Source organism: Trematomus bernacchii, unplaced genomic scaffold (genome assembly GCF_902827165.1).
Source record: "Trematomus bernacchii unplaced genomic scaffold, fTreBer1.1, whole genome shotgun sequence".
NCBI classification, from domain to species: Eukaryota; Metazoa; Chordata; class Actinopteri; order Perciformes; family Nototheniidae; genus Trematomus; species Trematomus bernacchii.
In genome coordinates, this window is record NW_022987547.1 from 11,087,096 (window position 1) to 11,375,453 (window position 288,358).

Sequence of the window (288,358 nt, forward strand, 5' to 3'; positions counted from 1 at the left end):
GTATAGTGCAGTTTTTGTTTTCATTGCAATATATTTTTTTTATATGTATCAATATATAGCCATACATGGTCCATGCATATATTGCAATATATTTAAAAATATAAGGACTACTTTCCCATATATGGAAATGTATGATCCAGTATATTGTATTATATTTACCAATATATTACAATATATTTTTGTTTCATAAGGGATCTTGGTGTCAAAAATGGCCAAAATGGAAGTAAATCCATACCTGATTTACTGGTATGCTGCTTTCCTCACTAGTAGAGAGCAACTTGTGAAGGTTAACAAAACCCTGTCATCTGCCATCACAACCAATGTAGGGGCCCCCCAGGGCTGCGTGAGTTCAGCTGTGCTCTTTACTCTCTACACTGATGATTGTCGTACCAACACACCAAATCAAGTCATCATTAAGTACTCCGATGATACTGCAATAATATCTCTGCTCAGTAACACAGACAACCCTGAGCTGCACTCACAGGCTGTAAATCAGGTGGTCGAGTGGACTGATGGTAATGCTCTTGAGATCAACACCAAGAAAACTGAGGAAATCATTTTTGGCTCACCATCTGACTCCCATAAAGTCCCCATTGTCATCCATACAGATGAAATCAAGCAGGGAGTTTCATACAAATACTTGGGTGTAATGATTGACCATCTGCTGTCATGGAAGGATCACATTGAATATCTGTGCAAAAGGACAAAACAAAGAATTAATTTTCTCTGCCGTCTTAGGTCTTTTGGTGTGAGCAGAGAAATTCTTCTGTTGTTCTGTTATCATGTCCATTCTACAGTACTGCAATACTACCTGGTACAAATGTTTGTCAGCAGCTTTAAAATCAAAACTGCTCCACCAGTTAAAAATCTGCTCAAAGATTGTTGGTCAACCCTGTCAGAGACTCTATGACTCAGCCTATCATAACAACCGAGGCTGTCCAACAACATCATCTCTGACCCAAACCATGTTCTGAACAGTGAATATGAACTGCTACCATCTAATCGGAGATACAGGGTCCCACGATTCAATAAGGTCAGACTGAAGCACTCCTTTGTGCATCAGTCAATCCTCACAGTAAATACAGAGCTAAATCCCAGATCAAATGCACGCTGAAGGCTCTTTGAGCATGTTTTCTCTCACTGATTGTGCTGTTATGTTAAATGTTTGTTGTTTGTGTTTCATGTATTTGTGTCTGGATATTTGTCTGTTGATGTTGGACATGGAGCTGCTGTGACGCAAGTCAAATTTCAGACTTGATCTGACAAATAAAGTAATATCGTATCGTATCGTATCGGGTCGGGTACCCGACGGTTGACCCGCAAAAAAAGTGATTCGCGGGTGGTATTTTTTCAAACTTTTTTTCCGGGTTCGGTTCTGGGTAAAACAAAGAATATGCGGGTCGGGTCGCGGGTGTTGCATAATACATATATTTAAATAATAATAATTTAATTTAATGTTTAAAGATTCCTCAGACCTCTCCCCCGCGGGACCGCGCATAATCATAACCTCTGCACCGCATCAGTCTGCTGCTGAGCGCGCCACATTCGAAATGGCTGAGGTGAAGCTCTCTAGCGGAGAATACAGCATTGTCAATAACTCTTCCTCAAGAGCGAAATCCAACGTCTGGGAGGCTTTTGGTGTCCTCCTAGATGGAGAAAATAACCAACATCCCACGCTTTTTGAGCCAAATACGCAACGACATGTGTTAATAATTGCATGTTTTCACTGCTCCTATATGCGGGTTCGGGTCGGTTTGCGGATCTTGTGCCGACGGGTCGGGTCGGTTTGCGGAACTAATTGGCAATATGTGCGGGTGGCGGGGCGGGTTCGGTATTGCACGTCGCGGGTGCGGGGCGGGAGCGGGTCTTGAAAATCAGACCCGTGCAGGACTCTGGCGCAATGTAGACAGGAATAAACGCAGATCATCCTCTGGCTGCAGCCGACCGGTACTTGCTTTTGAAGTCAATGCGGAAAACCCGCACTCACACAGGTAGGTGGAGGTGAAGGGAATGAGCACTTTTACAACCTTTTTGGCGAGGTGGGGGAACTCGGTCTCAGACAGCCATAAGTTTGCAAGTGACACTTTACTCATCTCGTTATTTTTTTCTCATGCTGCGCCTCCCCTGAAGCTCTCTGGCGAGAGCAGGGGGGCGTGACTCACACTTTGAAAACCGCTGACCTATTGGGTTTTCTATTTCTTGATCATTATTTGCAATTGCAGTGCAACTCAGATTTGAAAAGGTTGAGTCAATGTTCTTTCATGTTTCAACTAAAAGTAAAAAAATGTAGGTTACACGGCTGTGTGTAGCAACTTAGTATTATTGGTACACAGGTTGCTAGGAGAGTGTGATAAGTATGGGCATAGATATGTCTCATAATTATTTGTGTGAACAGAAAAATAATTTGTGTGTAAATATGTGATTTGTAAATGTAAAACACCATCCACAAATGCATTTAAAAGATTTGCAAACTCACAAATAAATGTGCAAATGTAAAACGGATCTGCAAATGCGCAAAATATTTTTACAAATAAAAAAAAGATCTTTGAATATCTCTTTAACATTTACAACTTTAGATCAGGCATTTGTGAATCCATTTTGTATTTGTCAACCAAAAATGCGCTTGTGGATCTCACGTTTCTGCTTGTGGATCTCAAATCTCTGCTTCTGGATCTCAAATCTCTGCTTGTGGATCGTCTTTTTACACACACGGAGTTTTGAGACAACCTTTCCGCCGGTCTCGGCTAAAATCTACTCGTGTCACTCGGTTATTTTCGGAAGCCACGTGATGGCCTGCTGATGACGACATTTCCGCATGGTTTTCAAAGTAAGAGCATGATGGTTTGTTTAAAGCGCTGTTTTTTTAATGAACAGCGGAACGTTAGATGCCATGGCCATGGGAAGTAGGGGTGCTGAGGGTGCTGCAGCACCCCCTGACGGAGGACAGGGAATCTGCACGTCCACAAGATTAATGGAAATATAATACAAATATAATACAAAAAAAACTAATTTTCGGCATTGATGTAACAACATTCATAATTAAGTAAAGATAACACCCTTTTCACCCCGGTTACATTTTCCATTTCCCCTGAGAGGCTCAGTGAGGTAAAGGACTGTTTAAATAGTTCACTTTAGTCTAAGTTATCTCAGTGGGTCTCAAACGGTTTGGTCACAATTTATGTAAACAAATATTTCCAAGGCACTCCTTTATAATTATTAGGATAAATAAAAACAGGTTTGAAATCATTCCAATGTATACTATAGACAGTAAACCAAAAATATCCTTTAAAACTGGAGAGATTAAAAAATATGCATAAATAAATAACTGTTAACTACGTAAAATAAGATATAAATGAACAACAAAAATAAAGTACGTTACATTTATTTGTTATTGGCTATGGTAGGTTATTGGTTATGTTCACATACTTATTTGATTATTAAAATGTAAACCGATCTTCTTCATATGGGTGTTTTAGAGTTGTACCCCCTAGATCCAGTCTCTTGTAATTATGCTCAAAGTGCTCCAGATTGAAGCATTTTACTCGGCTCTAAAGTATTCACTGTCTGACTGTCACACAAGCAGCTGATACATATCCCCAGTTCCCCTTAAAGTGGACCTATCATGGTATATTTAAATGATATAGGGCCATACCTATATAAGGTATATTTATACGTTTCTGTTTTCAAAATACCAAACAGATCATGCATTTTAGCCATGCCTCATTTTGCTCAATTTGCACTTTTTTTTAGCTCTACTGGCCTGGCATATGTACTACAGCGTCTCCAGCGCTTTCGAACGGCAATGGTCATGGCTGTCTCCTCCTGATTGGTGGAGTTGGCCCAATAGCCGTAGCGCCACCGTCCTGGCGTCAGGACAGTGTTCAAATCTGGATCAGTTTTTATCAGATCCGTTGCAGCCTCTTTTTTAGAGATTTGGGTATGGAGGAAAATAGAGAGGGTTGTGTTTTCTGACACTTGGTGAGTTCCCTGGATCACCGGGGACACATATTCATGTATAAAAGACGTACAAAAGTGCATTTTGCATGATAGGTCCCCTTTAAGTTGCAGCCCATGTATTGATTCCATCCGATAGCTGCTATAATACAAAACAAAACGTCTCTCCACAATGATCAATAACAGCGAACGGATGGTCAAAGTAAGGTACAAATAAACAGAATCACACGAAGCCTGGTTAGTGTTGCCTGACTTTATAAAGTGTTTTTTTTTTTATAAGTGTGTTGTTGCCTTCTAGTCACTTTGCTCAGCGCTACTTCTTGTAGGCAGGCATGACGAGACTCTTCAGTCGACCCATGTTCAGGGGAGGTGGGTTTAGTTTCCTGCACGCCTCGACGGGGGGGGGGGGGGGGGGGATGCCAGCTAAAATCTTGCCTAGGGCAGCAAATTGGTCAGAACCGGCCCTGGTGTCATCCCCACAGCACCCCCCATTTGAAACATGTTCCCACGGCTATGTTAGATGCATTCTTTATCACTGTTACGCCCAGATCTAGGGGAAACATAAAATTGCCCTCTCCCAACTCTTCCCACTCCCAAGAACATGGACACCGAGACAGAGAATGCCGTTTGGTCATTTTAATTACCAACGTTTTTAACAAAGAAACGCAACAACCCACAAAACAAACAAATCTCTGAACACATAAATATTGCCTAACAAATAAGAAAAATAAACGTACAGGCTTCTTACCTACTCTGACGTATAAACAGGAGAAAACGAGAATCAACCAAAAGAAAAGGGTTTCACACTTTTGCATAAATTAAAGCGTGTCCAACAAGGACAGGTTAAAGTAGTTTCTTTTCTGACGTTTTCAAGACAAGCAAGAGGACCAGTATACGGTATAAGTAGGACACAACAGGACAGATACAGGAGGAGGGAACAATATCTACACACAAATGACATAACGACCCAGGGTCGTAACAATCACCATCATCATCATGTTACAGTGATACAGTTAGTTTGTGTTAGTTTATTGGTTCAACTTTCTTCATTGTTTTTTTTGTATTCAGTCAAGCGGGTCAAAGTTACAAAGCACTTCACATCTTGCTTTTCTACAGATTACCTTACCACTGCACTGGTAAGGTAAAACTAGGCCGGTTAATAACGTATTTAGGTCAGCCTTAGTAAGGCTACATTAAATGCATATATTCCTGTCTATTGCTTTCATTTGTATTTAATGTTATTGTTTCCACACATTTCACAATTTGGGATGAATGAGGTATCTATCTATCTATCTATCTATATATCCATCTATCCATCCATCTATATATCCATATATCCATCCATCCATCTGTCTGTCTGTCTGTCTGTCTATCTGTCTGTCTGTCTGTCTGTCTGTCTGTCTGTCTACAGATAGATAGATAGATAGATAGATAGATAGATAGATAGATAGATAGATAGATAGATAGATAGATAGATAGATAGATAGATAGATAGATAGATAGACACCCATGAAACAGAACTGTAAACAGATGTACTTTTTCTTTATGGATATTTTACAAATCACTCCCCTTTTTAAACTGTATTCTTGTTTTACTGTCATATAGTATTTCATACCTGTTTTTCATTTATTCTCTTATTGTTTTATAGCCTAACTATAATGATCATATGAAGTGTGCCTCGGAAATACTTGTTTACATAAATGGTGATCAAACTGTTTTGAGACCCACTGAGATAACTTAGACTAAAGTTAACTATCTAAACACTGAGAGTCCTTTACCTCACTGAGCTGACGTTATCTGACAGGAGAGGACTTTCCTTTCACTTAGTTGTAGAAACAGCTTCTAATATAGGTTAGCGCAGCAACAACAATCTTGCTCTCTCTCTCTCTCTCTCTCGCTCGCTCACTCGTGCCACACAGACACACACGGAGCCGAGCTTGAATGAAACACCCAGAAGTAGGCTACTTGTACTGTACTGTAGCAGCATATCATTTTCGAATCAATCATTTTTCAAATTACGAAGTTCACATATATTATATTATACGGACGGACGGACGGACAGACGGACAGACGGACATATAGATAGATACTTCATTCATCCCAAATTGTGAAATGTGTGGAAACAAGTATAAACATAATAACATGAAATACACATGAAAGCAATAGACAGGAATATATGCATATACAGTAGAAAGGACACAATGAATATTATAACATTTGATGTAGCCTTACTATGAAGGCTAACCTAAATACGGTGCTTTTTTACAGATGACCTTATCTGTACTGGTAAGGTAAAACTAGGCCGATTAATAAGATGTGAAGTGCTTTGTAACTTTGACCCGCTTGACTGAATACACAAAAAACAATGAAGAAAGAGTTTCCTCTGGGCTGCTTCGCTGCCAGCTGCTCCGGGACCCGAAAGTGGCAGAGCCTGTACTTCAACATCAATGCATACGAATGTGCTCGATATATGCTGTATTGAACCAATAAACTAACACAAACTAACTGTATCACTATAACATGATGATGATGGTGATGAAGAATGCATCTAACGTTCCGCTGTTCATTATAATACAAAAACAGAGTATTAAACAAACCATCATGCTCTTACTTTGAAATCATGCGGAAATGTTGTCATCAGCAGGCCATCACGTGGTTTCCGAAAACAACCGAGTGACACGAGTAGATTTTTTGCCGAGACCGGCGGAAAGTATGTCTCAAAATTCCGTGTGTGTAAAAAGACGATCCACAAGCAGAGATTTGAGATCCACAAGCAGAGATTTGAGATCCGCAAGCGCATTTTTGGTTGACAAATACAAAATGGATTCACAAATGCCTGATCGAAAGTTGTCAATGTTAAAGAGATATTCACAGATCTTTTTTTTATTTGTGAAAATATTTAGCGTATTTGCAGATCCGTTTTACATTTGCAAATTTATTTGTGAGTTTGCAAATCTTTTAAATGCATTTGTGGATGGTGTTTTACATTTACAAATCACATATTTACACACAAATTATTTTTCTGTTCACACAAATAATTATGAGACATATCTATGCCCATAGATAAGGCACTGTATTACTTTCTGAAAACATTGCCAGTGGCAAATTACTAAGAGGACAGAATGAGAAATAAAGCAAGTTCTTTAAACAACCAAATTCAACTCTTAAAAACAAGATGAGTGACACACGGGCCGAGAGGAGTGTGACTCTGAGCTTACATCATGCTGTTCCCAGATCCCAACGCGTAAGAGCTCTGTTTCATCTGGGGCTTAAGCTGCTCCCTGTTGAGAGATAAGGAGCCATGTGGTGATGCATGTTTATAACCTTTGATTTGAGCATATTCACATTCAGGAGCCTTGCTACAAAGCCAGCCATGCGAGACACATTGACTTTCTGTGCAGACCGTACAGCTCTTTGATATGACCAGTCATTAATCATTAAAGGACTATTGATTTCTGGAAAGGAGCAACATTAAAAGATAATGAAAAGAGGCTTAATATGCCATTCATAACGAGATAAATGAAGCAAATGTTCAAGTCACACAAATGGTTGATAAATCGGCTTGATAATTCATATCTCTTTAATAACTTCTTATGCTCGTATAATACAGGTTGCCAGAAAAAGGATTATAAAAGCAATTCAAAGAAAACTGTTCAATTGACAATGTGATGCATTTGGTTTCATTTGTTAATTATGACCTTTAGTTTGAGCATTTTCAACACTTTCATTTCACCCTTAATTGTTTCCAATGGCTTTTTTATATATATATATTTTCCTTTAAAACATAGTGATTCATACATCATTGTAGACTGACTCCATCTGCTTGCTTTCATCTAAACCAGGGGTGCCCAATACATCGATCGCGATCGATCGCGAAGGTAGTGTGGGTAGATAGCATGGCATTGAAAAAATAAAAAAGGTTAGCCTATCATCCATCCTTACTATGGCATTTGCCACTTGATTGACGTACAGGTAAGCCAGTCTGAGATCTCATATTTTCTAACACGCAGTTCACCACGTATGCGCGTTCAACTGCGCCAGCTGCAAATCACCGACGAGCTGATTACCTAGTTAGCCTTCCAATTTATACAATTCTACTAAAGAAAGGGTATAAGGGGGGCCTCACCTCCTCATCTGAAGCACAAATGCAGCACAATAAGTGTAAGCGCGCCACAGTTTCTCCGCCGCTTCAAGGTTTCGGTGCTCGCAGTCCACTAGCCCCCCCGCTCGCGACACACAGGGCCTCACCACATGACTTTGGGCAGGGGTGGCCCTGTAGATAGATCACTTTGACTTGGTCATTTTAAAAGTAGCTCCCAAGCTGAAAAAGTGTGGACACCCCTGATCTAAACAATCAAACAAATCTGTGTTTGAATTGATCCACCCATCTTGATGATTGATTGAGAAAGTCAAGAACTGGCCTCTGTTTTTATCCACAACAGGATCCAACAAAGATAAAAAATGAACAGTGAAAGAATTATGCAAAAAGGCAATTATGTTACTTTTAAATATTTTTAGTACAGGTGCAATTCCTTATTTTTTCTCAAGAGAAGTTATCTTGATCAGGCCATAATTCTACATTCAGAATAGAAAAGGACTTTTCGGTCACCCATGATATAACAGTAAGGGACCGTCTACACAGCAGCGTTAAAAAAATCTTGAAACGCTTCTGCCCATTCACTTTGAATGGGGTGACGTCACTTTCCCTCACTTTTCGCCGAACTGCATTGTGGGCAGGCGAGCGGAGATTTTCAGGATTTTCAGGATTCAAAGTTGAACAATGTTCAACTTTTGAGGCTGAGGTGGAAGCGTCAGCCAATCAAATCCCGTGTACGCAAATCTGACAGTTCAAGCTCTAGCCAATCAAACGGCGTGTATGCTGGGAGAGACATACCGCAGGTCATTTCCTCATATTCCAAAAAATGGAGGAGAAATTAGCGGTAGGGAATCACCCGGTGCTTTATGACCAGTCCCTATTTACCTACCGGGATATAAACCGGAGGAGCCAGGCATGGAGGGAGGTGGCAGAGACAGTGGTATGTTTTCGCCTGTTTGGGGAGTTTATATCCAGTTTACTTAAAACTTTTTTGCTTCGTATGTCGCGGGCGGGAGATTCATGTGATTGGTTGTTCACAAAAAATCCCCAAGCTTCAGATACGCCCACCTCCAAGATTTTTTTAACGCTGCTGTGTAGACGGTCCGTAAGTCTTGCTGAATGTGTCCTCGTTTTTTCTTTAATTAAAGGACATTTCTTTCCGCATCCATTGGTTAATGGCACTGATGCAGTTTAAACAAGTGTCACCCTAGTCACATTTGTAAAAAGGTGAATATAATACAAAGTCTAAATGGGTGTCATCTGCATAAGAGCTGATGTTAAACATTGTTGTCTCAATGCCATCAAATATAAAGTATAAGGTGGGATATTTACTTTTCCTTTACTCTCATAATTTAAGATATCTTATGTATACAAACAGTGGGAAAGGCATCATAATATAAAACATAGTAAATAGATAGTCGTCAGTTATGTGTATAGCCAATACACAGCCATTGTGAGGTTAAATTCACTAAGCTATCATCATTTTTGTTTTTGATCCCTATTTGTTATATGGAACAAAGTCTATAGCATAAGCACAATATTGTATTTAGGTGGATTACTGAACAGGTTGAATCTATCCGCTTTAGAGCAACATTACTCAAACCTGCTTATTTGGCTTTTTGAAAACATGTCCACAAATCACAGCAGAGTTTAAGTGCGCTCTAAAGGTTAGCCTGCAGCTACAGATAACACCCCCACTAACGAAGTGAGTCACAGAGTCAACAGTCCATCGTTCACACGTTGAGAGGAATAAAGGAAGTGCCTGGTTATCTCTGGTCTCGGCCTAGCCTCTGCGATAGAGCCATGAACAAATGACTTGTTTGCAAAAATGAATCCTGACGCCCAGCCATCAGATCTGCTATGCTCTTTACATTATATAGGAGTTATGAACAGTGTAATCAGAAAGCAGAATTGACCCAGACCTATCCTGAGGCATCAACAGGCCTGCTTTGCATTTTGTTCTTTTTGGGCATGAGCTTTGTTTTCAGTTTACACAATATTAATAATTGAAATACAGCCAAAATCTAATAATATAGTTTTGTTCTCATAACCAGACATTGCTGTTATAACAAAGTAGTCTTATCCAAATAAAAGCAATTATATAACTAGTTTCAGGAAATGCCCCCCTTTACTTTGAAGAGACAAAGCCCTTTTAGTGTGGGTAGGAATTATGACTCTTGTCCATTTAGAGCAAAGGGGGGAGCAAGGTAATGTTACACAGTGTTTACTGAAGGAGGAGGTGATGGATGGATGGGTCAACAACATGTCAGACTAAGAAGAGTGACCACAGTTCAGTTTCTACCAACATTGTTTTGTTTTAACCCTAACCACGGCGATTTCCAGACCATAACCAAACCTATATGGAATTGCCCCATAACGAATGAAGCACTTTTGGGATAATATGTTACACAATTCGGGGATGTGGGAGAGAAACTCCCTCTGGAGGGAACACAGATTTTAGTCTTTGCAGACCATTTACATGCACTTAAACCCGTAGAACACTACAGGAAAGGGAAACCCCCCAAAAGATAATAGGGCCCTTTTAAAACACTTTCTCTGTCCCTCCAATGTTTGTGAAACAGTAAAATCAAGTGTTACCTTGTGTCTCTATCCATGGTGCTGAAACATAGTCCACCCATAACTCGGGCCCTTTTTAAAGGCAGCTCTAACAGTTTTGCTTGAAGCTATTAATTAAAACGTCTTGAATGCAAATAACTCACACTTAACATTCTCCTAGCAATTGTTCCTGCTAAGAAATGTAGCTACAAACAACGTTTCCATTGTCTCTGAGTTTGCATACCTACTTGATGATAACACCAATAATGTGTGTAAGGCTATTTAACTGGAAAACAGAGTTCAAGACATGTATCCCCAATTGTACATGCCTGTTACCAGAGGATGTGGCCTGCTGTGGTGAGTACACTGACCTTGTGGGTGGAGATATGGGGGACATGTGATAATGAGCTATTGCTTTCGACAGCCACAGGCCTGGTGCACTTTAAAACCAAGTGAGAGAAGAGGCTGGTCGGGGAGTATGAAATGGAAAATGACAAGACTGTTGGATCTCCACTTACTCTCTCCAGCTGAGCCTCAGTTTGATCGCAGCACTGGGACTAATTTCTTAGCAGTTTGCAGGCAGTCTGCCTTTGTAGGCGGGCAACGGTTTAGATGGAATAACTTGCACACATTTCCCACCAGTCCCGGGGCTTGAGAAATGGGACAGTGAGGATTGCTAATTGAGTCAATTACGAGGGTATGTGTGAAGGACAGCTGAATGCTCATGTTTTACATTTAGATTTGCAATACATCACAAGGGACGGTCTTATCTCCTGCATGTGAAAATGCCAAATTCTTCTGAGACCCCATTTACACGCAAACGCAAACGCATACAAAACGCAAACGAACCGAATACGATATCAAAAAAGTCTTCCGTTCACACGAGACCGCTCGGGAGCGCTGGAGACGCTGTAGTACATATGCAGGGCCTGTAAGTGGCGCTGTACTTCCGCACGAGACCGCTCGAAAGCGCTGGAGACGCTGTAGTACATATGCCGGGCCTATAAGTGGCGCTGTACTTCCGCCACAAAATACACCAAAAGCAGCGAAGAAGACCCCGGAGCATGGTTTCCATGGTTGGCCTTCTGTTTATGCCCTGCGGTGGATTTAGCAACATGTAGTTCATGTAATTCTCCATGTCCACTTGTTGCTGATGGTTGTGGTAGAGGAGCTGTAGATTTTGCACTAACATCTGTAGCATGGTCGAGCTGTAGATGTTGTACTAACATCAGTAGCACTAGCAGTAGCTACTAGCAGTAGCTACTGACCATGCTACAGCAGTGAGCAGCAGAGGTGGGGAGAGTTGGGGCTATGGCTTCATCGTTATCAGGAAATGATCGTATAGGGCGTACACCCAGAGCGTTCCGTTTGCAGATCTATCCACCTTGGGACCCGTTATCGTTTGCGGGGTCCGTTTCCGCGTTTCCTCGTCTGAACGAACGGGCTATACGAAAGAGAAAAGTAGCGCATACAACCGTTTGCGTTCTCGTGTAAACAGCACATTAGTTAACTTGGGAGTTAACCACATGCTTGTAGCTCTGATCATCCATCTCGCTAAGCCCACGTCAATAGATGAGGCTTTTGGCAGTCACTGCTCTAACACCTTTAACAGGAATATCAGAAAATACTCAGCTTTATGTTTCTAAAGGCGACCGGCTCTGCACGGAGGTTTGAGATGAGAGATGCTTTCCCTCCGCCTACAGGAAACCGTAAGACGCTCACTAATGGATTATAATGAGCTTAATTTGCTCCAGGATGAGTGATAAGGCTGAGAGCACCGAGGCATGTCTTAAGCCTCCATTTTACACATATTTAATACTGGGGAAGTAAAAGAGGGGTGAGGAAATGGAATAAAGGCACTTGTGGAAAAGGGGCCTGATGCGCACACATGTGCACACACACACACACAGACACAAAGATATGGTCTATATAAATTCTGTATATCATCAATTTCTAGTGGAGAATTTCTCTCTGCAACAAAAGGGCATTTATTTAGATGCAAGCACACTGCCTCTACCACTTCAGGATGCAGCATCTACTGCCTGCAGCTGACCCTCCTCACAAATACAAATCTGCAGAATAAAAATGCAAAGTCAAAGTCATCTTAAAAAACTACATTTGCAGAGTAGAAAAAAGGAAACATTTGGAAAACTACCACAGGGAAAATGCAATGCTTTAAACAGTGCAGTGAATTTTAAATAATGTGGTGTAAGATCAGGCATGATTTTTTTTTTTGTAAATACATTTACCATGGAAACCCTTTATTATAACTCTGAAGAAGAGAACAAAAGATAATCAGATTATATGATAGAAACTACTTTTTGTACCTTTGCTTGAGATTTTATATTCAAAATGTAACTACATTGGGAAGAGGTTAACACAAATGTGTGTGTGTGTGTGTGTGTGTGTGTGTGTGTGTGTGTGTGTGTGTGTGTGTGTGTGTGTGTGTGTGTGTGTGTTTGTGTGTGCCAGCCAGGTGTGATTCACATGGGGGGATGGGCACATCAGGGGGGGGACACACATCTAGAGTATGTGTGTGTGTGTGTGTGTGTGTGTGTGTGTGTGTGTGTGTGTGTGTGAGAATGTGTGTGTGCAGCCAGATTGGTTTCACCTGGCACTTTTGGGAGCTTTTATCATCTGGATGTAATGGGCCCCTGCAAAGCATGCGCTGTTATCTCTGTGGGTTCACTGAGTGTAATCCTGTTTGGGTTTCGGAGCATGATTAAATATGGCAAACACGTAGATCTGAGAATACTGAACGACTGAAAGGGAACAGAACCATTACATTCAGAAAGTTTGCCTTTGTGATGGCTTGCTGAAGCGCGGTATAGATATATGAGGGGGATAGACGCAGAGTGACGTATCACTTTGTTACCTGTAGCCTGTGGATTAGACCCTTATTTCACCCTCTAACCTCTCTCCTCCACCATCTTGAGGGTGTAATTATTTTTCTCTCATCCTCCATATTACATGCAGAGACACACCTACACTCATAAGACGCTTCAATAGTGTCAGGCTTTCAAGTGGGCAAACACAATGTGCTTTTCTGATCTAATTAATGCACCAATTAAGAAAAAGGAAAACTGGCTTCCCAAGGGCAGCTTTGCCCAGGCTCGGCTAATTAAATCTTGGAAACATGAGTGATATGCTTCCTGATCAGATGTGACAGCCAGTTTCTTTGTGCAGACAGCTACAATAGGTAAGACCACCCACTCACATGGCTGCTCATGCACTCGGACACGTACACACATGCATGTAAAATAATACGTATGCACCAGTCTAGGACTTAATACCACAATAGAGAAGGGCAGGAATGAGTCCAAAAAGCCAGAAATGAGTCAGCATTTGACCACTTCCGGTTACCTTGTCTCTTAGTCAATTGTTTTTTGTTTCTGATTAGATGCCTGAATTATGTCTGTGGTTAAAACAACCTTACGAGATTTTCACATTTTGATTGACCACATAAATAAAAACGTGAGTACCCACGGGTGATTGTCAGATTGACATTGGAGTGTCATAAAAATTGAGGTTGTAAACAATAACTAAAGGAAATTAAACGTCATGAAGCTGAACATTAGCGACTTTAGTTTATCGTAGTTAACATGAACTGCTGTGATAGTGATGTAGTTCCATCATAGCCTAACTTAGCTTTTTACTTTTACAATTGCTTTTATGCTTCAAAAGTAATAAAAGAGGTGTTAATATGGGAAGATTATAATTTCCCTGCCCAAGATCTTATTTTGTGCAATATTCTAAAATCAAATGAAAATCTCCCATTGGGCTTTGGTAGAGACCCTTTGCAAACTTCTGGGTCAGCCTTCAAAAAAATGTCCGTACTGCACTTACATTATAAATGTATCTTTTATTTTAAATTGCAAATTCACAAATACAACCCCATTATCTTCTATTGACAGCAAAAGACTGTGAAGCTGATCAAAATAAAAAAACGACTTTGTACACACGATTTATGGGGAAAAAATGTTTTATGATTTGGGTTCAGTGACCCAAAGTTTCTTAAATATAACAGACTAGAAACAAAGCTTTACGTGCATGAATAACAACACAAGCAGTGTTTATCACTGCTGCCATATGTTACTCTTTAACCTTCATCTGTATATTTAGAATAAGTCAGCCGCATCAGCATCTGCATGTTTGCATTGAATGAACACACTGCGCAGTAATTGATAAAGTATTTTTATTCCCACATAACTTCTAATTAAATGCCACAGCTATAGCCAGAAGGCCAATTAATGAATTATAAGAGCTGGAGAGCAGTAACAAAAGAGAAACTATTACAATACAAAGACAAACTAATTAGAATTCTGAACTTCCCTCTTTGTGTATTAGCATTTCAAAGGGCCTTTGTCATATATTTTTCTCTGGCTTATGTTGTCTTGTATGTGGCTGACTGAGGCGCCGTTTACACGAGGACAAAACTGCTTGTATCTGCATAGTTTCGCGTGCGTATAGCCCTATTATTTATACGAGGCCGATAGAAACGGACCCCACAAACAATAACGGGTCCCAAGGTGGATAGATTTGCAAACGAAACGCTCTGGGGGGTCAACCGAGTCCGTGTAATCACCTCTATACGAATATTTCCTGAAAAAATAACGATAGCCCCACCTCTCCCCACCTCTCCCCACCTCTCCTCACCTCTCCTGCTCACTGCTGTAGCATGGCCAGTAGCCATCTGTAACGATCAACTATCAAAAATAGCTGTGTTAATTAAACGCACAAGGGGTTCTTGAATGAAATAATATTATAAAAGGCAAACCAGAATTGTTAACGCCCAATATACTCCTTAAACAAAATAAACAGAGTCAGATTTCATGCATTGATCCATTATATTGACAATTTTCCAGCCAAACAACACAAACAAAATTAAACAGTCCGCTCTGCGATACACCAAAATTGTCTTTACTGCCTAATCCAGGCCATTATTGTTCATTGCTCACCCGGTGTTTGTAGAGAATATCTCTCTTTCTGAGCGCGTCCTCTCCACGGAGACGTGCTTCTTGGTCGGTCGATGCAATATCCACAGATTCGGTTTCTTTCAGTTAACTTCCCCGTTGTATTTATCCATATATTTACATGCTGAGGAAATTACTATATCCCGCTGAATACCAGCAATCGCCACACACAAAATAACGATAGCCCCACCTCTCCTGCTCACTGCTGTAGCTACTGCTAGTGCTACTGCTACTGACCATGCTACAGATGTTAGTACAACATCTACAGCTCCTCTACCACAACCATCAGCAACAAGTGGACATGGAGAATTACATTAACTACTACATGTTGCTAAATCCACCGCGGGGCGTAAACAGAAGGGTAGCCATGGCAACATTGCTGCGGGGCTGCTCCGGGTCTTCTTCGCTGCTTTTGGTGTATTTTGGCGGAAGTTACAGCGCCACTTACAGTCCCGGCATATGTACTACAGCGTTTCCAGCGGTCTCGTTTGAACAGACACGTTAAATGAAACGAATGCATGTGAACGGAAGACTTTTTTGAATACGCATACTGTGCATAAACGCAAACGTTCCCGTGTGCACAACGCCTGAAATGCGACCTGTGTTGGACATGCCTGTTCACTACAAGTTTATTTTGGTACTCCTTTAATCCACTGCCCATTATGAGAATCAATTGTCAATGGTTGAGTCAAGAAAAGAATCATGTTGGTGAAGCTGTTTCTGCGTTTGCATGTGTTTTGGCACCCTTGTGTTTTTTTATTTGCATCTTTCTGAAGCTACAATGTGTTCTTCGTGATGGAAATGTTTAGGCCGTTGAAGCACGTTTGCACCAATCGGCCACCATACTTTTTACATAAAAAACAAGATGTGATTTTTATACTACTTATTTACTTTAAGTGTACATCAATGTATCCATATGGACACATTACAACATTAAAGACCTCATATATATTGTTGCTAGTAATACAAATATCATATTCTATCATAATACCATTCCACGTAATGATTATCTATTATTATATAGTATTTGATAATACTTCTGTTCTTTTACTTAAAGTGGACCTATCATGCTATATTTAAATGATATATTGTAGGGCCATACCTATATAACGTATATTTATACGTTTCTGTTTACAAAATACCAAACAGAGCATGCATTTTAGCCATGCCTCATTTCGCTCTATGTGCTGTTTGCTGTCTACGGGTCTGATCTCTGTGAGCTGCAGCTGACCACGCCCCCCTGCAGGAGAGGGGAGCCGTGCTCTGATGAAGTCAAGAGGGGGAGAAAAAAAGATCTCCGTCCTCCGTGTTTTATTATATAGAGTCGTTATTCATTTGTTTTAAAGCTCAATAAATAACAAAGAAGACCTTTGACCGGCACTTTTCTAATTTTGTCCGGAAGATTTAAACTTTAACGGACATCTTGACCGGCAAAAGAAACTGAAACTGAAACTCTGCCGCACGGTCCCCTCGTTCCTTGGAAGAGGCGGTAGGAGAAGAAGGGTAACCATGGTAACTATGGGCGGGAAGTCTTCTTCGCTGCTTTTGTGGCAGACTACAGCACCACTTACAGGCCTGGCATATGTACTACAGCGTCTCCAGCGCTTTCGAGTGGCAATGGCCGGCCGTGGCCCAACCCCACATTCCCCTGATAGGTGGAGAGTTGGCCCAATAGCCGTAGCGCCACTTCTGTGACGTCATAGAAGTGTTCAAATCTGGATCAGTCTGTATCAGATCCGTTGCAGCCCCTTTTTTAGAGATTTGGGTATGGAGGAAAATAGAGAGGGTTGTGTTTTCTGACACTTGGTTAGTTCCCTGGAACACCGGGGACATATATTCATGTATAAAAGACGTACAAAAGTGCATTTTGCATGATGGTCCCCTTTAAGTTACATTTCAAACTCAGGACTTTCTCTTGAAATGTAGTATTTTTAGACTTTGGTATTACCACTTTACTTAATTAAAGAGTACTTATTCTACCACTGCATGAATGTAAAAAAGTAGTGGAATTTAAGAGGCTTAAGAGTCTCCGTTCAAGGTCAATTTATCCATAAACAATGCGGTGAATTAAACAAATATGAATAGAGTAGTGATCGGTATGAAAGAGCCCTACGGTGATCAGAAAAAGATTCCGACCTCTGCCCAATTAAAATAATAGTATTTTCTTCATGGCCACCGAACAAATAAAGGACATTCCCTTTTTTAGGACTTAAGCATAACACACTGTCTTATCAGCGTACACAGATAAGCAAATGGCTGACAGGTCTGTAAACAGGAAACTGTGCGAAACAAATAAAAAATGTTCTAGGATATAAATGACCCAAGAGATTTAAGCATCCATATTGCGGAATACGATCTTGATTTGTCATAATCTTTACACTATTTTGACTTAAATGTTGAGTAAGGAAGAGATTATTGCCTCCCCCACTTTGTTGCGATTCATTTTGAACAAATTCAGCGTCAAAATATCTACAAGAATTCATTTATAAATGGTATGTTTTGTCCTTCCTACCTTTTCTCTTCTCCCCTGTCGGCCTCCTTCACCTTTCCTCCATTATGATGCTTTTGTTGGCGCACACAAACACAACCTGATGCACGTCAAAGCTCGACTATGGACGAGTGTGAGGAGAAGAATCAGCACCTGATGGTTTTGTCCTTGCTCTTTACCCTCAGCCTGTTGATCCATCATCCTCCTGCCTCAGAAGAATATTTAAAAGCGAGCCCAGTGCTAGAGGAAATGTTTTTACCTTGATCTCCTGATCCCAGAAGACGCACATGATAACAATGTCGATTATCCTTGACCAATGATCTTTGTAGACTGCTGCATTCAAACCTCTGCTTTGTGATAATGGCTGCTTTCCTTTCACAATAGCTTTCACCTTTCAACTCTTTATGGAATAGGGTCAAACTACAGTATCAGGGGATAATGTGCATGTTTATTATGAAGAAGAACACACACACACACACACACACACAGGCAAGCTCTGCAGTATCAGCCCAGTGTATGATGAGTTGAAATTGACTAAAAAAGATCAGATACATTGCCCTTGGTTACATTGTTGGTGCTAGATATATTTATAATTATGTTGTTGTATATTTACGCCTTGAGATTCTGCATTTCCTGCACAACAATAGTTTTCTGTCGGCAGTCGTTGGCCTGAACTCTTAACCTTTTTGCTCTCTCAGTATTGATTTGTTTGTGCTTCTAGTCATTAAACAACACTACTTCTGATGGAATGGAGATGCTTATTAAAGGATGTTAACCATGAATGTATGCAAGCAATGCAGTAGCAGAGAGTGCTGACCTAGTTGGATCTAGGTTTCTGGCCTCAATTGTCTTATTTATGTGATAGTATAATGTTTGATGTCCATAATAAAACCTCCCATTTATTTAAATGGTTAACAATTGACGACGCTGTTAATGCTAACCCTGAGCGGAGGAGCCTCACACCCATAAAAAGATGGTCAGATTGCTTTCTCAATTGGCAGAAAATAAATGTTTGCTGTCAAACCCTACAGATAACAGTAAACTAATTAACAAATATTGGCTTAGGGCAAATACTTTAATATGCAAATTAAAATCTCTAGATATGTACAAATTCAATATCCTAATTTCTTATATTTACAGCTTTAACTACAGTTATTTTGTTGTTGTGGTCATCTTTATTATATGAGGGGATTTTATATGTGTAATTGGTGTTTTATTTTTTCAATGCTAGTGGAGAGATGCGCAAGTTTCTTATGTTTTTCCGATCCATTTTAGATTTGGTCACGCCCACTTCTGCATGAAAAAAGCATTGAGGCAGCGTCAGAGCGCCAACCTTGGCGTTTCCATCCCATGATATATGAATCTGCCGGCTACAGTTGCTTTATAGAGCATATTTTTAAAAGTAGATTGACGGAAATAGTGCTTTTTAAATATGAAAGACGATCACAGTAATGCATAGCTGAGTAAATGTTACTTACTCTTTGAATTGGAATGCACCATGGATTCACCAGCAGCTAACAAAGTAGCATCCACAGAGCTGCAGTCTGCCCCCCCCCCCCCCCCCCCAGTGATGTTGTCTTCAAGCAGTAAAATGAAGGGGAGGGGCTAATAAACACTTAGGCGCCGTTTACACGAGGAGAAAACTGCTTGTATCTGCATAGTTTCGCGTGCGTATAGCCCTATTATTTACACGAGTCCGATAGAAACTGACCCCACAAACAATAACGGGTCCCAAGGTGGATAGATTTGCAAACAAAACGCTCTGGGGGGTCAACCGAGTCCGTGTAATCACCTCTATACGAATATTATCTGAAAAAATTGCGATAGCCCCACCTCTCCTGCTCACTGCTGCTGTAGCAACTATCAAAAATAGCTGTGTTAATTAAACGCACAAGGGGTTCTTGAATGAAGTAATATTATAAAAGGCAAACCAGAATTGTTAACGCCCAATATACTCCTTAAACAAAATAAACAGAGTCAGATTTCATGCATTGATCCATTATATTGACAAAGGAGGATCTCACCCGGTGTTTGTAGAGAATATCTCTCTTTCTGAGAAACATTTACATTTTACATTTAAATCCCGCTCATGCGCAATTCATTTGCCGTCTCGACGCGGGAGAGTGTGGCTGTCTCCTCTCTGCTCTGACTGCAGCTGAGCTGCTGCGGGGTGAGCGCCTGTGAGTACTATGGGAGGGCAGAGGGGCTCACGGCAGCACCCGCGGCTCGTTAACTGCTGAACAATATGTGAGTCTCCAAACACCAGAAAAGTCCCTAATAACACCATTACAAGTCGTTAAATTAGTCGTTAGTCGCTTTTGACAAAAATAAGTAGCCGGAGGGTTTGGAAAGCCGCCGAATTTAACGAGAAAGTCGCCAAGTTGGCAACACTGGAAGGGTAGCCATGGCAACATTGTTGCGCGGCTGCTTCTGGGTCTTCTTCTGCTGCTTTTGGTGTATTTTGGTGGAAGTTACAGCGCCACTTACAGGCACGGCATATGTACTACAGCGTTTCCAGCGGCCTCGTTTGAACAGACACGTTAAATGAAACTAATGCATGTGAACGGAAGACTTTTTTGAATACGCATACTGTGCATAAACGCAAACGGTCCCGTGTGAGCGGGGCCTTAGTTGAACACATTTAGCAGCCCAAGTGGTTTTTCTCCCCAAGCTACAGTAGAGGTGATAACTTGAGTGTTGATTAGATGGGAGAGGCAAAGTTCTCTTCATACATCCATGAAGCAGTCGCCAGAGCTATATCGATGTGGACGTCGGCGTGCTTAAATCTAAACTGGGTTGGAAAAATCTCAGACACATCCTGGCTGCTTCTTTAGTCTTTTGAATTCCCTGCTTACCTTACTTTTCAGAATTCTTTATGTTTTTGTCAACTTTTCTTGTGGTACTTGCAGTGCCTCTCAAATAAAAAGGGAAGCTGAGGTAGCTGGCCATGAAAGAGCAAGTCAGAAGTTTGAAAACACATTTTAAAAGGTGCACTTTGCTGCTAACTCCATTTACTCTGATCTGCCTCGTTCTGCAGTTCCGCTCTTTGCAGTTTATCACTTACCCTCTATTCCCAAAACCTTGACTGGTGTCCCTGTGTTCTCTCATTTCCACACATTCAGATCTGATGCTGGCACAGTATGTGCACTATAGTGGAGCCCCGGGTCAGACACAACTCCACTGAGGCTCAGCTCTGCACACTGCACTCGTTTCCCCTCTGCAGACAACTGGATTGTGTCAGGACTAACATTTTCCTGCCCGCAGTATTATCTCTCCTACAGGATGATAGTGGAACCTGATTTTTGCCAGAGTTTCCCCCTTATGGCCAGTATTGCTCCCATCAGTCACGCTCAGGCGGATCCTACTACCGATTTGTAAAACAAAGTTGAGTCCGCAGTAAGGCACATTATAATGTGTCTATAATTCTGAGATGCTGCGTAAGAAGGGTCACCTTGGTCTAATGTATCTAGGAATGGCTTCTCCTATCATCTTTGAAAAAATACATTTCAGTTTACCACTCTGATGAGTTTGCCAGCAGCTAATTCAGTCAAACATGAATGATGGCATAATCGTTTCTTCAGTAAAAGACGACATGATTAAATGATATTATTCATTTGGAGCATTTCACATTTAATAATATAGCATTCATTTATGTTGACAGAAGTCAGAAATAGCCAGGCTAACTTTAGCAATGCAGCAGAGTTCAACTTTATATTACCACCAAGTTTGTCTTGTTTTCCATTTTAATAAAGCACTATTCAACACAATGTGAAATGCAGAGGAAGTGTGTAAGCTTGTGAAATTGTATTTTCCCTATTTATTTTGATATGTGATAACAATAATTCAGAACAAACTATTGATGTGAATGTAAATATTAGTTTCTGTTTTGTTGTACACATCTGCAATATGTCTATTAGACTTAATAGGAATGCATATTTGAAATAATCCTTATTAATTATGCATGTTAATCCAACACCCAACACAAAAACGTTTACCTTTCCCACAAAAACGTATAAAACAGTTAGAAAATGACGAAATATCAAAGAACAGCATTAAGCACGTTTTTTAAACCTTAATTTGACTTTTTCCAATTAACATTTATTCTATTGGTATGCATACATATGAAAATGACAGACGGTCCAATTATTAATAGAGAAAACCTGCCTTGCCTTGCATTAATAAATTGTGTAGTGATTTTCATTCTTTCATCAAGTCAGGAACACCTCTGTTAGAGAGCAGCCGTGTGCTTAAAGTGCAGGGAGGAGTGGAAGCATCGACCCTGGGTTTGTCTGCACCCACGCAGCACAGATTAAAACAATAATACAAATAATATACAGACTCTTAATGCACAAACACATCCTCTGTGTTCACCGGCAGCAATGTGTCCTTGGTTGTTCTTGATTAAATAGAGCAGATTGATCTTCATTCAGTGGATTTCCTTAAGATATTCATGGTGTGCCAAAGAACTGATTATTGATTTTTAGAGTAAATCCTGTATTAATAAGGCAAATGTTTTCCATTCAATAACTGTCTATTGAAATGACGGTAGGAAGGACATTTTGATAGCATGGTGTTATTAAAGTGTTGACACATGTCTGATAGTGTTAAGTGGATGAACACAGTTGGATTTTGTTGAAGGTTATATTTAAGCACTAATGATATGTAAAAAAAAAAATAATCTAGACAAAGAGATTAGCAAGGACAAGTGAAAAACATAAGACCATATTTTCTTTATTCTGGTAGTTCTTTTTACTGTATAGTCTGTATGTCTTGTACCTGCAAAAACTACATTTATCTGGGGGAAAATGATAAAGAACACTTAAGAAGGACACATTATTCTTATTTTCAGGTTCATATTTGTATGTTGTGCCTCTACTGTGACATGTTTGCATTATTTAATGTTCAAAAAGATATTTATTTTTCTCATACTGCCTGCACTGAAAAAGCTGAAACGTTGACTTAAACCAAATGTATTATGTCAACAGGTTCCACATAACTGCATTAGGTTAGTTGAAACCTATAGGCTAGTGGGGGGGGGGGATTCGCCTTTGCAAAGCATTTACATGCACAAAAACCTATATAAAACAGAAATGGAAAAAGCAGGGCCTCTTTAATGCACCAAATAGATATCTCTATTTAGAGTAAACAGTATTCCTGCCAACAGCACAGGAGGTAAAGCTCATTTTTGAACACTATTCATTCCATATCATAAGCATATTCACTGACACAGAATGGGCTGTGAAGCACAATGGGGGGTTAACAAAGTAATTTATGTTGATACAAACAGAAGCAGAAGGTTTATTATTCCATTGCCCTTTTTTATTCCTGTATAAAACCAGAAAATGGAACACACACTGCGCTGGGATAAATAAGAGTGAAGCAGGGGGTAAGATAAGTTAACAGCACAGGATTCCTTTATTTATTTTAACAACTGAACACAGAGGAGAAGTGAAAAGATTCCATCATAAATCGTACACCTTTATTCTTCAGGTATTTGTTGAATCTACATTTCTCTATACTGTATATGATAGGATATTTTCTGGCACGAGCCATGTAAATAATGTCTGTTCTTCGTGACTGATAATTATAAAAGTGGCTGCTGAAAGATGACATAAGTAGATATAAAATGCAGCAAAGAATCTTTGGTTCGATATTCCTTTCCCGCAATGACATTATCTTGTGTAGCTTGGCTGTTTAAATAATTGTATTTTTTTTACCATAAAGTATGTTAATTATTGTCCAATCTCCAATACTTCCAGAGTTTAAGCATCCGCAGAGTTACAGCTCACATTATGAGCGTTTTGTTAAATCATATTAAATGTGATCTCTCGAATGTCAGTGAAGTCTATAAGAAGAGGCAGGAGAGCAAAATGAAGATCCAAAGGCTTTATCGTCATACGCTCAATAACTACAGCATAGTTAAGTCAGACAACTCACGTGTTCATTTGATATTTTAGTTAGAAGCAACATATAGTTTGAGTTTGGCGTCTAGGCTCTGGCCTCATCTCTCCACAGTTTCACATAGAACATTGAGTGATGATTAGATAACTATCCCCAAGCTTACAGGTGGATGCTCGGGTGGTGGTGGTGGCATGGGAGCATCAGCAACGTGGAAGTAGATTCAGCAGCATTAGCGAGGCAGAGGCAGGCAGATCTGGCAGCCTAAAAAGAGCTGCAGGTTTAGGAGAATGTGTTTGGTTGGTTGTGGGGTTGGGAGTGGCAACGCTCGCTATGTGTAAATGTATCATTGGTGCTGGAGTTGACTGCCTGAACTATCTCGCAGGCTTCACCCTATCTTTGGCAATGACAATCTAAAGTCCCAGGCTCCTTTAGTAGTGCAACATTGTTACGCGCTCCACCCTTTTGTTCTCTCTCTCCTCACAAGGTGCACCTGATCTGCTCCTGGCTCCGCCTCTGCTCAGGTGTCCCTGATCTCATGTAATCCAAAGTATAAAACGAAGGCGCTCTATTTTGTCATGTCTTTTTATTTATTATTTTTAGCCTGGAGGACTTCAGTTTTCACGGCTTAATTTATTAGTTTAGCCTATACATTTGCCTTTTAGTTTAGAAGAGGGAGTTCTGGGTCTTACTGCCCATAGTGTTGCTCACCCAGTCCTCCAGAGTTCTATCATTTAAGTTTGTTTGAATTAAAATGTTAAATAAATCATATTTATCTAAACTCTATCGGCTTGGCGTTTGAAATCCATGTTGCGGTGAGCCACAAATGTTTTAATGCTGTGGCCGTAATACATAAATATACATTACTTAAGAATATAAAAAATAGTGCAAGAAGAAGCAGAAATAGGAATACAATGCAAGTCAAAGTAGACAAACTTGTAAATTCAGTCAGGAAGGTATATGTTAACATTCATTCACTCCTGGGTGATTATGGGCACCACTCTTAACCAACTACATCTTTTAACAATCTCCAGCAGCCAATCATTGCGCTGCTGTCAGACTTTAAATCTGTTCTCCTCTCTCTTGCAGTCAGCTGTCATTTCAGGCATGAATGCTGCAGCCCTCCTTTGCCACCTCCTGTCATCACATCCAGCACCCAGGTGGATCAGAACTCCACTCCTTATCAAATCCAGATCTTCATCATCTTCTTCATCCCATCAACATCACCACTAGTGTCCAGACCCAGGAGGGGGGGGGGTATAGAGCATATAACTTCACAAAGGGTTCTTACTACCAAACAATATTCAAATTCCCATTATCTCATGCATCAATAAATGTTTATTAAAGCAACATAAGGCTCTCCTGATTGAAATACAGAATGGGTACTTTATAAGGTGCTGGCTCAATCAGCGGAATGGGGAACAGGTAAGTGAGTGGGCGGAGATGATCCGGTGATTGGAAAGGCGGGGAAGGGGTTACTGCAGGGTGGGGGCGAGTGTCAGGATCTGCAATTACAGGGAGTGTTAGCATGTTGCACAGAAAACAAGAAACTAAATGAACGTTTTGTTTCTGATTGGGTTACCATTTTAACGTGTGGATAAGGGAGCTACTGTTCTTCGTATAATGATGATGGTGATAACTGGGTTAACATACTGTAGGGCTGCTGACAAAAAAAACAACTGAATTAAATATTTGTTTTACTTATAAGAGACAGTCTTAGCTAATGTGCTTTAAAAAACGCCGCTTGACTGAATTCATACCTTTACTTAGCAACACATTTCTCTATAACAATCTGCCCACTTGATACAAAGTGACTATAAAGGAATGGCAACAAATTACCATGTAGAATATTCAAACAGACCAAGAATGAAAAAGCATGTTGCCATAACAACCCTGCCACCAGCTTAACGAATGTTGATTGTATTGTTTAGTGTCTGTTGTGTTTTCATCCTTTATAATTCATCAAATAAAATAAATCAATCGACTCGACTGTATGTGAACATACCAATAATGTGTAAAGATGGAAGTGAAACATTTGAACTTGTGAAGATGATCTCACATGAAAGCAGAGAAATGATCAGGATTTAGGTTATAACAATGGTGGCACACTGATTTGACGTTTTAATAATGGTATCCACAATGCAACATTAGTCTATAGGGTGAGGAATATCTCACCAATCTGCACTACAGTCTTCTGTAAAGCCTGAAACTGCACATCTAATGATGAGTATGTAAACAAATGGATACAAATAAACAGTAGGAATCTATTTATTTTGTATTTATTAAAGGGACGGTGGAGATGGTTGGTTGACAAATTGGCTGATAGGGTCGTCATATGAGATGTTAATATATTCGCAGTGAAAGTGTCGTGCTCTCCTCATTATAGCCTCCTAGTTTGACATAGGTGTTGGCGTGGCTGCCATTCACCCCATTTAATTATCCAAAGTGTGCACGGAAGAAACCCATTTTTCCTGAGAAAAAGTGAGGGGCTTTTGTGACTATTGGCCTGTTCTACATCTATAAGAAGCATGCATGCAAAGGAACAGTTTAAGTTAAGAAGATGCAAGGTTTATGCAGGAATCACAAGTTCTATAAACATGCTTTACTTTGAATCCCAAACACACTAATCCCACACTATCAATGTGTTTTTTTTTTTTTTTCCATTCATGCCATATTGTGTGTTCAGAATGCGGAGACCTTATCCCAACAGCTGACTTTCAATTTCCCGCTGTGACTCAAAATGAAATGTCTGTGGACCATCAAATGTGTATCATGTTTTCAGGTAACGTTGTGTTCACACTCACTCAGCTCTCCCTTACTGTGAAACACATTTCAATTTCCTCGTACACAAAATAGATGAATCTAAACATTACTATTTTCTTCAAAACAACCAATTTTCTACTGCATTTTGTCAACACATTGAGAAAATCCTCTTTCAAACTGGGATCATTATAAAGTTTAAGCCTGATTGGCATCATGCCTAAATCGTTTCCGCAGTATAAGTCAAATGTGACATGTGTTCCCTCATCATGTGAATAAATAAACACATAAATAAATGTCAAAAAGGGCTTAATATAAGAAGATTGGGTGTGTGGGAATAGGATAAATTGAAAATTATATAAATGTAGGCACAAATAAAATCTAAATATCATATGATTGATGTCTCTTCTTGTATTCGTGGAATGGACTGCAATTTTTTATATATTTCTGGAAAACAAGATTTGTTTATCGGCTCTAAATGGAACAAATAATTTCACTAAAATATTCCATAAAGCCATACATGATAAAGCTAGACATTAAGAATATATGGCTCTGGCAATAATCTATAATGACAAGTTAGTGGCACACTGAATTTGCCTTTATTTTGTAAAAAGAGCCTTGGCGGTCACTTTTTGCTTTGATACGATAAAAGCCTACAGATGATCCTTTAAGAAGCCATAATAAGGGAGACTTACTGTATATTTTATGCAGGTGAAGTTGGCATAACATTCCCCTCTATCACCTGAGGGGAAAAGCCTGCACATAAAAAACTGGAAAGAATTCAAATTGATCACAAGGTCAACCAAAAGACCTGTCGAGCTAACTGAGCTCAACCAAATGGGCTTACATACCTTTTATTATTATTTTTACCCTACAATCATTCATCCATCTCAACCACTCTTGAGTTGCCTACCCGAGGTTTTCTGCATCGGGATTCAAACTCATTTCTGCCTGGTCCCCCATCCTGGTGTCCTCCATCACTGGACCATCTCTGCAGGCCGAGACACAAAAAGAACCAGAGAGGGAAAGAAAGTCAGACTGAAGCTGCAGAAACGGGATAAAACATGCTAAGAAACAAATACAGTCTTGAAACTGAAACATGTTCACAAAGAAACATGTTTACTTTACAGTAAAAGCTTTTCACTCAACAGACTTTCCTTGAAGGTTCAGATAGCTCAGTTGGTTGAAGGGTTTCATTGTTAAACCTTAGAGGAGAGGTACTAAAAGGTGTCTCTTACTTTGAAAAGCCAGTATTGAAAGACTAAAATAAAACCCTAGGACATTATTATATTATTTCCCCCAGTCTGTCAACCACATGGTCTCTGGTGTGCATGCACATGCCTGAAAACCCAATCAAAATAAATATATAAATCCAAAAATACCACATTGGAAACCTTATTATTATATTATTTATTATTCTTATATTATTAAAGGAACCTTGAATGAAAACATTTGACAGTTTGGTAATGGAACAAGCAAATCACAGCCAAGAAAACAAAAACAAAACAGAAAGCCCTGCAAAAAGGATAAATCATCATGTTGTAAACAAGATTAAACAAGCCAGGGTCGGCGGAGGAAATTGTTAAATCAGAGGAACAACAACTGCTCATTGTGGAGGCCCACATTCATAAACTGAGTGTGGCTGCATGAAGGCATCTGCTCAGAGCTATTCAAATTGGTTTTCTCTGGGAAAGAAAATGTATTAAGAGAAAAATTTGGCCACGCAAATAAAGTTTGACAGTCTCACATTTGATTCACTCAGTCATTGTATGGCGCATAACAAGTGGGCACTTTGGTTACTATCCATAACATTGGACTGTGTGAATGAATGTGTGTTTCAGAAATGGTTTGCTCTCCATTGTGCAGAAATACTCACTAAAGGTTTTTCTATTTGTATGAATTGCAGTTTGTTTTTCTACAGAGCGGCAGTGACTCATCCTGATACATTTCAGTGATGTCCTGTTGATCCGGACAAGAATAATCAAATCAGAGCTTCAATAAAATGCACTTTCTGTGGGAACAAAAGGATATTTGATTTCCATTTGAATGCCTCCCAGCTCATTATCCAATGCTGGCTGCAGTGTGTTTTTGAGAAGTATAAATAAACATATACTGTACACACTGCCTAAAAATGTTAAAATAACTGTTCCATCAAATTGTTAATTTGAGCAAGAAGGGGGCAAATGAGTGAGAAACAAAGAAGATGCAAATAGTCTGCAGCAGGTGACCAGATTGTGTGTGCAGTGGAGCGAATGAGAGTCAGAGGTAGACCAATTGTGTGACACTACAGGTAGTTCAGTGGAGAGTGCACTTGATGAAGTGTGATGGGCCTTAATTCAAATCTCATCAGGCAGTTGGATGGACGACCGTCTTCACACACTGTTTGACTTCCACTAGTTTTACAACCTGTTCAAATCCATTCAAGTGCATTGAGCGGAGGGCTGTGACAGTCTGTATTTAAAAAGAAACTCTAAATATATCTATTCAGCCACTGGATAGGAGAAATTGGTACCTTTACTTTTCAGTGTTGTGAAAATACACATCTTATTTCATTATGGAAAAGTGTAAAGTAAAGAATGAAGAAACATGCGTTTTTCATTAATGGGAAATGAAAATGTAGAAAGAAATTGCAAGTAAAACAGATCTGAACATCATAGGCAACCTCACACCCAAACAAAAAGAGACTTAAAGTCAGTGCCGTCTTCGCAGTATTTTAATCACTTTCTTAGGTCTATTCAAGAGTATTGAGCAGAGGCTGTGACAGTCTGTGTTCAAGAGGAATCCCTAAATATATCTAGTAAGCCACTGGAAACAGAGGAATTTAGTACCTTCACTTTTCAGCTTTGTACAAATATGCTTCTAATTTGGTTCTTTCAGTAGGGAAAATAAGTGAACAGTAAATCATAGAAAACCTGCATGTTATTGTTTCCTTAAATTACAATGTAGATAGACACTGCAAGTAAAACAGATGTGTACATAATTGGTAACCTCACACCTGAGCAAAAATAACTTAAAGTGTAATGAAGTGAGTGTTGTGTTTGCACACTGTTTTTGTATCACCTTTTTAAGTCCATGCAGGTGCATTGAGCGAATGGCTGTGACAATTGGTATTCAAAAATCATTGGTAACCTCACCTCAAGAAGAATATCTTAATATATCTAGTAAGCCACTGGGAACAGGAGAAGTTATACCTTTACCTTTCAGTGTTGCAAAAATATGCATCTCATTTCGTTCTTTCAGTAGGATAAGGAAATATAAATTAAAGCATTGGTCCATTTTCTTGTTCATAATGGTAAATGAGAATATAGATAGTAAACAGATGTGTCCATCACAGGTAACCTCAGAGCTGAGCAAAAAGAGCTTAAAGTTGAATGAGGCCGGTGCAGTCTGCTGGTGCAGAACATCACACCTCTGTCTTTTACCCGACTGAGCAGAATGAGGGAAATGAAATCAGCAGGCTGGGATGTGGGCTGTCTGTAATCAGGTTTCACCGCCCTTCCCTATCGACTGCTGGGTCAAGATCATATAAGCATGCTGCTCTGTCTGCCCACCATCCTGCCTGTCTCATTCACTTGCCCTCTCTCTCAATTTCAGTTCCTCTGATTCCCTGTCCGGTGTGCTGCACTGCTGTTTCGCACTGAATGTAACAGTCGATGAATATAATTATCTTCTGGCATCAATCGGAGGGTGATTGAGATACAATTCAATGTATTAAAGCTCACATTTGATTATGAACAATGATAGATTAGCTTCACATTGCAATGTGATTGCATTGTGCTGTGAACAATGTCATTTATTTTACAATTAAATATTGAATGTGGTGTTTGTAGCAAATGCGTTCCTGATGACCCCTCGGGTGTACATTTCAATTAGAGGGTCATGCACCCTGATGGAGGCCATTTCCTCATGCATTTATATGTTTGACACATTTGTATTGTAAGAGGCAGCCACAGCATCAATTTGTGATAATATGGTGTTGTGTGTTTGCAGGAGGGATTTTATAGTGCACAGGAGATGACATAGAGTCAGCATGTAATGAGCCTTGATGAAACGTAATAGCAGTATTGTGAGATTGGGAGCGCTCCATTTCACTGTGATGGAATAGGCTGTCTCTTAAAGATCCATTTGTGTCTTACCAAGGTCAGCATATTGTCTTTAATGAGAGTAATCTCATGGAGGTGCAGTAAATACTAGAAATACTGCCCATACTTCAATATACACCAAGTTTGATAGAATATATTAGTGGGGGCATCAACAAATGACAGCACACGTCTGTGGGCAGCACCACATCAACTTTCTTTAAACTCACAGTCCATTTTGAAAAATTTGAAAAACCACAACAAAAAATGAGGTAACACTTTATTTTGATAGTCCATAGTTAACACTCTATAAGTCATCAGTTGACATTTAGTAGCATGTCAACAGTGCATCAGTTGACATGTATCAGTTGACATTCAACAGCACCGTTCAAACCAACAAGTAACTAAGCATTAGTTGACGATCAACAAATAAGCAACTAAAGTTTAGTTGACTATTACATTACGCATTAGTTGATGATCAACAGATAAGCAACTTTAGAGTTTAGTTGACTATTTGTTGATCGTCAACTAATCTAGAGTTGACTATCAGTATACTTTTAGTAGGCATTCTCCACTAGCGTTTGTAGGCATGTGTTAGGACTATCCAATTAAAGTGAAAAACAGTTGAGAACAGTAGAAAGTCTATAACCTATCAACAGAACACATACATTCATCCACTAATTCCAAGGGTCCTCCCCCTGGTTCATGGACGACCTCCGCCGCATGAAAACCTGCGGTCGACAGCTGGAGAGACTATGGAGGAAGCAGGCTCTCGCCGTCCACCTACTGGCCTTCAGAGAACACCAAAGTGCCTATGCTACTGCTCTAAAAAACACCCGCTCTTCATACTACTCGTCAATAATAGACAACGGCAAAAGCAATCCTAGAACCTTATTCTCCACTATCAACCGCCTTCTCAACTCCTCCAACACAGGCCCCCCAGCTGCCTCTCCAGAACTCTGTAATAACTTCTCTGCTTTCTTTAAGACCAAGATCGCAGATATCAGAGCAACCATTACAGCCTCAACAGTAGCTCGGACCCCACCCACCTGCTCTCCCTTCATCAACGGCATCACCCTCTGCAGCTTCAACGAGGTGACGTCATCTGCACTGCTAGCCATCATAGGCAAATCGAAGCCTACCAGCTGCTCCCTCGACCCCATACCCACCCCGCTGCTAAAAACCTGTTTGCCAACCTTGGTTAATTTCCTGACAACACTCATCAACAAGTCACTACAGACTGGTGAGGTGCCTGTCCATTTCAAAACAGCAGTTGTCACCCCACTTTTGAAAAAAACAAATATCGACCGAGAACTCCTCTCCAACTACAGACCTATCTCCAACCTCCCGTTCCTTGCCAAAGTACTTGAGAAGGTCGTGGCCGCACAGCTCCAGTCTCATCTGTCTGACAATAAAATGTATGAGACCTTCCAATCAGGTTTCCACCCTGCACACAGCACAGAAACAGCCCTAATAAAAGTAGCCAACGACCTGCTGATGGCAGCCGACTCTGGGTCACCCAGCATCCTGGTCCTACTTGACCTGAGTGCAGCTTTCGACACAGTGGACCATACCATCCTCCTCCACCGCCTCGAGACCTACACCAGGGTGACGGACACGGCTCTGAAGTGGTTCTCCTGCTACCTCACCAACCTGAAGTACCATGTGGCTCTGGGGGGTTCCAGGTCTGATGACACCGCAGTGACATGCGGGGTCCCACAGGGCTCAGTGCTGGGGCCGATCCTGTTTTTAATCTATCTATTACCTCTGGGTCATATCATCAGACAACATAACATCAACTTCCACTGCTATGCTGACGACACCCAGGTCTATATCAAAACACAACCCAATACCACCAATACTATCCAAACACTAAACACCTGCCTGGAAGACATCCGCTCCTGGATGACCACCAACCACCTCCAGCTCAACAGCAGCAAGACTGAGGCAATCCTGATAGGCACCACCGACCAGCTTGCCAAGGCCGCCAACATCAGCCCCTCCCTTGATGGTCAGCTCATTTCTCTCTCCTCCGTTGTCACCAACCTCGGTCTAAGGTTTGACCCCACTCTGTCTTTCCAAGCCCACATCAAACATATCACCAAGACCTCCTTCTTTCACCTGAAAAACATTTCCTGACTGAAGCCCTCACTCTCAACTGATGACACCAAAAAACTGGTTCATGCACTCGTCTTCTCAAGACTAGATTATTGCCATGCAATCCTCTCCGGTCTCCCAGCCAAATCCATCAACCGCCTGCAACTTGTCCAGAACAGTACAGCCAGAGTTCTCACCGGTACAAAAAGGTCCGCACACATAATCCCCATACTTGCACAACTACACTGGCTCCCAGTCCACTACAGGATCCAGTTTAAGGTTCTGCTCCTCACTTACAAAGCCCTGAATGGACAAAGCCCAAAATACCTCTGTGACCTCATCCGTACCCAGACATCTACCCGCTATACGCTCCAGCCACGCTCCTCTTCTTTACATCCCCCGCACACGTCTCAACAATGGGAGACTGAGCCTTCTGCTCATTCGCCCCGCGCCTCTGGAACTCCCTCCCAGATCAGCTGAGATCTGCCCCTTCCACCGAGGTCTTAAAAACCGGCCTTAAGACCCTCTTCTTTCGGCAGGCCTTCCAATAAACTTTAAGCATGGTACACCTGGAGTATTGCCATTTTTATTGCTATCTCCGACTTTTATTTTATTTATTTATTTTTATTTTATTTTATATTTTATATTTTATTTTTAATTTGTATTTAATTTTGTTTTAATAATTTGTATTATTATTATTTGTTTAATCTCTCAAATTGTATCAGTGTCCTTTGCTGTGAAGCGCTTCAAGATTTGTCTTGGCAGATGAGAAGCGCTATATAAATTCAATTTATTATTATTATTATTATTAATTATATGCAACAGACATGGGAATAAAGCTAAATGTTTTGCACAACTGATCACGAACACTGGATAACTGAAGTCAATACCAGGCTATAAAGCACAGTAGAACAAACACTATATGCAGCATATCAGAGAAAGAAAGCTTTTTTATTTTAAGAATATACTATAAATATAGTAAAAACACTGAACAGTTGTGAAATGGTCAAAAATAAAGTTTGAAACACATTATCTACCAGCTGGTAGTCAATACCAGGCAAACGGAAATAAATCACTGCACTGCAGATTTGAACAGTTTAATAACTATCAGAGATGGGGTCGTTACTAAAAAAAAGCAATATATTACATATTACTTTAAAAAAAAGTAATATATTACACTACTTCGTTACTCTCTACATAAAGTAACTCGTTACTTTACTCGTTACTTTACTCGTTACTTTACTCTCAGGGCCGGCCCGCCCCTCCCTACAGGCAGATCACGCAGACTGCTAAAGTTTCAAATGTTCTCTTTAGTTCAGTTTCCATTGTCGCATAAGACTGATCCAGATAGCTCTGACTATGGCTGTCCTCTGTCTCCTGCTATCTGTATTTTGCGCAGTATATCTCTGAACGATGCGATGGTGATTCCACTGTGCAAATGGGCAACATTACCTCTACTATGAAGGATGCTACAAGCCTGTCCATCTCTGCTTTGGTTACCGGTCCTCCAAATTCTAATTTGTGCCGCTTCGGAGTCGGCGGCGGCGACTCACAACATCCTCACTCTGGGTTCGGGGGTCCGGTCCTTAGCTATTAGCTTCACCTTAGCATGTGTTCTTTGCAGGTGTTTGTTGAGGTTTGACGTGGTGTTTGCAGCAGTGTATAACAGCTTCTGGCCTGGACACAGTTTGCACCTCACCGTCACATTCCTGTCTATTCTTCGGACGAACTCAAAATAATGGGCATACCTCCACCCCTCGAAAGTTATCGCTGACTCTGCCATGTTTATGCAGCATTGCACGTGGAGATGTGGATGCGCAAGTCGCGCAGATTACGTACATATAAACCTGCGGCGGAAACCCCTCTTGTCTGTCAGTGTGATTATGACTGATTTTATAAAAGTAACGAAGTAACGCGTGTCGGGGCAATGTTAGTAACTGTAGTGTGATTACTGAATTATAAAAGTAACGCGTTACACTACTCCGTTACCGACAAAAGTAATATTATTACAGTAACGCGTTACAAAGTAACGCGTGACACCCAACTCTGATAACTATAAATAAAATAAACAACGACACCTGACCAACAGAAGAACATTAAATGATTGATCTACCCTGAGGCCAAGGTCAACCGTTAAAGGTATAATATGTAGGAATTTCCTAAAAAACAATGTATAGATAGAAGTGTGTGATGGTGTCTGTATCTACAGAGACCTTGCCCTCTGCCTGTATTTTCTCTTCTCCTTTTATTTTGCTGTGTTCAGGACGTTTATGGGCGTCAGCAAAGAGCCTTTGGCTCCAATGTGTGTGTCTAACCCCCAGCCAATTACCAGGGTGTGCAGCTCCATCAGTAAACAACAGCAATTAGGCTACAGAAAGGTCCTAAACTGATCTGTGGTTACCATCCCGTATGTCCTTGATAAGTCTTACAAGTACACCATGTGTATATGTTCTTGCTAACCAGTAGGTCCACTCATAAGGAAAGCTGTTTTTTTAAGGTTTTCTCAGAACGATTCCTCCTCATACGCCAAACTTCCCTCTTGTATGTCTGCCATGCTCTCTCAATATTTTGTGTATGTAGTCCTGTTTGTGGATCAACATAATTCTGGCTGTGGTTGACCCTGACATGCCTGTAGCCCTCTTGGGAAAGACTGGCATATGCTCTCCACTCATCACTCACAACAAGACTTTGAGGCTTGATATGCTTCTTGATGATGGGAACAAGGGTCTCCTTGTTTCTTCTCTTTACTAGGCGAAGAATAGGGCGTCTGCTTGCAGCTTTGATCTCGAGTATACCAAACACCCAAGATCTCTTTCTTTTCCAGGTGTTACCAAAGCGTCCTCTTCCATACTACCAAAAAACAGTGTGAACATTATTACAAAATAATCTCTTGACTTTATGTTTAATCAATCTATTGTTAGTCAGGTGTAATTACCTTTTCATTGAAATCTGTTTTAAATTCCTTTTAACACAGTAAACATGCTTACAAAATGATTTGCTGGAAATGGATAATCTTCTCAAGGTCTAACCCGAAGGTTATCTTTTTTCTCCTCGACAGTTCATGAATTTGTGCTTTTATTTTTGTCACTATGACCACATTAGGAACCACAAAATCTTGACTGAAATTGATTGAAAACAAATCTTGTGACACTGCAATGCAATTCAATTTAGTCTTGACTCTGGCTTTGTGTGAATATTTAGTTATTTATTCATAATGTATGTAATTTTTTAGTTAGGAACACCTGTTCCTGTTTTATTTGACTAATATATAAGATAAATACAGAAGCCTAATGCATTCACTTGAGGAAAAAAGGTTTTTCACAAGAACTTTTCCTGGAATTCTGAGATAATAATCTTGTTAATTAAGAAAAACATTATTTATGTAATTGACTTGCCCTAAATTACTTTTTTTTCAATATGCGTTTAAATAAGTAACACTTAAGCAACAATGAGAACATGTTTTAAGAACTCATTAATTTGTAAATTAATATCACATTTTCCTGAACTTTCTTATAAATACGTTTTGGAAAACTTCATGAAAATGCTTTTGTCAACGCCACGGTCATGCCACGCCCTCAAACGAGAATACCGCGGTGTGAGACTTCCTGTTCCTCTTTACAGCGATTCTTCGACAGTTGGACACGTGTTTGCGTTGGATTCTCTTCAAATCATCTAAAACAAGTAAGCATACCACCTGAGTTATTAATTACTGCTTTTTAACTAGCAAGTGTTATTTACTTTTCTTGTATTCACTGTTTTGAACGGAACATCGACATGCCAGCGCCATTACTGCTGTTAAAGTTAGACTCAGCCCTGTTGTGCTCATGTAGTCTATTTTTTCGCGCAAATGGTGTTGGGCAAAGTTTGCATCAAGTGCCTACCGACACAATTATGTGGTTAAGTTAAGAGCACGTATTACGAATCAACTCCGCAAACTGTTCCCCTGTGCCGCTCTAAGCGTTTGCCGATACAGCCGCGGGGCTCAGAGGCTCTGCCGTGCATGTTGTGCGGTAAAATACCTCCGCTAAAGCTATTCCCTACTACTTTATAACCCAGCGGTTATGTAAGAGTAAGTCACTAATGCGCCGATTTGATATTTATTCCTTTGTATGTATTTCACCGTTTGTTTTACTGTGAGCAATTCATTATCTTTCTACAATCTTGTGTGTACCCAATTTAAACTCAGTCTGCAGTTACAGCATCGAGTTGTTATTATACAATATGAAGTGCAACTAAAACTACATTTTTCATGCTTATGCAACGCTATAGATGCAAATTAGTGATGTGTCGGTCGCGAACGAGCCGATTCTTTTGAACGGCTCTTTGGTACGAACGAGGGGAACCGAGTCGTACTTGGTGAGAGCCGTTCTTCTTATCGTTCAATCAAAGTTGGTCCGCACTCACTGCCTGCCAAAATTCACTCGCCTTTTAAAAAGCTTGATTTTGTTCCCCAAACGTATTCTGTGAAGACCCGCCCCTACTCTGATTTGTAGGTTTCAGCACGAGGAGTTAGGTGGGGTGGGTCTTAACGGAATACGCGAGAGAGAGAAGTCATAACAAGTGGTACTGGACAGATAGACGACGTGTTTTTCGGATGTAAAATGAGCCAAACGCGAAAACGCAGCAGCATTTGGATGCACTTCAACCAAAACCCAGGCAGTGATAAAGCGCACCATTTGTAAAGGCAAAATATCCTTTAAAGCAGGGTCAACAAATAATCTCCATCGCCACTTAAAAACACACTACTAATATTAAGAGTTGCGTGAATTTCATTCAAGGCAAGGCAACTTTATTTACTTAACACATGCAGAGGGTAAATTCAAAGTACATTCACTGACATGAATGACATGGATATGGCGCCACCTTGTGTCATTTCTATTTTTTGAATCACAGATGGGATGGAGATGTAAACTATGCAGCACTAGTGTCACCACTCAAAGTGATATTTTAAAACATTATCGACTCCATCATGGAACCTTTGGACAGAAACGTGCCTTGCCCTGCATTCATGTAGACTGGCCTGCGCTCTCACTTATCAAGATAAAAGTTGAAATAATCGTCTGTTCTTTTTATTCTAGGACCCATGTGCCACTTTATATAAATCTCTGAGCATGAGGTGGGGTTAAAAATATGTAGTTGGACATTTTATGAACTATATAAATATCATGACTATTTGGTTCATTTTCTTGCAAACCAGCCTTTTTTTTGATGGCTTAAACCCCTTGTAATGCATGTGAATAGCACCTCTGTTACCGTCTGTTAACAGCTAATGTAAACTGTCTCGTTATGATTTCAAGACGGATGTGATTTTTGTTGTTGAGGAAAACACATGGTGTGTCCTGATTTGTACTGAATTTAGTGTTTTATTTGTATACAGGGAACAGCAGAGGTCGAAGTGCAACAGGCTCGTGATGCACAGCATGAAGTTATACGTTGCCCACGAGCCAGATGCAGTTGGAATAACCATCAAGTAATAACCATGTGTCTCCATGTATGTTAATGTGTTGTGCTTTTAAACAAACTGGAAATAATAACATTTTAATAAAATGTATTAACATATTCTTAAAATAAAAAAAGCTTTTTTTCTCTGATATCCTGCCTATCGTGTTTGTTTTACTGTGCTTTATAGCCTGGTATTGACTTCAGTTATCCAGTGTTTCTGATCAGTTGTGCATTCAATTAGTGGATGAATGTGTGTGTTCTGTTGATAGGTTATAGACTTTCTACTGTTCTCAACTGTTTTTCACTTTAATTGGATAGTCCTAACACATGCCTACAAACGCTCAGTGGAGAACCTGCTAAAAGTATACTGATAGTCAACTCTAGATTAGTTGACAATCAACAGATAGTCAACTAAACTCTAAAGTTGCTTATCTGTTGATCATCAACTAATGGTTAATGTAATAGTCAACTAAACTCTAAAGTTGCTTATCTGTTGATCATCAACTAATTGTTAATGTAATAGTCAACTAAACTTTAGTTGCTTATCTGTTGATCATCAACTAATCAACCCCTACCTCACCGACCTGATCCACCACTACACCCCTTCCCGCAGCCTTCGCTCATCAAAAGCGAACCTCCTCTCTATCCCCACACGAACCAAGCTCCGAACCTGGGGGGACAGAGCCTTCTTCATCGCTGCCCCCACCCTCTGGGGGGACAGAGCCTTCTCCATCGCTGCCCCCTCCGTCTGGAACTCCCTTCCATAACACATCAGAGACTGCACCGACCCCCCCCACTTTCAAAACACTGACCAAAACACCTCTTCAGATTGGCTTTTAATTTGTGAATTATGTTGTGTTGCTGTTTTAATGTTTTATTCTATTTTATCTTGTTTTATCACCACTGTAAAGCGTCTTTGAGCACCTGAAAAAGCGCTTTGAAATTAAATGTATTACTATTATTAATGCTTAATGTAATCAACTAAACTCTAAAGTTGCTTATCTGTTGATCATCAACTAATGGTTAATGTCATCTTTAGTTGACATCTTGACTCTCAACAGATAGTCGACATGACCCTGTTGACTTTCAACTGACAGATTGATTTTGAGTAGTTGATTGTCAATTTTGAAGATGTTGACACAATCTACAGATATTAAGGTTGAATATCGGTTAAAAACATGTTGACAGTCAACAGAGACTTTTTGTAAAATCTATAGATCAACACTTGAGATGTACCTTATATTCTACTGGCAGTTAATTGAATGCATGTAACTTGTCTGTTGAAACAGTGTTGTTGAATGTCAACTGATGACTTATAGAGTGTTAACTATGGACTATCAAAATAAAGTGTTACCAAAAATGAATACTGGCAATAAAATCATAGCATCTGACAAATTCTCCAAACACTGATGTTTTATTGAAGAGAAACAAGGAGTGATATGAATGCAATATTGATATGAAGGTAGCAGTAGCGTGACGTGGTGAGCTGTGGAAGCTCTCTTGGTGCAGATGGTAACAACGAGCCCTATATATAAGGTGACTGCGATATGATATAATGAGGTTGGAGACGAGAACAATGATCTGACCCCATTCGCTACTGTTCATCTTATCTTACTACCTGCTGCCTGGAAAGATATTTTACTACAGGAGTTTGGAATCAAGAGCTAAACTGCAGAGTTATGCTAGCAACCTTTTGAGGCTTTAAAACGTTTTTTCTTTTTTTGTCACCTGCAATGTTTCTCGTGCTTACACCAGCATGCTAACATGCTCACAATGACAATGTTTACATCTTGATGTTTAGCAGCTTTAATGTTTACCAGCCTAGTTTAGAATTAACATGCCAACATGCTAACAATTGCTAATTAGCAATGAACACAAAGCACATTAAAGGCTGAACGTAGTCAGTTTCGCACATGTTATAACATGAAGATACATTCTTATTCTTGGATATAATCATGCCAGATAAAAAATCAGGGAAGTGCAAAAGTAATTTAGTGTCTTTAGTTTAGCTTAGTTAGTGTTTTTAGTTAATGTTATGTTAAATGTCTGTTACCTTGTGTTTGGTCTTTCTGCTGTGATGCAAGAACAATTTCAGACTCTGACAATGAAGAATTATCATATTGTAGAGTATACCAGAGTATACCCACCAATAACACAAACTACAGCCAATGAATGAATACATGGCCATTCATTTAACCCAAGTCTTTTTATCCAGCATCAGGTGAATAAATTGTTATAAATCATAAGCTCTTTTGAATAAATCCATAACCTCAAACTCGACTACTTCAATCACTGATTTTATTTACTCCATGACTAACTTTGTGTTTTGTTTTCAGTTGACAGGTTTGCAAATGTGCACCTTAATGGTTAACATCCTGAAGAGCGTGTTGTGACTGAACTGATGACCCTGCTGTAGTGAATAAACACAAGTGTCTCCAAGGATTTTATTTACTATATACCAGCATCTTCCAGACAGAACATAATCAGCTTAGGCAAACATGGCTGCAATTTCTGAAATAAACTTGAATGATTCCTCACCTCTGAAAATCATTACCTTGTCAATCAGTGATGGCTCAGTGAATCCTACTGTTTTTATCCAATAATCTCTCAAGAGCCTAACAAAAGGTCTCTGTGTGCTCTGTAAGGCAAGTTATATTACTAAGGCGCTTAAGGAATTTAGAGGGATCTATTGACGGAAATTGAATATTATTATTTTCTTTTTATTATTAGCGTTTAATCAGCTGATTCTACCCCTTGTGTATTTTTAGAATGAGCTCTTCATATCTACTTATATTCAATGGAGTTTGCCATGTTGTTCCCCGACGTTTCCACAGAAGCCCAGAATGGACACATTTAAACACTGGTTCTATAAATGGCCTTTTCCGTTATTACATTGACGTTGCAGCTTACATGTTATTGTACACATTCACGGCAAATGCACCTGAAGGCCACTGCAAGATGTAACCACATCTACACACAGTTCCTTTGAAGCAGCACTTCATAAACCTCAATACAAAAATAAAAAGACAGGAAACTAAAACATTATTGAATTGAGTGTGTGTGTTTTTTTTTTAACTAAAGCAAGGATGCTGAGGTAATCTTTTTTACACCTGAGGCTTTTTCCACTAAATACATTTGCAAGGTACACACTGAAATCTTAATCCCACTACAAAGAGTGTGTTGACATGTTTGGGAAAGTGACTGGAGAAAAAGCCTGTTTGTGTGCAGCAAGCCCAATTATCAGTGAAAATACTTCAGACCCTGGCATTTCAACCAGCCTCAGATACACAGACCACCATATCAAATTAAACATATGCCAGGCTGTATGTATACTTTCATCATATTATATAAAATCATATTATTTTCCCACATTTTAAACGTGTGTCAGGCATCCATTGATTTCCCCTTTGTGCTATTCAAGCACCTCATTTAAAGAAAATGAAGCGACTCAGAGGGACTCCAAATCATTTACTGCTACTAGCCTACTTAGTTATGCGTCTCTTTTCTTCTTCTTTTAAGTATGGAGGATCCGGTTTATTACATTTTCCACGGCTTTGTTTCATTATTTTGTTCTTCTCTAACCCTATCGTGTTTTTGGCCAGTCCTCCAGACTCACGTAATTTGATTTAGTTTGATATACATCTTATTATCAAAACAAATATTTTGTTCAAATATCATCGGGTTTGCACCTGTTAAGCCCTGAGCCTGTTTTTCAGGTCTCAGGCTCGAAAATGACATTCCCAGAACAAATGACCATATCTTCCCTTCTAAAAGGGTTAAATTAATAATCTTTTTTCTCAAAGCAAGGTTACATCTGTGAGTTGGATGTAGAAGTGACAGAATCAATATAGATGTTTTTATTTTAAAGTAAATTCAGATTGAACACAGTACAAAAATGTAAATTATAGTGTCCGTTGAAAAGTTAAAAAAATTACTTATAGTGAAAACCACCCTTGAATGATGGGATGGTAGACTAAAAGCTTTAGGAATCCAAACTATAACATATAATAAGTACCCTGTATCAAGATTGATGCAAAACAAGTGAAATTTGACCTTTTTAGAGAGATTTAGCAAAAAAAAAACACTTCTGGGGTCATTTGGGTGGATTTTCCATATCTCTGGCCCCCCTTGGTTGATTTTGATGATTGACATCTCTTTTTAACCGCTAGAGCCAATAGAATCGAGGGGAAGTTCCACATACACACACACGTTACCAAATAAGGAGTGAGAGTGACGCGTAACCAAATCCGGAAGCTGCTACCATTAGCAGCTAATATTTATTCTCCGATTTGGATTATCAATATTTTTTTCAAAGTGACAGACATATTGGATTAACCTTAAGCAGTGTTTTTATCGGTTTAATGCCATTGAACACGACTGTTGATCAGAATAACAGCTAAGGTGAGACGATCTCCCGTGTTTGCTCCGTAATGCTCCGTGTTGTGATGTCTGTGTTTGCTTCCCCTGTCGCGAGTTCTGATCGCTCAGTGATGATACTAATACCTATATAATCTGTGGAATCTCATCTTTAATCGGATATCTTGTATGTGCAGTTACGATAAGTAATAAGGGTATCTTTACCTTGAGTTCTGTGCCAAGTGCGTTAGCATTTTTTCGCTCAGGGGTCATTTAGACGCTTCTTATGAGACTTGTGTTTTGTTTTGGTAAAAATGGTTCGTATTGTCAGTTAGCTGAGTTTCTTCCCGTTAATCTGGTATGACACATTAATAGATTTTTAAATATTAAGAAGCCCTGAGACACAGTTTTGTGAAAAAAACTACCCGCCAGACCCGGATTAGGGTCCTCTCGGGCTTAACAGGTTAAATGTATGTTTCTTGTTATCTTGTGGGTATAACAACTTCAAACACGGTCCAATTTATGCAAATGAATTGCTATGTCAAATAGATTCAAAGTACTTTTTTTCTTTACTATAATGCGTTGCTAAAAAACTCACCTTGTGATTTTTTACAAAGCAACAATTCTTGTATCACTTAGCACTAGCAAAACAGATCTACATGGACCAAAAACACTTGATTTCCTGGTAGGTCAATGAATACCAGCAGTCTGAGTCTGAAACCATGGTGATAGATTCCTGAAAGGTTAATATTTGAAGCTTGTAAGATCACCTAAGAGTGTCACCATGGCTGCAAAAACGACTTAAAAAGAGCTCTCTCCTCCCAGACTGCTTACCTGTCACCTGAAGCGCCTTCAAACAAGCGGTGACAAACTGACACGAGAGGCGTCTGGAAGCTGTCGTCTAGCCAGACAGCCATGTCATCTTATCCTGTTCTGACATGGCATGCAGGATATCCGGGGATTAAACCAAACGTAGAGTTCACAGGCAGCGAGCGTGGCACACACTGCTCTGCATGATGAGACAGTCTGGTGACAACGGGTGTTTGTTTTTGTAGCAGTGTGGTGTGTGTGTATGAGTGAAACTGTTGGATTAAAACCATTACAAGTGTAATGACTTGTGCCATTAAACCACCATGTAATCGATGAGCCTCATCACTGAGATGATAACCATTTAACAGCCTGGAGGATAAATGACACAACATCATTACAAGTTCATACAATCATTTCTGGTGGATTCTTTTATGAGCTGTTTGCAATGAGCATAACTAAGATTAAGTAATGTGATATTATCATTTAGTCTGATTGCTTCCTATTTTTCTTTTTTATGGACAGGTTTGTGATCTTGAATAGAAAAACAAACTGTTGACAGAATTTAATTGCCTCCCTGAGAAGTAGTCTTTATACCTCTGCTTTACCACAAACTCAAAATGCTGCCAACATTAAAGCTGTTTTCTCTTCAACTTCACTTTTTGAACCACAATTGGATTTTATGCATTCAGTAAAATGTGTCATCTCTTCATATCTACTACATCTACACCGCCAAGTAACCCTAATGAATCCCAGCCAGTGTATACAAAAAGGACATATTATGCTGATTTTCAGGTTGATATTTGTATTTAGTGTCTCTACTGTGACATGTCTCCATGCTTTAATGTTCATAGAGCTCTTTATTTGTCTCATACTGCCTGTGCTGCGGCACCTCTTTTCACCCTCTGTCTGAAACCAGAGCCCAGTCTGCTCTGATTGGTTAGCTGGCCGGCTATGTTGTGGTCAACCGTTTACAGATGTCCCGCCCCTTAGCCTATCACGTACAATGATTTGGATAGCTAGCCAATAGAAGTGTGAGTGTTATATAGTGATGTCATTATGTTATGGAGGTAAACAAAGGAATCCGATGTAGGCGTTTCAGGCAGGGGGGAACAGAAACTCCCTCTGGAGGGAACACAGGGATTTTAGCCTTTGCAAACCATTTACATGCACACAAACCTATAGAACTCACTACAGGAATGTTTAGAAAACTATAATTAGCACTGCCTGTTTTTCCTCAGACATGAAAATCAATATTTATATCCCTGCAAACTGTGCCCTCTTAGTTTTTCTCTTACTTGGAGACTACTCATATTCTTAGTGACAGCTTTGCCGTGACTCATACCCAGACATCCAAGAGTGTTTAATCCTAAAGAACCACGTTTTGAACATGGTCTGTGTTGCAGGACATCCCTTAAGGGATCAGGGACGCCCTCCGGCACTCTTTTCAACTTCTTGTCATCTCCCATCTTCCATTCCCTCCGCTTAGCCGGGCTCCAAAAATACTCTTAAGACTCTCAAGACTCACTGAATTTAAACAAATGATCCCAAGTGCCCTCTCACTTCCTCCTGGATTTGGTGAGGCGAGGACTTCTAAAGAGCTTGAACTGGGTGCTGGATATGATGACAGGAAGTGGATGGGGCGGAGGACGGTCGCAGCATTAACGCCTGAAAAGAAAGCTGACGGCAAGAGAAAGGAGACAGATTTGAAAGGTGAGAATTGAGAATAAATCGATGGAAAGGTAGTCTTTATTTACTGTACAGAGTTTTATGCTACTGTGAAGATGAATTGTAATCACTCGCTGCAAACCCTGACTTTTTTAGTCAATCTAGGGCTGCTGTATATAGCTTAGTTGGTAGAGCTGACGGCCCATGTACTGGGGCTTGGTCCCCCTGTGGAGGACAAACTTCAAATCTGGCCTGAGACCATTTTCCCTGTGCCAAAACACTGTGACTATATAAGGGCACTGGTTGCCTAAAAAAATATCTTTACAAAAAAAGTTTGGTCAGAACACACCTTAAGTATTGTTTGTTAAAAATGTAATTTGACCACACGTGCCTTATCTTTTATTTAACCCTTGTATGTCTTGTCACTCTTTACAATCCAAAACCAGATTATATAATGTTGTATAACTACATTTACATATTTCAGAATTTTCTCTCATGTTTTGTTGTTTTCAGTTCAAGATTGTCTGTGCGACTGCAGAAGTGTCCTTAGGCAAGATACTAATGGGTGAAAGCTGCCATTTGTAGTAAAGCACTTTGATATAAATGGTGGAAAATGTGCAACAATTTACTTTGTACATTTTGTAAGGAGAGAAACGTCAGGCTCATAGGGAAATGAATGGTCACTAAACTCTTCTAATTGATTCTTGAGTTTTCAGGCAGTCCACATAAGATAAAATAGGGTAATGTGATCATGTGTTTTGGCTCCTGGAGACAATGATTGCATGTTTTAACAGACACTACGTTTAAGGGCTTCCTGCATTGATCACTTGCACAATCTTCTGTTTTCTTCTCGCTGTGATTATTTGCAAGATAGTATTAAGGTTAAGGCGGTGAGCTCACTCAAAGGAAAGTTTGAGTCAAAGGCTTTTAATTATTGTAAAATCGTTTTAATTAAATATGCAGGTTAAGGATTGATTAATGTCTGATACAGAGGGAACATTTTTAACATGTTCTCTTTGAAAAACCAATAAATCCTCTGAGATGGCAGGTTTTTACGGATTTCCGCTTCATAGTCTTGTGATAAAAGCTTGCTAAAAAGGATATAGCTTTTAATTGTGCTGAATAAGAGCCTCCCTGGGATTTGACTAACAACAGAGTGCCATTTGGTCATATTTGCTTTAAAAGGCATCTCCAGGGTTATAATGGAAAGAAAAATTCAAAAATTCAAAGTTGAAAAGAAAGCAGAAAAAAGAAAGATAATTTGTCAAAGCATCTCACAATTATAAACACATTCATCTCTGAGCCTGCTGAGCAAGTTCATTTGAAGTGCAATTTCTGCACAGTCATAACCCAGATGATTGCTCATTAGAGGTTGGAGCTCTTTCTGATGGACATGTGTTAGTCTGGTTCAAATCTCTCTTTTTGTTTGAGTGCAATAGCATGACTTAGTACTTTGTTGAACTTGAATAAAGTTGGATCAGATGCACGTCAGCCAGCCATTAGATATACAGCTTTTTTGCTAGGCTACATATCGTTTTAATTAGAGGGATAACAAAGATAACATATGTTGCAGTGATTTAAAGTCTCGCATTTATTATTTCAGAAATTAGGTTTGTTGCCTTTATTACTGAAAATAGGATCCAATAGTTGCTTGTGAATATATCCGCACTAAATAATGTGTTGTTCATTTTTATTTTTTCCTCTCTTTCACTTCCACAGTTTGGATATGTCCAGCTGGCTGAAGAGCTTTCCTGTGAGAAGGATGGCTATGTTAGTGGTGGGTAATGCTCTTGAATGCAGCTCAAAGCCTGACCCCCCCCAGCCACTCCCCTCATTAGAGCTGTATGAAAAGGAACCTGTTGGCCTTTTGTTCTTTGTTGGCTCTGTCTGTCATGGTCCTGGAAGGCTGTCTTATTTGAATAATTGTGTAAATTGGTCTCAGTTTCTGCTATGTCATGCTCACTTGCTGCTTCCTTACAGATTGTCCTGCACATCAGTAGTTTGCCAAAACCTCATTCATGTGGTGAGTAGGGCCAGAACAATTCAATTGTCAGTATGCTGCATGGTGAGCGATTTTTACCCTACATTTTACCGTTGTTCTTAGGTTTACCTGCTGCTGTTTTTCCCTTTTTTAAATATTTGGTCTTCGCTATTTTTGTCTTTACTATTTTGCTTGGTTTGCATTTATCTTATAATAGTTGTAGGTTTACGTGGTGTTGTCTGTCCCTTATCCCCTTTTTAAAACATCTAATTTAAAATAAATATTATTTAACACACCACCCTGTCACATTGGGGATAGCTTTAATTCACCTGGATCTGCGAACTGTTTCCCCACAGACAGGCAGATACTTCTCAGGCAAACGGAACAGAGCGCTGAGGTGTAGAGGGAATTTAAATATAGACATTTAGGTGATTTGTCCCGAGGCAACGCACTTGTGTTTCACATGGTGCCACCACACCTTAGTTCCTGTTCACAATGAATAATTAGACACAAACTAACAGGTGTACACTGAAGTTAAACAGACAGAGTCACTTTATGGTTGTGAAGTTTTTGGCAATTCTCATCCAGCATTACATGACTTATGTTTCTGAAGCACTTTTATGCTTTTAATGTGGATATTTATATTTCCTTGCAAATACATAACTGATTATAAAATAAAATGATTAGACTGCAAATTGACCACATTTATGCAAAATAAAACTGGTAGAGACAGGAATGAGCAGATTCCAGAATAAGCAGATGGATGTATTATAGTTTAACTTTTTAAATCTTGCTGAAATCACATTTCTTTCTCAAAATTGTATTGAACATGGACTTCAAATGAACAGCACTTACCGGGCAAACAGACCTGAGTTTATTTAAACTTAACCAAACGAGTTGGGTGTGAAAGCAAAAACAAGAAACCTAGATAAGATTAGATCAAATGTAATTGATTGATCCAAAATTGGGAAATTGTTTCGTAACTGCAGCTCTTAAAGGCATTGCACATAAATGAAAAATAAAAACGAACAGATACACACAATAAAACAGATTAACAATTGAACGCTACATATCTAGATTAAGTATAGAGTACACAATATAAAACTATTCAGAATAAGTTAAACTACACTATAATAGACCTACCTACTACCAAAGAAACTGTGAGCAAAGGTTATATACATTACAAAACTAATGTTGAAATGTATTCAGATTTACACACAGGAAAGATAGAAAAACATTTATAAATAGTTTATATTAGTGGTTTTTGGATTTAAATGTGTTTTTTGTGTCTTAGTCTCATACTTTTCAACCATCAGCTTTCATGTTTGTACATCACATTTAAAAAACACAACTGCTTGTATATACCAACAAGTCCTCCAACTCATACGACCAAATGGGCCGATTGTTCAAGCCCTTATTACGACCAAATATGTCGTTTGTTCAAGTGCTTAATACGACCTATAATTACATTTTTCCCATCCAATTCCAGTTTTGGATGATCTGCCGTGGTTCCATTCCATTTCAAAGAGCTGTTTGGCGCGCGGCGTAACCTTGTCGCACTGCCACTCCAACATTCAGGCCCAATCCCAAACCACGCCCTACACCCTACCCCTACACACTACCCCTCCGTTTGCGCGTTCGCGCGGAGGGTCCGCCACATTAAGTGCTGTTCCAAACCAACGAGTGTGGAGCGGTGTGGAGGGGGAGTGGGCTATCAAGCCCTCAAACAGCGAGTCTGCATCGGTGCTGACTTGAGACTGGTCTCTACCTGACCGGAGTCACGCTGTGTGTGTCCGTCAGGAAACACGCTGTTTACAAATAGTTCCAGCAAACATCCACTGATAAATTGCGATGTTAACAACCTCATGATAACCTCATATTTTTTTAACTTAGGATCATACCTGTGTTTAGTCTAGAAAAAGGTAAATGTGTGCATTTTATTATAAAGTTGTGTATATTTACAGACTGTTGCAAAAACTAAGAAGCTTATAAACATCAGGTTTAAAACTAAAAGAGCTTTACAAAAAAGTAACACAATGAAACATGTTTGGAGTTTTATTTGAGTTCTTAATTTACATTTTTTGTCTAAGAGATGCTGATTTGAAACCGTTGTTACATGAGTGATTCTACAATTTAGGGTACATTCCATGTCCATTGATGTCCATTGATGATAATTATAATTATTCTAACTATTTTCTTCAAAAATATCATATTTTGCCTATTATTGGAAAGCATGTTATAATATCACACAAACATTATGTGCATCCTATGCTTTATTTAGCTTGAAATGTGTCATGATGTTCTTAAATTGTCAGTTTTTGCTATGTCCGTTTTTCAGTTGAGGGTGTCTTGGATTCAAAATAATGAATAAAAACCATTAAAGTAAATTTAAAAAATGATTCATTTATTTCAAACGTCTAAATACTAAAGAATAATAACATATTTTTAATTGATTTCCCCCTTTAAATAATTTAAATATCTTAATATATGAATGTCTGCAAAAGTTCTGTCAACTATGTTACTAACAGAACTTCCCCCTTTAACTCAAAAATGGTTTGTCCCAATACCATGTCACCAGCATCACATGATGCCATGTTCCTCTTTGGCAGACATTTTGAACACACTGTGGTGATTGTCCTCTAAATGTTTACAATATTTTATGTATAATAGCACATGGTCAATTAATATACTCATTGACAATCAACAATGTTACGTACATTGTTATGGTTTACAATTGTTTAATGATTTTAATTCAATTATATGTTCAAATGTGATGTTAACCTGTTCAAGAAAATGACATGTGGTCATCCAGGCAAGGCCTACCATTGAAATGATGGGTCAAAATAGGGAAATTGTCAACTAGGTTACCTGTCAACTGAGTTACCCAGTACTGTAATAACTGTAGTAACTTAGTTGACAGGTAACCTAGTTGACAATTTGTATGACATGTAGACGTCATTACACATCATTATCAATGGAATTTTGCACTTCTGCCTTGAAATTAACATAGTGCTGATGGTTAATAATGTGTCCAGTCAACTGTTATTTGCGTCAAATGTTTGACTTTCATTGTCAACTATGTTGCACCTCATTTTTTCAAATTTAAAATATCTAAAATAGTGCTTCTGATATCCTTTATAGTATAATGTATATCTACACAGGTTGGAGTTTTACATGACATCTCTTAAAACTATCAAAATGACCTGTATGGTAGTTTTATAATACAAAATATCCCAAACTTAATGACAGTGCTGAACATATCACATGAAAAAACAAAACTTTAATACAATTGTTTTTTTCAACTTTAAAAAATCTTTGGATCTATGGTAGAATAGACTCAAGAGCCTTTCAAATTTGATTTTACTTGAAGTGCAGGACTTAATCAAATGATTGTAATGACATCAAGTTTGTCCGTAACATAGTTGACAAACTGAGTAGTGAAAACATCCTTTCCCTTAAAATAAAATAAAATAAAAAAATGTTTAAGCTTTGCAACTAGTGGATATGTTACACTGAGGAATATACTAACTTGAACCACTGATTGTTCTATTGAGAAAGAACACTTTCTTTGTACTGTTTTGTTGATGTGAAATGCACCCTAAATTATAGAATCAGTCACATACAATTACGGCATTTCCTGTTTCTGCCGGAGAGAGGGGAGTTTGTCCCAAAGCTTGCCGCTGTATTTACTCCCTCCATCTGACAGGAGGGAGCCTCGTTGAGCTGCGAGTGTGGCTACAGACGGAGTTCACTCCGCCACGGAGGGGTAGGGTCGAGGGAGTGGTTTGGGATTGGGCCTCAATCACAGGGCTTGAGGACTAATCACGGGCTTTGTAAAGCAAGGCGGATGTTGGCGTAGTCCCAAACGATAGCTGGGGATTCTGGGTAGTGTAGTGTCTTCGGAAACTGTAGTGTCTAAACTCCGAAAAAACTATTTGTTTCTCTGAATCGAAGGTTAAAAACATAAAAGCATTGTATACAATTTAAACCAATCAATATTGTGTAATTAACAAGGATAAACTGATGTTTTTTAGTGGATGAGTAATGCAGATATCACTGTGTAATCATTTGACAGTGAGGGGAATACATCCGGTTTTATTATGAAAACTTTGAGACCGGAAAAACTGTTTTCACGCCGTGAGGGTTGACGCTAACTTTACATGGAAGCTGCATACACGTTCTCCTGGCGAGACCTCAAATCATCTTCGTAATATCTATCAAACTATAGATCCTACACATCCACTGGACGTGGATTCTAAGAGTACAATATACACTTCTCGCTAGAAATCGAATCAAAAAGCATTTTAATGGCCAAACTATTCCACAATTTAGGATTTTCCAGAGAGGGTTATTTGTGAATAAACGTCCCTCCGGAGTGTTTGCAATGAACGGGCCGGGAGGCCGGGACCACTAGAGGTGCTCTAGTGGTCGTGTAAGAAACAACATACACTTTAAAACGTGTCTCTGGGTCGTAATAAGGGCTTGAACAATCGGCCTATATGGTCGTTTTTTGTAGGAGGACACGCTGGTATATACACGTTTTGCATTATAGTGGATGCTCTCAACACATATTTGTCCTTTACCAGAAGCATCAAAGTGTGTAGATTGTACAGGATGCTATTCTTAGAGTTCTCCACTGTGCCAATTTTGCAGAATTATTTACCTGCACATGTTTGGTGTTTTTCTTCTCTGTCAAACACCAATGAAAAAATAAATAACTTGAGACTTTGGGACAGCAGGCTTCTCTTCTCCTCTCACCCTTCTTTCTGATGCATGAGGGCTGTGTTTGTGTCTGCGATCCGCCGGGTTCTTTGTAGTTCATTTTCCCTACACCCTTTGTCCAAGTACTCATCCACTCATCTTTCAAATCGGCTTTAAAGTCTTGTTGTTGTTTTCCAAAGCCTGTGCAAACAGTGGGGCTGGAATAATTCATATGGCAACTGGGATGCATTTGGGTGTAACGCCTCCTCAGGCTGTTCTCCATCCAGCGTCCTACCTTTGTGTTCCAGAGAGTTCCCTGAGCATGCAGCTGCAGAGCCAGATACCCCGCCAGCTCATTGCCTCGTTCTCCGCTTCTTCTCCATCTCTTTACATGCACTGCTCCACTTTCTGTTCCAATCATCATGTTCCCCTTCAAATCCATATCCTCTTTTCTGGAAGTAAACTCAAAAAACATCGTATTGATATTTAATTCACTTTTTTTAATTTGCATTGCATTTGACATTGAGGTAATCCAAACGTACCGGAAAGTAATCACTTATTTCATGGCAACTTGAAAGAAAGTAGCTCCTTTGTATCAACAACTTATAAATATGAAGGAAGTAGGAACACATCTTACCCAAGGCATTCTGCTTTTTGTCATCATGACAGACAGTATTTCTTGATACTTAATATCTTGGTTTCTTCTTTTCCAAGGTTGCATTGTTCTGTCTCTTCCATAATAAACAAAAATAAAAAACATCATATTGATATTTATTTCACCTTGTTTTTATTTGCATTGCATTTGCTATTGAGGTAATCCAAACTCACCGGAAAGTAATCAGGTTACACTACTCTTGTATTCATTTCTGCAGAGCTGAACTTTTTATTGCATTAGAAGAAATGCTGCTTATTTCATGGCAACTTGAAAGAAAGAACCTCCTTTTTATCAATAACTTTGGTCTAATTGTGCTCACTATAAAGGAAGAAGAAACAAATCTCACCCCCTGGCAGTCATCATGACAGTGTGTGTTCGCTTGGCTCAGTGTTTTCCCATTGTAGCCAATCCAATAATCTGTGAGCGATAGATCAAAAGAGCATATGAATGGAGGTCCCCTGTTATTGAGTAATAAATTAAATACACATTTCCTCCGATTTCATATACGCTCTAAACAGGACCCTGTATGTGATACATCATGCATGTGACAACACCACTAAATCAATTTACGGCAGTCTTTACAGTGAACAGAGGGGGATCATTTATTCATATATGCTACTGTTCCAACAATGAGTTACAAGGACAAGAACAGTAGTTTTTCAGTTTGAAAACAATTGTTGTCTTTTAGAGATTATGTTTTGGACCAAATTCAATTCTTAACCCTCCTATTGTCTTTGTTCCCCCCCCCCTTACTTTGGTGTTCGCGGTCAAATTTAACCGGTCCTGTCTTAACTGCTATTACATTAACACAAAAACCATTAATCATCACCAAATGTCATTTAACACCCTTTCAAACTGTAAATATTGTATCAGACTACTGGTATACATGAAAAACTGCAGTAAATATACAAAGAATAGACACTGAACATGTATTGTGTGTGCCAGGTGTGATCCATGTGGGGGGATGGGCACATAAGAGCGGGACATGTGTCAAATTGTTCTGTGTGTGTGTGTGTGTGTGTGTGTGTGTGTGTGTGTGTGTGTGTGTGTGTGTGTGTGTGTGCGTGTGTGTGTTTGTGTGTGCCAGCCAGGTGTGATTCACATGGGGGGATGGGCACATCAGGGGGGGGACACACATCTAGGCCCAGGCTCCACGGGAATGCATACGGCAAAACACATAGGATTAACGCAAACGCAAACGCCAAAAAGCTTCCGCCCACACGCAATATACACCGGATTGTGTCTTGCTACACGAGACAGCTCCGTTTAGATCCAACCGCTGGAAAAGCTGCAGTACATATGCCGAGCCTGTACGTGGAGCTGTAACTTCCTCCACGAAAGCAGCAACTTCCTTCACAAAAGCAGCGAAGAAGAATGGTTGTCATGGCTGCACTTCTGTTTATTCTCCGCGGTGGGGGCCGAGGGAACCGGGCAGAGTTTTTCGCCGGTCAACGTGTGTTAAAGTTTAAATCTTCCGGACAAAATTATAAAAGTGCCGGTCAAAGGTCTTCATTGTTATTTATTGAGCTTTAAAACAAATGAATAACGACGATATAATGATATATAATCATAAAATACACAGAGCCTCTCTCTTTTTCCTCTCTTCTGACAGCGTCAGTGTCTGTCTCATGCAGCAGCTGATCCAGTAATGATGACTCGACAGTAAAAATAAACATATTTATAACTAGTTTAGGTAGTTTGAGAGGTAATTAAAATAGCTAAGGGTGATGATCTGACTTGAAGTGTGTGTTTTGCTCCCGCTGCATCACAGCGGCAGGAGCTGCGTGTCTCCGTCCTGTCAGATTAGACTTCACTCGCGTTTATGTCCATATCGAGATAAAGATAAATAATCTGAATTCAGTGTGCAGTGTACTTTTGCGGGGGTGAGCAGCAGAGGTGGGGAGAGGCGGGGCTATTGCGTCGTCATTATCAGAAACGGATGACCGTATAGGCTACCACACGGCCCCTTTGGACCCCCCAGAGCGCTCCGTTCCCAGATCTATCCACCTTTGGACCCGTTGTCGTTTGCAGGGTCCGTTTCTACCGTTCCGTTACGGCGTCGTGTAGCTTAAAGGGCTATACTCAAGAGAAATATGCGGATACAACCCGTTTTCGTTCCCGTGGAGCCTAGGCCCTAGAGTATGTGTGTGTGTGTGTGTGTTTGTGTGTGTGTTGTATCTGATCCGGATGGTTACTAATTCCTTTTCTTTATGGCGGTCGTTTTTGACCGGGAACACCATGGGTGTTACAAAGTTGACTAAATCATCCAAAATTCAATGAAGGTGGTGATCAGCAATTTTATATGTTCAAATGTCTACTGTGAAGGATATCATGAAGCCTTAATGCAATCGAATGTAAAACAAAAAAGTTATGATTGATGAAAGTAGTAAATCGGTCAGATTTGACCCGAAGACAACAGGAGGGTTAAAGGAATGTAATGCTTTATTGGTAAACAGTCTTGAGTAATGGATTACATCTAATGAGATTACGTAATCGGGATACTAAAAAAGGTAACTGTATTCCATTACAGTTGTATAACAAAAGGTGTAATCAGTATATATATATATACAGTGTAACTTAAAAAATAAAAAGGGGATTACTAGCAGGATTAGATTGATACGATAGATTTTTTAATAAAGATCGATAAGCATACTACATTAATTTTCTTTTTGGTTTTAATTTAGGCTACTTTATTTTCATTTATTCGTTTGTAACCAAATACATTATAATCCTTGAGTCTATAGGCTAAAGAATGTGATTAATGCACATCTTAACATTACCATTAAACATCCTGTATTATACTGTATCTGTATAACCCTGAGCCACAGTTACATCATAGTGCACAGGAAGCTGTGGCATGAGAACGGCTGTCAGATGATAAGAGCCTGGAATCACAGTTCAGCTGACATCCACTCCTGAGCGCTGATTTTCCTTTTACCATCCCATGAGATTTCCATGTCAATATACACATTCCATTTTACAAAGATCGCTCTTCGCCTCACATCTTTGACACATCTTCTCTGTAAAAGGTCACAAGGGATGTGAAGATGAGAGGAAGTCCAGGGGAAAGATCTCTCTCTGCACGGTGTCGTTTGAAGCGCGGTGACGAGGCCCTCTGTCAGGGATCACAGCTGTCTGTATGTTCAGGCAGCATGCATGTTAAACAGGCTGTGTGCAACACCGATGTGACATTCCAAAAATCTCTTATCTCTTTAATGATATTGCTATTCATTCTTACTTTGGGTTATTTTTACATTACATGTCACTTGTTAGACGCTTTTATCCAAAGCGACTTACATACTCAGTACTGTGAGCAATCCCCACAGGAGCAATTTGGGGTGAAGTGTCTTGCCCAGGGACACAACGACATGCTGACTGCAGTGGGGTTTGAACCTGTGCTCCCCTGATCCCAACACCAAGGCTCTATCCACTGCGCCACACGCCTCCCATTTAATGTTTAAAGGGGGCTTATTATGTTTTGGGGGAGTTTTCCCTTTCCTGTAGCGTGTTATATAGGTAAAAGGTCTCCAATCGCTAAAATCCCTGTGTTTTTAGCCATTGAACCCCCCCCCCCCCTGCCTGAAACGCCTACTGTACATTCGACTCCTTTGTTTACTTCCGTACCCTACTGACATCACTATGCAACACTCACGCTTCTATTGGTTAGCATTCAAACATATTGTACTTGATAGGCTTAGGGGCAGGACATCTTTAAGTGTTTGACCAATCACAACAGAGCCAGCCACCTAACCAATCAGAGCAGACTGGGCTCTGGTTTCAGACAGAGGGTGAAAAGAGGTACTGCAGCACAGGCAGTATGAGAAAGATAAAGAGCTTTTTGAACATTAAAGCATGGAGACATGTCACAGGAGAGACACTACATACTGATATGAACCTGAAAATTAGCAGAAAAAGACCTCTCTAATGCATTTTGTATTGTTTTTAATTGCCTGATTTAATATCAGTTACAGTTAAAAATGTTTTTATTCAACCGCGTAAAGCACTTCGATTTCAAGCATAATGCCAGTTTTGTTTTGGACGATTTTCTTCTTTTTTTAAAGCAGTTATATTTGATTCTCCCACAAAATCAGAAATGTTACATTAAAATATTAAACAGTCGGAGAAATGCAGGTGGAGACAGACAGACATAAACTTCTTCCACATAAAAATCTCATCATATGTCAAGATGCCGTCTAAGAGAAATCCAATCCTGAGCGGTAGAAGCAGAATGATGGAAAAAAGCACCCGCTCCTCCAAACGGGAATAATGCACTAAACTGTAAACATTATTAAGTCCAAGACAATATTGAAATATACGAGGCTTTGATGTCTGCTGGAGAAAAAATATTAAGATGAATGTGAAATATATCTAAACATGCAAGCGCCTCAGAACAACTCGTTATTGCATTTTATAATGTTCATTTGAAACACATGAATGAAAAACAATTCATGTTCATATTCATCAAAGCCACCATTGTTTAAATATGTATATCCATGATCATAAAGCTCTGACATACACTGGTGTCTTTATGATGTTAAGATGAAAATGAAGGCAGCTATGATAATGGATGAGTAGTCCCCCACTCTAAGTGTACAACTGAGGTGAGGAAAATGGCAAAATGTGTTTTTATTTGATGTTTGATGTCAGTGATGCTCCAGCCCCGCCCCGCCCCGCCCCGCACCAGGCTCAGTCATTATTGTCTGCAGGAGCAAAGTATTGGCTGTTGGCCGCCCCTCTCTCCCTGTTGCCCTGGCAATGCTGCACTGTTATTGATAAAGTTGATAAAGAAATGCTTGGGCATGCACCTGACAGATTAGACCTGAAATCCCTGAGGTGTGGAACAGCAGCAGACAGCATACACTAAGTCCCCTGACAATCAGCGGCTCACAGAAAAGTTTGGCTCGAGTGGAGGAACAGGGAAGAATGTCATTTTCTGTAGATGTGTTTGCCTTGGTTTGTCTCGATCGTAATGTCGCTTTTAGAGGAGTGTTTATGGCAGATTCAGAAGCTGTGAGCAGAGAAATAAGACCATTGTTAGCTTAGACAGCATTGATTGGATGTAAACAGGTACTGACTACAGATTCCTATCATTCTAAAGACTAAACACACTTTAATCTGAGCAAACTGAAGTCCCTATGACGTCCCTGCCTGTCTATAATGAGGACTTTCACATGCAAATAGTGTAAAGCTGTGTGATTATTATTGTGCTGCACACATGTGGAGGATTTGTAAAAGCTCTGCTTTAAGCTCTGCATTTGGTGGAATCTTCTTGCTGCAGTGGCTTATGGTGAGTACTAAAAATGCCTTTTGAAAAGTCAGAACAAATTATTTTAATTGCTAATTAAAATGTATTGTAGCCCTCATGTAAATAATAAACAAATTGTAAACTATAAGATAATTACTATGTTTACAAGTCTTATATTCAACACCCCACAAGTATTATCATCTCTGCGCCATTTTTAAACAATTTGACGGTCATACAAGACTGTAGGTATATTTCATTTTAACCTCTTGAGTTTATATCATTTTTGTATTTATTTTATTATATATATTTGTTTATATTATTTGTATTGCTCATTCATACTTCAACTTCTCGTGTTTTTATACATAATCGTATTTATTTAATGTTAAAATGAAGCAACTGTCACAAAACCCTATTTAAATAAAGTATTCTGATTCTGATATTATTTTCAATATGTGTTTGAGAATATGTATTGTAAACAGCATATGTATCTACAGTTTAAATCATAAATACATAATGCATTTAAAGGTGGGGTAGGTAATTTTGGAGAAACCAGCTCGAGTGTGCTAGAATTTGAAAATACTCAGGCGGAAGAAATCTGCTACTTCCTTACAGAGCCCCTCCTCCAACACACACGAACGCGCACATGACCAATGAGGGCACGAGATAAGTTTGTGCACAGATGGAAGGCTGACAGGCAGGTAGGCCATCCAGTTATTTTAGCCAGGCCGGCTAAAATGATTGGTCGTACTTTTTACAGTATTACGGCTTCCACAGATGACTTTTTTATGGATTTTTTGTCAAAGCACTTAAGATATTCATTGCTATCGGGATGTTAAGAGCATTCCATGGAATATAACAAAAAGTGTATCTCGAGCCGGTTTCTCAAACTTACCTACCCCACCTTTAATACATTATGCAAACAATAATTTACACAGAGGGTTGAGTCACATTGAGAAAAGTGGGTTTAAATCTATTTAATTGCAGAAACTTGAACGGCCACATACTGCAGCAATAATGAATCAATTTCACTTGCTACTGAGAATCCAGTCAATTTCTACCACCAATAAATTAGATAGGAAATGCACCTGTCACTCAATCTGTCTCTGTGATGACATGGTTTGTTATAATGAGGCAAATCTTCATAAAAATTTTAATTTGCAGAAATGTTTTGCATGTACTTGATATTGTGTATGATTTAGAAGAAGCACTCAGCTGAAAGAAGAGGGGTGACTTGTTTTGTATTCTTTTTTCCCTTTATTATGCATCATAGGCTTAATTAAGTATGATTGTCATGTTGAAGGCAGGAAGGTTCACAGTGTGTGTACTCAGCATGTGTGTAATGCCCTCCGGGATTTAGAGGATGTGTTGCATATTAAAAACACTTAGGATGCCTATTTTTGTAATACTTCACGAAAAGACACTGTTCTTCAATTAGTTACCAAAGAACAAGAGCTACAAAGCACTGCAGTGTTGGGCTTGGTAGGATTATACCACAAAATAGCAATTCACATTCGCAATCATTAAGAAATCATGCATTTATATTAACAACTGAGTTAAATAATTAAACAAGATGGCGAAGTCCGAATGAGAAGCAGGATACTTTTGGGTTTCCTCACAGTAAATCCATTCTAAAATGATACAAAATTAAAGGGATATAAAAAAGTAATACTAGAATAGAAATATGTATATTAACTCAAGAAGGTCAAGTAGTGCAATACAAATACAAAATAAAATAAAGATATTATATAATAATAATTTAAAATAGAAAGATTCAACTTAAAAAATAAAATAGTATAGAAATATTGTTACATAAGAAATTAAAGTAAACATATACTACAACATTTAACAATTAAATGACATGTATACAGTGGTGTATTATATGAATGTGATAATAATGCTGAATTGCAGTGTTTCAATCAATCAATGTTTATTTATATAGCCCAATATCACAAATGTTACATTTGTCTCAGTGGACTTCACAGTTTGTACAAAATATCAGTATGACAATACGACACCCTCTGTCCTTAGACCCTCACATCGTACAAGGAAAAACTTCCAAAGAAAAACCCCACAGTTTAAAGGGGAACATGGGAGAAACCTCAGGAAGAGCAACAGAGGAGGGATCCCTCTCCCAGGACGGACAGACGTGCAATAGATGCCGTGTGTTTAAAAGGGTTTGACAACTTAAGTGTCATAAAAAAGGGCAAAGTTATTATCTGCCGTTGTCGTCAATAAGTTAAACAGAAACTATTTATTGACACTGTAGTCAGGCACTGGTTAACTAACATAGTCTATTCAGCTATTCCCTGACTTTCTCCTGATTTCTTTCTTAGTGTGGACACTATGGGAGGTAAATGACAGAAAATAACAGGCAGACCAATCCATCAAATTCAGCTAACTTTGTTAAATCTGAAGAATAATTTGTTTGGATCCGATCCCCTGCAGGTCAGCAACATGGCTCACAGATTGAACACAGACATTTGTTTCTGTGTCCAGATTAGTTGTTTTAACCAAAGCCTGAGTTGATATGTCCTTAAAGTGGTCACCAGAAGATGCTTCACTCCAGATTCCCGGTGCTTCTGAAGGTTCTGGGGCATGGAGCCAGGGTAAGGGCCGGTGTTTGTGGCGGAGAACGAGGTGGCAGCTGTTGTGTGGTCTGGCAGCAGGGCGGGCTGTCTGCCTGGGGATGTGATTGACGGATGGGTAAAATAGTGAACCCTGTCTGCAGAGTCCCCGCCGCGTGATGGATGGAGGTGTGACCGAGGGGCACCACAGCACATTTGGATCACTCAGGGTTTTACAAGTGGATTGACAGAGGAGGTGGAGGCACTGATTCTGCCAGATTCTGCCAGATAATGTTTATCAAGGGTCTTAATCATGTACAGGTTTCAAAGGATAAATGAGAATCAAAACATTTTGTTAACATTTCTTGAAACAATATGCTGGTTCACATCATGTACTGAGTCCGAAGTGCTGTCAAAAGACCATTTTGAAGACAGCAATAAAAACATAAATAAAGATCAGACGAAGAGTGTGAGGCACATTAATCCACACACATAATAGATAACAAAAACATGATAAAAACTGCATTTTTCCTCAAGGGAAATATCACTATTTTTACAGCGTGTTAACAAGTCCATCAGTGCACATTACACTGAAACGCCTCCATTGGACTCCGTTGTATACTTCAGCAAAATCGTGACTTCACTATGTTAAACTTGTGATTGGCTAACGCTCCAACACATACAGTACGTGATAGGATAAGGGGCGGGACATCTCTAAGCGGTTGACCAATCACAACAGAGCCGGCCAGCTAACCAATCAAAGCAGACTGGGCTCTGGTTTCAGACAGAGGGTGGAAAGAGGTGCTGCAGCATAGGCAGTATGAGAAAAGTAATAATATGTCATCTGCACTTCTTAATTGTTTTAATTGCCTGATTTGATATCATTGCAAACTGAAAATGTTTTTGTTCAACCACTGAAAGCACTTCAATTTCAAGCATAATGCCTCTTTATAAAAATACTTTTCAGTCTTGGGCACATTTATTTCAGTATTTGTCTTCTTAAAATAACCAACAGGTGATCAGTTAAGCACCTTTACACAGCAAGGCCGGATTAGTACCTCCAGGGGCCCTGGGCACTGAGAGCTCAGGGCCCCTCAACCCACGTGCCAACACGTAACAACACACCTACCCAATATTGGCCAATATTTTAAATTTTCATTGAATCTGGCATGTCAATCGCACACCTATTTGTCAAAAGCAGGGATGCAAATACATAGTTCAACCAAAGTAGGTCTAGCCTTTTGCCCTTTCAGTCAGAAATCACAAGACAAGGATACATTGGATAAGATCTCAAGACAGTGTATGGCTCAAGAAGACCTAGGTAATATCACTCAAAACCTCAGAGCAGCACCCCACTTCAAATGCCAAAATATGACTGGCTGGCTGTACAAGTACACGAGGAGTTCTATTTGTCACCAACATCGAGAGTTACAAAAGTAAAACATGTATTGAAAGTATGTGGTTGCTCAACTAAGTGATCAGTATATGATAGAAGATATTATTGTGTGTGTGTGTGTGTGTGTGTGTGTGTGTGTGTGTGTGTGTGTGTGTGTGTGTGTGTGTGTGTGTGTGTGTGTCAGGGTTTCCGCTAGGATTTTTTCTTGCCGGTCAAATGTCCGGACAGAATTTATTTTACCGGACAAATTTGAAACTTACCGGTCATGTTTCAATAATAATAATATGAATTGTGTAGCAGAGTTTCCGTTAGCAGATAATTACCGGACTATGACCGGATATGCTGATGTTTAAAACTCAGTTAAAGGAGGGGTAGGTACGTTTGAGAAACCGGCTCGAGAGACGCTTTTTGTTATATTCCATGGAATGCTCTTAACACCCCGATAGCAATGAATATTTTAAGTGCTTTGACAAAAAATCCATAAAAAAATGTCATCTGTGGAAGCCGTAGTACTTTAAAAAGCACGACCAATCATTTTAGCCGGCCCGGCTAAAATAACTGGATGGCCTACCTGCCTGTCAGCCTTCCATCTGTGCACAAACTTATCTCGTGCCCTCATTGGTCATGTGCGCGTTTGTGTGTGTTGGAGGAGGGGCTCTGTAAGGAAGTGGCAGATTTTTTCCGGCTGTGTATTTTCAAATTCTAGCGATCTCGAGCTGGTTTCTCCAAAATTACCTACCCCACCTTTAATGGGGATCATTTTTATATAGCTTCAGTTTATAATCGTAACAGATCGAACAATTCAGATTCATTTTTCAATAAATGATTCCACAAACAACAAACAACATAATTATTACATGAAAACAAACTACTTGTAGTAGATGAAGTACATTATTCAAAAGTTTACATTAACTTTGAATAATAACACGGGAGAAACGGAGCCTCTCTTTTCCCCTCTCTCCTGACAGCCCGTCAGTTTCTCATGCAGCTCACTAAACAGTGGGCGGGGCTTCAGGTGATCAGAGATGCGTGTCTCAGAGCAGCTGATGTGATCTCTCTCTCGCGTCCGGTTATACTTCATTCGCGTTTATGTCCATATCGATCAGATCCAGCTCTCCTGATCGGCCTTTATAGAGAGCACCGATCAAACTATTAAGAGTGAATATCGGCCGATAATGACCGGCGGCCGATCGATCGGAGCATCCCTAATTATTACCAGACATTTTGACCGGCAGGTTTTGAATTTACCGGTTTTTAATACATTTGACCAGCTAAAAACCGGTAATTACCGGCTAACGGAAACCCTGGTGTGTGTGTGTGTGTGTGTGTGTGTGTGTGTGTGTGTGTGTGTGTGTGTGTGTGTGTGTGTGTGTGTGTGTGTGTGTGTGTGTGTATGTGTGTGTGTGTGTGTGTGTGTGTGTGTGTGTGAGAGGGAGAGAGAGAGAGTGAGTGTGTGTGAGAGTCAGTGAGTGAGTGAGTGAGTGAGTGTGTGTGTGTGTGTGTGTGTGTGTGAGAGAGAGAGGGAGGGAGAGCGAGAGTGTCTGTATGTAAGCAATATAGACAGAATGTGTGTTTGTAAAACAATCCCTCAAATCAATGAATCTTACCTTTTAGAAGTGTTTCTTCCTCGCCCTTTTCTTTGCAAAGTCTGTGATAAGTTCTTCAAAATCCTAACATTGTTCTTTAGCTCAACAACATCTTCAGGCTCTGTGACCGTCACTGTTCCTTGGGGGTTCCTGTGAAGGAATTAAAAGTAAATATATAAGTGGTCATGAACACATCTGTCCATCAGACAGAGTGCTGCTGTGCCTCCTGTCATCATTAACGGACGTCTCTTTAAAATGACCGCTCAGAGGAGAGGAGTTCTCATTTCTCTAACCGCCTGCTGCTTCCCCTCCTCTCTCCTCGGTTCCCCTCCTCGACTCCTCCGCTCGCACCTCCTGTGGGCGGGACTAAGACACGAGGATAGGAGTCGAGGAGGGGAAATTAGAGAATTGAGAAATCTTCCCTGTCAATGTGACACTAGTGAAGGTGGGGTTGTGATTCGGCTATAGACCTCCGCAGCGTAGTAATAAAGTTGAGCGCATACATAGTGAGACCTACAGTACAGAGACGGTTTAGAAAATATATTAATTTGACCCTATAGAAAAGCCGAGTTATTTATTGCGGCGGAGATTCAAAACAATGTATGATGAGTGAGGTTGTGCCCCTGGGCATGTGCCCAGTGTGCCCATATGGTTAATCCGGCCTTGTTACACTACAGTCTAGGGAAAATAAAAAACACTGCATTCAAAAGTGAAACTTTAATTCTGTTACAGATCTAACAGTTATTTAAATGTATCCATCTCCATGATTGATTTGACAAAGACCCTCACCATAACAAGTCCACAAAGGTGTTTCTTCCTGATGTTGTGGGGGCAGGCAGAAGGTGTCTCAGCAGGAAGTTGTCTCCAGCAGTTCACCTGTCTCCTGAGCGGGATGGATGGGCCTTGATCAGATACCTCGGCAGATGGGGATTCCCCGGGTGCATTTGGGAGGATATGGACCAGATAAGTCAGTTTTATTCATTTCCATTTTGTCTGTGAGGGGTTTAAATATTTGAAAAAACACATTTAACCATATTCCCTTGTTGTATTTAGAACAAACTAGCCAACATTGTTAGAAACACAGTTGACAAAGGTCTTACTGAGTCTTTGTAGTGCTGGTTAGAGATGTATTTCCCATTTTAACAATGTTATGTTTTTCATCAGAAATAAAGTACTGGTCCCAAATGTTTCTCCAGCTAAACGAAAACAAATCTGGAATCATTCTTCTTGGTCGACCAAAGTTTTTCCCAATTTTACAAAAATGTATTTTTCTCCCCTTGTGCAAATGTCACACCTGCAGCCAGAAACCTTGGCGGTTTATTTATAGTGACCTTTCACTTGAAAAACAAGTTACAGAATTCGCGCAATCAGGATTTTATCAACTGAGGACCATCGCTAACATCTGTTCTTTCTCTCTCGACCTGTTCTCAAGGTCATATTGAACATGCGTATATCCTACTCTTGGTTTGATTTGTGTAATAATGATGTAATAGGAAAACCTGCAAAGTGCCCTATTGGATGATGGAATATGATTTCCTCTGTGCCATATATATTGCAATATGTTCTATAAAATGTTCTACACGGTATATATGTTCTATTCGACCTCGATCAGAGTATTGAGTATCTTTATGATGCTAACTGTTCCTAGTACCCTTTAGTTGACAAATTCAAGATAGGCTTTTCACAATTAAGACACATTTATGCAAGTCCTCAGTCCTCCGATGGTTGACAGGAACAAAATGAGATTGTTTAAGTACGTTTGAACGTTTTGTGTCTTTCCAACAGTGACTAACATCATCATTTTGGCTGCTTGTGTTATCCCTTTGCAATATCTTAGTCTGCAGGTTGTTCAACTGACTCTGCAGGTGATAAAGGGGATGCTTAAATGTGCTGTAATGGGTAACAAGTATAATTTATAAAAACGTTCTCCTTCTTAAAAATGTGATTTTGAAGTGTAAAACCCATTTAAACATACACAATAGGGTACCTATGCCTTAATTTACACTTCGAAGGACCCACATATTTCCAATTGGTATGTAAATATGAGGATAGGTAATTAATAATGATTGAATGGATTCATATAAGAGGGCTTTAACTGTTTATCTCCACAGTTTTAGGGTTTTAAATAAGAACTCAACAGAATTTTTCCTTCTGTTTTCTCTCCTACAGACCAGCAGGGGTCCAGCGACTGCCCCTCTGAGCCGGATCGTGGCCTCCGATCCTCAGGGGGGGCTCTGCTGGCTCTTCCTGAGTCTCCAGCTTAAATCTAAAGATGAGCCGGATTCTGCATCTAGAGCCCCTCTGCTTTAACACTCCCTGCAGAAAGTCTGAGGATTTCAGAATCAGTGACATCTTTTAATCACTTTTCAAAACTTGTTTTTTTAACATTAAGTGAATTCAAGCACAGTTTTTCCAACATTTAAAAGTACAAAATGATCATACTCTATCAGTTATCTTAAGCTAAAGGGTTAAACATTATTGTGATTTAATATTTTCTGCTTAGTTTCTGTTTTCCTTTCTATCGATGCAGCTTCGTTTTTATTGCAGAAGTCCAATGTGAAATGTAGTCAGGCTCAGTTAATGTCACTTAAAAAATATCAAGTGCCTTTCACTGTTCAGAGTGGCCATAACACATCTTAAAAATGTGGCGCTGTACACTGTGCAAATTGCATTGGAAAAAACACCACGTCAAAAATATGATATTGAATCAGTTTAATAACTAGCACAGATCATCAGCAAAGTGAGCAGTTCAGTCAAAAGTGTCATTTAACGCTGGTGATAATAATTTGATTTGCTCTCGACCCACTTTCTGAATTTTTAATGTGGCCTCCATATTTGCTGCAGACCCCCTCATGATCAATATTTGTTGGATTAGCAGCCTCAGCTCAGCTCTCCGTTTTAAACACGTACATCTCAGGCCTACATATCTTATTCTTAAATATTAACATCAATCGGAATCTCTTTACTTTGAAAATGTTGAATTTAATTGAATGAACGGATCAGCAGATCACTTCATGTTTCATATTTTACAGTATCTCAATTAAATATGTTTTCATTTATTAGTAATTGATTTGGCTATTTGCATTAGCCTTGAACTTTGAAAGTAAAAAAGCTGCATTAAGTCACTGGTAAAAAATGTATATATTTAAAAAAAAAAGTTCTTTAACAGCATGATCCAGCAAAAGTGACTTCTCACTTCAGTCCAGACTGATAGTCCAGTGCCTGTTTGAAAGTGTTATCCAGCATGCTGTTAGTCGGTGTAACAGCTAACACAGTCCTTTCTCTCTGCAGATGTTTCAACATTTTAAAACCAAGAAAAAGCACAGGTACGACTTATAACACCCAATATATTTCCGTAGTATTTAGGAGAGATTTAAAATGAGTCGGCATGCATAATATCAGGACCCTGAAATTAAACCACCTGAATAAAATAAAGAAGTTAGTGATATATATTTGTTCCTAATTGGTTGTGCTTTGCTAACTGTGATAAGTCAACATATTCTCTGTGTAAAGACCTATAATGAGCGACGGAAATGTATTTTTTTTTTTTCCTGTATGTATTTCTTTCTGTTTTATCTATGAAAGCACTTTATAACTTAGTTTGAAAGGTTCTAAATAACAAAAGTTTATTTTATTTGTATCATCTTTTCCCAGCATTCTGTTTGCTGAAGTAACGGCAAATATTGTGTTGAACTTCCTTGGGTCATCAGTAATACACCTGTGTGAAGTCGATCTTGATGAACAGTTTTCGAGATGTGCAAACACAGAGACTGCTTCTATTTTAGTAATATGTGTTCTCACAGAGAGGCAGGAACATGTCACACTGACTTTGTTTTATTCAAATACAGAGTGGGCTGTAAAGTCTTGCTGCTTGTCCCTGACTGCGTCCCCTTCTAGCCTCCCACCTTCTATCCATGTTTGTATGTTTGATCTCAGCAGGACTTTACCCTTGCATAAAGCTACAGCTGGTTCAATGGTGTCCTTTGACATTGGACCATGAGCCATCTGTGTCAGATATGTGGGCAGAAAACGATTGGCCGTGTTGGAACTACTGATCAAACCCTCTTCATTTGTGCAGGAATCTGCTGCATGCAGGGTGTGAAAGCCGACAGCTGTATATTAAAATTGATGAGCCTACTGTCTATACACGTCTCGCTGAGTTTTGATTGATTTCTGCACTACCCACTCACTTCCTTTGTGCAGTATCTACCGCTCACTCTTGTCAGTATTCCCCTCAGAGTCCCCCCTTAATGCCCTTTTGTACAAGCAAACATGCAAGCTCTCTAGTAGCCAGAGGAGGACAATTCATATTAGATCATAATGGAAACCTTATTTGATGATTGCAAATCAAAATGGTCTATTAATTAGTGTTAAGCAAGATAAGTTAATTTCCTATCATAGCCTTAAGGCGTACTGGGAACTAGACCGTAATCAGACCAGTTACACAACTGCTATGTCTCTTTGTGTCTTTTTATTACACCATTATGCTGGTGAGTAAATAATATCATGTTGTATCTAAAAGCCTAACGAGGACACAAAGGATTTTTTCTCAACTGCAAAAAGGAGACAAATGGTGACCAAGCTTTTCAAATAGAAATACAAATATGGCCTAAGTGCTGCAGAGATTGCATTAAAGCAACAAAAAAAAACAAGTGAGTGAAGGTGTCCTTTAAAGCTGTATCAGATTGCACGCTCACAAAAACCACACACTGTCGGTGAAGGTCTAATTTTACCTGCTGCCAAAGCCATTAATCGCAAAATGCTGTCTGATGAAGCCACTAGGAAAGATGATATAGCACGGTTCTCTGACAAAACAGTAGCCAGGGACATTCAAATGGATGTTTCATTTCACCTTTTGTACGTAGTGGTTGAAAGCCAGATGATATTTAATATTGCTCCATAATGACAACACTGATGCTGTTTATATTATGTGTCTCAGTGAGTAGCATTTTGTGGGAATCACATTGTTATGATCACAATATGATTAAAATACAAGCTCCCTCTCACATTTTAGTAAGAAAAGTCTTCTATACATGTGTTGAAGGGTTTGTAGATACCTATTATTAAACATGTTTACTGAACGATAGACATAATTAAAGTTTTTAAAAGTGTGTCCTGAAGATGAATGAATACCTCCCACATTTCCTCTCACATAACAGGTGCAATAAATTCTATCCGTCCCAAAAATGACTCTCAAAGATGTGTGAAATCAACCAAGAACACATTGCTCATCGCTTCATCTCCGCATTAAAAGGCACTTGCAAAGCACTTGTAGTAATTTCCTGTGATGACTTTCGGTGCGTGATGTGAAGGCTGTCTGGATTAGTTGTGCTGTCTCTGATTCTGGTTGTTTGTCCCTTCATTATCATCCGTTTCCTCGAATAGATCAGAGCAGATTGGAGCCGGCCTTAATCTGAGAGATCCACACGGCTAAAGCAGCTGCTGGCCGACCAAGAGGTTGGCACTGCCACCACCTTGTAATGACCACGACATCTGGTGTGGCAAAGACTCATATCCAAGTGTTTGAAGACACAAGTGTTCTGGATCCTTCCACTTTCTGTGCCATCGCAAAGTGATGAGGATTACTCTGGATGGCAAAGCTTGTACTAGATTTAACATGCTAGCGTGGGGCATTCCATTGTATAAGATTTGATTTATTGACCCAATACAAAAAGTACCATTACTACCTACATTCAATTATTTCTACTCCATACATTACTTATATTTTACCTGCTATATCTACAGATCCTCCTCCTCTTTTGCCTCTTGTATTTGGAGTGTGTGCAGTAGCAGATGCTCCCAAAGCTAAAATCTGGATGGATTACAGACTCTAACAGATGCTGCACTGTTTCTACCAGCCATGGTGGCTACGCCAAATCAGGCAGAACACACATATTCATGTATGCAAATAAAGTACAGTATCTGTTTTACAAAGGAGCATTCCACAAAACACTGTTTTTGTTAAACACAGTGTTTAAAGGTGTATTTATATACACAATAGCTTCACTGTAGTTGTTTGGTAATAAAAAACTGAGGTCCTTGGCTCCTTTAACAGTGCATCAACACATATGAAGTATAAGACATAAACAGTGCAAGAAAATAGTCCAAGTGACGATAGTAACACAGCCAACATTTATAAAAAACATACTTTGTATCAAAGGGGCTAAATTATGCAAATCAGTTTTGTATATTGTGCTTCTATGTTCAAAAAGCTATTTTGTATTGTTCTCATACTGCCTGTGCTGCAGCACCTCTTTTCACCCTCTGTCTGAAACCAGAGCCCAGTCTGCTCTGATTGGTTAGCTGGCTGGCTCTGTTGTGATTTGTCAACCGCTTAGAGATGTCCGTACACGTACAATGTGTTGGAGTGCTAGCCAATGGAAGCCCGGGTGTTTCACAGTGATGTCACTATGTTACAGAAGTAAACAAAGGAGTCCAAAGGAGGTGTATAAGCAGGGGTGCACACAACTTTCTCAGTGAGGTACTCAGATGAGTACCTGGAGTCAGTGTTTGGTACTCCAACTTCTGACGATGGGGGGGGGGGGGTGGCGTCAGTGGAGTACAGCGCTTCGCGATTGTCAAAGGGGGGGGGGGGGGGGGGTTGAGTACAGCGCTTCGCGATTGTCAACGGGGGGGGAACGGGGGGGGGGGGGGGGGCGTCAGCGGAGTACAGCGCTTCGCGATTGTCAACCGGGGGGGGGGGGGGGGGTGGGTGGTGGTAGTAGAGTACAGAGCTTCGTGACCGCAGAGCGTGTGAACGTTGTGATCAGCTGTTTTAGCGCAGGGCTGCTGTACAGACCGACGTTAACAGCAGCCCTGTCTGTGCACACGGAGACCGACTCTGTCGTCCGGTGAACTAACCGCCTTCTGGAAAAGCTTCACATTTACGTCGGTACGCAAATGCGCATTTCAGATTGTTGCCGCGCATGCGTACCTGCGTACCAGTTATGTGCACCCCTGTGTATAAGACAGGGGGGAGAGTGTGTGGGAGAGAAACTCCCTCTGGAGAAAGGACAGGGATTTTAGCCTTTGCAGACCGTTCACATGCACACAAATCTCTATAACAGACTACAGGAAATAGAACACCCAAAAAAGCTTAATAGGGCCCCTTTAAAAGGATTCATGGAGAAAAACCATGTAAAGATAAAATTCAGGAGCATGCTATCAAGTAGTCATTAGAATTCTCCTTCGATTCCTTTTGAAAAAAACGTTCCCCTCCGCTTCTTTATTGTAGCTTAAAGCCTCCTACAGTGTTAGCTGCTGGATGGGGTGAAAATATAATTACAAAACTCTGTTCTGATCTTAATACTTAATCCAAAACCCCCTTCACCCAGCTCCCTGCCAACCGACTCCAACCAAACAATTTGCGAGAAAACTCTCTGCCCTTTTACACCCGTTAACTTCTCCTCCTTTGCCATTTTCTTGAAAAACAAAAACAAAAAGCAATACTAACCGGTACATTATGTGTCAGACCGCCTGGTTTCAGCACACTAAATCCTTTTATTATGCTGTTTCTTTATGCTCTGCATAACTTTTCATATCACCAAGGAAGGATACACACTCACAAAATGGCCATTTAGTGCTACACTCACACACAAGTCAGAGACAGAGCTCATCCATATTTCTACCTAATTAACTGATCCAAGGATGTAGAATAATGGGCAAGCATATAGAAAATAAATCATCTGAAGACTTCTTATTATACTATGTTGATATCAGTTAAGTTTATTTGCACATTATGAAAAAAATACACCAAGACTTGAAGGTGTTTTCCCTTTCCTGTAGTGTGTTTTATAGGTTTTTGTGCATGTAAATGGTCTGCAAAGGTTAACATTTCAAATTCTCCTCCAAAGGGAGTTTCCCGCCCACCCTCTCTTCACAGACAAACTCCTGCGTTATTCAATCGGACATATACTACAACAATTTGGAGGAATGATGATGGTAGAGAATCTGCATGCTTGAAATACTGTGTATTCCAAGAAAAATGGATTGGAAATTGTTGGGATATATTGTGTATCAATCTACTGTATGTAAATATAAAACATGGTTATTTCAAGATACAAAATAATGACACCAGGAAATGATCGATAACCTTAGCAGTGCATGTAATTTCCTCTAACTAACAAATAAGCTCGGATACACAGATATATGAGCGACCGCCAAAAAGAAATGTTGTTCAATCTGAATCGTGTACAATAAAAAAAGAAAATGTTGGGAAAGTAATTTGCAACAGATGGCTGGATGTAAGGCTGGCACAATGAGAGCAAAATACAATTCAAGATACAGATACAAGGAAAGTAAGTTATTGCATTTTGCTGAGATATATGCAAGGAGAGAAAGGTTTTAAAGTGCTTCTCGTTTTTGGGCTTTTGTGAAATTAACTCTGGAAGTCTGTGTTTTGAATACAAGAATGTATGATATATGACCTTCCATGGCAACAATATAGATATTTAAATGACATTTATATAAACAGATAGTGGTCTGACATTGAAATCAACGTGTACGAGTATAAGTATGTCATAGTCAGGCAGACAACGGTTGTTGGTTTTCAGTTCCTGCTACACTTTTTTCCATTTCCAATATGCAACTTGTAAATGTTTTTCTGAATAATGACACAATTATTTTTCCTGTGCCCAACAGATGTTGTTGCCTTAACATTGCAGGGCTGGTAATTACATGAACAAGGTTTTCTGAAGCTTGTAGGAACACCTGTAGAATATGCTGTAGAATATATAAAGATAAAAATGAAAATCGTTTTACAAACTCTAGTGTACGTACATTTACATTAGCTGCAGGATAAACAGAACATCAAATCAAACAGGATGAGATTGTCACCTTTTCAATACCATATAGCTTTAAATAAAGAAGCAATCAAATGTTGTAAAAGTCAATACACTAACAACGTTTTATTGCATATATTGTGAGTATACATCATAACAAGTTTAGTATTTTGGGCTGAGGCTGAATAGTGTGCCTGTACATTTTATTTGCACGTTAAAATATATTATGCACATTGAAATAATACATAATGCCTTACTTTATACTTTTTTTACATCTTAATAATAAGATTACACCACTGTATATATTGTAATAAACAAGTTGTATTTTGCATAATGATTTTAACTTGTTGTGTTTATATAAATATTTTCATTTTATAATTTTCTTTATTTGGTGCCATGAAACCAAAATTACACCGGCATGAATAAAGTACTTTGATTGGGATTACTCTTTATTGAACACTCACTAAGAATCACGTCCTGTGTAATGATAAAATATTTAGTGCTGAAAACTATTAGATCCGTTTTACATGGAGATAAAATAAAACAGTATCTGTCTGCTTGTCAATATATGTTCAGCATCTATAGAGTTGAATAAGACATCTCAAATGTATTGGAAAAGAGAGATTGGTGACATTGTGAATATGAAGGGATAAAAACAAGGGGATCTTAATAGGCAGCGTGATAAGAGAGGGTCTCTCAGAGGAGACGGTAACACCTGCTAGGTTTATATGAACAGCTGTCCCAACGGCAGCCTCTGGGACAGCGGAAGCCTTCAGGCTTCTGGGACGGAGTGCAGTTCTGTTGTAAACATCTATAATATATGCACAAAGGACAGAATATAGCCAGTAAAACATAGGTGTGGGATGAAAATTAGATTTTCAGTTACACATCCTTGAGTACCATGCATTGATCTTTACTTGGCCTCATTTCAGTCGTCTTTAAGATTGATTTCGATCACTATATGGCTGTTGTGAGGCTGATTATCCAAAGTACTGATTGCTTTTAAAGCTCATTTTCATATCACAGATGCAGTTTTTATGCCCACTCTCTCTGAAGTATGAGTCATTGACTGCTGACAGTTATGTAGGGAGACAATTAAAATGTAATACTCTTGCGAATTCACTCGAATAATTCTTTCATTTTGAAATATTTTATAAATGATAAGCCCTAAGCCATTGTACCTTGTGAACTCATAGTACTGTAGGCTTTTAAGTAGATGTGGGAAAACAAGCAGTTTATTTGGGGGTTTAGGAATAAAACTATGTTGCTGATATCAATATTTGATGTTTTAACCATGTACCTCCTGAAAACAAATGCCAACCATTTGCTTACTATATTGAGATGTTGAGTGTGAATGACCAGCAAACCTGTTGCAGTTTCCTCCCTGTTTACATACTTTCACATATTGCAGGCATTACATTTAATGAAAACAGTGAAATCAGAATATGGCTAATGTGACATATGTCTGTTTATGTGGTCAGAAATGTATCTCTTATTTTATGTTTTTTCTTACGTCCATAAATTCTCTCCATGCACCTCGTCTCACTCTGACTCACCATCTGTGACTCACCAATTACAAATGGCTCCATAATCCTTATCTATCATATCCATTCATTTCACACTGCCCCCAAGTATTTCTGTTGTTTGTCTTTCTTCTTCCTCCAAGATACTCTTTGTTCCCTCTCCATTGTTCATGTTTCAGTGTGTGTTCCCGGAGTTAGCTGTGGAGCTAAATCAAATCAAATCAAATCAAGTTTTATTTATATAGCACATTTAAAAGCGATTTTTGGTCGAGCCAAAGTACTGTATATGTAATAAAAACACATTGCTACAATCACAATAAAAGACAATAATTTACAACAGAAATATAAAAAAAAAAAAAACACAGTGAATAGTCAGGTGTCATACTCCGCTCTGACTAGAAGCCCAGAGAGAAAAAGTGTGTTTTTAGTGAGGATTGAAAAACCTCTAATGTCTGGGCCGACCTCACATGTAGGGACAGACTATTCCAGAGCCTAGGGCCAGCTGCTGCGAAGGCTCGGTGCCCTCTGGTTTTGAGCCTGGTCTTGGGCACTATCAGCAACAGCTGGTCAGCAGACCTTAAAGCTCTGGCTGGGGTGTAGCGATGGAGGAGTTCAGCTATATAGGCTGGAGCCAGCCCATTTAGGGCTTTGAAAACAAATACCAGGATTTTATCTCTATCACGCAGTCCATCAACTGCTGTAGTGAGTGTTTGACATTTGCTTTGAGAGGCAGATAGATCTGTACATCGTCGGCGTAGCAGTGGAAGGGAATATTGTGTTTAGTGAGAATTTAACCTAGGGGCAGTATGTACACAGTAAAAAGAGGATGGGGCCCAGGATAGAACCTTGGGGAACCCCACAGGTAAGAGGGGCTTTAGCAGAGGAGAAGGCACCTAGCTGCACTGAGAAGCTACGGTCTGTCAGGTAGGACCTGAACCATGCAAGGGCAGAGCCTGTGATGCCTGCGGACTGTTCAAGCCGTGACAACAGGATGCTATGGTCCACAGTGTTAAAGGCAGCTGTCAGGTCTAACAGCACCAGGACAGCTGGGGTACCTGAGTCGGCGGCTGGGAGCAGATAATTAAAAACTCTTAAAAGGGCTGTTATATCTCTCACAGGCTCCGCCCTCTACTGGACTCTATGGGTACTACCCCTTGATCATATCATGCAAGCATTCATCCACTGAGACTTCTATAAACGTAGCTGGCCCTGGGGCGGGCCTACCTGAATGCGCGCGCATCTCACCGTATAAAAGGAGGCCTCGCCTCCTGACTGTCATCCTTTTCTCTTCAGCGAGCAGGAGTGAACAACCTGAGCAATAGATGAGAAAAAGAAAGAGAAAAGCATGGAACCACTCCTCGAGCACCGGACCTGTCCGACATGCCCTGGCCTAATCGCGGGGGCTGATCCGCACCGCCTGTGTTTCCAGTGCCTGGAGCCGGACCACGCCGAGGACGGCCTAAGCCAGTCGCCGGCATGCAACGCCTGCCGGATGATCCCTCAGGCTAAGCCGCCAACATCGTGGCGATCATTTCCGGGTGAAGTTCGGCCCGCAGGAGGAGGCGGAGGATCAGGACCTCGAGGTGGTGGAGATGGGTGAACAGGATGACGAGGTGCCATATGTGTTCACCCTCCCGAGGGGCCGGGTGGCCACGTTCACGGAGGAGGAAGACGACGAGGACGCCTCGTTGTCTTGTACTTTCAGGTCCGGCGGCCAGGAGGGTCCAGCACACAGGTCTGCGCGTCTGGACTTCCTGGCGGTGCTGACCCTAGCGGCGGAGCATGTGGGCCTACCACTCCCCCCACCGCTGCCACCGAGGCCAGGGGCAGCCGGCCTTCGTCTCGCCCCTGTTGCCAGATATCAATAGCCATTGAGGACGAAGGCCCCAATAGCAGCCATGGCGGGTATCATCAGGGTGCAGGGCCGCTCGGACACGGCATGTCCCGGTGTGCCCCCCCTCGATGAGAGCCTGGCGGTCCATCTGCTTCCGCAGGCAGCTGGTTGGGCGGAGGGAAAGAAACCTCTGCCCCCGCTTCCGCGGGACCGAGACACCTTGGAATATTTAGACAAAATGTTCAGGCTCGGGGCACAGATGGCGGCTGCGGCAAATAATCTCGGCGTGTTGGGTGTCTCCCTGATTACCCCTCAGACGGACACCCCCGCCCTCCCACCTCAGGACGGGAGCGATTATCTGGACCGCTGCATTGGCAGAATCTCTCCACCCGGGACGCAAGGGCGAATCCCGCCTCCTCCCTGTATGATGCACAGATCACAACATTTTCAAATAAAAATGAAGTTGATATGTATCCAAGTCTAAGTGTCTACGTGTACACTTACACATAATGTTGACCGTACAAATTCCCCACTCGCTGCCCCAGTTGTAGCTCCAGTGAAGGAGGTAGCTAGTGGGCATGCGCAGATGAGAGTGATAAACCGCAGGAAGTGCTATCAAGGCGCTATGCGGGTACAGGGGCATTATGGCCTGTACTGTACTGTCAGGGAACACACTACGCCTAGATTAATGCAGTTTACCATAAGGGTAAAGGGGACATTATGGCAGAGCGCGCGCTCTTCTGTGTGCGGTGCGTTCAGGGACCTCAGTAAAAAATCGGCCCTTTCTGTGTCGACCCTCCATGGCCAGAACTTCCCTTCACGGGGAGTTTTGCGGCGGAACGGGTCACCAGAGAGTACCACAGCTTTATAGCTGGGGCCCCGCAGCTGAGGGCTTGTCCCCTAACACAGTGTTATGGGGAATGGAAACTTAGCTGTGTGTTAACAAAGTGGATGGACAGGACGCTGAAACAGGGTTATTCACTCCAGTTTTGCAGCATCCCGCCTCCATTCAAAGGCATGCGAGAGCTAAATCTGACATCCCAGGAGGAGATGGGTTTCCTCTCGGCAGAGATTCAGGCCCTGGTGCAAAAACAGGCGGTGTCTGTCGTGCACCCTCAGCACAGAGAAAAGGGTCTTTATTCCATGTACTTCCTGGTTCTCAAGAAGACAGGAGAATTCAGACCTATTCTAGATCTCTGCAGCCTGAATCGGCACATTGCCTGCAGAAAATTCCGCATGTTAACTATAAAACAATAACTGGGGCTAGTGCAGCTGGGCGATTGGTTCACCACCATCAACCTGAAAGACGCGTACTTTCATGTAGAAATTGCTCCAGAGCACAGAAAGTATCTGCGTTTTGCCTTCCAGGGGATAGCCTACGAGTACAACAGATTACCGTTCGGCTACTCCCTATCCCCACGCACGTTCAGCAAATGTGTGGCCACAGCACTCCAGCCGCTGTGCGCCCATGGCATGAGAGTTTTCTTTTATCTGGACGACCTCATAGTCATGGCCAGGTCCAGGGAACGGGCAATGTTTTGCACAGCCCAATTGATCCTACACCTAACCAAGTTGGGCTTTGCGATCAATTGGAAAAAGAGCACCCCCATATCTCACCAACAGGCGTTGTATTTGGGAGTGGTGCTCGATGCAGGCGCACTGCGCGCCACCCTGTCAGAGTGCAGACGCGCGTCCCTGCTTCGGGCGGTTCGCAGGCTGCGACAGGGGGCAACAGAGACAGCTTTGACTATCATGCAGACTCTGGGTCTCATGGCGGCTGCTCACGTTGTGGTCCCGCTCGGGTTACTGCATATGCGCCGCCTGCAGAGGTGGTTCTAGATCCCAAGAGGCACAAACAACGTCTGGTGACCATCCCCCCCCTCGGTGGAGGGCAACCTCCGGTTATGGGGGTCCCCGGATCACCTCCGGAGGGGGTCTCCATTGGGACGGGTGACCTCCTACATCACAGTGTTCACGGACGCATCCAGAACAGGATGGGGAGGGACCTGCCTGAAGAGAGCTATAGGTGGGTGCTGGTCTCTAACAGAAACACGGCACAGCAACCTCCTAGAGCTACGGGCAGTAGTGTTGGTCCTCCAGCATTTCAAGCCCCTAATTCAGGGGAGACATGTACTGGTCAGGAGCGACACCAGCACCACAGTGGCATACATCAACAGGCAGGGCGGAGTCCGCTCCGCTGTCTTGTTGACCACAGCGTAGACACTGTGGTTATGGGCTTCAGAGGTGGTGTTATCTCTGAGAGCCCTCCACATCCCGGGACTGGAGAACAGGGGGGCCAACCTCATGTCGAGGGGCGGCACCCTGCCAGGCGAGTGGGCGCTTCACCCGGAGGTGGTGAAGCAGGTCTGGGTCCAGTTCGGGAGAGCAGAGGTGGACCTGTTCGCCAGCCTGCGCAACAGCCACTGTGCCCTGTGGTTCTCCATGGCTCAGAGCGACGATCCGCCCTTGGGGGTGGACGCGTTCGCACACGAGCCATGGCCAAGAAAGCTGCTCTACGCCTTTCCACCGCTGCGTCTCATTCTCCCTCTCCTGGGGAGAGTGAGGCGAGAACGTCTGTCAGTCATCCTAGTGGCTCCGGATCGCGTCGGGGCTCCGTGGTACTCAGAGATGACACAGATGAAGGTGGGCCAGCCCTGGGCGATTCCCCAGTTCTGGGGGGCAATGTCTCAAGAGACAGGTGCAATCGGGGCGTTACCCACTCTGGGCCAACCTCTCCAGGCTTGGCTCCTGAGAGGGACAGGCTGAGACAGGGTGGATTGTCTGACAGAGTTATTCAGTCTATCCAGGCCGCTAGAGCGGGACCCACCACAGCCTGTTACAGGCCAAAGTGGCTGGGATTCCTGCGATGGTGTGAGGAGCGGAGAATAGAGCCCCTATCTTGTGAGTTGGGCTCTATTTTGTCCTACTCACAGTTACTGGTGGACAGAGGGCTTGCTCATTCCACAGTGAAAGTGTATGCAGCAGCCATCTCGTCCTGCCTTGAGGGATTTGACGGCAGGTCAGCCTTTAGTCAACCACTGATGTCGCGGTTTTTACAGGGGGTCAGGAGGCTGCACCCAGTAGTGCACGCCTCCGCCCGGCAGTGGGACCTGCCGTTGGTGCTCGAGGTTTTGGTCACAGAACCATTTGAGCCTCTGGAGCTCTCCTCCCTGAAAGCACTGTCATGGAAGACAGCATTGCTACTTGCCTTAACGTCAGCCAAGAGACTGTCCAAATGAACCGCTCTATCGGTGCACCCGAGTTGCTTGTTGATCCGGGGTGACCAGAGCGGAGCGACACTCAGGCCGAACCCCTCCTTTGTGCCCAAGAGCCTAAGGTGTGCGTTCAGGTCGAGGGCTATTCAGTTAGGGGGCTTTAGTCTTCCACCCCATAGTGGGGCCAGGGAAGTTAAACTGCACCTACTTAGCCCGATGCGTGCGCTAGCATGGTATGTGGAGCACACGGCTGCCTTTAGACGCACTGAACAGCTGTTTGTGTGCTTTGGGGGCGGGGTGACCGGGAAAGCTCTGTCCAAGAAACGCCTGGCAGGCTGGCTCTGCGAGTGCATTGCACATGCCTACGGACAGGCGGGGAGAGCCTGCCCCGCGGGGGTCCATACACACTCTACACGGGCTGTGGCTGTGTCAACAGCCTTATTCAACGGCGTGAGTGTAGAGGACATATGCACCCCTTCATAAAGTTTTATCTCTTGGACATGTCTGGCTCTTTCTCCTCGTCTGTGCTTGCTGGGGCAACACAGGACTGGTGAGGAGGGGGGGGGGCTGTGGGTCAGTGGGCATCTGACCCCCTCCCCGGGCGTAATGCGCTTACGTTTTTCCAGGCCCCCTGGAGGGTCCTGGGGGACGTAGTGCGCACTGGGCCCATACGGGGCTCTCCTCGCCTGCCTAGGGGCAGGAGGGGAGAGCCCTCCACACTATAGTCCACACACACTCTGCACGGGGTCAGTGTCTGAGTGTGGGGGATATGGGGCACTTGCGCTCTCCCCGTGCTCCTTAGGGATTCGGGAGAGGTGGTGCACAGTGAGCCCGTACGGGACTGGGGACTCTCTCCGTCTGCCTATGGGCGGGGGGGGAGAGCCCTCAGCACTGTTTTCCGGGCACACTTTTCGTGAGGTAAGCGCATCGGAGTGTGCTCTGTCAGCCGCGGCCCAGACTTCTCCACGGTCACAACCGAGGTAAAGGAGGGTGCGGTGCAGCGGCTGCTAACCAGAAAGCCAGTCAGGGGCAGTGGGGTGGAACGGTGTTGTTGGACGACAGCGCGTGTATACATCGGGGCTCTGCCCACTGTACCCATAGAGTTCAGTAGAGGGCGGAGCCTGTGAGAGATATAACGAGGGGTTACGCATGGTAACCCTTGTTATATAAGCACAGGCGGAGCCCTCTACTCAGGGCACTGTCTGTCCTATGCCGCTCGCTGAAGAGAGGTGTAGGATGACAGTCAGGAGGCGAGGCCTCCTTTTATACGGTGAGATGCACGCGCATTCAGGTAGGCCCGGGTAGGGGTCGAGATTTTTCTTTTTAAGTAGTGGCTGGACCACTCCAACTGATTCGAAAACATCTCTGAGAAGGCGAGAGGGAATGCTGTCTGAGGTGCAGTTTGTTGGCCGCAGGTGCTTGACTACATCCGAGAGAGAAGAGAGGGATACAGGCTCAAAGTGGTCGAGGACAGCAGGGCACAGAAAATGAGCAGGATCTGGGGTAGCATTAGTGTGGGCTAGCCTAAGTGCAGATACTTTTTCGATAAAAAATGTAAGAAACTTATCACAGAGAGTAGTCGATGGCACAATTGAAGAAACATCACAGGGATTAATAATAGAGTTGAGGACATTAAAAAGAACCTGAGGTTTATGGCTGTTTTTGGAGATTAACAGAGAAATGTGCTCTGTTTTGGCTGCTTTGACTGCCGTCTGGTAGTCAGAAAGGCAAGCACGAAGGATTTCTAGGGAGACATGGAGTTTATCCTTTTTCCATTTTCTCTCTGCACGCCTGCAGGTGCGTCTGAGAGCACGAGTACAGTCATTGAGCCACGGCTCTGAGAGAACTTTGGTGCGTCTAAGCGTAAAAGGAGCAACAGAATCCAGTATTAGGGTACATGTCGAGTCAAACATGGAGATAAGCTCATCAGCACTAAAAGCACAGTTCACCTCTAATTCACAGATCAGGGAGGCATTAAAAACATCAGAAAACTGTGAGGCAGTCAAGGGGTTAATCAAACGCAGACGACGCGCAGGGGCACGTGATTCGACTCCTGCGGAAGGTTTCGAAGTTGTAAACAGAACCAGTAAATGGTCTGAGATACGCGTTGCTGCACAGATTTCATCCACAGAGACAGACAGTCCAAACGATAATACTAAGTCCAAAGTGTGTCCTTTTTCGTGTGTTGGGCCAGCCACGGACTGAACGAGACCAAAAGAATCAAGGAGATTTAAAAGGTCCCTAACCAGTGGTTTGGACTCGCAACACACATGGACATTGAAGTCTCCGGAGATCAAAACACGATCATATTTCACCATGATCCCGGACAGAAAGTCAGAAAAGTCATTTATGAAATCCTTAGTGTACTTTGGCGGACGATACACGACTGCGCAGAGCATAGGCGAGGCCGGGTTCAGTTCAAAAAGCTGCAACTCAAAGCTAGCGTAGCTTACAGGGTGAAGCAATCGGCATTGGAGGCTAGCTCTAAACACTGATGCTATGCCCCCACCATAGCCGGTGGTACGGGGGGAGCTGAAGAATGTACAGTCGGGAGGAAGAAGTTCAGAGAACGGTGTATACTCGCCTAATGCAATGTTTAAACATTTGGTCATCCAAAACCCTATATCCATCTCATGCCAAGCATATGCACATATGCATCACAAAATGTGGATTTGGTCCAGTTGGTAAGTCTCTACTCTATGTGCTCCTTATTCCCCTGTGGAGGTTCAATCAGGTGTGACTCATGGTGAATAAAGGCTCGCAGGACAAATGGAATTCAGTGAGCCGTCATGCTGACAAGCTTGTCATCTTCTCCTCCTATAATTGTCTCCCCATGTCTCGGCGGGTCATTGCAGCTGATTTTCGTGGTGTTGCATTCATGTCTTCCTTTCATGGACAGGAAAGGATTTCAAAAAGATGAGGAAGAGGTTGTTCTTCCCTTCAGAACCCGCTTCTTCTCACGCAGAGGTAAAACAGCTTGGATTCCAACCATTGATCCCAATGTGCACATTTATTCTTACTTCTGACACAAGTCATTGCTGTGTCACTGCCTTTAAAAAAATCCATCAACACTATAAAATTGATTGATTTTACACTTTATTGTTTAAAGCAGCTTTAAGATCTAACATGGTGGTGTAAAATAATTAGTTATTCGGTCTGGACAACCTTCATTTCGTAACATTCCTCTCCTGGTTACCTTAGGAAAAACCTACTCTCTATAATAATGTTCATTTATAATCTTAACAATTTGAATATATTTCAGAGGGCTATGGCTGCAAATTTAAATGGAGAAGAAAACCTTCAGCACACATCTCTAAAAAGAGGAGGGCCATACACAGGGAATATTTTTTGCAGCTCATTGTAAGACTGTATGAAACATAAACGTACTCCAGTATGTGACGTCCCTCATAGAGAGTGGATGTGAAGTTCAATGCGGTTGTCTCTCGACCCCTCCTTACTCTGAGCAGCATTACAGCAATGGGCAAAGAGGTGGAGCACCCACTACTCGCTCAAATTGACCACGCCAATTAACTGTGGAGAACCTCAACCAATTTTCAAGGGGACATATTATGCTAATTTTCAGCTTCATATCAGTATGTAGTGTCTCTACTGGGACATGTCTCCATGCTTTAATGTTCAAAAAGCTGTTTATTTTTCTCATACTGCCTGTGTTGCAGCACCTCTTTTCACCCTCTGTCTGAAACCAGAGCCCAGTCTGCTCTGATTGGTTAGCTGGCCGGCTCTGTTGTGATTGGTTAACCGCTTAGATAAGTCCCACCTCTTAGCCTATCATGTACAATTAGTGCTTGCCAATAGAAGCACAAGTGTTATATAGTGATGTCACTACGTTACAGAAGTAAACAAAGCAATCCAATGAAGGTGTTTCAGGCAGGGAGGGAACTTTGGGATTTTAGCCTTTGCAGACCATATACCTGCACCAAAGCCTATAACAAACGACACAAAAGGGAAAACAAATAAAACACAATAATGGCCCCTTTAATATAAAAAATCTCCTTGTTTTAGATGTGATAAGGGCTGTGCAGAAATAAGAAAAAGTCGTATAAAAAAAAGAAACTTGACATTTGTTATCTTACAGTCTTTTTACTTTACAGCCTCTGAACAAACTGTTTTGAAAAGACCTATTCAGCATCTAGGTGGAGTGATGCTGCCTTTAACACAGTGTCTGCAACAATCACATATACAGAGCATATTCAAATCCATTGTGTTTAACCCCAAACAGAAGTGAATGTTCTGTATTGCTACATGTGTACAAGCTTTACTTGTGAAGCTATCTTAGGTTCAACAATGTTAAGTATTGTTACAGTGTTTAAAAAGGCTGCAGTTTTCTAGAAACCCCAAACAGTGCATACGGGTTAAAGATATAATACAATTTGGATTGATAGATATTTGTATAATAAGTGAATTCATAAATTGCAATGATGATAACTTACTTTTTCAGTGCTGTGTGGTGACTGCAGAGCCTGGTCATATATCAATATGAACACCACTCCCACATCATTTATTATAAGAGTTTGATTTTCTCCCATGAAGGTGTGAAAGTGAAGAGGACGAAATAATGAACGACTTTATACAAGATGAAGATGATTTATGCGTTACTTAAACAGAAAATGCTGCTCTGAGGAGTTTCCGTATAGAAGAAACAGAGGAGCCGTCTCATTCAGAATAAAAGTGCTCTGATGTGAAGCAACTTGTTTTCCAAAAGTCCAGGATGCGTTGAAAATTGTGCCAGCTTGATTGACAGCTGTCGGTGATTCTGAAGTGTAGATAACAAAGTAGGATGTCTGAAGGATTAAACCGTCGAATTTTATTCAAACCCTGATCCTGTTTAGGATTGAGGGGAGAAAAATGAATTGTCCTAAAGATACTGTGACTCAATATAAAGAGTGGTGTGATAACACTTGCTTACGGTTCCTGAACCTCTAATCAGCTTTTTTCTGTCACTTCTATGAGACTGTAGAAGTGCTGGGAAGTGACTAGGTGAAATTAATAACACTTCTACATTTAGATTAGATACGGAATAAGGACAACAGGAATACAATTACTCATTATCGAATAAACTGAACTTTTTATTTTTACAACTTACAACTTTCTAAGTCAAATGAAACTGCAGTACATGGTGTCGACCTTTAATCCATTCATTATATTTGTAAAAGCTCCCAACACTTAAGCACTGGAACATTTCTCCCACTCACCAATTAGCTCAGCAGATGATATTACCAGCATCTAGTTTTTTATAAAACACCAGCTCATGTTTCTAGACCTTTCAAAGTGGACACGAGGAGCGATTAAGTGAAAAGGTCAATAAATGATTACAGTGACCACTTCCCCACTGCCTGACCAGCGGGGGGTCACAACCTCTTTCTCTTTCCTTCACCTTTTCCTCTCCTCTTTTCTTCTCTGCTGCCCGAAGCCTTTCCTCTCTCTCTCACACTCTGCTGCAGCTCGCTCAGATCTCACCCCCCGTGTACTTTTCCGTGGAGCTGTATTCATATGATGGCTTGTGATCTCATGATGAAATGAATCCTAAATGTCTCCACTCTGCAGATGCCTGGGATGATCCTGTCTCTCGGTGTCGTCGTTAGGGTTAGGGATTCCTCTGCATGGGTGCGGTGATAATGGCCCACAGCTGTGCATCATCAGATATAATCATTACCTCTGAAATCTACGCTGAAACAGATGCCCTGGCTGACACGTTTTGACAGGGCTTTCCTATTTTAAGCTATATTGTTGGTTGCAGCACTGGATATAGTCTGAGTCGCTTATGTGAAAGCTTAGTTATGTGTGGAGGTTATTTTTCCCAAACAAAGGTGAAATAGTACTAAGGGGTAAGAATGTCTCTTTATTTTTCAATGGCTTTTTGATTTTTCAGCACAGAATATAGACAGGAAAGGAGCACAGAGGGGACGTCATGCTGCAAACGGCTGCAGGTCAGATTTGAGAGTCAGATTTGAGCCTCCATAAATACTCAGCCTTAGATCATGAAGCACCAAATCTATCATGTGCTACCAAGCCCTCCAAGTGATGTCTAAGGACGGATAAATATCATCCTGATTCCCTTCTTTAAGCTGTTTGATACATTCAGGCACTAGGCATCTTTACACCGGATAAAATGCTGCTCCAAAATAAAGTAAAAGAATGATAAAAAGAAGGTGTTCGTCTGTAATAACTTAAAGAATGTGCCAATAGAATGAGTGAGAATTAGCTTGGTAAGATTTCTTGAAATAAGATGGGATATTAAGATAAATTAGATCTTGTAATTATCTGGGAAAACCTATTTTAAACTATGTTTTACCGCCTCAGGAAATATTGTTACAAAATGAGCCAGAATTGCTCAAAAGTGTTCTGTTTTCTGATGTTAGTTGGTGATTTTCCAATAAAAATGTGTTTTCTAAAATCAAGCAAATGTATTTCTTGAAACAAGATGATCCATCTTTTACAAATACCACAGCAGCTTGAAAAAAATGGTTTATTCTGAGATACAAATCAAAATAAGATGTTTATTAAGAGTCTTTGAGTTAAAGAAATACCCTATATCTCACTGCATTGTTACTCTTTAAGTTATTATGTCTTATAGCAAGTGTAAAGACTTGTTCTGACTAGAAATCAGAACAAGACAAATATACTTTTTCAAGTGTTTACAGTGTATGAAACAGACTGTTCCTGGTTCAGTTTGATCACTCATTGAAAACCTGGCTTGTTTTACTTTGGGAGACACCTTCATAAAATAGTCCTCAAAAAAGGCGCAGAAAGCCACACCCTTCATACTTTGAAGCTCTTTCTAACAGCTGAGCGTAATGATCTCTGTTTGAAGCTTCCTCCGTGTGAACATCTCTCACTGTGAACATTTTTGGTGTGAATTGTCTCAGTGGGAACATGTTTAAGTGTGAACAGGTTTCAATTAAAAGTAAACTTCAGACTTTGTTTCTCTGCCGGATGATGAAGGAGACATTTCTGCAGCTTCGTCTGGTCTTCTTTCTCTTTCTGGTTCTTTTTGTTGATCTGCAATGGAGTAGTCCAGTGGTACAATTGGTTGAACTCTGAAGGACCTGAATTTATTATTAAGATTTAAATATGTGTGGTTAATTGATGAGTAAATTAATCAATTGTTGTATTTAAGAGGGGTTTCATTGTTAATCTCCTCAGTTTAAGTTTGTTTTTTCCAACTCAAAGACTTTAGTTTCCTCTGCACTTTATTTTTAGCTGATTTTAGCCCTCTGCATTAGGGTTTATTTGTGGATTATCTGAATTATATAAAACAAATAATCCGAAATTCACCATCTCAGACAGCCTGAGTCTGCAAATGCTCCTGCCACAGCAATTTACAGAAGCATGCCTTAGAATTGGAGCAGGTCCCTCGGAGCTGCCCTCAGCGCCTCAATTAGGGGTTAACTGGGGGGGGGGGGGGATGTCACCATGGAGGTCAGGAAAACATTACATAACCCAAGCCCCTACCGATAAAATGAGATTGGAACAAGCATTTACTGCAACATAATACAAATCTAATTGAGTTATCTGCTACAAAAAATAACTTAATGGAACAGAGTGCCTCGAAGAACATCTAGATTTTAGACAGTAAATGACAGTACGTAACATTTGGGTACTATAGATATGTAGATATAAATAAAAGAGGTTCACTGCATCCATGATAGGATACATTTTACACATGGTTTAAGTTCTGGAATATTATTTCTAACAATATTAAACATAAGCAAGCGTATCAGGTATGGGAAATTTAAAAAAAAACATTTTAGAGTATGCCTATTGGGGGGTCAGCGGTTCAATACCTGTCTGTTTCCCCATGTCTATGGTCTGGGCTGTCTAAGGTATTGAGGAGTGTGTAAGCTAAATAACATAATATATGTAATGGAATGAACTCGTCGTCATTACATAAAACACACTTTCAGGTATCCAGATATACACACACACACACACACACACACACACACACACACACACACACACACACACACACACACACACACACACACACACACACACACACACACACACACACACACACACACACACACACACACACACACACACACACTCACTCACTCAGTTTTGTCCACCCAGCAGGATCAGAGGAGGTCAAGCCAAGGTTATCAACATTTGTCTTACCTATTGATCAGAATGTGACTTGGGGAAATGAGAGGTCAGGAGGTTTCAAACTAAATCAAAGGCAAATTCTAAAAAATTGTGAAGTGACATGAGCTCTGAGACCAATTAGCCTGAAGGCTGCAGGGCATCACTGAAAATACGATGATGCCCCTCTCAAGAGCACCATGCAGGTCATGGCAAAACAGCAAACAAAGCAAGCACATACTCATTAAAAAAACAAATCCTACCCCCCACCTAAGATGCATTATGTATGATTTGTAATGGGATGGGGGTGATTCAGCGTTGCCCCAGTGTCGCCTGTTTTTCACCTATGTGACCATATATGTGTTCTTTTATAGAGAAACCATATTATTCAGCCATGTGTCACAGCTGGTGATATTGATGTGAGGTTCAATTGCTTCTTCACGCACATTTCAGCGCGGTGAAGTGCTCACCATCAGGGGTAGATTTATTCAGTTTAAGTGCTGCATCACATTACAGTGTATGTTGTGAGACCAACAGAAAGGAGATAACAAAAAAACAGTTACACCAGCTTAAAACATCTAAGTTGCCTTCCTGTACAGAAAATACACTTGAAAATGTAAAAGAACCCATATTTATACACTGACTAATGAAGACATTTTTTTATTTAAATCAATACATATTTATTGTCCCCAGAGGGCAATGTTTATAATATTCAATTTTTTTTTTTTAAATGTTCTCTTCTATATTACAGGAACTTTGGTGAATGCAGTTTATTTTGAATAAAGCAGTATGTATTCCTGTTTTGGTTTGTTTGGACACAATTGTAAAAAATTAAGTAGCAATATTTTGAAAAGTAAGTTAACATATAAGATAATTGAAAGCGCTGGTAACAAATTGTATTGTATATATATATATACATATACAGTATATATATATATATTGTACACAAATAAATCGTCAATTGCACATACAGTATGTGTATATTGCACAGTGCTTTATTACTTAGAACTCTAGTATTGGGGTTTTGTTACCAGCAAGAAAAACTGAATAATTGCATACTTTAACTGTTTAAAATGCACACACAAATTGTTGTTTTTGGAATATTTCTATTCTGTGTTTTGAATCCTTATGGCTGTGATAACTCTTAAAAGTGAATTCACTTGATGTGCAAACCCATTTGGAGTATAATAAGAAGATGAGAGGAGGGAGGAATTACATTTCTCGAAGGGGGAAATCATTGGTCAGTTGGCAGTCTGTCCTTCACTAATATATAAAAATGACATACAGCTGTTTTGCAAGTGTGTAATATCTGGTAAAAACTGGTATTCATTATTAAACCACTTTTAAATGATCAAATGTGTTTCGAATGCCTGAATAGTTATAATGAATTAAACCGAGCTGCAGCTATTCACTGAACTTCCTGGCATGTTGTTTCATTACAATTCATGCACATAAAAAATGCCCTTGACTTTCACTGTGCTCCATTTTATTCTTTTACAGTCCCATCAGATCTGCTGCAGCATCCAATTACTGCACAGATTTCAGCCCATCACGAGCCAGCTGATACCTTTTCAATGATAAATGAAGTGTGTGCGCCACAGTGCTACACTATACTCGCTACAGATTTAACTATGTAGATCACTCACAGTTAAGAACCTGAAGCAACAAATACACTCCATACACAGATCCCATAATATGCCAAATGCATCAAGGACTGCGATGTTTCAAGCATGTAGAGTCTTGTTCTGACAGAGGAAGATAATACAAACCATAAGACATTTAAGACAGCTGAATACACTGAAGGGCATTATTATGAGTGTTGAAGAGGTGGATTAGACAGGTCAACCTTCATAATAGTCTCAAGTACCGCTGTGATTCTTTGAGTCCCATTGTGTTAATAACTCTGACCTTTTGTTTGGTGAGACCCATCCCTCTCCAAATGAAAAATCCTCCGTTCACACAATATGCTGCTATCTGGGGTCATTTCCTTTCCAGCAACAAGTAGGTGTAATGGCAAATACTCCAACTAACACAATAGGTATGATAATATCATATGAGTTTTATCAAATGAATGCCAATTAATAAATATAATAACAATCAATATGGTGCTGTGCATGACTGCCACGCTCCTTTTTTCTTGCACTTTTTTAATTTAATTTATTTTTCTGTTTCTTTTTGCAATATTTGTATTGTCATATGTCTTAGGTACATTTGTTTTGCATTGCTGGAGGAGACTGGGACTTAAGTTTTTGTGGTGAAATCAATAATAACTATGAAGTCTTTGAATCTTGAAAATATCACTCACACTATCTTAAACCGTCTGCAAAACATGGTTTTCTATTAACAAGAAGTTTTCTTATTATAGACTAAAAAGAGTGCTTTTCATTTCTGAGGCCTAACATGCATATAAATGTTCTGCTACATCATACATATGTGAGACTTTCTTGGCTTTCAATGCCTACCGGGTGCCCTCAGGTAAGCACACTTGGTGTGCTATCTGCTACTTCTCAATAAAAAACATTTTCTTAAGACGACATAAAAGCAAAGTTGACATCTGCATCAAAATGGTTTTTTAAAATAAGAAGTTTTCTTCCTCCTCAAAAATATATCTGACGAAGGTGACGAATGAAAAAAACATGTGTTTGGTAATTCATATCATAGAGAGATGTTTTCTTTCCTGTGTGCAGTCACATCTGTGACAGCAGGCTCTAAATTATTCCCACTAATAGACTGAGTTGCAAACAGTACAATACCAAGGGAGCCATAATCTTTTCCACGAGCGACGTTCTTCACTGAGACGAGATAGGTATTGCAGCCCTGGAGTCAAGTTAACGATATTTGAAATTAAAAAAACGTTGTTGTCACTTCAATGTGGGGTTGTATAGGATGAGGAAAACACGCTGATATAGTGAGAGCATTTCAGAAGAAAGAATAAAAGTCCATTTTGCCGTTCCTAGAAGACTGCACCAACTTAATTTGAGTCTGCAGTGGGTAATTGTTCAATTGGAATCACAAGAAAAGCTTAACAAACCACCGATTTCAGGATATTTAATGAAAATATGATGCATGTAAGATATTATTTGAATAAATAAAGTCTAATTTCATGCATGAAAAGAGGGACTATGTTTGCTGGTATACAAATACAAAGGTGTAGGTGTACTGCAATTGAGTATTTTGTGTTTACATTTGAGTTTACCCAATGCTGACTTACTGTATACTTACTGTATATCTTTTTTGCCAAAGGATCCCAACTGTTAGATTATATGCTTAGCATTTAGCCGGAATACTCTCCAACTGTTTTTCAGTAAACCATATCTATGTTTATGTTTTGAATATACACTATGGTGTCAGTTTAACATTAAGTGGAAAATACGAGGGGTTGTTTTCACCACATTTTTACTTTATGTTGCAATAAAAGAAAAACTGCCCACTACTTTGTATGTGGATGAAGTGGATTTTGTGTAAAAGTGCTTCATTAATGAATCATAATGCATCAAGGTCCAACAATAGTGTGCATTAGGGCAATGCATCTTCACTGAGTCATGCTTTATTAACCAGTATCTTTCATATGTCTTCTCTTTCATTAGGGCTGTGTGGTTCAGAGATGAATTTAACCATTAGCTATGTGTTAGAATTCATGAATATTTACTTTCGCTGGCACCAAATCAAATCAAATATTTTTTCCACTTCATTCAATGCTGTATCTTATTAAGAATGGGCATAGTGTATCATTAATATGTCATGTCATTAGACAGTAGCCTTTCATCCCAGTCTGAAATGAGAGGCTTTTATCGTGCTTTCTATTTATCCTTATTATGCATGTGGTGACTCAACATACAGTGTTTCCGTGTATTCACACTAGTCCTCATCTGTTCATTGTACATATGAAACTATTAACATTTTTTTTGTTTTGCAATAAGTCCTTATTCACTCTGAGACAGTAATTATTTTGAAATGTGATTATCTGAGAGTAGAACCCATCAATCCGTGGAGATAAGACAGCCGCCCCGGAGCAGTGGATTACAGCCAAATGAGTCAGTCTGTGGTGGAAAACAGCACCAAGTAACTCTGCCCACTACCCGACTACCACTTTGTTCATGACTCCGCTGCCAGCTGAGAGTGAGTCATCTGTTATTGATGCTTGTTTACCCCCAGCCGAAGCTTTGTGGAGAGCCACTGGATTGAGATCCTCACATGCATCAGTCACAGTGTGAGCAGCTACACTTGAAACACCTTCACCTCTATCCAACATTTGTCTGCAAACTATTCCAGCAACCCAAAGAATGATGTCAGATTCGGACCATTTCACACATCGTGATTTACATCCAATGCAAACGTTTTATGGCAATGAGAGGTGGGAAGTAGGAGTGAAGGTCGAGGTGCAGCTCCTCTGACTTTCATGCAAGAAAGTCAGAGAAATAGCTTTTCCATTGCCGTAATCATATTTGCCTAACTACCTAAACTATATTGTGAGGAGAGGGGTGGAAGTAACACATGACAAATATCTGCATTATTATAACAAAATCAGGGATAATTTCTTGCGTGATTGAGTATTATTCTTTTCATTTTATGGTGGTATTCTTGTGTTAGATTTGTGTAAGACAGTGAGACACACACACACACACACACACACACACACACACACACACACACACACACACACACACACTGTAAAAAGTACAATATTGGCTTCCAAAATGTAGTTGAGTAGAAGTATAAAGTAGCATAAAATCCAAACAAGTACCCCAAAATCGTACTTAAGTATACTTACATACTACATTACACGACTGGTGCTTTGAAGACACCCCTCTCGGATGATAAATGGTAATGCGCGCCCGGTCAGCACGCTTGGTAACCCAAATCAAACACACCCACGCGTTGCATGGCAGGTGAACGCTGTGCTTAGCTAACATGCTAAATGCTTACAACATTTTAGTGGATCCTCCAGTGGGGATTTCGGCTGTCAGTGAGGAACTTTTACCATCAATGTGAGGACTTTCTGTAGTTTATGGTTATATTCCGCTTTCATGAATGACCTAGCAAAGAAGTTAAACCTGAAGCAGATTGAGGAGGACTTCACATGAAGATGCTCAGGTGAGTGCAACAACACACTTTTTTAATAAAAAAAAAACTAGAATCGCCTGTGTATGCTACTCTGTGTGCAACAACTTTGAAGCTCTCTTTTTGCTTTAATGTGTGTGTTTTTGGCTGAAGGCAATGTTCAGATTTTGGATGTTTACATTTGTGTTTTCTGCTTCAGAGATGCTGTATAGGCTACTGCTGTTTACTCAAAAAGAATTGGCAAGTGCATGTTGTTGTACCCGCCGTGGTGTCTAGCTATTTATTATTATACATTTCTCAAATTTCTGCTTTAGTTAACTGAGAAATGTTGCTGTCTTTATAGAAATGTAGGCTATTGCTGGTTTGGGTAAAAGGCTTCATGTTGCTGATGTTGATCTACTCTACTGTAGCCTTAATGCCTACACTATATTTACATACATACTGTGGTGTAATGTACTTTGGTAACATGGCTGAAACGGAGGGATTTGAGGCATGACTAGAATGGGTGATCTGTTTGGTATTTTGAGCAAAACAGTTCATAGACATGTTTTTTTATATTTTTTTATATATCTGAGACCTATGCTATTGCCTAAAAATAGCATGATAGGTGACCTTTAACACCACTACATTCATTTGGCAACATTAGTTAATTGTTACTTTTACATACTTACATGATTAGCCAACATAATACAAGATTTTCTTTTTTAAATAAACTAATAAACAAACCATTATGTATAATTGTAGGCTAAGATATCCAGCAGCAGTTTGCAAAGTAATGTAAATGATCTCCCCTTTTTACCAGCTGTGATAAAGACATTAATGCATCAACAGTCATAAGAAACATGATCCTGAAATGGGTTGTTACCGGTTGTTACGCATGATTACTTTGAGTATATTTGGTCCCAATACTTTTGTACTTTTACCTAAGTAAGATTTTGGACGTTTACTTACAATTTTGGTATTTTGGTATCTGAGTACTTCTTCCAACACTGCATAGTATACCGTTTATTTTGTAACACTTTCCCTCCCTGCCTAAAAACATAATGTTAAAGGTATCCTGTTTTTGATCATATTATCGAAGGAGCAATGGTTTTCCTGAGTGGCTCCCCTGTTTTGTTTGTTCATGGGCACACAGAGCTGATATAATATCACACTCCTGCCAAATATTTGACACTATTCAACCGAGTTGCATGTTGTGGTAACGTGCCAAGAATCACTGCAATATGCCAGCAAAGGCGGCGAAGGAGAACCCTTCCAGCAACTTAAATAGAAGTTAACAATGCAGGGTTTAAATAAAATAAATAAAATCTGCTTGCAAATATTTGTAGCATAAATTCAACGTGTTTGTTTAGCCTTGAGGATACATAAAATGTGTTTGGTTGAGTTAAGCTGAATTTAAATAAGAACCTCGTATGATAATCACATTACATCGTGTTTCAGTTGCCTTACTCTAACACTACCCATGTACATATTCATTGGCAATGACCACAATATTTCCTTGACCTTCAGCACATCAAATAATACTGTTGAAGGCAAGACTTTAAAATAAATTTGCCTTAGACATAACCTGGGGATTTGGCTCTGCACCTGGACTTTCCAGCTCATGTTTTACTGTACAGGACACATCCACTTGTTTCATTGATTTGATTTGATCTTACAATCACTCAACACTATTTTCATCCAGATCATGAATGTCCATTGATGATAGCATTACAAGTTATCTCAAAATAGAATATAGTATATACAATTCTGTTACATCATGGGAAATGTACGGAGAATTTGCAGACTAAAAGTCAGGATAGTCATAACACTGAAGCATTTTTTTTTTTTAAATAATGCATTACCAAATCAACAATCCTTTTAAAGATACAATTTAAGTTTGTATTAATGTTTCTTTGTTATCATTTTCTTTCTCTAAACTCTTGTTTATTTTAGCAGAAATCAACCTTGTTGTATTCTTATTTCAAGATCACTTCTAGAACATTTCAATTTTTTTGTATTCGTCTTACGTTTAATTTATATTATTTCCACATAGCATTAATGTTAAATAGGCTGAAATATAGAAATAGATGATACTCAAGACTACAAATTACATTTTATTGCACAACCTGTCGGCTCTGTACCTGGATTGGCAATTTACTGCCTTACAGTAAAGGACACATCCACTCATTTCATTCAAGTTGATTTGGCCTTACAATCACTCCAAACTATTTTCATCCAGTCCTTGAATGTCTGTTTACCTCCCAAACAAGTCACGTAGCAGAAAAACAATAAATACACTCGTCTAACAGCTTTCATACATGCTCGCATAAGGGACTGTGCAACCTGGTGAATGCAGTCATTTGATTGCCTGAGTAACATATCATTTTAATCATGATTGTAATGTCCGTCCTGGCTGGGCATTTACGCAAAGCACTGGCTTTTCAGAAGCTCCGTGGGCTACCAAGCAACTCCACTTCTTGCATCAAATCAGCTTGGCTTTAGTTTAGATTCAGCACCATGTTTCAGGAAGAAAATAGAGCACAGGCGTGGAACCCAAGAGGTCTACATATAGTGTGGATTGATTGCTTTAACATACCTCATCTTTCTTTAACCTCTTCGCAGGGTGAGGCAAAGTCGAGGGTTTTTCAGGAGTCCAATAGATGGGCTGTACAAGAAATTTAGAGACAAAGTTTAGTGTAAGATGTTTTTCACTTTCTCCAAATGATGTATAAAGCTGTTGGCTAAAACACCTAAGCTTTGGAAAATTGCGATGCTACGTGTATGTTGCTTTCAGTGATATGATGTCAACATTATAGAAGGATATGCTTTCCCTGCTATTTAATCTGTTACGAGCTACAACTGAAATGTTTCAATAAAAAAAATTACTGCCATTACTGCTTTTTTTTGGCTACGAGTAATAATGTCCTGAGTCTCAATGGATGCTGAATGGCTTGTACTAAAGGACAGACTTCATTTTTAACAGTAAACTATTCACTCCAGCTCTGCACTTTAAAGGCCACCAATTTCACTCTTTATGAGAAGTACTACCCAGCCTGTGAAACAGCTGTATAATGTCTTCTGCTTTGTAAAGCTTTGTAAATTCTGGTGACACAAGCCTGATGATAGCATTAGAGTTATCTCAAATGGAGCCTGAGGCCACGCATTTTCAACAGAATAACTTTAAGAACTTGTGGCATTGTTTATAAGGCATGATTGTTAACTGGCAGGCAGTATTATGATAATGAATAATAATCTATGAAGAAAAAATGCTGTTGCATCATGGGAAATGTAAGAAGCAGTGTTTCTGGAGCACGACTATAATCAGAATAATGATGCTTTTGTTTTATAATGCATTGAAAAATTACCAGTACCAGAGTATCCTTTTTAGAAGATTTGACTTTCGACTTTACTTGAGTATTTACATTATCTGAAACTATCTTTTATTTCATTTTATAAAATTAAGTTTATTTTCTTTATATTTGCTATGCAGAAATCAACCTGATTGGTTTGAAAATTACTTCTACAACATTTTTTCCATGGTTGTTTAATTTAAAAACTAATACTATGATGATATTTTGACACAGCCATAACTTAGCCATATAAAGACTACAACTTACATTTTATTGTTCAACCCTCTGTTAGGCCTTGAACTTTGAAAAGGCTTTATAAGATTGGGTATATTTGCAGAATAAACAGCCAAAAAGTGTAAACCGTTATTGAAAATCTCCGGTTTGTCTATTGAAAGAGCAAAACTAAACTGATGAATGCATTTGTAATAATAACCTATACAAATGTATATAACACTAAAAGCGTCTATTCTGCTTAATTAGTGACTTTGCAATTAATATAGGCAGCCATCATTCTGCTGTAGTCAAATCTCTTCTTTTTCTTCCACTGAGCGCTCTCACTTTTAATATTTTGAGTTAGTTTTTGCTATATGGCAAAGTTTCACTATTTCCACTAACTCTTCCTCAGTTTCTGCAATTTGCTTTTTATAGCCTTCAGCCATCACCTCTGAGCAGGGATCCCAATTGACAGAGGAGGGAGAAAGCGAAAAAGAGAGACAGGGGGAGATTGAAGAGGGGGACAGTAAGGGAAAGAAAATGAGAGCAAGAGATACTGAGCCAGTGAGGTCACTATTACCTCTTCTGACAGGTGCCATCTCACTCTCTGTGGTCCCTCCCCACTGGGGGGGTTATGGGTCAGAGGCTATGGCTCTATCACAGCATCAGCTGTATATCTCCCCCCTCTTCATCGTCTCTCCTCATCCCCATCCATCCATCCTGATTACACCTCTAATGGTTCCTCTTCACAGCAGCCACCAAGTGTAATGGAATTATGCTTGAATGAACAGCCGTGTCTCTCCCTTTTTCTCCCCTTCTGTCTTCTTCCACTCTCCTAACACACACACACACACACTCTCTCACTTCTTCAAATGTGCATTTACAGAAAGCAGTTTGCACATTAAACACAATGCATCCAACACCACCGGGGTACATATATAAAATAAATAAGGAAACATTACTGTCGAATTCTGAGATTTAGAGAATTTATTTTCTATGCCAGGAGGAAGAGAAAAGACACAGTGAAAGCTCTTCACATATATCCGGTGTGTGAAACACTCGATATGAAAGATACCCTCTTACTAGTCCCTTCATTTTTACAAGAAAATGCTTTCATAATCGCTCATATTTAGGGTTATACCTCAATTGCAGCCCCCACCCCGCATGCGCCTGTCTCTGCATTTTCTCAGACTGCATTGAGACACTGTATCTCGCTCTCCTCAGGGAAAATCATCTTTCCCTCGTCCAACCCCGCAAGCCTTATCAGTGACAGGAGAGAGATGAATAAGGGATCAAAAGAGCCTTTTTTTTCCCTTTTTCACACTGTCAGGTTATATTTACTCTGGGTCCCAGTGGCTCGGCACAATGCCACACACACCAATTACACATGACAGGCTTTTTTCAATTCCCGACCTAAGGCGGTGCATTCGTGTCCTTATTGAATCCTTTCTACCAAACATGTAAGGGCAAACCGGCAATACCTAAGGGGTTAAGGGTAAATACTTCCACTAATGAAGCCTTAAAGTTGTTTTTATATGCTATATTTGGATTAATTTGGAGTTTAGAGTCTAACTTTCTGGCTTTTGAAGAAGTTTCACAGCCTCGCCATGTCCCTCAGAGTAAATCTTTCAGGGTTCTTACGGTCATTAAAAACCTGGAAAAGTCATGGAAATTCAAAATGCAAATTCCAGGCCCTGGAAAAGTTATGGAAAATAATATTTTTCCCAAAGTTTTGGAAAAGTCATGGAAATTTAACTAAAGTTGCATCAAATATAATTTATATTTTAGCTAATCGCCGAAATAGTAATACTATAACGATAATAAATACTGTATCGTATAGTAATGAAACATAAAATGGCATTTAACTGTTGAGGTATTTTGCTGGTGAGAGATTTTAGTTGCTTTAGCGTGTAGAAGCTAGTAAGCCTATTTGATTTGTTTTAGATAGGCACAACATGTTTCATATGCAGACCTTATTTTCCTGTTCCATGTTAAAATAAACCATTTTCAGTGGTACTGCTGAGAAAGAGTAATTTTTTGGTCATGGAAAATTAGGTAAAGATCATGGAGAAGTCATTGAAATGTCATTGAAAATCATTGGTGAAAAAGTGTATGAACCCTGATCTTTACAGCACACTACAGCCAAAATGTCTTAACATGAAATGATATATTTGACAGAAAAGTATCGCTAAGCTACAGCCGCGTCATGTGAGACCAATTATCATCTTAAACCACAAATGGACAGATTGTTTGGTGATGCAATTCATCCATGGATTCACTGCTGGGTCGAACATACCCTGCTGCTGCTGCTGCACAAAAAAACTCAAATAACTTTAAAGGAAACAATAGATAGCAGCAGGGAAGCGTTAAAAAGACCCACGTCACACAGAGACGATACGGGCGTATCCGCTACAGTTCTCTATCTTATAGACGGTTCGTCCACACGAGGCCGACAGGGAAACGCGGATAACGATAGCGATAACGGGTCCCAAGGTGGGTAGATCTGCGGACGAAACGCTCTGGGGGGCCAAATGGCTCCGTGTCTACGCCCTACGATCATTTCCTGATAACGATGAAGCCATAGCCCCGCCTCTCCCCACCTCTGCTGCTCACTGCTGTACTGACCATGCTACAGATGTTAGTGCAAAATCTACAGCTCCTCTACCACAACCATCAGCAACATTTTTCTTTTACTGGACCTCTTTGAAATGCAATTGAATACCCCTGCATTCTAGCAACAACAACAATAATAATAATAATAGCAATAATAATTGGGAGGGGGGGAGCGGCTGTTCTTATGTTCTCTGAGGGGAGGCTCACCTTCCCACACTTTGAAAACCCCTGCCCTATGCCATTAAAAGAGGATCAAGGTTAATAACTTATCCCTTTTATAAAACAGGCAATTTAGTCGAGCAAAACTAAAGCAGGACATGATTCCCGGCGTGTTTAAGTGTTCAAGCAGCCGCCGTTACAATGTGCTGAAACCTTGGCTCTGGTGTTGAGGACTGGCAATAACCCACCACTTAATGAGTAAGGCCTACTGCTGCTCCTGCCAGGCGATAATCTTCTTTTGGCATAACCAAATCAAGCACAGAAATGTTCTTATCAGGAAGAAACAGCAGACATCCTCTCCAAACGCCCAATGGACCCCTGTTTAATTGATTTTCACCGTCCCAAGGCGGCTGTTCTGTGCGTCAGACTATTTTATTTACTGGACTGCTTGTTAGGGTGCTAGATTGTGCTGCTCCCTTTTTCACTCCACTTTGATTTGATGATGCGATTCAGGCCTTGATGGTGGCGGTGCAAAAATAGCCCAGACGTGGGCGGTTTTTGTTACTTAGGTTTCAAACAGCTCCTGTAACTTTTTTTTTTTTTAAACATTTCCAATTCAGTTTATGGGTAGATCAAACTGCTGTGAAATTAAACCATAATGATGTTTTTGTTCACGTGGGCGTTCTTTGTTTTGTCCCTGCAGAAGAAATCTTACTTATTTTTCACTGAATGATCAAATTTGGTATAATGAAAGTACCATAAATTAATTATATACTTTAATGTCAGAATTTTTACAAGGCTTCTTAATGATCCAATTGTGGACACTGTAAAACATTAGAACTGTTTTAATTGCTAAAGATAGTCTTGTTTACAGGTCATAGACTAACTCTTTTACAAAATGTCTGTTGACTATATTCTATAGGCCCTATTATGATCATTTTCAGGTTCATAATTGTATTTAGTGTCTCTTCTGTGACATGTCTCCATGCTTTAATGTTCAAAAAGCTCTTTATTTGTCTCATACTGCCTGTGCTGCAGCACCTCTTTTCACCCTCTGTCTGAAATCAGAGCCCAGTCTGCTCTGATTGGTTAGCTGGTCAGCTCTGTTGTGATTGGTTGACCGCTTCGAGATGGCCCTCCCCTTAGCCTATCATTTACAATGTGTTGGAGTGCTAGCCAATAGAAGCACTAGTGTTACATAGTGATGTCACTATGTTACTGAAGTAAACAAACAAGTCCAATGGAGGGGTTTTAGGCAGGGGGGGGAAGTGTGGAAGAGAGAAACTCCCTCTGAAGGGGACACAGGGATTTGAGTCTTTGCAGACCATTTGCACAGAAACCTATAGAACACTACAGGAAAGGGAAAACCCCTTTTGAATAGGGCCTCTTTTTTAAAACACAGATCAAATTTAGAAAAGCTTATTTTAGCTGTTTTTTTCTTTAAACTAGTGTGCCTGTTTTGCTTTTCAACGGCAACTCAAATTGGAAATCATTAGATCTAGCTGAACAAACCTCACCAGATTATTTTTCACAATTATATTTTCTGTTTTTCCTCTAATTGCCAATTTAACTATTGCTCAGTTCTGGACAAATTTACATTTTATAAAACAAATTTACATTAGCAAAACACTTTTACCAAATAAAAAACAATTTAACATTAACAAAAACCAATTAACAAGATGCGAAACACTTTTACGAAGCTAGAGACAAATTTAAATGTTATAAAACAAAACAAAATGTTATAAAACAAAATGAAATGTTATAAAACTAAATTAAATTTTATAAAACAAAATTACACTAGCGAAACACTTTTACGAGAACTGAGACAAATTCACAAGTCCCGAAACACTTTAACATTTCCAGAAACACTTTAACAAACTAGAGAATCAAACCGGAAAAAGGAATGTCCATCATACCGGAAGTGACGTGCAAGTGATTGACACAAACTTATGTTTGTTTTCGCGAATTGACTACCGGTACCTATGGACGGTACGAGTGTGTTTATGGTCGTTAAACATGTTTTGTCCGTTTTGTGGAAATCACCTGGGCCAAGTGACACGGTTTTGCTCATCACGAGAAAGTTACCGGTTCGCCAAGTAGGAAGTGGAGCTGTGCCTTTTACACACCGCCTTCGCTGTGTTTACCTTCATTAGAACAGCTAAAGAGCGACTGCAGGCTGTTTAGTTTTAACCACACACATCGAACTGCCCGATTATTACGCCTTATTATTAGTTTTATGAAGGAGATGTCCGGTCACCAGGGCGTGTGTGTGTGACACTGGCATTTGTTTTCAGAAGATATTATGATAGTGTCGTTCGTTGCGGTGCACTCCGACAGCACTGAGCACTACATCGAGATTAAAATGAAACACATTTATTTCATTTGTGAACACACACATATACCTATGGAGTTGGCCAGATTTGTGTAAATTACTGTTCATGGTCATTTGAAAACAAATGCCGGTGTCGGACACACACAGACACACCGAACACATACACACAGAGCGGAGCTGAGCAGAAGGAAGTTGCATAATAAGTCTATACTTTTCAAATAATGAAAGGTGCAATATTTTGTAGTGTAAACGGTTTAAGAATCATTTTGATGATCTATGTTTTTGCTACTTGTAAAACAGCCCAACAGAGTAATAAGAGGTACTGCAATTCAATATTGATACAAATTTGGTTTTATAGATAGGCATTTGTTAATAATTATGAGAAATTATAATAATAGCAATAAAACAAAACATGACTTCAACTCAAAGGTCAAATTCAGTTTTTTCGTCATGTCTTGTATTGTTGTTCTTCGTAAGAATAGTCAGGTCTAGAAGGATTTTTGGTGTTCATTTTATGATCATTTACACAAAACAAAAGGCACAACCCAGGGTCGTATTTTTTTTCTCCAAATGCTTAGAAATCTGTAGTGGTTTGTTTAGTTTGATTTAACTTCAGGCAGGTGAGTGAAGGAGTTGGAAAAAGCGTTTCGGTGGGTTTAGCCAATTGGCTGCAGACAGAGATTTGTCTCCTAAATAGTTTTTTATGTTCTTTAATATCACTTCTCTGTTAGTCAGATTGACTGCAAATGATAGCAGTTTGGCTGTGCAACAGCCTTGTCAGCAGTAGTAGACCATCAGCTCCTGCACTTCTTCTCTTTCTTACTTTGGAAGAAAGTAGATAAAAAGAGAGGGAGCAGGAGGATACAATTTGGCACTTAGTTGTTTACCTCAAGCTAATTTGCATACACTGGGATTAAGATTTTCTGTCTATTCCACTGATTCTGGGCAAGGCACTGTTTTTCCAATACCAAGTGCCAAGGCAAGACGTACTGTGCACCGCCAAACAAATCTAGCTTATTAAGCTGCTATAATCAATATTTTAATATAATTGCAATATAAAATGACTGCGATGTGAAAGCTGTCATTTCTAAGATAAGATAACATTTACTTTTAAATTGATCCCCATACGGAAATGTGGTTGTTAAAGCAGCAACAGGAACAAGATGGGAACATAAGTGCAAAAAAGTAATTGTCAAAAGTTCTAACTATTCTGGATATGATGTTCTCTTTGGATTTGCTTGAGTATTATTGACAATAGTAAGTATCTGTGACTTGAACATAGGAATGCAATACAAAAATGTTTTTAAAAAACCTCATATGTAGGGGAAATACACTCAAGGCCCTTTTTACAACTGGTAAATGTTAGCATAACTGAATGTAAGCTAATCAACATTAGTCATTTGGGCCTGGTGCATGCAAACATAGGTTCAACAATAAAATTGTACTACTTGGTAAAGTAATGTTAGTTAACTCTACATCTACCTTAAAGCTGAACTCTAGTACAGTACATCACATTTTTACAGTTACATACAGTTACAGTACATGGTTCCTTTCAAATGAAGAAATACTAACATGTTAAAATGTAACCGTGTCAAATACATCCATTGATTGCCACGAGATGTAAACATTCTTTTTAATGATTTAAAAAAGGATACGGACGCCCACTCAGAACAGGTTGAGACAACAGTAGCTTTGTTCATTGATAAAACCACAACAATAAACATTAACGCATCTAAACAAGACTATTAAAAAAACAATTTGAACATTTACTAACGTACAGTCTTTTTCGTTCTATATACAATATTCTCCTTTTATTCCCCTGTAGCTCATGCGTATTCAAATATAGTCATAATGGAGAAAAAAATATACATCTCAATAACTAGCTGCCATGTCACAGATATCATCTTTCGCCTTTCGTACACAATGGAGAAGGGCTGTTTGATCAAGCAAAAGCAAACGCTATGATATTGTTGTTTTCATCCGTCATCCAATCTTCTCTGCCTTGTGTGTGACTGGAGAGACCATATTGTTTTCATTTTCTCTAATGAGGGAAAAATAAATCACAGTGTATGCGAGTTAGAAAGCAAAAAAGAGATGATACAAGACAGCTTGTGCTCATTCTGTCCCTCTGTAAGAGCATTTAACTAGGGGACAGAGCTGTTTGAAACTTTACGTGATATAATGAGCGCTGGCAAATGACAGTTTATGAGAGACCCCACCCCCCATCTGATCTTGATGGTTGAGATGCATCTTTCATCTTCCCTGAGCACCATAATCACCTCTATATTTAGAATGGAGTTTTTTCTTTTTTTCCATGTTTTCCTATCATTTATTTTCAATTTTTAAAAAATAATTACCAATTTGTCTAATCGGATGCCTGGCTGAATGGAGTCCCTTCAATAAAGTTGGGTATAATACATCAATGTTTGTAACATGCAGTACATAGTGACTGTAATTTATTTCACAGCATTCCATTCATTTATTTTAATGCAGTTATGTCAGTAATAGTTCAATTCTATTCTAGTTTTGCACCAACATTGACTTTAAATAAACCATTGAATGTGCTTATAGATAAACACATATCTTGCTTCAAGGGGTATTATACTCACTTCCTTCACTGGTTTATTGCTATCATTGAATATGCATGTGGAAGTTTAAACCCATAGGTTCAGTACTACAATGATAGCACCTGACTACCTGACAGATCGTGGCTCCTGCAGATGTGGCACTGTGTTTCTGAACAGCTGGTAGCTCTGCACCCCCGCGGGGAACCTGCCTCTCGCCTTTTATATTTGCACTGTACACTGAAGACTTCAAAAGCAACCTGGAGTCATCATGTCTTCTAGAGAATGCTTCAGATGACTCTGCAGTTGTGTCAAAAACTGAGCTGCAATCTGAGTACAGCAACATGGTGGAAATCTCATCTGTGATGTGAGCCATACACAGCCCATTTGGGATAAGACAAAGACTAAAGTGGCTATTGGAGCCCTTTTCACCAAATTAGGCTTTACTAATTCAGGCTAATGCTGTTGTAAAGCAAAAATAATCCAGTTTATTCTCATTCGGCTAATTTGGTTCTTTTAAAGCAATTTGTGGATTGATTTGCTAATCCTGGATATAAGTGTGCCATATGTTCTGGCTCCAATGGTCTTTTAACAGTTTGAATCCTTTAGTTCACACTATTTGTTTTTGCTTACATTATCTCAAATTCAACTTTGTTTGGTTCCCTTTAAGTGTAGAACAGTTGTATATGCTTTCATGTCATTGTGTATATAACAAGTACAGTGTTTCCCCTACCATTGTCTTGGCGGGGCGCAGCGGGCGCAGCGGAGCCCCGCCAACGGAGCCCTGCCAACGGAGCCCCGCCAACGGAGCCCCTCGCCCCGCCAACGGAGCCCCTCGCCCCGCCAACGGAGCCCCTCGCCCCCCCTGAAATTGAAGGTGTTTAAAAAAAATAAAAGATAATAATAATATTTTATACATTTCTTTTTTTTATATATATGTATATATATATAGCACCAAATTGCAACTAATCTCTATCTACTGTCACTTTTCACATTGAACATACTCCTTTATTAAATAAACTAAACGCTTTCATTTTAAGTTGTGAGTTTAGTGTTTTTGACCCTAAGAAACACTGAGGCATTAATCAATAACAATAATCCACAGCTCCTCTCTCTGCTCCAGAGGATTTAAAAAAAAAAATATCCCAATGCCCCCCCCCTCCACTCAAGCAGCACCCCCCCAAAGCAGTAAACCTAGGGGAAACACTGAAGTCTAAGTATCTCTTTGTTATAGAAACTAAATTGAATTATATCTACTATTGGGCCTACATGGTTTGACTGTTCTTTCTGAGTTGCTTTGATATATTTAATAGTGGATGCATGTCGAACAAGCTCCAATAGCTTCCTCTATTTGGATATCTGTTCTCTCAAAGGTCATGGCTGTCATGACCATGGATTTATAAAGAGTAATAGATACAGTGTTGGGGACGTGGCCCGTACTTGGCCCGTTGGTGTATGAAGCCAAAATGTCTCGACTTTCGAGTAGGAACCAAACATTTAAATAAGGGCTATTCGAGGGTTTGTTGATTTACCAATGAGAATATATACTTTTGGGCCACATGGCATGAATGGAAGTTGTAATTCCAGCGTTTGGCAACTTCTTAAATGTGCTTTAAAGCCGGCCGCTCTTCCATGTTGCTAATTAGCAATGGTGCAAATATGCTGCTTAAAGGTTACCAAAGTTGAACTCGACGTCAGATATATGCTTGGTTTTATTCCCCCCCTGCAGGAAATTGATTAATACCCAACACTTCTATTTGAATTAATGAATTTAGCTGAATTTTGAACTATTTGAAATGCTGATGTGACCCAGCCTTCTGAGGGGCTTTGGAGGTTGTTGAATTGTAAAATACCCGAGGGACAGTCGTGTAGCTCGAGGTAGTCGGTATGATGTCGGCTTATTAACCAAATCCATTACCACCGTTTGCTCTGTCTTTATAATTACGCTGTATGGTTACACTTCAAAGCATGATGAAGTGCAGGAGGATATCATTTAAAGCACATGCACTAAATGAATGTCATTGCATTCAAACAACATACGATGATATTAGCTTCAGAAAGAAAAGCAGGTTATATTTTGTACAAAGTGGTGTTGTGTTTATTGGTTTAGTCATTGTAACAAGAATCCTCTATTGTAGGCTTCAAAAGGGCATGACACTACATTAACCCAAACTAAAGCGTTAATTGGATGACTGCCAAGAGCTGGCACATAGCCAGTGTTACATTCCTGTGTCTCCATTGTACTACTGCATGTTAATTCCTCAGGAGACACTATTCGATGTGGGGAATACTTTTTTAATAGGTCTAAAAATACTTATATCTCATCCAGTGTTTCCGCCAGACCAGGGCTGAGAGGGCGTCCACCCCGAGAGCAGATATTTTCTCTATCCAAAAACATTCAATAAGTCCAATTTGACCAGCTGTTGAACACAATTGATTCAGAATTAGAAACTCCTCCCAGACTGATTGAAAGCAGAGTTTAACCTAAAACAAATATCAACAGCATCCAGTCTGTTTAGCCAAGCATCAATTATTCAAACAGTTGGTTTTCTTTGTTGGCATTGTATATTGACGGATGGAGTTTCAAGATAGAAGGCCAAACATATTGAGGGGAGCCAAAGCTTTGGTTGGAGAGATCCTTACTCTTTGGCTTGCTACCCAACTCAGTAATTTACGGTATTTGTACACTGATTGATTTCTTTTTGCCCCTATTTTCTTAAACAAAGATGAAAAACTTGGAGTCTATTTAATCCGTGTACTCAACGTACACATCACTCTTTTGCTCTGCTCTCTAGCCAGGATGGAGTGGGTTGACATCTGTCTAGCCTATCTGTCATCAACTCCAATAGCTGCAATATTTCAAGCAGAGAGACTGTGGTATTATGATTATTATATATCATTTTCATTCTTCTTTTTCGTTCCGTCTCTTCGGTTTCACCTGAAAGTGCATTGACACGGGCTGAGTGAAGGAGTCATCTCTCGTCTCCTGAAAGCCCCCCTGGAGAGACTCTCTCGAACACTCCATCTGTTTCCTTTCCCCGATCACCGCGGTCACTCAGTGCAGTCCCAACAAATACAGGGAAAGGATCACAAACTTTCAAATTCAGATTACATGCTGGAGAAGTGGATTAGTTGCACATTGCGTTGCTCCTCCATGTTTTGTAGGCTGATAACGAGGGAGTGTAAGGCAGTCCTCTGAATACTATATGGGGACACATAATACAGTTTATGGGGTCTACAGTTGTAAAGACTGAGGATATAACAATTGCTAGCTTGTTCTGGTGCATACTAGTTGTTAAAGGGGCTCTATTACGCTTATTTCAGGTTCCTATTTGTATTTCTTGACTCTTCGCGATTGTTGGAGAGAAACTCCCTCTGGAGGGAACACAGGGATTTTAGCCTTTAGACCATTTACATGCACAAAAACCATAACACACTACAGGAAGGGACAACCCCAAAAAGCCTAATTAGGCCTCTTTAACATTACTGAATTGCTGAAGACGACAACAATTGCATTAAACCTTGAATGATTTGTGCCGCAAGCTAAAGGAAACAATTGTGGTAATGTAAACCTACCGAACCAAACAGGTGCATTACACTTTTTGTAAAATACTTTGACACAATTAGTTATTTTAAAAGGATGCATTTTCTAATGACCCTTCAGCATGGAGTGTGCTATTTAATGCATCTTTCACTTTGGGCTGGTTACACTATCTGTAGATGTCAGAGGATTACAACTTATTGAGGCGTGCTCTCTTACCCAACAGCTACCTACGGCATCAGAATAATGATGTGCCTTGTTTACAGTGTAGGATGAGGTGTGTTTACAACTTTTGCATGATCTAAATACATTTAAAGCTGCAATTTAATTTGTGGTTTGCCACTGTTACAGGAATAAGGTGACAATTTAACAAGGCTATCTCGCTCAATAAAGTCTGAAGAGGTAAATATCCGTGGTCTGAAATTCGAAGGGATTTAATTGAATGGAAAGGGTTGGGCTACACCACAGGTATATGAATGTCCCAGCAGGGGGTAAAGAGTCTGAATGGAATTATAAGACATTACAAGAACAAGTATTTTTGGATTACTGCCTGCCTTCTTAATTCCCAATCCCCCAAAGAGGTAGAGATTGGATTTAAACCCCCGTGGGAGTTCAGCCTTACATGAAAAACTGCATTAAAGACCTTACGTTCCTTGAGAGGGCAATAGGATCACATACTTGAATGTATTTGGTAGGTAAGCGTGTTGGATGCCATGCAGTAAAGAGGGTGTGTGAAGGCAAATGGAAATAAGTGAGGAAGAGTAAGAGTGGAGTGTTGCTTGCAAAAGACGATAAAGTCGCAGGTAAACATTCACCGGTGGGTTTCTTCTTCTTATGATGGGTGGGTTTCAAATCCTCCTGCTGCTCTCATCACTCCAAAGTAAAAGGGTTCATTGGTGTTTGGAGGACTCTATACTTGCAGGGGATGCTGGGAGCATTGCCCGAGGGAGGCCCGCGGATAATTACAAACCATTCAACAAACACGGCAAGGCGGCGCACAGAGACATCCTGACGGCGAGCCAAGAGGCAAACAGAACTCTAACGAGACAGTGACAACAAATCATGGGGTAGACAACATGAGTCATACAACATCAGCTACCGGATTGGAAACATGGATCGAAGTTTCAGAAGCAACAAAGGAAGAACTGACTCACTGAAGACGATGGAAGCCGAGAAGGAGAAGACAACCGCAGAGCTCAGAATATGGTCCGTTCTATAAATGCTGCGTTACATATTGAGAAAATACCCATTCTTAGTATAGCTTGGAGACAGTAATGAAACCATGAAAAAAGAGGGCATGCTGATCATAAAGTGTTTGAAACACCCACCATATTTCCACGCTCATAATCATTACAATCACTTTTGTGATCATCATCAAGCACCACCACCGCTTATGGAATTCCATTTCCCAGATTTGCGCCTAATACCCTCATTAGTAAATGTCACCTCTACGACTGTGCAACCAGACTCAGTCAGTGTACTCACTCGACCCTCAAGAGTGTGTGTTTGCGTATGTGTGAGTATGTGTGAGTATGTGTGCAGCGTTTGATGAAATAGCTTTGCCCCACAGGGTTGATATTCTAACTGAAAGAGGGAGAGGGCAGAGCGAAGAGCTCTGCAAAGAATCTCATGTATCAGTAACCTCAATCATGTCCCACACCTATGGCTAACCTCGGGCTAAGTTAGGGAATTAACAGAGCGGCCAGGGAGAGATGCAACACTGCCTTTGACTTTGCACTTCAGAGGTGCGAGTGCTTTGCCCCTCTGGAGAATCTTGAGAAAGACCATCATTATACATTAATAACAGCAGAGAGTTCTCCCTCGGCCCGCACTGCCTCTGTTTGTGCCCCCTATTGATTTTTCACTGAATTCTTTTGATGAGAGTATACTGTGGGGACTGACACTTTGATTATGTTTGCCGTTATTTGGTGTGTGTTTGGATGTGCACTTGTATGTTTGTGCCTTTGTGCAAATGTACAATGAATTCACTTGTGTATAAACTGAAACTTCTTACTAGATTTAAGCTGCGGTCGGTTTCCAGACAATATTATCCCATAACCAACTCAATGGCATTCTGTGTTTGCACGTATTCTTTCCTTTTACTTTCTTCCTTCAGACACATTTTTCTTCTTTTCTTCCTGTCTTCCTTTTGCAACTCGTCGTTTTGCAAATTATAGGCTTGGCATTTTGGGAAGGGCAGTTCACCCTGTTGGTTCTTCACAGTTGTGTGCATTTGTCCTGCTGCCACTCCAAGCGTGAACATTCAGAAAAAAAACCACAGCCAAAGGGGAGACAAATCTCATACAACATTGAATAAAAAAGGCAAGGCTTGGCAACGCATAACAAATAAAATGCACACACATGCTTGTTTGGATATCAGGACACATATAGAGGCAAAGCCAATGAATGGCTGTATTGTTTGGGCTAATTGTAGAGATAAACAGCTCTTCCTTGGAGACTTCTCCTCTTTCGCTGAATGTCTTTGGCTGATCACGTTTCGGTGACATTCAAACATGGGGCCAGAATTGAACACACACACACACACACACACACACACACACACACACACACACACACACACACACACACACACACCTGCCTACACACACACACGCAAACACACACATCTTCAGACAAAGACATGTTGGTGCGACGGTTTTACCAACAATGGTTTTCCCTGCTGTATATTTGGCAGACCTCTCTTCCCTTTGATATTAAAGTCATGGCTCATTCATTCTGAAGGAAATCGCTATATTATTACAAAATGTGTCAAATGCCTGGAAGGTTAGACTAAATTCAATACCGCTCCCCTTTGTCAGCAAATGTGCAATGTTTGCACATTTTCTCTTTTTTTCATCAAAAATGAACCACCACCTTGGGGCGTAAAGACATTTGGTGTTAACTGCCTTTTGTTCCAGTGAACACAAATCAATGTGTCACTTTTTACATATGATCCATGACATATTCATTTTGACTTTTTTTGTATAGATTCCTACAAAGAAATTCATGTCACCAACTCATATTCACAATAAATAAAAATCATGTCAATAGAAAATTGTTGATTCATGCAAACAATTGACTTTGTCAATAGAACTTCTCCTGATTGTGCTATTTTAAAAGAAAAGTTCCATAACCTATAGTGTTGTTGATGCTCACACACATTCACTTTCAATCATACATTAAACATTAACATACATGTGCACATATAACAAATACCTGTACATATGTTATTATTCGTGAACCAGACACAATTCATTATGCATTCCGAATATGATTATAAACACTCATACATAATTCATGTGAACAAATTGTATAAGCTGTATTTAATCAAACATTTGAGGCATTTCTTTCCTTTCTCACCCTTTGTGTGACTTTAAATTGGCTTCTTATTCTCTCAGTAAAGGAAATTGATTCCCTTGATCGACTAATGATGGCTTATTGAAGGAATGTGTGTCACTGACAATAATTCTCAGTTATTCTTGCAGCTATGCCCTTTGGAAAATGCATGAAAAAACGTTGATATCGCACTCTGGCTTTTCGAGATGGTTTGGAAATGGAAAATTCATCGCAGATCAGTGGCTTAAAGGCCCTGAAAACATATTTTATATATCAGTTTAGTTTTTGAAGGATGCAGTCCTGCATGAACACAGAAAGTTAAGTTAAGCTTGTTTCACACTATAGTAAATCTCTCTATTTCTGGTTTTGCTTTTGCAACTCTCACTATTTTGAAAGCTCAGTTTGAAACACGTGATATCACTTCCCTGGTCCAATCAGAATTAAGCTCCAACGTCTCTAATGCAAGTTTTTGTATTCAACATTTGTTTTAACATATTTTCAATGTTTTATGGTCTTAGTTGAACTTCCTGTAGAGGCTAAGCCAACGCTTTAAGCCTCTGAGGATCCGCTATGTTGGCGTAATTGACGCACACAAAGTTTGCTGCTGAATAAAAGTCTGAAACAAAGTTTCCAGTTCGATACAGTCCATTTATTGCCTTTTCACTGGTTTCCATTTAACTTGCTTCTTTCTCTCATTCACCATACACGATATTACGGTTCACACAATACCTTTTGCAAATGTTTGTAATCCCGTGTTTGTGTGTGTGCTCCGTGTGTGTGTGTGTTCTCCGTGTGTGGTCCGTGTGTGGTCAAAAACTGTATGGCCTTCCGGCGGAACCTCTAACCACAAACATAGGTTCCTACCTTTATACCCACAGTGTTAATTGGCTCCTACACTTCCCTTAAGTAAAGGTAGAGATGAGAGTTAACAGACAGGGTTACTCCCACTGCTGTCAACCAAATCTGATCAAACCCAACGCTGTTATTACTGATGAAACACATTTTCTGAGTTAATAAAATGTGGTTAATTTGATTTATATTGTTGCTTATGCACTATTAAATATTATACTTAGCAGAGAAGTGCTTTAAACATACTTTTAGCAGTATTATTACTACAGAGGTGCATGATTACATAACAATACATGTCATTTAGATGAAACTTTTCTCCAAAGCGACCTTCATACACTTAAATACCACAGACATAGAGGAGCAATATGAGTTTGACAAGGGCTCTTCAACATGTTGACTGCAGAGGGCAGGGATCACACCAATGACATTATGAATAATAGACACCCTGTGCCCATAAGTGGGTTACACAGACACAATAGGCGCTTTCACACCAAGTACTTTGGCATACTTAGTTCCCAGAACTTAGTTCATCGGAACTCTTTAGTTCCTAGAACTTAGTTCATCGGAACTCTTTAGTTCCCAGAACTAAAGAGCAGATCGCGTTCACACCGGAATAAGTCCCTGAGGGAAGATTAGGCAAATGAAGCCGCCGACGTCACTTCTTCTTCTTCTGCTTTGGGTTTACTGGCAGGCCGCAAACAACTTCAAGGCGTATACTGCCACCCGGAGTCCCCGGCCGGAAGTCCCCGGAGTTGGGGACTGGCTTCAGTAGAAGCTGCTGGGACTCCCAGCAGCTTCTACTGAAGCCTTCCGAGTAAATCGCCAGAACGCCAACACCTCCTCATCTCCACCGCTCCCATGTTTTATTTTGTGTTGCCACAAGTTAGTCTCTCTGCGTTTGTGCGCTGGGCTAATGCTAATGCTAATAATGCTAATGCCATCAAATACAATGGCGGCTTCACAAAACTTTTCAGAGTTTTACGGGGCGTGGTTTGCAATTAGCCCAGCCAATCAGAAATTGGAACTTTTTTCTCTCCCAGGAAAGTACCACTTCTCAGCAGGAACTGAAAAGGGGGGGAAAAGTTCTCATGAACTAAGTTCTCTTTTTGGTGTGAACGCAAAATCCCAGGAACTATCGGAACTAAAAAATAAAAGTACGGGGAAAAGTACTCTGGTGTGAAAGCGCCAAATGTTGATACGCTGATCCACAAGACAATTATTCAATTTTTTACGCAAGAAATAAAGTCTCAGAACACAAAAAAAGGTTATGCAGTATTTCATAACATTTAACTTGCTATTTGTTCTAGATCCTGTCATCCGTGACAAAGTATTCCCCTTATTTACATACCCTCAATCCACTTGGGGATGTAAGACCTGCTGACAACGCACATTGTGCAGCAGTGACCCTATTTTGCATTTTCCTCTCCCCCCTCCCTACTGGTGGGTACAGGTTTATCACAGGGATGAATAACCTTACACGTGCCTCAGTCCCTGCACCAATGATCAGACCTCTAATCATCTGTTATTTAACTGAGCAAAAACATGACAACCCTGCTGGACCATATTATTGACATTAATGACTGTCTATAAGAGGATGGGGGGGGGGGGGGGGGGTCTTTGGTGCTGTGCTTCCTGTCAACACCGCTCACTGAAAACTGTCCATGAGGGAATTGATTTCTGAAGGAACGTGTTGATTAATTTATATCTGGAGTTCAAACATAAGAGCTCTCATGTTAACCCAGCTGGGTTCTTCAAGTGCCCTGTGATAACCCTTTATAATAATCAGTGGTTAATACAGTGAGAGTGTTTCCTGTTTGGAAATCAGACCCAAGCCTCTTAATCAGCTTGGTGCATCTTCCTATACTTTCATTATTGCTCATTACTGTCATGTGTTCAGAGTGTTTCCTGTAGCCTATCTTGCATTGCCCAGTCACTTGATTTGCACTTTTTGCACATACATATGCAATGATCTCCGGGCTGACCTCAGAGAAACTGTGTATACATATTGGAAAGGTCTCTTGTGGTTTTCAGTTGATTTGTGTGCAATAAAATATAGAAAGGCTAAATAATAAATACGTTTAAGATTCTGTTTTATTTTTCTTATACTGCCTCTGCTTTAAACTAAGAAAGTAGCTCCATTTCCAAAAGCTGTCACTTACTTACAAGTGCTTGGTGTTGTCACACTGTCATTCAGACTTCGAGATTATCACTAAATCTTATCTGGTAAACACACAATATGGGGAGAGACTCTTTGTAACGTGTTGCAAGCTTTAAGACATTTGCACACATTTTTCATCCTGCAGGAGGGTTTTGTCATCAACCTGCTCTCAGGGATTATGTTACATTAAACCATTACACAGTCTGTAGTCTACACGTGCACCATCAATGTGCTCCCGTTTGGGTTGCAGTGGAACAGGAAGGTCCGCGGTGCTTTGGAAGCGGAGCAGCAGGCGGGGTGGCGCAGCAGCAGCTGAGGAGGCCGGCGTAGGGAGGCAACGCTGCCTAGGAGCGCGGCGTGCGCACCGCAGGGACGCACTGATTGACAGTCGGAGGCACTGAGCTCGCCGCGCGGCACACTAGCGGAGCTCGCAAATTCTTCCCAGCCCTCACCCGCCTCGTCAAAGACAACTCTGTGTAACACCAGCCAGAGCAGCCTGGCGCAAACAAGGGAGGCTCTTTCTCTCCATCCCCTCGGACTCGGGAGTCTTCTAAATAAAGCAGGAAAAGGAACGCAGCTGCTATCCCATCCCCGCTTTACCTGTTCTGGACCCTAACCTGGCGTTCTGAAGTCCCCTGGAAACGGGAGTGGATGGACTAAAAGGTCAGGTTGCACTTTGCAATCTGAGAAACATTTTCTCGGTTTCTTTTTGTGGAGTAAAAGGACTGCGACTTTCTTTCGGAATCATTTTGGGGTTGATTTTTGTTTATTCTGAAATCCGGCATAATTGTGGCGCGATCGTGAGTCATATTACAAACCCTGGAGCCCGTGAACACTGCTTTTCATTATTTTTAATTGGAATAACGGCCAGATAATCAGGAGACTCTCGGGAGGAATTTTTGGTGCGTAATTTGGTCGATGCGTGCGGGTGCTGAGCCGCAGAAGTAGTTGTGCCTCCCTTGTTTTTTTCCACGTTTAATACCCCATTTTTTCCATGGAGTAGTCTGAATCACAGGTAAAGACTTGAAAGGAGCGGGTTTATTCTGTTTCGCCTGGAACAAACAGGCGGCTCTGATGCGCAGATTCTCCGTAGTATGTGGTAAATGACCAATGGGGAATCATGAACAGCTCTTCAGAACTCGAAGATGGGACTCGGCATAAAAACCAGGTACGTTCACACTACCTACAGTTGCGCTATGGGCTTATGAGGAGTGGTGCATCTGTTTTGGCGCAGTGTTACCACGCCGAGTTTGATAATGTGGCGCTCGGGTGATTCTCTGCACTGTAGAAACTGGATCTGCCCAGGAGCTTTCCTCCACTCCCCGGGCACTGGCACTGGCACTGGCACTTGTGTTCTTGTCATAATGTCTAAACAAACCCGCAGATCACACTGTCCCTCTGGCTATACTTGTGTTTAGCGGACACGGTGTGTTGCTTACTTTGTAGACGAACTGACGAGGAGATTAATGCAAGTGTGCAAAGGATGATAGTTGTTTTCGCATCTTTACAAAAATATTCCCCTCCCATGCACGCCTGTTCTGTACTGTTTGAATGTCTCCAAATCATATTTGTGTTGTTTTTAGTGCTAGAACACACAGGCATCCCTTCAATTGCTATACCACTCCAGATCTCTTCGGATGGGCTGAGACAGGAGTGGACGTGTGTTGTGTTTCAGCCAGGCAAGCTCACTTTGGGGAATAGTCAATGTTTCACAAGGTCAGTGGAGGGCTATTGACAGCCCATGAGGAAGAGAGGGCTCCTCTGGAACACGGAATCAGATTTCTGGGCAGTGAGAGAGCCTGGCGCCTTTTTGGAAACACATGATTCACCCCTCCTATCCTCTTACCTGATGGGGATGGATTTAGGTATTATGCGACATTACTGAAAAATGAAAGGCGCTGATGTGAAAACTTCCTCAGAGCCATTGCAACATCTTTGAGGAAAAGTAAATGTCATTAGACATGTTTGGCTCACAAACCTTGCACTTTTTGTCAGCAGAATGTATGAATTGTCATATGCTTCCCACGCTCTTTTCACTTAGCTCAATCCATCATTCATTTAATTACACTTGGACTTCAAACTAATCGAATATCAATATGCACATCATTCAGAAGCTACAAACTCACATGAAAGATGCTTGTGGGAGGGTCTTGTACTGTTCAAAGCTTGACAGGTGTCAGCCAGTATGGCTTCATGTCATATGCTTGAGTGGATATACCTCAGTCATTAACATGGTGGCACTCTGAACTGGACCTGTGTTTAAGTCCTCTTTAGCTATTAGTGTCTACAAGGCTGTAGTTTAGTTTATATATATATTATAGTTGGCTGATGTAAACTCTACTTCAGAGGTGGAGCTGATCAATAGAGGATTCAACCAACCTTCTGTCTTCTTTAAGTGGATATAGAAGAGGATTATACAGGTCATACAAATAGCAAATACTGTTTAGAGATTTCATTAGATGATTGTCTGTCCTCTCCCACTAGAATTTCTTTCTAAGATCAGCAAACTAGGAAAAATATCTCCTAAAGATACCCGATGTGACTTATTAATTTCTGTGTTCTTGAAGAAAAAAAGACAGAATGACTAAATGAAGCTTTAATATGCTGAATGGTAAGCCTCGAGGATGAAAATGCAAAGCATGTCCCACAACCCCAACACTCGCTCTGGATCAGACAGCATGGGGGGGGGGGGGGGGGGGGGGAGATGAGATGAGAGGTTGTGGGAAATGGGGCTGGCTAATGCTGCTATCTGTCCCTCTCCTCCCTACATCTATCTCTCTCCTTCCCCTGCACTTGTTATTTTGCTATCACACACAGACACATAAATACTCGTTCCTGCTCTGTGTGTCAGCCTGTCTCTCTCTCTGTAATCTTGAGTAGTAACACCAAACCTTTATCTCCGGCCTTGGTGCTATTGACACAGTCATTTCAGACCCAGCGGGGAGGGGCTCGGGTAATAGAGAGCTCTTGCGGTCTCTGTTTGTTTTGATATTACAAAACATGGCCCAGTATTTGTCTGGTGACTCTGCATATTTGATTTGCTGCTGTAGGTGTGCTGTCACTCATTGCCTTTTTTATTCAGACGGAGGCCAGTTAAAGAAAATCAGAGATTCAAGTGCAGCTTAAAATCAACCTTGAACTGTAATTCACTGGATAGACGCAGCAGAGAGCGAGGCTGCCTGGTCAGATCTGCTCTTAACTTGTGTAAATAGAAATGAGACATTTGAAAGAAACAAAATGGCCCCCATGTATTCAGTTTGAGAGAAGCAACTGTAACATCCATACAGAGTTTTTCTATGGAAATAAAGCTGAGATAACTCAGTGATGCATGCCAATATCAATAAGAAAGGAAAACATCTTCTCATTAAGTTCTCATTGAATTGATTGATACACTTCTCTTTCTCTGAGATTGTTCTGGATTTATTTGTTTGCTATAGAATAAACACAAACAACAAAGGATAACATGTTGTGCTTTAAAAACACCAATATTGATTTTTGTTTTGTTATTGCTGTTTCCATGGTAGCCATATACAATCAATGCCATTTATTTTGTCTCATCTGATATGTGTCATGCACACATACACCCATGCACATGCCTACAGTACATACTCACTTACTCACACAAACACTTACACACAGAACATTTCACTACTATACGGTCCATTTCTTTCCACACATTGCCCATGTACACACACACATACTCATGCCCATGCACACATAAAAAGAAACACACACACACAGAAGTCATTGAGACCCAATTGGGTTGCCCACTGGTGGTATTGATTGGAGGCAATCAATACCACTCTGAGAACTTGAAACTTTCCAAAGCACTGAGAGGACTGTTTGTATATTGGAGCAGCTGCTGTGCCTCTTGAGCTCGCACATTACAATGCATAAACAAACAAATTGAACTAAAAATATATATATTTTACAGACATTGTTTGTGATTTTTATCACCCAAGCTACAGTTTTAAACCATGAACAACATAAACAGATTAGAGACACAAAACCATCAATAAGTTATTAAATCACTAACTATAGTGAGGATCTTTATCTCCAACACATTTGACACAAAGCTGTAACAAGGCATGAAGGCTGACCCATATTCCCATTTAGCCTTGGATTATCTCTCATGAATTAAACAGGATGGTATGAAATAAGATCCTCACTAGACGATAAAAAAGATTTCATGATATTATCGCAATATCTAAAGAAAAGTATAGACAAAAAATGAGCTATCAGTCAAATTCATTTTTAGCTTTGTTTATTGTGCAAAAAATGTATATTGTTTAAAATAATCACACTGAATTATGCAGTTGTTTGATCTCGAAGATGTTGCTTTATTTAAAGCAGTCAGAGAAGTTAACTTGCATCCCACACATTCGACACAGAGCTGTAAAAAGGACGATGGTTAGTCTGACCACACACACACACACACACACACACACACACACACACACACATACACATACACACACACACTGCAGACCCACATATATCAAAAACACACTCGGCAGCGACCCAGCTCTGAAATGATATCAGGCTTGCATGGATTTATCATTCTGCACTAACTCACTCTAATATCCTCGCCCCCACATGTGGTAACTGTGCCACATCAGGCAACATAGAGAGGGCTTGATCATCCTCCATGCATACATCTCCCTAAATATCTTATAATTGGGAGCTGAACAGATAATTAAACATATCAAAATGCAGTTTTTATGACCAATATTCCAATTCAAATTTGGATTATCTCTTATAAATTAAACTAAAGTGTATAAAATCAGATTTCCCTAGATCAGGGGTTTTCAAAGTGTGGGAAGGTGAGCCTCCCCTCAGAGAACATAAGAACAGCCGCGCCCACCCCCCTCCCAATTATTATTGCTATTATTATTATTATCATTGTTGTTGTTGCTATAATGCAGGGGTATTCAATTGCATTTCAAAGAGGTCCAGTAAGATAAAATGAAGACTGTTTCTCTCCTCTTGTCTCGTCTCTGTGTGTGTGTTTGAATCTATCGTGCTGGCTCACTGACTGCACCGATTTGATTGGCTGAGTAGCGTCACCTCCTTAAAACATTAAACAATAACTTTTTTAAACCTTTTTATCTTTATGTTTTAAACATATTGTATACAACTCCCCCACTACTTGGACTATTCCTTGCACCCCTCTAGAATAAGCCCAAATGGTCTCAACCATATTGCATCAGTAATAACGTGCACTTTGTTGTTATCGTTATAACAAGATCGCAAGGACAGTGGTAGCGATCGGACAATTGAGTGTTGTTCAGTTTGTGTGTTGTGGAACATGCGTGTCCGTGCATGAAAATATACCACACACCCAATTACAATAGCATGTTCAATTCACTACCCTGGAAGTTAATAAAGTTGTTAAAGTTGGAACAGCCTGTGGACAGCCGTTCTTCCTTGCATGTCAGTCGCCGACACCTTACAGAGGACAGGCAAATCTAGCTGCAGCACGACCCGTATATTTTCGCACGCCGTGTTCTCAACACATATTTTTAAAACATTTTTAACATTTTCAACATCGTGGATAAATCCTTATATGTTCCCGGCAACACACTGAACGTCAATTTTGCCTCCTTATTACACTCATCCCTACTTTAGTGGGAACAATGAGTCTGCGTCTTTGATGCACACAGGAATAAACGCAGATCATATTCTGCACTTGATTTTGATCAAAGTCCATGCGGAAAACCCGCACTCACACAGGTAGGTGGAGATGAAGGGAATGAGCACTTTTACAGCCTTTTTGGCGAAGTGGGGGAACTCGGTCTCCACAGACAGCCAAAAGTGGGCAAGTGTCACTTTTCTCATCTTTTCTCGTTATTTTTTTTCTCACGCTGCGCCTCCCCTGAAGCTCTCTGGCGCCCCCCAGGGGAGGCGCGCCTCACACTTTGAAAACCGCTGCCCTAGATAATTATCATTGCTAAAATAAATCACGATTATCGCACTATCTACAAAAAGTTGAAAACAAATAATGCTAATTCATCTGCAAATGTCTTTATTGTACAAAATAAATATATTGGTGAAAATTATCACATGGCATTATGAAGCAGTTTGATTTGGAGGATGTTGTTTTATTTTTACCAGTCGGAGAAGTTGACTAAAGAATAACAATGACCACTTTTCTTACTTTGATTTACGAGGTACATTATACAAAAGTGATATACTTGACATTGCTCAAAATTATCAAATATAACCATGATTTTCAAAGTGGCTTTATTTCTTTCAGCAACTGCTTTATAGTTGGCCACTTACTGAATGATAATAATGACAAATTGCTGGTAAGTTGCTACTGAAAGGGTTCAGCTCTGCACTCTGCTTAAGCTACAGCGAGCTTAACAGACTCAAGAGAACCGGTCTTAAATTTCGAGGTCCAGATTTATAGATAATTCAGTAAAAGACAGTAATTCCAGATTAGTGTTTCCACTTTCATCATTTCAAATTTTCTTCGGAAAACTTTAAATGGAAAGAAACCAGCATGCCAACTGTGAACATATACCACCAAACAGCCAATATTAATTATTTGCCCATTTGCCAACTCAAGAAATTAACGTTAATGAATTATAACAGAGAAAATGTCCATGATTTCATTATAACTATAGAGCTGCACAATTAATAGAAGTGTCGTCAACATCGCAATATGGTGTAGTGCAATGTTCACAATGCAGGAAGCTAAATATTTGTTAAATATGTGTTTGAATACCATTGGGAATTAAATATTGTTGAGCTGCAGCCAAATAAACTTCAACTTATTCTTCTATGCAAAATGATAAATCCCACCCATCATATGAATCGTATCAGCAATGCATCAGTCAAAAAAAATGTATTCAAATGGTGTAGCCCTGATTATAACCAACAAAATCAACATTTGCCTGCTTAAACCTTTTTTTTTTGTTTAGGCACAGGTATGTACATTTAATACAAATAATATGGCAGTTCTATTAATTGTAATATTGAAACTTTTCAAATTGGTATTTAATACTTGTTTTTTATTAACTTTTTTTTTCTCAGACTTATACAGCTAATTTAAAGTACGTATTTTTTAACGCATGGTAGAACTAAAATGTGAGATGACTTTTGGATCACAGTGTAACAGTTAGTGAAGAGGAGAAGCCTGTAGCCCTGTACTTGTGTGCGAGATGATTGGCTGGCTGGTTTTCTGAGGATCCGTGTTGAATCTAATGAAGCTGCTGAGCTGGCTGGAGGTGGAGGAGGCAGGGTGGACTGGAGCAGAGCGAGGCCCGGAGACTTCCCTGGTTCAGTGGGCCTGTGATTTCCCTGTGGGGGGTCCTGCTATGGCAGCAGTGCAGCCCTAACAACCCAGCCTCTGTCTCGTCCCCCGCCCCAAAAGAGCTTCATCCATTTGTCAGATCACTTACCAGAACACACAGCTGGCAGACGCAGTGGTATGAACAAAACATGGGGGGTAAAGTAACTGAACACATTAACTCAAGTACTGTACTTAAGAACACTTTTGAGCATCTTTTGCTTCTTTGTACTCCTGCTCTACTACAATTCAGAGGTAAATAATGTACTTTTACTCCACTACATTTATTTAATACATTTAGGCCTAGGCTCCACGGGGACGAAAACGGGTTGAATCCGCATATTTCTCATGCGTATAGCCCTTTAAGCTCGACGACGCCGTAACGGAAACGTAGAAACAGACCCCGCAAACGACAACGGTGGATAGATCTGGGAACGGAGCGCTCTGGGGGGTCCAACGGGGCCGTGGGGTCGCCTATACGGTCATCCGTTTCATAGCCCCGCCTCTCCCCGCCTCTCCCCACCTCTTCCCACCTCTCCGCGTACCCCGCATCATTGCTGATGTGTTTCGTTAACAACAACAATGGCGGATCGCAGGGTTGCTATCGTGCTCCAGTCGCTACTGACCATGCTACAGTTCTTTGTGCAACATCTACAGGAGCTCCTCCTTGAATTCAGATTATTTATCTTTATCTCGATATGGACATAAACGCGAGTGAAGTCTAATCTGACAGGACGGAGACACGCAGCTCCTCCCGCTGTGATGCAGCGGGAGCAAAACACACACTTCAAGTCAGATCATCACCCTTAGCTATTTTAATTACCTCTCAAACTACCTAAACTAGTTATAAATATGTTTATTTTTACTGTCGGGTCACTCATTACTGGATCAGCTGCTGCATGAGACAGACACTGACGCTGTCAGAAGAGAGGAAAAAGAGACAGGCTCCGTGTATTTTATGATTATATATCATTATATCGTCGTTATTCATTTGTTTTAAAGCTCAATAAATAACAATGAAGACCTTTGACCGGCACTTTTATAATTTTGTCCGGAAGATTTAAACTTTAACACACGTTGACCGGCGAAAAACTCTGCCCGGTTCCGTCGGCCCCCACCAAGGAGAATAAACAGAAGTGCAGCCATGACAACCATTCTTCTTCGCTGCTTTTGTGGAGGAAGTTGCTGCTTTTGTGGAGGAAGTTACAGCGCCACGTACAGGTTCGGCATATGTACTGCAGCTTTTCCAGCGGTTGGATGTAAACGGAGCCGTCTCGTGGAGCTTGACACAATCCGGTGTATATTGCGTGTGGGCGGAAGGTTTTTTGCGTTTGCGTTTGCGTTACTCCGATGCGTTTTGCCGTATGTGTTCCCGTGGAGCCGGGGCCTTAGTTACAGTGTTTCCCACAGATCTGAAATATACTTGGGGGGGTGGTGGTAGCGGGGTTGAGGTGACGTGCCTTTGTGACGTGCAACAACATTAACATTAACCTTTCTGTTGGTCGCTTGTTAGCAGACCCTTCACGCGATGGCAGAGCGAACAGGTACAGGCAGGGCCCATAGTGATAGCCCTATAGTTTAAATCTACTACCCACAAATAAACATATGGTTCCGGGGGCATGCTCCCCCGGTAAGATTTCTTTTACATTTTCGAGTTAAATGCATCAATCTGGTGCATTTTGAGGGGCAAATAAAGAGACTAGATCTATGGGAACACCTATATGAAACAGAACTGTATAGATTTCAATAATCATAACATCATGGCCATAACCAATAACATACCATTTCCAATATGAAAAAACACTGAAACTTGTTTATTTATTTTTGGTCCATTTATAGTTGTGAGTGTGTCTGTGCTCCTGAATCAGCCTCTCCTGTCTCCCTCCTCTCCCCCCTGCTCCTCTTTGAGGCAGCAGCAAAGACTAGTTTTAGCTCTCAACAAGTTTTAAAAGTGTATCTTACCTTTTTTCACCTAGTTCACTTTTTAAATTTTTATTCATGCATATTTTACTAATCACTACCCCCTCAAATGGAAATATGTGTTTACATAAATGGTGACCAAACCGTTTGAGACCCACTGAGAACTTAGACTAAGTTAACTATCTAAACACTCAGAGAGTCCTTTACCTCACCTGAGCTGAGGTTATCCCGAGCTTGAATGACACACAGAGACCAATCAAGGGCTTTGATTTATTATCTGTATGATGGTGTCGGCAGGCCACATCATGTAGACAGCCAGTCACCCTGTGTGAGGCAGGCCACTTAACAGGCCAGGCCATCGGGAAACCCCCCGGTCCTCCTGATGGCCAGTCCGGGACTGGATACAGGAGGCGTAGAGCGAGGGATCATTGTCCCCAAGTTAATCGATCGCAGATGGCGTTGTGGTCGCGGACCAAAAAAAAAAAAAAAATTATTATTATTAAAAAAAAAAAAAACTAAATGGGTCGAGAAATATACTTGGGCGGCCATGAATATACCTGGGCGGCCCGCCCAAGTAAAGTCTATGTGTGGGAAACCCTGAGTTACTTTGCACAATTTGATTAATAACATGAAATATAGACACTTAAATAAGACTTTAGTTCCACCTGGAGTAAATTCACAAGCTACCCTTCAGTATACAAAGTCATTAAAACTAGCTGCACCTTTACCAGCTTTGATAACACTTTAATGATCAATCATTATAATAAAAAATATCATATATATTATTCTGAGCCAATATGCATAATTAGTACTTTTACTTTTGGTAACATTTTGAATGCAGGACTTTTACTTGTAATAGAGTATTTTTACACTCTGGTACTTCTACTTTTACTTAAGTACAAGATCTGAGTACTTCTCCCACCTCTGAACAAATCACAAGTTCAGCATGTGAAAATAGGGCACACTTTTATTTATATATATATATCTATATGTACTGTCTTTCTCAGTGTCATTGTATGCGTGTGCCTTTGTATGCGCACATGTACAGATGGAGCATCTTATTTCAGACTCCAGCTTACTGCTTCCTGCCTACGACCTGCCAGTTACCTGCCTAAGACCTGCCAAAGACCAGTATCTGGGAATGTTAAGCCCTCCCACTATTTTCCAAGAGGGCGTTGCCAGATTTTCAATTTCAGGATTTAACCAGGAGATGGCGCTTCCTTCACAGAAACAGGAAGACAGCTTTTCATGGACTTTCAGTTTTGTTTAGAAGAGCATTTGAACACATCAATATTTTAGATCAAATAAAGTATATCTAATCTTGTAATTCAATAATATATAGTCTTTATATATTAAATAACTATGGCCAAACTAAGACTTAGTTTTTCACAAGAGAAAATGCAGATATTATATAAAAAACTAAAGTTAAAATCTTGTTTTTAATGCCCCAAGAGCAATAAAAACACTTGGTAAAAAAATCCTGAGTGAGGCTTTCATAAATTGCATTTAGCTGACGCTTTTATCCGAAGCGACTTACTATTTAATAAATTATAAATGATTATTCATAACAAATATGAGTGATGTGTGATTATTATTCATGCTATATACTGATATAGGGCTAAGTAAGCAATCAATCCTGCAAATTAACCTGTTTCACGCCTTCCCCCCGGTACCGGGCGGATAAACGCGTCATTTGCAGGAAACAACGTCTAAGGAATCTTAATATTGAATAAAACTATGAATGTGTTATATCCATGTAACGGGAAGAAACTCAGCTAACTGATCTTTTTAATTTTTTTTTTCAAAAAAAACCCACAATGCTAGCACTCAGCCTCTGAATTAGCCTCGATCGAAAAAACGGGACCGACAAAGGCACATAAACTCACTCAGAACTCCCTTATTACTTATCCTAGATGCACAACCAAACACTATTTTTTGGTGTCCTGGAGACACTGAATCTAACGGTGCCCACCTCAACACTCAGTGATAAACATTCGCGACGCTATCAACGAAAGCGTACATCATCACATGTGGAGCCAAGAAGCTAAACATGTAAATATGGCTCACCTTGGTCAAAAGTGGTCTTCAATGGCATTAAAACGATAAAAAAACGATGCTGCAGTTAATCCATAGGTTCATCCTATGTGTCTGTGCCTTCTTTGAAATTATTTCTGATAATCCATAAGCAATACAACTGCGTTTTAGTTTCCAAACTCCAGAAGGAGACATTCCTCCAGTTTAGTTTCGCTTTCCACACGCGAAGCGGCAACATTTTTTCTTTATAATGTGTGTCTATGTGAGTCTCCTCCTTCGATTCTATTGGCTCTAACGGTCACAAGGGTATGTCAACCAACCAGATCGAGCAAGGGGGGCCAGAGAGATAGGTCAAATCCACCCAAATGACCCCAGATGGCCCAGTTTTTGGCTAAATCTCTCTAAAAAGGTCAAATTTCACTTGTTTTGCATCAATCTTGATACAGGGTACTTATTATATGTTGTACTTTGGATTCCTAAAGCTTTTAGTCTACTAACCCATCATCCAAGGGTAGTTTTCACTATCTGTAAAAAATAATTTTTGGACGGACACTATAATTTACAGTTTTTTACTATGTAAAATCTGAATTTTCTTTAAAATAAAAAACATTTATATTGATTCTGACACTTCTACATCCAACTCACAGGTTTATCATTACTTTGAGAAAAGATTATTAATTTAACCCTTTTAGAAGGGAAGATATGGTCATTTGTTCTGGGAATGTCATTTTCGAGCCTGAGACCTGAAAAACAGGCTCAGAGTGGAACAGGTTAACCCTTAGTTGTTCAATATATTTATTCAGACAATGTGAGTAGAAATACAGAAATTCTGCTCCCACCTAAGGCCAACGTTGCAATAATACAACATTTCCCTAAAAACTTACCAAAACGTAAACATTTTTAAAACTCTTTCATTTCTGCTCCAGAGGCCAGGGGTTAAATTGGGATTTGATATGTGGGGGGGGCTCTGTTAGAAGGTGCGACGGGGGGGGAGAGAGAGAGTTAGACGCTCGTGAATTGTCAGCGGGGGAGGGGGGGGGTGTTGTCGGCCGTAAGCGAACCGGGCCGTTGGCGTCCGGCCGTTCTGTGACTCTCCAGAACTCACAGCTGGCCAGGGATAAGTCCCGACTCTCCCGACGGCCAATCCGTGCCTCCCCTGACTGCACGTTGCTGACACACACCGCTGCAAACTCTCTGCACGGAGGAGCCGCGGAGGAAGAGACACACGTTCACTAAGCCGAAAAAACTATATCCGGTCACAGTGATCTGCTATTTTAAAGTAAATTCAACACATATCGACCCTAAATATAGCAAATATTAAAAACGAGAAAGTGTTAACATCGTTTTTTGTAAACATATGACAAATGTGCGAGGGTGATGACATCAGAGCATCGTCCTATGGGCTTAGCCCCGGACAGGTACAACAGGTATTCACTCAGAGGGGGGTAGGTACTAAATGCCACCCATTTACATGTCGGCAAACAAAGTCAAAAATCAACATACAGTAGGGGGGTGGGGGATGGTGAACGGTATGTGGGTATGTGGGACACTGAAAAGTCTCTGTTAAAAAGCCTCAGTCACCTTAATTCATGTAATAAAAACATCTCAGGTCAGTAACACTGAAAGCTAAAAGTGCAATACCATGTTCAGCTATGTTACTATTTATAATGTTATTGTTGTTACAACAGAAGATGTTTTTCTTTATATTGAAGTTAAATGCATCAATCTGGTGCACTTTGAGGTCAAAATTAAGAGATTTATGGATACCGCTGGAAAAAGCTGCATATGCCGAGCCTGTACGTAGCGCTGTAACTTCCTCCACAAAAGCAGCCTTCTGTTTATTCAACGTGGTGGGGGCCGAGGGAACCGGGCAGAGTTTTTCGCCGGTCAACGTGTGTGAAAGTTTAAATCTTCCTTATTGAGCTTTAAAACAAATGAATAACGACTATATATAATAATAAAATAAACACCGGCTGTTGTTATGCCTGCTGTAACGTTAAATTACTCCGTTCTCCGCTTAAGTAATTATGCCGTTACAAGCTTCATAGTTGTATTTATCATCTAAATTTGCCGAAACAAGTTTAATATTCTGAAAGCCAAGACTTTGTTTATTTGAAATCAGATGAAAACAAACTGTAACGGACCCATATAATTCATATTCTGAGTCATAAAGACTTTATTTAAAATCAAACAAAACACCCGAACCCAGAGAAAATAGTTTTTTACGCAAATCCACGTTTATTTTGAAATGAGCCGTTGCGACTTCCGACTGATTTCGATAGAGCGGGTCACATATGTGACCTGCTCTATCGAAATCAGTCGCATTGACCCGAAGACACATTTTGAGTTGTATACACTGTTGGAAAGAGGAGATTCCTAGCTTTCTAATGATATCAATATTTTTGTTGTACTCCAAATATTAAGCAAAATATGTCACATTATATAATGACTGTCACCGAGTCATCATTTTGAGAAAAAGGCCTTCAAAGTTTCCTCTTCTCTGGAATCCATCGATGTGATTGATTATTAGCGGAGCAAATGATCAAAATAGTCCGGAGGGAAAATATTTCCGTTTGGATTACTGGTCTGGGGGAAGCTCGCGAGTGTGTGAGTGTATGTGTGTGTGTGTGTTTGTGTATTTTTGCGTTAGTGTATATTGTGTTTGTTTCCCTGGGAAAACACTCACGAGAAACACCGGCTGTTGTTATGCTTGCTGTGACGTTAAGTTACTCCGTTCTCCGCTTGTAAATATGCCGTTACAAGCTTCATAGTTGTATTTATCATCTAAATTTGCCGAAACAAGTTTAATATTCTGAAAGCCAAGACTTTGTTTAATTGAAATCAGATGAAAACAAACTGTAACGGACCCTGCCGTGTTATCTATGATTACTTATGCCTTACATTCATAATTTCAGCCAGAGGGAGGGGGAGCTGCGCTACGGAACAGCAGATTGCGATTGAGAGGTGCCTGTCATCTTCCCTTTACAAGCTTCACAAATGTATTTATCGTGTGATTTTGGAAATAAAAGTTTCATATTCTGAAAGCCAAGACTTTGTTTATTTAAAATCAAACAAAACACCCGAACCCCGAAAAAATTGTTTTTTCCGCAAATCCACGTTTATTTTGAAATGAGCCGTTGCGACATCCGACTGATTTCGATAGAGCGGGTCACATATATGATATAGTGTATTGTATTATTAAGTAATATCATACATTAACCCCATTATGGCAGATGCCACATTGAATGGATGAACACATGTATGCATCAATAATTACAACAGAGTATTTCTAAATACAAGCTGTAAAAATACTTATACGTCTCATGCAGCAGCTGATCCCGGCCGACAGTAAAAATATATTGTATAACTAGTAGGGCTGTCAAGTTAACGCGTTAATAACGCGTTAACGCAAAAAAAAAATTAACGCCACTAATTATTTTAACGCGATTAACGCATGTGTATTTTTTGTCCTCGGCCGCCGTAGTTTCAGAGCGCATGGAGTTTAAAATACCATCGACAAGCTGATGCTGACAGCCCCGCTCCTACCGCCCGCTTGTGGCAGACCACACTTCCACGCTCACTGGCAGGCCCGGACTGGCCATCGCTAGGACCGGGAGGGAGTGTGTATGTGTGGTGCGACTCGCGCGAGCGAGGCACACCTTACGTGTTGTTGTTGTTAGCATCTGGTGCTAGCTAGCTGCGCTAACGGATATAAGGAGCTGTTTCAATGACATTTCGCCGACAACTGCGCCGAGCACTTGACTTTATGCAGGTAGCCAGACAGTGGGACATTGTACGAAAAGTCAGCACACTCAGCACGGATAGTGCGCGCAACATGATTGCAGCATCCAGGCAGCTCCCGTTGGAGCATATATGCCTTGAGCTGCACATAGCTCCTCCAACGATCCATCACAGTGTCTCCACACACACACACACACACACACACACACACACACACACACACACACACACACACACACACACACACACACACACACACACACACACACACACCAGAGTTCCCGTTAGAATATTTTTTTGCCGGTCAACATGTCCGTTAAAGTTTAAATCTTCCGGACAAAATGAGAAAAGTGCCGGTCAAAGGTCTTTGTTATTTATTGAGCTTTTAAACAAATTGATATGATTCGATATTAAACAAACTAATTCTAGTAGATTAACTACATTATTCAAAAGTGTACAGTAATTTATAACACGGGAATAATAAACGGAGCGCTCTCTCTCCCTCTCCTGACAGCCCGTCAGTATCATGCAGCTCGCGGATCCAGTAATTAGTGACCCGACAGTAAAACTAAACATATCTATAACTAGTTTAGGTAGTTTGAGAGGTAATTAAAATAGCTACGTGATATTCTAACCTGAAGTGTGTGTTTTGTTCCGCTCACCGCTGCAGATGATCATGCAGAGCTGCGTGTCGACTCGTCAGCAGCAGCTGATCTCTTGCTCCGAGTCAGATTAGACTTCACTCGCGTTTATGTCCATATCGATCAGATCTAGCTAGTTCTAGCTAATGATATGACTACCTGCTTATTAAAAGACACCTAAACAATAAGCGTCGCTATGCAACCGGGTGAGGCCGCAAAGTATAGCGCAGCATTATGCATTTGTTTACATGCCCACCGGAACCCCGAGGCATTACCAACAGATCAACGCACAATCAACCCATACCTCTTTCTCCACATTAAATGTTAGACATTATAATTGACTATTCTTGTCTGTCACATACTATTCTTGTCTGTCACATAAGTGGCGCAACTGATGCGGTATTGTGCTAAAGGGAAATTATTTTTGACCGGACATTTTGACCGGAGAGATTTAGATTTGCCGGTCTTCAGCATATTTTACCGGTCATAGTCCGGTAATTACCGGCTAACGGGAACTCTGACACACACACACACACACACACACACACACACACACACACACACACACAATTATTGTATGAGAGGTTCCAGGTTGAATTGAAGCGAATATTTGTAATGTTCAGAGGTTGTTGTGTTTAATATTCATGAGAATATTTGTCATTGTTCAAATGATAATAAACAAACATATAAAGCATATTTGTCCACTCATATGTTGATAAGAGTATTAAAAACTTGAAAGATATCCCTCTAAGGTACATTTAGAACAGATAAAAAATGTGCGATTAATTTGCGATTAATCGCGATTAACTATGGACAATCATGCGATTAATCGCGATTAAATATTTTAATCGACTGACAGCCCTAATAACTAGTTTAGGTTGTTTGAGAGGTAATTGAAATAGCTAAGGGTGATGATCTGACTTGAAGTGTGTGTTTTGCTCCTCCCGCTGCATCACAGCTGTGTATATCACCATTCTTTAATTAAATGTTTGATAAGTGCATGCAGATCACATAGTAAAACACGTACACAGATACATTATTTTGTATTTTTATAAAATTTGACTGTCAATTTCACTTTCCACTATGTCCACCGTTGTTTTTTTTAATAATAAAATAAACACCGGCTGTTGTTATGCCTGCTGTAACGTTAAATTACTCCGTTCTCCGCTTAAGTAATTATGCCGTTACAAGCTTCATAGTTGTATTTATCATCTAAATTTGCCGAAACAAGTTTAATATTCTGAAAGCCAAGACTTTGTTTATTTGAAATCAGATGAAAACAAACTGTAACGGACCCTGTCGTGTTATCTATGATTACTATATGCCTTACTGTACATTCATAATTTCAGCCGGAGGGAGGGGGCGGCGCTGCAGAGGAGCAGATTGCGAGTGAGAGGTGCCTGTCATCTTCCCTTTACAAGCTTCACAAATGTATTTATCGTGTGATTTTGGAAATAAAAGTTTCATATTCTGAAAGCCAAGACTTTGTTTATATATTATACGTGGGTAGCTATGACGTCAGTTACCGTGAAAAACCGTTACCGTAAATGAGAGCTGCCGTAAAAGTGTTTCTAGGATTTCTAAACGAACTATTACAGCTGTTATAAAGCATTAAATAAAAAGTCATGAAAGAGATAAGGAGGAGAAAAGGTTTAAGGAAGTAAGCAATGAATACAGAATGTCGAAATCCTCTGTTTCACGCAATGTCGAACATTGAAGACAGAGGACGGCGGTCCCCCAATCTACACAGCGGGAGAAAGAATATCATAAAGCAGATCGGAGGAGACATCACGATCTTCCCACATTAGTGCAATTCACCTATACTTAACCCCAAATAAAAGAACCCAATAAAAACAGTTGTTAAATAATAGTGAAGTCACGTTGTAATAATAACTCATCTCTCGGTTTGAGTGTTCTTTTTCTGCTTTGCCTAAAGCCACTGTGTGTGTCTAGTGACTATTTCTCTTAGCGGATGCATGTCAATTTAAATCAATACATACAACTATTTTTTAAATCAATAAAAACATTTTCTTAATCCATAAAAGCATTTCAATTAAGATTGGGAGTCATGTTGTTACTTTGTTGAGAATGTGGCCATGTAATAAACGGGATAATTTGCAGCGACTTGGTCATTGTGGGGAAAAATAACACCCATCCTGATCGTTTCAATGAAGTTGAATACAGAATATTCATATTTGTCAGTGATTTCATGTCAATTCGACGAACATAAACATAAATGATCGTGGTGAAGATGATGATTAAATTAGGATTAAAAATCGGGAGAGCCGGCTGCATTTCCTCTCGTTCGTTTTTTTCGACTAAACAACATTATTTTGTTAAATAACAACATGGTGATGTTTTGTAAATGATTACATGTCTTATTTAGCACAGACTATGATCCTATCCGTGACATATGGATCTTAACAAAGATCCGCTATACATTAGTACCAGACATACTGTACATCCAGTTTACTGTATCGAAGTTGATTTCACATGAGCTCCAGTGTGGAACCCCACTGCACCCCCTGGTGGATCAATGATCCATTGCAGCTGGCTTCACAATAATTACATTTATTTATCACGGGGGCGGTATCAAGTCAGACTGGGGGCCGGCTCTTCATCACGAACCGATCACGGGCCGATCACGGACCAATCACGGACCAATCACGACCCTCGCGTTTCAAACTGTCTGAAATAAGATGCTCCATCTGTAACAACTTTTGCAAATAGACTTGTAGTGTGAATTGTTTTTAACACGTGTAATGTGACAGTGTGGCAGCATTGCAAGGATTTGTGTTCGACTGTGTGAATATTGTGCATCTGTCTATAAGTCACTGTTAAAACAAGTTGATCCAATTAGGTCATGTCAGTCTTTGTTTGCTTCATGTGTTTAACAGCCTTACAGTAAACAAAAAGGATTGTTTGTGTAAGTGCATGTTGTGTGATCACATGCTTGCATCAATCCATTGTTCCTTTTAAACAAGAGCTCGTGGGTGTGAGTAAAGGCAGAGTTATTCAATTTATCAGAAAATCAACAATCCCTCATTGATTTTACTTTGTACTGCTCTTCATAACAACACCGCCTTTCTATTGGCATGCACCATAATGACTTTCAAAGCTTTAATGTTTCAGTGTGCCAGTGGGCACCTTCACCTCACACAGAAATTCCTTTCTAAACACCTCTCTTCTCTTGATCATTATCATATTCACCACATTATCGTCTTTTCTAGCTTTGGACACATGCATGCGTTCTATAGGCTTTGTATAGTTGAAACCAATTGTGGGATCAAAACCTAAGTGGTTTCGCTGCAGTGTAGGCCTATTGTTAGAAGAAAAAAAAAGGTATGAATGTGTGAGAGGTGTGTGTTGGTGGATCAAAGAGGTAACGAGCCATTACTGTCAAGTTGTTACGTAAGTGACGAGTGCTTTTGCATGGGAAGTGATTTAGTGCCTTTATGGAGCTGCGTGTTAGTTTGTTTAGGTTTTCAGCTGGTGACAGATGGAGCCATTTTGGGCAACGTGCATGTACAGTATCCCCGTGAAACCAGCGGTTTTACTAGTCTAAAGGTTATAAATGACGGCAATTGTCCCATGTGCTTTAGGCTCCTCTATCTGCCTCTCTCATCTGACCCTCAATGCTCTTCCATGCTTTTATCCTCATTTTCCTCCTTTCTATATCTCTTCTTGCCGACACCGAGGGACGGGACATTTTAATGTCAGATATCAGGTGCTGCAAGGTGGCCGAAAGAACTTGAGAGGGAAAAAGAGGACGTGTCAAGGAACAAGAATGAAAACAGGTGTTGAAAAAAGCAGAGCCTGAGTAGAGAAATAAAAAGAGTAACCCAGAGTAAAGTGGAAAGGACATGGGAGGGCTGGAAAGTATGAATCATAATAGGTCCCAGATCAGTGTTGAGCAGGCAGGAGGCTGGCTGCGGGCACATGCACCTTTGCAAGATGACGCACATTTATTCCAGCTGCTCAAAATCCCACATACCTCCAACAAAGGACTGTTCTCACATGTAGCACACTGTTGGAGGGAAGACATCTTTTTTGGATCAGTTACAAGGCTCATCACTGAAGCCCCTAAGCATCACCAAGGGCTCTTTAGCATCCAACACAACAGCTGCAATAGAAAGTAATTGCACCTAATTCATTTGAGAGTCTTGGTAATTGTGTTGATTTTGTGTGTGCACATGTGTGTGTGGGTACCATGTACTAGAATGTCTGTACTTATGTGTGGGCGCATATTTAACGTACTTCATGGTCACTGTTGGTTTTCTTCTTTGTGCTTTTGACTGGATTTCAAGAAACAGTGCTGAGTAGGAAACATTAGAAAGGTACTGAGGGCAAGGTTATCCCTCCCAGGGCATGTATTGACAGATGTGTCAGCAAGCTGACCTGATGGGCAAGGTTTCACAGGAGAAGAGCTAAAAGTGTGAGAGGGAGTGAAGGAGAGGGGGAGACGAGGCAGGCGGGGGCATTAGATTTCCATCTGCAGGATTCTGCCCCACGTGCATGTTTGTGAGTGTGTGCCAAGAAGGGTCATTAAGGTGGGGAGGAGAAAAAACACACTCCAAAGGAAAGATACATGTGCATATTCACCCCATTATTTTACCCTGGAAGACTGTGATATGGCCATTCTGAAATGTATCACTCACTTCCCTGCTAAATCATCATTAAAAATGCATTGGAAATCACCAGTGAGAGGCAGATGAGAGGTGTGCAGGTGGAGGGAAAAGAGTGGGCTGGGAATGAGGCAGAGTGCTGGAGTGAGGAATGAGAGAGGAAGGTTAGTCATCTTGATGGACAACTACCCAGGCCCATTCCACTGACAGATGGGGCTCCATCTCCATATTTGCAGGGAGAAGTGTCCAATTTCTTCGCGGCGGTCTCAATCGAAGAGTTAAAGAGCTCTGTTCATGTGGTGCGATAGTCTTGATCAAATGGAGATATGAGATGAGAGGCCTGTTTTCAAAGGGAATACACTTCCCACGACTGTCCCCCTCTTTGTTCCCTTTGCGCATCATTAATCAGCAATCATGCAAGCACAACAAATCACGTATACGCAGACAAGCGAAGTTCCCTTTTGTGATGGGTTACGTGTCTGACTTCGACTGCAGACGGAACAGTAAATAATAAGGGAATTAATTAGTCTCTCAAAATCCAGTGAATAATTTATGATAAATGGAGAAGTTTAATCAAGCAATCAATCTACGCTGCCCACCGCATCTGGAGCAGAATAATATGACAGGGCAGAGGATGAGAATGCACTTTTAACTCAACATAAACCATTGAAATGCACAATCAGTCAAATCGGCTGTACTGCAGGGAATGCCAGTGAGCTTCCCAGAGATAATTGTTTTCTTCTATATTACAAATTTGATTTAGCAAACTTGACATTAAACCCTTATACACACAAAAAAAACGAATTTAACACCAAAGTGTCCCTCAACACAATATTTAAATGTTTCTGCAGCCAGGAGTCCTCTTGTATTTCAAGCTGGAACAAATTCTTTGTAATATAGATGAACATGTCACAGGATTAGAGTTGGCTGCAGGTTCTCTCTTGCCCAGTTTAAACTCTAAGTTAAAGTGGACCTATCATGCTATATTTTAAACATATATTGTAGGGCCATACCTATACAAAACATGTCTGTGAAGTTTTTTTTTCAAAATACCAAACCACCCATTCACCCATTGTAGCCATGCCTCATACTGCTCAAACCCCTCTTTTGAAGCCCTGTTAGAGAAACGCGGATCTTGGGTCCTTAGCTTGAAAAAAAAGAAAGAAGAGGAGGCGGAGCTAATGCCTGATCAGAATTCTACCGGAGATAAAGTTAAATTCTGCTGTGATAAAACCCCATCCTGTTTAAACCACGTCAAGGATTATTTCTGAAATAGTATGGAGCTCAAATGCTTTTTCTCTTGCAGGTTTATCACAAGGTGAGTTCTCTTTTTATTTCCTGCTTTTTAAACACATGTGCTCTACACAGTACAGGTTAGCTCTGAGTGTTAGCGAAGCTTGCTAATGTAAACAAAGACGAGATTACGTCCAAAACACGTCAGGCATTGTTTCTGATAGCAACTTTCTGTGGGTCCGCTGACGATTTGACGTCAGTTCGGATGGAATCTGTATCCGCTCGTTGTACACCCGTTTTTAAAAGATTTGGGTACGGAGGAAAAGAGAGAGGGTTTTATTTTCTGACGCTGCGTGAGTTCCCCGACGCACCGGGGACACATATGTATGTATAAAAGACATCACAAAGTGCATTTTGCATGATAGGTCCCCTTTAAACTATCTCCAACTCTCAGCATTTCAACAAATAAGCAACACAACTGGAGCTGCTTTGATGTGTTTTAGGTGTTTGTGTGGGGGGTGATGTTGTGGTTACTAATCAGTAAGGAGTTCAAATGGCCTTACTGTATCCCACAACATCCCTATTAACTCCATAATCCGACCATCTGATACCTTGGGATTCTTATCTTCCCATTCATAACATCTTTCCATTTACCTTAAAGAAACCTTGTGTCACAAATATAAGTGTACTTATAGATAACACATCTATTTTGTCACCTAGTATATACAACATAGAACATTTTGCAACTTGGAGGGTCTCTGTTAGAGTATATGTTTACTGCAGGACAGTTTGACTCTTTTCCATGCCTTACCAACCATGTCTGAATTTATTTTATTACATTTTGCTTAAGTAATATTGGTCCTATGCAATTTAATTTGTATCATTCTGTATCTGACACATTGTAATATCAAAAAGGCATTCCCCTCTTCTTTGCCCATTGGCTGCGTAGGGGGCCCCTGATGTCTTCCTCGCAGCGAAGTTTTGTTGTTGAGTTACTCAGAGCTAGAGAGTCTTAAGAGTTTATAAATTCTTGAAACCACTCTCCTTGTCTGGCAACAACATCTCGTAACTTATCATTTATACGGTTCTGTCGCCATCGGCATCCCTTTATGCGTTTTAAGGTTTAATTTAGCCCGAGCTGATTGCTAAAACAGTGATGCTATGTGCTGCATCTGTTTCCCTGCTTGAATACAGAGGGCCCTTTATCTCCGTTTTAAACTGATAATGTGCCGGTGATTGAGCAGCGGCGCTCTCTAACTCTCTCTTACTTGGTAGTCTCAGCAAAATCACATTATTGGTTTTCCTCTGAGCCAAATTGAGTCATATACTTAGCAAACTGACTTCATATATATACCTGCTAATGACTTGCTTAAGCTAACGCTGGAAACATTATGGCATCATTATGGGCCAGGCACCATCAGGTGTCTCAAGGTTAATAGCAGCATGAAGGATGAAGGCTCAGCAATCCTTGTTGTCCCTATTAAATATAATTCTTGATCCTTGAATTGGATGCTAACAAATATTAAAGATTGCCTCCTTATCCGGTGCCAAATAAGCCTAAATGACTGCATCATTTTCACGGATATATTTGAAGCTTCAGAGACAGGTGCTATGCTTTTAATAAGAAAAACATGTGACTGTGGAGATCCTGCACCAAATTAAAACATTCACAAGTCCTTCTTTTAAATGCAGGATTAAATCATGAAAGAGGTTCTGTGGCAGATGTAAGTCAGAAAAAGCATTTGGAGTGGGGATAGTTTTAGGAGAGATAAAAAATGGAACGGTATTCCAACAGGCAGAGAGGGGGGCACAAAGCGACACAGATGTATTTATTGCAGCTCTCCTATTAAACAGTTATGACAAACTCATGGCTAATATATTAACAGACTTATCCACCAACATACATTATTTATTCATCATCAAAAATTCAATCTGGCAGACTGTGTGCCATTATTCAGATGTGCTGAGGGAAAGTGGCACATTTGAATAAATGAGGAATCGTAGGACTCACTCCCGTGGCTTGTTGTGGTTCCAAAACCCTCCCGTTTAAATTATTCAAACGTTAAATCAATCAAAAAACTGGATTGATATTGAAATGAAAATCCCATCTCGAGCTCACATGGATTTATTATATCATTGGGGAGAAATGTTGTATTGTTCCTGGCCCATTTGATATAAAAGCACGCTTATCAAACTGTTAGCAGTGACTGTTTTTCATTCGAAAGTTGCATCACATTTCAATGCAGTTTCAACCCTCTTGCTTTGGCTCCAGTGGAATATCACACATTCAAAATATTTGGTTTGCAATGTTTCCTCTTGTGACATTCTGCACCACCATGTTTCCTGGTGAAATTCTGCACTTCTCTTCATTACTTGACTCTGAATGAGATTGGATATGGAAATGTAGCGTACTGCAGACCAGTAGTTTCTGCTGATGTTGTGGAACTTGGAGAACAGGACATATTCCTCAGAGAAACAAGCACTTGTGCATACATATACCTCTGTTCAAGCAGACACATGGAACATGACACACATGCACACACACACCCTTTAGTTAATGTAGGACATTACACCAAAAGCAACCACAGTAAATATATAAAGTTGGGTGTGTCAACTGTGCGAAAAGTGTTAGCTAAATGGGGGGAACATGCAGGCAACAATTTAACTTATTTAGTGGGAATGCTGATACAGCATTCCAACTATCTGTTATGCTACGCACTAAATTCTTTATTATTCCACCGGGTTATTTTGCACCTCTTCTTCTCCCACATTCCACATCGCAGAAACTCCGTTCAAACATCAAAACGTTCAGCTCGGTCGGGAATCGATGGCTATTACTTTTCTTATTCATAACTTTCATAATTCCAGAGATACATCCCATAATTCATCAAATCTTTAACATGGAAGTCAATGGAGAAACTCTTCAGACTTGAACAATCTTCATGCAACTTCAACTGCTAACTGCTCCTTCATACTTTCACTTTCACCTCATTCCAACTTTAAAATGTTACACCTCTTTCTGACATTATTCATGTAACACAACTTTTAAATCTGATTCGTACTTTTAGAGATATTAAACATTGTTCAGACCTTGGTAAAGAGGCCTTCTTCAGATTTTAGAGTGCTTGATGTCACAGCTAGAGTGGAGGACAGATTTAATTTTGCCTTCATATTTTCTTTTAAACCTGCCATAATTCCCAAACCCTACATTCTTGAGACATAATTCTTCATGAGAAACGTAGGAAAACATCTCGTAGCTTGAAAAATAAAAAAAAATTAAGCAAAAATAATAAAACAAACTTTCAACATGACTCCATTAAACCCCACCACAGCAGCCGCACACCTTTAGTTAATCTGCCAAAAAGGCCACATTATTAACCCGATAGTACACAAAAAGTACACTTCAGATGCTCAAGTTCCTTGACATGCTTCACGCTTTGAAATTTCACCGATATCTGTTACGGTTCTTCAACAAAACGTTCACATGTAAGGGGTTTATTTCTCATTCAGAACAATGAAAATGCTCTCCTCTCACTGATTACTGCACATCACCATGGAAACCTTTGATCTCTGGACACGTCGTTAGCTCAAATATAAACACCTGTGTCATGGAACACGATGATGTCATAACTCCAACTGACATGCTCAGAGCAGCAGATTTCAGATAATGGTTAACACGGCTCAAATCTGATGTTACGTAATGTGATGTTACTATGGCAACGCATCCCTCGCCCTAAAACAGCAGCAGACTTCAGATAATGGTTAATGGTCCTGCCCTCAACAGCTCTACGTCAATTATGGGGTGTCATGATATGCCGTTTCCATGGAAACGCATCCCTCGCCATAAAACACGATGTCGCTGTAACTCCAATGGACACGGTCCGATCGTCCCCCAAACTTCGCTTGTATATCACCGGTCCATGCCTCAACAGCTTTACGCCAAATCTGAGATCTCACCATAGGCTGTTGCCTTGGAAATGCATCCCTCGCCATAAAACACGATGTCGCTGTAGCTTGTCGTCCCACAATCTTCACCTGTATATCACCTCTCCATGCCTCAACAGCTCTACGTCAAATCTGACATCTCACCATATGCCGTTTCCTCGCCATAAAACACTATGTTGTAGTAACGCCTATGAAAAGGGTCAAAACAGCACCAGACTTCAGATAATGGTTAACGGTCCAGCCCTCAACAGCTCTGTCAATTATGGGGTGTCATTATATGCCGTTTCCATGGAAACGTTTCCTCGCCATAAAAGACGATGGCGAAAATGAAAATGTTCAAAAAGTGCTCAAACTTCACCTGTGTGCTAACAGTCCAGCCGTGAAGACATCTACGGGACAGTTTTGAGATTTCTTCAAATGCTGTTGCCATGGCAACACAATGCTCGCCATGAAACACGGTTTTCTCATAACTTCAGTGAAAATGCTCCAAACAGCCCAAAACTAAACAGGTTTGGTAACGATGCAGCCATCAACATATCTAAGTGTATTATTGGGTGTCATCAAATACCGTTGCCATGGCGACAGATCATTCGCCATCAAGTTAGTTCAATAGTTTGCGGTTCAAATATTCTGCTGCTTTTCCAAGCCTTTTTACTTTATTTTCTTCTCTTATCACACATTCAAGCCCCCAGTGTTCATGTATCATTTCAATCTAAATTCTTCACTTTCTTCTTACACATTACATTGCGTCACAAAGCGTCAGCTTTTCAGCATAAAGCATTCCCACTAGCAATTTCTTCAGGAATTGCATTCTCTTGTTGGATATATTTTCCTCTTTACTGGTACTTCACACACATACTGCATATCATAAACAATGAGAATTCGATTCCTCCAGAAATAGCGGTGTGAATGAAGAAAGCTAAAAAACTGACTCTGAACCGAAGAGCTGGCTGTACTGTATGAAGAAAGTGAATATTTGGTTAATAGGGAATAATGTTCAAATCAGAAAAAGCTCTTGTGTAATATTTCAAAAAGTCTAAATCTGATTTAAAAGTTGTATTATATGACGGCTTCTGAGTGAAAGTATGAAGGAGCAGTTGAAGTTGCATGAAGATTTTTCAAGTCTGAAGAGTTTCTTCATATACTTTCATTTTCTTTTCTTAGAGTTAGGGTTACCCTCGTTGGAGATTTCTCTTTTTCCATTTTGTTCTTCCTGGTCTAAGTGACGTAACGACGACCAAATGGAGCAATTGGTCCAAATGGACCAATCTGTGGAGGTCCTCACACACACACACTCACTCAGCCTTATATTTTCTCAGCCGCGCTACTCCGCGGAGTTTCGCCGGCACACACATTCACTCCTTCACTCACTGCCTTATCTTTTCTCAGGCTGTGAGTGTGTGGCGAACTGTGTGGCGAACAGCCTGGCTGTGAGTGTATGTGTGTGCTCAGGCTGAGTTTCGCGGTGTCTCGCTGTCTCGCAGATCCCACGCAGCAACCAGGAAACTACACTAGTAATAGAGCTCACACTGTCTGCTCCTCGAGCCTCAAAGGGCGGAGCAGCGAGCCTTGCAACTTCCCGCCAACACGGCATATGAGAAAACCAATGTGATTTTGGAACATTGAACAATGTAAATCTATTCTAGTAGACCTCAACAATGGAATTATGATCAATAGATATGGCCATGTCATGGGACCTTTAAGGCAAGAAAAGGTTAAAGGGTCCCTATTAAGCTTTTGGGGTTTTCCCTTCCCTGTAGTGTGTTATATAGGTTTTTGTGCATTTTAATGGTCTGCAAAGGCTAATTTCCTAAGTTCTCTGTTTAGCACTCCAACACATTGTATTTGATGGGCTAACGCAGCGTCCACACGGCGACGTGCGTTGAAGCTTGCCGGTGGGCGTGTCTGAAACTCAACCAACAACCAATCACATGAATCTCCCGCCACGGACACACAAGCACGCGGTTTTATTGGCTAGAGCTTGTACTGGCATATGATTTGATTGGCTGACGCTTCCGTCGAAGCTTCAACAGTTGAACATTGCTCAACTTTTGAAGCGAGCAAAGCGAGCAAAGCGAGCAAAGCGAAGCGACGGAACCACAATGCAGTTCGGCAAAGCGTGACGTCACCCCATTCAAAGTGAATGGTCAGAAGCGTTGAATCTTCAACGCACGCCGCCGTGTGGATGGGCCGTAAGGGACAGAGGGTGAAAAGAGGTGCTGCAGCACAGGCATTATGATAAAAATAAAGAGCTTTTTGAACATTAAACATGGAAACATTTCACAGTAGAGGCACTAAATACAAATATGAACGTGAAAATGAGCACAATATGTCCTCTTACATTTCCTGACATTACTACAGATTTAATCACACTACAGTCATAATTGTAGCTTTCACATTTATGAATATCATCACATATACAGTTTCACCTCCATCTTTGGCAATATTTCTGCATCATGGCATGCATATGAATATGAGCTCCCATTCACTGCCAGGTTTAATTAATGTCGTTACAACCGGAGTCCTGATAATCCCTCCATCTGTGCATCCATGTGTTCCCGGAATCATTTTCAGCCAGTGAGATATTTTGTAGAAATCACACCAAGAGCAACAGTTAAAATATAGTTTACACCCCCTTTTTTCTTTACGACAAACTAACCCTTTTACTTTCCATTGGACATCTTAAGTGGACTTTTCTCGGGGTATGTTGTGAGATAATCAGGTACTTGTAGTTCCATTCTGAGTATGCCTGGTATTATAAAAAGCCCATATAGAGCCTGTCAGCACAGCCATTTGTCTGCCACCTTTAGTCAAATGTTCCTTACAGATGCAATGACTAATAGATGGAGTTTGCAAGAGATGGAGCTGGACTACAGAGTGTGAGGAAACTTATTTAAAAAAAGAAAAATGAAGAAGTGTGATGTCCAGAGATTTCTGAGAGAAGCAAGGGTTTAGAGGAAGTACATCTGAGCTGTCTCATGCAGCCTTAGATGGAAACAGTAATAGCTGACACATCTGGTTAATTGTTCTTCAGCTTTGTTTTGGTTCATACCGTGTCTTTCTTTAATTTCTCAGCTTCTCTCACTTGAGGAATGGGAACTGGCAGGCTGCTCACAGGCCTCTGTAATGTGCTAACATAACAAATCAATCAGACTCGCAGTATTTCTACAGCCCCTCAGCTCACATTGATTTATTGCAAATGTGTTGAAGATGAAGAGAGAAACTCTTTAGCACTGTGGGGCCGGCTGGTCAAGGGGAGAGGATGTATGGGAGAAGGATGAGAGGGGGACGATGACAGGTTTGGGATGAAGTGTGAGGGGGAGGATCCAGGGAAGGGGGGATGGGTCTCTGTGTTTTGACCTTTGTTTTGATAGGCTGACATTGTTCACCTCAAGGTCATCGCACTGTCAGGCGGCCTGGGAGAGAAAATTATGATAATGTGTTTTTGTATTTCAGATGTGTATGCTGTGCTGTGGTTTTCCAGTATGTGGAGCATGACAGCTGCTGTCAGCCTGTTACGTGTGGGGGGTTCAGGGGTCACAAATTGGCATTGGCTTGGATTCCCATTCAACTCAGTCAGTAAAGTAACCTGTCAAACAGAGATTTTTCTCCATGCATTTAGCATTTCTCCCATTTTGTGGGTTGATACTATTGATAATGTTTTATAAAGTGTGTGAGTCACCTTGTGTTATAATCCACTTAGAAATCGGACACTTTTTTTCAAATGTACCAGGGATTCATGGATATAAAGGCATCTTTTGAAAAATTAATCTGCTTTCTGAACTAAATTATTGCCATATTAGAGTGGTAATTTCTACCAAATGCATTTTGTAATGGATTTATGATTGTTGTTATTTATTTAAACACTTTAAATATTTTTTCTTTTCAACTTTGAAAACAAATTATCATGCCATTGCCACTCACTTATGACTCAGAGCAATTTCATATTTCATGCTCACACGGCTCAGGGGGCATATCTGGAGGAACGCTTCAACAGTAAATGTTGTTTTCAATTTTAAACATGTCAACAGTGAAAGGCTTGTTTATCCGATTTGGAAAAAGAAGGCTGTCGGAGGGGGAGACGGAGTTAGTAGGAGCTCAATAGTAGCTTGGTGTATTTATATCGTGGGCACAGAGACACTGAAGGGCGCTGATGGAGATGAGGATTGAAGTGGATTACCGAGCACCACTGAGAGAATGAAATCTTGTTTGTGTTAGGCTTTCATAAAAAATACTCATGCAGTAAAACATACGTCCATCCCCGGCCATATGTAGCAGAGTGCAACCCACCCCCCCCGATTGAAGGGGTTAAAGAGGAGATTAAAGTGATAATGTACAACTTTAATCCGCAGCACTTTAAGAGGGCAAAGAGGGAAAAAAAAATAACGCCTCAAAGCTCAGAGCTGGACATGAAGAGGATGCATTACTGGCCATCAGGGTCAGCAGTCACCATGGCAACAGATTATTCCGAATAATTATCCGCCATATGCGTCTTGTCACAATTAGAAGTTGGCTGTGAGCTGGGTCATGGGTCAAACTCTGATCAGAGCATTTGAGGGTGTTAACCCCCCCTTCATGTTTTATTAGAATAAAGTTGCTTATCGCATCTGTCTCATGGAGCGCTGTCACACAACCTCCGATCTGATGCTGCCAGCTGCATCACTCTGTCGCACTCTAAATGCCACCGCTTATTGTCTGTTTTTGAGCTTTCAATACCCCCTTTTCTTCAATAATACATCTTACAAAAAGAAAATCTGGAAATTAATAAAAATTGATTTATGATTTCAATCAGAAATACTGAGCCACATGAATCAACGTTTCGGCTGAGTAGCGACGAAAGGAAATGACTGCGAGCTGGCGAAAATGTGAGCTGACAGGAGAGATTTAAAAAAAGAAAGAAAAACCTTTGTGGTTATTCTCACGACTTCCATTCGGAGACCAGACCTTTTAACTCATCACTGCAGCTCTCCCGCAGGAGTTATACTGCTTCATTTCCCATAAAGCCGTGTTCACACTACTGCCCTGGGAAAAGAAGCAAAAAGGTGCAAAGTGGTTTACCCATTAGAGTGAATAATTTATTCTGTCACTCTTGTTTATGTGAGAAAAAGTCATTTTGAGTGACCTCTTTTCAGTATTTACCGTCTTGGAGAGCAGAAATGCCAAAACCAGCGTTCAAAATCACTTTTTGGAACGATGTCAAGGGAAAGCGTTGTGAGTCTACTGTTTTTCATCTCATACTCATGGTGTGTAGACACATGCAATCTGCAACAAAACATCCTCAAGTCACCCCGTGGCAATCTCTATTCAGATCCAGCCTCTCTTTCTAATTGTGGATTTTGTATGGAACAGTTTAGAAGATCCCAAGGGGAAGTTTGAAACGTGACACTTTTAAAAATACTCACGCTACCTCCGGCTTATTACTGCGAGCTGTCAGGTCGTTTGAGATGCATGGTGACACCGCTTTACTCTGATCAAGTTTGTCACATCATACCAGGCAGGATCACAGGGTGGAGGCACTGCCGGCACATTTAGGGAAGAGCTGGATGTGTTCAGACAAGCTACTTACGTTTAACCACCAATTAAGCCCCATGCAATACTTACATCTCAAGTATATTAGATTGTCACCCATCACTATTAGTAGACACTCTGAGCCCTGTGGCATTCTGGGAAAAATAATTACATTCTTACTGCGTCATAATTACTGCCTTGAAAGTGTCTCTTTCGAACACTAACAAAGCAGGCTCTTTCTCTTCTCCCCGAGCTCTGCCTTTCTCATCTCCTGTCTGTTGTCTCTCCAGACGCTAATGAAGTGGTTTAATCTGCTAACTCCAGAGGAACTGTCTGCACAGGACTGCATTAATTAAGTCCTCGCTTGTGTGTGTTCGTTTGAAAGTTCCCACTTTTTTGGATACCATTTTGAACATGTTTGCAATCATCTCTTATTTGCTTATGTGGAATGGTGTTAGGATTCAAGGAAATGTTTTGATTAGTCCAAATGAAACAAATGCAGTCTGTCGCTCTGAGAACTTCGCTAGCACATTGATTTCCCTCATTTGTTTAACTTTACCCAACTCTTCCAGTCCACACACATCTAATCTGTCACCATTTTGAATAAATGATTGTGTAATCCCTCGAGGGACACTAATACTGTTCCTCTGTTGCTGCTGTTGTACTGTGCAGTTTATACAGAAATTAGTTAAGCGTCTTAAGGCACTTGTAAGGCTGCAGAATTAATTGAATTGTTAGCAAAAGCACATTAATGACTATTGCACTATTCAAAATAAAGGAAGCACCATGCATCCATCCATCCATCCATCTTCTCCCGCTTATCCGTGGTCGGGTTGCGGAGGTAGCAGTTCCAGCAGAGAGCCCCAAACGTTCCTTTCCCTGGCCACATCAACCAGCTCTGACTGGGGGATCCCAAGGCACTCCCAGGCCAGCGAAGAGATATAATCCCTCCACCTGGTCCTAGGTCTACCCCTCAGTCTCCTCCCAGCTGGACGTGCCTGGAACACCTCCCTAGGGAGGCGCCCAGGTGCTTCCTTTAGCACAAATAGTGTGCTAAAGGAAGCACAATATTTGTTATTGGCTTAATATGTGTTAAAATATAATTTTGATATAAAGTATTGTGGAGCTGCAGAGATAATCAAGCCTAAAAGTTGTTTACAGTTTGGTACATAACCTCTTTAAAAATCAAACTATGATCAAAATAATTGATTCAGAATAATGATGCAAAAAGGATCAATCCCCCCAAAGTTGTAAATCATATTACAATTGCAAAATCCTTAAAATATAATTTCAAATTGTTCTTTATTTTCTAAATCGTGCAGCCCTAGGCAGGTCCATACAAGAAATGTACACTCATAGATGTACAAAAACACATTCAAACAGACATAACAAAAACAGTATCACATTATATCTTCTGGATTAATGTCTCATTTAGCTAAATAATAATTTAGCTTGCTGCCTTTAAAAGGAGGGATTATGGTTTTGAGTTGCTTATAATTTCTGCATCACTCATTTAAAAACTAAAGATCTTTATGCAGAAGAATTTGAGAATACATGCTAATTTCTACTCACTCATGAACCTAAACATTGTGACAGGTAAGTTTGAAAACCTGTCAGACATGACGTGAGTTTGAGTTCTAAATATAAGGTTAACATAGAGAACGTGTTCGGATACTTCCAGAAGGTGGCTGATGTTTAAGCATCAGCTAACCACACTCAACTGGTTTATTCATGCAGCTGCTTCTTTGATTGAGAGCTCACCTTCTTCAAATTGTTCCTTTGGATTATATTTTCTTCACTGCGTTCGTGGAAAACTGACAAATGTGGCAGTTTATTTGACAAACAGCCAGAGCGACTGCTTGTGATATTACATTTGCAGCTCCTGAGCCTTGAGGATTCAGGCTGTTGACTTAAGATTTGAGCTTTTTAGAATAAAGTGTACCTCAGTTAACATCCCATCCCTCGCCTAACATTTGTCTTATTTCACCACAGCTGTTTCAGTTCATATCTTATTTGGACAACAGTGTTCAAGTAAACTATGACAAATACAAGTTTAATGTATAAATTATTAAGGGGCTGCATTTCAGATGTGACTACAAACACATCTTATGAGAAGTGAAGCTTACATATGTCTTAACAAACTGAAGATTTTTGCCAGCCGACACAGATTCTAAAAAAGGGTAAGGCAAGGCAAGGCAAGGCAAGGCAAGGCAAGGCAAGGCAAGGCAAGGCAAGGCAAGGCAAGGCAAGGCAAGGCAAGGCAAGGCAAGGCAAGGCAAGGCAAGGCAAGGCAAGGCAAGGCAAGGCAAGGCAAGGCAAGGCAAGGCAAGGCAAGGCAAGGCAAGGCAAGGCAAGGCAAGTTTATTTATATAGCACCTTTCAACACAAGGCAATTCAAAGTGCTTTACAGAAATGGAAGACATTATGAAAATGGCATTTAAAATCAGTCATTAAAAAGAAAAGATAATAAAATAAACATTAAAAGAAAAAATACATGGATAAAAGTTAAAAGTTACAGTGCAGTTTAAGATGTGAATAGTTCAATTAAAAGCAGCGGCAAAAAGAAAAGTCTTCAGCCTGGATTTAAAAGTAGTAAGAGTTGCAGCGGACCTGCAGGGTAAACAAATATAAACTCATGAACCACAGGGTTGGAGAATTTTTTTTATGTGTACCTATTTTTTTAAAAGCTTGGTTGAATTTCTTCCAATGCATGGGCATTGAACAGAACTGTTTATTCTAAGTTTGTGAAAAAACGAAATAATAATAATTCCGCAGTAACTGCCTTGTACTTCATTTCAGACTCTTTTTGGCATTAATAGTTTCCACTAAGGTGACTTTCCATTGCCTTCTCTAATGGAATAAAGACAAAGCAAATGATGCATGCACAAGTCTTTTATTTCCTTTATTATCTGGTAGCTGTGTTTTATTTAAATCCCTTGTTTTACTTTTATTTATATTCATTTTTATCAATTATTACGGCATTACTACAGGATGTAAAGTAAATAAGAGCTGCTGTGCTCTACATTCGTCTGTCTTTGAATTTCAAAACCATAAATTGAACACCGAAACTGTCTGATTTCTCAACTTCCATAAACACTTTCCTGTTGCTGATTCAACTCTCAAAAGACAGGGATCAACCCCCCCCACACTCTGCATCGAGGGGCCCATTCTGCAACGTGTACTTTTCTCTTGACCACAGCTTCTGAAGGGTTATTTTGCACAGAAATCTAGAACGCTTCCATTATAGTGAAGGCCCTTCTGAGAAAATTGCTTTTGTATTTACGAGTAGTGCCACTTCAAGCAGTAGCACCACACTGTTGGCATGCTTTCTAACTGCCTACTAGACTGCAGCCGGAAACAATACTGTCACATCGAATAGGAAGTTAGGCTTTTGGAAAAACTGTCTTTTCATTGACGAGTCTTCTAACCCTGCTGTGAAGGGAATGAGCACAAATCTGTCATTCTTCTTTCATCTTCTGCATAATTGAAGGTCAGATATTGCACTTGGCAGGGCAAGGAAACTGTTTTGTTAGTAGTTTTAAATCATAAATTGGTTGCATGATGGGAAAGTTGATTTTATATAGAAGTCCATGTCCTGAGAAGACCAATATCCACTGCAGCACAACTTCCCCTCGGGGGGAGAAGCAACACGCAGCACTTACCACCCAATAGCACTTAAGCAACTTATCCTTCAGTCACGCACACACACATTCACACACACCCACCAATACTATTACCTTCAGTTTTTTACCTTAAAGGGGACCTATCATGCAAAATGCACTTTTGTACGTCTTTTATACATGAATATATGTCCCCGGTGTTCCAGGGAACTCACCAAGTGTCAGAAAACTCAACCCTCTCTATTTTCCTCCATACCCAAATCTCTAAAAAAGGGGCTGCAACGGATCTGATGCAGACTGATCCAGATTTGAACACTTCTATGACGTCACAGAAGTGGCGCTACGGCTATTGGGCCAACTCTCCACCTATCAGGGGAATGTGGGGTTGGGCCACGGCCGGCCATTGCCGCTCGAAAGCGCTGGAGACGCTGTAGTACATATGCCAGGCCTGTAAGTGGCGCTGTAGTCTGCCACAAAAGCAGCGAAGAAGACTTCCCGCCCATAGTTACCATGGTTACCCTTCTGTTTATTCTCCGCTGTGGCTTTTTTTCTCCCTCCCCGAGGCAAGCGTTTGCTCCCGCTGCTTTAATTCAATGCAATCCCTCCCCGTTGAGGCAAGCACTGTAATTCTCTCCGGTTAGTCCACCAGCAGATGACAAACACCCACCTCTCCGCCTCTTCCAAGGAACGAGGGGACCGTGCGGCAGAGTTTCAGTTTCAGTTTCTTTCACCGGTCAAGATGTCCGTTAAAGTTTAAATCTTCCGGACAAAATTAGAAAAGTGCCGGTCAAAGGTCTTCTTTGTTATTTATTGAGCTTTAAAACAAATGAATAACGACTCCATATAATAAAACACGGAGGACGGAGATCTCTTTTTCTCCCCCTCTTCTGACAGCCCAGCAGCTGATCAGAGCACGTCTCCCCTCTCCTGCAGTGGGGCGTGGTCAGCAGAATCAGCCCCGTAGACAGCAAACGGCACATAGAGCGAAATGAGGCATGGCTAAAATGCATGATCTGTTTGGTATTTTGAAAACAGAAACGTATAAATATACCTTATATAGGTATGGCCCTACAATATATCATTTAAATATAGCATGATAGGTCCACTTTAATGAAGGAGCCTTCTACACAGACATAGTTAGAGCTATACGATATATTGTTTCCGCATCGAAAAATGAACTCAAACACGTCATTAAACAACTTTTTTGCTGCTTCCATTTTTCATGACTTATCAAATGTTTCTCTTGCCAAGTTGAAACTGTCAAGATTTAGGGTATCCCCTGCGTTTAAACACAGTCACACATAGAGATAGATTGACAGTAAAAGACACACACACACACACACACACACACACACACACACACACACACACACACACACACACACACACACACACGCACACACACACACACACACACACACACACACACAAGTGAGCCCTCCCTTTTGTGCTACTTGAGCTACATCCATAAGTCAAGGTAGCTGTGCCATGAAGTGTAGACACCGGTATCCATAACAGGCGTGTATTATTTACGAGTGCCAGTGTGCCGTGCACATGTATGCAAATATATACATTAAGGAGAGGAGTCTCTTTATTTCTGCCTGTTACAAGAAGTGTCTGCCTCCTTATCACCACTGCTATTAAAATAGCAAGGCTGAAGGGCGGAGATCCATCTTTTCTTTTAAAGGCACGTCTTTGTGTGTGTATGCAGAACATTAAGGTGTGTATATGTGTTTGCGTGTCTAGGTATGGGTGGATCTCGTACATGTATGATTGTGCCGTTGCACTTAACTGTGCCTGCAACTGCAATCAGGACTGTAAGTGGCCTGCAATTTCAGAAAGCCGAATTGAAGTATGGAAGGGAAGGAAGGTAGAAAGAGATGTAATACGACTGTAAAGTAAAAATGCGAGGGGTCCTTCATGAGAATCATTTTGATTATTCAAGGTAAAGTGGATACCAAAATCATTCCCTCCTTGCTATTTCCTGTAACAGTGTGTTTCCAACCAAATATATATCTGTGTTTGAGTGATGCAGCAGCAGCAGCAGCATCAAAGGGCCAGTCTGTCGTTAAGGACTCTTGGAGTGCAATAATAATGTTTAACCGTCACAGAAATGCCGCTTTTGCATTTTCTGAATTATTAATAGAGGACATTTCTGTTGGATATGTTTACTCGTCATATGGTGTTATCCGCAGTTTTGCTCCTTACTTCTGCAAGGTGTAAGGGGGTTTTCTGCGTCAGGTTTATTTATAGAGCCCAATCTCACTTTTAGTGCCTCAACGAGCCATACAAACTCACAGCAGCTAAAGTTCCTGAGTTATCCCAAGCTCTATAAAAAGAGCTTGGGAAGAGTAAAACTTCAAAAAATTCAAAGGAATAAAAGGGAATTGAGGGGGAAACGATGAGAGATCCTCGAGGCTCTTAAAGTTTCCCTTTTGATTTTGGGGCTTTTCCCTTTCCTGTAGTGTGTAGGTTTTTTGTGCATGTGAACGGTCTGCAAAAGCTAAAATCCCTGTGTTTCCACTAGAGCTAGTTTCTCTCCCACACACTACCGCCCCCCACCCCGGCCTGAAACATCCCCATTGGACTCCTTTGTTTACTTTCAGAATATTCTGACATCACTACGTAGCAATCACACTTCTATTGACTAGCGATCCAACACATTGTACCTGATAGAACATCTCTAAGCGGTTGACGAATCACAACAGAGCCGGCCAGCTAACCAATCAGAGCAGACTGGGCTCTGGTTTCAGACAGAGGGTGAAAAGAGGTGCTGCAGCACAGGCAGTATGAGAAAAATAAAGAGCTTTTTGAACATTAAAGCATGGAGACATGTCCCAGTAGAGACTCTAAATACTGATATGAACTTGAATAAAAGCAGAATAGGGACCCTTTAATAAGTCAAGTAAAATATAAGAAATAAAGCTTAACAAGGGCAGTCTGATATCATCTGTGTCCTGAGAGAACAGAGGTTACGATATCAGACATTATTCAAAGTTGAAAGTACAGGACATTCAAAGAGAGATCCTCCATCTAAAGATAGCTGTGGATGGACAAGAAGCTGGGGAAAAAGGCAGTGAAAGAAAAGAAGAAATGTAACAATTACTGCAAATATGTATTTTAGGTGTTTGAGCTTTCACATTTTTGGATCCCTGTTCTTACAATACATAAAAGGAAGTAGCAGATAACGGAGCATAAGCAAGAGCGAGCTCAGATCATCTGTGTCCTGAGAAAAGAGAGGTTACAATAAAAACCATTAACACCCATTCCAGATTGAAAGACCGCTTACAATCTCGTTGTTTCACTTCACGCTCTCAAAGCAGCCGCTCTGACCTCTCAGTGATTGTGTGCTTTATAACAGCCGTGCGGTGATATGTTTTTGCATTCCGGTGCGTGCATGTGCCTCAGGGCCGGCGGGTGACAGACTCACTCCCTGTGTGTGGCCGATTGCAGCGCGAGCGCCAAGGACAAGCGGTGGAGGGTAGAGCGGGTGATTTGTCTCTTAGGATTGAACTCATCTCCCCCAGTCTCCCGTAGGCCTCTCCTCCCTCTCCTGTCTCTGCATGCTGTCTTATTTTGAAGGTGAAGAGCATTCCTCTCAGTGTTTGCATGCATCCGTTTCAGCTGATGCAGTTGATTGTGTTTTATGAATTTGCACAGTTTATGTTACACTCAAGGACACGTCTGCACAGATTTATACTGTAGATATGCTATAAAGTGAGCACATCATCTTTCGCCTTTTTTCATCGTGCTATTTCAGACAATGGAGCGGAGGTTTTAGTGGACATAAAGCTTCAATTTCTGTATATCTATTTATATTTTTAAATGGAAAGGCCCCTTTAGTTCACAACACAAACACTTAGCATCAGATCATATTTTTACACCAATGTAAGTCTCCTAATTGTGGCGTGTTTAAATGTTTGGTTTCTTTTAGCCAGAGGGCACTCTTGATAATGTGTTATTGAAATAATATTTAGTTTACACCTCTGTCTCTGAGCAGATGCAGCCAATCAGAGAAGAGTAAGAAATCCACTGACTGTTGAATTGAATAAAAAAAGCCTCATAGAAAATAACATGGACAGCTCTTCCCTAGATATTCCCTCTATTAGGTGAGAAATAAACTGAGTATGAATCTAACTTGGACAGAAGGCATGAAAGGGAACAATGATTGATCTGCCATTATCCTGCAGGATGTCTCATATTGCCTCATATACTTAGTATTGCTACCAAATCACAGCAGTGTCCTTCCTGATATCCTGTATAACCATTATTTATGTGCCAGTGGCAAAGTAGTCCAGAAAAAAAATGCCCAGCACTGTCATCAGCCATCAGCAGGACAGGGAATCGTCCCTTTGAAGTCTGTAAAAGCTGCTATGCTGCCATCACATCCACTATGGCAGTGTCCTCTAAAATAGCCAGACCCAAATCTCTGCAGTCTGCAGAATACAATATACTGTAGGCTCTGGAGAGGTAAACAATGCTCTCATCAAATTCTGCAGTCCATGCAAAAATATTCTGTTTGCCACTAAATTCTGTTTATGAAGAATGACAGGAAGGTTACAAAATGTCTTAGTTTGTGTGTTCCTTTTGTTTGTTTTTTCAGTTTATGCAAACCTTATCTGCAAGTTACATTTATGTATTTGCTATTTCATAGGGCTGACCCCTTCGAATTGAAGGGGCCCTTTTATGCTTTCTGGATTTTCCCTTTCCTGTAGTGTGTAGATTGCCTGAAACGTCTCCATAGAGTGCCACAGTGACGTGTCCTAAAACCCGGAAGTAAACTCCTTCCGGTTCCTTTGACAAAAACGCAATGCAATTTCTCCATAGGATTTTGGAAAATAGCTCGAAATAAGGTCTGTGGTTGACACACATTAAGAGACGGATCACGTTTTGTTCAGCCGGATAATATCCACATGTCTACCCTACTTTTATAATTTTCAAATCATAAATCTAGTCGCCAGAATCAAAATGCTAACGTTATGCTATAAACGAACTACAGCAGGGTCGCTGCTTCAACGTCACGCCAACTTAAGATCCATATTCAAAAATACAGATTCAAAATTGTACAAGTTGAAGCATTTGTTTTAACAGTTTGCAAGAGCGCAGGTACTTGCTTTCAAGCAGAACAGGGGTAAACAAACTTAGCGGGAGTGTTTACGTGTTCGGCGTAATGACGTACAACGTCCTCGACAACTTCTGTAGTCCTATTCAGCCACATGTTAACAACCATCATTTTTCAGACACGTAAACTCTTCAAAAATCACCAGCGGGGTCACTGCTGATGTATTTAATGTCGTAGAACAAAACGTGATCAGTCTCTTCAATGTGTCTCAACCACAGACCTTTTTTCGAGCTATTTTCCAAAATCCTATGGAGAAATTGCATTGCTTTTTGGCGAAGGAACCGGAAGTGGTAAAATGCTAACTTACTTCCGGGTTTTAGGACGCGTCACTATGGCACTCTATTGGACTCCTTTGTCTACTTCCAAAACCTAGTGACATCACTGTGTAACACTCGCGCTTTACAGGCAAGCGCTCCAACACATTGTACTTGACAGGCTAAGGGGCGGGACATCTCTTAGCAGTTGACCAATCACAACAGCGCCGGCCAGCTAAGCAATCAGAGCAGACTGGGCTCTGGTTTCAGACAGAGGGTGAAAAGAGGTGCTGCAACACAGGCAGTATGAGAAATAAAGAGCTTTTTGAACATTAAAGCATGGAGACATGTCACTGTAGAGACACTAAATACTGATATGAACCTGAAAATGAGCAGAATATGTAATCTGAGACATCCCAGTTTTTTAAAAATGTTTAGGAAATATTGATCTCAAGAGTAACACGTTTGAAAATACGGCTTACACTTACAACTTCAGTTATGAAAGCAATCATTCACAATATCACCCTCCTCCAAACCTCCACAGCTGCTCTTTTGCAACATCTTATCATTATTTTTCCGGAAAAATAAATAGAGTACTTGAGACTCTGAGGTCGCACCAATTTTTGCAGATAGGACATTGAATGATAATGTTTGCAACAAATGATAACAAGTTGTGATGCCTCTTCAAGGAGCGTGTGTATGTAAGAGCTGCAGGATATTATAAGAAAACTGAAATTGCAATAGATTTGTTTGTGAAAAAATAGAGGAATACTCACCCTACATGTTATTGGTGGTGGATCTGCACTTTTTCTTTTCGTTTGCTAAATAGTTGAACTGATGCCTTGAGTAATTATCAATTAAGAGACACATCAGAGACTAACTGCTAATCAATAAGTAGCAAATAAGTAGGTCTTGAATTACCCTGAGTTAGGAAATATGTTTTAGCTAATGATAATGGCAAGTAATTTGAGACTTATGTCAATGATCCACGATCTAATGAGTTTTTAGATCTAGTTTTTAAATATCCAAATCTCATTCCAGATAAACTATCAGCTGCTAAATAACACATAACCAATAACTAATTATTTCCTAATTACATACACTTCAGATTATATATAAGTACTATCTTCGTGGCCCCCTCAAGTGAAATAGCACATCATCTTAATCCACTTACAAGTAGGCAAGACTTTTTATTGGGAATGCGTCATTAATTTAGGATTTATGAGATCATTAAAGTAGTTCATTAGTTCATGAATAATGTAAGAGACAGAAATCCTCAAATCATTTTCTTATCTCTCAACTTAAATGAACAGTCACTTCGAAAAGAACCAAATCCTTTTGCAATGTAGTTTTAAATCGGAGTTAACCAAGGATATAAAAAGCACCTCGTGTTTGTGATGAGTAATCTTTATGCAGAGTCATGGTAATATGACGCCTCATTCTTGTAACTTGTTGTGAATTTGAAGATCCTCCCTCATTTATCTGAATGGCTTCTTTATTTATTATGACAGTTGGAATATGTTCACGATGTATGCTCTCAAGATGTTGCAGTTCTATTAATTCATCCATTTGCTGTTAACCCTTCTCTTTCAATAGATGCTTTTACACCAAGTACTTTGCCGTACTTAGTTCCCAGCACTTAGTTCCCTGCACTTAGTACCCCCATGGAACTAAGTACAGATCGCGTTCACACTGGAATAAGTTCCCTGAGGGAAGATTACGCAAATGAAGCCGCTGGCGTCACTTCTTCTTCTTCTGCTTTGGGTTTACTGGCAGGCCGCAAACAACTTCACGGCGTATACTGCCACCCGGAGTCCCCGGCCGGAAGTCCCCGGAGTTGGGGACTGGCTTCAGTAGAAGCTGCTGGGACTCCCAGCAGCTTCTACTGAAGCCTTCCGAGTAAATCGCCAGAACGCCGACACCTCCTCATCTCCACCGCTCCCATGTTTTATTTTGTGTTGCCATAAGTTAGTCTCTCTTCGTTGGTGCGCTGGGCTAATGCTAATGCTAATAATGCTAATGCCAGCAAATACAATGGCGGCTTCACAAAACTTTTCAGAGTTTTACGGGGCGTGGTTTGCAATTTGCCCAGCCAATCGAAATTGGTACTTTTTTCTCCCCAGGAAAGTACCACCTCTCTAGCAGGCCCTACAAATGGGGGTAAAAGTTCTCGGAACTAAGTACTCTTTTTGGTGTGATCGCAAAATTCCAGGCACTAACGGAACTAAACGGGAAAAGTACGGGTAAAAGTACTCGGGTGTGAACGCGCCTTTTGTGGATTAGAGAATGCATAGCAATATTTTCAGACAATACACACTGAGCAAGATACTCTTCTATATGTGACCCGCTCTATCGAAATCAGTCGGAAGTCGCAACGGCTCATTTCAAAATAAACGTGGATTTGCGTAAAAAACAATTTTTTCGGGGTTCGGGTGTTTTGTTTGATTTTAAATAAACAAAGTCTTGGCTTTCAGAATATGAAACTTTTATTTCCAAAATCACACGATAAATACATTTGTGAAGCTTGTGAAGGGAAGATGACAGGCACCTCTCACTCGCAATCTGCTGTTCCGTAGCGCAGCTCCCCCTCCCTCCGGCTGAAATTATGAATGTAAGGCATATAGTAATCATAGATAACACGGCAGGGTCCGTTACAGTTTGTTTTCATCTGATTTCAATTAAACAAAGTCTTGGCTTTCAGAATATTAAACTTGTTTCGGCAAATTTAGATGATAAATACAACTATGAAGCTTGTAACGGCATATTTACAAGCGGAGAACGGAGTAATTTAACGTCACAGCAAGCATAACAACAGCCGGTGTTTCTCGTGAGTGTTTTCCCCGGGAAACAAACACAATATACACAAACGCAAAAATACACAAACACACACACACACACACATACACACACACACTCGCGAGCTTCCCCCAGACCAGTAATCCAAACGGAAATATTTTCCCTCCGGACTACTTTGATCATTTGCTCCGCTAATAATCAATCAGATCGATGGATTCCAGAGAAGAGGAAACTTTGAAGGCCTTTTTCTCAAAATGATGACTCGGTGACAGTCATTATATAATGTGACATATTTTGCTTAATATTTGGAGTACAAAAACAATCTTGATATAATTAGAAAGCTAGGAATCTCCTCTTTCCAACAGTGTATACAACTCAAAATGTGTCTTCGGGTCAATGCGACTGATTTCGATAGAGCAGGTCACATATGTACCAGTGTTGAACTGAGAACACAATGTCCTTGTACAATTTATTCTGCTTCCTTCTTTGCCTATTTTTACTCATATTTTCCCATTACTCAGTCTTCGTCCCTTCACTTAGCAGTCTGCAAGTCATGTTAAATGATTAGTAAGCCCACAAGTGAATATATGCAAAGCATCTTCCAATGCAACGGCTTAGTGAGCAGCGAGGTATGAACACACCTTGCTAAAATCCCTGTCACACACACACACACACACACACACACACACACACACACACACACACACACACACACACACACACACACACACACACACACACACACACACACACACACACACACACACACACACACACACACACACATAAAGGTATAACGCAATGTGAGCAAGTAAATACTGAGAACAACCAATTTGATTAGATATTTGCTGGGATTCCTGCAAACACATAGGCAAACGCATCCTAAAAGAGTGCAATCTTCCTGACTTCTTAGACGTGAACCCATCATATCGGATTCTGAATGCAAGGTCCAACTAATAAAAAGTGTGTGTGTGTGTGTGCGTGTGTGTGTGTGTGTGTGTGTGTGTGTGTGTGTGTGTGTGTGTGTGTGTGTGTGTGTGTGTGTGTGTGTGTGTGTGTGTGTGTGTGTGTGTGTGTGTGGTGTGTGTGTGTGTGTGTGTGTGTGTGTGTGTGTGTGTGTGTGTGTGTGTGTGTGTGTGTGTGTGTGTGTGTGTGTGTGTGTGTGTGTGTATAAAGTAAAACTAATATGAGCATTAGCAGGCCGGGGGATAACACACTAAAGCTCTGATACTGCTGTTTAATGGGAAGGCTGTGTCAGGGTTGACTGCAGCTGTGACACGCAGCCTTTGCTCTTTGTAGTGCACGTGTTCATACGCTCGTGCATGTCTTTCTATCTATTGGCCTGCCAGGAGTTTATCTCTGTGCCCATTTCCGTTCATGCACACCTGTGAACTTGGCAACCTCATTGCATTCCTGCACCTATTTGTTGGTTTTTAACAGTTTCATTTATTGCAATTGACTTGAATGTGTAACTGACTCAGTTTGTTTAGCAGTATCAGTGTGGAGTCTGTTTGTTAGTAGCTGTGTAGCTCCTCTGTGTACGGCAGGCGCAGACACCTGCAATGTTTAAAGCAGAACAGATTTCTATCGCTGACCCTAAGGCTGCTCATTAGAATTCAGCACACCTCTCCCAAATCTCCCTCCATCTCCCATTCTCATCCCCCACCCCCCGTTCACTTCTTCCTCTATCGCCGCCTTCTTTTTTTCCCTCCTCTTGCTGTTCACTTTGGAAGAGAATGCTTAGAGCAAAGGGGTGAATTATTGGTCAGTCATCATAACAATGTCTCACTGGCGATTCACACCCAGTGACAAGTGCCAAATCATGCACAAACTGCTAAACAACTGCAAGCATGTACACACAAATACCGGAAAATGTGCACGTCCAAAGGTAAGATTAGCATCCACTCATATGACTCTGTGAAATCTGACACTTTTAATCAGGGAATTATAAACCAAAGAGCTTGTAAGCCTCTTTAATGTATTATTTTGTTAAGGTGCACACAATTATTCTGTAGCAGAGTTTGAGCTACTCTCATTAAAACCCCCTAGGCAGTTGTTTCCACATAAGAAAAGCTCTAATGAACTCATTGCACAACCTGTTAGCAAAAATCGGTAGTCAGAAAAAAAAGTTTTTACTAAATACAGTTGCTTTATGTTTGTTAGATGTGAAAGTAGGCAATTGTTTGCTAAATTGTTAACCAAACCAGTGTTAATATCCTCCAAATTGATTTAATGCTGCTTTAAAGTCATTTTCCTCTAGCTCCTGTTGTTAGTTTTGAAACATGCAGTCTCATAGCAACTGTACAAAAGCACATTTAGTTTGTCACACACATTCATACTCACATACACAGGCTTATAACACAATGCTTGGATGGAGAACACATTTTAATACATTAATTGCTAATGTTTTGCCGCTTCCATTCTTAAGTAGGCATCTGTGTGCCCACGTGTGTGTCGGTGTGATTGTCCCAGGCTAATTGAGCAATTCCACAGTGGGAGCAGTGAGCTTTACGGTCACGGAACTGCGTGCCCTCCCGGAGCCGTTAGAAAGCCCCTCACTTTCATAATTACTCTGCTTTTTATCTGTGCAGCAGCTCAAACTACTCCCAGACAAATACGAGCGCATGAGGCACATATAATGAAGCATGTAATGTTCAGATATCGTATAAAACACCCACAAACAATGTAATATGCACATGCTGTACCCACTCTCATCCAATGGAACTGTCATGATTACTTGATTTCTTTTTCTTTTGCATTTGGCATCCAAGGAAACTTTGTATACAGAAAACGATATCTCTACTAAAAGGCATTGAGCCTGTAAATACTATTCAATTCAATGATACCTTTGCGATGTACAGGGTTCAGATCTGTTTATGTCAGTGCGCGGTTATATGTGTGGGTGGTTGAAGGTTATCAGTGCCAGCACCATTTATCTCTCTTGAGAGATTTGAGGCTTTTGGCTTAGAAAATGTTCTCTTCCTAGAATTTTGAACCCTCTGTTTTAATTTGTATTTGCATGCATGTGTGTGTGTGTGTGTTTGTGTGTGTGTTTGTGCGCATGTGCTTGCATGCTTTATTGCACATGTGACTTGAACAAACGCCAACACTAGTGGCCCTGTCTGTTTGTCCCATGCAGAATTTCTGTGAGTGTGTGCCCAGCTCCTCCCAGCTCAAACACCGCTGGTCAGACTCAGAAAGTGCCAGGGAGACACCGGCCAAGGTAAGGCCCCCCACCCACAACATACTGTGAACACACACACATACACATGCTTTTGATTCATGGCTTGTATCAGAAGTACATAAGAAGTTACAGCAAAATAGGGGGTCTTTATTCTTAATAATGCATCACAATGTTGAGAAAAAATATATCATATTATCATTTTTCTCTGAGAAAACTAAAAATCGACTTTTTCCTAACTGGATACTTCTTAAATCGGAGTAGGGCTGCCATTTTCTTCATCATTCATTCATCTGCTGATTATTTTTCCCATTCAATACTGACGAAAAATTGTGAAAAGGTCGATGTGACATCTTCAAATAGTTTGTTTGGGCAGACCAATAGCTAAACACCAAAATATATTACAATTGATATCATAGCAGACATATTCCGATATGAGAAGCAGAAAGCAGTGAATTTATGTCATTCTTGCTTGAAAAAGGAACAAAGTTATTGACTAAAACAATCGTTTCAGCTTTAAATCCCCACTTGATTTATTGGAACAACTGTCACAATGTAGATAATGAAGATTAAAATGAATAAAAGGAAATGTCCTGTACAGATAATCTGTTCACTGCATGTCCTTTGTGTACTGTATATATCCCACCTTCCTTCCAATAATAACCAGGGCACACTTTGAATAGTGGCATGCTCACCTGCGGAGGGGATTAGCTATCATTGACGGCAATTTTCATCGCAATCCCCTTTTCTCCCTGCTTTGCTGATGGCAGTGTGTAGGATTATTGCACATTACACCTTACATTTTGCCCTCACGCACCAGCAACGGCACAACCTCAGCTCCAGTACCCCAACACAAGTATTAAAGGGGATTAAGCCCTGCAGACTCTTTGAACTCTGCGGCGTGATCATGGCTCCACCAGGGAAACATTTGATTGGGTGGGTGTATTTTGGAGGAAGGAAGAAAACGTATGAATTGAATACCAATGTGAAAGTGTTTTTCAAGCTGCCAGGGAATAAAATGGAATTGGAATTGGTGAAAAAAACACTTTTTTCTCCAAATTGTTACATGGTCTTTAAAGGTGCCTTTGTATGTGCGCTAGTCTTTTTTTTTCTATGTACACATCACTGCCAGTATGTGTGTATATATTTGTGTTGGAGAGGGATACAGTGAGGCAGGGAGAGTATGCAAGACTCCTGCTGGTTTCCTGCTTATCTAATGAGCAGACAAAGCCTGTGGTCCAAGAACCATCTGCCAATGTTCCTGTGTGGGAGGAAAACAGCATTTTCATAGGAAAGAATTCTCTCTCATTCTCTGCCTCAACTTGTTCTATCTTTCCATCAGAATCCCCCTGGTGTCCTCTCTCAACTCCCATGGCAGGGCATGAGTAGAGACATGAGAGGATCTGAAAGTCCGCCACTAATTACAGAGAGAGCTCCTGCTGATTGAGAGGCTCATTTTCCAAAAAATAAAAATAACTGTGTTTAGAGGCTGCCTGCTTACCATTTCAATGTCATTACCCTACTGCAACTCATGAGCTGAGTTGAGAGATTGTTTTTCTCTGTTGGGACATGAAGTAGCTGTTTTATTTGTATTGACCGTAGAAAAAACTAATAAGGCAGCAACAAAAACCTCCACTCTTTATTGCCATGCTGACTTTTTCTTGCTTCCAGCCGTTCCCTCTGACTTCATTTCAGCCTGAACTCAGAAAAAGTGGGGGGTGACGTCACGTGACTTGAATTTTGAATTGAGCCGTCCCTTATAGATACTATCTCTTTACGTATGCACACACACACAATTTTGAATTGCGCCGTCCCTTATACTATCTCTTTACGTCTCCCCTCCTGGCATGGTCCTTGGAAGATGCGGCAGTGGGTTTTTTTTTCCGTCACAGGAACGCGCTTTGCTGGCGGCGAAAATAATCCCACCAGACTCCTTTGCCCCTCCAACAGAGGGATGTCCTTGTCATTTTTCCTTTTCGTCATTTCAAGCGATAAAAACTTTCGATCTTCTCTCAAATTATTTATTTTTTTGGACGCCCTCGGCTCGTCCCAGCCAGTACCTTTATAGTTTATAGTAACCCAAAGTTTAATGTTATAAATGTACGGGTCCCCAGCACAATGCTAACTTGCATAATGGAAATGTGCACAATAAGCATAAGCCTCATTATTTCGCATCAATAAGCATATGCAGATAATAGCTAAAAAAATTCTTGGACAATTTCGTTGTGGTTTTGGTGGTTATTGAGGATGTTGAATCCATTTCTGACATTTGTATGATCAAAATCAATGGCAGTTTTGAGTCCCCTATAACTTTAAAATGTACCTAAAATGAATCAAAATCAAATTGAAAATTGTCCAAATCCGCAAAGCCATTTTTGACTCATTGTCTGCATATACAAATTAATGCAATTTATGTTTTGCAAATTGCCCAACATATCCAAGTTAAAATCTGGCAGTTTATATATGCCGGGGGCCTTTACATTTCAAACATAAAACTTTGGGGTACTCGACATGTCTGGGTTTCCCATTAGGACTCTATGAGCTGGCTAAAAAGACTGTTATGGTAGAGACAAATTTGAAAGGGGGAGAGAGGGGATGACACGCAGCAAATTGTCCAATTCTGGACTCGGTGTATTGCGCTATACGGCAGCCCATTGGTAAAAATGTCTGCCTTAAACCATAAATTACTACTTTATACCTTGTTGCTTAAAAGGTTAACATTACGGGACATCATTATGCACCTGTAACATACACATGCACTGCTTATCTCCGTGTGTTTTTCAGTGAGTCGATAGCTGTCGGCTCTGTGTCTCACTGTGCATATCATGGGACACGGTATATATTCTGTTAAATGAACTATCAGTATGCTAGCAAGGAATATTTAGCGCCATGCCAATGATGGTTCCCACTGATATGTTGGCCCGCTGGCGATGGAGCTCAGTTATAATGTTACACTGCAGCCATTCTGCAGCGTGAAGCCATTATACACATTATTTACAGCACACAGAGACACCCTGCCACACACCCTGACACACACACACACGCACACGCACACGCACACGCACACACACACACACAACCAGAGCCCAGTTATAATCACTCAGCTGCACCTGCACCAAAACACTCCGGGTACAAAAGAAAAACACTGTTAGAAATGCAAAGAGAGATTTCATCATGTCAGCGTCTAAATCCTTGAGTAAGAACAACGAATAAAGGTTACGTGCGGCAATACTTCCCGAGAGCTCTTTTCTGTGATGATGTATTTGGGTGAAAAAACAGGAAGAAGTGGGAAGGGTCTGACAAAGTAATCCAATGTATTTCATGTGCATGTGCTTGCATGTCTGTTGCAAGTATTTGGCAGATAAAGGGCTGTAGCAAGTAATGTGTGTGTGTTTGTGTGTGTCTGTGTGATTGTGTACGCAGTTTGCAACCCATTTGGACAAACAGAGCCTGGGGGCAGTTTGCAGTGACAGTGCTTTCATAGATGCCAGCGGTGTCCAAAAACCAGCCGCCACTTTACTGTGTGCCCTTGCAGAAAAAACATAATGCGTTCATTTAATCAATTCACTTTCAACATCCTGCACAATTGAAACTGAAAACAGAGATTTCTATGCCGTTTTTGCATAAACAATTCAATTGAATGTATAATAAAATGAGTTGGCGATCGTTTTTTTGTCGATCGACTAATTGCTGCAGATCTAGTCTGAACCTTTTTAATCCAATTCATTAAATGTCTTTAAATCCAAGTCCCTGTTTGCTTGTTTGTTTTGTGGGTTAGTTTTTTTAAATCACCGCTAATGTCTTCTTTTTTGGTAGAGCGTAAGGGCATATGATTCCAGCAGGGACTCATCAGGCCTTTTAAAATGTGCTCTCTGGCTCCAGGCTCTATATGTGTCTGCCCATGTGAGTTGTGAATGAAGCCAGAGGGTTTGAAATTGTGCCCATTAGAGACCTCTGAAAGGACCCTTTTTTTGTGCTAACAATCGGTGAAACTCATGGTTTACATTGAGTGTATGCCATGCAGGCTTATTGTCCACAGAGCCCGCATTTCTGCTCCTTCACGGTCAAGTTGTCAGGGGAATTACAACTTTTTTTATTGTGGGTAAACACTGACGATAGGAGAGTTTCCCGGACAACACGATTGATTTTCCTCACAATAAAGAAACCATAAACCTCTCCTGTAAAGCAGACCATTAGCTGTCTATTAGTGTGCTTCACTGTGCTTGTACAGCCAATTTACATATTAATGAGCTTGCACAGACTTGCACTTCCATATGCAAACAGACAACAAACACACACACACACACACACACACACACACACACACACACACACACACACACACACACACACACACACACACCTGCCCACATATTCTCACAAACAGATCATTCTACAGTGCAGTTTCTGTGTCATTCAGAGGAAGATATAGGGAGCCAGGCTTTGTTAATCATGCGTAGTTGGGCCATCTTGTATCCATTGCTGGTTTTCTTGACCTGAGTGGGGAAAATGGATCCGGATCATAAAGGGCCATCCTACAGGCCTTTATAGTCCAGTTAATGGAGACCATGTTACTGGTAGAGGTCTGCCTCTTTCCTCTAAGAGGATCCACTCTCTGCTCATTCCTTTAAATGATATAGGCTCTCTGAGAGTCTTCAGTTTTACTTTCTCTTCCTGGCTACTGTTGTTCCAGGTTTTTATTGTTCTTTCTGCCCCTGAAATGGAAAAATGGAAACATTTGTGCCTTGACCAGAGGTGTCCCAGGCCATCATCTTCCCTCTGCTGCACCTCCAATACTCTAATGACATACAGGGAGTTTTCAAAAGGAATGGCATTTGAATAAATCTAGCTTATGCTGCTTCATAAATCATTCAAACTACATTCTGACAGATGGCATTATGTTTATATTGCTGCGCACTGAGCATCTGGCATTCAAAATATCCCCAATGATGAATGAAAGACATTACTTTTTGACTAAGACAGGTTGTTGCCGTGACTCTAGGTGTTTTAACAACCGTGGATCTAACACACTTTTTTTCTCCTCCTCCCTTCTTCTTTTCTCTCACAGAAAATGAGCTGCAGCTACCTGCTCTGCACCATACTGCTGTTCGTGGCTGTGCTGCTGGCCGTCACTGTAACTGGCACCATACTTTTTATGAATCACTACCAGGCCCCGCCCATGTCCGATGGCCTGCCACACATCTCCACCAATCAGGATGAAGCTAACGCGCTGGTCACGGTCGAGCGAGGCGACGGCTCTCGCATCAACATATTCATCGACCCCAACTGTCCCGACTACAACAGTAACTTTTTGCGCCTGGAGGGTGTGCAGACGTCACTGCTGCACTCGCTATCCGACCACGACTCTGACCTGAAGTCAGTGAAAGGCCAGGACCGGGCTCTTCTCGTCAGTCTGGCTGAGGAGGTGGCCAAGCTGTCAGCCCACGCGGGGCAGCTGAAAATGGACTACGAGTCCCTGCGTAGGGGGCAGGGCAGCCTGGGGCAAGACCTGAACACACTGCAGACAGAGCAGGGCCGCCTCATACAGGTGAGACACACCAGAGATGGCAAAAGTACACACATCCTTTACTCAAGTAGAAGTACAGATACTCATGTTAAAAAATACTCTGGTAAAGTAGAAGTACTGACTAAACTTCTTTACTCAAGTCAAAGTAAAAAAGTATGGGCTTCGAAATGTACTTAAGTAAAAAGTACCCATAACTAGCAGCTGTTTTAAAGAGTACCTGACCTCCCTTTATATTAATAGAACAATAATGTCATTGTTAGCTAATGAATGTTTCCATGCTGAACAACGGCAACATGACAACGTTTTCATTGGTCCCTCTTCTTTAGAGAAGACCAGGAAATGATGGATACACGGATCGTGTTCAAATCAATAGGCACGCAATGACTCTAAATAATAATGATCAGGCCACCAAACACACATTCAAACTAAAGGAACAAACCTGTTTTGAAAATGTAAGAAGTAGAAAGTACAGGTATTTGTGTTAAAAACGTAAAAATAATTAGTGGAGTAAAGTACTGATGCCAGAAAAAATGTACTTAAGTACAGTAACAAAGTATTTGTACTCCACTACTTCCCACCCCTGAGACTCACACACACACACGCACGCACACACACACGCACACGCACACGCACACACACATGACATTTTCCAAGAAACATATAAGCACATTTCTGGTTAACACAACATTTAACATGGTTTTTTCGCATGATTCTTTGTGGACAAACTCAGTTTTACTGATCTGTCGTTTGAAAAAAAAAAAATGTATTCTAAAAAACCTCGCTCATTTTTGTCAACTATGAGTTTCTTTAGTGAAGGACAGCCCTATATTACACAAAGGAGAAATAAGTATTTTTATGATTCTATAAAAAGGACATTCAAATCACAGAATCAATAGTAACCTTCTCCTTATTCCTTGTAAAGTAGTATAATGTTATAACTTATATATGCAATTGCTAGTGTAAGTGTTTGAAAATGCATGCACTATAAATTATCTGTGATAATGAGCATATATTACCTTCAGTTTCTATCCCATCCTGGCACATTGTCATGGTTACCACTTTGTTAGCAGCTGTTTGAATGCTGGCTTGGAGAGAGTCATGCACCAATAACCTGCAGACAATTCCTTTGTCATAACTAGATATCCAGTAAAGAAATACAATGCTCCATGTTTTGGTTTGTTTCTCTATTAGTTTTTTATAGTTGATCATTAAGGTGATTGGTTGAGCAGTAAACAGAGGAACTGAATCCAGTGTGCAAGACTCACTCCTGCACTCATGCCTTTAAGTACTGTACCGAGTTGCTAAAGGACTGGATTGTGGAGCACCTATCAATATCTATTGATTGTGAAACTACGTGTAACACTTCATTGGACTTGAAATTCTCATTTAGGCCTTTTCCTTTTCCTGACAGCAAAACACCATCATTCACTAATCCAATTCCAACTTGACCATGTTCATTTCTCTTTGAACTGTACAAGCTCAATAACGTCTAGATTAAAGTGCAAATAGGGCTCATGTTCCAATGAGTAAGAACTCTAGTCTAGTGTTTGGAAATTAGGTCCCGTCCAAGAAAACAGAACAACTTTCACACACACTCAATAAGATAACATGATGTGTTCCTAGATGTGTAAAACAGACTCTAAATTGGAGGAAAACATGATTAACCCCCCTTTTGTTTCGCTCTGTCCACATTGATTTATTGACAATGTATTTTTCTAAATGTGTGTGGAAAATCTTCACACTCCATGCTCTTTTAATTTTGGCCGATCAGGCTCAGTCTCTGTGCTCTGCAGAAAATAGATTTCATAGCTGCCAGCCATACAGCTCGAACAACTGAATGCTTTCTGCTTCTGCCAATCCTTTCTTTAAGTCTTTAGCACAGGGTTCAACATTGTTTATAAACCACTGCAAATCTAGCTGGATGGGTTTGCACTGCCTTGGAGGGCTAAGACAAACATGGGTGTTGATGGTAGTACAATGGAGGCAGAAAGAATTATTGTCCCTGCTGCTGTGCTGTAGGCATGGATGTATAAAGAGAAGTGGATAAGTGTAGAGGCAAGGTCCTGTTCATTCCCATTAAAGTTTCTAAGTGGCAGATGAAGCCAAAATGGCCTGACTCTTGAGAACAAAATTCCCCCTAGGATCTTTTGGCAATATTCTGCATGCATAGGGCCCGTAGTGCATGTGATCTTACGTTTTCCTTAAGCCCCGCCTCCAATTTCCTCTGTCACAGCAGCACCTTGTTTGGTCTCTGCTAAGTCAAATTATTTAAGAGGGAAACTAACTAACTCTCCATAGGCTTTTTTGTGCATTATATCACTTTTAGACCCTCATGATTTAAATAAAGGCATAAAGGGTATACAAATAGAGATATGTCTGAGTAGGGCTGCCCCGAGATTAGTCGATTAAACATTATTTGGCGAAAAAAGTATTTGTCGACACATTTTTCATTAGTCTATTAGTCGAAGAAAAAAAAACTCCATGTGTGCGCTGCATTAGCTTTGACCCGTCAGACTTCACTCAGAGCTGTGCCTGGTGATTTTGTTAATTTTTGTCGGCAGGAAATCCAAAGTGTGGGATCTTTCTGAGCTGTAAAGTACGAGCCCCACATGGTAACATGCAAACTCAGCAGGAAAAAGTTTCTTCCATATCCACACCACCTGAGCGCAGCTTCCTGAATGCCGGCTTCAAAACAAATCATGGAGCTTAATTATCCCCGACAACGTTCCTTTCTTGGACTCGGAAGAAAACAGCAGCAGTGAGTCAGGCAGTAGCCTAGCCTTGTATCAACATATAAATACCTATAATCATTCTGACCTCAGAGAACGATAAATTCAAGCTTTCATTCCATGATGAGGGCGTATTGTGTGGAGGTATTTTTGCCGATGTGTCCGTTTCCTGTGTAGTGTTTATTGGTTTGTTATATTCAGATATGAATTATAGAAACTAGTACTAAATGCTCGGTGTGTGTCCTCGCTCCTTGTTCCGACACACATTAAGAGTCCTTATCGAGATGAGCTGTGATTCATCGTTTTCTACGTGTAACATTTAAGTTATATGTCAAAGGTTCATTATTACAGTTTTATTTTATGTGAAGCACAACGTACCATGCTGTTATAATAATGTTCTTTATCAGCCTTTGAAACTGAAACCATTTTGGGAGAAAGAAAAAAAAAGTATATTCATAATATATCATATACGTGCGACTAATTGTTGACTAATTACCTGAATTGACGACTATTGGTCAACTAGAACAATCTTTAATCAAGGGCAGCCCTACTGTAGTTGTAGCATTATGGATACCTTAGTGCAAACCAAAAACCCCTACGGGTACAAATATATAACCTGAACCTGAGGCCTATTCAAGTGTTAGTCCCGACAAGTTGACATTTATTTTCTTCTCAACGTTATTTGCTGAATTTTAGACCTCTCTTTCCCAATGTAAGTCAATGAGAAAAAAGTGTTTTTGAGCCCAAATGACCTTATCGACTGACATGAACATGTTGTACAAGGGTTTGTCCACTTCAAAAATGTTCATCAACACTCCCTGGGTTCTTTGGTGTACTGTAGGTGGCATAGCGTAGTGGTCTCTTGGGCTACAGTAGGTGGAGGTGGTGCTGGCAACCCAGACACTGCAGGTGATTGATGCCCTCTTTGGAGGCTAGGCATGTGGTGTGCACATCCGCTGTTTCTGCCTGACACCGTGCTGTGACTGCATGATCTATAGGCCACCTGTGGCTATGACTCCAGATTTATACGATGACACTGGGCTGACTGTGCCTGTGTTAGTAACGGCTCTGTGTGCTGCAGCCCCCTGAAGAACAGTTTCCCCCTGCCATACAGAGAGAAACCCTTTCACATGTCCACACGGGCATAAGCAGGGACGTCTTATTTCAGTGACTTTAGGAGCGATGGGTGAGGATTTTGCACAACCCAACCTTTTTTTTTTACAGTCACTGCTTCCAGCCTCATATAAAACAGTATAAACTGATGGTACCAGTAAAATAAAGTAAATCAACAATACATTTAACTGATACTTAGCTTTCAGGGTTATGGACAAGGTGCAGCCTGCTGTTAGTGTAAATCAAACGTTTTGTTATGATACTGGCATTGTATTTTCTCCTTCAGTTACCTCTGAAAATAAGAGGCCCGAGAGTTGATCCCTGGGGCACTTTTCATGTCTTGATCTCAAATGAATGAATGCTACTGAAAACAACCCAGCCCATGACTTCTACAGTAAATACAACCTGACCTGACCAAGTTATGTACCAAAAAGAGGGATAGAGATATCAAGTACTTTTATTTAGTGCTATCTTTTTTCATCATGCAGGTTGAATGTTGTCAGAAAATCCAATTACATTAACAACAAAAAGTAGTTGATCAACTCTTAATAATTAAATTAAAAAGGCTTTAGTAACATGACATTTGTGACCCGCTCTATCGAAATCAGTCGGAAGTCGCAACGGCTCATTTCAAAATAAACGTGGATTTGCGTAAAAAAATTGTTTTTCGGGGTTTGTGTGTTTTGTTTGATTTTAAATAAACAAAGTCTTGGCTTTCAGAATATGAAACTTTTATTTCCAAAATCACACGATAAATACATTTTTGAAGCTTGTAAAGGGAAGATGACAGGCACCTCTCACTCGCACTCTGCTGTTCCACAGCGCCGCTTCCCCTCCCTCCGGCTGAAATTATGAATGTAAGGCGTATAGTAATCATAGATAACACGGCAGGGTCCGTTACAGTTTGTTTTCATCTGATTTCAAATAAACAAAGTCTTGGCTTTCAGAATATTAAACTTGTTTCGGCAAATTCAGATGATAAATACAACTTTAAGCTTGTAACAGCATAATTACAAGCGGAGAACGGAGTAACTTGACGTCACAGCAGGCATAACAACAGCCGGTGTTTCTCGAGTGTTTTCCCCGGGAAACAAACACAATACACACAAACGCAAAATTACACAAACACACACACACTCGCGAGCTTCCCCAAGACCAGTAATCCAAACGGAAATATCTTCCCTCCGTACTATTTTGATCATTTGCTCCGCTAATAATCAATCAGATCGATGGATTCCAGAGAAGAGGAAACTTTGAAGGCCTTTTTCTCAAAATGATGACTCGGTGACAGTCATTATATAATGTGACATATTTTGCTTAATATTTGGAATACAAAAACAATCCTGATACCATTAGAAAGCTAGGAATCTCCTCTTTCCAACAGTGTATACAACTCAAAATGTGTCTTTGGGTCAATTCGACTGATTTCGATAGACAAATACAACATTATTACATTATATTATAAAAAAAATAACATTCAAAGCCAGTATTGGTTCAATCTCAGCATGACTTTACCATGTGAATGAAACTATGACAAAGAACAACGTACAGGTTACTCTAATGGTAATAAAAAAGCGATGTTAGTATAGATAATAAAATATATTTAATATTCTAGAACAAACAAAAAACACACACAGCCATCCCATCAAAGCACCCTTTGTAGTCATCACTTCTACATAATATGAATAAATGAATTAAAACCACAGAATGTACCTTACAAAGAAACATCCTGACATCTGCCGTGCCTCAGCAACATATTTGTATGTCAAAATTGATTTACAAGGAGTGTGTGCTGGTTTCTTTCCTGTTTGTTGTCAGAAACAGAACGGCGTTGCTCTATTTACGAAAGTAAACTCAACTTCAGGATCACCGTTTATGTAAATTCATGAAAAACTTCAAAAACAACATTTTAATTGCCCAAGTCCCAAAGTACATCCAGCCTTACCTTCTCACAAACATGTGGTGCACACCTGTAAGCATTTTGAAGTGTTCTTATTACAGTCCTAGGCTCTCCGGGTACTGTCTCCATTGATGCTTCTCATGGAAACAAATGCAAAGTTTTATCCGAGGTTAGAGTTATGAAATATAAATGTATTTTTAGGCTCTGACCAGCCCTGTGCATAGGCAATGCAGTCAACCATGCATAATGCAGACTAGCTGGGGGTTTTATGACCTGCACTCATGCACCCCTTCAGTGTTGGAATTTTTTTTGGAAAGGCTATATTCCCCATAGCAGAAGCTGAAATGACATAAAATGTAGTTCACATATTCAACTGACTTGACATTCAGTTGGGCACAATGTCTCACTGCCAAAAAAAGAGTGCAAGGCTGCGAGGAAGAGCAAGACTTACTGATTTCCTTGAACCACAGGTCACGGTTTAAAATGAGTTATATGCCTTTGGAATATTAATGTCTTCTGACTAGTGACACCCACAACCTCTGTTAAGAATCTAGGGGCGGGCCTTTCTGCTGGAGAATAGAAAATCATATTGCCTCAAGATCCTAATTGTAGTCGACACACAGTCCTTTGAGGACCTGAAAAATTAAAATTCACAGAGTGCTTTTTTTGCACTCTGCTTCTTTTGCAGCATTTCAGCCAGGGATATGAAACAAATACATTCACAACCTCAACAAGAGTGGATATACATACAATGTGGAAATCTAATTAAATTCAGCAAATGGGTAGCCAATCACCAATTAAAAGGAATAAAGAACATCAATGTTTTCCAAACAACTGTTTTTGAAACACCACAGAACAATCTAAACACAGATAGATTTACTTTAAATAAAGTATTGCCTGTGTACTACAAATGTCTCCTATTCAAGGGCAGAAATGAATAAGCTGTTGTCCAGGAAAATCCAAAGTGTTCTATATTGATTGCTAACAATGTACTGCAATATAAATTACTAAGACTGTTGTGTCTATATTATCGAAGCAAATCAAGATGTGTCATATCAGCCGGCCAATGTAACAGCAATGTTTGATTAGCCACTAAGTGCACTCAAATGTTAAAGGGCTACCACTCCACTTTATTTAATTAATAAATAAAGTCCTACTGTACATCAAACCACACTAGTCTTGTGTGATCAACAAGGGTTTAATTCAATATAATATATTTTAAGTGAACTGATGTCTCCCCAAACAATCCTTGCATTTTCCACTTTAGTTGAGCTCTAGTCAGGTGCAACCAAACTAACTTTTCAAGTCATTTGTTTGGAAACAGTATATTCATCTTACACAGTTAGAGAGCTGCTTACTTCACAGAATGCACTAAACAGTGAATATGAGCCAAGCTTGCTCTGTGCCTCTCTTATGACTTCAAGTTGTAACTAGAACTCTTTGTAATGTCTTTAATCAGGGACTAAGCACATACATTGGTGCTGTACATTATAGGGTAGGGCTTTATCTTTTAGTGTGTAAACAATAGCTTTGTCTAAGTGAATTCTCTGTTCTCTGTTTACTTGTTAGTGAGCAAAACTAAAAGTTCAGCCGTTGATCAGTTCAGTAATTTGGTAAAGTCATTTGCTGTTTTCTAATCATTTAGAACACTGAAAATAATTCATTTACCCATTACCAAACCCCACAAAGACAAACCAAAAGCCTGATCAAAGAGCAGAGACTGTATGAAAACATTCCCTTTGTGTGACTGTTCTGTCCAGCATCGAGGTCATCTTTAATGAATTGGTTCTTTTCTTCAGAGGCCTATTCTATGTCTAGAAATCAAAAGGGCACGTAGATTGTTGTATAGTAAATAAAGTAAAGTATTTATCTATAGTCAATTAACATCTTTTAGGAAGGGAGGAAGTATGTGAATAAAGAACACTCTGTTTGGCATGAATGGTATCTTTAGTGAACCTTCTTCATCCATATGTGATTCTATTAAAAAATAGCCTACCGCTATAACTTTTTGGTATCAGGGAAAAAGAGATAGGGAAAACAATCATCCACCCAGAAGTTGAATAAAAAATCTGCCAAAAATCAAAAGCATGGGGACGAAGTGAGCAGTACACTCCATGCTGTAACCTCATTAAGCGTCATTATGTTTTCCTGACTCCCTAAAGCACTGATTGGCACATGTCTACAGCTGTTTGAAGTTCTCTCGTTTCATTTCAAACCTTTACAAGTGAAGCATTGGAATACTTCAAATGTGCTTGAGGGTTTAAATTATTTTCAACTTGCAAAGAGCTACAGCCGTCAAGAGGAAAGAGTGGGCAACTTTTGGATGGCTCCTCTCTCTTCTCTCATTTGCTCCCCCAGGCTCCAGTTGACTGGACAGCCGCTGTCTGTGAGGTGAAGATGTGGTAATGGGCAGATAGCGACTGAAAGACTTTTTAAACTCGCCGGTTCCACCCTTGAAACTCCTCTCTTTTCTGTGACTTTGACCCAAAGGGATTTACCACATGATGTATGAAACATCTCATTAAGGGCCAACAAAACCATTAAATTCAAACCAGTCCGTGTTTCAACGGACAAATTGCTTTTGAGTGCAAGTGTATCACATATTATTTGGAAAATATATTTTAAAAAGGTACCTCATTAAAAAAAGAATTGTTTCAACCCTTTCATGAATCTGCCGCAGATTGGAAAAAGAAATTGCTGGGGTTTAAAGGTTGACTGACAAAAACAAAGCTCCCTGTGTTAGTACTGTGGTGTGACTGATTTGTGAGCCAACGCAAACGCTTCCTAATGAGAGCTAATTACATCGTGATCTTAATTGATGTGTCAGTCAAGACGGGAAATTAAGACTGCACTCCGCTGGTTTTGTCTCTCACTTTAACAACAGGCAGTGTTACCACAGTTTGGAAATTAAAACAAAACCAAATGACGAGGCAAAATTATTTTTTAAAGTTTTTAAATCTTCTGTAAAAATGACCCCAAGTTTTAATCGCCTTGCCCTGCCTAATTGCTGTGCACATAGTGTAATTTACGTTAAGCGTGTTTCAGTTGTGTGTGTGTGTGTGTGTGGTTTTCTTTGCACTCGCATGTGGATACTTAAATATGTTATTGTTCTTTATGACTTTGTCTGTTGGTAAAGCCCCAGTGCCCATGTAATATGATTGCAGTGCAGCTTGCTGTGCCTCAGAGGTGTGTTGCATAGTTATTGCAGGCAGGGAAAGGCCACCGGGCGTTCTGTCTAACTCAGTTTGAACCCCTGAATATAGCTGCACAGACACGCCTTGAATAGAAGTCCCTGCAACCTGAATACAGTATATGACTTTCAGCTCTGCACTTCGTAGTGTAGAAGAGAGAGTGGAGGACATTTTAAAAGAAAATGAATGGGAGAAATCATGAGTATGTGTAGGTTAAGGAAGGGTAAAGGTTATTCTGTATACCTTTTTTAAAAAGTGAAGTTAGTGTACACATAAGATGTTGGCCCACTGAAGGGCCAATATGTGACAATGACCTCTCAGCATTGAACAGCCACAGATATAGGGCTCCAGGTAGGAGAGTGACCACAGCGGATGAGAGAGGTTACCCTGCTCTCTGCTAGTTCAAACACATACATCCATCACCAGTGCTCCCAGTGGAGGCTTTCAGCATTCACCAGGGTTTATTAACGGATACGGTACCATGTGGTCTCTTTGCTACATATGGCGCTCTTGTTGTTTCTGAAGGTCCTTAAAGGACTTTCCTGTACCAGTGGTTATATACCACATGATCTAGACCCTGAGCTAGGTAAATAAAGAGTTTGGTTAACGGAAATATATGAAAATATCTGAATGAAGTATTGTGGTGCTGCAAAGAAGTACTCACCTGCAAATGGTATTCTACAGACTACAGACAGACAAATCCTCCAAAAAGAGCAAATCAGGATCATCTTAAAGGGGCCCTTTTATGCTTTCTGGGGTGTTCCCTTCCCTGTAGTGTGTTCTATAGGTTTGTCTGCGTGTAAATGGTCTGCAAAGGCTACAATCCTTTTGTTCTCCTTTGTTTACTTCCGTAACATCTCTAAGTGGATGACCAATCACAACAGAGGCGGCCAGCTAACCAATCAGAGCTGACTGGGCTCTGGTTTCAGACAGAAGGGGAACATAAGTGCTGCAGCACAGGCAGTATGAGAAAAATAAAGAGCTTTTTGAACATTAAAGCATGGAGACATGTCACAGTAGAGGCACAAAATACATGACCTGAAAATGAGGGTAATATGTCCTCTTTAATATAGATCAAATATCATCATTCCCTCTTATATCGCAATCATATCGCAATTGCAATATCAGTCAAAAATATAACAATTACTTATTTTTTACCAAATGTTGCAGCCTGAATTATAAAGTTGTACCATTCTGATAGAAAACCAAAACTTTTTAGATAAACTTACTTCCTTTGAGGCAGCCCTTGGTTTTCATTTTCGATAAACAAAGTCATTTCTCCCATCGCATAGACATGCAGTGGAATCTACTCTGAAAACTGTCCTTGCTTGTATGTTCAAGGTTGCTCAAAATGTGAGTTGCTGCTGAGGATTGTTGCATCCACAAGCTATAAACAAGGAATCAATCCAGGAGACATGCATTAAGCAAACATGGACATAGTGAGATAGTTTTGTAGTGACCTTGTTTAAATGTCGTTTTTGGGCGCTGTGTCAGATAGTTGTTCATCCTTGAGCTCTCGAGAAATATAATTCCCTTCCTGCAGGTGCATTGCTATGCAAATGTGATGTAACTCTGACAAAATCAATTGCAATAAAATGTATTTGGATTGCTTATCTTTAAGTCATAATCCTTAAGCTTCCCGTTATGGTTGATTTTGTAACGCCTATGTTCATTTGAGATAACGCTAAGAAGTTGTTAACAATACAAATCCCAGAGTTCAGTTCCAAATGACTCGGGGCAACAAACGTACTCTGAGGAGCAACTCCATCATAAAAACAACTGAAAAAGTGACTCATATATGAGGATATTTATTTAGCCATGATGACATTTCTTTATTTGTCTGAAAGTATGTCTTGCAAAAATGAGATACAAATGTGCCCAGTACATGCATTCACTGTTTTCTGTGACTCAAACAGCATTCAAAAACAGTGCAGGAGTGGATGGCTGTAGTCCAATAAATACCCTCCATAAAAAATCAACTATTGTGTTTAATATGATTTGAGTCGACATGGTTGAAATGGATTGCTGCTTATAATGTGAAAGTTTAACACTCTGTCTGATAAATAAATTGAAATCCATCTCTGGAAGGTTATAAAAACATTGTATAAACATCCTTTAGTACTACATGTTAGTATATTGTTAATACATGTAACTGTAATGTGTTTTCCAGCTGCTGTCGGACAGTCATATCCAAATGGTGAAGATGGTGAACTCGGTGAGTGATTCTCTGAACGCCATGCAGAAGGAGAACATGGGCCTGAAGGCACGTGTCAAGGCTGACCTGATGAAGGGCCCCGTCAGAGGGGCCCGCTTCAAGGGCTGCGCCAACGGTAAGAGAAATTAGGCGTGGCTAGACTATCTGTACCCATCTGTCTTGGATTTTTCCTTGTAGATTTGTTTGTCCGATACTCAGTTTGTGCCCCTGTGTCTGTATACATCACCTATATGTGTCACCCTCTTCCACTGTCTCCATCCTCTGGCAGTGGCTTCCGCTATTTTGTTTTAACCTCATATACATTCACCTCAGCCTCTCCTGGTGATATCAGTGTGTTTCCCTGGGCTACGTCTCCTCCACATTACCCAGTGGCCTTGGTAGAGATGTGGAATGTTTTACTGTACATGAGAAATGACTGAATGTCCACTGGGCCGTGTTGCTGAGAGGCAGAGAAGGGCCCGAGGCATCATCCCATTGGAAGGCTTTTAACCAGGCGCACTCTACCCATCAGCATTCCCCTGTTGGATTCCCCTCGCATAGGTAGCCGAGGAGCGCCGAGCGAAGGCTGCTCATGTTTAGCACACAGCATACGATATGTGGAGGATGTCTATAACATCTGCAAACACGAGGGAATAGGCAGGGAATTTTACTTGTGCTCCAAGGAGCTGAAGAGCTTCACATGACCCGTTGGATGTATTATCAAACATCATGCAATCTTACAAACTGGTAAAGCAATTAGCTGCTAATGCTGTTGTCATAAAAATCTTAGCTGCACCTGATGAGGGTTTCAAAGTTCATATATGTTTCAAATATCACTGAATCTCCTGGGTTTAGGAATTTGATCATTCATAAATGTTTAAGCTCGGACGTTTCCTATAGTGTATTTACAGAATACTAAATTCTGATATTAAATCTGATGTACAACATATATTGTTATATAAAGCACACTTCTATATAAAGTCTACTTAAAGTTAAATCAAAACTAAACTTATATTAAAAGCATCAAAAGCTAACATGTCAACCAAAACTATTTATCTCTATTTTATTGGTTATTATTGTATTTATTTGAGATAAACCAACAAACATAGTGTTTGTTTATGTGTTAAGGCATTTCCCAAAATACTCTAAAAAAACACAATACATTTTTTGTGACAAATAAATTCCACTTTTTTCTTTTACACCATCTTCCATAAAGTGATTTGCTAAACAACAGTATCTGAGGCAATCAGTAAACAGTAACTTGTAACATGCTAATATCTTTGGTGGCAATTCATTATAATGTATTGGTAATGAAAGACTTCTTTAGATCTTAGCAGAATCGTTATCTCACAGCAGGCATTATAACTATATTGTGGAACTATTTCTTCAAGCTTAATTTACATGTATTGTCTCCTGGCTGTGTATAAATGAATACAACGACAGAGACAGAAACATCATTGTTTTTTATGGTTAAGGCAATCATTAGTCAATGTATAAACTGATAGCCCCCCACCCCCTGTATGCAGTGTATGAGGAGAACACAATTACAAGAACATGAAGAATATGATGCAACACAATGTGAAGTAACATTACTGTTCTAAAACTCTGATGTAGAATGAATATAACACGGCAATATGTATTGCAAGCTATTGTTTTGCATTGCATTAGATTATACACGTGTTTGTGTTATGTTATTAGGGGAAATGTCTGGTAAAGTCTTCATAATAAGGGATGATTATGCATGAGCTCTGTGTATTTTTAATATCCATTCCTGTACAACACGGTTAAGTCAGCAGGCACTTCATGTTGTTGTGATGATTACATCACAGTGTTGTTTCTGCTGGAGTTTCTCTTGTTTGCTGCTCCTGTTGTGATTGTTTCCTACCCCACCCCCTGCAAACACGTGTCACACTCTGTCAGCTGTCTGTCAGATATTGCAGCTCATTATTAATATTTGTCTTGCATGTGTAGTTCCTTTGCAACCCTATATAGGACAATATTATTACCTAAAACCAATACATGTATGTATTTTCTCCAGTGAGATTTACACTACAATCCAACTTTAAAAGAACATCAATGGTTAGATAAGAAAAGCAACAGTGTCTTTTCGGGAATGATATTTACTGAAATATGCATACATATGTATTATGCTGCATCGTACAAAGCTGCTGCAGTGACAGGCTCACTGTTAAAGACATTTACAACAGGGAATATCCTTTTTTTTCCAACATACAAAAAGAAGCAGTATTCAGACTCATTGACCAACCATGGTCATCGCTCCACATATTCTCTGCTCAAGGTTTACTCTGCAGCAGTGCTTGCAAGTACTCACAGTCTCTATAAGATATAGTATAATGAAATAAAACATGTAGAAAATAAAAAGGTATGGTACACACATAGAGAAATCTATATGTTATGTTATATTCTTTGTCCACCCAGTCCTTTTTGAAATATAGTTCTAGGCAGGTTTTCTTTTTCTCTTCAGAGCTACAGTCAGGATTAACAAAGCAGCCGGCGGCAACTTAGTGTTTCTGTGCAGCGCAGCCTTGACATTTCATCAAAGACATCCACAGTGAACGAGAAAACAGGCAGAGAAACAACAAAAACATCAGTGCTGCTCTAAATTGATATACAACACAAACTGTACCTTCCTCAAAATGCCCCCATTTTTTTAATTACAGTATGTGATATATCCTTTTTTTATTATTATTATTATGCCATTCTTTTGTGGGTAAGCTTGCTTTTGGCTATCTGTTCATAAAGATACCTGAATGGTATGCTGCACTAGAAACACACGATACGATATTTCTCCAGCGCATATGTATCAATTTGTGAATTCTGACATAGGGTCAGTGTACCAGGTGTCGACCATCTAATATATGAACATAATAATGGTCTAACTGAGATGCACATACATACTAAACAGCTCAATATTGAATGTCTGCTGTGTCTATATGTGGTGTTGTGTTAAACCCAAGCAGGGACATATTTTCCTGCCTGTCTGTGCTACTGTGCCTGTGGATATTTGAATTCTTCATCCCTGTGCTCTTTGCATTGGATTCCCATAAGAGCATATTCGATTTTCAAAGTTGAATGAAGCCCAACATGACAGCAGCGAAGCCCTTCTCAGCTCTGACTGTAGCAGAGTTTGTAGTCGCATTAAAGCACTGAAGAAGTCCTCTTTCACTTCATGGACTGCCTGCCTTTGCTGCACAGTGGCCTTCTGAAAGGATTCACAAGTCAAATCAAATGTATTTTGTCAGAAGTGAATCTAAAAGTAATGACTGGACATGTGGTCGGTGGTGAAAGAAGTACTCAGATATTTTACAAATACTCGGTCACATGTACAAGTCCTGCATTCACAATATTACTTAAGTAAAAGTACAAAAGTATTGGCATCAAAATATACTTAATGTCCCATTTCAGAATATTCTCCATTAAATAACTGGATTGTTACTTTTTCAGCAGAAATGTGTTCATCACATTTGGTAAACGTGGAGATACTTTTAATAACTACTGCTGGATATGTTAACTATAACTTTATAGCATTTATTTATTATTTTATTTGTTTTTGCTAATAATCTGAACCTGTGAAGTAACGAGTAACTCATTCTGTAAAATGAATGTAGTGGAGTAAAAAGTAGATTACTGGCTTCCAAAATGTAGTTGAGTAGAAGTATAGAGTAGTATAAAAATAAAAATACTTAAGTTACAATTACCACAACATCGACTTAAGTACAATACTTGAGTTCTTCATTACACCACTGCATCTGGTAGACTTCTTTATTTGGATTTTCTTGCTGCCACATCAATTATTCTACTGTATGCTTATTGCGTTGTAAAAAAATATAGAGTAAGATCAAATGTAATCCGAAAAGTTGGATGCAGGACATGTGCATGTTTGGAAACGACTTCAATCTGTTCCACAGATGAACAGTGTGAGGGGGAGGGGGAGGATAGAGTGCATTACGATGAGTTCACTTCCCACTGTGCAGGGCCTGCCTTGTCACACTGACTTACTTTGAAGGGTTTATGTGACTTAGAACTTTGTCACCAAACTGATGAGATTCAGAACCGGTACTTTCTTCAAAGGTCCTCACTAGCAAATGCACACACACCCTACCCAAACTCTACACACATCATTAGAAACTCAATAGACTTTAAAGATGTTATATTTTCTATTTTCAACAGAAAATTTCTAAATAATTGTCTGTGTTGCCAAAGCCTGATAAACTATGAACTTGTTACAGCCATAGACCTTTATTGATGTCCAAAAGCTATTAAAAACGAATCAATGAGACACACCCATGGATGTATAATAAGAACTGGATACAGCGTGGGAGGCGGGGCCTCGTTCATTCCTATGAGAGTTGCATGGAGACAAAATGGCCCAACTTTTGAGAGAGCGAAACGTCACGAAAGTATTCATATAATCCGTTCTTATTGTGCATCCATGGGTAAAGGTAAAACTCATGTACTGTAGTACTGAACACGTCACATGAACGTGCCGGGCGGCGCGGTCCCGTGGGTTAGATCCGCGTTCATGATGCCGAGGAAAATAACTCTCAGAATAACGTTATTAGCACATTTTACAACTTGAGGACCGAATGTTTTTAATAAGGGCTATACAAATGTTCATACTGGGTAGTTTATTTAGTTTAAAAAAAATTATCCAACGATTTACAGACGTCTCTTTTCCAATGTTAGTCAATGGGGAAAAGTATTTCCGGGCCCAGCGACTGATACGGAAGTGTAGTACCGCCGTTTGGCCACAACAAATATTTTCCTCAGAGTCCGGTGCACTTCCTGGGGGCTTGGACACACCACATGTTCCTTATTTGCATCAACACTAATGCGCCTTTGATCCCACATCCTGCTGCCATAGATGCTTAATAGTGCACCAAATCAACAGCTGAAACAAATCCCAAACAAATGAACTTCTTCCTCCTTTCTGATTCAAATGTGCTACACGCCTGTTGTGTTCAGCTGCAAGATTACGTTTTTAATCTTTAGTTTTCTTTAATACATTTCAGGAACCAGAAAGTTCAAGGTGTCGTTTGACAGACGAAGACCTTGTTGGTGTTGGTGTTTTAGTAGGATTTGTTTTACGGTAAGAAAAATATGGAATAAGAGGGACCATGAAGTCCACAATAAAGCTGTCATGATACATTTTACTACGTTTTTACCAAAAGAACAATTATTTGGTTGATTAGTTTAGCAATTGTTGTTAAAATGGCAGAATAAGCTGCTATTAAGACTTAAAATATAGATATTTTCTGCTTTCCTCTGTTTGAATTAGAACAAATGATTTGCCCTTTGAGACACTGGAATAGACTTTTTTCACATTTTCTACACTTTAAAGAACAAACTATAAACCGAAAAAATAATAATAAGATTGATCAATAATGAACATAATCCTTAGTGTACTCTACCCTAGTCCACAGTGTTCATATTAGCCAACAGGAGGGACACGTGGCAAGAGATACACAGGAGAGATGACTTATTGAAGTAAACCCTGGTGACTAACACCTGAGAGGGAGGGGAGAGCAGGCTCTGACATTACAGAAACTATCAGTGACTGACGTACTGACAACTAAATTGATAGAAGTTACAATAAAAGCTCATGAAGCCATGACCAGAAACCAAGGACCTATAAAAGCTTTTTCTGAAACACCATGTCAGTAAGACGTATATGTTGTCACTGGAATAGATAGGTATGGATTGTGAATCAATTAGGTCACATAAGAAGACCAACAATCTAATTCTGTGTAAAATAAAAGCTTGGAAGCTGAAGTAGAGGTGGAGTGTCAGTATATTCGTGAAATGGGTCTGTGTAAGGAAGACTTGTTTTGCTGTAAGGGATCATTAAACTGAAAACATTGAAAGCCCTGGTTTCAAAGATCCAAATGCCTGACTAATAATGGTAGTCTCTTTTAGTAATTTCCCATGGAAGCCAGACAGCTTGAGCTTCCTGTAATGAAAAGGAGACCTGGGAAATGTTAGCATTTATATGTGATGGGGATGAAAGACGGAGCGCAGGAGTGGAGGTTAACACGGAAACCAAACATTTTATATCGTGTAGAGCCTGTGAGAACATCTTGTGTGGCCTTTTCAAATACTCTAGCTGTTTAACATTTCAACAATTCTAAGGTTGAGACGCACATTCTGTGACAGTGGGTGTTTCTCAATGTCGAGGAAGGCCGCTCCAGAGCCACTATTTCAAGCATACTACGTCATCGAGTGCCGCCGAAGGACTGTTCCAATGTCCAGCATACTTTGAATTCTACCGAGGCCGGCGTACTTCGTAGCGAGAAATTTCGAGGCTGCACATGTGTAGACTCCGCGGTCTTAAAATCCCCACAATGCTTTGCGCACGGACCAATTTCCAAATCTTTGGCGGAAGTCTGCAATGTTTCCTGAATCTGTCTGTCTGTCTGTCTTTCTTTGTGTTATATACTCTCTCCCTGATTCTGTCTGTGTTGTATTCCTCAAATATACATGTTGCGAAAATACTCAATGTACTCTTTCAATATCAGAGTACACATGATAACAAAGGCCCATCTGTAGCTTTGTACATAGCAGGATGTATGATTACCTAGAAGAGCATCAGGACTGTTTTAGGCATATGATAGCTATGTGATTAACATGATGATTCAGCCTCTATGGAGATAGACATATGACAAGCATGATCATTTCTGATGTGGGTCTTAGCTAATCTGAACTAAGCATAGAATACTGCTTTGAACCGGTATTCCTCCATCTTGTGACTGTGTAACTCCCTCTCTTGTATATCAGCATGTGAAGGACACTGTTCAGGAACTAGTTGCACCAAATGTTCTGTATGTGATGACTACTTCCATTCTTGCAAGGATAATGAATACATGGATCCTGATATTGAAGCTCAAGCCGGTGGCGAGAGATATTTTTCTAACAATACATGTCATCACATCTCCTCCTCTCCGTCCTCCATGATGTGTTTTGTTTCCTCCTTCTTCCTACAACGTGTGTTATCTGAAATCTGCCTCGGTGCTATAAATCTGCGTCTGCAACCTGCAGGATCACGTCCACCCTCCACCCTTTATGTCTTCATTTCGACCTACTTGCGTTCCGTCTTTTTTTACTTTTTGATCTTTGCCGCACTTAGCCTCCGTTATCCCACGGTGTCATCTATCACCCCCCCCCCATCCATCTCACCATCTATCTTTCTTGAGACTATGTTTTCCACACAGCCGTACTCTTCCTCCTCATTGATCTTCTTGAGACAATCTATCTGGAAGAGATTGACTAATACTAGACTTTGAGGTTTTAATTTCATAGGATGACTTCATATTAGGACTGGGCAATTAGCCAAAATCTTCTTTCACGATATAGGTCTTCTCATATCTCCATAACGACATTTATCACAATATATTATGTTTCGCTTAGCATGTGAATTAAAAGTTTGAAGTTCTGGTTGATTTACCATTTAACTCAGAACTTAGTAGAAAATGAACATCACAGTTTCAAGGGAAATTACAGTATAGAGACAATAAAATGGTCTATTGCATAAAATCACTGCCAATGTGAAATGTGTTGTCAAACAAATCCCTTGTCGAAAATAAAATCCCATGAGAAATTTGAGTTATTATTACATTTAATTGAATATACTTCCAAGCTTTGAAAATTGATTAATACGTCGAAACAAACAAGTTATATATATATATATATATATATAAAGAATACACAATCAAATTCCATAAATCATAAATAATGATGTACATATACAAATGACTTCTATAAGCCACACAAATGAACTTTTCCAAATGTAGGATCAAGGAGAAACTGCTTTCCTAGTCTAACTATCTCGTACTGTATCTGCTTGTTATTTCAATTTGGTCGATTTAATGGTGTATCATTTGTTTCCTCACAATTCCATGGAAAGACAATTCATTATCATATTGAATTAGCCTGTATCACTACATAGAACCAGAGCTGCTCTTTGAGTATCTAATTAACTCATATGCCTCTTTTTCCCCTGCTGCAGACAGAGGTCAGAGTGCTGAAAGTGTTATATCATGTTTTCCTCATCCTCTCCATATTACTGATTCCACTTTCCCGCTCCTAGCAATCGTTCCCTGTGCAAGCCATATTGGAGCTAATTTATTTCATGTCTCGTCCTCTCACCTCTCCCCAGGCTCGCGTCCCCGTGACTGCGGTGATCTGTACGCCAGCGGCCAGCGAGAGGACGGCATCTACTCCGTGTTCCCTGTGCACCACCCTGCAGGCTTCCAGGTCTACTGCGACATGACCACAGACGGAGGAGGCTGGACGGTGAGTCAGAGGAGAACACACACACACCTATAATGCTATACACACACAAACACAACCCTCATAAGCTGTATGAGGATATGCCTAAAATAGAGACAGCCCCTACATTTATAGCAGGGGTATAATCAAAATAAAAACGGGGAAACAAAGGCATGAAAGAATGTCTGCTTTTACAAATCTGCTTTATAGAGGCCTAATATGCTTTTGTGGTTTTCCCTCTCCTGTAGTGTCTTCTAGGTTGTTGTGCATGTAAATGGTCTGCAAAGGCTAATATCCCTGTGTTCCCTCCAGAGGGAGTTTCTCTCCCACACACTCCCCCCCCCCCCCCCCCCCCTGCCTGAAACGCCTCAATTGGACTCCTTTGTTAACTTCACACTTGTATTGGCTAGCGTTCCAACACGTTATACGTGATAGGCTAAGGCGCAGACATCACTAAGCGGTTGACCAATCACAACAGAGCCGGCCAGCTAACCAATCAGAGCAGACTGAGCTCTGGTTTCAAACAGAGGGTGAACTATCCACTATACTGTATTTATTTGAATGTAGTATATTCGACTGTTTAGGTTTTAGTGCATGTAAATGGTCTGAAAACAGGTAGTATGAGAAAAATAAAGAGCTTTTTGAACATTAAAGCATAGAGCCGCAAAGTACAGATATGAACCTGAAAATGAGTGTAAAATCCTAATTTGTTGAATAACCCCGACATAGAAATGATTCACTAAGCATGATTTGTTCTAACTGCAGCATGGGTTCAATTCAGAATTAGTCATGCAGTGCAAGAGGTCGTTTGCAGTTTTTCTGGGCACCTGCTGTGATTACAGATGTACCGCCTTAAGAATCTCGTGCATCTATCTGCAAAGGTCTCACGAAAGTGTTATCACAAGAGATCTTACGCAAAGGTTTCATGCAGACCTGTTTGAAAAGTGTTTTTATTTTTGGTTTTTCATTTAGAAAACATAACCGTCATTAGTCACATCTAAGTGAGGGTGTCATAGGTAGATTGCTTAAAGGAAAATTAATAAAGGAAAAGATAGACAAAGAGTGATGAGACAATGAAGCAGAGCACAGACATGATATCCGAAGAGTCATGATGTGTTTATGGGTTAAGTTAATGCTGCCATGATGACACAGGTAAGCTGTTACCTTGACAAACGATCACATAACACCACAATATCATGGCAATCTAATCACCGTGCTGAGTCTGACGCTAACATATTTCTCCTGTTATAAAGACAGAATTGTTTACAATAAGCAAGACACAATGCTCATTAAAATCCAGCTTCCATATTGCATGTGCCAACAAGTTTTCTTCTTGCTTTTAATTCAGAAACAAGAATATGTTTCCATTACAACTGGTGCATGTCTGACCCGTTTAAGTTTTGGTTTGTCTTTCTGTAAAAACATTTTGAGAGGATTTAGATTCGATAAAGGTAACAAGAAAAAAAAAAGGACACTTAGAATTCTTTAAATGCTGTTTTCCCTTGATCAAACATCCGTCAGTTACAAAAGTAAACAGTTGTTTAAGTGAGAGTGTATACTGGAAGCGCTGTGTCTTTTGGGAATGAGAGACAGCGAGGTGAACAAACATTGACACTGAGCTGTTTGAAGTTATATTTGGAAGTTCGGTTTAGATGTATTTGACTGTGAGGGCACACACACACCCACACACACACACACACACACACACACACACACACACACACACACACTTCCTGGTTAGAGCCATTTATTTCTCTTTGTTCTGAAGTATACTGTAGCCGTCCTTAGGGAAAGAGGAGCAGTTCTTAATAGAGAACTGAGGCCTTGTACCACTTGAAATGTCAGCTACTGTACATGAATCCATCACAACGTGTTTTTTTCACAGGTTGTGATGCATGTATTAAAGCATCAAGGGTCTGATTTAGCTATTTAGAGATCTATTTGCCAAATCTATACTATAAACTGCTATGGAAATAACGTCTGTTTCTTTAATGCCGTACGAAGTGTTGCAAGGCTGCATTAAAAAAGCGTAATAAATACATTTACGGCCTATATTAAATCTGCCACCTTCTTTCAGCGTGTAAATGTGTCGTTATCTTGTTGACATAATGTCCCCGGATCATTTTAGACTACTTACTGTAAGACGGACATGTTTAATCTTCCTCCCATGAATGTGTGACGGCGTTATGAAGATGTGAAAATGTCTACATATTATCTGTCAGAAGTGTTTCTCGGATCTGTCAATAGCGTATTGTGCACATTTATTTGCGATTTTTAAATGTAAACACTACGAAAATATTGTCAGGTATAATAACAATTACACTTAGAAGAAAATAAATGATGTCTATTCTCATCTATCTCTGCCCACTTCATATTGCACACTCACTAAAAACACATACAGCAGATATCAAACTTCAACTCAACTGATGGCAGTGATTTGTTTGTGTGTGTGTTTGTGTGTTTGCTTGTAAATCGGTGACTAACTGCGTGAGGTAGGCAGGGTTGTACCCTCCGATCATCAAATAAAACAAAACTGTCAGAGTGACAGAGTGCTGAGCACAGCGTGATGGAATAGTGCTACATAGCAGACTGTGTGTGACTGTGTGTGACTGTGTGTGTGTGTGTGTGTGTGTGTGTGTGTGTGTGTGTGTGTGTGTGTGTGTGTGTGTGTGTGTGTGTGTGTGTGTGTGTGTGTGTGTGTGTGTGTGTGTGTGTGTGTGTGTGTGTGTGTGTGTGTGTGTGTGTGTGTGTGTGTGTGTGTGTGTGTGTGTGTCATTGGGCCAATGTGCGTGCACCTATCCAGAAAAAGCTTGTGATCATGCTTTCGGCTTAGCTTCCTTCTCACGCCAAGTGTTAAGTAACATATTGTCCCATAATGTGATTTACACAGCAGCTCCGATTGGAGATATAATGCAGCCGTTACTGATCCTTCCTGGTGTGTTGAGCTGATTGTGATAATGCCTGAGATCCTCATTAAGAGATCGCAGTGGAGTGATCCAACCGGGCAGGAAGGGATGCTCGGTGAGTTGAGTGGCTTACTGTCTGTCTGAGTTTAAATAAGGAATGAGCCATATGCCGCCACCTCATTAGCATACTTTGACATATACCGTAGCAGTGTTGCAGAGGCTGCTGCACACACACTCAGAGAGGCGCAGGGTGTGATTCAGAAGACATTACATTACATGCCATTTGTTAGACTTACATACATTCAGTACTGTGGACAATCCCCACAGTAGCAATTTGGGGTGAAGTGTCTTGCCCAGGGACACAACGACATGCTGACTGCAGTGGGACTCAAACTTGCTATCCCCTGATTCGAAGTCCAGCACACTATCCACTGAGCCACAGCCTCCCTCCACTGAGCCACAGCCTCAGACATAAAGAACAGACGGCCTTATATAAAAAAAACATATTTCTAATGTGGAGAGAGAAAGTGAGATATACCGATAGAAACACAATAAGGGAGCAGCAATTTCATTTATTCCCTCTATACTCTGAAATGCATTCATTCAGATGTGGTGAAAGATAAAATCTCTCAGTTCTATTATATTTGCAGTATAAAGGTAAGCCAGAGGGAGCCTCCGGGATAATGCAGCTGTCTTGAGTAATGGTGACAGCAGGAACAGGACTCTGGATTTAGATGTCACTCAGCAGAACTGTAGCGTCAGTCAGGCATGACCTTTGGGAGGATGTTTGTTCATATGTCTGTTCACATGTCTACATATACAGCAATCAAAATTCACTGTAGCCCAACAGAGATTTGTTTGAGTCAGTGACGACAATAGGGTTTGTGGGTTAGTTTCCAAAAAAAAATATATATATATATTTTCAATTACTTAAACATTTACTTAAGGTCTTAAGGCCCGGACACACCAGCCCGATTTTGGGAGTCAGAGTCCATCAGAGGCCGTCAGAGGCAGTCGGGCATTCGCGGCGCCCTACTCAGGTTTGTGTGTCCCGCACCGTCGTCTCTTTACGGCACCTTTACACACCTCCCGACGCCAGAGGAAGGTCAGAGAAAGTCGGCCCAAGCAATCACTCTGATTGGCTGTTCACACTACCGCTGCCTGCTGGTAAGGACAGTTATTGCCACTCGTCGACTGAAGTATTTGCGGTGTGTTCGTAGGCGGGCGGCGTAGCGGGCGACGTAGCCGACGCAGCCGACGAAGCTGACGTAAAAGTCGGGACGCCTTCGGTACACGTTCTTTGGTCTCAGGTGGGTGTGTAGCGGCCTTTAGAACTTGTCCCAAAATCCGTCAGCTGATGGCTGTTTTCCATACTATTGCTATGCAGGATGCAGAATCAAACAGCACAACCCAACCTGGCCGCCAACAAATGCCACAGTTCAATTTATTTTATTTAAACTATTATTATCAAGTGAATGGAAAGCTATGATGCTTTCAAAATAATTATATTCTGGAAGTCTTACATGCCACAAGAGATTAGATCCATTTAGTTTAGATATGTCCCTTTGTAAGATGACCAGTCAGAAGGTACCATGTGACCACTCAAGTCGTGACTATTGATGTTAAATTCAATTGGTAAATGGTCTCATGACGGATCAGACAAAAGCAGACTAATAAGTATGACTAGTTGTACTCGGCTGTAGAGACCTTGTATTCTGAATGCTGTGGGCCTCTCTCGCAAAGATTAAACACTCAGAAGGACAACTCTTTGATTAGTTTATCGACAGAATTTCCATCAGAGTTTATTCATGAAAACATTTCAAAAGCCAGGCTATTCCAATGTGAAACTATATAGTACATTGAAAAATACCACACATACTATAAATATCTTAATGCCATATTACCACATCAATGACGGTACTGCTTCATCAATAGTTGTTGCTGAATATTTCAAGTTAGAAATAATTGTTTTCTTTAGGGTGCAAGGCAAGGCAAGGCAAGGCAAGGCACGTTTATTTATATAGCACCTTTCAACACAAGGCAATTTCAGAGAAAAAATAGATACTGTGTACCATGCCTGTCAGGTTTTTTCAGAAAACAGAAGACATGGGAAAGGATATCAGAAGAAGAAAATGTATGGTATCGCTCCGAGGTGTTGTAGGGCAGAAAACATGAAGAAGAAGAAGATGATACAACAGACAAATCTGCAGTAATGAGTGTATCATTCCAAGTTTTTTTGGCTGTATGGAAACAACATATATAATATGAGGTGCCGCTGACAAACCCTGAATCACAAGAACATTTGGAGAAGCATCCTCTGGGGCATAATGACTCATAGATCACATAAATGTTTCAAACATTCATGTTTTCCATGTGAAGAACCTAGACAAAAACAGCACTGTAGGTTTCTCAGAAGCTCTGGTTATTTCCTAGCTACTTCAAAACAGTGCCAGGTGTGCACTTGATCACCTATTTAGCTTAGAGCACAGTGTTTGCTGTAAATAACTCGGCATTGCATCAACACAAAGACAGTCAATGCCATAGGATGTAGTAAAGTATAGATATTCAGTGATTGATTTACACTGATTTGGAGTCAGGAAATGTAAGTTTGGGCACAGCTGTGCATCCTGAGCAGAGCTGTGCTGGGTGGAGTAATCACTGCAGCTACGTGATTGTAATTGGCTGAAAACCATCCTGTCATCAACATGACTCAAAACAAAACCCTTTATGTTAGATTACGTCAGGAGGGGAAAAGCACGTTCATTTGCTGACTTCATGTATTTGTTCTACTTATGTTTCTGGTGCAATACATTTGAGTATGTAATAGAAAACCTGATGTCCTTTAAGAAATAAACGGACGACTATGAGTCAGTAGGTTGATTGGTCGTCATCTAATCGGAAGATTGACATGTCAAAGACTTATTATACAAGATCCATAACCCCAAGTTGCTCTCAATAGCATGGCCAATGGTGTCCCTGAGCAAGTGGCACCTTGAATAGCACCTCTTTATGAGTGGTGTGAATGAGTGAATGCTGATTGTGTCTGTAAAAGCACTTTAAGCGGTTGAAACACTGGAATAGAGTCATCTAAATGTGGCCCATTCACCATTTAAAGGAAATATTGTGGCCTCAGTGGCTGTTGTTCATTAAAGGTTTCGTAAAATATTCAAACGGAGCAGTAACTTTTGCAACACTGTGCATTTTGCAAAAGAACACAGGGACATTATTTCTACTTCAATACAATCTAAATCATCAGACTGTTATGTCATGTAAGGTATTTTGGAAACACTCATAGGAGGAGAGAGACATTAGTGAGGGCTGATGTGCATAGTTGTCAGAGGAAATTGGTCAGTATATCTTCACAGACATAACTCACGCCCTGCAGAATGTCTGACCACCGAGGCAGGAGGGATGATGGCAGATAGGGCATAAAAGAATAGAGCACTCATTACTAGGCCCCGAGCCCCTTCAAAACACACCTACACACACAGGCACATTCGCCTACCTTACAGAAAGAGTACATTGGAATATAGCAAAACACATCTATATAATCAAAGAGGCATACATGTGGACATACAGTAAACATGTACTAAAATATGTATACACAGTAGCCCCAGATAGAGTAATCCTCTGGGCTTGCGCTCTACCTGTTTCTGCAAAGAGAGATTTTAAATGCCATTTAAACACTGCCCCGCGGCTCAGGCTAATGTCTTCTATTATTACTATTTTATTTGTTAAAAGGAAGGGACTAAAAATGACCATGTTATAAATACTAAATGAGAGTAGATATCTCACTGCATCAGAGTGCATTATCAAATGGTGCTTTTATCAGAAGTACTGCAATCACTCTCGAATATACAATTCAGCTAAGAACTGAAATGTAAAAGTTTTAGATTGAATGTACGATTGTGTGCATGTTGTGTCACTCCTTTAGAGGCTCCGAGTGCTTTTGAGCATTTCATAGTGTACTGAATAAGCTTTTCACTATCTGTATCTGGCTCACAGGCTCTTCAATATTTCATCTCTGTTGGTTTATTGGTTCGGAATAAAAAGAAAATCCAGGAAAGATGTTTTTGCAGTTGTGTATTATTATCTGTAAATGTGTTTGTCGAGAAAGGAAATTGAAAACTTCAGAGTGCAATCTAACTTTCCTTCAAAACACAATTGTTTTTATAATGGTTAGAATAAGTATAGGCACAATTGTGCTAGAATAGTCAAATTACTCTTTAACAGATTTATAACATTATAATCCAGATTTCTGAAACGGTATCGTTTTTGTTGTTGGCATGTAAGAGGTGTTCCTCTTGGGATGCCAATGTCTTATTGTTTTTTCTACTACTTCGGTCTGAGCAATCTGCCGCATTGATTTACAGAAATCTGCTGTTTATCTCAAAGGGCCCCTGTTATGCTGATTTTCTGGTTCATATTTGTATTTAGAGTCTCTACTGTGACATGTCTCCATGCTTTAATGTCCAAAAAGCTCTTTATTTTTATCATACTGCCTCCACCTCTTTTCACCCTCTGTCTGAAACCGGAGCCCAGTGCTCTGATTGGTTAGCTGTCCGGCTCTGTTGGGATTCGTCAACCGCTTTGAGACGTCCTGCCCCTTAGCTTATCACGTACAATGTGTTGGAGCGCTAATCAATAAAAGTGTGAGTGTTACGTCCAAATGAGGCATTTCAGGCAGGGGGGGGGGGGGGGTGTGTGGGAGAGAAACTCCCTCTGGGGGTAACTTTGGGATTGTAGCCTTTGCAGACCATTAACATGCACAATAACACACCACAAGAAAGGGAAAACCCCTAAAGCATAATAGGGCCCTTACAGTACAGCCGTGATTGGGTCCACCCTCGGAGAGCTGCTAGCTGCTGAACACTTTCAATTTAAAACATTTAACAAATGACATGGTTTCAGTTTCAGTTGTTAATTGTTTATTGCAAGAGATTATTTTGTTCATATGCCTAGCAGTTGTGATGTTCCAATGTGTCCTGCCAGGCTTATATGTGTTCCTCTGCAGTTGGTCTTGTCATGCATATTGCAATAAAAATAATTAAATAAAAGTATAAGAAGCCTTTTCAGACACCCTACCTGTGGTAATCTGGTTTCTTCTAATCCCTTTACTTAGCAAGGAAGAGTTGGTTTCTATTGTGTTTAAAAAATCAGGTTACTGCCGGAAGCCAGGGAAAATCTTTTCACTTAAGCACGTTTAAATGCAGAAATTGTGTTTAGGTGTATGAGAGGGAGTGAGAGCGAGAATAGGACTTTTTGTGGGTGACTGTTTCTCCTTCTGCTCGTTTGCTGCTGCTGTGTTCGGAACACATCTGTCTTTCTGATAGGATTATAAAACATTCACCAACAGATGTTCTCAGTCCTCTTTGAAGATAGCTATTCTGCAGACTGCTGTGGATTTATGAGTGCTTTCATCAGGCAGTGTTGAATGTGTCACCGTGTCATCAATAGTCTTAACAATGTAATCAAATTGTTAGCAATTCATCTGCCTGTCTGTTTTGATCTATCACAAATCTATGAAAGGAGACAGCTTTTTGAGCGGCATTAACACACTTGGTTTCCTTTATTTCTATTTTTCCAAATGTGTGTTCCCCCATGTTATTCTGTCACTCATGGCTAATGTATTAATCACTCTCTGAAGATGTTGCAAATTATCTCCAGTTAGTCGGTATACAGCAGCTGTACTAAGTGACATCTGCTGCCAAACATATACACATAGTGTGTGCACAGTGTGTACATGCCAGGAGCTAACAAGCTATTGGCACTTTTCCTATTTTCCACCCAGTCACATGCCAGATTGTAAATCTCCCACAATCAGCTTCCGAGTGCTCGTGTTGATTCTTCCCTGTGTTCTGCTCTGTCAGTCGGGTTGTCCGTCTGTGGCCAGTGTGAGCTCTCAGTGGTTGACAAAAAAGCCCGCTGAAGAGCTTAAGGCTGCTTGTTAAGTTGCCTTCATCTCCTGGAGAGATTACAGGGATTAATGTGATCATGCCAATGCAACAGCCCTTTAGCAAGTGTTGGGTGAGGTGGTTAAGCATCACAGATTTACTCGGTAACACTGTTGCACCTGACAAATGTGTTTGTGGGTTGAAGTCATTGACCTATAACAAGTGGTTTGAAGTAACTTAAAACATTAAGTTAAGTACTCGTACTTTACTAATATTATACTTTCACCCCACTACATTTATTTTAATGAAGTTTATTCTACTGTTTATGTTTTAGTGCATGTAAACTGGTCTGAAAAGGCTCAAATCGCAAAAATGCCTCCAACACAGCAATATGAGAAAAATAAAGAGCTTTTTGAACATTAAAGCATATAAACATGTTGCAATAGAGACACAAACTACAAATATGAACCTGAAAAGAAGTACATTAGGTCCCCTTTAAATAAGGATTATCCAAAATAAATTAGCTCCACGTTTACCAGTGATAAACAAATGACTGCATCATTATTTAGAATCCAAACATACTTGTATTCTCTTGAAATGGGCCATCTGCATTATTATTACCTTGCTCATCTCTTTTGTCTTTAACTTTAACCATATTTTGATGCTAATGCTTTTGTACTTTTTCTTGAGTAACATCTTTTATGCAGGACTTGTGCTTATGACAAAGTATTTTGTACTTTTCACTTACAAGATCTAAGTAATATTTCACCTCTGCCTACACAGTATGTCTCAAACTCACAGTTGACTATTTACAGCATTGTGTTTTATATTGTTTTCATATACATTTTCAAGTCGCACTGTTTTCTAGTTATTTTTATATTTGTATTCTTCCCTGCACATGGGGTTGCAGTCCTGGAACAGAGGTCTCACTTTTCTGACAAACTGTCACAGAGTTCCCTTGACTGGGGAGGAAGAGTACATGAGACTTTGAGCTGTCGATACTTAGTTTATGGCGCCTTGCTGACACCGAAAATCTGACAAAACATGTTACGGCAACCACTCTCCCCCTCAAAGGTACTTTCCTTCATCCGAACGGCCTGTCTGCCTTTGTGCTGTGCTATCTTACAATGCATCAATACAAAATGCTGGTGCAGAAAGTACGAGCGGGGTGAACGACAGCTTCTCCGAATCTTCAACTTTAGCTGTACACAACCTTTAGATTAAATGGGGACTGAGAATGAAGTCTAATCCGTCATTTAAAGTTTTATATTTCTATGACAGGAGTCAATTTAGTGCATCTTTTTAACATCAGCAGAAAAGAACAACAAGTATGCTTACCCAGTATCATTTGTGCATGGGCTTAAATAAAGACAATGGAGGTAATGGAGTGAAAGACAAACAGAAGGCGCAACTATAGGGTATATATTTAGTAATTACTGCTTTGTCTGCTGCTTAGTTAGGATTTATGATTTACTAACTTGCAAACAGCCGTCACCCTTTTGTAAACTACAATATAAACTGTCATTATAAGGAAGCAAATGCCTCATATTGATCGTTTACTAACGGTAAATATGTGCTGCTACAGAAATGATTGAGGTTTTTCTGAAAAAAGCTGCCTCCGAGAAATGGGCGGTTCAAGCTTTGTGGAGCATGTAGAACAGCATGTATAAAGAATGAATTACCTAAGAGCTTCAAGCAGAAAGCAGAAAGTAAATACACTGCAATGGAGAAAGACTGATAGAGAGTCCCAGAGCTACAAGATAAGAGGAAGCTGCACATATAACTGAAATAGAATCATCCGTTATGATCCGTTACACATGGTGAATACATACTTTGCAATACAACACAATAAATAAAAGCTTTGTGAAGCTTCGAATATTGCATGTTTGTTCAGATGGGTAATTGTTGAGTCCAATGTGGTACCTACTGTATCGACTAAATAATCTGATACATTGAATACCATCTGTAGTCTACTTTATCGTCCACCTCTAATTTTGTGGGCAACTTGAGACAAATATTGAAGCTCCTGGTCCCAAACTGTTACTTGCACTAGATTAAATTATTAATAAGAATAAAACTGGAAGAAGGAAACTCCTGTATTTGAAGTAACGCTAGCCGCTGGAGAGATGACGTTTCCCTCTGTTGCATTTGTTTGAAACACTTAATGTGCTTGTGTGCTTTACACACAAAAGATCTCAAGAACAGACGCAGGCTTGCAAAGAGCACGAAAAGTGCTCAACAGACACATGATCCAATCAAGTGTTCCATAGAAACAATAGCCACATCTACATATATAAGCTGCTCCCTGGGTGTTCTGCACACTGCTGTTTGCTAATGGAACATTTGATTTCTAGCTGTACATTTCTTTCTTTCAAAGTAACTCACTGGTATAACTGTTTATATAATTGCCTCCATTGTTCAAACAATCTTAACTTGAATGTGAAGTGAAATGCAAATACACCCAGAAGGAGTCCAGATGTAACCATCATGTAATAGGGTCATATTTCAGCAATAATCCATTTATGTTCACATTTTGCTATAATAAAACTTTTCTTTCCTTCTTTAACCTTTGAAACAATATCCTCGCGGCTGGCAAGGCAGCAATCATCCTCTTCTCCTCCATCTTCATACAGAAACACAACGCAGAGCTGGCAGCAAAAACGGAGCGGTAGAGGATGCATACGCATGTTATTTAAACATTTGCAATATTTAGAACTCAATAAGTGTGGCTGCACAGGGTTCCATTAGCTGTTATTGGTGTGTGTGAATGCAAACACAGGCTGTCGTCACTGCTGATTTTGTAGGTCCGTTTTGACATGTTTTTATTGTTTATATTGTGAGACCTAGCTCATCTATTTTCTCTAACATGTCTGCTGTATCTCCACTGCAGTCCTCAGTGTGTGTATGGCACACACTTCACCTTCCCCACACCCAAATAGAACACTTCTGTCAGCTTCTGACCTTGACAGAAACAACTTTGATGTCAGCCTCTACCCTCCAGCCAGACATTGTTTGTAAAGATTTGTCAGTTGGGATGTTAAGCTGCGTCCCAGAGGCAACCGTGTTTGTGTTTGTGTGTGTGTGACTGTGTGTGTGGACAGTGTGGTGAGGTGACAACTAAGCCAAGACGCTAAAAAAAAACAGCATTTGAGCCACAGTATGTCAAGTCGGTTTATTTATATAAGACTTTAAAAAACAATAGGAGGAGACCCAAAGTGCCTTTCCATTCAAGGTAGAGGGGTTAGGATCTGCAGGTATACAGAGTAAAGGTGCATTCACTTCAATGATATATCAACTGAAATAATGGTCAAAACATATTCATAATTTAGGAGAAATGGAAGAAAAAACATCAAATGAAAAAACACGAGGACATTAGAATACAGGTACAAGGGGACTTGACAAAAGCCAAGAGGCCTCCTCAGACTAAACTAAAATCAGGCAAAAAGAAAGACGGTGTTTACATTTTGTTTTAAATTGTCAATGGTTGAAGCTTGAAGTGGAAAGCAAAGCTATTTCGTAGCAGAAGAGCAGTCACAAATAAAGCGTGTTAGTGTTGGTTATGAGGCACGAGTGAGGGAATAGAGTTGTTTTGTGGAATACCTAAGTGGCCTGAGGGCAAAATATGGAGTAGTAGCAGTTCAGTAGTTTTTGGTGGAGCTATTCCATTAAATCTTTTTTAAATCAACTCAGTATTTCCCTGGTTACCATTGCAGTTGAGCCAGATCAGGGATTATGTGAAGTACAAGAGGAGAAATGATGCCTATTCTCAGGTAAGTGTTGTACTTAGTGTCTCTCCTGTGACATGTCTCCATGCTTTAATGTTCACAAAGCTCTTTATTTTTCTCATACTGCCTGTCACCCTCTGTCTGAAACCAGAGCCCAGTCTGCTCTGATTGGTTAGCTGGCCGGCTCTGTGGTGATTGGTCAACCGCTTAGAGATGTCCCGCCCCTTAGCCTATCACGTACAATGTGTTTGAGCGCGAGCAAATAGAAGCGTTACGTAGTGATGTCACTATGTTTCAGATGTAAACAAAGTAGTCAACAATGTCCTTCGGGATATAAAAAGTCCTATCTTATCTTATCTTATGTGCATAAAACCTATATAAAACACTACAGGGAAGGGAACATAATATGCCCCTTCAAAAGTCCAACACATGCAGTTCAAACCATTTGATGTTGAGAAAAGGTTGAATTGGCCCACCATATAAAGGAAATAAGAAGAATCAAGAAGTGAATGAATAACTGTTAATAAGATAAGAGCTGATTTAATTTGGATACGATTTTAAGATGATAAAAGCTGCCCTTCACAATACAGCTGACCTCTTTGTTAAAAGTCTTTGTTGCGCTAATGATCTTTTAAAAATATTATTTGCCCTTTTCTTCGTGCCACTGCGATGACCAGTGCTGGGGGGCAAGTTCTTTGTGAGCGAGCGTAACGTAAGAGTCAGAGCAGATGTACCGTCGGCTTATCTGCCTCATGGCTGCGTATCCCCGCATGTTCTTAACTTGCATGTTTTCAGTGATAAAAAAGGCCAGAAGCAACATCACTTTTCTTTTTCCCGGTGCCCTCAAACTTCAACATTAATATTAACACCCACACGCTTATACAACCCCACATGAACAGCACACACAGAAAAGCAACTGTGACTGGACTAAAATGTGAAACATGCATTTATTTAACAGCTTTAGATACAGAAGCATAAAATACATTATACATACAATACCTTTGCGGCTTTCCATCAAAACACAAACAGACACCTGCACACTACAGGCATGCATGTGTCTCCATGGACACACAATGCATGCTAACTATGAACAATAACACGTCCAATAGGTATCCAATTTTGACCACTGTGTTTCTCTGAAAAAGATTGGAGTCTTTGTGTGCTCCATGTTTTCAGGGAACAAACATAGATGCTGACCTACAGGGTCAACATGCAATTTAATCTCAGAGGGGCTCTCCAGTCTTACAAGGCTACTAGACATGGAAGGAGGCAGGGCCAAAAAGACAAGAGTGTTAACCCTTATCTGAACCCAACTACATGCAGGTTAACCTACTACTGAAGAACACGTATTTCATGGGAACACTGGTCAAGTTCGTACTGCTGCAGTGACTCACAGTCGCAAAGACTGGTGGTACTCTCGTCTCAAAGGCAAAATCCTACATTTATCATGAGGAGATTGTCTCCCAATTGCGTTTTGTGTAAAAAAGCAGAGATGAGGGTCTATCTGCGTCAATAGAACAATGCTATAGCATAAGAGCATACTGCTATTTATTCTCCATTCTTCCCATTTCAACTCTGGATATGTCTTTGTCACATGTCAGGTGGCTCTACACTATGCATTTAGCCAGACAGGCTTTGATTGATACGAAGCTGTGATAATGTGGGCGATAAATTGTTCTGAAAGGCCATAGACGATATGAAAAGAAATTAAGGGCTTGAGTAGTAATTGTATAAAATCTTTTCACAAAGACTGACTGTAGTCTGACACATCAGTTTGACTTTCTTTTGTGTTAATTTAAAAGAAAAAAATATGTTTTATGATTTATATAGTCAAGGGGGCACTTTTTTTGGATTTGTCTTGCCTCCTAAAGTGCTGCTAATACAGTGAGTGCCGGGGGATATAGAAAAAAAGCCATTAGGGATGGTTGAAAAGGAAGCTCATTTTTAACATAGCGTTATCAATTTGCAGTCTTCTCTATTCCTGCTAATTTGAATGTCGAAAAGAGGAGGGAGGGGCGTCAGATAAGGAAGCAGGAAGGTCATTATTTCAAGGAGAATTGAGTGACATGAATATTGTCATTTTTGCAGACAGTCATGCTTTACTGCAGTGCTTTTATCAGAGAGTTTGACATCAATATCAGCAGTTAACCCTGACAGTCAGTAGAAAACACAGCGGGGGGGCAGCTCCCTCTCAGTCCTTGAGAGCCCCGCTGCCATATCAGTAACATGATGATGGTGCATTGTTTGCTCTGCCAAATGCCAAAGCCTTTTTTCCCCAAGGTCTTTTGATTAGTCTAATCAGGACATCACTGCCATAATGGCATTATTAACAGGATATTGGCCCCAAGGTGTCAAACACAATATCATTTAATATCACCGTGAAAAGATTGATTTGAGGTGAATATGTGAATGGATCAGTAGCACGTTTATTATAGGCAAGTGTTAAACTAAGGTATTCAAATATGAAATCACTCAGGCAGAACTTTAAACACTGAGGAAATTCAATTGATCGACAAAAAAATGGGCATGGAAATTTGCTAAATGACTCAAAACTGAATGAATAATCTCGATAAAGGATAAATACTAAGTGAAAGAATAAAAGGCAGATTTCTTTATTTTTACACATTTAAAACACATTTTGCGCACACATTAATCCAGCACAAGACTGAGTCTTTTAGATTTCTTAATTCTTTAATTATTTTCTATTTAAGTATTTTCTGTCTGTAACTAAGTGTTTTTCTTTATACTTCTGCCTGTCTTGGCCAGGTTTACCGAGGCAACATATTTATTTTTTTACTTACTTTGTAATTTCAAAGTCACACTACATACTGTATGTCTGGAGTATCCCTGCAATCCCAGATATCTTATTCCATTTCATCTTTTGACTGAGTGCATTGGATGCCATATGTTAAGTATAACGCTCTGTAACTTTTAACAATATTATAATACAACTTTAGTAGGGTTTTATTGTATGAATTACAGTGAATTTGACACCACTCCATCTGTGCATAAAGCTGTTCTGAAGCCTTAAACTTGGAATGTGAAAATGAGCAACACTCCAGCCTTTTGTATAAATAATTGATAACATTATTTAAATACACTCTATACCATGCATTAATATTGAAACCTACAGCGATAATATGTATGCTACCTATCAGTTTCATGGATACAGAAAATTGTTTTTATTCCAGTGCTGCAGTGTCAAACCACACAATGGTTTCTTATTAAAAGAGGCCCTATTATGCTTTTTAGGTTTTTGCTTTCCTGTAGTGTGTTGTATAGGTTTGTGTGCATGTAAATGGTCTGCAAAGGCTAAAATCCCTGTGTTCCCTCCAGAGGGAGTTTCTCTCCCACCCACTCTGCCTGAAACGCCTCCATTGGACTCCTGTGTTTACTTCGGTAACATAATGACATCACTATGTAACACTTGCGCTATCATTGGCTAGTGCTCCAACACATTGTACGTGATAGGCTAAGGGGCGGGACATCTCTAAGCGGTTGACCAATCACAACAGAGCCGGCCAGCTAACCAATCAGAGCAGACTGGGCTCTGGTTTCAGACAGAGGGTGAAAAGAGATGCTGCAGCACAGGCAGTATGAGAGAAATAAAGAGCTTTTTGAACATTAGAGCATGGAGACATGTCCCAGTAGAGACACTACATAGAAATATGAACCAGAAAATAAGCAGAATAAGGACCTTTTAATCAAGGGACACTGTTTCTCATGTATAATAATTAGTGAATGAGAAGACAGGACTACAGTGAACTCTCACTAATAACAGTCACTCACACCATATTAATACGTTTGACCTCGATTTGATATAAGGATTTGAATTCTGCAGAATGGTTGAGTTAGATTTTTGTGTCAGCTTAAGAAGTATAATCACTGACATCATTACAGATAACTGGGACATCTTCTGATGGAGTAATGCACCGTGACTGTGAGAGTCTTACGCAACGTCTGATACAAATCCCTTTTTGTTTCTTGAGTTCATGACAGCTTCATGCAGCAAACTGTAGGCTCAGTAGAGGTCTTACTGAAAATGTCATAGGGTTGCAGTATATGCATGGGGTGTTAAATAATCCCCCAAAATAACAATTCTCAATTGTATGTTTCAGTTGAACAAATAAGATTTTGTATTCTCGACAAATCAAATGAAAGCACAGGTATATATAAAGCAAATGCTGTGTAGGGATATATTTTAATACTCCTCAAGTAGTCTTATTTAAGAAATGCCATTACACTGACTGGCATGGCATTTTTTTATTTTATATTATATATTCTATAATGTATTTTACAGTAGTAGGATTGTGTATGTGGGATAGAAGCTAAATAAACTAGTGCTCCAAACACATATTAATCCACAGCTGAAAAATAGTTCCTTATAATTGCACTATTTACTTTGCTGAACTTTACAGTTCCCTGCTGCATAATTCAGGATTTGTGGCTTCGGAATTGTCTTTTTTGAAAGTAGTAGCGACAAAGGGTGAGGCTAATGCAGGACACCCAAAACTTTTATTCTGAAAATCTCTGTGAAGGTTTCCAAAAAAAACACAGCTGAACTGTTGGGATTAATAAGAATGAATCTGTCAACAGAATGTAGGTCTGAAGGTGATCATATCTCTGGCAATAATATAGTAAGAAAGAAAACAATATTTGCTATTATGTTTGCATGGAGAGGGATGGGCAGGAAAATCGCTGTAATCCCTAGATGGTGTTGATAAATGATGATGACACAGTAATGATGATTAAGATGATCACAAAGCAGACAATTATGAGGATGAAAATGATGTGATGGAAGATTTTGCCAATTGCTCTGCAGGATTGTTTTTCATTGTTGGCACTGATGTTAAAAGCAAATATGGCTGTTGGCGCCATCTGGTACCTTATGGTATGTTAGGGGATTAGTCACTCCCAACATAACTTGTCTAAGGGAATTTCCTTTGTCGTTTCAGTATGGCCACCGCCCCCCAACAGCGAGCTCTAGTCTATTTTCCATCTGCATGCATTTCCTCTTCAGGAGCATATTTCCAATTTCCTTTCATCCTCAGCCTGGCACTTGGTATGTCAGCACATTTGTAATGCATAGAGTTTTTCATGGGAGGATACAGATACTTCACATGTGCACACACACACACACACAGCTGAGCTAAATTGCTGCTATTTGCAAAAACTCCTTTGTCCTCACATCGATAAAAAAAACACCACTCAACTTCTCCACAAATCATTGCTTCTTAGAATTTCATTATTCAGTAGAAAGAAGAGAAATACTCTCTGTGTGTATTTAAGATTATTGTTCTTCTCTTTCCTGGCATTTCAATTAATGATGCAGATTCCACGACGATTTGATTCAAAGTCAGTCAAGATTTAATGGATTCCTTTTATTAGCTTCCGACAAATTGCCTTTTTAGGGAGGGAAGAGCATTTGCATTATTCATTTGTGAAAGAGCAAGCATTTATGAATTCATTCGGTGTAGTTGTAGATGGACTCAGAGATAAACAGTGGGACTTTGAATGACTAATCACAGAGGAGGATGAACCACGGAGAGATGAATCTGTTCTGACCTTTAACCTCATGTTTTGCTTGTGTAGGTGATCCAGCGCAGGGAGGATGGCTCGGTCAACTTCTTCAGAGCATGGGAGTCCTACCGTGAGGGATTTGGCAAGATCACCGGTGAACACTGGCTCGGTAAGTGACTAAGAGTGTGTGAGTGTGTGTTTACCACTCATGCATATGCGTACTGTGGCCTGTAATGCAAGATGAAACCCTGGAACTAGATAAGATAAGATTAGATCAAATAAGATAGAACTTTATTGATCCCAATTCGGGAAATGTTTGTGTTGCAGCTGCATAAAAAGACATGGCATTGTACAATACAAATTAAAAGACAAGAAATAAACAAGAAAGTAGAAAATATACATGTTGAATTTACAAATTAACAATAACAAGATATAAAGCAAGGTATTATATTTACATAAGTATGTGACAGATGGAATATTAAATATTAGACTGAATATTTAAATGTAAAATGTACAGTGAAGAGAGAAGCTATTGTGACAGCGGACATATACACAGTATTGTCAACGTAGGTCCATTAGCTTAAGTGTTATCTTGATTATGAGACCTAATAAAACCTTAACTCTTAACAACACCACAATGTCAGCCGCTTTGAGATAAAGACGCAAAGCACTGAAAGCAGAAAGAAGGAAGGACTTCAAACACACAGAGTGAAAGAATGACGAGTGATTGAGCGAGACAAATAGACAGCCATAGAAATGCAGATAGGGAGAGATAAGATGACTTTTCACATCACAAGGAATTGAATAATGAAAACCACTTGAGTGAGCATAATGAAGACGATTGCATCTAAAGTATGAGATGTGTGTAAAGTGCACTTTTATTATGGAAGTCTGTTCGGCACCACAATATCACAACCCAAGCCAAAAGACGAGCAATTCAATTACAATATTTTTGTTTTCACAAGGAAAAAACAAACAACAGTATCATTTTTCTTTTTACTATAATTGGTATTTTTCAGAGTATGCTTGTCCAAATCCTTTTATTTCCTGGCAGCATGACACATTAGTCTATGCCTCCACTCAGATTTGACAGGAAGAGAATGCCAACATTGAATGAATTCGACTGTGAAATGATCCACTATTCTAAAGCCAAATTATTTGTCTTCACACCACTTCTCATTATGTGTTACAAACTAATTATTCTTGAGGTGAATACGGTCAGCTTCCATCAAGTCTGTGGCTCAAAGCTGCTCGCACATTCATATCACATGTTATATTTATTTTTGAATCTGTTCACATTCACACAGACTACACACGTCATCGAGCGTATATTGAAATAGACAGCTTCTTCTTCCATCATAGAGTGGCCTTTGTAGCTTCCTTTTAATTGGTCTGACATTTGTTCAGGTAGCGGGAGAGAATGAGCCTGAAAGCAAATTTCTCACATCAGTTGTTGAGACTGAAAATGAGAAAAGCTCATATTAAGGTGAACACTGGACAAGTGAGTCAAACAGAAACACAGCAGCTGCGGAGTGTGACTCGCAAAAAATATAATCACATAATCAAATGTTTTTATGTCTCCATCACAACATTATCTTAACTATTATCCCTGTATACCTCTGTGGGATGCCTTAATATCTTGCTATTGTTTGTTTTTTACGTTCAATCATGTTGTTGAAGTTACACATGAACAGGACCTGTAATGCTTAAGTGGTTTTCCCTTCCCTGTAGTGTGTTATAAAGGTTTAAGTGCATGTAAATGGTCTGCAAAGGCTAAAATCCCTATGTTATCTGAACATTAAAGCATGTGAACCTGTCGCAGTAGAGGCAAAATATAGTAATATATTTACCTGAAAATCAGCCTAATATGGTCCCTTTAAAAATAATGTTGTTGAGAACTTGACCTAAGGCACTTGAATGCCTCATTTCTGATCCCAGACGCTCCAGGGCTTCTGCTGTACCTGTTACCAGCTGTCGAACATACTGTGACTGCACTGTGATTACTTTCAAACGAAAGCAGTGAAATTGTGAAGTTGCCAACCGTCTGAAGCTTGCCAGATGCACACAAGTGATGATTCATCACATCCAACAAAGTGAAAACAACTTAGCTTATGAACTTCAACAAGAAAAGTCCATCACCCAATCAGCAATCAAGGGGATAAATATTGTGATAGTAAGCTATTTTATATTATTGCGAGCACGTTACTGATCACCACATTTTGCCTGCTTGCACAAAAACACCAGTCCCAAAAGCCACAAGCATTTGCAGAAATGTTGTTTCCTGAGGACATTTGGATTGAGCTACAGTGTTAATGAGCTATCGCCATGCTCCGTCTGTGTGGGTCTTTAAAACCTTTCTTTGCTGTTTGCACACCATCAGACTGGTGGAGTAAGTGGAGCTTGAAGAAGTCTATTTCTGTAAAAATAAAAATCTCAGTGATGGTCAAGGTTGTGGACATGCCAAACCACAGCAGAGATACCCTCCAATGAGTACTCTACATTAAAGCACATGTTCACACACACACATCAGGAGCATTACTGAGGTCATTAAGAAGCATCTGTGAGAGCTCAGTTTTTCAGTCATGCTAAATATGGCCCTGACACCAAAGGGGGACATTTGAGTGCAATGCCTGATCAGGGCACATCTATTTTGTTTATTAAGTCTGACTGTAATGATGTGTATTAAATGGCTTGATTACAATAGTATTGCATGCCTTTGCATTGTCTTAAGATAATCACACCAAAAAATCCAGCCTCTCCCAAAATGTAGTCATCAATTCCTCCATGAATTCCGTACAAAAGCATCTACAACGATAAATATATTAAAATAAAATGTACTGTGTAAACAATATATCCGTTGTTTTCCATTACCATTTTCTACGATTGACACTTTAAAAATACAAACAATACAAACTGCTAGTGGAGCCTAGCTAGCAGAGGGGGGGGGCTGCAGCCCCCTCAGCACCCCCTTCCCGCGTCCATTCGCGATGTCTCGCTGTCTCGCAGATCCCACGCAGCAAGCAGGAAATTAACCCAGCTCACACTGTCCGCTCCTCGCAGCAGCGAGCCGACCCAGACCCCACGCAGCATTCTCATCTGTTTGTCCTTACTGGTGTCATTTTCTGGTTGCTAACGCCATTGGAACACATAAACACTGATGTTCCGCTGTAACGGTGGTAGACTCATCAGAACAGAGTGGGCGAGCTGACCAATCAGAGCACAGTGGGCTCACAGGGAGGGGGGGGGGGCAGGAGCTCCAACAAGCCGTGTAGGACAGAGAGTGAATACACATACTATACAGAGATGCTGTATGAGAAACCAATGTGAGTTTGGAACATTGAACAATATAAATCTATTCTAGTAGACCTCAACAATGGAATTATGATCAGTAGAAATGGCCATGACATGGGACCTTTAACACTTGTGCCACCTCCAGGCAAATTGTTGCACAGCAGCAGTTATTTATTTTTGTATAGGCAGATTTCAGAGTGATTGAGAATCTACTAATTAAATGATTGATCAGGATGTGAACATTTAACTTTGGATATGAGCATGCAGGTTGACACAGCAGGTCTGAAACGTTCGGGACTGTAGCTCTCACTGCATCTGTATAATAGTAAGTGGGCCTGCCTGCTTTTGGGTTATTCTCCACCTTCACCACTCTTTACCCTATAGACAGATAGAAATGCTTGCATAGACTGTATAGCGTTTACAGAGGTTATGTGAATTAATGGAGATCTAGGTCTCTTTGCTGACCTGAGGCCATTGCAAAGTGCAGCACATAATAAAAACGTGGTTAGTGTGCCAGCGAGATCTCCCCATGGTACGCTGCAGGAGCATGGTGGGAATATGGAAAGCTCTGGATTTAGTACACTGAATTCCAATGAGCCAGCAGGCAACTTTGAACCTTTCAGAATACCCTTGCTCATCCAGTGTGTGCTGTTGTCTCGTCACCCCCATCATCGATTACCCTCAGGGCATAAATGAAAAATGGATCCATGCTTGCCTGCAGCCTATAGGAAGAAATTGCAGTAACCTCCAACAGCCAAGGATTGCTGACTAATGCCACCGCTCAAGATCTGTACATTTCTATTTTTCATCAAATGTAGCAAGATTTAGTTCAAGGTGTTTGCATTGTTCAGAGCGTCTTTTATTTCGATTGCAGTAAAAGTAATCAGAACATGGTGAGAAAAAGGAGAATACAAAGGCAGAACCAAATTGTGCATTCTTTTTTAAAACGACCTTCCTTCACCGCATAAGATAGTTCCTGAGAGATGTGTGCCGGATGTACAGTTGCAATTGAAATGTTTCAACCCCCATTGCACATTAGGTTAATTGGCAAAATGTGCAATTTCTCAGCTGTTTGCAATAAGCAAATTACACAAGGACTGTTAATCTAGTTCAATTAAACTAATATTACAAGGGTTTTTATCCAAATTCAACACAAAATGCTTTTATTGACTATTGCAGTCTCAAAATGGATCAACCCCCTTTGTCAAGCACACCTGGTGCAATTAATCAGGGGCTTCATTAGTTCAGGTGTGCTTGAGAAAGAACACATAAATACCTGATTGCGGTCGAATAGTCCAAAAATCTGCTCCTATTCCTATCGTCTATTCCTTGACCTCTGTGTGAAACGTCACGGGGTTAAGGAATAGTGGATAGGAGAATTCAAAAGGACTTAGGAGAAGAGACTGCGGTGCTTTGAGAATCCGACTGCACTTTCACTATCCAACATATTTATGGTGCGCCAGCGGAGGTCATGAATGTGTGTCTGCTGCTGTGGGGAAACTATGGAAACTACAGTTTTCTATACAGCGGACTACAACAGGAATGTATAATAAGAATGAGGGACTACTGTAAACTCATCTAGAGACTCTGCGCCGTGCTCTGATGCTGTTGTTTTATGCTTTATGAACGGGGACAACAGAGAAACATATTCTTCATGACCAAAGTTGGAATTGAAATACAAAAGGAAAGTGAAACTTATGCTCGTCACCCTCTCCCTCCGGTCCACATTAATACAAATGATCCCAATACGTATGATTGTATGAAAAGATCTTAAAATGAATACAAATGTATTTATTATATAAACGTTAGTCCTTAACATCTATCACTGTGCATATCACCATTCAAACATCTTTTAAAAGTTGAACAAAGCCCACACAGCTCAGTAAAGACTGTGAAATGTTGACTTTATTTGATCATTTCAGTAAAAACTAACGTTCATATTTCTCATTTTGATTATAATACTGATGAACGTTCAAAACAAAGCACTTTGGCAACTTACCACATACGTTTTAAAATGCTTAATAAGCATCGTAACTTTCATGATATCATTTCTCGGTCATAATCGGTTGTTTCCGTGAACGGCCGACTGTTGTGTGACGGCAAATGCTGCTCCTCTCCTTTCGTAAAGGGAGGTCCAGTGGTTCCTAAGCTAAAGGAGGTTATAAAGGAAGTTTGAAACCTCCTTTCCTATCATCTAGAGAATTCGAACGGCACTTATTATGGCTGCCACTGAGGTACTTCTGCGGCATTTCACTCCGTTAGGAAGGTTCCTAAGCAAAACGGACTATTTGACCGCAACCCTGCACCGACACCTGCAGCATGTGAAGGGCACGATGGGTTCAGTCAAGTATCAGGAAATCTTAGGAAAGAATGCAAAGTCCACCAAGGCTTGGTTTCAGAAGAAGAAATGGAAGATAGAGTGGCCGTAACAGACGCCTTGACTTGAACCCCCATAGAAAATCTCTGGTGGGATTTGAAGAAGGCGGTTGCAAAACGCACACACACAATGTTACTGAACTGGAGGCCATTGCCCATGAGGCCAAGTGGATAGGAGTCCTCAGGAATGCTTTCAGAAGCTGGTGTCTGGCAATGCATCATGTTTGCAGCAGGTCATAACAGCAAAGGTTGCTCTTCTAAGTACTGAAGGTGCTTCTCATAAAGGGGTTGAATCATTTTGAGACTACAGTAGTCATTAAAAGTAGCATTGTAGGTTGAATTTGGATAAAAACCTTTGTCACATTAGTTTCATTGAACTACTTAAACAGTTTGTGTGTTATTTGATTATTGCAAACAGCTGAGAAATTGTTTATTTTGCCAATAAACCTAATGTGCAATTGCGGTTGAATAATTCCGACTATAACAATCACACTTGTGAGAAAATTCTAGCACATTTTATATCACATGCATGAGGCAAATCAATTATATAGCTGAGGTGTTAATTAGAGTGTCAATTCAAGTAATTGCAATAATATTTGTCCCCACATTGAAAGAGATTTGTGCTACTTTTTTATTGCAATACCACGAAGATAGTGTAACACTTTAAAAAGTCCCTATTAGGCTTTTTAGGGTTTTCACTTTCCTGTAGTGTGTTATATAGGTTGTTGTGCATGTAAATGGTCTGCAAAGGCTAAAATCCCTGTGTTCCCTATAGAGGGAGGTTCTCACCCCCCCTGCCTGAAACGCATCCATTGGATTCCTCTGGTTAGTTCTGTCACATAGTGGCATCACTATGTAACACGGGCGCTTCAATTGGCTAGCACTTAAAGGTGCGGTAGGTAAGTTTGAGAAACCGGCTCGAGATACACTTAAGCAATAGCTCACGACAGGCCGTGGTATATGGCCATTATATCACAGTTAAGGGGCGTGGTTCGGCCCGACGCGAAGCGGAGGGTCGACAACCCCCTTAACTGTGATATAATGGCCATATATCACGGCCTGAAGTGAGCTATTGCTTTTATAAAACGGTTACCAAGTGTGGCAATATGAATGAAAAATACACACTCTAATTTAAATAGTTGTTATTATTAAATAATGATGTTCAAAATAAAATAGTCCCTCCGTTGCCTTCTGCACGAAACATAGTGCGAGGTGGTTGCTATGCAACAACACTAACAACAGCTAGCGAACATATTAGACAGAGAGCATTGATCCATTATTTGGCTATTTATTTACATTCATTTGTATGTTGCCGTTTATTGTGCACCCACTGAAAAACTGTCCAGCATCAGTAGAATGGCTTACGTGGTTACTTGTATAGGCTGAGGTTGTTCTAGGCTGTTGCTTGGCGTGGCGAGAATATTGCTCCACTTTCTCCGGTCCCCGAGATTCGGCTTCCAGTAGCTCTGGAGAGAGCTTTCGCACCTGTGGCCACTAACGGTCATAATTTCTCTGCTTTGTTTCAAGACCCGCATCGGAAAGCTTTTGAATGGTGGTACTTTTCCAGTTGGTCTACCTGCTCTTCACGTAGCTCTACATGTCGTCGTTTAGGTGCTTTTTTTTCTGGAGATAGGCACTGCTCAATCCACTCCTCCATAGTAAGACCCCCCCGGAGGTCGAAGTTAATCTTAAATGTTTCCATCTTATGCTTTGTAAGTTTGTTTCGTAACGGAAGAAATGTAAATATATTTATAAAACGAACAAGTCAAATCAAGCAATCTGATTGGTCGATAGCGTTTTTGCGGACCTTTTTGATTACAGATTTGAAAACATCGTTGCTTGCTTTAAAAGTAGCACAATTCATTATGTCAAACCTTGGAAAGTATCTAAATATCCCTGCCCTAATGCCAAAGGAACTGCACACTGAATATGTTTTTGCCGTTTGATGTCTATGTCTGGACCGTTGCGTAAAAAGGAGGGTTTCTGCCCCGTTACTTCTCCGCTGCTTTCTTGTTCCAGTTTGAAAAGCAAACTGCAGGCAGTTTGCTTTTCAGCCCAACTGTATACTGTTTATCTCAGACGCGGAGGGATACTGACTTGTTGTGAAAAGTAACTTACAATTCTACCCGTGGTATACGCTCAGTATACCACGGCTAAGAACCAATCAGATTGCTTGATTTGACTTGTCCGTTTTATAATTTTTGTTATATTCCATGGAATGCTCTTAACATCCCGATAGCAATGAATATCTTAAGTGCTTTGACAAAAAATCCATACAAAAATGTCATCTGTGGAAGCCGTAGTACTGTAAAAAGCACGACCAATCATCTGAGCCGGCCCGGCTAAAATAACTGGATGGCCTACCTGCCTGTCAGCCTTCCATCTGTGCACAAACTTATCTCGTGCCCTCATTGGTCATGTGCGCGTTCGTGTGTGTTGGAGGAGGGGCTCTGTAAGGAAGTGGCAGATTTTCTCCAGCTGTGTATTTTCAAATTCTAGCGCACTCGAGCTGGTTTCTCCAAAATGACCTACCCCACCTTTAAACACATAGCACGTTATTAGCTAAGGGACTTCTTTAAGTGGTTGACACAACAGAGCCAGCCAGCTAACCAATCAGAGCAGACTGGGCTCTGGTTTCAGACAGAGGGTGAAAAGAAGTGCTGCAGCACAGGCAGTATGAGAAAAATAAAGAGCTTTTTGAACATTAAAGCATGGAGACATGAACAACTTGACATAAAGCATGAGTCTTTATTTAATGTCATTTTGGGGTTTTTGTTCTCCTTAAATTGAGGGACATCATGCATCTGCTGTTAATGTTTGGAAACAGTAAATATCAAACAAGCAGACAGCAAAAGGAACACGGGTCCTGTGGCTCAGACATTGTTTCTGCATGCTGTGTGTTTTAAAGTAAAAACGAACATATTGCTGAATAATCTCTCCCCAAGGAGCACCTACAATAAGCCTTAAACTGGGTCAAGCAAGTCCATTGTTGTCATCAAATCTATTAGACACCTGGTCTGAAAGGCTGATGTAGTCTTTTCTACTTGTAATGTAGGTCCTGAAACAATGTATTGCTGTCCCAAAGAGACTAGCCTAGTTTTCCAGATGTCCTATTACAATAACATACTTTAGTCTGTATAGTGTTGAAAGCAGCACTTAAATCCAGCGGAAAGAGGATAGACACGTTTTTTATTGTCATATTCACGTCCTCTCTTCTGGCTCCTATAATGTATACTTTTGCAAACAAAAGATTAAACCAACAACTCAAAGATGCCACGTGTGTGTATTGTAGAATAATGGAATATCAATCTAAAGTTTACAAAAAACATTTGCCTCTAACATGTGTTTCTTTCTTTTTGTGAAAACCATCATCAGGGGAGTGACATTCACAAGAAATGTTTCCAAAGTGTTGAAGGCTATGTCAGAAAGATTGGTTGTTAGTTTAGGTGACATTTAAAATCACACTGTTGGGTTTATGTATAAAAACTGAAAACACATGTTTGAATTGACAGTTAAACGTGATTTTAACATCAATATCCATCTGTTTTATCTCCATTAAACCAAAAGGTTTCAGTATTTTATTCATTAACATTGACTCTCATGGTTGTTTTTGTTCACCATTTCCATATAAAGAAAAGCAGAAACACTTCAGATTACCGAGCAGTACTCAATCCTCAATCATTGGATCAATAATTGTTGAATCAATACCTCTCAATGGAATCTAGTCTTTTTGTACCCTCAATAAATCACATCACACACCTGTCAACCGTATTTCTTTTAATGGGAAAATAAATGTTGTTTTCCCTTTTTCATTCATTTTTTTTACATCATGTTTCATATTATAGTCATTATGATTCTATAGTCAAAACACAAGATCAAGATTTAAATATACAAAATCTAATAAAGAAAACACCACATTTAAAGTCAATTCTCGCAGCAATTCTGCAATGAAGCATTTTCAATTAAATGAAAGAAAAAACTCTTGATCCAATATTTTCATTTCGACACTGTATTTCTCTCATACAGCACATTTACTGGATGTTCTAGTTTGAGCATCAGCAATCCCCTTTAGCAACTAGGAAACACTCTTGTACTGCTAAAACTCAGAAAGAGCGTTTTCAGAGTCAGCTCACGAGTCTACGCCTGATGAGTCTTTGCTTTCTGGGTAATAAGAGACAAACTGTTGCTCTACCTCAGAACCAGAGAGGTCTGCTCACTTTCTGTTGCACTTTGAGCCTCACAAACCCTTTGGGGTGAATCCACCCAGGACATAGTGTTATATCGGCCTGTTTTCTCTCTGAATGGTGGACCGCGCACCAGAGCCGGTGTTTCATTTGAATTAGTACAGACAGAATCTGCTTTTATATCACGAAGGTTGGTGTATTGGTGTCACGGTGTTAAAGAAAATCTGTTGCCTTCACCTTCAAGCTCTTTTCATTAACGGTAAGCTGATTTATTCACCGCAGGAGTTATCCTTCTTTATACTGGCCATTGTTTACATCGCGCCTCCAGCCTGTGTGAGCGAGGCGCTGCCACGCTTCACTAAACAGCTAACCAATATGGAGCAAGAACACCCAGACTCTTTTCTCATTATTCTAGGGGCTTTTGAGCAAACCTCAGTCATGAACTGCTCAAATATAGATAGTTGTATCCCATTGGGGACAAAAACACACTGTCGCACAGTATTAAGAAATGCTCCCTGTTCTGCCCCACCGTACTGCTTCTGGACCCTTTGTTCTGTTATATTCTCCCAATGTGCACACATTATCCAGAAAGCCTGTGGTAAACGTTGTTGGAAGATGGGAAAATGATCTGATAGAGATTACTGATAATAAGATGTCAGTGCAGATGGATCGAACATGTGCTCCCACCAAGACTTGTTTTAAAACAGCAATAAAAACAGTTTTACAGCCAAAGTCAGGCAGCTTCCTCAGTCCAAGGATGAGTTCCACAACAGTGAACAAGAAATTAGCAGACAAAAAAGCAAGACTCAAAATCCCTACCAAAAAACAAAGCTTTCACATCTTCCTGGCCTCAACTCACTCATTATAGAACCACAAACCCAAATGATTGCCCATCACACACCACTCTTGCCATGCAACCTGCATGCTGCTCCAGTGATGAGGATGTCTTGCATCTCCTTCAGTGAAAGAAGACCAGGAAGGCCCCATGCCCAGATGGCGTCTCGCACTTCTGTCTGAAAGCCTGTGGTGACCAACTGTCTCCTGTCTTCACACACATCTTGAGCAAATCACTCGCTCTCTGCAAAAAGTCCATTACCGTGCTGTTGCCTGTACAGCCTGCATGCAGGAACAATGTCTAGAGGCATGTGTTCTGCACATCTGTGGCCACAGAAATCTTTGAAAAACTAGTGGTGGCCCACCCAAAGTGAATCATGGGCCCCCTGCTGGAGCCCCAGCAGTCTGGCTACAGGGCTAACACGTTGCTTAATGAAGCAGTCAGTATGGCACTGCACGCTTTGCTGCAACATTTTTAATTGCAAGAATTCTTGTTTTTGTCCAAAGACTCCTTTGCCTTAAACTCACCAAATCACCTGACAGTCATCCATCTCAAGGAGCGAATCACAAACTTGCTGAAAGACAGGAAGCAACAGGAGAGGATGGGGAGACTGGGCGTTCCTGTTGTGGCATTCCCTGGGGAGGTTTGTGTGTGTGCGTTTCTCCACTGCTCTTTTCCCTTTAAACCAAGACTGTACCCGTGGGGACATTGGTCTTATATTGATGCTCAGCTTCACAAACCAACCCAGTGGACACCATGGGAATTTCAGGTTCTCACATGCACTGAAAGACAACCCTTTTGAATGTCTGAGTTTGCATGTTTTTTTGCAAGAAGTGAGCATGTTATGATAAGAGGCTGCTGCTCAGTACCACTGAACACTGAATAAGACAATCTTAGATTGCATTTAACTTGCATCAAACCGAACAACACCGTGGAACAGACTTGTCAATCCTGAGGTTGCCCTGTCCTTTATTATCTATTTTACTCTTATTTGGACTTGAATTCACAAAATGGACATAATGTTGTACTAGAAAAGATGTATAATGCGCAATACATCTTCAACTTATAAGGAACATGTTTACTGTTATAATAAATCAAGTGAGATACAAAGACATTTCCTCATAGACTTCTATGAAATCTGACTTATTTTTGTAATCAGTGCCGGTTATTAGAAATAATGCAGATTAAGACACTTTTGCATTGGCTTCCCCTTTCAGGCCCGCTAGGGTTGACAAGCAGTTTTGTAAATAGGCCCAACAGAGAGGGTTCTTCCTGTGCCAGGAAAATAAGTTCTGAACTGATCTAGGATTGCTGTGTGTATGCTTAGTTTTTTGCCACAGCACAGGAAAGGAGCATGCTGCAACAGATGGCCCAAACTGATAAAAAGATCACTGGCCCCAACCTGCCTTCCCTCCAGGATTTGTACATCTAGCAAACATGTTTTTCTGACACTTTTAACCCTCGTCTGGAATTATTCACCTCTACACTTCTGGCAGGTTTTCTGATCCAAATCACTGTCATCCCAAATCTCATATTTTATTGAAAAGCTGTCCCCTATGCGCCTCAGGGAAAACACGACATGTGTAGCCATCATGGATTGTTTTAATATAAAACAAAAAATGCTAATACAGTTACTCAGCTGTTTAATAAGCCAGCTGTAGAAGACATGAACTGAAAATAAGCCTAATTAAATGTCTTTTAAAAAAAAAAAAAACGACTTCAGCCTGAGGCAGTGAGGACTGAAAGTGGACGACAATGTTATGGTTTGTGTCCTTGTTTCTCTGACAGTTTGTCATTTCCAATTGCAAACCAGATGCTTTAATGTGCCTTCAGAGCAGCAGTGATAGTGTTTTAGTTTCAGAGCAGATTTGGTTTAGGCTTTCTCATGTTTTAACAAAATGTATGAATCCAGCTGCACAGCTATTTTACAAAGAGAAAAAAGTACTTAAACAACAAATAAGTAAACTGAAATGTAATCGGTGCTCTATTTTGAGGCAAGCATGGACTTTGATCCCATGCTCATCCTGTCATAATAATGACTGCTTGTGTTTCTGTTGGAGCCATCTAATTCACATCATCATAGAACACACAGAAACATTTTCTCTCTGCATTTCATTACAGTAATGAACAGATAACTCAGTCACAGGATATTATAACATATTACGTGCTTAGTAGCTGTGCAGCGCCATCTTACCTGTACATAACACTAGCACTATGTGCAGCTGCATTGTTACAACTTCAAACAAAACACTGTTACTCTAATATTATTGATTACACATATCATTATTTATTTAGACCTTTTTTTCACTCCTACTTCCTGTATATACACTTTCTTACTACATCAAAGCCATGTAATGACTAGACCATGGTACATGTGCATTGTGGTTCTTAATAGGTGTATATTTGTTGTTTTGTCCAATAGTTTTTGCCCCATATTATGCACACTAAGGCACTGACAACCGGAGTGAAAATACTTTTATGTCGGAGCATTAAAGCATACTTATTTAATAGACTTAGTACCAATAGTTCTGACTCTTTTGGGTCATTATCTCTTGTATGTTAATAAGGAAAGTGATTACCCACTAGGCAAAACAACTGAATTATTTCTCTATTATTACAGCAAAAGAGTCCTTTTTATCTTCAAATATGTAGTGATAATCTTTTTCCTGAAGATGCTCAGTGCATGGCATATTTTTGTGGTGAATTCTAATAGTACCAGAAGGGGAACATTGTAATAAGACCCTTGTGTATTGACTGCTGTGCTGAGAGTTGTTCTCTATCTGATCAATGTCTCGTTGTGTTGTAACGCCGATCAGCTGACTGCTTCATTAAAGCCAATCAAAATTGCCTTTCAGAAGAAACGTAAAAGTAAACCCCTCGTTTTCCTCCCCTATAGGCTCTTCTCCTGCTTGTCACTAAAATTGCACAGAATCCTGCAGAAAATTGCACTGTTAACCACTTTGCACACCGCTCAACTTTAATGAGCGGGGCATATTTGAGTGCTATAATTGAGCTCTTAGTCTGCCCTGAGTATTGTAAGCTCATGTGTTTACAGGGAGGCCACAGAGACTTAGACATTGCGTGTTTTGTGTGTGTTTATGGTAAAGTGAAGGTGCCGATGGGAGGGCACGCGGGGGGGATGACTGTAATTTGGAGATGGGCATTTGACAGGCTTGAATTTCTGGCAAGTGAGGGCCACTTCACATCAAAAGGGCAGCTTGATAAGAAGGAGGGGAGACAACAGTTTAAAGCAACAGTCAGGGAAATGTAAGTGTTCAATAAATGTAAACACATACTTTTGGTAAATGTATTTTTACTGATGCTCATGAAGCTACAATGTTAGAGGAGATGCCATGAAATTAACACGTCTACACCTATCTGCGTTCACACACAAATACACGTTGGAATTCATCTCCTCCTATCCCCGGTAGCTTTTCTGTTTTCTGTGAAAGCGGCCATGTTCCTCAGATCAATGTGAATCAGCAGAGTCTTTGGCAATTAACTCCCAGGCTGTAGAAGTACTGAGAGCTTAGAGAAGCAGAGGAGCCATACACAGCAGGGGAGCACATTCATCTTCAGTCTGCAAAGAAGAACATACTATCCTCACACACACACACACACACACACACACACACACACACACACACACACACACACACACACACACACACACACACACACACACACACACACACACACACACACACACACACACACACACACACACACACACACACACACACACACACACACACACACACACACACACACACACACACACACACACACGTACGTACAAAGAGACTGAAGGAATAGATGTGATGAAAAATGGTCCAATCAGCTTGAGAGATTTTTTTCATTGCAGTCAAATAATGTTCTCCGTATGGGTGTGATGAAATGCAAACGGACTTTGTTGTTTCACATGTTATTCTGTTAAATCGTTGTTGTCTTAGGAACAAAATAAAAATGGACAGCCTAAGTAGTTGAAGCCACCAGTAAGTGGGCTTTCCATCTCTCTTTTCTTAAAGGGCCCATGTCATGGCCATTTCCACTGATCATAATTACATTGTTGAGGTATACTAAAATAGATTTATACTGTGCAATTTTCCAAACTCACATTGGTTTCGCATACAGCATCTCTGTCAAGCATGTGTATTCAGCAGTATTCACTTTCTCCACTAAACGACTCGTTGGAGCTCTTGCCCCCCCCTCCCTGTGAGCCTAGTGTGCTCCGATTGGTCAGCTCGGCCACTCGTTCTGATTAGTCAACCACCAGAGAGGCTGCGCCCATGTCAGTGCTTTTCCCGGCTGCTCTCAGCGTAACATCAGTCTTATCATGGCGTCGGTACAGCGGTATATTTTATATACATATATATTTTTAACTGTTGTTATAGAAGAGTGTGACGGCCCCAGGGCCTTTGTCTTACGATGGGGTGGAGCTGAAGAGGCTAATCAGCACGATCACGGACACCTCCGGACACTACGGCCCCAGTCTCTCTCCAAAGCGGCTGCAGGAAGACTAACTCTGCGATCCTCTCAACCACCTATCTCTGCATTTATCACAATAAATGTGCCGTGGTTTTGTAAACTCGTGTATGTCTCCTTGTCTTTGTGGCCTACGAGCCGCTCATAACAAAGAGTAAGTTATTTTTACCCGTTATAAACTACTACTGTTTGATGAGAAATCAAATCATGGTTTGCTATATATGAATTCAGGGAAGAAAGGATAGGCCTACTAAGTATTTCCATTAAACTTTATTTTTAGAAATGTACAAAATGAACATAAATATACATATATACACGGTATATCATCCATTCCTCCTCCTCTTGCCTGCGCACAGCCGGTGCGGTGCGGTGCCTTTTAGCACCCTCAGTAGAATCCCTTCCCCGTCATGGATTGTCCGCCAGGATCTGGCTGGACGAAATCAAATGCAAATCACAAAATATTAGAGAAACTTAGTTGTTTTAGATTCGTTAGTAGTAGTTGTGTAATGAACAGCTTGCCTGCTAATATGCTAACCTAGCTTTGTTTACCTTGGTAGCTAACACGATATGAACGTTAGCTTGGAGGAAAGGCAACTATAATGCAGTGTAATAAAACTACTATGAACAAAAGCTAGTGGTTCATATTAGGCTAGCAATAACGTGTTTATAATTGCAATCGTATACGGGTATTCTGCTACCATACAATGTAACTTGCATGAATACATTGTTTTGCGCTAGCATACAGCTAGCCTCGTTAGCTACATGCAGTATATGTACGGTCACAATGTACGGTAAACCGGAGTATACTGTATGAGTATTCCGTGTGTGTGACTGCAGACATTCTCCTGCCATGACAAACATGTAAGGCCATCTGCTGACATTGTAGTTGATATATTTAAACGCTAGCAACGTAGCATCACAAAAATGTTTTTCTGACCAAAACTAGCTCAAGCTCCGTGTGTTAGATCGCTACGCCAGCTATAATGTAATTACGTTTCGCGACTGACCGGCAAATCACCCGCAGTATACTGTCAATAGGTATTTTGTGTGTGAATGCAGACATTCTCCTGCTATGAGATACATGTATGCAAGGCCATCTGCTGATATTAGAGTTGATATATGGAAACTCTAGCAACTTAGTTAGCACAGTTAGCACTGTGTCAATGGCTTAGCAGTCCAACACAGTTTACACATTTAAACAGTCTTGTTTGATAAATACACAAATAACAATGCAAACTTACAGGTTGTATACCCAGATCTTCCCCTGCTCCAAACGGTCCAAACAAGCTGTGCATATCCGGCCTCAAACTGGGCAATGTTTTGGAAGCTTTCGTCTGTGAAATGCCGGTTCTTCGAACCTCTGGAGGAGGAACACGCCGCTGCTGGTGTGGCCATAGCTCTTCGGGATTGGTCCATTTCGTTCCGGGTACCGCATGACATCAGGCGGTACCCGGAACTAAATGGAAGACTCAAATGGGCAGTGACGTATCTCCAACGAGGCGTTTTGGGGAGGTATTTTCTGTGTTAGAGTTTTACTCGCTACAGGGTGTACTTTGAGGGTTTTGACTCTGCACACCGTTTACATGCATAAAAACCTTCATAACACACAAGGGGACGGGTAATAACCGGAAAAGCATGACATGGGAGCTTTAAGTACATTTAATGTGCGCTTAAAAAGTGTGGCTGGAAATAGAGAAAAGTAGAAAAAATTGCAAAAGTGGAAAAGTTGGTGTATGAATAAAGGCAAAACTGTCTCCATCAGTCTGCACAGATCTGGTGCAACCATCCTTACAATAATACATAACAGACATACAAAAATATCATACTGCAAATCCATCAAGTTTTTCACATGTTTTTCCTCATTTGATGTCCTACTGGCGATATTTTTATTTTGTCACGCCTTTTTCATTTTTTTCCAAATGGGCAAATGCTGCAATCTATACACATGCATTCACTACCATATAGAACTCCATATGTTTCCCTTGTGCAACTATTTTCCCTTCTTGTTTATCATCCCATTCCTCCTAATCTTTATCCTTCCCAGGGACAGAACCATAAACACTTCCTTACACACACTTATCCTCCACTGCCTGCCTCCACCACAATGCAGCATCCTGAGGCTTGTATTTGTATTTTTGTCACGCAATGGAAAATCTAAAGAGAACTGTATCTACAAAAGAGAGCACAAATCAAAGAACATCACAATTCCTGCGAGGATGACGGCCCATTTTGCCGTTCTTTGTGTATTTTTTTTCAATTACTCTCTCTGTGGACACTTAGTTTTGTGCCATTCAAATACGCCAGACAAGGTCGGCCCGGCCAGGAAAGAATGGGCCGAGGATTGAAATAAACATTCAATCGCACTATTCATAAACCCCCTCCTCTTACCCACTTTTTTTGTGTCTTACCCAGAAGTCCAAGAAGGAATTGCGTCAGACACCTTCAGAAACATCCATGACAGACAGAAGCAGTGATTACCCTTAAAGCATATCTGTCTGAGGGGTAGAGGAGAAACAAACTGTTAAAACAATGCACTAGAAATGCATTGACCCCGTCCATGGTTTATCTGTAAAGAAATCCGCCAAACTCTCCCATCGTTTGTTGCTGCCTCTTCTCTCAGCTGGGCAGCAGCACCACTGACAGCAGCAAGGTCAAAGGTCAGTGCCTCTCACTACTCACAGGTTAGTGAACAGAGTGGGATGGAGTGCTGATCGATTGTTCTCTTGGAGATTTATTTCTCCGGTCCTTAATAGATGGGTGCTGCTTCTGCCTCATTTAAAAGCAGCTGCACAGCTTGCCAATGTCCATGCCCATGCAGTCTGGGAAAATACTGTCGTGTCCCTTTAAGCTAACAATTATATAATTGCTGGATGACTCAAGAAATAGATTAGAGACAGGAGTGTATGATTTGAGGTGTCGTCAAATACAATGTCAATGTCTATATAGTCGCAGACATTGCAAAACCTTTCATCATTCCCTCATTGACTCTGTTCTTTGGACAGTATGTATCCCAATGTATTTATTTATGTTATATAATCATACTATGTTACTCTCTGCAGCTGGGTCACCCGGTTTTGGGGTCACCATCTTTTTGCAGTTCTTTGAATACGCAATGGTGTACTGTACGCAAACGAGTTAGACAAAAAGGACAGGTAGGGAGACTCGATGGGTGCATATTAATTGGTGAGGTCAAATGAAAAGTAAATAAATAGGCAGCTCTGGCCAGGATTGCGGTACAATGGTACGTCACAAAAATGTGCATAAATGGAAGCAGAGTTCATCGCCACAATGTTCATAAGAAGTGTCATGTCAATAAAGGCTGCTTGCAGGAAAGTCACAGTTTAAAGAAACTCTCCACAAGCCTCTGCACTTCTCCCCCCGAACGCTCTGCCTTCCCTTTAAAAGTAATAAACAGCCTCATTATTCCGCCAGGTGCTCACCATCTATCCTCATCTATAACTTCCATTGTGTCTCCTCCGTCACGGTGAAATTAAAACTCTTCATTCTGACTCCTTACCAAAATATTCCCCATATTGTAAAAAACATTGGTCATTTGGAATTCTTCTCACAATATACATTTAATGTGTGTGATACAATTTAGAACCTCCCTACGGTGCTTTGATCTGCATGGGGAAGCAAATACTATATTCAATTAAATGTGTGTTTACAGCAGGTGACATTAAAGCCCTCCTGATTCCACAAGTTGTCAGTTTACATTTCCTGCAACACATCAGAGTCCCCCTTCAACACAATGATAGGGTGTTAAGTTGGTACTCTTTAACGACTCATTAACCACTCGTGTTTTCATGTTACAGCTGTAAGCATTGACAGATTTACTCTTGATGATCACCATAGTGGCAACAAGTCAACTACATCTGTTAATGTGATTTCTGAATAGGATGTCACAATGTTTATTCCACCAACTCATACTGGTTTTCATGAAACATTTTACATTTTGAAATCTCTCAAATTTAAAGTCAGCATGTTTTTAGTCAATTTGTGATACTTTAGATGCAGCAATTAAGCAATGATAAGCCTACACCTGCTATGTCATCTTAATAATATACATGTACCAACACTGATGGTCTAATGAGCAATTAAGAGGAAGAAAATTATAATAATAGCAAAAACAAACACTATTTCCCCTAGGGATTTTATGGCAACATTTCTGTATGATATTAATGATGCATTTGAATAGCCATGCATATTGCCAAAAGTTCACATCTTGACAAATAATCATCCGAACTATAATAATTCCATAATGTATTCATCAAAGCTTCCCTTTAATTAGACTGTCTCTATAATACAAAAATACAGCCACTTTTTAATAGTGCCTTTTTTAGAAACACTATCATTCCAAACATGTCACATATTACACTATAGAAAACAATGTTATGTGCTCACCTGAAGACGACCCCAATGTCAGGATAACAATTGTTATTTTAGTGCCGTATGCTGCTCTTTACAGTCAGTGTCGCCCACACACTGTACCCGTGAGGCTCATACTGCCTGCAGATTTCCCTCCAGCTGTACCCACTGATAATTATAATCCAGAAAACCATTTCATGGGGAAGGACAACCTTGTGTTAACGCTATGTTTAATCCCACACTATGACGGTGTACAATTTTAAGAGCGTTTCCAGCTAGAGCGTCTCATTCAATTGCTGCCGTAAAAAAAGGGTCCCCATGAAAAGGGCTATATGAAGCTTATGTATTATAATGGTCCCTGACTATCCGCGTAATACTTGGAGAGACTAGTCAAATCCACAGAAAGGTGCTATATATAGCTGCATAAACCAGAACAAAATATGTCTCTCTGAGGCAATTGACAAGTTACTCTCAATGTCAGTGTAGGATGAGTAAAGATTTTATCTTTGAAACAAGATGGTACATTTCAGTATCTTTTTTTTCTACCAACATCATCGCATTGTAACTCTTTACACACGTTTGACTTGGATATGGATATTAAATACACAGTCATAATAATAATATGATGTGCCATTTAAATTGCATCCAGAATCAAACTGCACTTTATGGCAGTGTGGAATCACACAAGTGTGGTTGCATCTTGACATGCTCATTAATATACATATTTTGATTTAAGTACCATCACAGGCTACAGATCTCAAATCAAAGCACATCATGGGAACTGATTGAGTTAAGTGTCAAACCCAGCTGTTGGGAAATAGATGATATATGATACCATCTCCTGCATGACAAAGGGAAAATATCAACTCCCAGGACTTGAATCCCAGGCAATCTATTATTTAGAGCTCATGTAAGTGTTTTCAGTTAAAGCTCCTCCAATACTGCATTCATATCCCATCAATTATTCAGCAGTGTGATTCCTCCTCTGTCAATCCGACACACTGGGGCTGGCCGTCCGGGGATCCAGTGGGTCGGCCAGCTGAGGTCTTGCCAATCAGCGCTGATGCTGACATGATGATGCCTTAGCCCCGGGCCCGGCCTCTGCTTCCTTCAGGAGGGTTTGCTGCCTCTGATTGGTGTGGCTGTACCCTGGCAGACACTCCATCTGCACTAGATTGCACTGCTGGAGTGGAGATAGCTGCAATTTGCTGCAATTCTGCCAGTAATTTCGGTATGTATGAGCACCAGAGCAGTTCTTTTAGCCCTCTCCACAAGGCCTGGGTACTTTATTCGATGCCTCTCATCCCCAGCGTACAGGTGAATTCCTGCAACTCTCTTCCTTCTACTTGTGCTGCCGCCAATGTCTGGTTTGGCTCAAGCTAGGAAAAAGACTCTTTGAAATGTGAAGATTTTATTTGCCTGAAGATGTTCAAATGTATGAGCAGAATCTTCTCATAAAGGCATTTTGAGCGAGCACAGATGGGCTGATTGGAAGTTGGACTAAGGGATGATTGAACAGATCTCCTAATGACACTGGCAGGAAAATCATTATGCAAAAGACCCACACAAGTCCCTTTTCATTTGGTGCCTCGTCATAATTCAGTTCATTATAAATGCGGGTTTTCTTAAGTGGCTTAAATTAAAAGATAATGACACTTTTTCAGTACTTTGTATATAGCAGTGCCACATTGTTCCTGCCTGGTCAGACATTAGACAACAGAACAATTTAGTTGAATAATTCATAATTTCTAACACAGTCTAGACTGCTCTGAGATAAGCACGTATCACTGCAGGATGGCATGCCTGTTTTGTGCTACTGCACTCTGAGTAAGACTCGAAATAAGGGGTGAGGCAAGGGTGACTCTCACTTTTCTCACCCAACTGCTACTGTAATTTTTGAAATTGGTTGCTCCCTCTATGGGAAGCTCTTGTTTCACATTTTCCTGGGCGTAAATATAGCATCATATCGAATATTTTCTTCTTAGCAAACTGCAATCTGCCTTCTATTTCTGCCTCATTTTATTGCATTAGTCAGGGAATTTGTGAATGTTTTTAGCAGTCCCAATGTGCAGCAAAAGCCTGTCTGTTGATCATATTAATATGTGAAGGAGAGTATCATGCCCTTTTCAAAAATATTATTATGGAATTCTAATCATACATGGTGCTTAATTAGCGCTGAACTCTGAGCAACCTTATTACGTGCAAACAGCGCTGAAGGGCCTGAAGATGTGTCTCCCCTTGGACACTCTCTCTCTCCTTCAAGCCCCTCATTACTTTGACCCTGGCATAGGAGGGGCTTAATAAGACTATCACACTGCCCTTGCCGAGCTTTATTGGCGTCTTGTCCATGATCAAAGCCTTCATGACATTTCTGTGTGCTACTCTATCATGCATGCTCATCATGCCTAGCTCAATGTCTACTCTTTCCCTGTTTTCCTCTCTGTCACTGTCTCTCCTCATCCGACACATGCTCTCTGCTCAGCTGCTCAGCAATCTTCTTTTTTTTTTAACCATTTTATCCCCCAAAGGACTTATCGTATGTTCTCTAATGGTCTTCACGCGTTAACTCGGTTTATACCAAGACCAGAACCAAATGCTATTCAGTCTATCAGCTCCAGTTATATTGCCTTGGGTCTGGGGTCCATGTATACACATGTCTAATACTCGGGTGGATCTAAGTGGTTTCTGTATCTGCTCTGTTCATGTGGTGTGTAAGAATCATTTCAAGAGACATATGGAAATCTTTACAGCAAGACAATTTATGTCAACCATTATATCTTAATGGGAATGTCATGCTGATATGTTTTCTTCGTTGGAAAGCTGATAGTAAAAAGGCAGACTGGACATGGGGGAATAAGGGGAGGCACATGTAACAAAGGTTTAGAGCCAATATCAAGCTATGCTTCTAATATAGCTACTAGGGCTTTTTCTTCCTCGTCTCCAGCCTTCTTTTATACGTATTTCCAGTGGTTGGTGCAGGCGATCGCAGCGGCATTTGGTTCGTCCAGGTCATGTCAGGTACATTGTGGAGCTTGGCTGCAACTCATGATGTGCTCCATTGTTTGTGATTCGCCACACACACATATCGGAAGTTGTTGTTTTCAGAGGTGGGAGTAAGTCCTACATGTGCAAGTCATGAGCAAGTCTCAAGTCTTAACCTACAAGTCTCAAGCAAGTCCCAAGTCACTGTGGTGAGAGTCGAGCAAGTGTGTTTGTGTGCAGACAGTGCGACATTAAGATTAAACAAATGTATTTCATTTGGGAACACCCACATATACATATGGAATTTGAAAACAAATGCCGTTGTCGGACACACCGAACACACACACACACACAGAGCAGAGCTGAGCAGAGCACAAACACACACACATCATGCGCCTTAGTGACCTGACATCTCCTTCATAAAACGAGTAATAGGGGGATTAATCGGGCAGTTCGATTTGTGTAGAGGTGTGTGTGGTTAAAACGAAGGTCGCTCTTCAGCTGTTCTAATGAAAGTAAACACAGTGAAGGCGTTGCGTAAAAGGCACAGCTCTTTGCGCGCTGGTGCTGCACTTCTCAGATGCAGAGTTACACGTCCCACTGCCTCCTGGTGCTTCATGAAGTGAATGAGAGTCCGAGTTCGAAATATATCTAAAATAATGTATGCACTGCCATTTCCCAACATAAACATTACAGTCTGCAATGAAACGGTTGTCTCCTGTGTGCTCCACTTCCTACTTAGCGCTCCGGTAACTTTCTCGTGCAAACGAGATACAGTATCTTTTTTTTTTTCATTGCCCTTTAGGGGCTCCGTACAATACAAAAACAAATGCAAATATTTAATTTTAAACAGTAAAGTCCTTTCGAGTCATCTGTCTCAAGTCAAGTCAAGTCTCAAGTCATGAATACGAAGTCAAAGTCAAGTCAAGTCTTTTATCAATGTTAGTCAAGCAAGTCTCAAGTCCAAAAATATGCGACTCGAGTCTGACTCGAGTCAAGTCATGTGACTCGAGTCCCCCACCTCTGGTTGTTTTCCATTTCTTCTCCGACTCGCAAGGCAGTTTATTGTTTTCCAGACAGCCCAAGGTTGGTCGTAGCCAGTAGCGAGACATTCGTCTGTGGTGAGGCCTCTCTCCATCCATTGGGATGTATGGCTGCCAAGGCTGTTCCACTGGTTCTGCCATTCACTAGTCCTGGCATCAGTTGGGGTGGTCTCCAGTACTTCATTGGGGTCCAGAAAACTGCTCCTGGATTTAAGGCGTTTCTGGGCAGCAGAGTGCTCGTGAAGTTGGTGCCGGTTGTCTTTGGCCTGCTTTGTGCACTCGGTTTTTGTGATGATTGCTCTGTGGATATCAGGGAGGGGCGATGCCAGAGAGGGCATAAAGGCAGTGTACGGGGGTTGTTTTAATACACCCAGTCACAATCCTGCATGTCTCGTTGAGGATAGGGTCTAGTTTACGGGCTTAACTAGATCTGCTCCATACTGGGCAAGAGAAGCACAGGGCTAGTGCCGATGTAAGCAGTGAACTTGGGTGGGCCCCCCACTTTGAGTTTGTTAGTTGTTGTAGGAGGCTGTTCCTGTTCCGTCTTTTGGATGTGTTTTTTGTAACTAATGGTACGATCTAAGGTTACTCCCAGATAGACCTGGTGCTGGAGATGTTTAAAGCTTTATACCATCTCAGGTTACGTCGAGCTCCCGTTTAGCCTCTCTGTTTTTGAGATGGAAGCTACAGATTTGAGTTTTCCAGGGTTTGGGTGCAGGTGGTTTTTAAGATAGTACGCAGACATATCTGAGAGGCGTCGTTCCAGGGTTGACTCCATTTCTGGGAAGGTGTGTTGCTCTGTTACCATGGCTAGGGTATCTGCATTAATGAACCTGCTGCATCCTTCCGGTTGGGGCTTGTCGGTGGTGTAGATATTGAAGAGGAGAAGGGGCCAAGACCCTGCCCTGCGGTAGCCCATTGGTCTGGTGGAACCATCAACTTTTCCTGTTGAGTGTGACGTAGAACATCCGGTCTTCGATGTGTTGGGTGAGGTTCAGCAGTTGGCATGTGCATGATTTACCACATCTGAAACCATCTTGGTCTTTGATTAGCTTAGCATCTATCTGAGGGGATAGCTAAGAAGTAGTCTCTTGAACAGCTTGGAGGTGGTACATAGTTACCACTAGTAACCACACAGGAGTAAGCTACTAGGGTACGTAACAGGAAGTTATTACTATGGTCTTCATATAAGTTTAGCACGTTAGCTTGCTTAGATTCATCAGTTAGCACAAAAAACAGTGTACAGCTGAGGCTAACTTTCTCACTCGTTTTGTTGGTATTTGTTCTTATCTAAAGAGTTGTAGGAGATATTGGAACTAAATAAAACATTTGTATTTGTGCTCCAGTTGTTGGTAGTTTACCTATAGGCGTGGTCTTGACCGACAAGCAATATAAAGATAATATATAATAAGAAATACTACAAAATGTTGAATGAATCTGTTTTGACTGTTTGTGTTTATTGATTGTGTTTTGTTTACTGAATTCATGCACGTTGGGTTCAGCTAGGTTCTACAGGGGTCTGTTTCAGGTCATGTTCAAAATCGTATAGCCTATCTGTGATGACTCCATTTGAATGGATCTCTACCTGTCTTGTGCTCGGCCCAGTAACTGTTAATGAAAAAAGAATGTTATGCAAATGTCCTTCCCTAACACAAATGTGTTTCTACCACAAAACCTTGAAGCTCTGTGTGTGTGAGACGGTGGCACACCCAGTGGATCTTTATGCCTGGCTGTTGCCATCCCCTCTTGTCAAGCTGGGCCTGCTCTGCTCATTTTGTTTTACCTGAGAGCTCCTCTAAATATTAATGTGGTCTTCTCCCTGAATTACAGCCCTACAGGCCTGCCAACTCTCTCAGCATTTGTCTCCCTGCCTCTCTTTTCTCTCTCCGTTTCTCCCTTCACTTGGCTCAGTCTTTCCACCCCGAAGGTTCATTTCTGATGATATCAAACGTGAAGGTTTGTTGGCTCTCATTCTTTTCTCTCACCGTTTTATGACAGAAATCCTGCCACTTGAGTTAAATCCCTTCCTTTATTTTGCCCTGTGGATGGCATTTTGAGGCATTTAGTTTCAAAAAGGCGAGAGGTTGAAAACTTGAAATCTGATACTGACATCAACCTGAGCTTTCTAGCATCACATAGATTAATCTAACGTGACGTTAGCTGACATTGAAATCTTCATGACCTCGGAAATGTTAATTTGTTTTATCGCCTGTGTCTTAGCTGCCCTTCCGATCACCAATAAATCAATCCAGTTCAAGTGGGATAAACAAGCTGGAAGGCTGGATGTGTACTTCAGTAGCAATTTTAATGATTTCTGATTTTGGCACATTGCTGCTTTTAAAGATCATCTTTAGTAGACCAATAAGATACCATACAGCCCATTTACCCACATGCACTGTTATTCAAATTATCTCAAAAACAACAAGAGATTCAACAGTGGAGTACTCTGGGAAATCCTACCAAGGCAACACAATTTAAAAACAAGTGCGGTGCTTTTTTTCAGTGATTGCCTTTCAAATCAGCCACTTTGTATACCAAAAGACAACTACATACAGTGTTTCCCCTATATACAAATAGTGGCGGTGCAGCTAGCTGCTAGGGGGCGCCAGCCAGGTACCCAAACAAAAAAAAAAAAAAATGTTTTTATTATTAAAATAATAATAAGTGGCGACCGTTTTTCATTTTTGATTGTTTGTTATGTGGATTTGTAGTATTTCTGTTACTGTTCAATAAAGGTGTATTTTTGCTAAATCTTGAGACATTGCCACTGTATGTACTAGGCAGGGCCGGCATAGGCGGTCGCCTAGGGCGCCAGATCTGGGGGGCGCTGCGCTGGTAGCTCTGGGAGGGGAAAAAACATTTTTGACCGTTGGCGCTCATCCTAATTTTTGGCCTTGATGTAACAACATTCATAATTAAGTAAATGTAACACCCTTTTCACCCCGGTTACACTTTTCATTTGCCCTGTACGATGGGCGCTGTAAGTGATGAAAGTGGGGGATGTTGGCTTATCAGTCTCTAGTAATTGTGTGCTCAAAGTGCACCAGATTGAAGCATTTTACCCCCGGACCCCCCCTAGAGGATGTTACGTCCACCCCCCAATTCAAACATGTTCATACAATACTGAATACATTTGAAGCCATTTTGACGTATATTACCTATGTCAATAAGTTTCTGTTTTTGTAGTGTCTTTGTCTTTTGTAGAGATTTTTCATTTATTCTTTATATATAAAATCTCACCTAGGGCAGCAAATTGTCTAGAACCGGCCCTGGTACTAGGCCTCAAGAGCCTTTCTTGTGCTGGCAGACACATAGAAACAAATTGGCGGGGCGCACTTTGCACGTGCACACACTAAAAAATTCCACACGCTCCACGCTCACATTATACTGGCCCCACGTGCCTTAGCACCGCTGCTATGACTCCATCCTAGGGGAAACACTGACATATTAACAAATAACATGTAAGCTTTGATACTGATTTGTATTCATTACTATTTTTGTACAATGCAATATCCACACCAAAAATGTGTCAAAATGTTAACCAAAACTACATATTAAAACCTTCCACCCTCAATCTCACCTGCATAGTCCTTGCAGACAATGACTTCCTAATTCTGCATGAATTATTCTGGAAGCAAAGGCAATGTTATGTGCATAATATATAAAAACTGGACCTCGATAGACAAGGAAATCCCACATGGACCTTACCGATGAAAGGTTGAGACGATGAGAAGGGAAAATGTAGTCAGTGGAATAAGTGTGCGTGTGTGTTCTTGGTGTTTAATGGATCAGCATGTTTGCTTGGTTAAACTGGTAAAATGTTATCAGGAGGGGCAAATTCATTCATTTTAATCAAGACTCATCGTGATTATAAATCATGACCTGCCAATTAGCTTTGCATCGTGTACGTTTCAACCACCTCTGCCTGTCCCCTTCTATTATAATGATGTACCCGCTCATTAATAATAGTCATGGCAGAGCAAAGAGGGAAGATGAAGAAGGTTTCTTTTTGAGAGGAGCTTGAAATCAAGCTCACTAGCATGCAGTAAAAACATGAAATTCAATTGTTTAAGCTACATTGCTAGTAGCTTGAGCAAACATGTCACCTCCTCTGAGCTATGACAAAAAGCAACAGGAGACAAAGTGGTCGGCCCTCATTCATTCCAAATGAGAACTCAGAGACGTGATGCAACAGAGTGTCAGCTGTAGGAGTGATTCTTGCGACAGGGAAAAGTCAAGCTGAGTTACATTTTAGATGAGGAGCAGCCTCAGACACCGCATTACTATCAGTGAGGTAACAGTGAAGAAACTGATATTGATCACATCTACTTATCCCCTGCTGATTTGAACCGTCCTCATTTGATGTAATGAGGCTGCTAACATATTGTATTTTGTTGCCAATAAGAAAACATCAAAATACGTCCTGCAATTTAGAAAGAATTTCATCAGCTGTCCCTGATAGAAAAAAAGAGCATTTTTTAATCACAATGCACCATTTATTTTTTGGTGGAATAACATTCAATTATACCTCGCATCAGAACACCACCATAATAACTTTCTTTCTGTCATTTAAAAGCTTCCACAATAACAGCTTTGCTTTCAGTCGCTGTCTGCCTTTGTGATTCTGTATCGCTTTATGTGCAAACACGGCCAACTTAAAATGCGACCCTTGACCATAAAAATAATAATGAACAGAAGCCTGAGCTCAGAATGTGATATAGAAATGTCTTACTTCTCTCATGATTATAGTATTAACATATCTGTGTTGAGGGGGTCGCAAAATAAAATACATATAATCCCTCCCGTCTTTCATCAGTTCTAAAGCAGCGCCTCTTCACACCTATAGTCATGCTGAGCCCCCACCCTCATGTGAGGCACTGTGAGAAAACTTCCATTGAGGCTGCTGGATTTAATTCAGTGAAAAGGCTGCAGGTCAGAAGAATGCGTCAGAGTGAGTTTTGGTCTGTTCAGTAACCCGTAAGGATCCAAATGAAACAATATGTATTAATAATATATCGCTAAATGTACCTATCTTCAAAGATGAAGCAATTGACTCCCCAGAGCAGTAATGAGGGCGCTGTGGGCAAAGTGAACAAACATTCCCAAGATCATTATTCCCAAGTTCCCAGGCGCCGGCTGCTGAACAAATAGAGCCGCCGAATGTTCATTCCGTTAAAGAAGATTCTATGTGAAATGCTTTTGAATACGGTGGAATCTGCCTCATACTCTATGCACTGGTTATAATAGTCAAATGTGGGGCGTTCGCATGTGCATGAGTAAAACCAAGCAAGTGAAAAAGTGCAGCCCACTCACTCTTTTTATTTTAGTCAACATGCATGAAGGAATTTGGACCATGTTAGCGCCCATAATGGGCCATATCTCGTTTGATCTGCAGCCAGTGTGAACAAAAACCGTGTGTGTGTGTGTGTGTGTGTGTGTGTGTGTGTGTGTGTGTGTGTGTGTGTGTGTGTGTGTGTGTGTGTGTGTGTGTGTGTGTGTGTGTGTGTGTGTGTTCTCTTATGATGCACAACATGCAGTTTGTATCAAAAGGAACTGTCTTTAAGGGGAATTTGCAAACAGGCGTCAACATGGCAGAGCTATGACAGTAAATGTTGAAATGATTTCCCTTTCTGTCGCACCAAATGTCACTGTTGGCTCCGGGGGAGCAGCAAGAGTTCAGCACACACCTGTCTCTGTTTTTCTCCCCGCGCTCCTCTCTTTTCACGACAAAAGAAGTCATGAAAAGACGGCCGAAGCAAGCCTTTTCTCTTCCGAGGACAGCATCCTTTCAGCAGATGCGTGTTCGCAGACCTTGGTGCCAAAGGGCAAAGCAACTGTCCTAGTGGCTATGGAAATAGCCCGTCCCCCCTTCCAACTCCTCCCCGTCCGCTGAGTGCAGAGAAAAAACGTTTGACAGGAAGATTAAGCAAAAGAGGGAGGGAAGGAGTAAGAACAGCAAAAGAGGGAGGGAAGGAGTAAGAACAGCAAAAGAGGGAGGGAAGGAGTAAGAACAGCAAAAGTACGACAAAACGAGGGAGGGCTTGAGATGGTGGGAGGAAGCGCGGAGGAGGAGACGGAAGAGTGCTGCTCCTTTTCTCCTTTCCAGCTGAAACAGTCTCAGGAGCTGCCCCCCAGCAGCACAGGGAGAAAAGCATGATGAATAATTACATTTGAAAAAGCGGCATTCGAGAGAAGTGTAATCATTCCTCTGTTGGGTTTAGAGATCTGTTTTTTTATTCTTTCCCTTTATTCCCCGTAGTGCTGCACTGCGCTGAGACTCTAACCCGTCCCCTAAAAGCATCCAATACATTCCTCTACATACTTTTCAAATAAAAGCAAATAAATCATTAATATTTGGGCCTTTTAGCAGAATCAAAGAGACATCTGACAGAGGTCTTCTACATATTTAATCCAGTCATTGATGTCAGTCTCATTAACTGTAGAATCACGTTAAATCGCAGGATTCTTTCTGGGTAATAGTTTCATTAATGTCAGGGGGGCTTGAGCTTTCTTTCTTTCTAGCTATGAAACACAACGTGTCTTCACTGAATGAATACAAGATTAAAAAAATATGATAAATGACTGTCTTCTCGTTCCAAACAAGCTAAATGTGTCCTCTTTCCCATAAACCTCAGAGCTGTGACAATGAGTTATGGATTACCACGGCCTAGTTTAATGAGGTAATTGCAGATATATATCATTTTTATTGTCATCTTTCATAGATTTATTACCAAAGAAAATCAATATTTGTTGTGTATAACATTTTAAGAGAGCCCTGCTTTTCACCTATAGGGAGAATAATCTTGTGTCTTTACGAGCTGAAGTGTTAATAATCATATTAACGGCCATGATTAAGAAAATGGTTAAAATGATGTGAATGGTGCTGCGTTTTTGTATCCTCTCATTCCTCAGCTGTTGTCACTGTAGCAGACATTGTAAAGGAGACTGTGATGACATGGGTGATTTAATGCCAAATCATTCTTAAAGATTTTTGTCCCATCGACGTGTTTGTTAATCAGTCACACGCTAAATGAGATTCTCTATGAGTAAACACATTGATTGTTCAAAATGAGATGCTGATTGTGCCAGCATTATTTATCTCCTTCTTACATTACATCAGATAAGTATTCCTGTTGCTTGTGTAATGTGGAGATTAATGTGTGGAAAGAAGTTCAAAGAAGATTGCTTCCCAATAACGGTTTGTTATTTTCAGTGTTGGATAGCATGGGCAACATAAGCTGGGTCCTTAGTTTTAAAGATGCCCTATTTTAAGTATTTCCCCTTTCCTGTATTGTGTTATATTGGTGTGTTGTGCATGTAAAGGATCTGCAAAGGTTTAAATCCCTGTGTTCCCTCCAGAGCGAGTTTCTCCCCCCCCCCCCCCCCCCCCCCCCCTGCCTGAAACACCTCCATAGGGCTCCTTTGTTACTTCCATTACATATTGACATCACTACGTAACACTCGCACTTCAATTGGCTAGCATTCCAACACATTGTACATGATAGGCTAAGGGCTGGTATTAAATAATTCAATTATGAAACCTGAAAATGGGCAAAATATGGACTCTTTAGTCTAGATTCATCCAATCCAATCCACTTTATTTATGTAGCACATTTTAAAAACAGAGGGTTTGCCAAAGTGCTTCACAATGAACATAACATTATAATAAAAATATAATATTACACGAATAGATAAAAGGCACACATAAGAATAAATGCAAGGCACACAAAGGCTATGGACAGACAATAAAAGCATAAAATAGGTAGAGCTCAGACTGACTCGAAAGCGAGGGAAAAGAGGTGGGTCTTTAGGCGGGACTTAAAAGCTTCAAGAGTGGGCGACAATTTGACATGAGGGGGGGGCAGGTCGTTCCAGAGCCTGGGGGCTACCGCTGAGAAGGCTCGGTCTCCCCTGGTCTTTTTCCTTGTTTTTGGGACTACCAGCTGATCAGACTGATCAGCCGACCTCAAAGCCCTTGAGGGGGTGTACACCTGTAGGAGGTCGGAGATGTACTGAGGGGCCAGCCCATTAAGTGATTTAAAAACAAACAATAGAATCTTAAAATGAACTCTAAAATGGACAGGAAGCCAGTGGAGGGAAGCCAGTGGAGGGAAGCCAGTGGAGGTGTGATGTTTCATCATTTGATAAAATCTGTAATGAATCCAATATTTAGTTTAATGATCAAATGCCTGCAAAGCTTATGAAAACAGCCCCTCCTGTACTTATTAGCACATGTTAGCATGCTAAAATGCTAAACTAAGATGACAACAATAGTACGTTTTATGTCGCTACATTAGCATGCTAAATTTAGCGTTCAAATGTCACTGTGCCCAGATACAGCAACTAGCATGGCTTTATAGACACACACACAAACATATATACAAGATGCGCTGCCTTTTACACGCTTTCAGATTAACCAAAATGGCTCATTTGAGGACATATTATTTTTGTCCTAGTGCTTTGAGAAATAGTATCAAACCACACACACTTAAGGGAAAAGTATCCTCGAGTGATTTGTCATACTTCAAAAGAAAGACCTTCTTCTCTTCTTTAGAAAATAATATTAATATTATAACAACATTAATACTTTATTTTTAGAAATGTCCAATCGAAACAAACAGCAATTAAAAACAATGTGCCTCAATATGGCCTGGATTTAAAAGCAAGGAATAAAGAAAGAAACCCCTAATTGCACATCTAAAGCGTGTTGGAGGTCAGAAGTTTTTGGACTCTCCGCTAAGCTTCCTATAAACGGCAAATCAGTGAGAAGAGAGAAGTATTTTTCCCAACGGAACAATCAGCATGTTAATACTGAAGCAAAACACCTCTGAATCCTCCCTTGTATCAGAGCCCATTTTAAATAACCTAACAATGGATTTAATTAACAGCCAGTTACACCTGAGCATTTAGATTTTAACCAAAGAAGTCTCTGTTGTTGTTGCGTTAGTCTTTCCCTTTAATTATTCTGATTCTGAGTCTCGCGGAGATTCTCTGGGGCTTTAATTAGAGACTGAATTAAAGTTATGTAAATACACTTGGAAGTCTTTATATAGAGTTGTGTTGCATCTGGTACTTTATTTTTATTTCCTTTTTTTTCCGAAAGAGAAAACATCCTAAGTCTTTTGAAGTTTGTGAAATGACTTTTCCCTTAGGTGTTTGTGTGGATTGATACTTTTTCTCAAAGGGCTGCGACAAGAAAACTTCCTGCAAATGAGCCATTTTTGTTCCTTTGAATGCGTCAAAATGTGTTGCATGTGATGTGTGTTTTATCGCACACATCCATGAGTATATATATATTTTAGGAGTTAACGGAAAAACGGGCGTGCGTGAAGTTACCTACCCATGAATGTATTAATCACTGATTTTCCACCTCCAATTTGACTGATCCGCTGTGAAAATGAAAAGAGCAGGATCAACCTCCCATTGGGCTAGATTCAATCCTCACTAAGTGCCCGGGCCCAGCCTGCAAGCTCCCCTCTCTGAATAATAATGGGTTCTTTCAGCTGTGTTTGTCATCAAATTAGCTCTCTACTTCAGGCGAGCCGCTCGCAGAGTGCCATTTCAACGACGGAATTCAAATTAGGCAAAGTCAGTTCGAGGTTTGAAGGCATTAAAAAGGAGAATGAGTTTCATTTGCGAAGGTGATGATTGCAGCAGGAGGTCATATGACAGTGTTTAGGTTCATAAAGACACCTTGCTTCCTGTGGTGCAGCTGCTTTCATGGTGATTCACGTTACAGCAGAGACAGAAAAACAAACCTTAACCAGCCTACAGCCTCCTCTACATGCTCTAATTCCAACAGTCTTTGAAGCCCTGTTATCACGGTGGCTTTCAAATGTTATTTCTTTTCTTTTTGTCTCCCAAATAAACAGTGCATAGAGTGCGTTTATAGGCATGGAGGAAGGCTGTTTAACTCAGTCTTGAGGCTGAGTTCACTTTTGTTTGTCTTCGTGCCTTCAATTTTGTGTTGGAGGGACCCAGGTTTAGTTCCTCCTGCTCCTCTCCGCCTGACACACCACTCATCTGGTGCCTTTGATCAACTCAGGAGAGGAAAACACGCCCAGGGACACACCATCACTCCAACACAGCGGGGGGGGACAGAGAGCAGGAGGGGGCAAGGAAGAAGGGATGGGAATCCTTTTTCCTTCTGGCACTTTCTGTCTTACACATTTCTCTCCAAAGGTTTGAGCAACAATTAAAAGAGTGGTTCGGGGCATCTGATGAAGAGGTGGCAAGCTGGAATTGGAAATAGCTGAGACATGTGAACAAGTTCAAGAAGACTTTATCATAACTAATGACTTCATGCACACAATCGAGGATTTATAAAATCATACTTTTATGCAAACATCAGATTCTACGGTGTTCCTTTTATTTATGGCTTGGTATTAATGTGCTTATAGCTGATGCTTTATCATATGTGTGAAATGAAAAGTTACCTAAGGCATTTGAGGAGCTTAGTGCTTCTCCAAGGCTGTTTCCATAAGTGAAAAATAATTCTGCACCGTGTACATTTGAAATGTAATGTGTTCCTTGCCCATATTATAATATGACAGTAAGTTTCATGTTAATCAGGCTTATTGATTTGCATGAATTCTTCTGACAAACAAACTATCAAACCAACCAAGATACAAATTGAACTCACGGAGAGAAAAAAGTATTGTTTCTTTTAAAAACGAAGGAAACTCCTTAGCACAATGAAACAAAACAACCTATTTATGCTTAACCGCTGCACTAACTATGACTCTAACCACATGTTCCTCTTCCCGCTGGGTGTTAATGTCTCCTCCAGCAGTGCATCATGTTAGCCTATTGAGCTTTTATATCACTGATTTAAAATATATATTATGTTAGACAAAAGTCGTTTTTTCTTCTGGTCAGAGCTGAGCTGAAGGGCACAAAAATAAAACAATTGGATCAGCTTTGAGATCTTGAAATAATCATATTAAATCGGTGTTGTTGAATGAAGCTGCAGTCCATTTCAAACACATGATTAATGTGAGCGCCGATTGCAATTGACTTTAGAATACTTTGCATGTTTTATAACCAGGGGGCCACAGATGTTGTTGACCCTGCTGGTAGATTTCCATCTTTGATATTAAAATGTTTTAATAGAATTAGGTTGTTCAAATTCAATTTCACATTCATGGAAAAGTTTCCATTCCTCTAGTATACTCCAAAAAAGTTATTTTTGGACAAAACAACACATTACCTGTAGTACATGGCCAGGTTAAATGTTACAATATCTCCTTTATCCAGGAAACTTTACCTTGTTTTAAAGCAATTACAGACAAATTCCTAATCTCTAACAGTAAGAATGCAGAATGGTTGACATCTAACCCACGCCTGCTGAAACTGAGGTTAAGAATGAGGTTTTTCCTGATGAAATATAGATAGAAATACATATTTGAAATGTGCTAAACATTGCTGATACATAAAGTTATTTCACAATGTTTGTGCAGATGTTCTTATAAAAATGTGTTGCTTAAAAAACCCACAAACTGTCATTGTAAAAACAGTTTCAGCAGATTACACGGGTCTTTCCATCCTCTTGGCAAACAGTTCTGAGAGCAGTGTGCACTTTGTAAAAAAAAAAAAAAACTCTAATCTTGTATTTGGAAATAAACCCTACACATGCACGGCTAGCCTCTAAATGGGCCAAAAACCATGTTACATCTTATTTCCAGAAAATGTACGGCGTTGAGAGGCTGCTGAAATAGCTTTAAATTGTTTGCAGAGAACAGAGGTAGTACTTTGTAATGGATTGTTTTGGTCTGTGTCTCGCTCTCTTTCTCCCTGCAGGGCTGAAGCAGATCCATGCTCTGTCCATCCAGGGGAACTATGAGCTGCGGATCGACTTGGAGGACTTTGAAAATAGCACCGCTTACGCCCAGTATGGAACCTTTGGAGTGGGCCTCTTCTCCGTCGACCCTGATGATGACGGCTATCCTTTGACTGTGGGAGACTATTCTGGCAATGCAGGTATGTATGCTCAGTGAGATAGTTACACTTCCTGCATCTGATTGATTAGGAGGTGTGGGGAGTAATGGATTACATGTAACGAGATTACGTAATCAGGATACAAAACAAAGGTTATTTACAGGTACATAACAAATCGGATTACTGTTACATTTCAAAATATTGGAGAATAGTAGAATTAAAATGTTACTTAAAAACTGAAAGGAGCATATTGGGTTTGTTGTTAAAAGATCAGATTTGATTTCTTCTCTGTAAGATGTACTGTTCTGTAAGCTAACACTTTGAAGTGTGAATCTATACGCCTACTGCCTGAATACGCTTTAGGGCTTTCACTTTCTTTGGTTATATTTTTCAGTGTTTTAATTCAGTAGGTGAACCTATACAATAATAATTATTATTATAAAAATAATAATAATAACTTGGATTGATATAGCACCTTTCATGAAACCCAAGGACGCTATATAAGTAGAAAGAGTAGGAGGGACAAAAGGAAAACAGTTACACAAATAGGGACACAAAAATAAGAAATTAAATAAACACATGGCTGGGCACAAAAAAAAGATGTTCATAAAATGTTCATAAAATAGTGTGTGTATTAAACCATAACGGAGCATTTTCTGTCAGCTCAGATTTGATTTCTGCTCTTTTAGACTGAAGTGTGTGCTCATGTGTTTCAGTGGCGTATAGGCTACTGCGTGAATATGCTTCATGAAAACCAGGTTTTCCTATAAATGAAATCAGCAGAGGACACCATTTGTCATACTAAGTATCTTGCTTGTTTCTCTACTAAGGTTACATAAGGTCACTGTAGTACATAGTACATTTGTTTTTACAGTGAGGTGTGTCCACTCGTTAAACCATGCAGACAGTTGCACAGAGAAAGGGAGTGTCTTTACCTCTGCCCCCCAAACATCAGATCCAAGCCAGCTTCCTGTCACCTTATTAAATTACCGCAAACTAATTGCACTGCTTGACCTGCAGCGTAAACAAAAAACCTGCCGTGGAAATGAAGAAGCAATTTAAAAACCTGGTGCTGGAACACAACGAGAGAATGGGGACAGATATGAGAAATGGCACAAGAGGAAAAGGGGAAAGGAAAGGTTGGGAAAAACTGGGATAGAGGAAGAAGAGGACAGGTGCGAAAGATAAGAGAGGAAGGTAAATCAAAATGAGGATCAAGGTTTTAAGGGAAAGAAGAGGGCAGAAGAGGGAAATAGAAACATGTGGCACCACTCTTTCCCAGACATGGTGTCCTGTAATGCGTTTATCCTCAGCACGGACTGACCTTGAACTCATCTGCCTGTTGGACATTTGAATTAGGTCAGAGTCTTCAAACTCTCTCTGGATGCTTTCACCTCGGCCTCCCTTTAGGCAGTGTTACTGTTATTATTATTATTCGCCACGGCTGTTTTCCGATCAGCTGACAGGTGCTCATTTGGGCCCGAAGCAGCTGGATCTTAATGGGCATCAATGGAGGCTGCCGGCCCCCAACCATCAAGGTGACAACCGGCGCGGCGTAAATGAGCCTTTAAGTGCTTCTGTTCTGTTTTCAGTATTTTTCTCACTTTCTTCTTTTTCTACATCCCCCGGATATCATCTCACTGTCAATGCCATTGAGCGTCTCTTTTTTCTTCTTATCCCCCCGTCTCTTTTTTCTCCTAACGTGCAGCAGCACACAACATGAATATCAGACTCGCCTGCCAGATTATTTTTTCCAGTGACTGGTTACCATGGTAATGCCAAATGGAGAGCTGAGTATGGGGGAGAGTGAGAGGGTAAGGAGCTGGGCGGCCACATCCTGAGCAATTAAGGGCTGTTTGATACCCTCACAAGCTGTTAGCTCGCACCTGATGGCTGGTGAGCGTGCTTTCATTCTGCTCTCAGCGCCATCCTTCATCCACTTCTGGGCACAGTGTGAAGCCTGCTTTAGAAACAAAGCAAAGGACGGAGAGTGCAGCAGGGGCGAGGGGGGGGGCGTTTGGTTATGTCGAATTTTTTGAACATTATAATCTGATTGAACATTAAATTGCTAAGACTTTGTACCGCATTATGTGATGTTGCTTTCGCTTTACTTGTAAAACTCTTAAAGCAATTGCTTGCAAATTGGTTATTGATGTAGAGCACTGCCAGTGAACAATCTTGGTAAAGTGAGCAGATATTTTCAGCACAATTGGGATGTGGCAGTGGCTGATCAGGAGAAACGGGAATATTCCAAGTGGGCGGGGCTTGTTGTTAAGCTGTAAAAGCCGGTGACAGGGTTGCTAAACACAATGAATTTATAAATAGATCTTGTAGGCTGTCTGATTATGTTCCTATGATCTCTGACGAGTACTGCTACATGAATTATGCTCAACTTTACACTAAAGCATTTAGCAGTAAACTCACTTATATATATATTTTAATATATAATATGCGTGCACTTTTAATTAACACGTTGTCTTTACATTAACAAATCCCTGAACAGAATCCCTGATGAAATCATTGGGAGTGGGGTATTAAAAAGACAACCTTTGATAAATTGGCTTTAAAGCCATTTGACCTCCTGCATTAGATAATAAGAAGCAATACTCAGGGGAACTGTTGGAGACATGTTTTTATGTTTAGTTATTTAAGAGATGATCCTTTCCTGCTTTATTATACAATTGATTTATTGAAAGATGACTGGTTTCTGGTATCAGATCCAAGAAAGTGTTAGAAGACACAAAGGATTTCATAGAATTGATGATGTATTTGTTAACTCTGGTGTGTGAGTTATTGCCTTTACTTTTCTATTATACAAAACTTTATTTTCCTATTGTCTCCAATATTGATTGCAGAATGAAAAAAATGTAATTATAGAAACAAAAGAGATGCATAGCTGCTGCTCAAAACTTCTTTCTCCAAACTGCACTTGTTTATGAGAGCTTGTTCTCACATTTTGATTCATCAGTCGAATACATATAAGTTATCAGTGCTTATCACTACTATTCTAATATGCCAGATGGGCCAAACTGCACCTAAAGTAGTTATGAAATTAAAAAACAACACAAAACGTTTTGCTGACCCAAAGGGTGGTGGTTTGGGTTAAAATGACAACATTTGAGAAGTGAAAATGAAACCTAATGCGAACAAAATGACACATTTTACACGTGACGGTAGCTATTAATGTACTGTATGCAAAAGTCCTGTGTTTACTTTGTCTGTCCTGTGTCTTCTCACTTCCACCTTTGCTCCTGTTATAGCTAAAGCTTTGTCTTTTGAATTGTATCTTTTGGTCATCAAGCGTGTAAGCAGATTTGAAAACCTTCTAGTATGTCCAACAGCCCCCTATCTGACCTCCATCTATATGTTTAATAACCACGGATAACATTTGAACCAGGTGACTTGTTATACACTGAAATAAGCCTTAGCCTATTCTTTTAAATGCACTATGTTCTGACAATGAAATGTTTTCCCCCACTAGGTGACGCTCTGCTGAAGCACAATGGGATGAAGTTCACCACCAAAGACCGGGATAACGACCACTCGGAGAACAACTGCGCCTCCTTCTACCACGGGGCCTGGTGGTACCGCAACTGCCACACCTCCAACCTGAACGGGCAGTACCTGCGGGGCCAGCACACCTCCTACGCCGACGGCATCGAGTGGTCCACCTGGACCGGCTGGCAGTACTCCCTCAAGTTCTCCGAGATGAAGATAAGACCCACCCGTGACCAAGACAAAAAATAAGACAGACAACAGGAAAAAGTTACAAACATTACCAACCACAATTTCTGACAGCTAGGCGGAGTTTCTTGATATAGTTTATTCACTAAAACATACCTCTGTGAGTTTAGTTCCCTCCCTATGTTTCGCTTCCTTTTTGCTCCCCCATCATTCAGCTACTAGTGTCATGCAGGCTACCATTATTCTTCCTCATGGTCCCTTTCTTGAAAAAATAACCATCATCATGCATATTTCTGATCGCTCAGCTCACAAAAGCAACATACCAGAGCTCTGAAATCCACAGTCCACTGAGCTAGCTTTACTCAGTCTGACATGGCGGTCCAAGCATCGCCGGCAGGATCACACACCAGTAATTCGCTCCTGACATGTGGCTCTGACCTCCCATCTGCGCTGACATGGCACTTCAATTGTGGTTCAGTCTCACTGCCCATAGCTGTATAATCTGTGAACGCTCCAAATATAGTATAAAACAAACAAACCCTTCACAAAAAAGTGAAAAAGGAGATACAAGATCCTCCAGCGGTGAGGAGAGACAGCGCAGTGGTATACTGTGTCACATTTACATCCCTGATCCGTGTGGATGAGACCCAGCAGGGTTAGGGGGAAGGAGTGCGGCAACTCAGATGATTTGAAAGAGACAGAGATGGAGAGAACGGGGAAACAATTTGACAAGAGTTAAATTAGTCGAGAAAGAAAGGGGGCAGTGCGAATCAAAGGCGAGTGAGGAAGTGGAAGGAGAGGAGGTGCAAAAAGAAAAATGGGAAAAAGAAAGAGACAACGCAGTATCTCATTCATCTGACTTGGGCCATTAGGGAGCATATTGGGCACTTTGTCTGATCTGCCTGCCAGCTGAGTACTGGCCAACTGATGCAGCACTCACAGATGGTAACCCAGCACGCTGTGTGTGTGTGTGTGTGTGTGTGTGTGTGTGTGTGTGTGTGTGTGTGTGTGTGTGTGTGTGTGTGTGTGTGTGTGTGTGTGTGTGTGTGTGTGTGTGTGTGTGTGTGTGTGTGTGTGGGTGTGTGTGTGTGTGTGTGTGTGTGTGTGTGTGTGTGTGTGGTAGTTTGCGTGAGATAACAGCGCCCGTAATGTATGTAAAGTAATAGAAAGGAAAAACTAAATTCAAGAGGGATGACAACATTTAAGAAGAATCAAAAACTGTATCAGACCTTCCCTAGTTTATTAGATTGTATCGGACTTGTTAAGGACATTTATATTCGTATTTGACAACAACCCACCCCATTCCCACCTTTTTATTTGTCCTCTTTTTGTTTTTGGTTGCTTGTTGTAGGTGTTACTTGTGTGACACATTGTCTCATGTCATGAGAAAAGGTTGAGAAAGTTGCTGTAAAATAAGATTTGACGCTCTCAACCGCCGTCTTCTGAGTAGGAATTCTACAATGTGTTTTAGTCTAAACAAAATCCGCAAACTAAAAAAAGAATAATAATAGAAAAGGAACAAAAAAATGTCATGAAGTAAAAAACACAAAGGCAAACTGTGGGCAGAAAATAGTGCAATCCTGATTTCCCGTCTCTATCTTTATTTTTCAAGTCGGTGAATCAACCTTTGTGTTTGTTTCAAGTTTCTTTGGATGTACTAAAAGCTTTAAAAAAAAATCTGTAGATTCTATTGTACAGTGTGTATGACTTTTAGAGCATGTGAAGCTGTTTTCTTACTATGCTAAAACACAAAGAATACTCAAGCACATGGACTTCACAAATCCACCAGTTTAAAAAAATAAAATAAAGAGTATTTACAGAACTTTTCTCGACCTGATCAACAAGTGGGAGTGTCCCGTGCCGCTCTGAAGGTCGGATACGAGCGAAGAGGAGGAATTTGATTATCCCTAAAGCACACGCCCGTTCAAATCTGCAGCACAAATATAAATATTATGGAGGCACAATAAGACAGGGATTTTGGCACATCGCTGCCAGCTGGACACAAATGATCTTTCTGACATCTTGGCATTTGTGTGGCACTGGGAGACAGTTTTAAATGTGTTGCTGCCCCAGCTGACAGTGAGTTAAAGTGTAGCACTGCTGCGCTGAATGGCTCTGACTCTGGACCTGCTGCGAGTTGTTCCGCCGTCACCGTTTCTGGAAGGATCTCCCGTTGCTGCGTGTGTGCAGCACCTCGGCTGTTTTGCATACAGATCTGCGTCTCTGAGGACTTCAGCCTCTCTTCAACATTAAAAAGCACAGACTCATGCTACAAATACTTACTGATGTTATTATGGCACAGAGTGTGAGGTTTGATCATGTCAGAGGATATGGCAAATTGCAAATGATTGAAGTCACTCAAGGGGAAGGAGCTGGACTGCGTGTGAGAACGAATGTGATAGTGTGTGTGTCCCTGTGTTAGACAGAGGGTGTGAGTGTGTGTGTGTGTGCACATGTGTGTGTCTACAGTGTCTCTGTGTGTACACATATATGCACATGCTGCGGTTTGTACATGCCCGATGTGCATGAGCCAGACGACAGAGCGGGAGTGTGTCTCTGTGGACATTTTGAAGTATTGTGATGCTTATGTACAACTTGCCTCCCCCCCTTGCTATTTGTGTTGATAACAGAGAGATTTACATAATTATAATGAACTATTACTTATTGTGATTGTGAACCCATTAGAGTGGACACCACCTTCTGGTACTGTGTTGAACTGCGCTCGAAACCCTTAAAATCCCTCCGAGAACCCGCTCCCTAAATCTCCATCCACCTCAACGCAGCGTTGTGCCCACTGTATATGTTGATGCTAGTTGCCCCCTCTTGTTATTTAAATGTAAAAGTATAATTTGCCATGCCCCCCTTCTGTGTTTCTGTTGAGTGAATGCCTTTGTAGTCACTCTCTCTGCAGCGGCTTGCTAAGTTTCCAACGGAGGTTGATGATAAAAGAGTGAAATCAGAGGCTCTAATCATTCCAAGTTATCCCGCTCATTACAGTGCATCAGCCCCCCCTGATCGACCCCCCCGGTCCCCAAACCTCCTATCTTTCTTACTGTGTACCTCCTTAATTGCCTTAGCCTCTGCTGCCAATTCCCCCTCATTCCAAAGCTCCTAAATTCTGCTCCCAGCCCCCGACTCCCTGCCTCTTTATTGCTCTGCTTTTTCACTCTCAGTCCCAGCGCAGAACTAACTCTGTTCTTCTTTTTTTCTTTTAGTTTTGGTGAAGTACTATAGATTGTTTTGCTGAATCTTGATACTGTGTTTTAATGTTCTTGTCAACATTTAATAAACATTCACATTTTATAAATGGGGAACACCTTGAAGTGTGTGGGGTTTTATCTGTGGTCTGTCAGTGTGTTTGGTATTTGCTGAGTAATAAACAGGGAGTGAACATTTGATAGACTTTTCCATGTAAAAAAGATAACATCGAGATAAATAAAAGGACAGAAGAACATGCAGCTTGGTGAGAAAGGCAGCCTTTGCAGACCTTTAATGTAAAAATGATTTGGGTTTGTATTGGCCATGAGAGTCTAGGCTTTATCTGCCAAGGTTTTACGATAAAATCTTTTTCTGCCTCCAATGCAATAGAAGTAATTGAATTTAGTTTGTGGAGCTCCAATATTTTTTTAGAAATGGCATTTTGAAAAACATTAACTCAGCAGAAACATGTCTTCCTTAAACAATGCCACTTTAGTGTAAATCTCCTATAGTACTAAAGTTTTCACTTATTAACACCAAAGAAATTATCTTAACGAAAATTAAATTATTGCCCATTTTGCTTTATACCCGCGACGTGCTGTTATCACCATGAACAAGATTATACAGCGCCATTGCACACCTAGGAATCTGCAATACATTTAAGTAAAATTGCCTTATTAATAAGGCAAGTGAAGATATCAGAGCAAATTAATTAGCTTTTAATTAGCTCTCTCTTAAATCATGTACTATCTTAATTTCCACAGATAGTGCCTTGGCCCCGCTGTAGCGACATGGGTGGAGTTTCTTTGGGCCTGCTTTTTTAATGCAGTTTAGGGTAAGTATAAAGTGATATTTAAATGTTCGTAAAAAAAGTAGGCCATCCATATTCAAAGTAAGGGTATAAAAAAGTGCGCAATTGGTGAGTTGCTTATGAGTGCTGTAGGTTTTGGCATTTGATTATTGTTCTAACTGCATATTTATACATGATAAATAATAATGACTAACCTTTTCCTGGGCAGATCAAGATTAGAGGATCACGGGATGTGTACTTAATTGTAATCAATACAGTAATTATAGCGATTCTGCATACCTGCAGAATCTAAGCATCCATTTGAAGTCATTTGATCTTTGATAATAATGAAAAAATGTGCAGCTTTAATACTGGAACTATAACTCATGGCAAATGAAGCCATATCAGAGGTGTCTGGTTACTACAGTATGTACAATATGATACCAGCCAATCAGAATCAAGGGTTAGTGCTACAGTATTTCAAAAACAGTGATCTACAATGGAAACACCCTTAAGCAAGCCTTTAGGGAATGTGCTGGGGGTAAGAATGATAAAAGTTATATTCCATAATTTTACAAAAACATCTAAGAGATAATAAACTTTAGATTTTTAGATTTTCATCCTGACTCCAGAGAGTATTGCTAACAAATAGCAGGTAGTTGAGCTCATCAATAATGGAAACATGTTTAATTAAATGAGCTGTTGGATATTAATTTCAAAGACAATTGCTTCAGGACTCCCAGCAGTGATCAGTTCAATGTTGTGAACTGCATTCATCATTGTAGACTCTTTATACAACATCAAAAGACTTGATAAGCTGTCTCACTATTATTTAAATAAATAGTATAAAGTGTCCTGAGATATGAAGAAATAATAACACTCATTTTCAACTTGACACACGCTCGAGTTTCACCGTGGCTGTCAGCTGTGTTTACTGGCATCATTCAAACAAGACGCGCTCGCTAGGAGGCTACAACAAAATGAACATATTTTACCGTGATTTAATTGTAGTAAGTAATTGAAGTAAAACATACTGATATCGGTTAGTAAAAACCATGAATTAATGCTTTGACAAGTCTGCAGACAAGACGTCAGGCGAAAAACCTTTTAAAATGTATGTTTTCTGAATGGAGATCGGATCGATCAGGCTAAGCTAACGTTGCATATGCTCCGTCAACAAAGGCTCACTCCCTGATCGTCCAATAGCGACGCTTGGTCAGGGTCCTTTGGCGTGCAGTTGTGACGCGCCGAGTCTCCTTCAGCTTCAGGCGAAGTCCCGCCCTTCTACTTCCGCCCCATGGGACCTTATTTCGGAAAAATTATGTATTGAAGTCAATGGGGAGAGAAAACGTATCTGTCGATCCTGTTTGAATTGTGCCATGAATTACACATATGATGTTTGTCAATCTTAAAAAATAATTTCCATGTCAAAAAAGTCAGAGTTTGTCGTAAAACTGTTGAAATATAAGACTATGAAAAATACGCAACTAGAAAGACTACAAATCCCAGAGTCGCGTAAGTGATGTCATAATTGTTTTCCTCCACTAAATGTAATAAATAGCTAAGATAACTTTAACAATATGCCTGTGTGCTTTGTACCAGGCTGTAATCATACCAGCAATGGGTCTTACTCGTTCTTTCGCTTCCCGTCTGATGAAAGGACCAGGAGTGGCTGGCTGGATCAAGTTAGCTACCTAGCTAGTACAACCTGGTCTCACCAGAATGCATGACTCCACCACGACTCCTTAACACCGCATTGCGTGGTGGAGTCACGAACTTTGCTACATTTACGTGTCTGCATCACGCAAACAACCCCAATGTAAAGTGAATGAGGCTCCTTTGTCGTGGTGCACACACGCATTTCTACAACGTCCAGCATTGAGCTTTTATTCTATAAAACGTTTTTAAAATCTACTTTATAGCTTGTAGTAACTCACGAGAGGCTTCTTTTATTTTATTTGTATTCATAATAATTTTTATTTTTCGTCAGAATGTATTATGGTGCATTATTTACCAATGTTTGTTCTCAAAAAACAGTGCATTGTGTGTAATACAACTGTGATTTTTATTAAATTAGTTAGTTTTAAGGAAGGCCAGAGCTTCAGCTGTGTCAAATAGATTGTTCCCTTTAGTTAACGTTATTTAAAAGATAATTATATTCCTACAGTATTTGATCATGTCCCCTTTATTGTATTACGGACGCAGAGAGCAATGTGAGCGTCCATTCCCATTGGATAACGGAGGATTTTACACCCAGAAGTAAGTATTCTCCTTACTGTCGATTGATTTTACAGTGATATCTGCACTACTCATCAACTCAAAAACACCAGATGAACATTGATTGGTTTAAATTGTGTATAATGCTTTTGTAATTTTCCCCTTCGATTCGGAGAAACAAATATTTGTTCAGAGTTTAGGATGGCCGAAGACACTACACTACCCAGAATCCTCAGCTATTGTTCCGCTTTGCCTCAAGCTCTGTGATTGGTTGACCTCCAACTGCATTCCATATGAAAAAAACGTTTCGTAAAAGATCAAATCATACTTTATTCAGCAGTGCTTGCTTTACTCTTTGAAAGTCATCACATGAATGCATTGTAATGAATGGTTTGGCTGCATTAAACATTACACATCTGTCGTAGTTTATTTATCTACAGAGATCGGGCCTCAGAATAGACCGGAAACTATTCTTTTACCGTTCTATTTTAATTTCACAATAAAGTTAGTAGTAATAATTTGTTTTGATATTATTGTTTTGTATTAACTACTAGACCGCTGGGTTATGTTAAGACCATCTTTTCTGTGTTGCTGTGGGTTTTTTACATCGCTTTTGTGTTACAAATATTAAAACAATAACAGAATATATCCGTCGTAAACTAAACCAGAAACAGCAGTATATTTTATTTTGTTAACACTGTAAACTTGACAGCTTTTTAACCCGCACCTCCTACTGGTTAAAGCACGTTATTACACGTTTAGAGTAATTGCAATGTAGATTGTGTTGCTTTTTAATGACTGTTTTAAAATGCCTTTTTCTTAATGTCTTTCATTTTTGTAAAGCACTTTTGAATGTGTTATATTTGATGAAAACATTTAAATATTAAGAGTACATACTCTTAATATAGTGGGAAAGTGGAAGGTCAATGATATAAATAATATAGAATAGAAAATATCAAGAAGATACTGTAAGTGATCTCTACAATAAAACAGTTTAGTGCCTGATAGGAGGATGTGCAAAACAGACAACGTTCTAAGCACATGGTGTAGTCCCATAGCTGAGGATTCTGGGTAGTGTAGTGTCTTCTGCCATCCACACACCGAAAAAATATTTGTTTCTCCGAATCGAAAGGGGAAAATACAAAAGCATTGTACACAATTTAAACCAATCAATGTTGTGTAATTAACAAGGATAATCTGGTGTTTTTGAGTTGATGAGTAGTGCAGATATCACTGTAAATAAAATCAATCGACAGTAAGGAGAATACTTACTTCCGGGTGTAAAATCCTCCGTTATCCAATGGGAATGGACGCTCAGCTCTTTGGGTCCGTAATACAATAAAGGGGACTTGATCAAATAGGAATATAATTATATTTTAAATAACGTTAACTAAAGGGAACAATCTATTTGACACAGCTGAAGCTCTGGCCTTCCTTAAAAACTAACTCATTTAATAAAAATCACAGTTGTATTACACACAATGCACTGTTTTTTGAGAACAAACATTGGTGAATAATGCACCATAATACATTCTGACGAAAAATAAAAATTATTATGAATACAAATAAAATAAAAGAAGCCTCTCGTGAGTTACTACAAGCTATAAAGTAGATTTTAAAAACGTTTTATAGAATAAAAGCTCAATGCTGGACGTTGTAGAAATGTGTGTGTGCACCACGACAAAGGAGCCTCATTCACTTTACATTGGGGTTGTTTGCGTGGTGCAGACACGTAAATGTAGCAAAGTTCGTGACTCCACCACGCAATGCGGTGTTAAGGAGTCGTGGTGGAGTCACGCATTCTGGTGAGACCAGGTTAAGCTAGTAGCAAGCACGTTAGTTAGCATTACAGCCGGCTTAGAAGTAACACTTTTTTTTTGTGAAACCGCTCAATGAACTACATCTCCCGTCTCGCACCACACACCAAGACGGCCGACACGTTGGCACATTTCACTTCTTTCTTTCAGAATGAGGCGAAAAGTGTTATCATTAGCATTTTTCTTCACATCATAAGGTTAAAAAGGCTCACCTTGTACTGGTATGTATACAATGTATAATTCCTTCTTGCTCAACTGATTTGACTGCTTTCTGGTAACTCAAACAACACGGATGACTGGTTTTATCTTATTTTCATATTTAATACACTTCTCTGTTGTAAATCCAGAGAGGTCTCAGAGCCGGCTGATAATTAGCTTTACAAGCTACTATCCAGGAACACCGCTGTTAGGTCTTCTCTAGCGGGGTAACTCAAATTAATCCTAATGCTTCCTAAGATTCCCCGGCGTTTTGAAGTCCAAGACAACGCAACTTGTCACTGATCAAATTTTAATAGTCTGTATGTGGCCACAAGCCAAGCCAATATGGTGCATCTGCTAATTGCCTGGAAGGAGTGCGAGTCATGGTCTGGAGGGTAAAAGTTGAAAGAGTAACATCGGGATGGATGCCATGCCGTGTGATAGCTCTCAATTCATAGTTCAGAAGAGAGCAAATGATGTCAGGGACTGAGTTCCTATCTCTTTAGAGCCACTACATGCATAAGGCATTAAAGTGTGTCTCTGACACTGTGTGTGATCTACTCAGCCTTCAAAGCAGAGAATTGGCCGCAAATATGTTGTTTGCTTTGTGGAACGGTGTCAAGTGGTTTTAAATACCATTCCAACTGCTCATACCGACTTTTGTCAAGGAAGCATGATACATCATCGGTGTACTATCTGTGCAATATATGACTAATTTAGTGAGTGATTCATTTTAACAAGGTTATTTAGGCCTGTGTTTGTTCCAGCGTTAAAGGAATATTTTGACACATTGAACAGGAAGTCCCTGCATAAGGAGAGAAATAATTCCAGCACATATTAGAACACCCATGCCCCCGCTAACAGCCCTCGACTCAGAGCTAATTGTGGCACACTGGGGTGGTCACACTTGGATTGAAGTATCACATAATGCACGCTAAACAAAAACACCTTTTTTGAAATGACATGTATTAGCAAGAGGTATGTCGTCTCGCTATTTTATATAGGTTCTCTGTCTGTGAAAGGCATACGGTAAAAGTATGGATATCTTTATCACGAAGGCAAGAAAGCAAATAAGTGTATTTCCTAAAATGTCAGACTTTAACTGTGAATTTTATTTGCAAAGAAAATGCATGGGGGGTGTGGCAGTCACTCACTGTTTGCTACTTTTTGTTATTTCCCTTTTATGCTATTCATTTTAGCTAATCGTCATATTTTCACTGAGTTGGAGGGTGATTCAGATCACTTGTTGGCTCCCGATTAAGAATTGAGAGGAGTTTGATGTGTTTCCCTCTTGGCCAATCAGGCTGTTGAACACCAAGGGATTCCTGAGCATTCCTTGTCTTAATGCAAACATAATTTCTGCAAATATCGTCAGCCAGAAACTCTTTTTGCTCTTCTGAGACTTCTTAGCTGTCTTTCCTTTTTCTGATTTGGTTTGATTTGAACGTTCTGAATCCTAGCTGGAGTAATTATTTTTAAAAACACCTTTTCTACAAGACCATGCTTCAGGGCAGATCTTTGGTTCTGTTCGTGCGAGAGGTTTTACCTGACGCCCGCAGGCTTTATTTTGTTATTCGATTCATTTCATCAAAACCCCTACATACACATTCCCTTAATATCGATGAGACATATATTATTTAGGAGGAATTTGTTTTAATATTATAAAGGCATGTTTTCTTTGTGAAATAACTTTTGAGATGTGTTTCACAAAGTAAATGTATTTTAATTTGTATGCAGTTTGAGGCCGGTTTTTATGCTTCTTACTGATTAGCAGAAATACCACAGGGAAACTAGAAGATCAAGGATCTAAAATGGTATTTGTGTGCAGACCTAACCCAAATACAAGTAAACTCAAAGAGATGCCGGGCTTCGTGAACATATTTTGTCATCAGGTATGAAGACTTGCTGGGTTCTTACTAAGAATCCTCTGCTCCACCTCTGCATCACACTTCAGGGTTTATTAGCATTTCTTTTCAGCTTGCCAGGTAAGCTTTCAGATTACAGCAGAGCCGTGAAAACCAACTAAACACATGAACACCTGACTGAAACTAAGCATTTTATGAGTTCAGGCAGAGCACAGTGTCATGCTTTGCTTATCTATCTGTTAAATCCAGCGCACACCAATCTCCATCCGTCTTTTTAGATGACTTGCTGTACACTGATTGTTGTTATGTAAACTGCTGTAACCCCATTTTGCTGCAAAGTAAATCCTTGTTCCCACCTCCCCATGTATTTATCTGATACAGTCTAACCAGTGGCTCTGACACCGATAACACTACTGTTGTTGCCCATGGCTTTGCTCTGTGAACACCCGTGGGGGGGTTTGCATTACATCCTGGCTGCATGCTTGCTGTGAAGGCAGGAGGCAGCTTACTGCAGATACATGAATATCAAATGGAACTGAGTTCATGTTTGTTGCTTTAGGGTTTGGTATTTTGAAAGGCATGTTTTTGATGGATTTTGCTTCATGTTGTCTTTAGTCTTAGTCTATTTATTATAATGTAATGTAACTTTCTTTGATTTATCCTGCTCCAGAATTGATGGCACAGCAATTGGTATGCATGTTAAAAAATAAAACATAGCCTATGTATTTAAACAACACACGTAGTCTGCACCCTTCCATTGGAAAAATATTGAAGGCCCCCAGGTCATCAAAACGTTTCAATAGGATTGGGATCAGAAGAGTCCATGCCTTTTTTATTTCATTCATAAACCAAAAAACCCAAAACAGTAACTGAAGCTAAGTTGAAATATACGTTTTTTTTTCTCCCACGAGACATTTTAATGGGCTTAAAGCTGCTGCCTCACACACCACAGCTGTGCATTCATGCATATGTAAGATCATACATACACATATCATGCATATCATGCATTAAAGTGCTTAAAACAATGCAGTGTCGACAGATTACTATGCCAGCTTTTCTTATGTATTTTTTTATATGTGATTAGTAAGTGAATTTCCAACACATTGAGTAATGACCTCTCAATGACTGCCTTAGTGATTTGAAAGAACTTGCAAAGCGATTATGCTGATTGCAATTAACAGACTGTGTGTGTGTGTGTGTGTGTGTGTGTGTGTGTGTGTGTGTGTGTGTGTGTGTGTGTGTGTGTGTGTGTGTGTGTGTGTGTGTGTGTGTGTGTGTGTGAGAAAATGTTTTGCTATTCCCAAAGTATGGACCAGTTTATCGAATGTTTTTGTTCTTTAATGTAACTTTGCGGGGACATTCATTAAATTGTTGATTTAATCACACTCTCCTCTGTGCATGAAAGTAACCCATATCACCCTGCATCAGTGTGTCCTTCAACTGACAGCAGTAGTACAGCCACATTTAAATAGAGATAATGCACGTCCCTTTAAAGTCCATATTTTATTTTTTGTGGTTCTCAAATCTTACATTACTGACTGCATGGCCACTGTCTTCCTTTAGAAAGAAAATACAACAGTGCCCAGGCATGTTTGTCCACTAGACTTTAAGGTCACCTAATACGCAAAATCCACTTTTTCATGTCTTTTATAAAAAAATATGTGTCCCCTCTGTGTTAAAGGAGAGGTGTCATGCTTTTCCGGTTATTACCCGTCCCCTTGTGTGTTATGAAGATTTTTCTGCATGTAAACGGTCTGCAGAGTCAAAACCCTCAAAGTACACCCTGTAGCGAGTAAAACTCTAACACAGAAAATACCTCCCCAAAACGCCTCGTTGGAGATACGTCATTGTCCATTTGATTCTTCCGGGTACGGCATGATGTCAACCCGTACCCGGAACGAAATGGACCAATCCGTGGAGCCGTTACGTTACGTCCGCGGAGCCGTTACGTTAAGCCCCCGCTGATTGGTCCAAATTGACCAATCCACGGACTTCCTCACACACACATCTGTGTGCAGGGAGCAGGGAGCTCAGCTGATTTCTCCTCCCTGGCTGCAGGCTGATAACAGACAGTTGGGATCGAGGCGAAATTCTCTCTGCAGACCCATTCTCACAGCGTTTATCAACCTTTTTCTTACTCAATATCAAGCCACACTTATTGTTTTTAATTCGGTTGTGAGTTTGTGTGTGCTCAGGATGAGTTTGGCTGTGTTTCGCTGTGTATCGCTAACAAGGAAACCACACCTCCACGGAGCTCAGCGCGATTCACAACGTCCCGACCAATCAGAGCACACTGTGCTCACAGGGAGGGTGGGGGCTGGAGCTTTGGGAGCTTTGGGAGCTACAACGAGCCGTTAAAGGCAGAGAGTGAAATTCAGTGAATACACGTAGTTTACAGAGATGCTGTATGAGAAACCAATGTGAGTTTGGAAAATTGCACAATATAAATCTATTTTAGTAGACCTCAACAATGGAATTATGATCAGTGGAAATGGCCATGACACCTCTCCTTTAAGAGATTCGGAAAGTTTTAGGAAAAAAGATTCCCTTTCTTTTTCTGTGTAAAAACCTGTCTGAAAATGAGCTGATGAGATTTGGCCACTTAGTGATGTCAATACTGTTTTTGCGTTGTGCAACCAATAGCCACTAATAAACCAAGGTAACCACCCACGTTATCACTTGATTCTCCTCCTAGAGCACCAGGGGTGTGGCCAGCAGCAGCTCATTAGCATTTAAAGCTACAGACACCGAATCAGCACTTTTGAAACAGAGGGGATTATGGGATGCTACAATGACCTGTTTGGTGTTTCAGCCAAACACTTCAGAGAAATGTTTTGCATATATCTGAGACCTATAATATATGATTGACAAAGAGTATAATAGGGGACCTTTAAAGCCTTCCTTGTAAGTATCGTTGTCTTTTAATATTGCATCTCTGTATGGATGTACAGTTGTTTTGCGGTTGGAGCCACAGACCCCTCTTTAGTATTTCTTGATGTAAGTGTCACCTCCGCTCCATGTCAACCGCTGTGCTTGGACAGCTGATAGCGTACGGAGAGAAAAGGATCTGTCGTCCGCAGACATGGGAAATTATGAGGTAAAGGGTTGCTGTCTGAAATGTCTAGTCTAACACAATAACATCAACTCATTCCCACTTAACAGACCTGATTTCTAAAGCCACTTACCAAAACATTTTTAGGAAAGAATTTCTAACTCATGATATTGGGATGTATCAGTTGTTTATGAGACCAAATGTTCCCTTTTCTGTATACATATACATCTCACATTCACACACAGCACAAACAAGCAATGCATTTACGTTCTTATATTGCAGCAGCAGATATTGCATTATGCCAGAGTGGGTTCCTTTGAGGCTATTATCACACGAAGAGTCTCTGCGGACATGATGGAGCGGTGACGGGGACTCATTGTAATGATTAGCTCGAGAGCATCAGTCTCTCCGTGGCCTCTTCACACAGCCTTGATGTTCCCAAAGTTTCCTCTGATGAGCTTTCAGGTGTTTAGGTTCGTACATAAGCCTCCATTTTCCGCTGTTGCAGAAGTCCCCTTTTTTGTTTTGGCAAGGCTTTTATTTTCATGAATTTGGCTGCCTTGGTCTCAACACCTGCTGTGTAAAACTGGAAACGTCAGGAGGAAGCACACACACATTTTATCCCACCGTGTACTGTACTGTAAGTGGAACCCGCTCTTGACATGTCAGACCTCCCTCTGGAGGGAACACATGGATTTTAGCCTTTGCAGACCATTTACATCCACAAAGACCTGTACACTACAGGGAAGGGAGGACCCATAAAAGCCTATTAGGGCTCCTTTAAATGAATACAAACTTTTATTCTGATTGTAAACATAAGAAAATTGATCTCTTAAATGTAAAATATTAGAATAGGTAAGTAGATCCACAGCTGGGATGAAGAGTTGCAGAAATTCATGGTGTATGTCATCTTTGTTTTATTGTATTACAAATACAAAGTGTATTCTTCTTCAAATCCAAGACATATTCGGGCGATTATGTGAATCACATTATGAAAATCCATTTTTCCCATTTCACTGTACTATAATGAAAGGTAGTAAGTAGACATGAAATTCAATGTCTGTCTCTGATTAATGAAGGTTCTTTGCACAAAGCTGAAGTTATCTCCTGAAGTAAATGACTTCAGTTGTTGACAACACAAAAGACCAAATTATAAAACAGCAGAAAAGGCCTTTCTCTCTGTGACAGAGTTTCTTACGTCAAAGAACTCCTTCTACCTGTGTCCATTGAATGTTCCCAGCAGAAGAAGCCAACCATCCTGACCCTGTAGGTGAGCGTCAAAGTGAACCTCCCGAACAAAAGAGTCTGAGACAGCCTGCCTCCGACCCTCGCTATTTCCATCAGACATGCAACCACAATCAGGAGCCTTTTGCAGGGTCCAGCTTCGGCAGCCACAGGGACAAACCCTATAACCGAAAAACACTCACAGCAGCCGTGACATGGAGAGGCAGGCCGAGCAACTGAGTGCTCGGACATGGAGAGGGACAGAGAGGAGCAGAGCCATGCAGGAGGAGGGATCCCATAGAGGAAGGTGAACAGAACTCCACTTGATGTGAAAAGTTCTCTGGTGTTCTGACAGCTGTGAAGTGCGTACGTGGGCTGCTATATAACTTGTCTTGACGTCTTGTCATGACTTTTTTATAAATTCAGGCTAAAGCTCTGACTACTTATTTTTCTGACAACTTTTTACTTTTACTTCTTACATTTTTAACACAAATACCTGTACTTTCTACTTCTTACATTTTCAAAACAGGCTGGTTCCTTTAGTTTGAATCTGCGTTTGGTGGCCTGATCATTATTATTTAAAGTCATTGCGTGCCTATTGATTTGAACACGATCCGTGTATCCATCACTTCCTGGTCTTCTCTAAAGAAAAGGGACCAATGAAAACTTTGTCGTTCATTCATTAGCTAACAATTACATTATTGTTCTATTAATAATAAAGGGAGGTCAGTTACTCTTTAAAATAGGTGGTAGTTAGGGGTACTTTTTATTAAGTACATTTCCAAGCCCATACTTCTTTACTTTTACCAGAGTATTTTTAAACATGAGTATCTGTACTTCTACTTGAGTAAAGGATGTGTGTACTTTTGCCAAATCTGCCTGGTTCTGTTTGGAAACACCAAGAATCCAGTAGGAATATGAACCCACAACCTTCAGACTGTACCAACATCTCTCTACCAGCAAAACTATATATTTAAAAAAAAAAAAAATTATTGAGTCAGGCACAATGAGTTACATTTATACACCCATACCCACACATTTACATACACACATACATACACATACATACATGTATATCAAAAACAAAAAAACATACATTCATAGTCCCCCCTTTCTTCCTAACTTAGTGTCTTAAGTTCAGCTATGTAGGCTATCATAGAGCCCCAGACAGATTCAAACATTTCTGAAGAGCCCCTCAGGTTATATTTGATCTTCTCTAAGTTCAGGTACATCATAAGATCTTTAAGCCGTAGAGATGCTTTAGGTGCTATTGAGGATTTCCATTCTAGGAGTATTCTTCTACGTGCTAATAGAGATGCAAAGGCTATACTGTCCTTAGTTTTCCTCCTCATCATTCTGTGGCCAGGTAGTACTCCAAAAATGGCAGTTTCTGCACATGGTGTCAATACCACGTCCAAGGCCTCAGCGAGGTGTTTGAAAATGCTTGTCCAGTATCCTTGTAGGCGAGGACAGGACCAAAACATATGAGTCATGTTTGCTGGTGACGTGTGGCATCTGTTACAGGTATCCGTGACATTAGGGTATATTTTGGAGAGTTTAGAATTGGTGTAATAGATACGGTGGACAACTTTTAGGTGTATAAGATTGAGCCTGGAACAGGACATACTATTGTTCACTCTCGCTAATGCGCCATCCCAGACATCATCTATTGCTTGGACTAGTTCCTCTTCCCAATCTTGTTTGATTTTACCAAGAGATGTTTCTGTGAGACGGGAGATATAATTGTAAATTCTTGAAACCAGACCTTTTTTGGTTGTTAGAGTGTCCAGAATTGAGTCAAATATATTATTATATATTGGGAAAACTACAGTATAAACTATATCTGAACTCGGTCAACATGTCTCAATGGAAACTTGTCTCAGCCTTCAATATAAACTTTGTTTCTGTGCAGGTTGATGAAGGGGAAGTTACTGCAGGTTCAGTCTGATCTTCTTTCTCTCTTCAAGGCGATCGATTGCCAAATGCTGAAGGACTGAGACTGACGTCCTAGAGAGACTACCTGAGGTAAGTCATACAGGAGTGGTAAGTAGATCCACAACTGGGATGAAGAGTTGCAGAAATTCAGAGATTTTATGAAAATATTATTGTATTAAATAAGTGATGTATTGACCCTTATGTCAATGTTTAATGTTGTTGTTTTGCTTATGGTGTATGTCATCTTTGTTTTATTGTATTACAAATACAAAGTGTATTCTTCTTCAAATCCAAGACATATTCGGGCGATTATGTGAATCACATTATGAAAATCCATTTTTCCCATTTCACTGTACTATAATGAAAGGTAGTAAGTAGACATGAAATTCAATGTCTGTCTCTGATTAATGAAGGTTCTTTGCACAAAGCTGAAGTTATCTCCTGAAGTAAATGACTTCAGTTGTTGACAACACAAAAGACCAAATTATAAAACAGCAGAAAAGGCCTTTCTCTCTGTGACAGAGTTTCTTACGTCAAAGAACTCCTTCTACCTGTGTCCATTGAATGTTCCCAGCAGAAGAAGCCAACCATCCTGACCCTGTAGGTGAGCGTCAAAGTGAACCTCCCGAACAAAAGAGTCTGAGACAGCCTGCCTCCGACCCTCGCTATTTCCATCAGACATGCAACCACAATCAGGAGCCTTTTGCAGGGTCCAGCTTCGGCAGCCACAGGGACAAACCCTATAACCGAAAAACACTCACAGCAGCCGTGACATGGAGAGGCAGGCCGAGCAACTGAGTGCTCGGACATGGAGAGGGACAGAGAGGAGCAGAGCCATGCAGGAGGAGGGATCCCATAGAGGAAGGTGAACAGAACTCCACTTGATGTGAAAAGTTCTCTGGTGTTCTGACAGCTGTGAAGTGCGTACGTGGGCTGCTATATAACTTGTCTTGACGTCTTGTCATGACTTTTTTATAAATTCAGGCTAAAGCTCTGACTGACTCAGACTGATGCTGGTTCCAGAGGTGGGAACTAGTGGAGTACAAATACTTTGTATGTACTTAAGTACATTTTTCTGGTATCAGTACTTTACTCCGCTACTTATTTTTCTGACAACTTTTTACTTTTACTTCTTACATTTTTAACACAAATACCTGTACTTTCTACTTCTTACATTTTCAAAACAGGCTGGTTCCTTTAGTTTGAATCTGTGTTTGGTGGCGTGATCATTATTATTTAAAGTCATTGCGTGCCTATTAATTTGAACACGATCCGTGTATCCATCACTTCCTGGTCTTCTCTAAAGAAAAGGGACCAATGAAAACTTTGTCGTTCATTCATTAGCTAACAATTACATTATTGTTCTATTAATAATAAAGGGAGGTCAGTTACTCTTTAAAATAGGTGGTAGTTAGGGGTACTTTTTATTAAGTACATTTCCAAGCCCATACTTCTTTACTTTTACCAGAGTATTTTTAAACATGAGTATCTGTACTTCTACTTGAGTAAAGGATGTGTGTACTTTTGCCAAATCTGCCTGGTTCTGTTTGGAAACACCAATAATCCAGTAGGAATATGAACCCACAACCTTCAGACTGTACCAACATCTCTCTACCAGCAAAACTATATATTTAAAAAAAAATTGTATTGAGTCAGGCACAATGAGTTACATTTATACACCCATACCCACACATTTACATACACACATACATACACATACATACATGTATATCAAAAACAAAAAAACATACATTCATAGTCCCCCCTTTCTTCCTAACTTAGTGTCTTAAGTTCAGCTATGTAGGCTATCATAGAGCCCCAGACAGATTCAAACATTTCTGAAGAGCCCCTCAGGTTATATTTGATCTTCTCTAAGTTCAGGTACATCATAAGATCTTTAAGCCGTAGAGATGCTTTAGGTGGTATTGAGGATTTCCATTCTAGGAGTATTCTTCTACGTGCTAATAGAGATGCAAAGGCTATACTGTCCTTAGTTTTCCTCCTCATCATTCTGTGGCCAGGTAGTACTCCAAAAATGGCAGTTTCTGCACATGGTGTCAATACCACGTCCAAGGCCTCAGCGAGGTGTTTGAAAATGCTTGTCCAGTATCCTTGTAGGCGAGGACAGGACCAAAACATATGAGTCATGTTTGCTGGTGACGTGTGGCATCTGTTACAGGTATCCGTGACATTAGGGTATATTTTGGAGAGTTTAGAGTTGGTGTAATAGATACGGTGGACAACTTTTAGGTGTATAAGATTGAGCCTGGAACAGGACATACTATTGTTCACTCTCGCTAATGCGCCATCCCAGACATCATCTATTGCTTGGACTAGTTCCTCTTCCCAATCTTGTTTGATTTTACCAAGAGATGTTTCTGTGAGACGGGAGATATAATTGTAAATTCTTGAAACCAGACCTTTTTTGGTTGTTAGAGTGTCCAGAATTGAGTCAAATATATTATTATATATTGGGAAAACTACAGTATAAACTATATCTGAACTCGGTCAACATGTCTCAATGGAAACTTGTCTCAGCCTTCAATATAAACTTTGTTTCTGTGCAGGTTGATGAAGGGGAAGTTACTGCAGGTTCAGTCTGATCTTCTTTCTCTCTTCAAGGCGATCGATTGCCAAATGCTGAAGGACTGAGACTGACGTCCTAGAGAGACTACCTGAGGTAAGTCATACAGGAGTGTGTGTGAGGAATGTGTGTGAGGAATGTGTGTGGGGTTCTGCCTCGAACAACTCGTATCTAAAAACAGGGATTTTAGCCTTTGCATTTACATGTACAAAAACCTATAGAACACACTAGAGGAAAGTGAAAACCCCACAGGGCATTATAGGCCCCCTATGGTAGATAACCTAGCATCAATTCAAGGCTTACAGTACTTCTAGCTGATCAAATGTGCTGCAGTGCCATACAGGCTGCCCTATATGCTAGAAGATGTTTTACAGGCTGGTGCTCAACTGCATGCAGCTGGCGTGTAAATTACCTCTGCCCACTTCAGGCAAGGGAAAATAGGACATAGAAAAATAAATAAATGGCCTAACAAAAACCTCTCATGTGACCAAAACTTAGTTTAATAGTAAAAACTGATTGAGAAAATGTGTTTTCAAAGCCTATAGAAGTGTTGTGCATTCAGTCAGAGAGTAGTGAATTGCCATCAAGACTATGGCGTTGGAGCATTCTTTCTTCCTTCACGGAAAAAACTGAAGCATTGACTTTAATTAAATGTATTATGTCATGACAGATTTCACATAACTGTATTAGGTTAGTTGAAAGCAATAATCTTAAGTTTAAATAGGTTCAACCAAATAGTATTGCTTCCAACTAACCTAATACTTTGATGTGACCTTTGTTGACATAAAAAATGTAATTAAAGTCAATGCTTCAGTTTTTTCAGTATTCTGTTGTTCATCACTTTTTTTTTTAAATGTTTCAGTACATTGTACATTATATCTTGATGCATGCAACTGTGTGCAATAATTCCTTGCAGCTTCCCTTCTTTGATTAAGTAAGAGAAAATTCTTCAGGCCAGAGATTGGTGTCTCCCGGCTCCAGGAGCTCCATCTCCCTGTGGCATGTGGCGCTATTGTGCGTTAGGCTAATTGATGGTGCTGGCAGGTGGAAGGTCCCACTGGGGGCTGTGGGTCCAATCTTCGACATGACAGACAGAGCCAGAGGTAACCTGGTACCTGCTTATTACTGGTGACACCTCACAAATATGGAGCAGTGGCTAATAACTAGGCAGACCCCAAGACAGCCTCTGAGGGGAGGATGTTGGGAAGGATAAGGCTTTTATTGAAATGACACAAAGGGATCTCGCTTACGCTTTGGGATACAAGGGACTATAGCTAGTCATGTAATACCAAACCTCAGCTCTCTGTCCTGTGCCAGCACAGGATAAATGAGGGTACATATTGAAAGTCTTTTGAGCGTCTGTCATGACTGTGGAGATTGACAACCTTAAAATAGAAGCTGTTCTGTGACACAAGAAGTAAACATTAGTACTTAGTTTTCCATTTGCAACCTAAATCCTAAAACCTATTATTGGCAGACAAAAGGAGTCCAATTACTTTCTTTATATGCATGGTTTTAAAATACTAATGTTGATGAAAGTCCTTTGGTCACCACTTTGATTTGGACTAAAATATCCAAACAAATATTGGATCATTATATTATATCATATATGTCTTAAATAAATAACTTGACAACTACTGAATGCTTTGCAATGATATTTGGTAGAGACGATAGCGTAACCAGATAATTAGGCTTAAGGATTGTTGGTATTCCTCTGACTTTGAATTTAACAATTTGACTTGTTTTGAGTTCTTTGTCTTTTAACTTGTTACTGTCAGGGTTGGGGGAAAACAGGACCCAAATGCAGTAAAAGGACTAACAAAAGGTCAAGTAACAAAAAGCTAGCTTTATTTCCCAAAGCCGATGACAAAAGAAAACAAGGAACAACTTGACATTACCAAAACTAAGGGAGTACGAAGAAGGAAACCAGGGAGCACGAGGAAGGATCAGGACAAAAAACTTCAGGAACAAACATGGAGCGTGACATCAAAGACGGACGGGTAGCATGGACTAGCATAGAAAAGGCAGGGAACATGGACGAGAAGAGACAACGAACAGACGTGGGGTGTTTCTCAATGTCGAGTAAAGCTGCTCCAGAGCCACTATTTCAAGCATACTACGTCATCGAGTGCTGCCGAAGGACTGTTCCAATGTCCAGCATACTTGGAATTCTACCGAGCCCGGCGTACTTCGTAGCGAGAAATTTCGAGGCTGCACATGTGTAGACTCTGCCGTCTTAAAATCCCCACAATGCTTTGCACACGGACCAATTTCCCAAAATCTGTGGCGGAAAATGTAAGGCGGGGCCTCTCATATGACGCACACCTGCACACTTGCTCGCCTGTTCCACTCTTCGTTTTCCGAATGCCAGGAAGGATTCTTGCCTCGCTTCTGAAGGAAGTGACTCGGAAGACATGTGCTACCAAGCAAGCGTACTCGACATTGAGAAACAGACATGGAGCACAGGGGAAGACAAGACTAAATACACAGAAGGGTAATCACAGGACAAGACACAGCTGGGCAGGGGAGGCAGAAACACAAGGGCAACAGGTGAACACAATCAGACAATCAGACACACCAGGGAAACTAACGACAGGAAGGCAAACACAGGAAGTAGGATCAGACAAGACACAAGGAGGAAAACATTTCAAAATAAAAGGTGGAAAATGAAAACGTAAATCCAAAACCATGACAGTTCCATCCTATTATCTGCTTGTCAGTCATCTGTGAAGTTCTTTAAACTCAACTTACCTGTCTGACAGTTGTTATACATATCATTTAAGCATTGATTGATTGATGTGGCCCGAGGCATAAAAAGTTTGGACTCCACTGGTGCTCGTCTAGTTTCTGAACAGCCTCAGTTTGAACAGAATTAGTCAGGGTGTTAACTGTGCTGGGATCTGAGGCAGCTTTACAGGCTTCACAGAGACCATACATCAGCACCATATAAGCCTCAGCTTATTCACCAGAGTTTTCATAAAGAAATGTTTTCCTTAATAGCATGACTGATGGTGTTTAAAGTGGACCTATCATGCTATATTTGAATAATATAGTGTAGGACAGGGGCACTCAAACTTTTTTATTAAAGGTCTAGTTGCGAACTTTATACAAGGTCACTGGTCCGGATCAATGCCAGTAAAGTCCCCCCCCCCCCCCCCCCCCCCCCCCACCGAGCGGAGAAACAAAACTGAAATTAAGAAGCAGTTTCTTGGCGCTCTATGCATGGGGCAGGGGGTTTCCCGACATGTCGTTGCAGTAAATTAAAGGGTGTTACATGTTGTCGTTGCTGTGGACCTTCTTAATCTACCTTCTTTGGGGGCCCCCCTCTGGTCCAAGCACTTGCCTGCCTTGCCTGCCTTGCCTGCCTTGCCTGTCGGTAAACGGCGCCCCTGTATACACACACACATTCAATACATACATACAGTATGTCAAGGTAAACTTGCAGTTAACTTGCGGTCTGCTATGCGTGTCACGCTCGCGCACACAAGTAAATATATATGCACGTTCATTCTCACAACGCGTCAGACACAAGACGCGCGTACATGATGATATACATTAATTTATCAGAATCAGAATTCTTTTTATTTTTTATTTTTTTATTTTTTTATTTTTTTAGAATGGGACACAGGGTTCGGTCCGGATTGATTTGCAGTTCGGTCCGGATCCGGACCTTGGTCCGGAGTTTGAGAAGCCCTGGTGTAGGACCATACCTATATAAGACATATTTATACTTTTTTTCAAAATACCAAACAGATCATGCATTTTAGCCATGCCTCATTTTGCTCAATTTGACCATTTCTAGCTCTGTTTTAGCAAGGGCAGATTCAGTGAGAACAGCACCATCTACAGGCCTGGCATATGTACTACAGCGTCTCCAGCGCTTTCGAACGGCAATGGCCATGGCTGTCTCCTCCTGATTGGTGGACTTGGCCCAATAGCCGTAGCGCCACTGTCCTGACGTCAGGACAGTGTTCAAATCTGGATCAGTTTTTATCAGATCCGTTGCAGCCCCTTTTTTAGAGATTTGGGTATGGAGGAAAATAGAGAGGGTTGTGTTTTCTGACACTTGGTGAGTTCCCTGGAACACCGGGGACACATATTCATGTATAAAAGACGTACAAAAGTGCATTTTGCATGATAGGTCCCCTTTAAGTGGAAAGGAATGTGCATACAATTTCACTGGAGCCATTATCATTCCCTTGTGTGCCCACCAAACTCATCACTTTCTGTACACATTACCCTTTGTCTACAGTCCCCTCACTTTGTGCCAGCATACTTCTCTTCACACATTTAATAACGCACTCCACCACCAACAAACACAGCCACACTTTTCAATGGCTGTGACCCAGACAAGGAGATGTTAATATAGCCAAAAGCCACACAACAGCAAGAACGTTTTTATTTCGAAGTGCGATTTCCTTGTGTTTCACGCTGAATTAAAATAAGACATTATTTGATCAGCTTTTTTTGTAGCATGGAGGGGGAAATGATGTGTTTATTTAAACGATTGCCAATGCTCTTGTGACATATCTTAACTGAAAATATATATATTGTTACAAATGTGCCATAAGCAGCTGGTGATGCTTGACTCAAAAAAGCACCAAACTTTATGTCTTGAAAAAAAAGAAAGCCGTCTTTGTGCTGACATTTACCTCAGCTAATTCAGCAGTTCATTTTCATTCCTCTTGAGGCTCTTGAGTTTTTTCAAAGTGCGACAATTTAATCATTTGTTTTGTAAGTAAAATGTCTCTTCGCTCAGCATGACTGGTCCCATTTGTGCTCTAAATGAAGTTTGGTCCTTTTTTATAAGACAATGAATAAGAGATTTAGCACTGCAGATTAATCTGAGGCCTAATTGATTATGAGTAACATTTAACTGTGTCTCAGCTCGTAGTAAATGGGACATTAATACCATCTCCTTTGTCTCTCTCTCCTTCACTCTTTATCTGCATTTCCGTTCGTTATTCCACCTCAGTGATTATCCCTTTATACATTCTTTACTCAATTCTCAATTCAATTTTGCCGTCTTGGCTTCCTTCAGGCCTGGAGTGGAGCCTGGAGCTGAAGCTTGAGATGTACCTGCTGATCGACACACCAACTTTCAGCTTTACTCACAAGCTTTGCATCGTGACCAAAAGGCTGAAACTGTAGATACATGCTGCTGAAATTAGTTTTCTTTGCGAAGGGAGGCTGGGGGGCTCAGATTCTCTGATACTCCATCTAAGCTCATAACCTTCTCTTGCAACAGTTGCTCCTTTATGTTGAACGGAGGCTGCTGAGGTGGTGAGGGCATCTGGTTAAGATTTCACCCCGAAGCCTCCCTGTGGATGTATTCTGGGCACGTCTAACTGGGAGGAAGCCCAGAAGACTCGGGAGGGATTATGTATTCCAACTGGTGTGGGAATGCCTCAGGATCCCCTAGAAGGAGCTCAGGGGATGAAGGCTCGGGCCTCAGGATGCCTGAGCTGCCCTTATTAGTTGGCTGCCACTGGCGGCAGGACCCTGATAAGGGGACGGACAGCTTAAATGTTAAGGATGAATATTGCAAAGCTTCCATTACAATGGTATAAAGTAGAACATTTATTGAATATCTCTGCTGAGGCCGTACAATTCTTGGAATCTGTTTTGTGGGGTTGGGATCAGGATCTCCTCCATCCGCCTGTCCACCTGTTCCTCACTGAATTCAATTGTTGAGCTTTAGACAGATATTGGATCCAGTAATGAGAGCAGAGTGACATAACCCCCATGTTTTGTCTGTGAGCCTGGGGGTGGCAGTAGCTCAGTCTTGGGGACTTAGCTTGGGAACTGAAGGGTTGCCATTTCAAGTCCCGATCTGCCCAAAAGAAAATGTACTGTGGATTGGTAGATCGATGCCAGTTCACCTCCTGGTCATGAAAGTGCTGGAAAAAGTGGCAGCCTGTTTCTCTGACACACTCTCCATAGCAGAATAATGCATGTGTTTGTATATTTTTATATAAGTATTCAGACCCAATGTCATTAGGGCCTGTCCTGTGCATGTGTGTGTTTTGTACTGTGTATACAGTAATAACAACTCAGTGAACAAGTGAATTTCCTCATGGGAATAAATTAAGGGTCTTCTTTCTCAGGATAAACAATGCTAATACTCATATACCAAGAGATGACTTACTCCAATAAAACCATAAATGAAAATCAAGAACTATCTAATCTTTACATAGCTAGTTTGGCTGATTTAAAGTCAATGCAGTCGCACTTACAATCGTTTGGCATTTTTGATAAGTAATGTACCTTCAGGATTCTTGCTTTTTATACATGTCTTTTACTCATTGTAAGTTGCTTTGAATAAAAGCATCAGCTTAATGGAATGCAAAGAACAAAGACACTTATTTTGGTGTGTATATTCATAATAGTCAATACATATTTCATTTATAAACAAAGTGCATGTGTAACTCTGCAGGAATCAAAATATAATATAAGATAATTGTCTTGACCTCTAAAGAGTTAGGTGCCCTTATTCACAAGTACATTTTCATTTTAAATAGCCAAAATATGCTTGGAGTTCAATATTTCAATCCACATTATAGTATATTATTAAGAAAATTATATCTGCATCTGCCTTGTAAAGTATTGCCTAAAAGTCTATTAAAATGTGTTTTTTGCTTTTTTTTAATATGCTGCTGACAAACAGACAAATGGGACTGAAAAACCACCCTGCTAGGCGGTAATTATGGAGCTTTTACTGCACTCAGAGCTGCTCTTTGTACCGTCAGGGTTATGTGTGTATGCCTGTATGCATTTATGTGTGGTAAAAAACACAGATAAAATCAGTCACTCACAGTTGGAATTGGAAGCCTCCACTATGCTGCAGAATGCTGCGTGACCTTTCCATAGTGTTGCTTTAATCCTGTTCAGAATAGATAACATAAACATCACTCTGCTGATTATCCAGTGACTAAACATAAAACAAAGTTCCAAAACAGATTAGTGGGAAATGGATTCAAAAAGTTGAATGGCCAAACCTCTGTATAATGCTCTTTTTATGGCAGAATCATCTTTTGTGGTTGATTCTTTTGGGTCAAAGTCCTCACAGACCTAGTGGCAGCGTTGCATCTGTCAGCAGATTCCCAGCATCAAGACTCCCTTTATATTTCTGAAATCTCTCATCATTACAGCAGATGTCGGCAGGTCCAGGGTGTTGTCTATTATCTTGATTTTTCCACTAGAACAGAAAGTACCCTGAGTTAGGAAAAAAATCCTGGGCTTGTGTTTTAAGGCAGGGATCTGCGAAGTGCTTCTTTGTGCCATCCAGGATCTGTCATGTCTTATCACAATCTGTGCATGGGGATCTTCCCTTGTGAATTGCATGGCCTGACATTCGAAGTTCCACCTGACTCTACACATGGTCAGTTTCACAAAGAAAAGTGTGTTTAGGCATGCGTGTGAAGACAGCCAAAATGCCAAGAAGATAAAGGTTTTAGTGGCATTTTTTATGATGTTTGATCCTATTGCCCATTCTTGGATTTCACCCAATCACACGCTAGGATCATTTACAAGCCTGTGCCTTTCATTTATTTTTACCACCGGTAATACTGATGTCTTCAGTAGCCCTGTGTGAAATTACATATGAGGCGCTGAGCAAGGGGCCGGTAGGAATTTAATGGCAAATTGATAGCGTTTTATACATCCTACGTGTACATGTACCATGTAATAGGGTGGCATTTAGTACCGTAAACTTAGGGGTCATTCTGAGAAAGGACTGTACAGCCTAAGGCAGTTTTATACCCACACACCACCAACACCTACAAATATAAGCATTCAAAAGCATAAAAGTTTTGAATCAACATTTCTGATTCTCAAATTGAAGCTGCATGCATGCACGGATGCATAGAATTGTCTGTTGTTTCAACGTGCTTTACATCAAGATACTTCACATCCGCATTAATGAAAACATACTGCTGAATGTATAGTTTATTTGACCTTTTTTATGAATACCAACACCCAGAGTGCAGTGAATTCTTTTAAAAATTCCTATTTTGGCCAGATATGGTCAAGGAACCCCGTTTAAATGTATGTCTCACATACAGCAAAGTTCAGAAAACAATGTCTATAGGAATCCCTGATTAACTTTAATAGATGAAATTGTCCTATAAGAGGTAGTTTTCTTTAGCCTTGTAAGCATTTATTGGCCTTACATTTGCAGAGAACCCATTGTTCACTTGAATCAACGCAGCATAACTCCAAAGTCAGCTGAATCCAAACAAGAGGAAGAAGCTGGTGACACTAACATATCTGTTTAATTAAAATCACACAATTTAATACAATTACAAAAGAAAAGACGGAGCTTTTACAAATCAAACTCTTACACTGTTTCTTTCATGTGTTCTTTCAAGGAACAATACATCTTTTTAGCATTAGCCGCGTTCACACCGGAGTACTTTTCACCGTACTTTTCGCGTTTAGTTCCGTTAGTACCCCTTATGTCGCGTTCACACCAGTGCTTGAATTGGAATAAAAAAGGTGCCAGTACTCTAAATCAGCAACTGTCATCAATTTATTTATACAGCCCAAAAACAAGTATTTGGCTCAAAGTCATAGTATATCCTATAATGCTGGTGGGTTTGTCTCTTTACTGTATATTTTAGAAAGGCTCACTGTACTTAAACAAAATTACTCAGGGTGCATCTGAGATTAGAGGGGGTGCAGTGGTAAAGTGCTATTTTTATAAGTGGGGAGTGGACATGATATATCTAGGGGGGTCCGGGGGCATGCTCCCCCGGGAAGATTTGTTTTTAAATATTGAAGTTAAATGCATCAATCAATCTGTACATGGATACATCTCTCAACACCCATATGAAACAGAACTGTAAACAGATTTACTTTTTCTTTATGGATATAAAAGAAAGTAAAGCCTGACTCCTACTGGCGGCTGGTTAAATGACTCCTCGTCCCTAAGTACACTCATCTTTCAGCAGGAAAGGAGAGAGGGAATCAATGGAGCTGCCAGGGAAGACACAGGGGAATCCAGACGGTGGTTTATGGGATGCAGAACTTGGAGCAGCATTTTCTGTATTTGCAGTCGGCTCCTTGTCCGGCGACAACCGCTGTCTTTTCGGACAAATATGCCCAGCGTACCTGGCGGCCGGCGGCATCTCATGACGCATCTGGTACGCTGGGCATATTTGTTGTCATGCGTCATGACGTGCCGGAGGCGGCCGGCGGCTGAGTACCGGCATCTTACTGAGTACCGGCAAGGTGCCGGTACTCAGTAAGAAGTGCCGGTACCACATGGGTAAAAATCAGATGTGCCGGTACTGCGTACCGGTGAGTACCGGCCCAATTCAAGCACTGGTTCACACCAAAAAGAGCACTTAATCTCGGGGAACTTTTACCCCCATTTTTAGTGCCTGCTGAGAGATGGTACTTTCCTGGGGGAAAAAAGTGCCCCAGTTCTGATTGGCTGGGCGAATTGCAAACCACGCCCCGTACAACTCTGAAATGTTTTGTAGAGCTGCGATTTTATTATCCTGGCATTAGCATTATTAGCATTAGCATTAGCATTAGCCCAGTGCACAAACGCAGAGAGACTAACTTATGGCAACACAAAATAAAACATGGGAGCGGTGGAGATGAGGAGGTGTCGGCGTTCTGGCGATTTACTCGGAAGGCTTCAGTAGAAGCTGCTGGGAGTCCCAGCAGCTTCTACTGAAACCAGTCCCCAACTCCGGGGACTTCCGGCCGGGGACTCCGGGTGGCAGTATACGCCGTGAAGTGGTTTGTGGCCTGCCAGTAAACCCAAAGCAGAAGAAGACGAAGTGACGTCAGCGGCTCATTTGCGTAATCTTCCCTCAGGGAAAAGTACTCCGGTGTGAACGCGATCTGTACTAAATGCCCTGGGGTAATAAGTGCCGGGGCACTGAGTGCCGGCACTAAATACGGAAAGTACTTGGTGTGAACGCGCCTATTATCTTGAACCATTCTTTGGATATTGCAGAAAATGCTTTTCCAGCCTGCCAAATCATTTAGTGTCCAATAAATCCAGAGTTATTCTGACTGTTGCCCCTGACCCTGCAGAACCGTCACTGCTGTTTGTGTTGCCTTGATGCTAATGTGCAGCATTGTAAGTGTCCTTGTTGGCTTGGGGGCAAAGAATACTAGAAAACCTTAAAAGCATGGAAGATATGCTTGATGTATTATTGATTTTCACTTTCTTACGGGCAACATGGATTTACCAGAATTCCTAAAGATGGCTCTTGAACTTCATTAGGAAGACTGAACATCTGCACATGAACAAGGATGTGCGGTTTCATATTTTGCGTGTTTGACTTCTCCCTTCCATGCATGACCCTGAATGTGATCCAGCTCTGTCATCATTATCATCTCTTAATGTTGTTCAGAGGAGCGAGGAGTCCTCCAGAGGTACTGGGAGCAAGGTTTCACATGAGCATCTGATGAAAATCCGTTAGATCCTCTTGCTGATCTGAAGAGGCTGGCAGAGCAAGTTGCAGTGGAGACTCTACGTCACCTTAGTGCTGCAGTTTTGTCATGCTACAAGCTGGGACATGCAAAATGACACCACACACAAGCAAGGGATATTTGACCTTTTACCTGTTGTATTTTCTTATGTTGTGACTTTTGGAGATATCAGTCGTAGAGATGTCTTCCTTTTCTCCAATATAATGCAACTAGATGTCACTCTGTTAGTTAAGGAAGCGCTCACATGATGATATATCCTTGGGCAAGATATTTAACCCCAAGTTGCTCCCGATGGCGGTATGTGAGTGTGTGTGAATGGTGGCACCATGCATGGTAACCCTGCCTCTCTATGATTGGGGTGTGAGTGGGTGAAAGATGACTTGTAAAAGCCTCAGTAAAAGCGCTCTGAGGAGTTATAAAGACTGGATGAAGCCCTGTATAAATGCAGTCTATTTACATTCCATTTTAAAAAAGAAACTCAACCGTTTCTCTTTTTAAAGAAATCATGACCTCAAGATATTCCACAGACCTTATTATGAGCAGTTTCATGTAGGAACTATTTTCTTTCTCCAGAAGTCCACCTACCAATCTTATTACACCTCAAAAGATGCCATTATTGTTCACCTTTAACATTGTCAAGAGTAAGAGCCTCTCTGAGTAGCATCCTTCTCTGATGTTAGAATTAGTGGGTGTAGAGCGATAGAAAAAAAAGAGTTACTACGTGAAAGTGCTCCCAATAAAGTCTGTGAATCATCTTGGGGAATTAGGTCCTGATTTTTGGAAAGAGACATTGCTGTTGAATATTTGAAATGTTTTTTGTTGGGGCTTTGAGCACGACAAGTGAGTGCTTTCTAGTTCTTATATCTCAGAGAGAAGTCTGAGGTTGTACATGTTGTGACGAGGTCTGAGATGACCTTTGAACATGCAGTAATTACATTAAAGGTCTCCTATTATGCTATTTTTAGGCATATATCATGGGTCTCAGATATTTACAAATATATAAAAAACATGTCCATGATGTGTTTGGCTCAAAATACCAAACAGATCATGCATTTGAGACATCCCTCATATCCCTCTGTTTCAGCCCTGTTAGAGAACTGCAGGTTTGGGGTCCTTAGCTTGAAAAAAAAAAAAGAAGAGGGGGAGCTTGTGCCTGCTCAGAATTCTACGAGATACTCAGCTAAATGCTGCTGTGATGAAATGCCATATCATGTTCCAAACCACATCAAGGATTATTTCTGAAACAGTATGGAGCTCAAATGCTTCTTTTCTTGCGGGTTTACCACAAGGTGAGTTCCTTTTTTTATTTCCTGCTTTTCTACACATACTCTCTCCAGTACAGGTTAGCTCTGAGTGTTAGCGTAAACAAAGACCATATTACGTCAAAAACACGTCAGGCATTGTTTCTGATGGCAACTTTCTGATGATCCGTGGGTACACATTTCCGATATTACGTCATATCTGTGGGGGACACTTCTGTAGCAATTGGAGAGTCAGGACTCAAAGAGACACGAGGAGAGCTGGAGCTTTGATGGCAAACACTGACGCTTTATTTGGAGCTTCGGCCGGAGAATTCACAAGACATGTCACGGGCCACGAGTTGACCACACGGTTGAGACAATCAATTCTGAAGAACTCTCCTGTAGTTCCAGGTTTTAACTAGTTCAGAGTGTAATAATCAACCTTCTTCAATAGATAGACTAAACAGCTGAGGACACTGAATCACATTTGTTGTCGCTTATGGCTCGGGGTCATCTACACCCCGAGAAAGATGTGTTCCAGGTGTCCCACAACAATAACTATCTCTGACCGAAGTTGCCCGGTCATAAACTGGTAACAACAACAAAATGCTTGGGCAGCCCCTCCTTAACCCTTTAACTGCCAGCGCCACCATTTGGTAGAGCACATTTTGTGTCTTGATATCTTGTTGAAAAAAAAAAAAAAATGTTGAACTCCATCTGATTCAGCAGCTCTACCCTTTGGTTGACATGTTATGCACAAAACAACCTCTAGATGTCACTGTGGTTCAAACAGAAAGCCCTTCACAGAAAGCCCTTCACTGAAAAATCACTGCTGAAGAAATCACTCTTTTTGGTCAACTTTTGTAAGGTAACCATATCCTTTTTGACATATTGTAGTGTCAGGGCACTGACTGAACATAATTATATAACTTGATGCACAAAAAAAGTTTTAACAAGGGTGTAATTATTTTTTGGAAATATGCTCAACCAATCGGTCGAATTGGCTTTTTATGGTAAACTAGCAATATGACTTTTTCAGAGTTTCAGAGATGTTTTCCAATAAAATATGGTAAATAAATGGCTAGATTCATGGTAATAGTACTAAATCTAGTACTGCCTTATGAGTCTCAGAGTGAAAGAGTGATAATCATTTATATAGCACCTTTCATGCATGGCATTCAGCCCAAAGTTGCACACAGATGAGCAAGTTAGGCCAACACAGGATATAGACATTTGCTGTTAGGCCAGTGGTTTCTTGTTAGGCCGATTCAGCATATACAGTAAGATGAGCAAGTATTTTTTATTATTAGGAAAAACACTTTACATTACTTTTTTCCATTTTATTTTTTTTATTATCTTTTATGAATATCTGGTTGTATATATTGCTCATTTTCTATAAAAGAAACAAATGTATTTGAGTTTGTGTTTTATTTGAGTTTGATGCATACAAATACTGTACTGTAATGATGATTGTTGAAAATGCACTTTTACCATAAAAGGCCAGCTCGACCAGTTGGTAGAGGCTCATAAAAACAAAACTGTGTGGTCAGTCAAAAAAGTTAAAATTGTTTGTGGTTATTTATGGCCCATTTGATAAAAAAATGCAGAAAAATAATTTTTCCATAGCTTTTTTCTTGGTCTGGCAGTTAAAGGGTTAAGGGAGATAGCGGCTGCCCAAGGTTGGGCATCTGCGTCAGAGGGCGAAAGGTAAACATGTATACAGAATTATTCCCTGACAATATCGGACGCAAATCTGGATCAGCTCCGTTGTTCCCCCGTTTTTAGAGATTTGGGTACGGAGGAAAAGAGAGAGGGTTTTATTTTCTGACACTTTGTGAGTTCCCTGACACACACGGGACACATATTTATGTATAAAATACATCATAAAGTGCATTTTGCATGATAGGTCCCCTTAGAGAAATGCAGATTCAGATTGGTTCATTACAAACATTCATCGGCAACATTCACAAGTCATTAAAACTGTCACTGTTCAGAAAACACTATCTATGAATTCAGACTTTAGAGACAACCCCATTTGTCTATTAACTGCTGGAGGAAAAGGCTTGTTACTGGTCCCTGGGCTTTTAATAATAGAGCTGATACTGCTTCAATAGCAGTCTCATCTTGTTTTCATTCTTCCTGCGTGACTTCACAATTTCTGGCAAATGCCTCTTTTCTTCCCTGTGTTTTCAGAGAGCACTTATCTCTATTTAATTTGCCACAGAAATGTCTTTTCAGGCGCCTTTGTCCCTTCAGCTTCTCTGCATATCATGCCACGCAGAGTTCAGCCATTTATTTACAGCCTCCGCTGCGTGATATGGTTCTCTGTTTAAAGATAGTCCTAATGACAGGAAAATAATGGATTTTGATGTACACCCTTCCTAGTCTTCTTTTGAGTTCATCGAGGTGCAGATGATTCCTCTTTTGAAAATGACATGCAGCAAATAATCTGACAAGTTGTCCCAGTGATGTGGCTGAGGCTGCTGCAAACCCTCATTCATAGATCAGCTCACATATGATTTGAAAAAAAAGGAAAACAGCTCAGTGTATGAATTTGGATGAGGAAGATTGAAGACTCCTGCACATGCTGAGCCATGTCACACATACACATGATGGATGAGTCAAATGGAGGGTGTTCATGATTTCCTCATTTGTTTTTAGGCATCACCAATCACACACGGAGCTCACTCTCCATCTGTAGCCGGCTGTTGAATGTCAGGAGTTCATCCGTATCATTTCCTCTGTAGCACATTTGCTGAATGACTGCGACTGTGGTGCTGAAGGTTATCTGCATAAGAAGATAATGAGTATATGATTGGCCTGCTTTTACCACTCTTAGTTCTATGTGTTTCTGTGAAGAGATGCTTTCTAGAAAGATTGAAATGCAGCACTATGAGGTTTGTTGTTTTATTTTACATACAGAGCGCCATTTGTGTTTCTTATCTTATGTTCCTGCCAGTTGGGGCCCAGGAGTTGAATATATCCCAGACTCAAGATAAACTTTCTGCGATTTGAATAGCCCACATGACTTTGAGCTTTTTGTATTTGGAAAAAGTGGTCAAGGGCATCCATTTCAGCACCATTAACAGTAATTAAATGAACAGTAACTGCCTACATATTAACAGAAACAATATTTACAGGGATTGGAAATCACAACTAAAGATACACAGTACAGCGTGAAATGTACGAAAAGTAACAAAACACCCATAATAAAATGCGACATTGATCTCGATGGCATGGCCAATGGTGTGTAAACGTGTGTGAGTGTTAGTGTCCCTGAGCAGGTGGCACATTGAATGGCAGCATCTGCCTCTGTGTGAATGTGTGTAAACTGACTGGGATATGTAAAAAGCATTTTGAGGTGTTGCAAAGACTGGAAAAGCGCTACATGCAGTCCATTTAGCATTTAGCATAACAGCACATAGGGTATTGGGGTCCACCAATCTATTGACGATCCGAACAATTCATAATGGGCTTTCTAACGTCATACGCCTGCATAGAAAGCACACAAGCGCATACAATAAAATATAATTATCAACATATAACGACAGCTAAGACAAAAACTAAATATTAGAAAATTATTGTTTTTCATTCAACACTGACGTTATTAGAATACTAATATTACGTTATTAGATTACTAATAACGTCAGTGTTGAATGAAAAACAATCACTAATAATCTGTTAATCGTGAAGTTGTGATGAGTATGAGAACTCATTGAAAATATTGTTTTGGGATGTCAAACTCCTATTTCTAGGCATGTGTCTGTTCCTGCAGACGTTATATATCATTAATTCAGGTTAAGGCAAATGGAGAAGATGAAAAAGAGAGATGGAGATAAAGGGATTTTCGAAAGAAAGTGCTGCTTTTGTTCTGTATTGATATAGAAGTTATTGCTTAATCTTTTATTCCAAACCACTGCGATCTCATCAGTCTCAGATGCAGATTACAGCTTCCCTCCCTGACATTTGCATTGCTTTCATCCTGCCCATGACCGAGTAAAGAAAGCTTGTCTAGCAACACACCCCTCATCATTTATTAAATAAATGAGCACTGATGCGGCTGCTGAGGCAGCTCCGCATTAAGATGAATCCTCCTGGTCCCTCAGGACGGTGCCTGGCGAAATACCCACATGTATTACTGAAGTTAATATTTTCAATATTGACATGTTCGCCTTAAATGCTGTTTGAATTGAATTAACCTGGGGTGGATGTTGATAGGTTAGCCTGCTGATATTAAAGCTTTGGCCTTGGATCAACATATCTGTGAGGTTTCCAGGAGATTGGAGTAATGTGCCGTCCCCTCGTACAGTAAAGTGACCTGAGGCGAGAGAGTTTGGCTGAGGCAATAAGGCAGCAAATCTAATATGGTGGCAAGGGCTGTCCCACTGGGCTGAGCTCTCTCAAACAGGGAATGTATGCGTCTCACTCGGTGTGTGACTGCTCTTTTTCCCCTTTATATTCTGATCTACTTTCTATCAGTCTTTTTTCCTTTTCTTCCTCACATCAGGGATTTCACACTCACTGATGCATGCTCACCAGGCTTGGGGAGTAATGGATTACATGTAACGAGATTACATAATCAGGATAGAAAAAAAAGGTAACTGTAATCGATTACAATTACATTTTTTTTTTTAAGTAATCAGATTACTGTTACATTTACATATTTCTAGTACACTGTTACAATACATTTGTATATAAAGATTGACATTGATTTTCGAATCATAAACCTATTGATCATAAATCTATCGATTAGATTTAGGATTCGAAAATTATAAAAGTAGGGTAGACATGTGGAGATTATCCGACTGAACAAAACGTGATCCGTCTCTTAAATGTGTGTCATCCACAGACCTTATTTCCAGCTATTTTCCAAAATCCTATGGAGAAATTGCATTGATTTTTTGTCGAAGGAACCCATGCGCAGCTTACTTCTGGGTTTTAGGATACGTCACTCTGGCACTCTTATAGGTAGACGTAGTGAAATAATTTTCTTTATGGTTCATATTTAGGTTACTTTAATTCTCCTGAATTTTACAGACATTTATTTTGTAATGCAGTATGTGGATACTTGATGTACTAAATACAAATACAGTCTGTGCTTCTGATTATGTAAGCTTTAACAGCTTTTGTAAACTATTACTGTTACTACATTTTTTATATGCTAACATTTTTACATACACTTAAATCAAAAACATTGTACTGTTATTTATTTTCTCTTGTTTTTATTCGCATTGCATTTTCTATTTAGGTTCTCCAAAAGTAATGCAAAGTAATCAGATTACATTACTTATATATTGTGATACTGATTACATTAAATTATTTCACATATAACTAATTATTGTAAGGGATTACATTTTTAAAGTAACCCTCCCAACCTTGATGCTCGCACACACAGTCACACACACATAGTGATACTCTTTGAGTTCTGACTATGACCCTAACCTCGTTGCAGAGTTTATTGGGAAGCTTCACAGGAGAAGTAACCTCATTTTGCCTCGAGGAATACAGAGTCAGCTATTTGTTTGGCTACTTGCACACTGTCAGCACCCCCCCCCCCCCCCCCATATACCCCTCCGCTTGTTCCCACTGTCCACCCCCACCTCTGTCCTCCCATTTGTTTTCCCAATATATCAACCCACCCTTCCCACCCTAGAGTAAACAAACACACACACATCTCCAGATGCTTTAGTGGCTTTCTGTGCCCAGACGGATATGGTTCAATAGCTTTAGGCAAAAGAAAAACATTGTCAACTTTCTGCTGAATTGCAGAGGTACTGTAATGTCCATACACAGCTACACAGCACAGCCGTTGGCTTTGATGGTGTGGAATTGGCTGCAATCATGAACAGGTAAAGGCCAAAATCAACTGAAATGGCCGAGACTGAGCATAAAACAGCAATCATTTATCATTAGTAAAAGTCAAGAAAGAACTGAATAACCTTGTGCCATGTTCACTTTTGGGGTTTTTATTTGATCCACTTGTCTCTAATCAGTTGCTTTTGGAGGTCGATTTTCTTTTTATTACCATCCTTTCTGCCATTACTTCAACACAAAGTGTGTGTGAGTGCAAGGACAGGTCCCAGATTATTCATATCCGGTCATGAACAGACTTTCCTACAGACGGAGCTTTACAGGCTTATTTCCATATTTTTAACACTACTTCCACACTGTCTCCTCTAACTTTCTGCAGCTGACTGCACAGTGAACCCTCAGGGTCTCCAGGGGCACGAGTCCACCACCTCAGCCTGCCTCTCTGCTACTTAGCTGCATGCTACGCTTGGGTCAAAGTTATACTTGTTGTGGGGATAGAACAGGGATGTTGATAGAGATGTACTGCATTTGTCCTTTCGGGAAATTCTTTCAGTTTTATTCAGTTCCTTTATTACAGAAGCACAGGCACATGCATCAATGTGGACAGATGTCAGAATGGTGGGTAACCAAGAGCAGTTTGTGGTTCAGTGCCTTGCTCAAAGAATTGCTACAGCTACCAGATCAGGAAAGGACAAAAGCATATTCAAGATATATCAATGACTAACTGCTTTTCAAATTAGTTACTTTTTGTAAACCCTTTTTCCTCTTCCAATTCGTCCTTTATTCAGACATTTGCAGTCATACATTTTTTTGTTTTTCAGGCAAGAAACCTCTTGTGTTCGTGCCAATATTAACCCGTCAAAGACAATGCTTAATTATATTACATTACATGTCATTTGTTAGACGCTTTTATCCAAAGCGAGCCACAGCCACAGCCACAACCACAGCCGCCCCATAATTGTGTTGTTAGAGGGACAGACTGGTGGGTAACATCTGACTTTGAACCCTGAAACCGTGCTCCGCTTTCTTTCCTCAACTGGATCCAAGAAATGTAAGTTCCCCAAACCCAACAAATGTCATGATCTTGATTTTTGTGTTTGTTTTGTTCTTTTTGTATCTTGTCTTGTTTTACTTCCTGTCATTGTGTTTTCCCGCCTTTGTAATTGTTTGCCCTGCACTGATTTGTTCAACCTGTGTGTGATCTCCTTGCTGCCCATTTGGCTCTACCTGTCCTATCCAGCTGTGTAATGTAATGAGTCCTGTCCCTAGTTATGCTGTCTGTCCCAGTGTCTGTCAGTTGATCTTCATTGCGCCCATGAACGTAGCCTCTGATCTGGTTCTTCTTGTCAAGGTTCGTGTCCATGTTTCCTGTCTGCGTTGAACACCTTTGGATATTGCTCCTTATGTGTCGTCGTGTCCTTTTGGTTTGACCCTCCTTTTTCTTTTTCTACTTTCCCTTTGTTTTACCTGGCCTTCTCTTTAAGGTATCGTGATTTATTTTGGGCTGCATACTTTTTAATCTGCCTCCTCTCCATTATACTGCATTTGGGTCCTTCCTTAACTTACCTTAGCCATATTGCTGGCAAATCAGGAAACACTCTGGAATAATACCATCATATATTTTGTACGGCACTTCCAATAGTCCTTTGCCAATAGGGGACGCCACTACAGTCAAAACACTGTTCATCCTTCTTCAAATGGTCATAAGGGTCTGTTTGGGAGGCAGTAACAAACCTGTTTGTCGTGTTTGGAGGATTTGTTGATTGATTAATCACATTCTCTTTCTTTTTCTTGTCTATTTTCTTTTGGAATAATGGATATTTTATCAAAGGAAACCATCAATTTGTGAGTGCAACTTGTTTGTGCTCATGTACGTCAACAGTTAAGGCGTGTGATTAAAACGAAAAAAGAAACAGCGACTCGAACTGCACTCACTAAATTACTGATTTACTATCCTCCAGATTTTGGGCCGTGTGGGACGTTGTACCAAAGTGACTTTATAAAGCACCAATTGAGGCACACAATGGCTTCATCCATCTTCTTTGCTTTCCTTTCAGCTCTGATTAAATGAGTGTGATGGATCTCGCCATCATTAGGGAGACTGAGGGCTGGCGGATTGGAGCCATCACAAATCAGCTTTATGTGGGAAGAGCATGGAGTGGCAGTGACAGCTTTACAGCTCATGTGATATTAATGGAGTGGACTGTTTTACATTGCGTGGCCCTGCAGCCCTTTTCACATCAGATGTATGGTAACCAGGGGTCATTAAAGAACTCAAGGTATGTGTATTTCCACTGGTGCTCTGTAGCTTAGTCAGCACATTACTGGTTGTCCGAAAGGGTGTAGGAGTTATTATTCAGTATTCTCATCCTGTATTCTTTATGTTAATGCTGACCTAGTGTCTCGAGGCATGAATCTTTCTCAGAGTGGTGTGCATAAAAAATCTGTGGCTATAATTTAAAAATATATAACACATACTTGTTTTTTGGGGGGATAATGTGAAGGAAAGATGTTCTATTTGATCACGTAGAGAGCGACACTTTAATCAAGTTTAATGGATTATCAGTCCAGAAACACTAACTCCAAAATAGCCTACAAAGAAAATGAAGTATAAAATACGGTACTACAATACTTACATTTATTTAGAGTATGCCTCGTGTTGAGTTTCTGCAGGGTGACAACACTCGTTTTTCGACCGCTACTAAAATGATGCTAATGAGAATGAGCTTTGGTAAAAAGCACATCAAGAATCTATTTTTTTTTCTTAAAGCACAGTCAACAACATGTCTTACCGCAGATGGTGTTCCCTCCACGGATCTTCCTCACCCCAATTTCACACAGTTGTTGCATGCCTTTTCACGATCCAAATGTACGGGTTGTCTCGTGCTTAACCTACAGTGGAAAACATCTTTGTTGTAGAGTAAAAGAAAGAGGTCAGTCAAGTCCCACAACCTGAGAATCATATTTCATTTTATTCAAGCTTACATTTCAAATCTATTTCTCTCTGTTTAATTTTGCAGCACACACAGCGAGGTGCCATTGCTGCTGTGACTATCCCAATAAGTGGGTCTTCATCTGAGGAGACTGGCATTACAAATGTACTCTACCTCTAATGTGCTTTGGGAGAAAAACATATTTTACACAGTTGATGTAAACATGTCAGGCTGATGACATTCCAAATGTGTTTTCAGATTTCCAGATGCATTTACCTCCCACCTCTCAATTTGATATATAGGGACCTCCAGAAGAGCACAGACCCATGATCTTTTACTTATGTGTAGTGTTTGTTTACAGACGTGCAAATTGTTCACATGTTGACAGAGGTTGGAAGTAACTAAGTACATTTACTCAAGTACTGTACAGTACAATTGTACTTTTACTCCACTACATGTATTCAATACCTTTAGATACAGATTTGAATTAATGATGTGAAATATAATCAACTCTTAAATCAGACTTTAGTTCCACCTGGAGTCAATTCACAAGCTACCCTGCAGTATACAAAGTCATTCAAACTAGCTGCACCTTTAGCTGCTTTGAGAACACTTTCATGATCAATCATTATAAAACATATCATATATATTATTCTGAAATGGACCAATCTGCACAATGACTACATTTACTTTTGATACTTTAAGTATATTTTGATGCTAATACTATACGTTTACTTGAGCAACAAGTACAGGCTCTGAGCACTTTTCCCTCCTCTGCATGTTGAACACTGTTTTACCAATGTGTTTCTGAACACATTAGACAGCTGCGAAATAATTGTTAATTTTTTTTTAAACTATATCCAGAAAATGCGCAGAAAATTACTTATCTGTTAAAGGGGCCCTTTAATGCTCTTTTTCAGGTTCCTATTTACTGACATTCAGCATTTTAGAGATGTCCCGCCCCTTAGCTTATCCTGCACAATATGCTGGAGCGCTAACCAATAGAGGCTTGAGTGGTAAATATTGATGTTACTATAAGATAAGATAAGATAGTACTTTATGATTCCCAAATTGGGAAATTGTTAGGGAAGTATTCAAAGGAGTCAAATAGAGACATTTCAGTCAGGGGGGATTGTGTGGGACTTTAGCCTTTGCAGAACATTTACATGCATGAAAACCTGTAGCACACTCCAGAAAAAGGGAACATCCCCAAAGACATAATAGAGGCCCTTTAATCACTGGATCACAAGAGCTACTTACGGGCAGGTGTCCACAAAGTGCCTATTTCTGAGAGCCAGCATATTTTTTCAATAGTTTTGCTTGATTTCAATTTTCAGAAAAGCACTATAGGTCTGTCAGACTGAGTGGTGACAAGCTCATTCGTTCAAAGTTTAAGAGCAGAGAGAATAAGTCGGTTGATGTTCATGGTGAAGTAACAATGTCCAGCCCAAATAGATCAATAAAAAGCTAGGTCGGCAAAGTTAGTCTGTTTTATGAAAGCAGTGATACGTTATAAAGATATCATTGTCATAAAAATAGCATTTTTGATAAAACTCTGGTAGGCAGCTCTGCACAACGCCCTGCAACTGTTTTTCAGCCAGAAAAGACAATATGTGGACTGGGCTTTAGTGAGTCGGTGGTGTAGTGAGGTCCCAACAATCCATAAAGTTCTTACCGGTAGTTTAGCCGTGTGTGTGTCTTCAACGGTTTTGGCATGAGAGGCTGCTGGACGTACGTCATAGACTCCATCGCAGCCTGCTTCATCGATACAGTCAATACTGTTGCATGTGATTGCATGATGTCATCAATGTGCACACTCAAATAAACCACAATTACATACAATTAAACACTGTCAAAACTGGATATCTTGCATATTTGTCTCATTTCTAGTCAGAATATGTCTTTACACTTGATATAGGACATAATAACTTAAAGTGGACCTATCATGCTATATTTGAATAATATATTGTAGGGCCATACCTATATAAGGTATATTTATACGTTTTATTTTTCAAAATACCAAACAGATCATGCATTTTAGCCATGCCTCATTTCGCTCTATTTTGCTCTCCTCCAGCCCTGTCTTTGCATGAGCTGCAGCTGACCACGCCCCCCTGCAAAGGAGGGGGCCGAGGCACCAGCGTCATGTTACCATGCTGTTACCATGCTGTTACCATGCCACGGCAGCCTCTCATTCCCCTGATAGGTGGAGAGTTGCTCATACAGACGGAGCACCCCCGTTGCTGACGTCAGCATGTGTTCAAATCTGAATCAGTCTGTATCAAATCCGTTGCAGCCCCGTTTTTTAGAGATTTGGGTATGGAGGAAAAGAGAGAGGGTTTTATTTTCTGACGCTGCGTGAGTTCCCCGATGCACCAGGGACACATATAATGCATGTATAAAAGACATCACAAAGTGCATTTTGCATGATAGGTCCCCTTTAAGAAGTTACATTGCAGTGAGATATAGGGTCTTGTTTTTAGGGAATGCATCTTAAGTATATTTTTAAGTCAAAGACTCTTAAAAACATCTTATTTTGATTTGTATCTCAGATGAAACTAATTTGTTTAGCTGCTGTGGTATTGGTAATATGCATCATCTTGTTTCAATAAATAAATCTTACTTGATTTTAGAAAACACATTTCTATTGGAAAATCACTAACTAACTTCAGAAAACAGATCACTTTTTAGCATTTCTGGCTCATTTTGTAACAATATTTCCTGATGCTTGTAAAACATAGTTCAAAATATGTTTTCCCAGCTAATTACAAGACCTCATTTATCTAAATATCCCATTTTATTTCAAGAAATCTTACCAAGCTAATATTTACTTGTTCTATTGGCAGATTTTTTTAAGTTATTACGGGCGAAAACACACCTGCTTCTTATTATTCTTTTACTTGATTTTTGTGCAGCTTTTATTCCCAGTGTAAGCAGCTATTTATATCCCCCATTACCTCAAAGCATTGATTTGTTGCAAAAAGACATTAACAAGCATGAAGATATACTGTTAAGCGTTTTACCATTATTATTGGCAGGAATGGAGGGGGCAGAGAAGCTATGAGAGGGGCCTCACACCTGGAGTGGAGGTCACCTTTCCTGGGGGAAATGGCATTACAGCTGCAGTAAATTCAGGCAGATTGTTCTCAAGTGAGCAAGCCGGGGAAGCAATATGAGAGCTGCAGCAAAACAAGAACAAAAGTAAACTAACAGGAGACGCAGCGGGGTGTCAGGCTTTCACATTCAGAAATGAGTTATATCCAAACCATAGGCAGCCACTGAATACAGAATAGAAGACACACAGAGCCCCATGTCTGCAGCAGGCGACTTCCAACGCTCTGTTCATTTCAGTGTGTACTTCTTTCTCTTTTTTTTCAGAACAATGTCTCTGTGTGAAACCTCTCTGCCAGAATTTGCCTAGTGTGAAAACATTTTACTCATTAATGTCTTGAGAGGTTTGCACCAGAAATACCAAACAGCCTGCAGAAAGTGTCTTTGTATGAAGATGACAGCATTTGCAGTGTTGTTTGTGTCAGTGTTTGCTTGTTTGCTTGCCTGTGTATTTGGTTTTTCCATGTGTTTTTTATTTTATTTATCCCTTGTGTGTTTTCAGTTGACATCCACATTGCACACACTCGGTTGAGGGACTGTAATCTACAGTCTATTGTTGGGTGAGTCATTCATGTCAGTGAAGCAATTCATAAATATTCAATGGTTTGTCACCAATAGAATTGTGTCACAGAATGTGATATCCTCCGCTAAAAAGAGCAAGAAAAATCTGGAACCCATCCAAGTATTAATACAGTCTATATGATATAACTCAACAGTAAAGAGTCAGGCAATTACTGTAGGAATGACAAAGTTAGAATGTAATACTTTATATTTATTGGCCTATATAAAACAAATGTGTATTTGCTCATTGGCAAATATGAATTTCATAACCAGACTAAGAGCCTGCAGCCATGCCAACAGCTCTGTGAGCTGTTCTGAGGCAGAGCGGCGCTTCAAGGTATATAGTGATGGTAAGTGGACTGCATTTATTTAGCACTTTTCTAGTCTTAGCAACCACTCAAAGTGCTTTCCGTACAACAGCATTCACCTATTGGCAGTTACCACAAGTTGTTACCTGCTCTTCAGGAAAAAGAGATTGAAACACCGACCTTACTGTTGAAGTAACACTCCACCTGCTGAGCCACAGTATGCTTACAACGCTAACATGCTGATGTTTAGCAAGTATATCGTTAATGTTCATGTTAGCTTATGCTATAAGCATGCTATAATTGCTAATTTCCGCTAATCACAACATATTAGAGTTTTGATCTGCTGATGGAGCTGGATGAAATATGTATGGATTTCCAAAGGCACAGCAATTCATCCTGACAGGGTCACTAATGTTATTAATAATTACCACATTTCTTATCAAATCATCATACAGTTGTTGAGCTATTTTACTAGAGAACAAACAGTTTAACATGTTGGTGTTGCTAGATGAAGCTAGAAGATCACCCACTAGGATTCATCATGTTGTGAACATGAATGTCTGAACAAAACTGCAGAGCAATCCATCGACATGTTGTTGTTATTTGCCAGTATGAAATAGGGTGGATGGAGTGACCGTGTGATCACAAAAGGACAGTAAAAATATGAAGCTGTTCTGTTTCATACAGAATTCTCCCCCCAACAGGGCTGTAAATCTCAGTAACTGCATCCAACACTGACATACAATACTCACATGAAATGCACATTGAAAGAATGAGTGGACACTTTGCTCATTCCTCCAGTCAATACTGGCCTTGTAGAAATGCATTCTTAAATGAACCAATGCTATTGTGAGGGTTCATCAGTCTGGACCTTTAGTTACATATTGTTTTTTTGTTGTCACGACACAACACTATGCATACAAGAATCAAAACAAAAGATACTTACATACACTAAAGCAATCAATAACCTATTTTATATGACATGTGAATATAGTATTGAGAAAGACATGACCTGTCCTTGAAAGACATAAAACCCAAATGAAATGGTTATTCCCCACAAATCACCTGGGACACATTTGGTGCATCCACACACAGAAGGTGAGAGACAGCACAGCCAACACAAGAAGATCTAAAAGTGTGCCTCCTGCACAATACATCTCTCACACCCACTGGTCTCCTCTGAGTCCTAAACATAAACCTGTAGAGAGACCTGAGCATAACACCAGACAGTCAGGAATACATTTCTACTCCCCACCCATCCTTCCTGCAAAGCAGAATGTGGGGGGATAGCAAGCCAACAAAGGCAGGTCTAGTCACTGCTGCACATATGTCCTCATTACGATCCACTGAACCAGCCTGTTGATGCCAACGGGGATGGTCCCTTGCCTGCCAAAATGAAAGCATGATATGCCATCACAAAGACAGCGGGCAAGCCTATGTTTAGACTGAGGGCTTAGCATGTGTTTGCACACTGATGTCCCCCTGTGTACCTCGAAACCAGAGACCAGAGTGTTTATTTGAAAATGGCCAGTATTATCATTGTTTGTGACTTTGTTTCATTGTTCTTTTCATATCCTAAGTAACAACATGCATAGAAAGAAGCGGCTTTTATCCTAGGCGACCTACAGTACAAGAAGTGCATTCATACATGGGCAAAGAAACACAGAAAAGCAAGAATACTGCTGATACATTTGCTGTCAATCAAGCCACCTTTTTCTAGGTGATAATTTATAGATTTTATTTTATGGCAGTACAAATAGTTGTTTTTTCTAGTCTGTGTGTACGTTTTGTAGACTTTCTGTTGTCCTGATATCAATGGGGAGCTAGGCCATTTTGAAGCCAGGGTATCATCCAGCAATGATTTTTGTAGATGATTACTTGGATTCCTCTCTTAGATGAGTGGCAAGCCGATTGGCCGATGCAGAGCAAAGTGCACATCCTGGAGTGTAAGATTTTACTATGTCCTGGATGTAAGCAGGAAGTAAAGAAAGTGGTAATGCATTCTATCCAACCACACATGTAGCCGGGCTTCACAGGAGGGAGAGTAGTTCAGATCGTCCGAGAACTATTGTGCTTGTTGGAGAGAAAGAACTGGCCGCATTATCAGCATCTTCACTGTCCTCCAGATGAGGCAGTACTGCTGGGACCTTCACAAGGGCAGAAGGGCACCACATGGCCTCACTCTCATGACAGCACAGCACACCACGTGCTTCACTGAGGGTCATCCTGCCCCTGCTGGCTTCAGGCCACCGGCAGCGGGTGTGGTTGTTGTTGATGACTGAGATAAAACCCAGTATAGGGTAACCTCAGTGACCAAGCCAGGGTAGGTAGAGCACAGGATTATCCTTATTGGGAAAGGATTGGCTCAAAGATATGCGTGAAATATCTGCTTTAGCCTTGGACTCGAACTTCATTCTCCACCTTTTCCTGGGAGATCCCGAAATGTTCCAAGACCTATGAGGATATGTATTTGCTCCAGCATCATTTGCACTGAAGACAGTAGGGGCATGTCCCCAACACTTTTTGAAAGGACAATTTGTCAAAGATGTTCTAAATAAATAGCCTGTACAAAGAATAATAATAAATGAGAACACAAAGAACTGTTGGTGGATAGCATGTGTTTGCTTATGCAATTAAGTTGGCCCCCTGTAGGCTGCATTGATATTGCTGCAATCATGTTGTGTACATTCTGTATAATAGAATATACAGGCATTGATTATTATTGTCCTAAAGGGTGTGATACTAGTTTATAGCCTGTCAGTGTAAACCCTGTATGTAGGCCTAAAGGTGTTGATATTGTCTTGAAGGTGATGATTAGAAAGTAGCCTGAAGTTAATCCTGTCTCTACAGCTGTTGCTACAGTAACAAAGAGTAGGCCTACTTTACTAGTGTATTGCAGGACTAGTTGTTGTTTTTCTTCTGAAAAAAACATCCCAGACACTTTTCATAACAAAGTGAAACCTATGGTGAGTTTTCTCCAGAGAGTCTCCACTCGGTGGAATATCCCCAGAATAACATGGGAAGGCATCTCCTAGACATCTTGATCAGATGCCTGAACTTCCTCAACAATTGGTTCCAACATGAAGCGCTGTGGTTCCACTTTGAGTTCCTTCTGGGTATCTGAGCTACTCACACTACTCTGTTGAATTTTCACCCACTCGCAAACCTGCTCCGATATGACTGTCACGTCTTCTACAGCCTTCGTGAATGTCGTTTCTGCTTTGATGCTTTCTTTGGCCTTTTTCTTTGTTCACTCCAATGCAAACTCAATAAAAGAGTTTTTCTAGCAAACTTGCATAGCCACTCGAGTAGCACAACCCTTGGTATTTCTGCTGCAGTGGATTTCAAGTGAACTTAGATGGAGGCTGTCACCAGTAAGGGTATTAGCAGAATGTGATTTGGTATTTTCTGCTTTATGGCCCCCCTGCACCGTATCTGGCAGTGGAACAGAGGACTTGGGGCTGTCATTTTGCATGGCATCAGCAGAGAGGCTGAGCAGATAGTGTCAGCGCTGGGAGATCACAGGTAGAGGGGGGACTTTTCCTCTGGGATGGGGAGATGGTAATAAGACAACATTAGAGAGACGGGAAAATATAGGCCGACAACTAGAATTTATCTGCACTGTCACTAGCTCACTATTTACTATGTGACATAAAAGAAAGGCGAGACACTTTGAAAAATAACCATATTTATTTTTGCTGAAGCAACCAACGTCGTGTATAGGTTATAACCTCACATACACCCTCTTTCACAGCTTTTTCTTTGACGTCAATTAAACGATCTCCTTAGAATTTGTGAAACTATGCTTTGTCCTGTGGGCTTACATTATAACCTTGGACTGAGTTTACAAGTTGAGAAGATGATTATATAATACACACAGTAATTGTAAAGAACATTTTGAATGGACTGATAAATGAATGCAGTGAAGTAGAAGACATAAAAGAGCAGATTATGTAAGATAGTGAGAAATAGTAAAGCATGAAAAATGAAAAGAAAATTCAAGAGAAAAAGATAAATACCTTTTTTGTTAAAGTATGTACAATGTTTCAACAATGTATG

The 288,358-nt window shown here is 40.4% G+C and overlaps 1 protein-coding gene across 2 annotated transcripts; it reads left to right on the top strand.

Moving 5' to 3' along the window:
- The first annotated feature begins 113,247 nt into the window (after window positions 1-113,247).
- Window positions 113,248-241,985, top strand: fibcd1 (fibrinogen C domain containing 1). Of its 2 annotated transcripts, XM_034122769.1 has the most exons (8): window positions 113,248-114,086; window positions 158,791-158,874; window positions 163,901-164,380; window positions 175,463-175,622; window positions 183,660-183,796; window positions 201,890-201,986; window positions 237,181-237,360; window positions 240,800-241,985. In XM_034122769.1, the coding sequence occupies exons 1-8, from the start codon at window positions 114,039-114,041 to the stop codon at window positions 241,063-241,065; spliced, it is 1,452 nt and encodes a 483-aa protein (XP_033978660.1). In that variant the 5' UTR covers window positions 113,248-114,038; the 3' UTR covers window positions 241,066-241,985. The 2 variants fall into 2 exon arrangements, with proteins under 2 accessions (XP_033978660.1, XP_033978661.1); XM_034122770.1 differs by lacking the exon at window positions 158,791-158,874.
- Window positions 241,986-288,358: the final 46,373 nt, after the last annotated feature.

Coding starts and splice junctions, on each gene's coding strand:
- fibcd1 (XM_034122769.1), top strand. CDS start 114,039: ATGAACAGCTCTTCAGAACTCGAAGATGGGACTCGGCATAAAAACCAG. Junction 114,087..158,790: donor GGACTCGGCATAAAAACCAG/GTACGTTCACAC, acceptor TGTCCCATGCAG/AATTTCTGTGAGTGTGTGCC. Junction 164,381..175,462: donor AGCAGGGCCGCCTCATACAG/GTGAGACACACC, acceptor TGTGTTTTCCAG/CTGCTGTCGGACAGTCATAT.